Source organism: Thermobia domestica, chromosome 1 (genome assembly GCF_964235325.1).
Source record: "Thermobia domestica chromosome 1, izTheDome1.hap1.1, whole genome shotgun sequence".
NCBI classification, from domain to species: Eukaryota; Metazoa; Arthropoda; class Insecta; order Zygentoma; family Lepismatidae; genus Thermobia; species Thermobia domestica.
In genome coordinates, this window is record NC_137454.1 from 222,542,529 (window position 1) to 222,830,886 (window position 288,358).

At 35.2% G+C, this 288,358-nt stretch overlaps 1 protein-coding gene across 2 annotated transcripts in view; it reads right to left on the reverse strand.

Moving 5' to 3' along the window:
• Positions 1-267,080: 267,080 nt before the first annotated feature.
• Cad96Ca (tyrosine kinase receptor Cad96Ca) overlaps positions 267,081-288,358 on the reverse strand; it is a 232,348-nt gene continuing 211,070 nt past the window's right edge. For both annotated transcript variants that reach the window (XM_081770366.1, XM_081770372.1), the window contains exons 7-9: positions 282,829-282,981; positions 277,261-277,442; positions 267,081-269,804 (exon numbers count right to left, since the gene is read on the reverse strand). In XM_081770366.1, the coding sequence (XP_081626492.1) occupies positions 269,295-269,804; positions 277,261-277,442; positions 282,829-282,981 (845 nt within the window). In that variant the 3' untranslated portion in view covers positions 267,081-269,294. The remainder of the gene's footprint in view (positions 269,805-277,260; positions 277,443-282,828; positions 282,982-288,358) is intronic.

Consider the following 288,358-nt stretch of genomic DNA (forward strand, 5'->3'; position numbering starts at 1 on the left):
ATATATATATATATATATATATATATATATATATATATATATAAATGAGAAAGTTTTAAACCTATTCAGAGGAGATATTGAAACATAAAGTCAATGTATGCCATTTTGGGCCGGTCTCCCCTACATGTTTATTAAATATAACTTCTCTTGTGACTAAAGTTTATTATTAATTCATTCCTAGTGTTTTAATGAAAACTTTACAAGGTGGTAGCGACCTCTAAACATTAGTTAAAAAATTAAAAAATACAGTAACTTTTTTTTACATGATAGATCAAAATGGCAGGATACCCTAAAGAATATTGGGAAAATATTTGTTTCACTTATTTAAGGACCATCACCCTAATATATATATATATATATATATATATATATATATATATATATATATATATATATATATATATATAGGGTGCGGAAAAAGTCCCGGAACGGTCCAATATATCACGAAGTATAAAGATCAGCAAAACAAAAATAACATGTGTTAAATAGTTTTGAAAAAGCTATCCAATGATAGCAAACGTAACTCCCTTCCCCACCCATTCGGGGATACTAGGGTAATTTTAAAATTTTTAATGGGAACCCCTATTTCTTATTGCACATTTGGATTCTCCAGAAAAAGTAACAATGACTTGACCCAAAATTGAAAACAGTGTCTCCGCAGATGGCGCTTGAATCGACACACAAAAAAGGCGGTGCACGAAAACGTTACGAAAATGCCAATTGTCAGTTCCGTGCTCTATGGCCGTGCAGTTAGTGTATTGGATTACGGAGTCAGAGTTCTGAGTTCGATCCCCGTTCAATACGATCTTTTTTTCTTTTATTTCCCCAAATAAATTCCATACGTTTTAACTTTAACTAGTACTTTTTTTTGAAGTTACGTAGAATACAAATTTCGATAATTGTTTTGCAAACTACCTTTATGAAGTAGTTCTTTTAGTAATAGGGTTATTAGAGTTCATACGGTTATTTACAACAAAAATAAACCATTTTTATCGCCATTTGTATTTTCTTGCACATTAATAAATATTGACAAATACATTATTTTTTATCGAAGTTAAAATGTACGGATTCATTATGTGGGCAAAAAAAATCACACACTCTGCGCGGGAATTGAACTCACGACTTCTAATTCTACAGGCCAGTACGCTAACCGTATGACCACAGAGTACGACTTTGAGAGGCCACATTTTCATAATATTTTACCGCCCCCTTTTTTGTGTGTCGATTCAAGTGCCAACCGTGAAGGCACTGTTGACAATTTTGGGTCAAATCACTGTCATTTTTTCTGGATAATTCAAATATGCAACAAAAAATGAGGGTTTCCATTTAAAATTTTAAAGTTACCCCCGAAGTGGTAGGGATATGGGGCTGCGTTTGGTATCACTGGATAGCTTTTTCAATACTACTTAACACTTGTTATTTTTGTTTTGCTGATCTGTATATTTCGCGAGATATTGAACCGTTCCGGGACTTATTCCGCACCCTGTATATATATATATATATATATATATATATATATATATATATATATATATATATATGTGTGTGTGTGTGTGTGTGTGTGTGTGATTCTTCGACATGGTAATTGATATGATCTTGATATGTTTCTGCTATGTCACTATAAATTATAATGTTTAGTGATTTTCGATTCTCTGATCTAGTATTAAATGGAAGCTGGTGGGCGGCAATCCTGACGAAACTTGCACGGAAGACGCCAGTAGCTAGTCAAATACCCAGCGGATAGATTAGGATCATCCATAGTACTCTCTTTACGTGATTAGTTTCTCTGTGGTTTAGAGAAGCCCTTTTTCCCTGAGAATTTCTTTGTTTCAACACAGATGCACGACATAAACGAAATGAATGCTCTGATAATTATTTTTTAATCATATTTTCTATAGCGAACTGAAAAACACAATGCGAGCTTTATTCACTAAAAAGGAATTAGAGTAGAACTAGTAAAGGTAAGATGTCATGTTTTCGCCTGATTATATCAGCTCTCATTGACTCCTACGCTTCTTGAGAGAGTCGAATTTTTTTCAGTGCGATAATTTATTGAATCATTTGGATGCCTACACGTTTGTTCAGGAATCTTGAATTTAAATACTGAGCAGGAGGGAAGGAAGAAATGGATACACTCAAATGTGAACGCAAAATTAAAAAAATCGCACTGACTATACCTGTTTAAGAAGTGTTTTCTTTTTCCTATACGTTTTACGAAAGAAATATGGTATTACTATCTTTCTGTTCTTAAAGTATGCTCGTATTGATATGGAAATATTTATAAAGGAAAAAAATGTAGTTTTATGTGCATCTAGCAGCATAAAGAACCAAGAAAAGCATTCTTTCGCCTGTACTATCGAATAGCTTTTATTAAGTATTGAAGAGGTTAAAAAATATACAGTATATTAATGCGACGAACCCCTAAATTTGTTCTACGGACCCCTAGGAGTCCGTGGTCCACCAAATGGGAAATTCTGATCTAGATCTACATCTTGGGAAAGGAAAAGCAGATCGATTGAGATGCGGTTTGGATTGCTATCGGAGTCTGTAGCTATGAAAGAGTTAACTAGTGCCATGTGTAAACTTTGGAGCGTAGTGACTAGCACACATGTCTTTGGCATATGCAATGGAGGGTTCGATTCGCACTGCGTGTGCATAGAACGCGTTCCGCTACAGCAGTTAAACTTCCACTTTAAGCTGAAGCACTCATCCTACGTATTCCCGCCTCTGACAAAAGGATGTAAGTCAAGTTTCATCGTTAATGTGTATTGTTACAGTCAAAATAAAGAAGAAAAGTATGTCAAACACTTCTATCATATAATTATTAACTAATTTAACCATTTTTAATACAATGAAAGTTTAAGGTTTCAAAAGTTGCATATTCGTTTTCAAATAGCATGACTGCTAGGTATAGAAAACATAGATCGATGTACGTAGGAATTTTCAAAACATTCTGGCCTGACACTGAAACATCGCGCCACTAGCAATAAGGCATGCATTGCATACAGTGTTATTTATGGAAGAAATAATGTTCAGATTCAAGTGTCTATCTGTGTCAGTTCATGGGAAACAGTGATTTCAACTAGTGACTGTGTATTGATCTCGCATACTGCATGATAATGCTTCAGTTCACACGGTGGTTATTATCAAGATTACAGTGAACGACTGTGGGTTCGACGAGATTCAACATCCACCTTACAGCTCACATTTAGCACTGCAGACTCGCCAATAATAACCTATTGACTGTTACATTGTCATGCAAGCTCGACTCATATCGAGTGATTCAAATAACAACACTGCCACAGTTAGACAATTGAATCTCGTATGTTATTTCTTCTACAGATAGCTTTATCTGGCATGAACAACCTACTACCATCAGGCCGAACACTTTGAAAATGCCCTCGTATATTAATTATTACTGTTCATTATCTCTCGCTGTACTGGCTTAGCAATATCATTGGCTCCTTTATGCATTATACTGAGTCCAAAGGACTATGTTGCAGCTCTTTACGTTAGGACTGAAGACACTTTACAGGAGGCTCCACAAAACAATTCTCAAATATTCAGTACTATGCACAAAACAAATAAGTGTTTGGATATTTCTTTTTAGAAACGGCTTTTGGTCAATGTTTAACATGTACAAAAGTGTCCTGAAGTGTTCTATCAGTGAGCAAACAATCTGTAGAATGGGTCCTAACGTTGGTTAATAGGAACTACAGTCTGTTACAAAATAACTGTACCACCTAAGAAAAATCTATACATTTTGCGAATTGCTATATATATTATGACAGATATTAATTGCAATAGTTTCAAATTACTTCCCATACATCGTTTGGTGTTTTATCTACTTCATATATAGAGACAAAAGATTCAAGTACAATATATTACAGAATAATAAGCTACAATTAGCCATTATTACAAAAAGTGTGAACATTTTTGTTTTCATGCATTTTGTATGAACACATGTAACCATGCCATTAATGAACAAGAAATGGATGCGAGTGTTCTTGAACAGTAATGTTAAGTATGTAACAGCCATAACTGTGTATATACCCCATTCAATACTTTGTATGTTTCCCATGTGACGCTTTCAGTGCTGCCAAACTACTTGGCATGCTGTGTACGAGAGATTGGCACAAAGATTCGTCCAACTCATGTAACCAAACTTGCAGCATAACTTCAATAAGCTCCTTCCTTGTATGGAAGTACTTCCCTGAAAGTTTGTGGGACATGATATGCCATAAATTTTCAATAGGATTCATGTCTGGAGCGTTAGATGGCCACCACAATCTTTGGATATGCATGTCTGAAAACCATTTCTTAACCACAGCAGCTCTGTGACACGGCGCATTATCATCTTGAAATATGAAGTAATCTAAGTTTTTGCCTGAGAAAGGACCCCTTGCTGTTCTAGAAGCTTACGATTTAAAGTGTCCATGTAATACTGTGCATTAACTGGTCTGTTGCAAATTTCTAGTCTTCCGTCACCTTTCGACGTGAAACAGCCCCACACCATTACACTATCACCAAACTTCTCTGTCATAGATAAACAGTCGCTATTAAGTTCTTCACTCTTTATCATCCATAGGCGGACGCCACTGCCATTTCCAAGTACCCTAAACTTTTTTCATCGGAGAAAATCACATGTTCTCATTTTTCAACACCCCACGCTTCGTACATGGTAAGAAAGTGTTTCCTGGCTCGTACGTGATTTGTGTTAACTATCAGCTTCTTTCTAGGTGTTTTCTTCCGAATTCTTTGTTCCTTTAGCCATCTAACAACTGTTACGTAGCTTACACTAATACCAGTATCATCGGACACTGTTTGAGCAATTTGCAGTGAAGATGCTGCTCTGCTAGTCAGAGCTTGCGCCTTAATTTTTCTGTCTATCCGAGGACTTGTTTTTCGCCTTCGGCCACATTTGTCTCTCAAAGAAGACTTATTATACATTATATGCTTTTTAATAACCCTACCAAACCTTGTATGATGCAGTTCAAGTTGTTTAGCAATTTGACGTTGCGAAATGCCACGATAGTACAACGCCAGTAAATTCCCTTGTTTACGAGGGGATGTGTCGTTCAGTATTTTACCCATTTCTGGTACGTAATCACATTAACTATTGAGGATCAATCACAAAGCACTAAATATCATATACAGATCATAAACAACAACTCACAAGCACAAAAGGTCACATATAAAACAAAATTTCATCAACAACGATCAGCGGATCACCATTCACTTGTGCATACTTGAGGCAGCCATTTGCATAGTGAATGCGCTGCCACCTGTTGAGCAAAGATCAACGAAATCTATGAGTAGCAATAAACAAAAACGTATCAAAATGCAATGGCGAACAATTGTGTGACACGTTAAGACCCTTTAGAGATAAAATTAATTTACAATTTTCTAAGGGAAATTAAAACCTTGAAATTTTAGGAGGTGGTGCAGTTATTTTGTAACAGACTGTATATACTTGAATCAAATGTGTGCAATGAGTATAGCGGCTGAAACGTGTAAATAATAATGTGTATGTCAGATAGAAGTGAAGTAACCCAACTGCTTTTACAATGAAATGTGAACGTAGTTGTCCACATGTATCATATATGTATACTAATTGATGTTTATATACACGTCAGCAGACAATGACGCCATAGGCGAATATATGTATAATCTGAAGCACTTTTTTTTATTACAACTGTCACACACATTACTATTTAATTGTTTTAATTACCAAACTTCCTCGTACAGCCTGAGAGGCCATTTACATTGAAATTATAAACAATAAACAACAACACTTAGGGAGGAAGTAAAAAGAAATCGGCTAGAGCAGGGATAACCTATTTCTAATCATTCGTGAACAGAATAAAATAGAAACCATACGTGACGCCCATTTTTCATTTGTCTCTTTCCCCTGAGCCTCGGTTGTGCGAAAGCTATGTATTTTCTAAACTTTTGTTATATTGTATGTATGATTCTTTTTGTTTAATGTGTATAGGCCAATTAGAACCTGAGCGACGAACATTTGGAATTTCCTCCATGAAATTGCATTTTTGTGAGGAAAAAAATGCCCCGGAACCAACGGGCCTACCTTGGAGTATAAACTTAGTAATCGAAGTGTTAAGCAAATATTTTCACAGTTAGAAGTAAAATCTCAATCCAGCCTATATTATGATGAATTTCGCAACACGCTTCGTTTTACACATGGGCTCAAAAAAAAATCATACAAATTTTACTTCTATTCGTGGGGCGGAGTCGGTCCGTTGACCATCATTGTGCTAAAATCTGTTTAACGATGCTCTCGTGGGTGTCCTTTTGCCTGGTAGAACGAAAGAAATAGTACCTGCGTATGTCAGGAAGACGAGAAATTGAACTTGAGGACTCTAGATTTCAAAATGAATGAATTTTCTAATTTTAATTGCCATTTTTATATTCTTCGAAGCTAAAGCAGACGGTGGTGATGATAATTAGACCCTATTGAAATGATGTAATGAAGAAATTGGGGGAAACGGGGAAAACAGAGAAAATTCACACACACCTCAATGTTCACCTGGCGCGAACTGGGATTAAACTAGGGACCCTAAGTGTCAGAAGTTAGCACTCTACCACTGAGCTACGGCGACATGTTCCTCCATTCATGTGCTATAGCGCTAACCAATATTCTGCTTTCCACCTTTCATATATTTTTTCCCTCACACTGACATTTCGTAATTTTTGCTCATTGTTTTTATGTTATTATCAAGTTTCAGTATTCTAAAGAACTTGAACTACTCTCGTTATCCTCAGAACGTTTTAGTCTATGTGTGTTACTCAGCATTTTTCCTTGATTTGTCTATTGTGAATTGAAGTTTAAGAGAACTAAAAAATGAAAATTTTCGGGAGCAAGTTTGAGATTATGAACGAGGCTCCCAGACTGATCAATGTGTTTGCCACGAATGTCTCAAACACATGGCCTCACTATATTCTTCGAAAATTGGACTGTATAGGATACGCGTAATGCACAGCAGACAAATATCATAATACTAGTTAATCACTCTTTAAATCGATTCGTGGGCGGTTCACTCCCATCGCTCAAAACAAGAATTATCTCCATTTCTAGTGTTGCTATAATAAAACCGTTCTGAAAAGCGGTAATGAGATCTAGAAATATAATCTGAAGTGTTAACATAAGTAGTAACATAACCATTTTACACATTGTTAGACGCTGATTGTATATTGAGATGGAAGACCAATAAACTCTGCTGAAAACTGCAGAGGGTTACGCAAAACGTACATTTGTTTCTATTTTTCCGGTAGATGTCCGGTAGATGTCAACCGCTGGATAATATTTGTTGCCATCTAACTGTATAATGTGCAATTTCTAGCGCTCTAGAATTATGCGCGTTTGTTTTAAATAATAGAAAATGAAATAGGAATAGCTAACGTTAACGTCGCCGTTACAGGTAAAAACTTTAGTGGATTTACTTTTAACGAACTCTGTCGATATAATCTCAAAAGATATCTATTGCAAAATACAGAATTCAGAAGTTCGCTTTCGTTCATGAGTTATCGTGCAGAATAACGAACGTACTCACATTAAATCGCGTAAGTCCCATTTGTATGATCATAATAAGGGAATCCAAAGGGAAGACTGTCGTTCATAGGATCATTAATTTAAATTGTAAAAATAGTCTACAAAATATAATTTTTAATTGTAATGGGATCGAGTTTCTCTCTTCTTCTTTCGATAAAGTGATCCTTTGAACTTAAACCAAGCATAGTCATTTGTAGAGTGGAGCTGCCCTTTTTCAGTAACAACGATAGTCATAGTAAGGTGGTGAGGTATAAGTGTAATGCGTTTGAGTTGATAACTTAGATTCATCAATGAGGCCTAATACGTAACTCTGATTACCCTTTCCAATTTCCATATACCGAAGTATTGAGCCTGCCTGCTATAGTGTGCACAAAACCAACTTTTCCCCCAAAAGTGACTAATTCTTTGTAACGCTTATAAAATTCGACTCCTGCAGTCTACGAGTGGCTATTCCATTTTGACAACTTGGAAAGATGATTGTTGGAGAAATACGAATATTGTTTCCGAGAGGACCATCATACAATTTTGAGGACAATTAGGAAGGTATTTAAATGACTCCGATGAAGAATACCACCAATAATGCTGATGGGACTCGTAATGTGCTGATTACACATACTTCAACTTAAAATCGTTGCATATTCATCTTGCGCCCTTCAGAGCTATGTAGGATAGACCATGGCTATTTCAGCGTAGTAAGAGAAAAATCTACTTTCTTGAAAACTAACAAGAAAGATATATTTATTTATGTAGTATAACATACTAAAAGTTGGAATAGCACTGCAAAACTGATATTCAGGGAAAATGCTGAAGTGAAAGGAATAGAAAATAAAGCTTGCAAAAGATACGGGGCTATTTCAGTCTCTGAATGGGTTTATTGTACTCTGTGTAGTTTACTATTCATTTTCCTAATATCAAAAAATATTATGTTTGGACCATTTAGTTACCTAGTGATATAACTCCAGAACTGAAAATTTTCAGAGGAGAACTTTGTAGTTAAATATCTAATGAAATAATAATGTTTATTGTATGGTTGAACCGGAAAAAAAAAACATGATTATGAAGTTTATTTTCTAATGCTGGTAGTGAATAACATTATCTTCATGTAATTCGCTGAAACTTTTAAGTTCAAAGTTCTCTCTTGGAAAGTTTCAATTTTGGAGTTACGTCATTTGGCTTCCAACTGGTCCATATCTAAGTCTTACAGTACTTATTACTTGAAAACTAGATAAGAATAATTATTTTAAAGAAAGACTTGACATTAAATTTAAACTATTATTTAAATTTAATTTTAGCATTTATTATCTTATCAATTAGGACTTTTAAATGTATAAAGTTAAATCTTTCAGACATTTTAATGTTCAATGAGGCATTTTTCATAGGAGTAAGATTTCGTCTAATTCTTTTCCTGGTGGTATAGTTCCCCGAATTGAGGCAACATTGCCTCTTTGTAGGCTATGCTTATACGTTGTGTTAAAAAAACTGACTCTATCTCCAGTTAGAAGAGCAATTCGTTGACCAACTTCCTTGATAAAATTGAGACCTTCTTTGCCCCAAGCTCCACTGGTTTCCATGGCTATAGTTACGAATTGGTATTTGTTAATTATGTTACTATATTTGTTTCTCTCTTCTGTTTCTTTTCTACTAGCTATGGTACCAGCTTGAACCGATAAAAAACGAATATTGGAAGGAGCGAACGTGTTGGCGCATGTAAAGTCCCAGACCAAGGTCTTACCTCTTTTCCCAGGTATCGATGTTAATCCATCAGGTCTCTTGCCGTCTGATCGATTGCATCCAGTTGGTTCTCGTATTAATGGTATCCCTGCTGAGATAAGAGCTCTCATTATTAACTCGTTAACCATAGAATGTCGAGGGTATCTGCCAGCACTTTTTATACAGGAAAGTCCGTGTAGTCCTCTTTTATCTACTGACTCCTGCAAGCGAAATATTTATGAGGTACGGAAATCTCTGCATCTAAACGTAATGCTATAGCAATTCGGAAACTTTCATTGGGTAGACGGAGTCCTAGCAAAGAAGATGGTAAGGCCTTAAGCCAATCGCCTGCTCCAACAGATGTGACAGCGAGTAGTCTGGCTTTGTCCTCTATATTATTTTTTGAGTGCATTAGGTAAGAGAAGTGCGATTTATTTGAAGGAGGATTATGTTAAGAATGTTATCCTTCTACAAATTTCTTCCTCTGTCTCTGTGTTTTCACTTATTTTCCCAGCTCTCGAAAATTCTCTCCTTTATTAGTCACATTTCTACTTTCGCAAAAAAAAAAAAAAAAAAAAAAAAAGGTAATTATCTATTACTTTTACTTAGGATTTCTGCATTAAATTTGTGGTCAGTGCATTTTGTTCATTACCTCGAGTTATTCGTGGAGCGTGTCTGTGTAATATCAAGCTGAGTACTGACATATAACATTGTATACTCTTTGTGGTTAAATGAGAGGATTTATTAATCTTGTTATTAGTATTTATGATAGCTACACAAATTTGTAGAAATTGATAATTTCGCTAAATAACTCGTTAGGAAACTTGCAAATAAAATACTGGTTGTATACATGTTTATTATATCCAAAAACAAATTCATATCTGAAATCGAAACTAAAACTCTTTTCATGAGATACCTTGCTTTCTTAAAGCTTATCTTTACGTTCTAAGTAGGATCATTACATGCACATCATCGGTTAAGATTCTTTCATCACACGGTTAGTTGAAAATTCTTCTCAAAGTAATAGGAGAGAGTATTTTGTAATTTTTTACGTTTATTTGCCTGCTCAAGACATAAAATAAGTTAAATCAACGCATTTAATTAAAACACACACACACACACACCACACACACACACACACACACACACATATATATATATATATATATATATATATATATATATATATATGAGAGGATTGTTTTACACACACTGTATAGAAACGTGAGGTACTTTGTACACAAGCATGTATCTAATTTAAATGTAAAAGTAGATCAAATTTCATTGGTTCTCCTTTAACAACATGTTTTCCTTAATTTTCTCCGTCGTTTTCCACTTGAAGAGGTTGTCTATTAGAATTACTCTTCTGCCTTGCCTCGAGCCCCGCCAGCTACTCTTGAACCGAACTAAAACATTCTTCCCAGACAAATTAGGAATGCGAGACACTGAGTGTTTCGCTTGGAAGGCCTATTGCTATAGCTTTGAATGTTGCTGTACAATAAAAGCAGTCTCGAACACTAGCTTGACTATTACTTTTAGCTTCTATAGCAATTTGGAAACCAAGAGAAAGAAAGTTCCTTATATATATATGTATGTATGTATAAAAGTACGCTTGTAAAATAATTCTATTTTGGTGCAGTGCTAAAATAAGATAAAATGGTACGAGTCTGCAAAGGATTTTCATGTATTCTAAGCCTTAAAATTGTAAAATGGATCCTACCCGACGTATCTGAGAAACAAAGGAGAAAATCTCTTTTACGCTGGAAATTGTAACACGGCCTAGTCTCTTAAATAGTAGGCATACGAGTATATAGTACCGTCGTTTTGTAGGAAGAATGCACCGTTCGGGCGCATCCACACAAAGAATATTTTATCCGGTTCAGAATTACTCTATTCATTACAAACGCAGTCAAATAAATATATGCTTTTCTCAAAAATAAAAAAGTCAGTAAAATATTCAGATCAAAAGTCGTAACCTAGCGTTAATTAAAAAAAAAAACGTGATTGCGAGGAAAATGACAATCAATATTTCCACTATTAGCTTTATAACATGAAAACTAAACGATACATTTAACAACAAATAGGAAATAATTATTCCCAAAATAGAAAGTTTCATTTAACATATGATTTCAATAATTTTTCAACTGCTTGTGCCTTGCAGCTAAATAGAAAGATGAAATGGCATCATATGAATAATTCATGTACGAATATAAAGTAACTTTGTATACTCTGAATAATTTGAATGACAAACAACTCACCGAATTTAACAAATTCAAATTGCTTCCTTCTGATTCATACCTTCGCAATTTCTCCAATAAGTCAGGTACCAACATGTTCGATTAGAGTCACAACCATTCGAAAATTCTAACGCAGTACATAATATTTGAAACAAGTTCCACTACCATGTCAAAAATTCACTTGCCTCAAATATATTATTGTCCAATAACCCATAAACTTCAATTTCAACGTGTGACTATATATTCCTATTATATAGACTTATCAACCACGAGACAGAATTCTTTCTTTTCTTATATTGACTGTATTAACTGCTTCTATTCAGTGTTGCCAACAAGCTTTGAGGAAAATAGGCTACATGACCTTCAGAAATAAGCTTTTTTTTTTACACAAAAAAATGCTAGATTTTGAACTGCCAACTTATAATCCACCTTGTAGATTTTAAATCCTTTTTGTGCTTGCAGTTATAAGTGAGTTATAGTATGATAAAACTTTAAATGTTGAATTTTATTCGCTGAAGACTAACAAACAACATACATGACTTTAAATTACAATAAAACCCATCAAGAACTAATCTGTTTTACGAAACTCGACAGGCATATTATCAGTTGAATTGAAAAAGTCATCATCGATGACGTCCTAGCTAACTGAATTGCTGGAACTGGATGCACCATCGTTGGATTGTGCATTGGTTGTGTTTGTGTAGACTGCCACTGTCCCGATTTTCAGTACTATTTCTTTCAGCAGGTCATAGTTCTTACAAACATTTCTTATTTCTCCGTACACACACATGAATCATCATCATTGCATCATTCAGAATTTCCATGCTAATTAATTAGGTATCCTATTTGTTTCCCTTAATAAACAAAAACAATCTTTATGGCTTGAGGAACCGAACAGTATACTAAATTTGTATTAGAAAACTTTCATTCTTATAATGAAATGCGAAAATTAAAATAATTAAAAAGTAGCAAACGGGGCCTTTACGGGAGCGACATTAAAATTTTTTCTGAGTCGATAAGTATAGTTAAGGAATTGTAGATCTGTGGGTGGGGAGAGAGAAGAAGAAGAAAGAAACAAGTGTTTGTTGCTTAATAAAACACTCTCTGTCTAGAGCAGTGTTTCTCAACCTCGGGGTCGCAAAGACATGCGGAAGAGATAAATATAATTAGAATCTACTAGCAAAAAATATTTTTAAATATTATTTTGAATTTTGTTCTGTTAGTCAAAATTTTTATTTTTATACATACTGTTAAGAGGAACAAAAATAGGTCTACTGAACATTTTCAACAGGTACAGAGTTGTTTAAAAATCAATTTAAATGACAGAGGTATGAAACTAATGAGAACTACATATTGAAATACCTGAAAAATACAAATGCAATATAAACGCGCATATTGAAATACAATTAAAATTGAAAGTTAATGAGATACCTGAGCATGGTCTGATTTCACTAGTGCGGCTCAATCTTCGTGACGCACATTATGAAGTCATTTAAAATAATAAGTTTTTAAAAATAATTGTCTAAGTTTTTTTAACCAAAATTAGAAATAACTTTTTTTATCATATGACCCAAAATTAAGGGAGTTATGACGTTTTAAAAATTTCAAATGGCCTCCATTTTGAAACAGTATGACGGATCGGATTCGACATTTGTAATATGAATGAAATGACCAAATTTGGTTTTAATCCATTCGCTTTTCGGGAAGTTACTGTATCCACTATATACAAGAAATGGATTCTACTATTATAGAAATAGATGTATCTCATAAGATCTCTGCAATAGGTATATTAAAAATCCCATAGAAGCTTATTACAAACCATAAATTATAAGGGGGGTCGCTGGAAAGAGGATGTGATAAAATGGGGGTCGCGATAGGAATTAGGTTGAGCATCACTGTTCTAGAGAAATCAATTAACACGATAATATGTAATGACAAAGAGGCTAATTTTTAAAAATTAAACTTTATTTTCAAAGAAAAAGTATTTTTAGAACTAATTTGACACATATGAACATTCGATATCGCAAATATATTAACATGGATATATTCATATCCTAAATTCTCGATATGGGGGGGGAGAGGCATAGAGGCACCTAAGACTTGCGATGGGTGACAAAACAAACTTAATTTTTACAATGTTGTCTTCCAATGGCATTTTTTCTTATCACAAATAACAATTATAAATAAATCCACTTGCAAATTTGCAATATTATATACTGTAATTTCTTAGGCGCCAAAACTTTTCTATTCCCGAAAAATTAAGAAAGAAAAAAGCACCTTTCAAAAACAAGTGCTTCGAACTTTGACCTAGAACGTATGATAAGAAAGTATTTTTGTTCCTCTCTCTCGGAGATTTCCATCCCATTTGCTCTTTGAGACCGCTCATTGACTAAAACTGCACACATGACAACTATATGCAGACATGCTCTTAGACAGAATCAGAGATTTGAAAAGGAAACGAGTTTTCAATAATAACGTTAATAATAATAACAATATAACAATGTGTTTACAAGTAGGGTCCCGTCTGTTTATCTTGCATGGGAGGCCCGCAATGGGCTAATGGTATCTCTTAGTCTGTGTTGTCTCTCTTTACGTTTCCTATGCTTTTAGGCGTTTATATTAACCTTTTACATTATGTAACCTATTTTGTTATTTTCGAGACTTTTTGAAAAAGGAAAGAAACTGCTTTCCTCTGATATCTATTTTTTTTACCATTCATCTTGTTTCGACTGCCTAAGTAAGATCATTTTGTAACTTTTTGTATCATCCATTTCCCTCACAGTAATAAAACCGTCATTCTTAACAATTTACTTTATTCTCTTTTTTGCAGTTTGCTACACTGATATATTTGTAACACAATTGAGATTTGGTCCAACGAATTTCGAATTCTCAACCAACAGAACTTCTTAGTTTTTTGGGATTGCCAACTATTGCAGGAAAGGTAGAATGCAGGAGGTAATTCACTTTTGGAGTCGTGTATACATAAACTTACCCCAAAGAACAGATCTCCTATTTCAAAAGAGCATTTTACTGGCAAAGCATTTTTAATTGTCAATGCCGTGGTAAGACATAGTGTTGTAAATAGAAAAAAAAGTTCGTATTTTTTCAGAAATGTACGTTTTTTTTAAAAACATTGCCTCTCGTTTTTTTCTAAATTTCGTTTCTTTAAATAGTCATTTGTAATGCATCTTACGTCTATTTAAGTATTAAATATTTTTATGTAGGTATAATCACCGTAAAATGCAACATAAATTAAATGCTAGATACTGATACGCTACAAATATTTTACAATTTACATGAATACCATACCTATTAACAATTCGGGTTTCAGCAGTTTTCATCAATATCAACTAAGAAATAAAAGTAGAAATGAAATTTTGTTTTTTCGTGAAAGCAGGCCTTTAATAAGTACGAAAATAATGTCACGAACAGTATAAAATTCAAATAACTTGCCTAAAGGTAAAAACTAATACTAATTTGCCTGATAGTATCTTTCTAAATGTCATACGTAAATAATTTGTCGACAAGATATATATGATATGCAGAGCCGGCTCTACCATATATGCAACACGTGCATTTACGTGGAGCGGCAAGTTTGGATGGTCCGGCAAAATCTGTCATAAGTATATTATTTAAATTAAATATTTCTTGTTGGAAACAGATTTCATGATGATGGTAGTTACATTTACTAAGCTGACCTTCTATTTGAATACTACATTCATAAATTATGTTTAGGTTGCATTAGTTTAATGCCACATGGACAATGCTAAAGCAAATGGTCGAATAAATCCGAGCACAAATTGCTTCATTGTTGCCAAATGCAAAAATTCAATTCTCGAATAGTAGTGAATATCTGTTCCATTTAGTAAGTTATCACAGTTTTGATATGACAACTAGTCTTTTCTTGTCAGAAACAAGTCCCTTATCATTGAAGATAGAAACAAGCTCTTAAAAGAGAAATCAAGAAATAAACATAAAAGAGCTAGTTGCACTGGAATTGCAAACTGATACATTGAGATTGAAGCTCGATAGTGAATTCTATAAAAAGGATTACCATCTTTCCTCTGCAGATGTGTTTGCTTTATCTTTCACTAACATAATAGATTAATATTTAAAAAAAAACACACAAAAAAAAACAGACACAACGGGATTGCATTTTTAGAGTAAGTATTTAAGCCTTTCTGAGTGCAACTGCACTTACCCTCATCTTTGTTGTTCATGCTAGAGTAGCATACTTAAAATTTGTTCTTTCTGGATAAAGGGGGAGGCGGCAAATTATACAAGACATGAATATAGGATGACACAATTTTAAGCAATGCAGGCTGTTTCAAAATTAATATTAGGGTTTTGAAACTTTGTAGTATCTATTACAATTAACTTACAATTATAAATATTATATCAAATGAAAGAGCAACTCAAACAGTTTTGTACGCACGCATTTAGCCTACATGCATTGTTTCTTCTGTCTGCCGTTAGAAAGAGTAAGCAGCAAAGATGTAGACTAGATGAGCAGAAAGTTTTTTTGTGTTTTAATAAAGACTGAATCTGTACAGTGCAACGGTCTGTGTGAAGAATATTAAGGAGACGCTTGCAACTACGTCCTTATCGTTTGCAATTGCTACAGGTCTAAAGCCCACAGACTACGGTTTACGTGCCAATTTCGCAAGTGAAATATTGCTGCATAACAATGAAGATTTTCTGGATCGTGTCGTCTTCAGTGATAAATCGACATTTCACCTAAGAGCTAATGTGAACACTCATAATGTTTGTATCTGGCCGTCAGCAAATCCTCAGGAGATGGTATACTTGAAACGAGACTCCCCTAAATGGAATGTGTTTTGTGCCATATGGCGGAAAGTTTATGGGCCTTTCTCGCCTATCGACTAGATGTGTGCCGTGTGACGAATGAATCTCACATTGAACACTTGTAGCAAAGACTGTTTGAGGTGCTTGATGCATTGCTTTACTTGATGCATTGCTTATAATTATACGTAAAATGTAATAAGTATTACGAAGACTTAAAACCCCGATATTCATTTTGAAACACCCTGCATTTCTCACCAACAGTGTTGGAACTAAGATGTAAAAAGGAGAGAAAATTTTCCTTATAAAGTTATTATTTACAACAACGATATTATTATTAGTCGAGACTATAAGTACAACAACAACACGAGTTAGTAGTCAAAAAATGTAATCAAATGTATACTCGGTGGCCCAGGTGGCCAAAGTGGCACACACGGGTGTGTCATTTGTTTAATCCACTCCTGTGTGGACACTAATTAAGATATCGGGATATTATTCTTGCAAGATATGGTTGGACTATAGTTTATCATATTAATTGTTTTCTTCTGGTGTCGAATTTCCTTCTCAAATTTCACCCCAGTCAAAAATTCGAGAATTTTCTAATTTCGAATTTCCTTTACTTCTTTTTCCCCGTAGCTTCCTTCGTAATAGAAAGACTCCTTAAGACTTGCTAGATAGATACCTCGGATGGATACCTAACTGCTGACATCAATTGGACGGGCCTTCGCGCAGTGATGCTAATTAGGGAAATTAAATTTTTCTAAAATTTGGGGAAAAAATTTGAAATTTTTGTTTATAAATCCGTACCTATACGTAAGAGTGCAAGTCAACTTACGCCAATCGAACATTTGTCCTTACTTAACAAACGCAAATACAGATCGTTACAATGGGGTAATTAGGGAACGCACGAAAAATTCGTATTTAGGTTCTAACCCTTGCTTTTCTAGTTTTTCCCTATTTTTCTGTTTACCGTAATATATTTTTGGTAATTAGAAGTTTTGTTCCTTAAATATCGTAATAATATTTGTAGGATATATTAGTGCTGTACCAATGTTTAATTTAAGATAGTTTACGTCTGTCTGGTAGCAGTGTTACCAGCTACAGAAAATTTTAATTCCAGATTTTAGGGGGAAATTTTGGAAAAAATATCTGTTTTTTCTCTATTATTTCCCTCTTGTTAGCTATATCGGACCAAACGTACCAGTATCTAGAAATCTCGTCTTTGCTCTACACAACGCACTATAGAAAGTGTCAATAGGATAATTAGGGGAAGTACAGTTGAGGTTTACAGCAGACCTTGTTCTCTATTTGGGAAGATAACTGTGATTTTTTTAAAGGTAGAATGAGATATTTTTTATTGACATTCTTACTTTATTAGATATCGCCACAATACTTGTAGGATATATTAGAGGGATTCCAAAGCTTATTTTATGATAGTTTGTGTGTGTCTGATAGTAGTGCTGCCAGCTACAGAAAATTTTAATTCCAGATTTTAGGAGCAAACTCTGGAAAAAATTCCCTTTTTTATTCCTATTATTTCCTTCTTGTTGGCTACATTCGAACAAACGTAACAGTGTCTAACAGCCTCATCCTTAGCCTACACAGCGTACCATAAAAAGTTTCACTAGAATGATTAGGAAAAGTACAGTTGAGGTTTATAATAAACCATGTTCTGTAAATGGTAAGGAAATGGTGAATTTCTGAGGTAGAATGAGATTTTTTTAAAATTTCATGCTTACTTTGTTATATATCGCCATGATAGTTGTAGAATATATTCTTGGAGTACTAAGGTTTATTTTCAGATAGTTTTCGTCTGTCTGATGGCAGTGTTTCCAGCCAAAACAATTAATTCCCGCTTTTACGTGAAAAATTCGGAAAATTTCCCTTTTCCCCTCTATTATTTCCCTCTTACTGGCTACATTGAAACAAACGTACCCCTACCTGAAAGCTTCCTCTTTGCCCTACAGAACGCACCATAAAAAGTTTCAGACATTTGAAAAAAAAACATGAAAAAGAACGATGTTTTTTATTGAAAAAAATTTCACAGAAAAAAAACAGTTTTTTTTACAACACTATCTATTGCAAAATACTGAAGCTTCCATTTGTTTGATTACATTTAGTTCCTCCATCAAAGACTGCGTAATACGTCTTGCAGTTTTGTGCATCTACATTGAAACAGTGTTTCCCAGTTTTCCATGATTTCTTACGTTGTTGAATTATTCCCGTACACAATCAACATTTTATATGATTTTTTTTCTCCGCTTTCCACATTTTAAAAATGGTTTCACAGTATCCAACACATCGCCCATCTTATTGTTTTCACTGCAACAACGACATCTTGCATGTGATTAATGCTGGAACCATATGTATGAATAACGCATGTATTCACACTAATTCTAGATAAAGGTATGGACTCTATGAATGTTCGTCGTATTTACAATCTCTAGATACAAATACGTATACTACTGAATACGTATACGTATACTAAAAATACACAGCCCTGACCGCCCAATCTCCATGCATTGTGACAAGAGCTTTATGTTCTTTGCCTGGGGTTTTATAAGGCGGCCAGCTCTCTTCCCCAGGTTACCCACAATGCACTTCCAATTGCTTTGTCTCCCAGAGAGCAATGTTCTTCTAGAGCTTTTAGCGGGCTTTTAAATTTCATTGCTAATTATTTCTGAGAGATACTTAACTAGCACGCGCTGTCAGCGCTCATAGTCCCAGATTCAATTCCCGAAGGCGAATACGGACCGAAATGGTGGTTTGGATATCACTTTAAGCAGTTGGCTCGTGTCCATATAACCTAGGTGCTGAAAAGGATTATTAAAGTCCGATTAGTCAATAACGCTGCCGATTGCCCGTAACTTCTGACCTTCAGGCCGGTAGCCAGCCCCAAAATGTAGGGGGGGGGGGCTCGGCTGAAGTTAAGGGGAGCCGATCCAGCCATTTATAGTTCATCACCAAATTATAGTGCATTTGCAAGACTACCGTGAAAATTTTAGGGGGGCCAGCGAAAATTTAGTCGGGCCTGCTGACATTAAGTCTGTAGGGATTAATACACTGAGAGAGAAAAGCTGGGTTTAATTGTAGAAAATCCGGAGAGAAGAAATTTAGCAAAATTCAGAATTACACACAGAATTTTCTGCACCTGCAGGACAAATCTATACAGCTGCAAATAGATGGAAATCATGTATCACCTCCATCAACACATGCAGAATACAGAAAATTATGGCTATGTACTTACATAAGCATTATCTGGTTGAGTGCGCTAAGTACACAGTCCAAAAAATCTGCTTTATAACACAGAATCCCTAGGATTGGAGTTCTGTCGTGGCATGAGCAGCGCCAGTAAAGCCACATGTAGTCAGAGTCTATGGATTTACCTTCCAAATGCGCTTGATTTTTCTCTCTGTGGGCCAATAGTTACTGTCAAATCACTACTGACAAATCATAGATGCTATTTGAAGAGGGCAGAGGCGGTATAGTTCTTTGTTCTCCCCGCCAACAAAGCAAACTCTGAAATGACGCTGATGTAGAAAATACCTGTACACACATTCATTAGAATATAGCAAATTCAACATTTTTAGTTTAAAATAGACTTTCAGACTGAATCGGCTGCTCCAGATTTTGTCCGTTAAAGGAAAATTCTTAAGACTGAGAGACGAATCTATTTATCAAGTTCAGTTATTTACAAAATAATACTAAGTTTAAAATTACAAATATTATTAAAGTGAAATTAAATGGAATTTCTAGTTCCCTATCCTATGATGATGTCCTTTAGGCAAAAAGCAGATGTATTATCAATGGACATGAATTATCGTTACATTAATTGGTAGAATAATAATGGGAGAGAAAACGGGACAAACCCAAGAAAACATACTTGCACGATACTATCCACCAACGTACTCATATGGTCTCGATTGATCCAGGGAGCTTCTCATATCTCAAATTGATACATAAAAGAGTATAACTGTCTACATTTTTTACTACTATATTTTGTTACACAATTAAAAATAATATACTTTTGAACTCGAATCAATAAATAAAGTAACGCAATTGTTAATTATCTATAATTAGTATTCTCTTCGTTATCTTTCCTCTTATCTACATTTTTCTGTAGTACTGCTACAACTTATCTCAAAAAACAGTTCGAATATAATGAGTCTCATTTCCCTTTCTACTCAAAAGATAGCACACTTCGCAATGACTTCAATTTGCTCGATTACAGAGCATTCACAGAAAATAAACATGAAATTTCCCATGAAACAATCGGACAGATATATTTGCGTTAAACAGCTATCGACTTCGTTTTAGTTTTAAAAATGTGTTTATATATTACACAACTAAATATGTACATTTACTCAAGTAAAAGACGTCTTCTGTAATAAGTACAGTGAACCATATTTTACTCCAGAATTGGAAGACATTTGTTGTAGAAAGACTTTTTAAATGGGATTGGCGTAGTAATGCCCAAAACCCTTTCCTATCAAAGATCGATATATGAAGCAGTATAGATTGTAATTAGAATCCTAGTCCAAGTTGTTTTTCTCCGATTCTCTAGGTTACCCAAAGTCATAGTCATAAAAATAAAATTAATCCTTTATCTGGTTATAAAGGATATGTACGACAATCTGAAAGTATTATATGATGTTTTAACGTATCTATAATTTGTATAGTATTAGTGTTACGGCAAACTTTTATGTATTTTGTTTCCTCTGTATTTACTTCTAAACTCATGTCCCTAAAGGTTTGTATTTATTCCTATGAGAACTATATTTTACTAAAGGGACCTGAGGAAGATACTTGTCAAATAACTTTTTAAATGGGATTGCCGTAGCAATGCCCAAAACGCTTTCCTATCTAAGATTGATGAATGAAGCAGTATAGATTGTAATTAGAATTCTAGTCCAAGTTGTTTTCCCCCATTCTCTGGATTACCCAAAGAGTCATAGTCATACAAATAAAATTAATCCTTTATTTGGTTATGAAGGACATGTACGACGACCTGAAGTATTATATGATCTTTTAACGTATCTATAATTTGTATAGTATTACTGTTACGGCAAACTTCCATGTATTTTATTTCCTCTGTATTTACTTCTAAACCCATGTCCCTAAAAGTTTGTATTTCTTTCTATGTGAACTAAAACCTTTGTAGTTATTTCTGTTGTCCTTATATCATCTATTAGATCTCATTTTTTTTATGTTTCATTCTACATAGCTAGAGTATCAAAAGTGAGGGGGTGATTAAACACGACAGGTTTGTTTTTCTTCACCCTGTTTATCTGCTACCTATTTATCATGACAAATTGCTGAGTTTGAAAACAGAGTTCTTTCGTGAACTCTTTTCTTTTACTTGGTATTGTAGAAATCTTGTTGTACGCACAAAAGATGGGTTGTTATGGGAGTCAACTGTAGATATTCTTTGGTAGATGTCCTGCAGGTTTGATCGACTATTGTTCGACGTGTAGTGCTGAGTCGGTATTTTGTAGATAAATGTGTGGATCCAGGATCCCAACTTCTTGCGTTTATTAATATTGTGGGTGATTTAGCCGTCTCCAGAATTATGTTGATTATCTTAGTAGAACTTCCATCAAAATATGACATTAGGAGATCCTCGTGCGATTAAGTTTTTCACATGTCCCTCCGTTGGCCTGAAATGGAATTATTTTGTTTGCTTTGTAAAAGGAATTCGTGAGATCATGATTCGCCTATAGATGAATTATGATCGTATCATCATTGAATGGTCACACAGGTCTCATTACTTAAGTTTCTACAGCTGAGATTTGCAGGAAAATCGCTCAGCTACCTTTCTTGTTTGCTGTTAAAGTTCTTGGAACAAAGTTCCCAGTCGTGTACTCCCTAGTGTCGAATTTCAGGATGTAATTAGAATTGGTGTCCTTGAAGAAGAAATAAACAGATGGTAGACGTTGACGACGACCAAATTAATAAAATAGGTAAGCTTTCAAAATACGGTACGTGAATAACCTTGGAAAACATACATAAGTAAGACTCCCATTCTAAACTTAAGAAAGAAAAAAAAAACGAAAGATCCTATGAAAATTTAAAGTATATATATGCATATAGCTATGCGCTTGTTTCTGTCTGAAATATCAGTATTAAACAAGTAATAGTTAAATAGTAACAAAAAGTGTGACACAATTGAGGCTATTCCTATCAATTGTGTATCGACGACTAAAAAATACCTTTTTCAAACATCTCACGAATATTAACTTAGAAGGGAAGTAGCAAATCGGGAATTGGAGTCGAATAATTTCTGGGGTGACACATGATGTAAACCCGAGACTATTGGCAGCTTTATACATAATTCGAGTTCTAGAAACAGTACCATAATTTTAGATAAGCAATGTAAATGTATTACATAACCTGGTGCCATGTAGCCAATAGATAATGAACGACGTCTGGTATTCGTTGTCTATAGTTCCATTTTTAGCGTTATGCACAAACCTGATTGACCAACTGGAGAAAAACATGCAAAATAAAGACAAATAAGAAGAAAACCAAAGTGACAAAGTACAGAAGAGCAGGACAGGAAGGAACAAACGTATGGCTAGAGGAAGAGAAAATCGAAGACGTTATGACGTTCCACTATTTAGGAAGTGTAATATACTCGGACGGAAGAAGTAAAAAATACATGTGTTCAAGTATAGCGCACTCTAAATAAGCATTCAATTGAAAAGGGGACTTTTAACATCAAGAAATTTGTCGTTGGACATTCGAAAACGATTAATTAAAACTCTGGTATGGAGCGTGGCGCTTTATGGATCAGAGACGTGAACATGGAGAAAAGCTTACATATCCAAGCTAGAAGCATTTGAAATGTTGTGTTGGCCCAGAATACTGCTCATATCATGGACCGGAAGGAAAAGGAATGAAGACGTACTAATGGAAGCTAATGAAGGACAACAGGCATTCCGATTGGATCATCGTGTTAATAAAGGGAAAGGCAGGAGGAAAACCAGGAAGAGGAAGACCACGGATAGAATGTCTAGATGAAGTTACGAAGAAGAAGAGACCTTATCAAAGTATAAAACAGTTCTCCCAAGAGACAGAAAATATTAAAAAATTCCATGTTGCCCACCAAACTATGGTTGAGGAGAGGAAGAAGACACCACTCCATCGTGAAGCAACTTAAATTACACGTAAGAATTTGGAAACCCCTGTACGGAAAATTATAAATAATGCTCTTTCAGGGCTAACTACGCACGCATCGTTATACGTATATGACTGATCGTAACTTTTTCAAGAATCAGTACAATGTTACGGTAAAGTCTTTGCATTCCTACGTGCTAAGAAGAGCTGTTTTTAAAATAAATAAATAAATAAAATCTTACCCTTCATTCCTGCTTCCACACGGAATTGATTATACTTGTACACAATACAAAAGTACTTCTTGTATGTATCTAAGCACATAAAATGTATTGTTGCTCATTCAGTGTTTGTTACCTTTTATTTAATTGTTATTCATAAATATTCGTAAACTTAATTCGCGTGAATCATGTAGATTTGCTTGTTTCATCGTAGCATTATTTCGTTTTACATCGATGAATCCAATTAGAACACCAGAAACTAGAGACCTGCACGGGCCGGGCTTGGGCGGGCCGACTGTTATTTCTTTGGGCCGGGCCGGGCTTGGGCGGACCGACACTGATTTCTCTTCAGGTCGGGCCATGCTGGGGCCGATTAATTGCAATTCTTTAATAATTATTGACTTTCGTAAAACGATAAATGGAATAAAGCCAAACGTTGAAGAAGTGTGCCCTACAGTTTGTGTTGCTTAGCGGCTCCACTTTCACTATAGGGGATTGCAGCCATTGCGCGGTAAATTGAGCACTGACCTTGACCTTCACTGAACCCAAAATATGACAAGAAGGGTTGGGAAAGTTTTGCCTGTCGCTAAACAATATTGCCATCTTCACTTTATACTAAAAATCAATTAAGTTAGATTTTTGTTACAGGAAATTGAGTTTTTGTTTTCTCGATGACAGGCAAAGTTCTAGGAGGCAATGGTACCATTCGGGAGGCAAGCATCAGGTTGTGAACCAGAGTTTAGAAAATGTTTCTGAGGGTTAGGTCAAGTTTAATACTAAATTTTGAGAAACATTGGGGTTCGAGCTAAATTTTTAAAAAATTATCGGGCCGGGGTCGGGCCAAAAACTTTTAAAATTTATCGAGCCCGGACCGGGCTTGAGCCAAGAAGTTTAAAAAACTTATCGGTCGGAGCCGGGCTCGGGTCGAAAATCTCCAAAACTTTTCGGGCTGGATTGGATTCGGGTCGAAAATTCGGCCCGTGCAGGTCTCTACCAGAAACTACTTGAGTTAGTTTATGCTTATCTGTGTAAACTACCGAGTATGTAACACGTAGTAACAGCAGTTAAATAACCTATACCAGGGTTTCTGAACCTGGGGGTCGCGAAGATAAGCGGAAGAGATAAATCTAATTAATCTAATACTGGAAAATATTGTTTAAATATTATTTTGAATTTTGTTTTGAGAGGCATATTTCTATTTTTATGCATAGACTACTGTTAACAACAACACAAAATAGGTATACTAAACATTGTCAACAGCTTCAGAGTTGTTTAAAAATCAATTTAAATGAAAGAGGTACGATATGAAACTAATGAGAACTGCATATTGAAATACAGTAGAGCGTCGATTATCCGAAGTAATTGGGGAACATGGGTGTTCGGAAAACCTGTTTGTTCTGATAATCGAACTGTACATGTTTATTTGCCAAAAAGAAGTACTGTACAGTAAATTTATTCATAAAAACAGGCATCTTTTTAAGTATTACAAAGTAACGTACAAAGGCAACTTTAGTAGGAATATATAGTATGTGGTACAGTTTATTAAACAAAAATATGTACATATTACATACGCATTTTGCATGAACAATACACACAGTACACAAAGTGTGCTGATTGTTGAAACACAGCGACTGGCGGCTTAGCCGGTCAGCAGCGCCTTATGAAGGCCCCATTAGAAGCAATGTTCCGCCAGCGGTGTCTCAGTGCGGCGACTACTGTGGGAAACTTGGTTTGGGAGTGAGGGGGATGATGGACGGTAGGGTGGGAGAGTAACAGGTGCGAGCGAGTACACAGTTCGGTTAAGCGGTCGTTCGGTTGACCGACGTTCGGATAATCGACGCTCTACTGTACCAGAAAAATACAAATGTAACGAAACCTTATTATTGAAATACAATTAAAATTGAAAGCTAATGAGATATCCGAGCATGGTGTGATTTCACTCGTGTGGCAATGTCCGGTTCAATCTTCGTGACGTACATTATCAAGTCATTTAAAATACTTAATAACTTTAATAACTGTTCAATTTTTAAACCAAAATTAAAAATTACTTTATCTTTTTATCATATGATCCAACCAACATTAAGGAAGTTATGAAGTTTCAAATTTTTTAAAAGGCCTCCATTTTGAAACATAAGACGGATCGGATTCGATATTTGTAATATGAATGACCTGAAAAACTTCGTTTTAATCCATTCGCTTTTAGGGAAGTTACTGTATCCACTAAATACAAGGAATGGATCTTACTATATAGAAATAAATGGATAGCGTGAGATCTCCGGAATATGTATTAAGAATCCCACCCAAGTGTATTACAAACCAGAAATTATAAAGGCGTTGCTGGCAAGAGGATGTGATAAAATGTGGGTCGTGATTGGAATTAGCTTGAGAACCACTGACCTATGCAACCCTTGAGGGAATTGAGTCCTTTTACAAGTGAAGGCGTTGCTGTTCCCACTACATATAGTAGAAAGGCAGAGCTATGTATTACACCGGTACTTAGTATCGGTGTCGGTTATGTTGACAAGGGCACAGCTGTGAAATATTGGTAACCAAGAGGACCGTCCTAAAGCTATGTTTCAAAGTTGGACCATCGTGCAAGGATAAGGACGCGGCCCAAGTCCTAAACAGCAGACGATCTAGAAATCATTTCGCGGCACAAGTCCTAAACGGCATAAGACCTAAATGGCATAAGACTTAGAAATCATTTCGTGGCAGAAGTCCTAAACGGCACGAGAACTAAACGACACTAGACCTATAGATCTCTTGTGGTGCTACCATCGCGTTCGTGCCGAGAATATTGTCAATCTGTTAGTCAAAGTTTTAGATATACTGTTTCATATTACAGAGCCAGATTCTACTGTAGTTCTGACAACGTAATTTGTAAAAGTACATATTCTGTCGTTCTGAAATAATAAATAAATAAATAAATCCTATTGTTCTTTCTTGCTCTTTGCATAATAGCATTTGTATGGTGACAAAATTTTAACCGCCTATCAAATGTGATTCCCAGATGTTTCATAATGTCTGTTTTTTTTTCTATTTCCACACCATTAACCTCATATTAGTAACATTAATTACTGCTCTTTACACTTTACCATTATTAACAATAGTTTTAGTATTATTAATATAGCTGTTACCATTGGAATTTATTATTATTATTATTATTATTATTATTATTATTATTATTATTATTATTATTATTATTATTATTATTATTATTATTATTATTACTAGTAGTAGTAGTAATTATTAGTAGTTAATAGTATGCAAAGTTATAGAATAATAATTACTCCATACTTTATCTCTATTCTTCTTTCTATCTTCAGTAAATTTAACTGTCTTTATCTTAGTGAAATATTATTCAAATGATTGGATATATTCTTCTCATTCTTTTAAATTATGTTGACCAGGTGGAACTATGATTTCCTTTGAATTAGGTAACATGTTTCCAGTATGAGGGTTTCTTAGGCCAAATAGAGTCGATCCTATTAATTTATTATTTTTTCTGTAATGCTTGGCGTTAAGCATATTGTGTAAAACCCTGCAAGTGCTATTTCTAAATTGTTTTCAAATGGATAATGCTTAGTACAGATGAATAACCATTTTTCGAGATATAGATCAAATATTAATGATACAGTAGCAATAAATAATAAAAGGAAATAATGAAGAAATTATTCCATTAGATAAATGTGAGAATGATTTTGTGGTAGTGTTTGATGGTTCATTTTAGAAGATCAAAACAATGTAAGAGAATATTTTACTCGTGGTCGTCATAAAGGCTTACACTGTTTCTATCTTGGACAAATCTATTCTGAAGTACCAAAACAATTAATTAGAGATAACTTAAACTTTCTTTGTATTTTTATACAGGACAATGTGAATTTAAAACACATATATGATGAATCTATTGGAACTGATATGCCATTTGAAAAATTACAATCGTTATATAATAGGTGTTTCGAAGAAGAGTATGGTTTCTTAAAAATAGACATGACTAGAAAAGCGAATAATGGGAAATATAGAAATAAAATCAATGAGATTTTTAAAGTGTAATTTGAACGTACCTGAGCGTAGATGTTACGTCACGTTATGTTCTTATGTTTTCTTTCTTGTATAATAAGTGGATGTTAATAAAACTAAGAAATCTATTAAGAGAATAACTTGTTAAAAGATTTAAGGAAATTAAGCTGACCAATAGAGGTATAAAGAGAGAAATGAGAAATATAAAGAACAAGCTCAGCCTGTTATCGATGCAATTAAAGAGTTAGGACAAGATATATCAAAAGTGGCAGAACAAAATAAAAATCTAATACAAGACTTAATTCCAGTTGTACATAAGAGTGCAAAAGTAGACCCAAGCTTATTAGAAACACCACCTCTGTACCTAACTGAAGAAATAAAACATGAGAAAACAAATTAGGTACAAAGTAAAAGTAGTAGAGCCAGGGACGTACTCAGGAATTTATTTCGGGAGGGGTCTAAAGCGTTTCGGGGGGTCCAAATACAATTTGAGGCTAAATTATATGAAAATTTCTAAAATTGCTCCTAAAAGTAGACTACATTTACAAAAAAGTCTGGATTTCGGGGGGAGGGTACTGACCCCAGGACCCACCCCCTGCGTACGCCCCTGAGTAGAGCCAATTGCTAAACAAACACGTTTTGGTAAAATTACTACAAAATAATATGCGACAAGAGATGATAAGACATTTGGAATAAATGCATGTAATGAAGAAGGGAAAATATTAAACATGATAGGAGATACTGAAGTTAAGATCAATGGGGATGATTTTATCATTACTAATCATTATACAGGAACAGAAGAATTATGGGAATTAATAAAAATGTAACAAACTATGGTGATGATAATCTAGAAAAAATATACACAAATAGTAATTTATTCTAATACTGCATTTCAAGATAACCCAAATACAAGGAAACCAAAATCTAGTGTAGGTAAAAAATATAATAAAATCAAAATCATCAAACCTATTTTGAATAACTTTATTAAACCATCTCCAAGAAAGAAAACATCAAAGTCTGGAGAGGGAATCAAGATATATAACGAATAATCAAAAGAATATATATGGATGGATGATGTAAGAAAAATATGAAGAAAAATATCTGAATTGTTCTTATAAATTAAAGAAAACAACTATAATAATAATGATAATAATAATAATAATAATAATAATAATAATAATAATAATAATAATAATAATAATAATAATAATAATAATAAATATCATAGGATTTATTTTCTGCAGTGTGTCGCACCCTCATGTACACATCCAGGCTAATCATCTATGCAATTCCTACCCATGATTGATATGTACTCTGGAGACAAGACATGCATTCTGTCAACTCTCACTTTCATCTGTGAACTAGCAGCGAAATACAAAATGCCAGCTGTTGGTTTGACCAGCCATTGCTTTGGAAAGCTTCTGAAATCGTGAGTGCAGCCGATGAGAATATTCGAGTGAAAGATGTCATATTGTTACTTGGAAGTTTCCATATCTTAATAGGTTTATTGGGTGCTATAGGCACGTTAAAGCAAGACAGTGGACTGAACGAGATCTTAGCAACAATCTACAGTGATAATACAATCATACGTATTATATCGAGAAAAGCAATACAGCGTGCATTACGTGGGCATCTTATGGTCAATGAATGTTTTACAAACTTAATTATCTCCAAAATTATTTTGAAACAGAACCTGGGTTTGAGAGGGACATTCACAAGTTACACATTCATTCAGAACAGTTACAATGTCAAGCTGAAAAGGGTGACTTAAAGGTGGACAACATGCTTGAATCAGATTGTATGATGAATTTAGTTTTCGCTGTGTATGAAAAAATGTGACAATATACACAGAAGGCAAAGACAAGCAAACTTTGGTTGAACTATACGCAGATGTTGGATGTAATCAGGAAGCTAATTCGTACCGATCGATCAGGGCCATGGAGAAAATACCTACATGCTATTTCGGCTTGTTTGCCCATACTTCCTGCTGCTGGTCACCAAAATTATCTAAAGTCTGCTTACCTGTACCTTCAAACCACAAGTTTGGAGATAACTAACCCTGAAGTGTATCATAAGTAGACTTCGGATCGATATGCACTAAAAAACGGCAAAATATGGTATACGGACAAAATCTCGCGGCCGAAACATCGGCGCCCAAAATCTCGCCGGCCAAAACCTCGCGTGGCCAAAACCTCGCCGCCCAAAACCTCGCGGGACAAAATCTCGCTGGGCCAAAACCTCGCGTGGCCAAAACCTCGCGGGACAAAATCTCGCCGGGCCAAAACCTCGCCGCCCAAAACCTCGCCGCCCAAAACCTCGCGTGGCCATAACCTCGCGGGACAAAATCTCGCCGGGCCAAAACCTCGCCGCCCAAAATCTCGCCGTGCCAAAACCTCGCCGCGAATGAAACTTTTCTTTAAAATTTACCCAATGTGTTTCCTAATATGCAATTCCACGTTACAAATAATAATAATAATAATAATAATAATAATAATAATAATAATAATAATAATAATAATAATAATAATAATAATATACAAAACATCGTGTGCCTGTGCTTTCTCGGGTTATTCCCGTTTCCTCCCACTTTCTTTATTCGATCATTTCCTTCATCCTGGTCATCTACGTCTCCTTTAACCTATAGGACATAATCAAGGGACGTCGTAAAAACTCATATATTGTTTCATATTTTCATAAATATTATTAGATTTTTGTTAAAATTTTAAGTTTTTGGATGTTCCAAAGTTCACGAAACTAACCTCGTTAGTTGTCATTACTTTCCTTATGCAGACTTTCTTTCCCTATAACCAGTTTAAAAACATCCTGTCGCCCTACCTTCACATTGAAATCCTCTAATACAGAAATAGAATTTTCACATGGTATCACGGGACTTGGTCAAATACCCGTGATACTTCTTCTGAAACAGCGTCTTTTATACCGTCATTCTTATCATCTGTTGGAACATTTACATTTTGGCCAGGCGAGATTTTGGGTATGGCGATATTTTGGGGCTCGAGGTTTTGGACCGGCGAGATTTTGGCCCGCGAGGTTTTGGGTGGCGAGGTTTTGGCCAGGCGAGGTTTTCGCCCCGCGAGATTTTGTCCCGCGAGGTTTTGGGCGGCGAGGTTTTGGCCAGGCGGGGTTTTGGCCCGGCGAGATTTTGTCCCGCGAGGTTTTGGGCGGCGAGGTTTTGGCCAGGCGGGGTTTCGGCCAGGCGAGGTTTTGGTCCGCGAGGTTGTCGCCGCGAGGTTCTGGCCGCGAGGTTTTGTACCCAAACCCAAAATATGCATGCAAATATGCGCTAAAAATCACGAAAATATGCACCCAAAATATGCAAATATGCACTAAAAATTGTAAATATGCAGCAACCAAAAGCTAAAGTTAAATGAGGAAATTCATCTTTAGAGAAAAAAGCTGCATTATTTGAATTACATATATTTGTGTATAACTATGATGCATTCATGCTACAATGTACAACTATGTAGTTTTCGGTGTTTTCTGGCGAAAAGTTGCGTTTATCAGTTGAAACATTAGTGTTCTAAAACATCTGAAACATCTAAAATGTTCCTTCCGTGTCACGGGTCGTTAAGGGACAATATTTCAAAGAAGCAATGTTACTTGCTGTTAAATTTGAAGTTCGTGCGTCGTTGTTCCCAGGAACACTTTATTCACATTAGACAAGAATTTTATGCCAGATGTTTCTCGTCTATTGAATGTGCGTTTGGAAGAAATGCTTGTCCGATTGGTCTTGGGGGGCGTCTGCTACGTTATTGAATCAAACAGCTCAAATGCACTGCAAAGTCCTAATCATCGCTCTTCTAATCTCGTTATGAACTGAAATGAGTATTGATAAACGCAAGATCGCTTTTAATGTTTTCAGCTCCGAAAGCATCCAAGGCTTCTTAAATAAATTTGGTTTCTTCGGGTTCAAACAGCTCACAGTCAGTATGTGAAATAAAATACATCTACTTATATCACTGGCGTCTCTGGCATGTAAAATTTGGGGGGGGGGCATCAAAGAAAGTGAGTTAAATGGTACTACCTAGCCCAACCTATTTATTAACTTCGATTCCATTTGTTACCTTTCTGCTTACCTTCGCGGATCCCCTACGGTATATCAAGAACTCGATTACAATCGTTTCACAGCCTGAATATTATATTCCAAATAAATATAATAATAATTATTATTTATGATATTCTGTCGTTAGTAAATAAATTAAATTAGAATAAAATATTGAATATTTTGTACTTCAAAATATTGGGGGGGACGCGTGCTCCTCGTCCCCCCTCCAGAGACGCCTATGACATATATATATATATATATATATATATATATATATATATATATATATATATATATATATATATATACAGGCGGACCCCCCTTGACGCTCAGGTATAAACTGGATAAAATGTATTTCAATCCTGCTTTACAGTGGGTAAAGCTGCAAACTATGGTTTAGCCCCTCCCTCGCTCATATCCTGGATCCGCCATTGTTTTACAAATAATGCGCCAAGTATCTGTAAATAAAGAATAAATATACTCAGAAAAGTAAATAAACATTTCTGGCATAAGCACATAATAAAACCTGCCTAGTGAAATTGAACAGGAATCGCAAATATTTCCGTTAAAGGTTTCAAAGTTAATCAAGATAGCTCTATGCTTAGAAAAATAAATAAGGTACATACATATAATGGACATAATAAAATAAAATAAAATGTTGAATATAGGCCTAACGTATTCAATTATTTTATTTATTTATGCTACGAATTAATACACATTAAACTTACAGTAAACAAAAAAAAGCCTATATACGGCTTCAAAGGCCAAGACCAAAGTAGATGCTATGCACTTTTCAGCGCTCCTCTCTCTACTTTTGGCTCCCTTTTGATATATTGTGTATATTATGCTCCTTGTTCCTGTTTCCAAAGCAGCTAGAGAAGGCGTTATTGGTATTTGGAGATAACTGTGTAAATTACACTTCGTTCAAAATCTCGCACGGTATCTAGGGCCTTACATGGTGGTGGACTAAAGAGTAAATGTGTAGGGTAACAAGTAAACGAAGAACTTTACAGACAACGTAGTTCATATACTTAACCTCTCACAGAATGTCTAAAAAAAACTGCATTACAGAACTTGAAAATTTCCGTTAAAAAGTGTATTTTAACATCCGTTCTTCGCAACACAGGTCCCACCTAATCAAGAGAATTTAACACATTTTATTTTACCTTTAAATTCATGAGATCGTGAAATATTTCCGTTTAAGAAGGGACCTGTTGGAGGCAATTTTTACTGTATTAAAAGTCTATATTAAAAACCCTTAGGTTCTTGTTTAAAAGAAAATAAATCCACTTGAAATTACTTTTTGTATCCAATTTTCTTTTACCGTAACATTCTCCGTGTCAAACAGCAATAATTTACAATGTATAATATTGATACTTTAAATGGAATAAAATGATTTGAGCAAGGAATAAATGAGAAGAAGGTAAAGTTATCGAAAACTTAACTGAAGACTGAGTAGGGAATTTACGTTTCGAGAGAGAGAGATGTGTATGAAAGCAACACAAGCTTATATTTAAATACTCTCATATTTAGAGCTCATTTTTAAAAAAGGTTGTTCATTTCTTCCCGAAATATATTTTTCAACGGTTTCTTTGGGGTTAACTCTGTCAAGTATGCAAAAAGAAAGCTACATCTAGCCTGTTTCATAGTTGCATAAACTTCTTACCAAACGAAACTGCTATGAAAATATAACAAATCCTCCCCCCCCCCAAAAAAAAAACGTTGCTGAAGTTTGAGCTTTTGCTGTCGAACAAAATAGAAATGTCCTTTTCTGAAAACAAGCTTATTTACTTTGAAAGTATTACTTGTTTAGCATACACTTTGCAAAATATATTTTCATCTTGAATTGTTAACGTCTCTCAACTTCAATCAATTGCTTCAGAAGATAACTTCTAGAAGATTTTTCGGGCCCATTTATTTGTAGTGCGACACCTTTGTCCAATTTTTGTCAATTTTTGTCCACCGAAGAAAAAAAATATACCATTCAAATTATTAAAGCAGGGCCATTTACAAATTTCGATCACTTGTAGTGCAACATCATCAAATTTGAATTTTAACTAGCTCAGGAATTTTGTCCACCCAAGAAAACAATTGTACCATTTAAATTAACAAAGGAAGGCCATTTAAAAGTTTTAACCATAAAGATATGTTGATACACAAAAAATTAGGTGCCATGGACAACGGACGGAGTAAGTGCCTGTGGTCCATTAACCCTGTTGGTATAAAGAAAATTGCAGTGAAATAGCTATTGCATCAACACTGTTCATTGGAAAACCATGGTTTATAGTTCATTCTCTTCCGCATGAAACAAGCTTTCCAGAGGTGCTATGCAACGTTATTAGGGCCCATAATGCATTTGAACAGGTGAGAGAATGTTGGGAAAATTTCCTCCAGAAATCCCTCCCATTAACTTTGGACCCCTCTGGAGTGGCTCCGGGTAAAAGTGGACAATCTAAATGTATATCTGAAAATAGTATAGGGGATAAGTAATGTGTGTACCAAGTTTTGTATTGATAGACAGAATAGATATGAGGGAGAAGTGTGTATTGTTATACCTGTATACTTCGATCACATGTAGTGAGACATTTTCAAATTTGTATTTTAACTAGCTCAGAATTTTTTTCCATGTTTGTCCACCCAAGAAAAAACTGTACCATTCAAATAAACGAGAGAGAGCCATTTCAAAATTTCAGCCACTTCGATCACCCGTAGTGTGACATTTTCAAATTTGAATTTTAATTAGCTGAGAATTTTGCCCAGTTTCCTTACATTTTTGCATTATAAAAATTGTAGCATTCATATTAACGAAAGAGGACCATTTCAAAGCTTTGGGCACTTCAATCGCCAGTAGTATGACATCTTTAAATTCGAATTCTAACTAGTTTAGAATTTTCCCTATTTTTTAAAATAGATTTTTGTAGCATCAAGATAGCTGAAATTCGAATCTGAAAATGTCTCACTACAGGTAATTTCAGTGGCCGAATTTTAAATGATCGTCCCTGGTTTATTTCACTGGAACAGAATTTATTCTTGGTAGTACAAAAATGTTTAAAAATTCGACACAATTCTGAGCTAATTAAAATTCGAATTTTAAGATGTCGCACTACGGGTGATTGAAGTGAAATTTTGAAATGGTCCTCCCTCGTTTATTTTAATGGTACAAATTTATTTCTTGGTGGACAAAAATTGGACAAAATTCTGAGCTAGTTAAAATTCGAATTTGAAGATATCGCACTACAACTAAATGGACCCAGATTTTTCTTTTGGCATTCTTATACTGCCATAAGACCACACAATTTCAAATCCACACACACACACTTACACACAACAATAGCAACTTTAACTTCTGAGATGGATGACGTGGAAATTTTGTTGTAGGTGATTTAACACCGATATTTATATCTAATTCCAAAAAGGTGACAGTCACGCGTAATTGTCGGGAGGATGAATCACTCTCTCATTTATTTTTCTCCTTTCACATCATCTTGGAAGATATTCTAAACCGACTACAATCAACCATTTTAAGATCTTGAGCCTAATTTATATTAGAAACTTGAAATTCCATTTATGAGGAAAGTTGTTGGACGTTAAAAATTATCAAATTGATCGTTCGTTTAGATATGCATTTATATGCAGTAACGACATAAACATGCACTAACCTCCGAAATATGCAAATATATGCACTATAAAACTCCGCTATTTTACCCTAAAACACTTGAAACGAAACTAAAGAGCATATCAATATCACATCAGGAATAAAACATGCAAATATGCAAAAATCCGAAGTCTAATCATAAGTTCATGCAAGGATACCGTGTCATCAGACGAAGTAACAAATTTTGTGCTTGTCTTAGTTGTGACCTGGTTATTGAGCAGACGCTAAAGGTAATTAAAAACCACAAGAGTATTAACAAGATGTATTGGAATAAGAGAGAAGTAAAGGGCAATCTGGACAATATCTTCTTCTGTATCCTCGTCTCACAACTTTGTCAATCAGGACTTCTGTGATATGCAATATACTACTAGTGAAGAACACAAAGAGGCAACTGCTGCAAGAATAGCTTGTGATAAAGAGGATGTGGCTAAAATTGGTAATGTGCTTGAGCTATATTCCCCACTGTCTGAGGAAGAAGCATTGCGTAATATTGTAACTGGAATAAATGCAGATAATGATGTGAACGTCCATGAGTTTTTCAGTATCGATAAAGACATTGATGCTCAAATGGAAGTCCAGTCCACATTTTCATATCCACAGAAATGCAACATTAAGGGAATCACATTTGGATCAGCAAAGGCTATTAAGGTATCGGAAGACAAAACGATAGATTGTGCTCTTTTGTTTCAACGTACTTGGTGATCAGAGTAGAGATTAGTGTTGTAAATAGAAAAAAAAACCGTTCGTATTTTTTCAGAAATGTACGTTTTTTTTAGAAAAAAAACATTGCCTCTCGTTTTTTTCTAAATTTCGTTTCTTTTTAAATAGTCATTTGTAATGTATCTTACGTCTATTTAAGTATTAAATATTTTTATGTAGGTATAATCACCGTAAAATGCAACATAAATTAAATGCTAGATACTGATACGCTACAAATATTTTACAATTTACATGAATACCATACCTATTAACAATTCGGGTCTCAGCAGTTTTCATCAATATCAACTAAGAAATAAAAGTAGAAATGAAATTCTGTTTTATCGTGAAAGCAGGCCTTTAATAAGTACGAAAATAATGTCACGAACAGTATAAAATTCAAATAACTTGTCTAAAGGTAAAAGCTAATACTAATTTGCCTAATAGTATTTTTCTAAATGTCATACGTAAATAATTTGTCGACAAGATATATATGATATGCAGAGCCGGCTCTACCATATATGCAACACGTGCATTTACGTGGAGCGGCAAGTTTGGATGGTCCGGCAAAATCTGTCATAAGTATATTATTTAAATTAAATATTTCTTGTTGGAAACAGACTTCATGATGATGGTAGTTACATTTACTAAGCTGACCTTCTATTTGAATACTACATTCATAAATTATGTTTAGGTTGCATTAGTTTAAGGCCACATGGACAATGCTAAAGCAAATGGTCGAATAAATCCGAGCACAAATTGCTTCATTGTTGCCAAATGCAAAATTTCAATTCTCGAATAGTAGTGAATATCTGTTCCATTTAGTAAGTTATCACAGTTTTGATATGACAACTAGTCTTTTCTTGTCAGAAGCAAGTCCCTTATCATTCAAGATAGAAACAAGTTCTTAAAAGAGAAATCAAGAAATAAAGATAAAAGAGCTAGTTGCACTGGAATTGCAAACTGAGACATTGAGATTGAAGCTCGATAGTGAATTCTGTAAAAAGGATTACCATCTTTCCTCTGCGGGTGTGTTTGCTTTATCTTTCACTAACATAATAGATTAATATTTTAAAAAACACACACACACACAAAAAAAAAAAACAGACACAACGGGATTGCATTTTTAGAGTAAGTATTTAAGCCTTTCTGAGTGCAACTGCACTTACCCTCATCTTTGTTGTTCATGCTAGAGTAGCATACTTAAAATTTGTTCTTTCTGGATAAAGGGGGAGGCGGCAAATTATGCCATTGCATGGGGCGACAAATTGACTAGGACCGGCCCTGATGATATGTATATACAAGACATGAATATAGGATGACACAATTTTAAGCAATGCAGGCTGTTTCAAAATTAATATTAGGGTTTTGAAACTTTGTAGTATCTATTACAATTAACTTACAGTTATAAATATTATATCAAATGAAAGAGCAACTCAAAAAGTTTTGTACGCACGCATGTAGCCTACATGCATTGTTTCTTCTGTCTGCCGTTAGAAAGAGCATGCAACAAAGATGTAGACTAGTTGAGCAGAAAGTTTTTTTGTGTTTTAATAAAGACTGAATCTGTACAGTGCAACGGTCTGTGTGAAGAATATTAAGGAGACGCTTGCAACTACGTCCTTATCGTTTGCAATTGCTACAGGTCTAAAGACTACAGACTACGATTTACGTGCCAATTTCGCAAGTGAAATATTGCTGTATAACAATGAAGATTTTCTGGATCGTGTCGTCTTCAGTGATAAATCGACATTTCACCTAAGAGCTAATGTGAACACTCATAATGTTTGTATCTGGCCGTCAGCAAATCCTCAGGAGATGGTACACTTGAAACGAGACTCCCCTAAATGGAATGTGTTTTGTGCCATATGGCGGAAAGTTTATGGGTCTTTCTCGCCTATCGACTAGATGTGTGCCGTGTGACGAATGAATCTCACATTGAACACTTGTAGCAAAGACTGTTTGAGGTGCTTGATGCATTGCTTTACTTGATGCATTGCTTATAATTGTAGGTAAAATGTAATAAGTATTACGAAGACTTAAAACCCCGATATTCATTTTGAAACACCCTGCATTTCTCACCAACAGTGTTGGAACTAAGATGTAAAAAGGAGAGAAAATTTTCCTTATAAAGTTATTGTTTACAACAACGATATTATTATTAGTCGAGACTATAAGTACAACAACAACACGAGTTAGTAGTCAAAAAATGTAATCAAATGTATACTCGGTGGCCCAGGTGGCCAAAGTGGCACACACGGTTGTGTCATTTGTTTAATCCACTCCTGTGTGGACACTAATTAAGATATCGGGATATTATTCTTGCAAAATATGGTTGGACTATAGTTTATCATATTAATTGTTTTCTTCTGGTGTCGAATTTCCTTCTCAAATTTCACCCCAGTCAAAAATTCGAGAATTTTCTGATTTCGAATTTCCTTTACTTCTTTTTCCCTGTAGCTTCCTTCGTAATAGAAAGACCTCCTTAAGACTTGCTAGATAGATACCTCGGATGGATACCTAACTGTTGACATCAATTGGACGGGCCTGCGTGCAGTGATGCCAATTAGGGAAATTAAATTTTTCTAAAATTTGGGGGGAAAATTTGAAATTTTTGTTTATAAATCCGTACCTATACGTAAGAGTGCAAGTCAACTTACGCCAATCGAACGTTTGTCCTTACTTAACAAACGCAAATACAGATCGTTACAATGGGGTAATTAGGGAACGCACGAAAAATTCGTATTTAGGTTCTAACCCTTGCTTTTCTAGTTTTTCCCTATTTTTCTGTTTACCGTAATATATTTTTGGTAATTAGAAGTTTTGTTCCTTAAATATCGTAATAATATTTGTAGGATATATTAGTGCTGTACCAATGTTTAATTTAAGATAGTTTACGTCTGTCTGGTAGCAGTGTTACCAGCTACAGAAAATTTTAATTCCAGATTTTAGGGGGAAATTTTGGAAAAAATATCTGTTTTTTCTCTATTTTTTCCCTCTTGTTAGGCATATCGGATCAAACGTACCAGTATCTGGAAGCCTCGTCTTTGCTCTACACAACGCACTATAGAAAGTGTCAATAGGATAATTAGGGGAAATACAGTTGAGGTTTACAGCAGACCTTGGTCTCTATTTGGGAAGATAACTGTGATTTTTTTAGAGGTAGAATGATATATTTTTTATTGACATGCTTAGTTTATTAGATATCGCCACAATACTTGTAGGATATATTAGGGGGATACCAAAGCTTATTTTAAGATAGTTTGTGTGTGTCTGATAGTAGTGCTGCCAGCTACAGAAAATTTTAATTCCAGATTTTAGGAGCAAATTCTGGAAAAAATTCTCTTTTTTATTTCTATTATTTCCTTCTTGTTGGCTACATTCGAACAAACGTAACAGTGTCTAACAGCCTCATCCTTAGCCTACACAGCGTACCATAAACAGTTTCACTAGAATGATTAGGGAAAGTACAGTTGAGGTTTATAATAAACCATGTTCTGTAAATGGTAAGAAAATTGTGAATTTCTGAGGTAGAATGAGATTTTTTTAAATTTCATGCTTACTTTGTTATATATCGCCATGATAGTTGTAGAATATATTCTTGGAGTACTAAGGTTTATTTTCAGATAGTTTTCGTCTGTCTGATAGCAGTGTATCTAGCCAAAACAATTAATTCCCGCTTTTACGTGAAAAATTCGGAAAATTTTCCTTTTCCCCTCTATTATTTCCCTCTTACTGGCTACATTGAAACAAACGTACCCCTACCTGAAAGCTTCCTCTTTGCCCTACAGAACGCATCATAAAAAGTTTCAATAGGATAATTAGAGAAGCTGTAGCCCAGGCATATTTGATTTTTGCTTGCGAGGCGCAAAAAGTGTCAAAATTTCATGTATATGACAGAATTTTTTCTTTCCCTCTTTGGATGGAAGCAAGCGAGTTCAGGATTTCACTGTACCTTTTCAACACACCAAAGATTCTTTTAGGTGATTTGAACCCATATAACAGGAGTGGTACTAGATACAAAAAAATTTGAAATTCGGTTAGGGAATTTTTTGTAAATTTTCACCCCTACATTTCCCTCAATAATTTCCCACCCATTGGCAACACTGCAATGCAACTTACACCAAAAAGTAGTCACATCCATTTTCTAAAAAACAAGGCCTTAACCATACTAATAGAATAAATGGTTTTTGAGCAATAAGTCACTAACTGGAAATGTGGGAAAACGCCAAAAATGACCTGGGGCCGAAAGGAATAATCACACAATTTTGCTAGTATATAGGTACAAAGAGACAAAAGATTTGTAAGTTACGAGGGCTTTGACTCAAGTTCTGTTGATTATTTCAATAATCTGCAACGTAAATCAATAAATAATAGTTGCCAGAAAAAAAACAGATATTTGAAAAAAAGACATGAAAAAGAACGATGTTTTTTATTGAAAAAAAAAACTTCACAAAAAAATCAGTTTTTTTACAACACTAGCAAGACATCAATATCACAACTACTGCTGTGAAACAAACTTCCAGAAGTTAGGTGCATTCAAAGTGGTCATTCATTCGAATATAATGATGTGATGCGAAATATCGTGGGTATCATAGTCATTGGCATCACTCTTACTTCTCCGCGGTTACTCCAAATGTTTGAGATTTAGTGCTTCCGTCCATTCTCATAGAAAATGATAGCCTTCTGTTGGGCGAGAAATGTTACGGGAAAAGTAAAGTGTTCCAAAGAAGGTAAAGACACATACTTTTCTACACATGTGCGAAGCTAGTTATGGAGACTTTTGCTGACTAGCAACATATTTATAATTCTTAATGTAGTAAGCATGATAGTAAGAGATTGATTTACCTCGTTTTCTCAGTTTACACCTTTATGTAAAATGCAACTATGTGCGAGGCTAGAAGGGTAACGCATCGTTTAAGAAGACTTTTTTCATATTACCATTTGCTGTATGGCAAAACAAATAATTGCAAAGCTGTTTAATCGTACACGCTCTCTTGAAATGGTTATGGTGGTGACAATTTTTTTCTTCGAAATCCTGAACATTTCTTGATTCATGGTAACAATTTTCATACATTGAAAGATATTCGGGAGTTTATTCGTATTTCTAGAGTCTTCTGTCTTTAACTTTGATATCTGTGCCTGTAAATGTAATCTTTGCATCTCTTAGGTGTAACTGAGAAAGAATCCAAGAAATAGTATTGGTATTATACTTGTTGTTCTGATACTTACACATGCTTTTGAGCATAGATCCAGATCCGATCCATTGTTATATTAGTCTTTAAAGATTTAAATCTGAACAGATAAGTTGTTAAAAATAACTAAATCAATTCTCTATATAGCAACACATTTATTTTTTCACAGCAGCCGTGCATATAATGTTAATTCTTACATAGACTCCGAGCTTGAAGGTTACTTAAATACTCAAATATAAAAGCATTTACAAATTGTTACATGTTTCATAATCCGTGCAGATAATTCAGCTAAAACATCACACTGTCGATAGAAAATTGTCTCCCATTAAGTTGAATATGTGCCAGTTACTTTAGCACACATTACCAGTTAACATTTTGTGCATCTGTTACACAACATTTTCCTCGTTATTTTGAGCAGAGTAGGACGCCACCACACTACGGACGAAATATCCATCATCACTTGGTGTGCATGATCACTGAATTGGGTTTTTGAAGTCCCGTTAAATGGCTATCCAGATCATCCGATCTCACTCTTTACTGACTGTAACTAAAAGAAATAATTGGTTATAGTATATCAATAAGTTAGCTTAGTCAAATTTGCTTTATTTTATTGTTCCTTAAAAGTGTAAATGAAATAATTTTAGTTCTAACTTTAAATGCATGGAACACAATTAACACTGTATATTATTGATTTTCGTAGTTACAGACGTGCTAGTTCTTAAATATTTCTCGTCACACCTACAGTGTGATAATAGCTACCTTTGTTCTTGCAAACATATAATTGCTTTTCAAAATTGTCAATCCTGAAGATGGACTCAAACAGTTTTGAGAACCTTTAGTTATAAGGTGCAGGTATATATTAGGCATACAGGAAAATATAGTTTAGGTGCTCAAAAGCCGCGGATGGTTTCTAAATATAGAAATGTGTGTAATTCGTTACGCAACGGAAAGATTTCATTAAGAAAGGCTAGAATTGATTCTTTATAGTTGAATCAAACGACGTAAGCAGAATTTCGTCAAGGGGACTCAGGACAAAAGTGAGTTTTGTATATCCTAATACAATAATTTTTTACTCTTTCAATCATGAAGCAAATGCTCAAGGGAGGTAGCTGTTAAACTCCGTACTTTTCTTGCGTACACCATTACTTGAATCAATAATATAAAAGCTTTACATTAGAAAACGAAGTTGAAAGTCAGTGCGGCGTGGATATTTACTTCGTCAACAAAATTTCTTAATTTTTCTAGTAACTCAATAGCAATTAGCAATATTACACTTTCAATCAATTATATGCATTCATAAACATACTTGTATTGTTTAATATAGACATTTGAAAATTCAACAACTATAGCACTTTAAACTGACCTTTTATTTGTAGTATGTAAGGAGAAATTTGTAATTGGCTATAACTTCACTGTAACCACTAAAATTGTAACCAAAATTCATCTTTAATTGTCAAATTACATCTCGATGGAAACATCACCAAATTAACATAGTAACCTGATATTGTTAATGTGTATACAACAACGATATTAACATAGTGTATATTTCCATTCACTTGTGAACTATTATACTTTTATTATAAATACAATTTTCTTGAATCGGCCATTGTTGACATATATTGATTTCTGCAATTACAGAAAGTAAAGCCATATTCTCAAAAATGAAATAATACTATACAATTGGCAGCAAAACAATATCTGGAACTAACTATTTCTACGCTACTGTTTGGGAACCCAACGTTGGCAGTTCAGTGGGCTATTACCCAGGATATCTGCTACATTAGATAAAATTTACAAACAGGATTGCTAAAAACATTTAAAATATAATAGTGTCATATTCATTATTAGATACATTTCAAAGATTTCCCATGTAACAAATTGATCAAAATATGTATCTGCAATGATCCAAGTAGCTCACTTCGTTAACGTAATTTTTAAACAGAATTACCAAAACCAGAAGTGACCTCAATGAATTATAATCCAACTTATACAGTCTTAATCTACATAAAGCACACTGTAACTACACTTATTTTAAATGTAGGGACGTAATTACTGAAGATCAAAAATAGGAGGAGTTGTTAAAAATAATTTTATAAATTCAGTTTTAACTTCTTTAGCAATTGAGACCACAAAACCGGGAAAGACCTTAGATAAATGTAAATCCAAAATATGCAATGTTAATGTACATAAAGCAAACTGTAATGGACATTGGACACCCACTTAGAATGTAGACACGTCAGGCAGCTAAATTTGTTCCCTCATCAAACCAGAGTCTTGTCGCACAGCCTTCTTTATTCACTTCTGAAGAAGGCTATCCTAATTTTACTTACGAAAATTTGCAGCTGACAGAACAAAGCTGTCCGGATATAACATTATATTTCAGTAAGTTAGTAAAGAGTTCCAACCCAATTCATTTCGGCCAAGGATCAAGACTAGAACAATGTACCTGTTGAAACTAGTTTTAAAGTTTATAACACTGCTACGTATTATAAGCATATTCTTACTAACCGTTATTTAGTCCCCCTTGTTGTTTATCTAAAGAAAAATTTGAACACACCGTGAAAGAGAAAATGAAGTAACTAGGAGCTCAATTTCAGAACGTAAAGCTTGATTTTATCACATGCTGACAAATAACCAACATGTTAATTGGTATTTGAATAACGGCATGGTTACTCCAACTCATGTGTCATGGTAAATCGTAAAATTGTCTTCTTCCTTTTGACTCATGAATTAAAGAGATTTGGGAACGAAACCTGTGAAAATACCTCAATATACAGTAACTGAAACTCCCCGAGAGTTCCACTGCTACTATACTCCTAGTAGATTTGGGTTTTAATGGAATCTCAATTGTATTGGAACGTATTACCGACTACGCTATCAAACAAATTAGATGTTTCGTTAGTTGGAGTTAAAAGTCCGTTTTCAAGCCGAGGCTATATGAGACGTGGACCTACAGTTTAACGTGGAATACAGACCACTGTTCAAATTTTGCAAAGCTCCCTACCAGGAATTCAATCTGGGACTTAGTGTACAAAAAGATCGCGAATTAGCTACTAGACTACGGGAAGGACACAAAAGAAATTAATTATGAAATGTGCAAAATATAACTGTGGTCTTGGTTGACGAAGAATCTTCAGTCACCCGTATAAATCAGGACTTTATCTTCGTGAATTGCTTCACTATTTGACATCTACTTAACGTTTCTGGATATCCTTTACTTTGTAATTCGAATAGTGTCAAGGGTAGTTTTTATTATGAGAAGGAATTTTTGTTTTGTACCTTATTCAAAATATAAACATATATTATACCTTTATATAACAATAAGTAGCTCACCGAGTAGATGCTTTAGCAGTGAGTGGGAAATGAGACCGAGGCCGGCCAAAGAAGAAGTGGAGAGACTGTGTTAAGAACGAAATGGTGTCACAGCGGATATGACACAAGATAGAAACAGGTGGAGGACAATGATCCGAAAAGCCAATCCCAGCTAACCGAGAAAAAGGCTTAGAAGAGGAAGAAAAAGAAGTAGAAGAAGACATAGCAATATAGCATAGTTATTATTTAATTTATTTTTATTCGTTTGGTGTTAGTACTCGACGATATTTCGCATGCAAGTGCAGTTTTCTACTGTTCCTCAATACTTTTCTCGAATAGTAAAACCAAAACTGAAAAAAAAATAGTAAGGTGGATAATATTCGAACCCTAATCTTTCGCGTGGGATGGGAATTCAGTACACTAACCGCAAGTCTAAACAAAGAACTGGTAAATGAAGCTCATTTTAGTGATTTTCACCTCATTCTCTTTTCATGACCTGGTTCTTTAATGATTACTTTGTTTATTTAATGTGATATTTATGGTATGTATGTATATTTGAAATATTTTGATATGAGAAACATGTTGTATTAGTTCGGAAACTATTCCGTTCAGAATTTTGTTTTAAAAAATATTGAAATATAATGTTGTATTTTGACAATAATATTAAGTCAGTCTACATATTTTTGTACTTGAAGTTCGGATAGTTCTCTTTGGAAGTACTGTCGCTAGATGCAATTATTTCCTTTCGTGTATTTTGCAATTTACGTATCAAAATTGAATTTGTTTTTGTTAAAAGGGCGTATGTAGAATAAAAAAAAAGGTCGGGAAATGACAAAAACTGTTTTTTTTATGGGGCGGCTTGGTTTATGAAAAAAAGAAAAAGGCTTATATTTGTAACACGTTTAAAGGAACACACATCCTTTTAACACAAATTGTTACATCTACCTCTAAAGTATTCGTGTCTTTAAAAAAGTTTAAAATGTCAAAAATCATATATACGCTCTTTTAACAGAAAGTGATTCAATTATTGCAATCAATTTCCTCAAATACTTCTAAAGTTTGCAATACTGCTACGTATTAGATACATATTTTTATTCATCATTACTCAGACATCTTATATACGTATTAAAGTTAGGTAAGGTCGTTTGGAAATAAAATAGTGAATACCGAATCGGTAACCCTCTATTTTTTACATCGTTAATGATAATGTTCTTGAATAGCCTGTATGATATTGTATAATGATAAAATACTGTTCATAGGTTACTTAATTACATTTGAATGTTTGAAATGAAATGAAATGAAATCTTTCACTTCTACGTCCCACGATTATGCCACTTAGGCTAAAGAACACGGTGATGATGAGAAATGAATGAAATAGTGGAATGAAGAAAGTGGGGAGAAACGGAAGAACTACAGATAAACCAACGCATACAGTGTTTGTCCACCACAATTGAATTTACCCTAAAATTTTACCATTGTGTGTATTTACTTTTCTCGAAACTTAATTGTGTGATATGAAGCAATAAAGTTTTGCATGCAAAAGATTAAAAATTTCCAATAACACACTTGTAAAGTGTTCACAAAAGTGAACGTAGAAAACTGCTTTTTGTTACACCGTATGAAGAACTATGGCATTCCAGATAGTTTTCAGTTGGGTGATGTGTGGTCAGTATAGTAACTCTCATTTCTTAATTTATCCTTAAATACCGATATTTCTTACAACTTACTTTGACTGGCTTTTCAACTCCTTAGTGGCATGGTCCTGTAGTCCAGCTCTCTTAAAGGCGAGATAATGCAGTAAGGAACGACCTATAATGTGAGGGTTGATCTAGCATGATGTTCTGTGCAACTTCCAATTTAACCGGATCCATGTCCTGGTCGTTGTTCCAAGACCACGCTAATAGCAGGTCCTTTCCTTTCATATCCCCGGCGTTGCACAAGGACGTGAAACACAAGACTTAAACCCAAAAGAACTGTTGTATGATTCAGAATTATGTTCTCCTACCGAGAGTTGAACCTCTGAATACATGAACAAATACTTAGGATTTAGGATTTAGAATTTAGATTTCTGGGCTTTCAGCATCTAACCCGTCAAGTTTTGAGGAATGACGTCCCTCAGCGAGCATACTATCTGGGGAAAGGGAAGGAAGGAAGCGGTCTGGGACCTACAAATTAGGTATCACTCCGGCATTTGCCTGGTTTGAATGAGGAAAACCCAGGAAACATGTTTCAGGGTGGCTGGCCTGAAAAAGCGTTTTACACTTCTTCCACCGAGTGCCCCCAAAGAGAATCGAACCCGGAACCGCTCGCACCAAAGGCATGAACAAATAGTATATGTAGTGTACTTGTATTTGATAACAATGAATCACAAAGTATAATTAAAAGTAATGTTGAGGAGCATAAGGATTACTGCTATTGAAACATGAATGTATAATTGTAGATAGAAATGAGTATAACCATCAATCTTTTTGTGCAATTATAGTTTAATCGTGTGTCAATCGTATTTCTATGGTCAAGATCTTATAATTACAATCTTAAAATTTTACCTTAGGAATGGATCTCTTGTTCCGGAACGAGGCATAGTGACCCAGTAGTAAAGGGATTGCCTCTGCTTCGAAAGGTCTTTGATTCGATTCTAGAGAATGTGAGTTGATGGTGGACAACGCCGTGTCCATGTCTTTTCTCAAGATTCTCCTACTTCCTCCTACATATTCATCCCATCAAATCTTTCATAATATGTAAGTTACTTTCACTGATAATGCCCTTTAAACTATACGGCAAATTTACGGGACATTAAATTTAAGATTTCATTTCCTCGTTTCAGAGAATATTTGTCCTTTTCGAATTATTTATACTTAATTTTAGGATAATTATTTCTACATAACTAACGTTCATATTGTGTGTGTGTGTGTGTGTGTGTGTGTGTGTGTGTGTGTGTGTGTGTGTGTGTGTGTGCCATTTCATGTAAACTTAACGTACACAGCAATCAAATTTCATTTAATATGTTCAACTTTTCACGAAAGCCAATCTCCGCTAAGTTGTCCTAACATAAAATCTTCGTACTTCAAAACTTCACTCACTACTTATTTCTATTAAATTTTATTCAATTCTATTATTTAGTATATTCTTAAGTTTTCATTTTACGCAAGCGTTTGTTAGGAAGTTAACGCTCCATTTTTTTTCTTTTGTTTCGAAGACATATGAATTGACAATTGACTCTTAGGAATAATTAATACATACAAGACATGTAATAATAATAATAAATCTAAGTCACATATGCTCTTACTCTGCATCGAACTCGAAAGCACGAATACCAGAAATACGCTTTCCAGTAACAGAATTACTCGTAAGTCGTGCGGAAAGTATGCCTTATACATAAAAAAGTTTGGTTTCTGAAGAGCCAAATTGTAATATATCCGCTACATTTAAAATTACAATTTATGAAAACATAGTTTATCACCTTCATTCAAAATTACCAACTCAATATTTCAATTCTATTACTTTAAGAAAGCAGTTTCTTTAAATTTACACTTCCTCTGTTATTGATGTTATAGTTTTGTTTCTGAAGACTGTTATTGGATTTTGTTTCATCTTTTATTTTTCATATCGGTTATTTATTCATTCCCCACTAATAAGGGAGTTGGTATCATATAAAATCCCAATTAAAGTAATAATACTCAAACTAAATGAATACTTTAAGTTAATAACACTTTACCAAACCTAGACATTACCTTTGTAAAAGAGAATGATACTATAAATAAGGATTTAGTTACCAGTTTTATTTTTTAAAAAAATCTATTTATTTATTCCAAAATCAATCTTTTGGGAATATTTCCTTGTTATTGGCTCTTTTCTTTATCTAGGATATTAAAATTGTTCAAATTCCATAGAGTCTATCGGAATATCTTCAACAGACCATACATTACTAGCAAAAGTACCAAAAGAATATTGTTCGCAACAAAAGAATAATCTTTAATTCATATACAGAAATAAAACTGGAAATTTGAGTATGAAACACTTTGTCCCCATTTTCCCTTTAGAGGCAGAATCTTCAAAAATGTTGAATTCCGTATTCACTTATTCTTTAATTAAGACTTTATATACTGAATTTTGCATCACTAACTTAAGTTGAATCTTCATATTGGACACTTTCTAAATAACAAATGGGAAATTCGATTATCTTTGAAATTTATCTCCTTTACACTTTAGGAGCATAATTATTGAAAATGCTGGAAAGAGACTAGGAATTTCCATTATCCTTAAAAAAGAGTTTATATGCAGAGTTTCATCTCTCTAACATATGGGATTCGTAAGATACTCTGTTGTTGATATCGTGAGATGAGGCTGAACCCGCTTCATCTCCCAGGATATGTACTTCAGAAAAATATTCCTTATTCACTGCTTTTTTTCTCTCACTTTCACGTTTCGCTGCAATGGAGTAGTCATTGATGAATGAATAACGTTTAATTTTTTTATGTAATAATGTAGATACAGATTTTTTTAGAAACTTATTTCAGATTGTTAATATGAAAGTTTGTAAGTTTAATATCATATAATTAATACTTCGAAATGGATTGAGCTATTGCATGAATAGAATGTCAGACCGACACCTTAAAGTGATTTGTAAACGTCTAATTGGATTACTACCACACCTGATCACACATCAACACACACACACGCCTTTGTGCGATAACTATTATCGTTTCCTGGAAATGTCTTGGTTAACTCAAGAGATGATGACTTTCGCTTGATTCAATCCAGGTTATGAGAGATCATAGATCCACTAAAGACGATACACATTGTCCTACATTTCCACCAACTGACAACACACAACTATTTTTTTAATTCTTTTTTTTTTTAAATAAAGCCTTTAGACATCTAAACATAAATCAGTTGAGAATGCTTTAAGAGCATTGTCAGAACAAACTTAAAAAGAATTAATTTTCCTATTAATTTCTACAGGTTTTGTACCAATTGTTCTATGTACTTTATTATGATATTCATTAAACAATTCTTGTAATATATCTATCCATTTTTAGTTTCCATAAGTACTAATTTTTTTCCACACATTTTGTTCAATAGTTCTGTTGAAACATTCTACTATATTTTGTTTTACGAAGATGTATGATCAAAATGGAGGACTCAAAATTGAAAAAAAAATCGCAAAATATAATATCTCTATAACTTAGGGTTCCCGAGATATGACGCCTTAAATCTCCCTAAACCGGAACTTGTTTGGCCAATATCTCGGGAACGGTAAGAGTGATGCAAAAAATTTCATGTTTTGTTTGAGATACTTTTTGATGTTCTATCCAATGGAAGGCTCAAAATTGAAAAATTCGCAAACAACAGACACACACACATACACACAGAGACAGACATAGAGAACTTAGTAACATTTTTTTTTTAAAGTTTGTTGAATATAAATAGGCAAATACATTTGACATATTAAAGGATTCCAATGAAGACCACTGCTCTACAACGATCATTTGAAACCGAAAGAATTATGATGTCATAGTTTGTTGCTCGTATTCTAAGTAAATCACGAAAGGAAAGCAAGGATAAAGAGACAGTAAACCTTTCGTTGATAGAAGACAACGATGACGGACAAATAAGATTCAGTAGGTGGTTTTGTAAATACACAACAATACTCGTGGTTACATGCATAACTGAATACTTATTTTATTCCATCTAATTCCTTTCCTTCCTATTTTCCCTCAAATTCTTGTCTTTCTCCTGGCTATGATTTTACGGGCCCACTTGTACCTACATCATACACTGGCAAGTTGGAAATGACTGTTGTATACAATTTCTCCGACCATCAAAATCAGCCAAAAAATTAATCTGTAAAATGATACCTCTCTCTACTTTTACTGATTTCTCTTTCAAGAGTTTATACTTGAAGAACAGTGCACATGAGAGAATATGTTGAATATTAACTACTAACCACTGCACTGGTGGACAATTGAATTATGACTCCTCGACTTTCTGATAACATTTATTACTTGCACATGTAAAATGTCTAGTTATATTTCTTATTCTTGTTCAGTGTACCGAACTCTTAACCTGTCTTTTATTTCTAATCTTTCAATAATTATAAGTTTTCTATTCATTAATTCTCTTAAATATTGCTTCAATGCTCTTTTCTTCAACCATCAGAAGACGAAAGGAGCAGTCCAAGGTAAAGAGGGTTCCATTTAGACTAATTGATTGTAATTCTGAGAGACGCTGGTAATCTCTCATATTGGAAACCAGTGCATTTGTTCTATTGACTCTCTTCATTAATTGAATTCCAAAGAACACGTGGAAGCGCGCATACTAATTAGAAGACGGGTCTCCTATGTATGCTTAAGTCGTTACTACTCAACTACGCTTTTAAGAAGAAAGTTAGTTTCCCTGGAATTTAATACTGGAACTACTTGGAATATATCTATAACTTCCAGCTTTAATACAGTAGTATGGTCAGAGATAGAACTTATTCTTGGAACGTTGAAGCCATATATATATATATATATATATATATATATATATATATATATATATGAGCAGCTCGGGTAAACAGAATGGTCAGGGTTACTTTAGGTGGAATGGGTTGGTATGGAACCACAGAACAGTTTGTAGGTAGTTTAATTTCGGAAATATACTTGCAGATGTCTAGGGAAGCTTGTTCAATATGTGTCACTGCATTAAATCTCGCGGGAATGTTGAATCTTCTTTTCCAGTTTAGTCGAAAGTTAGAAAATGTGGCATACCATTATGCTTCGCCCAGCCGCTCATATATACAGGATGAACCTGAAAGATGCGCAAAAACAGTGGAAGGTGATTCGTGACATCAATAGAAGACAAAAGGTTCTTTTGCATATTGTCGAATTCCGCGCAGTGTACGAGTAACACGGGTGTCAACTTGGACTCGAAACGAAGTTTTGCCACGATTGGAGTTTCGATTCCAAGTTGGCACCCGTTTTACTCGTACACGACTTGGAACTCGTCAGCATTCAACAGGACTTTTTGTCTTCTTTTGATGTTATGAATCACCTCTCGAAGTATGTGCACATCTTTCTGTCCCGTTGCAATTGCCACGATCCGATTTTCAATTCCAAATTGGCACTCCTGTCACTCTTACACGACGTGGAATTCGACAACATGCAAGAGGACCTTTTTTGTCTTTTTGGATGTCACGAATCACGTTCCGGAGTTTGTGCACACCTTTCAAGTTAACCCTGTATATAAGGTATAGACAGTGGCGGATCCAGGATATGATCAAGGGAGGGGCTAAACCATAGTTTGCAGCTTTATCCAGTGTAAAACAGGATTGAAGTCCATTTTATCCAGTGTATACCTGAGGGTCAAAGGAGAGGGTCCCTAGCCCCTATAGTCCCCCTTGGATCCGCCCTTGGATATAGATATAGATATAGATATAGATATAGATATTGTCCCAAACAATATGTTACACAGCTTGTGGGTAGATGCGTTTGATCAAACTGATTAGGCTTTTTCAATTGCAGCAAGGTGCTGACAAGCAACGTACAGAACAAGGTACGATCAGATCCGACTCAAACTTCTCCCAGAGAACATATAATAGAAAAGAATGAAAAATGCCAAATTAGAGCTGCCCCCATCCAGAAACACCGGAAATATGCCCCGCAACATAACGCACCACGCGACAATATGATATAAGGTAAACGTCGCAAAATACCCGTTTATGTTGGAAACGGAAAGGATGGGCAGCATCAGGATATCAAGATATTTGATATGCTATAACACTGACTTGGCGGCCATCTTGAAAGCCGCCATCTTGGATATAGCGTAAGGTATTGAAATGAGAAGCGGGGTGTATGATATATCAATGTAAGGTAAAATGCAAAAGGAAAAGCAATGATGTAACCGCGAAAAACATGTGTAATGGTATGGACGGGACGAAGTGTAGAAGACTCGGGCAAAACAAACGTGTATTCGAAGGGCAGAATAATAGGCCAAGACTCCATGATAAATGATACGCGACAAGTAACTGTAACAATGTCTGTGCATGGAAGTGCATCCGCCTTGACAGATTATGCCTTCCCCGCCTCCATGCCAGTCAGCTTGTGTTTTGAGTGCTACATCACCGGCCTTGGAAACATTTCATTAATAAACAGCTCCCCGTCCATCTTTTAGCATCTAATTGCTTCTAGAACGATGCTCTTCCAACTCGTTCATGTTCGTTCGCGTCTGTCAGTCAGTAGTTGTTTCACACCCATTCACCACGTCTAGGTGCTGCCACATCGGATGGGACACATTGGTTATTAATAGTCCTGAGTCAAACCTCGCAGAAAAAAAGCAACAATGACATTGGTTTTTAATTGTCTGGAGGTCAAAAACTGAAGAAAAGGTAACAATGACATGAGTTTTGAATTGTCTGGAGATCAGAAACAACTGAACGAGCCAAAACAGTAGAGAATGCCAAAACTTTGAACATGTAGTACAATCACGCTCACCTTGTACTATAACGTAATCTCTGCTAACACATTAGGGAAATTGCTCGAAAGGATGTCCACTGGCATTAGAACACCATGTATATCTTCTATGCATATTTTGAAGAACACCTTGAAATACTCGTATACCTGTCGTTTTACGGATTTGTCTTGCAGCTGCCACAATTCTTCTTATCAGAATTTCCAAGGTTTGTACTGGTGTCTCATAAACAAGCTCCTTCATGGAACTCCAAAGGAAAAAATCCAGAGATGTCAGGTCTAGTGAGTGCTCAGACCAAGCCACTGGACCACCTCGACCGATTCATCTCTCTCCAGATAAGTTGTGGAAATAGTCACGAACTTCTCCAATAAAATGTGCAGACGTACCATCATCCAATAACCATATTTGCCTACGTAATACCAAGAAAACATCTTCCAGGAGTTCAGGGAGCAGTTCGTTCAGAAATGTTAGACAATATAATCTGTTAACACGTGGAGGTAAAATATATGAACCTACTAGCTGGTTTTCTACAATTCCAGCCCAAATATTGATCAAGAAATGATATTGGGAGCCTCTGGAATGCACAGTGTGTGTATTTTCACTTGTCCATATATATATGCTTCTTGTGTTGAAGTATTCCGCTTCTGTAAAGAAAACTTCACCACTAAATAGGAGAAAGTGTTTGTACTGCAGATCATTGGGTACTTTGTCGAGAAATCATCGACAGAATTGTTCGCGTGCAACGAAATCTTGTGCTTCCAATTTCTGAGCCTTCTGGTGGTTATAAAAATGAATGTGCTCATCATGGAAAACAAGCTACACCCTCATGCGACCAACATTGAGGACATGTGAAATACCCTGGCTGCTGGTGGAAGAATTGTCTTCAACACGCTGCAACACTTGTTCCTCAATCTGACGGTATGAACTCCTGGTTAGTAGAACACAAACGATCTGTTTCACACAGACAACGTTCAAAACTTGCAAGTATGATGTGTGCAGGTTGTCGCCTATTCGGAAAATGCTGATTACACAGTTTTCTTTATCTCTCCCATTTTGTCTGGCTTCTCAGTGCACTCATTATTTGTGTATGGATGCGCCATTCGAAATTTGCATTTAATTATTTCTACAAACCGGCTTGTCTGAATAACACCCACTGAATGAAGCGTTTGATTCTGAAGCACTGTTGAAAGTGAAAGTTTTCAAAAGCATAACATCGTTTACACTATTACGTACTTGGGAGACAACTTAAACTGCTAGGTGGCATTTGATGTAACTAAAATGAACTAGAGCAGAAACAATGACCTCAAGAACGTCAGTTAAATGGACGAGCAATGCTACTTGTGCAGGTTTCATTTGTGTTTGTCCCCGTTCTTCATTCACATATGCGGATGCAAACTAGGCTCGATGGACTGAAAACCTTCCAGATCATGTCATTTCTCGTCATAAACATCGTAAATTAGAATTATTAATCTTCCTCGCCTTTTCTTTGTCTTCTTATTTTTCTGTGTTATTATTATTATTATTATTATTATTATTATTATTATTATTATTATTATTATTATTATTATTATTATTCAGATCACACATCTCTCAGTGTGTCACCTTCTAATTACTTGCAATGATTGAAGATCAATTGTAATATTCGCAATTCTCCATAAGAAAACAGCAGGAAAGCTCCAATGTTTCTTGTTGCTGTCTGCCATTCTTCAAAGATGACATCACATTCACAAACAAACGTATAAGGCATTCGATTGCAAATGCACATCGGAATGTTTTCCTTGCTATTCAAATAGTTTATTGCTTGTTTGTTGTCTTTTGTTGCTACTTTCAGGAGCCCAACATGTAATGTTGAAACCGATCAGTACGATATGTTTCTAAACTCATGATAAAGTGCAAAGCAATACTGCAATACACAATTATTATATTCCCATATTTTATTAACCAGTATCACAGAACACTAAACATGCAACAGCTTGATAGTGCTATTTCTTACAATATCATGTTATTCACAACTTGCAACAGTACCACCTTCGTGTCACTGACGTCTCATGTATTCGTTTCACCAATTTTATGCACAATACTTTGCTTTAATATATTATCACTGTTGTGTCCCAGTTTTGAATTGTATTTAACATTTTCGATAGTCAATAGAGCGTCGCAATGGGAACCCTATATCTCGGAAAGTATGCTGCAGCCCCACAAATGATACTGAGAAACGAAGCTACCCATAAGCTGTGTAACATGTTGTCTGGAACACCGTTTATATTAGATAGATAGATACGATATAAATCTTGTTATCTCTTGCCGTCTTTGCTATATGAAGATTAATATTCCAACCGAAACTTTTGATATCCTGTAACCGAATGTAAGTAATAGTAAACTTCTGCCGCTTCTGGTTTTTAGTAAAGATGCGGTTGAAGATGGCAACTTTCCTTGAGATATTGAATCGAGAAAACAGCTTGTCGCTATTTCTTATCGTGATCGTTCTACCTCGCAGGAAAATCTTAATTTTGGAAGATAACTAAAATTAAGAAGATCACCCCCAAAACTAAATTATCTCTTGCATATTTTTCCATAATCAATGACTTATACCATATAATAGGGTTATTAGTGAAATATTTGTTTTAAAGATAGCAACAAAATAGCATTAGTCGTATTTTACAAAAGAAAGAAAACTCATCCTCTAGCGTAAACCAACCCATATGAACTTTTTGATGGAAGTGATTTATCCAACATTATGCAAATATTAATGAAATAATTAATTGTAGAAATGTGAACAAAATTGCCTTAATCGTTTTTGAAAAGTAGTTGGGAAAGACCTACCCCAAAGAATAAACTCCCCCTTGTATATTTTTTTAAAGACAAATTAGTTAGGTCATATTATCAGATTATTAATTAAATATGCTATTATGAAATATGGGTAAAATCGACTGAGTTACATTTTGAGAAAATAGTTCGAAATACTCACTCCAAGAATGAACTACTACTCGTACATTTTGACAAGACAAGTTATCAACATATTACGAGTGAATCGTTTTTCGAATAATGCCAAAAAAAACCTCATTCGCAAGAATAAAGTGCTACTAGGGATGAGCTCGAGTCGAGACATGTCTCGAATCTCGACTCGACTCGACTCGAATTCGAGTCGAGACACACTTTGTAAAATTCGAGACGAGTCGAGACAAACGCATTTCTCGACTCGAATTTTCGAGTTGAGACTCGAGTCGAGTCGAGACAGCTGGTAAAAATCTCGACTCGACTCGAATGTCTCGAAAATTTTTCTATAATTTTTAATATTATTTTGAAGAAAGTGCTCGATCAGAAACACTCGGCACGAGAATTTCGGAAACTGCAGGACTTGACAGGTGTTCAAGGAGTGCTATGGTGATTGTCTTCAGCAAGTGGCGAAACCAAGGGGAAAAGACGTCCAAATGTCGAGGGGTTGTGTGCCCCACCTCATTACAGATGTCGAACGTCGTAGGCTGGGCAGACTGGTAAAAAGAACAGGCGGCGAACTGCGTCAGAACTAAGATCAGAGTTTAATGCTGGGCAAAGTACAAGTGTGTCTGAACTAGTGTTGTCAAATTTCCGGAAATTTTGAACCTGTTTTTTTTAAACGTTTTTTTTAAAAAAAACTTTTTTTTTCGATTTTCCGGAAAAATTGAAAAAATAAATATGTTTGTATTAGGTTAATTTTACTAGTAATGATATCTCTTTTTTTTTCAAACACGCGTAAAATTCCAAAATTTCAAAGTTCAAAAATTTCAATATTGCGAATATTAAAAAATAGCACTCAAAAATAAAACTATTCCAATTATCTATATATTAAAATACTAGATATACGCGTATATGTTTCTCCTCACAGAAAAGTTTATATGTTTGTCTCCAATCCTTTCAACAATGAGATCTCGAACCCACAAGTGCTAGAAACGTGCCGTTTTCTTTTTTCGATTCCAAATTTTATGTAAATTGTCCAGTTCTAATTGAATATTTTTATATTAAAAAAACATGGCCATTAGTTCTTTATTACATTTATAGGGGTACACAAGAAGTACTGTGGGGGCGCGGTGACACAGTGGTAGGGGGTTCACTTCCTGTGCATGGGGTCCCTGGTTCGATCCCAGATCGCGCCGTGTGGACTTTGTGGTGGACAAACACCATGCTCGTGGGTTTTCTCGGGGTTCTCCCGTTTCCTTCCACTTTCTTCATCCCACCATTTCATTCATTTCTCATCATCACCGTCTCCTTTAGCCTAACCGCCATAACCGTGGGACGTAAAACTAAAGATTTCATTTCACTAGAAATACTGAAATTTCTGAAAAAGTAAAGCATCATACCCTACGAGTTATATATCCCAACATCACATAGTTGTATATAGGGGTTGTATATCTGTCAGACGTTTGTTTCATGGCCAAATGATAATGAAAACGAAGGATAACCATTTCTCCAGTCTAAGATTAATCTTCATTGTTTGGAGAGGGTTTTTTTTTTCAATAAACACCGTTTATCACTGACATAATTAATTGTGTGTGTACTTTATTTACTTATTAAATAATGCATGCAAATGCATGCATACACGATATGGGTATTCAGTAAATGGATACTTGAATATTTGAATTCAATTATATATACAAGCCGGCTACGAATCTTTTGTCCAAATTACTCTTTGGGATGAGCTTCTTACCAGATGTGTAGCCTACCGAAGGACCACACATATGTTATCGAAACTATTGTGCTATTGTTTTTTTTTTTTTTTTTAATGCTTTGGCAGAAAGTTCTGTAGATATCGAAGCCCGCCAGTGAAGCCATATCTAGCATCTTGGTGCTAGATCTAGCATAATTCACTCCCATTTAGCATATAACATCTTGACTTTAGCATCTTGGCAAAATCTCATTCTTTCCTCTGGAGAACAGAAAAAGAACGAAAATTTAGATGACTCACTGACCGTTGGGAATTATCCCTTAGTTAAAGCGATGGTTGGAGTAATAAAACCAGTTAGTATTTCCGCTGTTGTATTGTTGAATTCACAGAAATATTCAAAAATAAGCAAAACGTGACTCTGTACAAGATGTTTACTTACCCATAGTTTTATTATTGTCAACTGAACCCTGAGTGTCTGGGATGTTTCAGTCCCTTCTCACTTTACAACTTGAGGGGGAGGGGGTATGACCGCTAAAAGAAATGCTTCAGTGCTGCGTCGGAAGCGGCATGTTTTGTATATATTTCTTAAAATATTATCCATTCTTAAAGTATAAATTCCCCCTTCCTCCTCTGATTCTCTTTCCAATACAGAAATGAAGAAAGAACCCTGAACCCTCCCGAAAATGCAAAAATGAATGATGCGTACAAATAACAAATCTGTGGATAAATCAAATAATGCAGATACATGAGAAGATGATGATGAAGATAACAATGCTTGATGCAGCGCAGTCCACCACATGTAAATAGATTTGAAGGGTTCATATTTGTGTATGTGTACGTGTGTATGTACTTGTTTCTGAGTATTTATATGCGCGTGTGTCTTGTAATTGTTATACTAGTATCCACTGGATTAAGTGAAAGTATAAAATGGATTTGATGACTGCCAAATTGACGTCACCTTGGTAAGTCATTATTTTTTTAATATTTAGTAATATTAAATTAGATTATAGTTTAGCGTCGTTTTCAGGAGCAAAGCTCTACAAGACGTGAACGTACAGTTTAACGTCGGATTTGAAACACATGAGCTCCTACCATGAATCAAACCTCGTTCGAGAAAGGCGCATACGCTAACCATATAGCAACGGGGAGCTCAACATTTAGTGATATGTATATTAAGTTGTAAAATTATATTCGTTTAATTTTCACTAATACAATCTTCACAATGTAAAGCATTCGCTAGGCACGTTATTTTGTTTAACAACAAAAAGCCTATCTCTTATGTTTCCGTCTCGAGGTTGGACTGCGGGATGATAGAAATCCGAAAGAGATGTTTTTATTATATTTTGTACAGTAGATCTGCTCCTTCATAATCTCCGTGTTTGATAAGAATGAACCTCCCTGGCTCACGTATACGTAATATAACAAACCATGCACATTAAATGCAAGACTAATATAGCAAACATTGAAGATGCCCCCTAGAAAATTTTCTTCGACCGCCCATATCTGGAGGTACACAATTTTGCAACTCAGTGGATACGATGTGGATGTATTCAAAGTCTACTGATTTACCCATAAAATTTAAATTTTATAACAATATTCTCAGTGAATACTAACCTGAGGAGAACTATTTTTTTAATTCGATCGCTAAAGGAGTTTTCTTTTTTTCACCAGGTCTCGGTAATCGTCTGGCACGAAAACTGATCCCCAGCAATTTTTTTGAGAAAGGGGTCCTCCAGGAGCGTTATTTAGGGTGTAATTCCTGCGTTTGTTATATACATATATAGATATAGATAGATATAAATATAGATATACTGTGTATATGTATAAAGATAAGTAGGAGCGGGTCTTTAAAATTAGTTCGGAAAGACAATATGAAAATCTAGCATAATTTGCAAGAATCTATCTAGTCTAATATAAATAAAATAAATAGTTTGTTTGTGTTTGTCTGTCTGTATGCAGCCTGGGGACCAGACGAGTGGACCGAGAGTTATCAAATTTTAGTCAGGGGTACCCTGGCCCAGGTACCAGATCAAGATGAATCTTTTTTTAATTCGAACCAGGGGGTCTCAGGGTGCGCTTACAGGGACATGTAAAAGTGGTAGAAAATGGCCGATATTACTGTCGAATTCAGTTTTCACGGTCGCTGAAATCAATGGTGAAACTCTGATCACATTAACTTACAAATTCACCCTATTCGGGCCGGTGGTCACCAGAGGGGGGGGTCGGATACCGAGACATGTAAAAGTAATCCAAAATGACCGATATTAGTGTCAAATCCATAGTTTTCGCGGTCACTAATATCGATGGTGACACTTCCATTTGCGATTATTTGCAAATTAAGCTATAATTGTATGCGGGCCGGGAAAAAATCTTTAAGTTTTGCGTCCCACGGTTATGCCAGTTAGGCTAAAGGAGACGGTGATGATGAGAGATGAGTGAAAGGGTGGAATGAAGAAAGTGGGAGGAAACGGGAGAACCCCGAGAAAACCCACGCACACGGTGTTTGTACACCACAAAGTTCACTTGGCAGGGGCTGGGAACGAACCCGGGACTCCAAGCACCAGAGGTGAACGCTCTACCACTGAGCCACCGCGGCCCTCAATAAGGTTGGAAGCTCGTCAGTCATGGCAGGAAGTGGCACATGCCATAGGAGTGGCACAGAGTGTGATTTCCCGATTGTGGAATCGATTTCAAATAACTGGAAGTGTTCAAAGAAGACAAGGACAGGGCCGTCCACTAGCAACCAAAGCCAGAGACGATCGTTATCTCTTGTTAAGAGGAGTTATTGCATTCTGCCCAAGTTCGCTATTGCCATTTAAATCCATGGTAATCTATTTTCGCTCTAATTCTCTTATCATGTGAGATATCGTTGTGCTCTTTTTTTTGTTAGATAGATTAAATTGTATGTAACAGTTGTCTGTAGTTCTTTCCTCCATTAAGCATGGTAAAATAACTTTAATTAATAAAAGTGTTAATAAAATATCGAATTGACAGCTTGTCTAGCAATTACTCTTCAACAGAGAAACAAATTGTTGCGTAAAAGAAAAAGTAAAAACAGGGATTTGTAGATTGTACCTTTTGCTAAACGTTCCTGAAATCAAAATCTATTATAAATGCATATTAGCAAAACTATTACTAAAAAAACAAAATGGTACGTAAAAAAAAATCTAGCCAGCATAGGCGGCGTTTGCTGCAAGCATAGACCCACCCACTTTCTGACGTCAGCGCGGAGTGATACTATTCCTTGCAGTCTGAATCACTCAACTTCTTGGAGGCGCGAAATACGAGTTCACTTCGTTCGAAATCGGCTGCTTATGTCACGTTCTGGAATCCTTTCCTCTGTTGGTAGGTTTGTAATCTCCGAATTCCAGGGCGAACGCATAGTGTGTTCTTGTTTTGCTTCCGCACTGTGTTTGTGCAGCTTTGAAGAAAGTAATCGTTAGGAAAATGCTATCTCAGAAAAGGAAGAAGAGCGGCCTTTATCTTTCTGCAAGAAGGAAGAAAAATCGAGGCGAAAATTTAGCTGCCTGGAGGGAACGGACAAAGTTAAATGTCATTTGTAAATTTTGAAACTATTGACAAAATTTTCTTCTTAATTTTTCATTCATTACTTGGGTAGATTTTTAATTAAATTTTTAGATAAGTTGTTAGTTTAAGATTTTGATTTGTAATTTAGTGCACCGAATACCCTAAATGTTGATGGCTTTTCTATCAACTGGACGTCTTCAGCATAAAAATTCTGTCTTTCTTTTATCAAGTATATCACTGTTATGTTTATCACTCATCAGTAAAGACTATAAGTATTTTGATACTTTGCCTATGCGAAAGAAGAAGTAAAGAGCTTGAAAGCAAATTGTAAAGTAGGCGAGGGTGGTCGCATAATTCACAATCAGTAGCGTACCGTACGTAGGAATTTATTTCGGGGGTCCAAACTCCAAATGAAAAAAATGAAATCTTTGAGTTTTACGTCCCACGTTTATGCCGGTTATGCTAAAGGAGACGGTGATAATGAGTAATGAATGAAATGGTGGAATGAAGAAAGTGGGAGGAAACGGGAGAACCCCGAGAAAACCCACGCACACGGTGTTTGTCCACCACAAAGTTCACTTGGCGGGGGCTGGGATCGATCCCGGAACCCCAAGCACCAGAGGTGAACGCTCTACCACTGAGCCACCGTGGTCCAAATGAGGGTATTGTATATCAAAATTCCTAAAATTGCTCCTAAACTTAGGCTAAATTTATACAAAAGTCGAAATTTCGGGTGGATCCGGACCCCCAGGACCCACCCCCTGCGTACGTCCCTGTTCACAATCCTTATCAGAAGGGCATTCTCGTTTTATAAATATTCTCGGTTCTGTGGCAAAGTAGCGACCGAAATCACTGAGGGAAAATCAAAGGAAAAACACTTTACTGACTAGAAAATCAGATGGTCTAAAGAAGGTTACAAGAAATTCAGAAAGCTGGAGTCATTATCCTTTCTAGGACCTCACAAATAGGCTATAATTTTGAGTACATTTTGTTGGTGTGCTGCAGATACATTCTTGGTATTGTCTCACCTATTACTGCTATGTGACTTCGGTTTCTCTTCCCGAACATCATTTCAGAAACCGGGCTAGTATTTAGTCAACGGACATTGCTAATATTAAATGATAAGTTACAGTACCATGCCAGTGATAATAGTTACCCTGGCAACAAATACTAAAAACTTTTTTTTTTTTTTTTTTTGCGAATACCACGCATCTAACATTACACGTGCCTGCAGCTATTTATTTCTTTTCTTTTCTTTTCTTTTCTTTCTTTCTTTTTTTTGTTCGTTTGTTTTTGGTGAATGTCTCACTTTACTTGTACGTATCGTAAGGTGAGGTTACTAGCGCAAAAAAAAAAAAAAAAAAAAAGTTTTGCACTTGAAGTGATGTAGAAAGAAAACGGAACTTAAAGAATGAAGACAACTAACGATGTACATTATATGATGATGAGTGTTCTGCCCGAAAGTAGGTCTTTAACCCGAATATCTCTTGGCAAGGTAAGCCCATGGTGGTTTGCCATTATCTTCTATGGGATTATGATGACGTCCAAAGGACGAGATCTATAGTTTAACGTGAGACACGAGCCACTTGTGTCCCACAGGGAATTGAACCCAAGCACTGATTAGAATGCAAAAAAAAAAATGAAATGAAATCTTTGAGTTTTACGTCCCACGGTTATGCCGGTTAGGCTAAAGGAGACTGTGATGATGAGTAATGAATGAAATGGTGGAATGAAGAAAGTAGGAGGAAACGGGAGAACCCCGAGAAAACCCACGCACACGGTGTTTGTCCACCACAAAGTTGACTTGGCGGGGGCTGGGATCGAACCCGGGACCCCAAGCACCAGAGGTGAACGCTCTACCACTGAGCCACCGCGGCCCCTGGTTAGAATGCGACGAGCGTAATCACTCATTCCACCAGGGTCACTGTATAGTAGTGCTCTCAACGGGTCGGGTCGGGTCGGGTTGAAGACCGACCCGACCCGACCCGTGACACGAATTGACTGACCCGACCCGACTGACCCGAACCGTGATCCGATCTGTTTGACCTGGCCCGATAACCCGACCCGAGCTGACCCGGTTGACCCGACCCGACAACCCGACCCGAGCTGACCCGATTGACCCGACCCGAATAACCCCACCCGACTGATCCGACCCGACCCGACCCGACCCGTTTGAGAGCACTATGGTCACGACACTGGGTAAACGCCAAAATGCACTCACATTGGGAAACTAGTTTTAAAAGCATAATTTTAGAAAATAAAGCATAAAGCATAATTTAAAATACATAGCACAATTCTTGAAAAATTCTCTTTAACTGAAAGTTTAACATACTGTGTTAATATTTTATTTTTTAAAGCCAATATTTACAATGCAAAATCATTGAGAACATAACAATGCAACAATGAAAAGCTTATTTTCATTTCTGTAAACTTTTCGGTGTAATCCTTTGATGTGGAGAAAAGAAAGTAAAACAAGAAATTTTTCCGCCAACAATGAATAGTATGCAAGAACTCCATACTATATTGTTACAGTGACGACGCCAGCTTTAAGTTCTTAGGGGGGCAAAGGAGGGGCAGATACATTTTCGGGGGGCGGCTATTTGCCATACCATAAATGACATATTTATTACGTTTGACTTATTTTACATTACATTGTGTATTTCGTTGCTGTTTTATGTTAGATCTATATGATTATAAATTAAACTTATTTCAAATAAAATTTGTAACAAATAAGTAACGTCTGCACATGAAATATTTTTCAATGAAACTTTTGAAGCCTAAACATAAATTGAATTACTTTCGCGTATGCTACAAGTAACACATTCGTCTATATGCTACGTATCTCTCTCTCTCTCTCTCTCTCTCTATATATATATATATATATATATATATATATATATATAGAGAGAGAGAGAGAGAGAGAGAGAGAGAGAGAGACAGAGAGAGAATTTACGAGGAGCTGCTGAAAATGTCGTAGTCCAATCCAGAAGGAGTGTAGGTACTAGGTAGAAAAATGAAACCGTAGTTTAGAAAAACATATCTCTGTATGTACAAATATAAATTTTCATATTAATAATGAAATTCTTATTGTTTCTCAGGCCTCTGAAGTGATTATGTGTGCCCAAACAGATAATTTCACGAACATCCAGATCCTTACTGTTATAACATTTTTGTTCCACCAAGGAAAGTCACCGAAGTAAATTAATTAGAAAATCAGTGAAACACCACGGGACTCTCCTCCGTTATATATAGTGGTGAAGAAGTAAGTGGCTTAGTATAAACGTAGCAATTTCTCAACAAATTATGCTTTACATCCAGGATGATTAAAAGCAATGACTCTTCCTGGAATCATGGATGCAATTTGTGACATTATTCTTGAAAATTGCAGCATTTCAGCCAGTGGTGGATATAGCCCTGGGCCGGAGGGCCTAGGCCACCCCGGTTTTTGTGTGACAAAAATAATTTAAGCTATTTATATTTATTATAGTCTGAGGTCTGCACCCCGCTTTCTCAGTTTTTACCTTCTCAGCAAAACTTGTGTCAGGGATTCTGGGCCTTTCTTTGGAACTCGTCGGTAGCATAATTCAGAATGGCTTGGGTATGCGCAAGTTCTCGGCATAATGGGTTCCCAAAATATATGTCAGGAGAATAAAAGGGTAACGGCATTAAGAGAAGTATTCTTCCAATTTGACCGTAATGCTGATCAATTTCGCTGACGAATAGTAACCATAGATGAAATATGGTTGTACCACTATGATCCTGAATCGGAACAACAATCAATGTAGTAGTAGCACTCATTTCTCCATCGCCCCAAGAAGTTCAACACACAGAAGTAGGTTGAGAAATTGTTTGGAACATTCTTCTGGTATAAGTATGGAGTGGTAGACTACCTCCTCAATGGTCAGATATTTAATCCAGAATCTCTACATTACTTACAAAACTGAAAGAAAAATTCAAAGTTCAACGCTGCGGAAAATGAAAAGAAAGGAATTTTGTTCCTTCAGGAGAATACACCTGTCCATCAAGCACCTGCGAACATAACTGACATTGCATAATCTAGGATTTCAATGTCTAGATCATCATTCTTATTCCGCAGATTTAGCTTCGTCTAACTATTACGTGTACTTATTTCCCAAACTTAAATAACACTTGAAAGACGCCATTTTAGATCTGATAGGGGTAGTGCTACGAACAGTGGTGCGAGGAAATCTAGATTTTTTTAACTTTTCTGCAAAAGCTGGAGCACTGTACAAGTTAGTATATTGACTCTCGGGGGAAGAGAAGAAGAAGTAAAACTTCACCAATCCACGTGCACTCCTTCTGGGTTGGGCTACGAATTTCTCAGCAGTTCCTAGTCAATATGGTAGACGTCACGTCAGTACTTTGAAACAAAATAAGTAAAGGAGCGCTACTATATAAACCAATTACTAACTAAAGATCAGCACTCTGTCAATACATTTTATTGGGAGTCAATTTCATTCCATAATTTTATTATCATCATTTGCAGGAAGGGAAAACACAACTCTTTTTATCTCCTTCAAAAAATTAAGCCCTGGTAGTTGCAAACTAAGCTGTTATAAGCACATCCTCTGAATATTGGAAGCCGAGAATAATGTTTCAGAAAAAAGAAGTTTTAAATAAAACAAAATATGAAACTGAAAACTTCAAACCTGGACAAATACAAACAAGTTACGTAACTGGTTTTACCTTTCTTTTGTTTCCAATCGAAGTGGCGTCACTAGGTCTTATTTGGGGGGTTAAAGCCCGGAAATTTATTCCAAGCTCCCCTCCCAAATCTCACACTGAAAATACGTTATATACTGAGAAATTTATTTCAAAAGTAAGATTCTAACACGCCGTCAGTAGACTCATGATATATTGGGTTGTCTTCTTTTAGCTTCAACAAACAGCAACGCGTTCTTTATAGAGTTCTCAATGTGAAGTTCAGTCTTCGGCGAGCGACTACAGATACTTGTTGATGTGTTAGATTTAGCTGAGAAAAGCAATAGCTATTATGATTATGACGTAATCAGTGGTGTATTTAGGGGGACTTCCGGGCTTAACCTCCCCCCCCCCCACGAAATCTTACTATAATAAAATAACTGCAATATCTTGCAGAATTTTCACATTTCCAGGCAAAGCTCCCCCACCCGAAAGTTAGGAAAGCCCCTTCCGAAACAAAATCGTAAATACGCCACTGGACGTAATTATGCTTTTCTATCGTATTTCTCACTTGGAAATACTATGTGAACTGAACTTCTCATTCCTTTACTTCTTAGTTTCCGCAAGGTGAGGTCTCAACTATAAACTATCTCATGCGGTAAATTTTAGATGGATAACTTTTAAGAAATTTTATATGTTACTTATTATTGCCTATTTTTATCATATTGTATTACTATTTCAGGCAGGTCAGAAGTCGAATATAAAAGTAAGATTGCTGAGAAAGAAGTTTTTCATGAAGTATTTTTAAGAACTGAATGAATCGATGAAGTACAAGAATGTGCATTTCCGCAACGATAAAAGTGAAACAAATAAACATGACTATGATAACAAAAATATGAAAGCATAGAGCAGCAACAATATTCTCCCCCCCCCATTCCCTCGCCCAAAAGCGAATTTCATTGTGTCCTTGATTGAAGATGATTCTAAAATACTAAACGGAGTTTTTGGTTTGTTGGGGAATATGCCCCCCTAAAGATCTTCAGCCCCCGAATAAAAATATTTTAGTGACGCCACTGTATTAGCATTTTTTGCGTGTGAAGTATTGTGATATACGTTTCTGAAATTGGATAGGGCATATGTTTTCTTACAATGGGAGACTAAATACAAATCTTCAGGAAACGCAACACAGCAGTTCTCATTACTAAGTCCCTTCATCTTTTTGACAAACTGAAAGGTCTCCTCCACAACTGGAAACCGTGTCAATGGACTGTGGAGTGCGGGAATAATTTTACTATCTGTCCGGCAGGTATCAAAAGTCTGCGCGCGCGTTTTTAAGAAGAACCTGTGTTCACACGTTGTGAGTGTGTGTGTGTATTTGTGTGTGCAGGGTGCGAATTACCGGGGGGGATGAGGGGGATTTTCCCCCTCAATCACATTTTGTTCCCCCCCAAAGAAGTCAGCTGAAGTATCCCCACCGGGGATGCTCGTTTTCCCTCTCAAACTATTCTTAGTATAACTCCAAATTTCACTGATTTTTATTTCTTGTAAATTTAATCTTCTAGCTGTATTTCGAAATGATCGATGTAAACTGTTCAGTTTTGGTCATTTCTACTTACCACCTAATTACCCACTATTTTCAACGTTGTTTAGTAGAACTATATTATTATGACTACGGTTGTTACTTGCAACTGTACCTTCGTACCCTTCAGTTCGTCATCGTTTGTGAATTTGAATGTACTAATTGCGTATAACAAAGCCACATATAGATTTATAAATCTTCTTAGCGGTTGGCCAAGAAGAAGTAAACAAATAGCTTCTTCTACCATACTTGGCGAAGTTCGGATATGTCATATTCATCCTCTATATTTGTATCGATTATCTTATTTTAATTTTTGTTATAACATGTTATTTCATTTTCCAGTGTACTCTTTGTTAGCACATGGTCTTCATTCCCTAGTAGGTTGTGTGTATGCAACTCAAAAGTTGCATTTAATTTGTGATAATCAGCATAGTAATCACTGCTTTTACAGTTTACGGAAATGAACTTTTGAAACTGTACTCAAAATCTGAGATATAGGTATTCTCTCGTAAGTATATGTTAACGTACACGCTGGGGGATACGCTCCTAGTGAGCAGACATGTTAATGAAGGTGATTTTTAGGTGAATAAGCGAATAATTCAAGATTTGTTTCAGCATTTGTTAATACGACTGGTTCTCCGTGTCATTGTCCGTGTCTGTATAAGCATTTCAACTGGAGCGGTTTTTTTCTAGTTAACCCTTCATTTTTCCATCTTTTCGCTGTACAGTTTGCTGTCCACGCAATTAATGTTGTCTGAAAAACTTCAGTGTAATGTTTTACTTTATTTGAATAACGTAGCCCATAGTGAATCAACTCATCTACAACCTAACAGTAAAGTAATTTTTAAGTGTTGACTTTCCGTGCCCATCACGGAATCGATATTTGGAGAAAAAAAGTCGTGATGAGCACAGCTTTAGCGGGAAGTAGAAGCACAAGCTCGAAATTTGAATTGAGAGATTTTAAATATTTGGCCTTCGATTTGACCTTGATGTGAGAAATCGGGACCAGCAACAATCCATTTCTTATTTGATGGGCTAATATCTAGATTTTCTTTAAAAAAAAATGTCCGGTTTAACTGATAATTTTAGTGGTTTTCACAAGACTGAAGTAGGTTTCTTTTCGCAACCTGTATGTATTAATACAAAGTGGAAGCTTTCAATATGAGTGGAAAAATTAACATATGCTTGTGATCATGGCTATCGCTCGAGCCAAATTATTAACTAAATAAACCTTAGAGAGCTACGGGGACAAGAGTGAGTACAACATTAAAACACGTTCAGAAAGGTTTAGTGGGGTGTATGTCAGACAATATATATGTGCATAGTTATTGTCGGTAGATTTATTAAATTAATAAATCTCTTATTTATTACAGATGTCACACACACACACACACACACACACACATATATATATATATATATATATATATATATATATATATATATATATATATATATATATATATATATATATATATATATATATATATATATATATATATGGGGGGTAAGGCACTTATTGTCTCATTTTGAAATTTGAACCTTCAGACTATGTCCTTTGGCCTAATTTTATCCCCCCCCAATATAGATTATCTAATTCGCACACTGTGTGTGTGTGTGTGGTATGTCGCTTATTCATATCTCTAGCGCTGTTGCAGAGTACAGGGTAGTTTTGAAGTCGACTACAATGCAACTTCATTGCCATTCAAGCATCGCGGAAGTATTGCACTAAACTGTCCCAGAAATATAGGATTCATCGTTTATGCTGAGATCAGTATCTGTAGGGATGTCAGAAAGGTTCACTATGATTGTTTTCAAGCATTGAAAAGTTTTAAAGAAAGCTTATAACCGAAATTTACACGTTTTATTGATGAGAACTATTTTGGGCGGAATTTTTTAGGTTACCATATCTGATATGAAAGAATTGTCTAAAGGAAAAAAATAATTCAACAAGAAAGTTAACGTTCTGTACGAATTCTGCAAGAAGAACAGTAAGAAATTTGTAGTATCTTTTGTGTGAATACGTCACGTATATGAGAATGTGGTAGAATTTTCCTAACAAAGGACAAAACAAGAGGAAAATGTTTAAGTACCGATCACGATATTTAATGCAAAGTGGAAACACTACAGGACGAGTTCGACTGACAGACGAATGGCCACACCTACACTACCCTTCTCCCCGCTCCCAGAACACTGAAATCTGACATGCTCGAGAAGTAGTGAGGGCTCTTAACAGCCCGTCGAAACCGGCGTCAGAATACAATTCTGCTGCCGCGAGCCTTCCGAACAACAACAGGACGCACAGTATCTACTCAAACGGTCCGCAATCGCCTTCGAGAAGGTGGTCTCTACGCACGTAGGCCTATGGTGTGTGTCCCATTAACTGCATGACACCGTGTTGATCGAAGAGCGTAGGCGGAGGAACATCGTGGGTGGGGACGCAATGAATGGGGCAATGTTTTGTTCTCTGACGAGTTTCGATTCAGTGTAGAGCCTGATAATCGACGTGTTCTCATCTGGAGAGAGTGTGGAACACGACCCAATCCCATGTTTGTGCGAGAAACATCCCAGTATCATGGTAGTGTACTGATGGTGTAGGCAGGAATCAGCATTGGTGGGCGTACTGAGCTCATCATCATCCGAAATGGCTCTTTGACGGCTCTCAGATATAGGGATGGGATCACGAAAACTCTTGTTCTTCTTTATGCTGGTGCCATTGGTGATTCGTTCCTTTTTATGGATGACAATACTCGTCCTCACATAGCTCGGTTAGTGGATGAGATGCTGGATGCTGAGGGTATCGCTCGGATGAAGTGGCCAGCATGCTCACCGGATCTCGTTCCAATTGAGCATGTCTGGATAATGCTTGGCAGACGAATTGCTGCTACGCCAGTAAATCCAACAACTATTCCAGAGCTGGAAGTCGCTCTTCTGGATGAGTGGCACAACAACCCCCAAGAACTCATCGATAATCTGATTGAATCCATGTCACGCAGGTGCGAGGCCCTGTTGGCTATTCGAAGTGATCATATGACATATTAAGGAACAATCAGTGTTGTTGCCTTGCCTGTTTGTGAGCAGTTCGAGAGGTGCACACATAACCCACTTGTGTCATGAGCCATGTGAACAAGGTTTTCCGTACCCCAACACCAGTATGTGCCCCATTTTTCTAGTGTATCTTAAAGCATTCCTTCTTGTATGGTAATATGAGTCAAACACATGCTAATTCATACACTATCTTAAGGTCTCGTATGATATTTCAGCTGAACCCCTAATTTTTTTGAGCATTATATACAGTATATATATATATATATATATATATATATATATATATATATATATATATATATATATATATATATATATATATATATATATAGTGGCGGATCCAGGATATGATCAAGGGAGGGGCTAAACCATAGTTTGCAGTTTTATCCAGTGTAAAGCAGGATTGAAGCCCATTTTATGCAGTGTATACTTGAGTGTGAAGGGGGAGGCTATAGCCCCCTTGGATCCGCCTCTGTATATATATATATATATATATATATATATATGATCGAAAATGGCCTCGAATGCCCGCTGCAGCCGAATGGACTCGCTGAAATGAACAGAAGATGCCGTTTAAATCCACAAATTCAGCCCCATTAGTACTCTAAGGAGGATGGTGACATGTAAAGATAATTGAAAATTATCGATATGAATGTCAAATTCATAGTTTTGGGGCTCCACAAGTTCATTGGTGACAGTTTTGGTGCCCTTTGTGTCCAAAAATGAAACGTATTCTCCCCGTGCGAAGAACGGATATTCTGCTAGTCTGTAATAACTAACGGAAGTTTCGTTTAATATATTTCTCGCTGCTCAAATTAACTCACTTGTGCGGTATATGTGTGTAAAGTAGAATTAAAACCTGTTGCTCTAAGTATTTTTCCGTTAGCGAAAACATTGTATATACACTAGGACGTCGATAATCCTAACGTCAAAAATCCGAACGCGGTCCCTAGAAGGTTTTTACATTTTGTCTTAACGCTAGCGATAAACAAACAATAGCGTGTCCATCGACGTTGTGAAGTCAGTGTTTTTACAAAAGTTCATTTATATGTAATTGTTTGTCATGTATTTTTATTTTTATTTTTTCTTAGGCCTATAAGTTTTAAGTGTGACTTAGAGTACAAGCAAGTTCTTCAGAAACATTAAATGTAAGTAGCCTTACGTGCGGTATTGTAATTACTGTATGTACTGAATAACCATTGTATCGATAGAAGAACATACCGTACAGTATATGTAAGCCTAAAAGATATTTTCTTGGTCATTTTCAAAAATCCGAACAATTTGAAAATCCGAATACCTGTGGTCCCAATTAGTTCGGATTTTCCACTTCCCACTGTATATGTTGCAGACATGTTACAGCAAGTAAGACCACTAGCATCAGGCCAACAAATAGTTTTTAAACTACATTTTCCTGTTTTTGCCAATATTTCATGTTTAGGTGGTAGATAAGGCTACATATAGCCTTAACCTCGACATGTAAAATAAGTCAAAATAAATAAAAATAAAAATAAATAAAATTTCCGAACAAATGATTTTTTCTAATGGTTTCAAAATTTCCGGAATTTTACATAGAACAATGAAGATATCTCTATGAAATATATGTTTGATTTAACATATTAACTAAAATGATTATTAACAAGAATTATGATTCTGATCATACCCAAATTTTCCGTTTTTTCCTCAGCTCGAGAAAACAGTAAAAAAAAACTTTTTTATCCAAAATTTCCGTTTTTATCACAGGCCTTCACAACACTAGTCTGAACACACAGTGCACCGAACACTCCTAACGATGGCGAATGTTAACACCACGACATCGGCAACTATAACTGAAATGAACACGTGACCATCACCACTAGACCTTGGCATAATGGCAGAGCGTTGCATTGTCTGATGAATCCAGATATCTTCTTCATCATGACGATGTGAAGGTGTGAATCCGTCGTGTTCAAAGGAAAACAGCTCCTTGACATCTGTACTGCGGAACGGAGACAAACTGGCTGCAGCTTAATTATTATCTAGGGAACATTCAGGTGAACATCCATGTGTCCAGTGGAGCTCGAGCAGAGCACCATGACGGCCGATGTGTCGCACGCTGCTTGCAGACTACGTACACCCCCTTCATGACGGCCATGTTTTCCATCGGTAGTGGAATTTTTCGACAAAATAATGCACCATGTCACAAGGCCAGGAGTGTGATGGAGTGGTTCGAGGAACACAGGAGCGATTTCCAAGTGATGTGCTGGTCCCCAAACTCTCCGGATCTGAACCCAATCGATCACATCTGGGATGTGATTGAACGTAACGTGAGGGTGCATCACCCCCTCCCCGGAATTTACGGAAATTAGATGAACTGTGTGTGCATATGTGGTGCCAACTCTCTCCAGCGACCCACCGAGGAACATTGCGACCATGCCAAGACGCGTTGCCGTTGTTATTCGTGCCAAAAGGTGGACATACTAACAATTAAGTAGGTAGTCATAACGGTCTGGCTGATGTATGTGTATATTTTAACTCATATATTTTGTCTCGACTCGAATTTCGAGTCGAGACGAGACGGAGACTGTCGAGTCGAGACACGAGTCGAGACAACACCATATTTTCGAGTCGAGACACGAGTCGAGACAACATTTTCTCGAGACGAGTCGAGACAGCCTTAAATCTCGACTCGACTCGACTCGAGTGCATCCCTAAGTGCTACTCGTACATTCCTTCAGGACAAACGTGTTATTCCATAATGAAACATTTATTTATCAAAATATGAACAAAATCGCGAGAGTTGTTTATGAGAAAATCGTCCGTAGAAACTCACTCCCAAGAGTGAGTTACCCCTTCTCGATTTTTCCCAGAGAAATTATTTATATCACAGTGTGGAGTTGTTATTAAAAAATTGATTTCTGATATACAAACGAAATCGTTTGAGTCATTCTGGAGAAAATTACCGTTTTAAATTTTCATTTTTCAGTAAATTTACTTTATTTTACATGTTATAAAGCTCTCAAGTTTAAAATTTGGTCTCAATACGTTGCGCGGTATGGTGTTTAGGCCGGTATACATCAGGACGAACGGATGAAAGAACAGACAAATGTCAAAAAATAAATTTTTCGGTATCTATGGACCATGGAACGTGTACATCCTTTGAAATCTCAAATCATCTTTGTTTTTTTAAACACCATACTTCATTTTCTCCTTTTGTCGCTAAAAAGTTAAAAAAAATGTAGACAGAATCATATCCGGCCGTATTTGTAACCAGTGGGACAATACTTTATTGACTAGGTCATGAAATTATGTGACTTTCCGTCCATTTTAAAGAGAATATATGTATGAACGAATTAACAATGAAGTCAATTTTTCACATAGAAAGACGTGGGCACAGAAACCAGATCTAGAAATGTCAACAGAAAAAAGTATGTCAGAGCTTCACTCAACTGCCTACGGTTGGCAATGGTAGTTCTAGTTACAAAAGGAAGGGCTGTTTGTTTCTGAAAATATACAGTACTTTTGCGTTAGTTTCTGAATAAACAAATGTAATTTGCACCGTTGTAACTTTAACTCATCCATATATTAACTGATTACAAGAGGTTTCCACATCACCTCTAAGAAATTACAGTTTTTCCCATAAAGGCCAGTATTTCAGTATTGTGAGTAAAAGTTGCATCGTACTCGTGTATATAACCTATATAAATCATGCAGTTATGAATTAACGTTGTAGGCGGCGTTGCCAGACGTACGGTCTTGACAGTACAAACATGCCCGTATCAAGGGGGTCTAGGGGGCCCGCCCCCTAAATTTTTGCTGGCACCCTCTAAAAATTTTACGGTAGGCTTGCAAATGAACTATAATATGGTTGGATCGCCTCCGCCCTAAATTTTTGGGCTTGCTACCGGCCTGAGTACAAACACGGTAATTTGATCTTCACGTACGATATACGATTGGACTCCGTGGCGGTATGCATTATGTATTGTCTTACAGAAATTGTGTAGCATTTTGAAGCACTTCTGTCATGTTTTCTGTCTACCAATTACTACTGGTCCACAACTTAACATAACCTATTATAGTGTTGCCTATAGGGCACTGACTTGCTCTTTATTCATTCACTAAAATAAATGTGGGCCCTAATAAAAATGAAAAACTGCAATAAAGTTATTACTTCTTTAGCAATATAGCCTACACATGTGTTTAAGCCCGTCATTGTGTACTAAATAGGACCCACAGGTGATAATTGAGTACCATCCCAAAATAATTAAACTGCATGACAATCTTTTTGTACTGTTCGATCAGAAAGTTGTCAATTAATAGAAAGTGCGACACCCATTTGGAAGATAGAGATTATAGCTTCAGTTTTAATGATTGACAAGTTGGTGTTTTTTTCACTTCTGCTATTTCGCTATGCTGCAAACTGACTGATTTTATACTTTAAAATAACTGTCGAAAAACTATATTAATTTTGCTACTTTATCGTCTTGTACGTACAGGTTGCGACCTTGCCAACTTTGTTCAAGTGTATTACAGACCATCAGTTCATTGGATTTGCTGACCCGTCGTTTCTTCTTGAGTAAACAACACAGATATACTGCTCTGACAGTTTAGTGCGTAAAGTCAATAGCAGCAACGCAGAAACCAATGGCTAGACCCTAATCACAATTTACATAATCGTACTACTACTACTTACTAGTACTACTACTACTACTACTACTACTACTACTACTACTACGACTAATAATAATAATAATAATAATAATATAGAAAAGAAATATACACAAGCAAACACCAGTGATAGACAATTATATGGACACAAAGAATGACACGATCCAGTCAACCCGACTGCGATTTTCCATGGTTTTCCGCAGTCCCACCAGGCGAATGCCGGTATGCTAACGTCTCTACACTGCCCAGGGCTGCTGCCTTCGCCACTCCTCATCTTATCTAACAGGGCCGCTGTGACCTTGGCCTTTGCGGCCCAAACCATTCCCTTAGCCCTTTCCTTCCACACATATCTTAATCAATAAATCAAGGGTAGGATCCGGCCATAGAAACAGGCGACTTCAGTTGGGATATTCGCTACCGCACGCTTACCTCTCGCAGTAAACCTATCAGATAACGACACGACTTATTTTCATTTGTTTGTCTTCCTCGTATACCTCCTCTCTCCTATCCCTATCCCCTTGTGGTGCTGACGTCATTATCTGCTGGTCCCTGCAAATAGGTCTGCTACTTTTTTCTTTAATTTGCTTTCATTTTTATTTTCCTTGGCCCAGGGTATTTCACGCTCCTGATTATTTCATTTCATCTTGTCTTCCACTGACGTGGCAACGTTGCATTTTTCTTACTATACCGATATTGGGTGCTATACCAGTATCGAGCTTAAACGGTTGGTCCGATGTTTTTCTAAAACGATGGAGACAGTTTTTCTACGGGGATATAATTTGAAGTACTGACCAACTACCTCTATAAAAATTGCTGCAGAAGTACCGTATGATTTTGAAACTTGTATATTTTCATAGGGCACATATTAGTTCTTAAGTGAAGTTTGGAACCGACTACTTAGGTCCAATAATTTTGGAGCTATGGACCTTTAAAGTTCTTTTTTTATGTTTTCAGGAGCCTATAACTCCTAAAGGAAGCATTTGTGCACTCTGGTTGATCTATAATTTATGTCTTATCTTGGTGTCAGGATTCACCTCCCAATCGTTGTCGGTGTTGTTTTGGAACACTCTGTATATATATATATATATATATATATATATATATATATATATATATATATATATACATAAGGTGTTTCAAAACAACACCGACAACGGTTGGGAGGTGAATCCTGACATCAATTCAAGGCAAAAAGCATAGACCAACCCGCATGCAGAAATGCGTCCTTTCGGAATTATAGGCTGACGATAAAGTAAAAAAAAAAAAAGAAAAAAAAACTTTGAAGATCCATAGCTCCAATACTACAGGACCTGCCGGAGTCTGGTCAAGGCTTCACTTAGGAATTAACATGTGCGCTATCCAAAAATACATGTTTCAGAATCCTAAAGTACTCACACAACAATTTTTATAGAGGGAGTTTAGCTACGGGCATTTAATTTGAAGTACCCAGCAAGTACCTCTATAGAAATTGTTGCGGAACTACTTCAGGGTACTGAAATGTGGATTTTTGGATAGGGTACTAGGGATGCGCACGAGTCGAGTCGAGACAGAATTTTCCTGAGAAAATTCGAGTCGAGACACAGCTCTTCCAATAGAAAAATATACATTTTTCGAGTCGAGACATCACTTTCACAGCACATTTTCGAGACGAGACAGCCTCAAATCTTGTCTCGTGCCCATCCCTATAGGGTACATATTAGTTCCTAAGTGAAGTTTTGACCCGACTACGGTAGGTCCTATAGTATTGGAGCTATGGATCTCTAAAATTCATTTTTTTTAAAATTTTTTGGCAGTCTATAACTCTGAAAGGAAACATTCATGCAGCCAGGTTAATCTATACTTTTTTGTCTTATCTTGGTGTAAGGAATCACCTCCCAAACGTTGTCGATGTTGTTTTGAAACACCCTATATATAATATGAGTGTAACGATGAGATGATTGTCCTTCAACTTCTCGTAAACCGCTAAACCTATTTTTATGAATTTGACACCTGACTTGACCTTTGCCTAATTTAGCACTGAATGTTATGAATAACAGACATCAATGGGACATGATTTTTGTCCGTTACTGAGAGGGTCCGTTACAGAGGGGTTACAGAAATTTAATTTCTCACAACGGTCATTGTATGCAGTAATATACAGTAAATACATTATGTATAATCGTAAATACATAAAATTAAATATGAAAATACTCTATTTAGTACATATTTGAATTACTGGGAGATGAAGGAGAAATTCATTTCTGTTAAATACTATTTATTATTGCTGGGAATGTGTTAATATATTCATATACTGGAAAAGATACATGTGAGGGGAAAGCGTTTTTCATTTATTTCAAACTCTCATAACCAGGGTTGAATCCAGGGGGTAGCCCGGGGGAATCTCCCCCCGAAGAAAATTCATCCCCCCCCCGAAGAAACAAAAAAATTCAGTCACAAAATGTAGAAATTACTTCACCCAATTATTTGCTTTCTTTCCATGCATGTGCAGACGAAATCCAATCTCTCGATATACATATAAATGACGCAGACCCATTCTATATAAATATTAAACATATGGGGCCTTGTGCAGAGTCGTTCTGACGCGTAATTAGTGCCACACTAAAGAGTTCGACTAACATATGTTTCCTGAAGTAGTCAGGCCTGTTAGTAAGAGGCTAATAATACTTCAAAACGACTCTGCATAAGGCGGGTAACATCTAAGATAGAATACCAAATAGTCAATAAAACTTGCAGTTCTTAACGCTATGACCGAGTTTGGCAGAACATGAAATTGTTAACTGCTGAAGAAAGGTTTGTATTTCAGTAGGTACTATACTCTCGCCCTATATTATATATTAGTAGGTAGCACTAGCACAGATTGAGATACGAAAGGAAAGATAGGGAAGATCTTTCGATCATTCCATATGACCTCTGATGTCAGCAGACTTCAGTTCTTGAAAATGTACAGCTCTTGCATTATTTGAAATAGAGCGCCTAAGTCCCATTTCTCGCATCGGAAGTAACAGATGTAAATGTGTTTTACGAGTTTTAAAGTAAACACACCTTTCTTTAACTAAAAATAATTCAATTAAAGGGTGATATTCAGAGGGTGTCATTTAGAGGGATCAGGGAGGAACAGTTATCCCTCCTGGGTAAGATATTTATATAGAATTTATCAATATGACAGTAGTATATAAGTGAAAGATTGCCATTGAAGGTGATGAAGTTCCTTCTCAGTGCCGTGCCATGGGGGAGGGGCAAGCGGGGCGACGGCCTCGGGCGCCGAAGTAAGGGGCGAAAAATTCGGGAGGGAAAAAGAAAATAAAAGAAGGAAAGAAAAACAGAGGAATAAAACACATGTGTACATATATAAAATGAAAGAAAAGAAAGTAATGAAAAGTGCTCAAAATGAAGGAAAATCAGGGTTTACTTTTTAAAATGTTCTTTCGCGGCTGGTCTGTCGACCTCACTCATATATACGGCGGTGCCTTCGTATACTCTCGCGCCAATCGCTGATTTTCCACGACACGGCACTAATCCTACTGAAGATTTCATAAACTAAACTATTGATGTGTATGCAGTGAAGAAACCAAGGCTAATATGCTTGATTTAGAATCAGAAGTGTGAGAAAGAATGATACCCTAACTTTTTGTTAAGATATTCCTATTTATGTTTGTTTTAGAACAAAAAATATTTGAGTTAATTTAAATCTTTTTAAAAACTTCTACATTAGTAACAAACAGTAACTACTGAATATAGGAAATAATAACAAAAATAGCTACTGTAAATAGTAGTTAAAGTTTAGTCTAAAATATTTTTGCCAGTCTTTATTTAATGTTTTAGATAAAATTAAACGATTGTTTTTTTTAAAAAAAATTATAATCTCACATTGAATATTTATCAGCAATTAGTCTCAATATTAGGTAAGATGTGAATGGAATTGTTAAATATGCTGCTTTCTTGCAAAAATACAGAAAAACAACTCCCCCCCCCCCGAGGAGTTGACATTCCCCCCAGGTGAAAATGTCTGAATTCAACACTGCTCATAACCTTCTTAAAAGATGCGTTTGGAAGCAACTAACCGGCTAAACTCTCTTGTTTAGCGAAAAAGGCATGCTTTTTCCTCTACAAGGTTAATGAAACTCATTAGCAAGTGTCCTCTGAGAATCCTCAGTACGGTTGCGGAAGAAATATGTGTGTGTGTGTGTGTGTGTGTGTGTGTGTTTGTTTGTTTGTTTGTGTATTGGCGCGGTATCTTCGTTGGCGAAATGGATGAAAAAACAAGTTATTGGGAGTGCATATGTATTGACCCAGCCCCAATCACAAAGAATTTCCTCTTAGAGAAAGTGAGAAAGAAAGCCGGGAAAACTCCAACCTAAATTTCTTCCAGTATGGTAAAGAAAAGAAAATTGTTACTTTTCCAAAAAGTAAGACAGAAAACATTGCTCGTTAAAAATGTAAAATAATGTTTCTATCATCTATGAAATTGTCTGGAAAGATGCAAGGCCCAGAGGAAAAACGACTAAATTTGTGAGAGAAAGGAATATCTTCCGTATAGTATTCTTGACCATACGACTGATCATGCATAAGTGTTTTTGCTTATTGAATATTTTGTAGGATTTCCACCAGAAAACAGTTTATTGCCTGCAGAAAAAAATAATTTCAAGTTCCGCTTGAATCTGTTCTGTTTGACGGTTCACTAGGTCCAGACTCATGGTAGAAAAGCTAGTAGGGATAATACCAGGTTAACATAAAATAAGTATCGCTGTTCAGAGACCTCTGGAGACGTAATCACTCAACAAAATGCAACCAAACTTTGTAAGAGTATATTCGGGAACGTGCAGAAGCGATTGGTGTAGAAAACAAAATTAGTTCCAATTTTCGCCACCAGAGTTAATTGTGGAGCTGTACAACGCCAAGTAAGTGCAGCGTGGAAGAAAAACGACACTAGTGATGCTAAATGATCTATAATTATCTTTCCAAGTGCTTACTCACGCCTGCATGTGTTTCAGTAATACGGGTTTGAGCGCCACTATGTGCCAGAAGTGAATTGATGGTGACTCGGTGTGTGTTTCTTTTTCATCCTACATTCTTTGCCTAGTGATCAAGGGGTCCCGGGTTCATTTCTGGTGGACACACGTGAGTCGGATCCCATGTTAATCTGTAGGTCTCGTCCTTAGAACGTCATTATTACAACGATAATATATATAAATATAAAATCACTGGTTGTTCTTCCTTTTTGATTTAAATTTGAGCTACATTAAATAATACACACACTTCGTCCCTTATATTGATTCCATTTTATTTATATTATATATCTGATTGCCCTGACAACAACGTTCCAAAACCTTATTATTTTTGAACATTTGAATATCTTTTATATATTGACAACATTTGAATATATCTTTTACATATTGACAATCATATTATTTTTAAAACATTATTTCTTTCTCTTCTTCAGATAGTAAAAACCAGCCTAGTACATATTTAGAAAATCTTATTGCCCAAAAATATAAAAATATACAACGTACCGTTGTATTATCATCCCATACATTACTAGTCACCATGGGTTTTCCGTGTCTAGGGACCTTCATGTCAAAGACTTGCCTTTGGGCAGAACTCCACATCACCATCATCGCTCGTAATACATCAGTACACCACGGGATTATTAATAAGAGTACAAATCAATGGCATATGTCGCACGGGGGCATAATTATGCCCTTTCTTTCATTGAATATTAATAATATCATTTGTACTTAACACTGAGCAAAAACACAATAACCTCTAGAGGCGAGATTTGACACTAACCTTTTCCTGGAATTTTGGAGGGAGCTTGCATTTTATGAGCACAGGAAAGACATTTAACTTCGTTTTTGTAAGATATCCAAGAATTTTAAAGGTACTATTCAGCTCAAAAGCCCCCTCCTCCCGTAAATCCACCATTGACCACGGGGTATTAGTAGCATTGGTAATCAATGCCACGAGACCTACAGGAGAGGTAAATACAGCCTTTCTTATCATTTAGCATCACTAGTGTCAGTTTTCTTCCACGTTGCACTTACTTGGTGTTGTACAGCGCTACAATTACCGCTGGTGGCGAAAAGTAGAACTAATTTTATTTTCTACACCAGTCGCTTCTGGATGTTCCTAAATATACTCCTACCAAGTTTGGTTGCATTCTGTCAAGTGGTTACGTCTCCAGAATTCTCTGAACAGCGATACTTATTATATGATAACCTGGTATTTTCTGTCTACTGTAATATATCGCAGAACCGAGAATAATTTCTGTCCGTTATGAACAGGTTATTGAAACGTTTGGGGGGGGAGGACTGTCCGCGTCCGGATTTGAGATTGTCCGTAGAAGGGAGGGTTTTGTTCTATAAGAGAACATATACTTTTGCCGGAACAAAATAATCTGTCCGTATTATAGAAGTGTCCATTATGGGAGGTTTCACTGTGTTATTTTGATTAAAATGCTTTTCGTAAAGGAGGAACAGGAAGTTAAAAACGTATCCAAGAAAATTGAGTATCTAACGATCCTCTGAACTTACAAAAATCAAACTTACAGGGAACGGACATGAACCTGTCATCCGGACATCCGAATCAAACCTAGTCCATTCGATAAACATAACAAAGATATGTTTATGAACAAAGCATTAGGTGTCATGGACAATGGAGTAAGTTCCTGATGCCCATTAATCCTGATAGTATAAAGAAAATCGTAGACTCTCAGTGAAATAGCTATTGTATCAATACTGTTCATTGGAAAGTAATGGTTTATAGTTCATTCTCTTCAGCATGAAACAAGCTTTCCAGAGGTGCTACGTAGTGGGGCCCATAACGTACTTGAACAGGGAAAATTGGGAGATGTCGGGAAAATTCCCTCCAGAAATTTGTGTTACTCTATCTGTTCAATACAATAAGAGAAGCAACAAGGCTGTTATGCAAAGTAGTGTTATTTCCATCCTCAATATGTTTATATACTACGTATATTTATTTTTTACATTTGTTAAAATTCTATATAATTTTAACATTGAAAAATTATTTATAAAGATTAACATGTTTCAACACAGTTGAAGAAGCTCACTATGAGTACGAACAAAGATAAATACGTTAGCTGTTTACGTAAATTCTCACCAAGGGAAAGTCTATACTTTTAATATATCACAGTATAACTAAATATCTCAGCAGGACTATTTTAATGATATTTTTATAATATTATATATATATATATATATATATATATATATATACTAAGGGGAGAGTACAGGCCAAAAATTTTGCGAGAAATTTTGTTTCTTATTATCCTCTCAGCGTAGGAAGATGAAACTTTATATATAAATCATTTAATTAAAATGAACACCCATGTTGCAGCATCTTTGAAAGTTGCCGTTTCAAGGGGTGCAAAAGGGCATTACCGGTATTTAAAAATTAATGTAACGGTGTTTCTTCCTTGATCTCCTTGTAACTGGGCCGAATTTGATTGCTTTTTTTTTTCTTAGATTACACATGTACCTTGACCCATCTTATGTTCTTAGTGCATTTTGAACAGGAGGTGTAGTATGAAGGATACACTACAATAGGAATATGTTTGACGGCTAACTCTTGGTAGACTACTGTAATGACTTTGATAATTTTAGTACTTAAGTGGACTTCCGTCTCAATTAGGTTTCATTCATTTTCGGCAAAGAATGTAGAAGCCATGAGGATGTGACATGTAAAAATAATAGAAAACGATCGATATTAGTGTCCAATTCATCGTTTTCTGGTGTTCTTGAGATTATTAATAACACTTCCAATGTTGTTGAAGTCCAAACTTATTCCCATTGGTATAGGATAGGCTAGGAAGGGGGTGACATGTAAAAGTAAGAGAAAACATTCGATATTAGTGTCCAACCCATTAGATGAATAGTAGAACTGCCGATGCTAGTCATGTAAAGATAGTGGGCCTTATGCAAAATCTTCTGACGCGTGATTAGTGCCATACTAAACAGTTCGACTAATTAGAGATGCAAGGGCTCGGAAAAAAAACCGGCTTTTTTGGAAAAAAACTCGGTTTTTTCTGCTTTGCTTTTTTGCTTGGGAAATTTTGGGCTTTTTTCAAAATTCTGCTTTAAATCGATAAAGCAGACTTTGTTTCGCTCCTCTATAACACAGAAAGTCATTTAATTAGTGGTTGATGCCGATAAGAATATAAAACCTCGAAAGTAAACCATGAATTTCGAAAAGATATTTTAAACAATTTTACTTCAACATTTTTACATTATGAATTCCAAAGGATTAACCAATGTATATAATAAACACATTTTAACCTCCTATATACAAAAGTAAGCAGAGTTGGCAAGAACCATCGTTGTTTCTGAAAATGCCAAAAACCCGTTTTGGGGGGGGGACAGTTTAAACCAGGCTTTTTTGGGGTTTAAACCAGGTTTTTTGATTTAAATATTTTGCTTTATGTATTTGTATTACATATTCACAGAAATAAGTTTGTTTCGCCTTGGTGTTATTATTCAACAACGGGGTTATGCTGGAAGAGGTCCCATAAGCTTAAAGAAGTCCGGTCATTAAATTTCTTAAATTGAGAAACTCCCACCTAGCCATCGGGAAAATCCCGTCATTCTTTTAAATGTAAAACAATAACGGGAAAATCCTGTAAAATTTAATTTGCATGTAAAATTTAAAGGTCAACGTATTATAATCAATACGCTAAAACTGAGTGACACACAATCATAGTCAACGTCTTGCGAATAAAATCAGAAAAATAAACACACTGCTGAACAAGACTGCACTTATTTAATATAAAAACAAATTTACACGTGACGTTTCGATCTTCTATCCAAGATCCTCATCAGACGTGAGTGTACGTCTGATGAGGATCTTGGATAGAAGATCGAAACGTCACGTGTAAATGTGTTTTTATATTAAATAAGTGCAGTCTTGTTCAGCAGTGTGTTTATTTTTCTAAAACTGAGGTATTAAATTACAAATTTAGTATGTAGGTATCATTGAAAGTCCAATCCAAGCTAATGTTGGAAGCTAAGTAGGCAATCGATAAATTTTACCAATTTTAATCAATATATTTAAGCAACCTTCGCTTCTTTATAAAACAACAGGCATGCAGAAATATATAATTTGGTTTCGTTTTGTATGTTTAGGCTTAACATCCTTACGTAATACCGAGGTTATCAAGGAGAAGACTTTCGCTTAAAGTGACATCCGAAAGAGTACTTGGTTTACAAATGAAAGAAGGGTTGTGGTTCGACCGACAATTGAACATGGGACACCTTGATTAAAAGGTGAAAAGGAAATAAGACTAATGCAGATGGTTTGACATGTGAAACGTCACTATGAAGTTCACACGATTCGCATTTTTGTTTTTTTAATTTTTTTTATTATAGTTTAAACCAGTTATTTAAAAAAAAACAGCTGGTGTAAACGAGCCAACCCTAAGAGTAAAAACTTCTTTCAAAAAATACACAAATAACTATAGCAAAATTGTATGTAGTATTTTTACTTCAAAATATTCCATACCCTCTTTTTGAAACAAAATAAAATTAAAATAAAACATAAGAGAAATACTTAGATTTGTATGATACAATTAAAGGCTGCACATGGTTCTGTATATTCTTGAAATTCTACAGTCAAGTTTTTTATAACCACCATCAAGGGCGCCCATCAGGGGGGTTAAGGGGGCACTTGCCCCCCTAGAGGAAAATGTACTTCAGAATATTGAAAATCCAATAGGATTTTTACATTAGTTACAGCAAAATTTGAAACTATTTTTGAAACGTCGCTTATACTTCCCCTCCTTGGAAACCACAACATGGGCACCCTTGACCACCATCACGGTTTACCCAGTCCTCAAGTTTTCTGAATTTTTAACAAGAGGGATTCAACATATCATTACGGAACAAAAAACAAAAAACAAAAAAAAAAAAAAAACTACGGAATATAAGTTAAGCTAAATACAACTGCACAACAAACGTGACTGAGTGGTTGGCTTTTGCACTTCTATCGGGAAGTCCGGGATTCAACCCAGCATTCGACCATTCTGACAAAGCCTTCCTTCATTCCATCTGAGAATGTAGAAATAGTGCGTGTACTGGCCGACTAGGAGTGTAGGAGTTGGCCGACTTCCTTTCTTATTGTTTTTAAATCGTTATTATTACTAATTACCAGCAGTGACGGTTTTGCGAAGGTTAGAGGATCGGTCTTTCGGACTGAAGCCTGTTCTCCAAAGTTGTGGAATGTCTAAAACGAACGAAATATCTATTAGTTATGCCTTTACTCATAAACTTTAAGCTCCCGTCAAATAAAAATTACGAATGTTTAGAAAAACTAAACATTAGTAGTAAGAAAACCCCTCCCAAAACACTTTTTTAAATTCGCCACTGATTCTCAGTATAAAATGATCTTCAAGGTTGTATCCGGAAGATTATTGCTAAACATATAAACGAAACGAAATATTAGTTATGCCTGTACTCATAAACTTCAAGCACCTCCCAAATAAAATTAGGACTTTTTAGAAAACGAAACAATCAGAGAAACCCCTCCCAAAGTACTTTTCTAAATCCGCTATTGATTATTTGTATAAATTGGTATTCAGGGTTGTATCTGGAAAATTATTGCTAAATCATTGCACAACTAAAGTATAACAGAAATGTGCAAATACGGTTTGACGGACATATTGAAAAACGTATGCTTTGACGGATATATAGAAAAACGTAAGTTTAACTTTCGTGCTAGAAGCTGGAGTACTAAGCTCTTAGAAATGAAACACGGATGACAAACTAAAATGATCTAGAGAAGGAAAAAAAATGTCGATAACTCAAAAGTTAAAATAAAGTTAAATAACCTGTAAAATTGCCCTCAAATACTACATTCTTCATGTTAGCTTTAATTCGTAAAATATGTGCTCCATCCATCTTGATGGTGAATTACAGAGCTAAATATGGCATTCAGGTCGTGGAAATCTTATCTAACTATAGAATATACTATAAGAAAGCTATTTGGATAGAAAAATCATGAAAATGAAAAAAGCCAAAATTTCCAAAATTCTCGTTTTTTTTTCAAAAAAGCCGGCTTTTTATGTGAAAAAAACCATCGATTCAAAAAAGCCGGCTTTTTTGCATCTCTACGACTAATATATGTTTTCTGTAGTACTCAGGCCTTTGGTATGATTAAGCCAAATAATCATACGTCAAAACGACTCAGCATAAGGCCCAGTAAGTTTCTTTCATATAAAATCAATGACTGAAAGGAACGTTAACTGTAATCAACCAATTAATCAGTGAAAACTAAAGTTTTGTGATGTTGAACATATAAATATAGTGAAATGTAATGCTAATAGTGGTAAGATTTCACATTGATGCACTTTTGTGCTATTATAAGGTACGTCGACTCGAAAATAAAGAAAACTCACTTAAAATGACTTCTCATCCTTATTGTACGTTACAAACTTGCATTTTACCAACAGTAAAATCGAACACTAGCGATCAGATTTAGAATATGTTTCGTTAAATAGGATTATTTTACATGATTTTATGTTGTGTCTTCCAAAGTTTAGGACATAACATTTTCACAGTTGTTACAAACATGCCTAGAAGCCACGGTTATAACATACATCAAATATTTGTTTTCTTTTTATAAATTTAACAAAAGACTCAAAATTCTCAAGACAGGACCAATATAGATGGTTTCCTTCTATTACTTAACTGTAGGTTTCTGTTTTATTTAAGACAAGGTAACTTAAATTACAACCAAATTTAATTATAAGACTAGAAAAATGATACACGAATATTTACATATACTACAAATCATAGTTGTAACTAGCGGAACCGCGGGATGTGTTTCAATACACTCTAATATTTCCTTCAAAATCTCTTTATTTTTTGCCTTTAATTTTGAAAAATAAAGGTATTAAATGTAAATCTGATACAAAAATAGTCACAATTTGTTCTACAAACCAATTTTGGTAGATTTCTTTATAAAATAAGAAAAGGTAAAATGATTGTGCAGGAACATTTTCAGAACTTGTCACCACTATATACAATATCGACTGTGATTACTTTAGTGCCAAGTTACCAATAAACTTAAGTACCTTAAGTATACAATATAATCAAACGATCTGGGCAAGTCTAGTGTAGTAACGTTGAGAAGTATCCATTATAAAAAACGCAATTCAAATACTGTATGTTGTGTACCTATTTGAAATTGGATGTTTTATCAATATTTCTATTAAATCAGTACAATATAGTACATACTATCCGGAATATAAAAAATAATAATAAAAGCAAGGAATATCATACATATATCTAGCTTTGAATTCAAACCTGTTCTTTTTCACATGACTTTTTTCCTTGCAGTAAAATATGTACAAACAGAAAGTAAATAGAGAAATAAAATATTTCGAACATTACTGAAAAAGAATTGTTAACTTTGTATGGTTACATATATTAAAAGTTACATTCCAGACAAGAGGATACCAAAGCTACACTCACAAAACGCAAAGGTAGGTAGGTAGTCGCGTAGTAGTATAATTACACGACTGTTAGTCTCATGCGTTTATGAAATGACATCTCTTTTTTTATATAATTTTTAAATCTTGATATGCTTATATTTAAATCGCAATATGCTGATGAAAAATTGTAAAGATTTTATTTTTCATTTAGTTTAAATTTGATGAACATATGAGTGCATGAGTATGTGTATATTATTATTTTTTTTAAAAAAAAAATCCTTATGATGTATTCATAATCAACCGAGCCCTGTATGCACATAAATAATACGTCACTGCCACCGCTAAATAAGCACACATTTTCTGAGACAAAAGAAATCATTTTTAACTTTAGATATTTCAATCTATAGACTTTGATGATTCTCCACAACAAAACAAAATCATTTATACTACCTACGACACGACATTCCTTTCTCAGAATCGGAAATTCAACGAAAATCAAGTAAGCCTTTGAACAAAATATTTTAATTTGCAGAACACAGCGTTTAGAACATTTTATACTATTATGTGAGAAGTCAGGTATACATACTACGTAGCCTGTGAAAATGGTCTTCGTTCTTGTGTTATCATACTTAAACATTTAACTTTTAGTCGATCAAACCAGATCCGCCATGTATCGCTCTAAATACCGCGTGACTGTTTGACCAAAATGCAATTTTCGATGAAAATATATTCTCAAATGTCAGGACTCATAAATTTCTAATACTTTTAGAGGTACGAAACAAGTAGCATAAAATACAAAATGGATCAAACTTGAGCTAAGAGTAGAGGGAGAAGTGAGAAACAATAGCATCTATTTTTTGTCTTGGAATGAGGCAATCTCATGTGCAGAAAATTGAGAGAACTGTCATTGTCTCTCCTTCACGCTTTCTGTTTTTTTTCTTCCCTTCTTCTTCTACAAGCAGTGATGGTCCAGAAATCTGATAGATGTGATGTGATGTGATGTGATTTTGAGTTTAGCGTCCCCTTCAGCAGCGAAGGCTATATGAGACGGAAACCTACTTTAAGGTGGGATCCGAACTGCATGACCTCTATCCGGGAATCGAACTCAGGTCTCTCGTGCCAAAGGCGGGTACGCTAACCACTTAGCCATGAGGGAACTCTGAAATCTGATAGAATATCACATTGAAGAAAACAAGTATGTCGATTTTACATTACTATATATATATATACATATAATGCAGGGTTAGTCAAAATTATGTTAAAACTGAATGGGAAAACAACAATGTATTCAAGCTTACATACATCTATACACGAAAGAATGTCTCTGATATGATATACCTACTGCAAGTGCTAAATACGTGCGAACTCACTCTGAAGTCACCTCAACCTGTTCACCATTACAATACATTTTAATAGAATACAATATTTTTGCTTCACGGGTATGCCCATTCAGTGTTAACATAATTTTGATTAACTATATATATATATATCTATATCTATATATATATATATATATATATATATATATATATATATATATATATATATATATATATATAGAGAGAGAGAGAGAGAGAGAGAGAGAGGGTTGGAGGAAACTCCACCGAAAAACTTTTGGAGATGGTTTCTTATACGAAATGAAAGAAAGAAGTTCTAATAAACATGGGTCGAAAAACGTCTCCTTTCAGAATTATGAACTACCGAAAATTCGAAATATCACGTTCCAAAACATCCTGGCTTAGAAACTATAGGGCCTATCCCAAGCGGTTTAAGGAATTACACAGGAACTAGTATACACTCTACCTAAATATGCATGTTTCAGAATTCACAGGTACCAGCGAAACGAACGCACCATTAATACATAAAGGAGTATCCCTATACTTCAACTTCCTTTTCACAGTTCCTTTCACCGATAACGGAAGATGGTAAAACATAGATTTTTAGATAGAGAACATACTAGTTCCTGTGTAATTCCTTAAACCGCTTGGGATATGTCCTATAGTCTCTAATTTAGGGAGTATTGAAAAATGATTTTTCGAATTCTGAAAGGAGGAATATTTATTAGAACTTTTTTCTTTCATTTCGTATAAAGAATCGCCTCCCAAAGTTTGTCGGTGGAGTTACCGGCGGGGTGCTGACTGCCACAGCCAATTATTGATGCTGATTGCCACGACTGGTGCTGTTTGCCAATATCAAGGTGCTGATTGCCACGATGGCGTGCTGACTGCCACGAGCGTGAGAGAGAGTTGCTAGACGTAACATTACCGGTCGCCAAGAAGTATGAACGAAACGTGATGAACCTTAGAATCGTGTTGTTCAGCCCAACTTCTAACAAAGGTAAACAGGTCTCTGTATGTACACTCATGTCCAAAGTTATTGTCGCATGCCTATAAATATGTTGTTCTAGTAATATAATTTGATAACGAATTCGCCCAGTATTTCTTATAATGTTAGTATGTGTATAATCGGCAAAGACAAGTATGTGGTAAATTTCATGTCAAAAGAGCGGTAAATAAGAACAATGAAAGGAAAATGAAATGTTCTTGTCCATTTAGTTACATTTTATTTTACTCATTATGATTTTTCGTATTTATACTTCTTTTCCTATGAAATTTACCACAAATATACATTTCCTGATTATACACATAGTATCAGTATTAAAAGTACTCTGCAAAATCATTATCAAATTATATTCTTACAAGAAGACAGTTATAGATATGCGACCATAACATTTTGGATATGAGTGTACTTTCAGTCTTGTCAGGGAGCGGTGCGTACAAAATTGGTACGATTTATGTGTTCTCACTTGAACTCCCTATGTCAGCATGAACTGTGTACAGCTGCGCAAATTGTTTCGAGCAGCTCTTGAAAGTTCCATCAAAAAAGCACTGCTGGATGTCCCTCACAAGGAAAGTTCAGGAGAAAGCACTCGCCTGCAGAGAACCTAAGCATGCCATTTGAAGCCCCAATTCATGCTGATTACAAGCTAATAAAATTCCTGTACGGTTGAGAACGGTTCGAGATATTCAACTTGGAAGTTTATATGAGAAAATGAGGATATGTGTATTTATACGCGTTAAGTACAACATAATTAGTAACGAATATTGACATACGAATTGAAAGCTATCGGAAGTAACAGAAAAAAAGTGTTTTGTAATAACTAACGGGTATGTTAGATACAATTAGTCATCACATTGTTCACAATAATCATAGGTTAGAAACGAAAACTGATCACTGTTGTTCTTCTGTTTTATGAAGAAATGACGCAGGCAAAAGACTCCCTTGCATCATGAACATTTTATATGTGCAATTGCGTTGCATCCTCAGTTCGCAGAATCAAAGCAAAAAGCAAATTATACAAGTGATTCAAAAGTTATAGGCCTATAATGTATATACAATGTAATTTGTTCGTAACCTGCCTTGTAGAACGAAAACTGAAACAATCCAATGTATCGCGGTGATCGGAAGTGATTCGTATGAACACGAACTTTATTTGATTGTTTCGTTGGTACATAATAACGTCCGGATGAAGTTTCATACTATGTACAAATCTCCTGCCATAATCTTTGATTGATCGCAATCAAAACACATCAAATTGTTGCACAAATCACTTGCAATTCTTTCGTATCTTCTCAAGCATTACGTCTTTCCCATCCGTCATGCAACTTGTAATGGACAATTTGTCTGTGAATGGACCCCAGTGATCAAGCAATAGCAAGTTCAAACCATCAGGCTTCGCCATGGGAGAGAATACTTAACACGTTGAAACGTGCATCCTCTCATTTTCTCATATAAACTTCCAATCTGAATATCTCGAACAGTTCTCAACGTACAGGAATTCTATTACCTGTTGTAATCAGCATGAATTGGTCCTTCAAATGACATGCTTATTTCTCTGCAGGCGAGTGCTTTCTCCTGAACTTCCCTTGTCAGCTGGCTTCAGACCTAGGGGGCGCGGTGGCTCAGTGGTAGAGCGTTCACCTCTGGTGCTTGGGGTCCCTGGTTCGATCCCAGCTCGCGCCGTGTGGACTTTGTGATGGACAAACACCGTGCTCGTAGGTTTTCTCGGGGTTCTCCCGTGTCCTCCCACTTTCTTCATTTTACTCATCTCTCATCATCACCGTCTCCTTTCGCCTAACCGGCATAACCGTGGGACGTAAAACTTAAAGATTTCATTTCATTTTTGGTTTCAGACCATCATATTCATTAAATAATACAATAAAACAATTAATATAAACAACGAAATGTGCAAATTGTACATATAAAGAAAAGACAATCCCTTTATAAACATCCAAGTGTATGTCGTTCCACTTAGTGAGCAACTTTGTAACTTATAGGATGCCATAGATTTGCTGTGATGATTACTAAATTAATCCCCAATTAATCCGTACTAAATTAATTACTAATCATAAATTTAGTATGAGTGATTAATTCCTCTCTTTCCAAATACAGTTTCTCCCAGGCTCGTACTAGTCAGCATGCCGTCGTGGCAGTCAGCACCTTCATATTTGTAATCAGCGACAGCCGTGGCAATCAGCACCTATCCGAGTTACCTACCACCCTGTATATATATCATATTAATATGTTCACGGGTAACGGTGAGTTACGACCATCCATTACTCCACAAGATAACACAATTGAACAAGAGTGAGTTTTTTCAAACTTTTTTTAATAGAGAGCGAAAGCAATTATCTCGGCCGATTTCAACAATTAAGCCAATCCGTTAAAATCTTCACGAGTAACCGTTACTTTAACTATAAATATCCATACCCCAACTTCCACTATTGAAACAAAAATAGTAGAAGTTAGGCGAGAACAAACATCTTCCAGTGGTTGCCGTATACCGGATGAAATTGAAAGTTCTAGTGCGTGATCCTTTTTCATGTGTACCAGAGATTGAGTAATATTTTCTTTTAATTCAAACATTTTCTTTAAAAAATCTAACCTGTATGTAAATTTAAGTTCAGTCTTGTGCATAATTGAGACCCGTATATGATATGAAATACAAAATATAATACAATTCGAGACTAATAAAGGAGTTCAGTGTTTAAGTATAATAGCCATTGTTAGCAAATTTATATTCATATTTTATTCTCCATTTAAAGCCTCTCCCTATTTTGGTACATGTTGAAAGTGTTTATTACAATGGACAACATAAATGCATTAATGAACCTTGTGTTTATTCTCTGATATATCAGCGTTTTTGTGCTCCTGTTTACGAATAATTTGTTTTATCACATGTGAGAAATCAAGCGTAAACAATCATAATATTAGTACGTTAATGTACGTTAATATGTAAGTTACAATTATTATGAATATGCATATGATCTTTTCCGAGCGTATGAAAGGGAGATAGCTATAAATGAATATTCCGTTTGATACATGAGTGCAGTCATATATATACTCATTAATTCTTTTTCGTTTCTAATACAAGTTCGTTCAATTTTCTATTAGGATAAAAGCAAGAGAAATTCTGTTTTATGAATTTGTGAATTCGAAATTAGGTGGAAGAAGTAACGCTTGTGAAAGTATCATGCTTAAAAAAAAAAAGAAAAAACCTTGCCTTTTAATTACGGAATCATTGCCTATTCAAACATACGTGATCATATATGTATTACGCTTCAACTGTTAATTGTTATGAAAAAAAACTGTCAGAGTGGTATAGTCACAACTACGTAAAAGAACATGTAAATATGAGAAAAACGGGAGAAGGGAGGGTGTGCATCATTCAATTACTTAATACAGCAATTTAAAATTCTGTTACTAATCTGAGCAGAAGTAATTTCATTTAGCCATACCTATCTCTAGTTCATGCACGATTTCACAAGCATTTCATTACTAAATTGGTATCCACATATTAAAATTTAATTTTGATTTGTTCTTTGTTGTTATTATTTACTATTCTCGTCAGAACAATATAATATTCTTCGTATTCAATTTTTGGTAAAATTGCAAATTTATTCGTAAACGAAGCAATAATAATAATAATAATAATAATAATAATAATAATAATAATAATAATAATAATAATAATAATAATAATAATAATAATAATAATAATAATAATAATAGAAAAGTCCGTATTAAATATTATATTCAAGAAATAAGTACGAAAGAAGTGAGTTTGGTTTGCAGTCTGAAACTAGTGTAAAGTCCAAACTCATATATTAAATAGTGAAACTACAATAGTATTTCTTTCTTTCAACTTTTGAGCAAGAAACCGATCACACAAAGAAAAGAAAAACGTATGTGGCGTACATAAAAACGTAGGTTACAAGTGTAAATTCTGTAGTTTTTGGATTTAACGTACAGAAAACATTTAACTGAAGAAGTATATTTTATATGTATTTTCCGTATATGTGTTTCGAATAAACGTATTTTCTGTACAAACGGAAGAAATGTATATAAGTGGTCAGGATCTCACATACAGATGGACGTATGTTACATATATCATACATACGTATGCAATGTACGGAAGACTGTTAGATGTCAGACATCCTACAACGGCATGATGTAACATCCAAGGGCAATGCTCATGTAGCTTATGGATAACGTATGTTCCGTACTGTTTTCTGTAGTAAACATAAGTATTCCGTATATTTGTACAATATACCACTGTCCGGATAACAGATTTATTTCAGTGTAGCAATGAGAGCAGAAGAGTCCGCTAAAAGTAAATAAAAAGTTTTTCTTTCTTCCTCACGTTATGTCTCGGCTTTGTGTGATCATTTGAGAACAGATGTCCCCTTTTTCCTTCACTATTGGTGGAGGGGCGGGTTTCTTTTTTATCGCCTCTTTATGAACTAGAAGTAGTAGAGATTCTTTATCACTTCCGAATTTAGTAGAGAGACGTGAGTAAATATGATATAACCTTTCTTCACAGACTGAATAGATTGCAAGAATCCGCTGTGATTGCCATCAGTTACCGTTTCTGTTCTATAACGATGAACGCTGAAGGCGGAAATTGTTCACTTCTACCACACTTTCGATTTGAATAGATTAACAGATAAGATGGAGACTTTCTTGGGTCGCTGAATTGAGCCCAGAAACCCAGTTTTCCATATCCCTTATCATATCTGTTCTGATATATATCAACATACACGGACATACCCATTCAATGTACTTCAAACACTTATACGTATATACAAAGCACTTTGGAAATCTAAAAATTATATTTCAAAGATTTGAGATAAAAGTGTAAGATATTCAATTGATTTATATTTGTATTTGTAATTTCAAATCCAAAATATCACGACTTCTTACATGCATAATATCTTTATAATAACTTTTTTTTGGAACGTTTTCAGAAAAGATGAAAAGCATTCTATGATTGGTGCAACTACTCATAAACGCATTTGTTTCTTATAATTTTCAACTGGCCAATAGTGATCAGAGGGAGTAACTACTGTAAGAAATAGATTGAACAAACGTGAGGAAGGGCACAATATAGAGGAATAGAATAAAACAAGTGTTGCCACCGCACTAGTAATAATTCATTCATTAGCAGCTTATTTGTTAAACCATCGACTACTTCTTCAATGTTCTTGTTTGTTTGTTACTATTGTCTTTTATTAACAGGAGCTCCCTAGTGGCTATGTGGATAGCCTACGATCGTTCGGCATGGGAGATCCGGGTTTGATTACCCGCAGAAGCTCATAAGGTTCCTTAAGATGTAGGTCCACGTCTCATATAGCCTCGCTGCTAAACGGCACCCTAAACTCAAATGAAAAAGTCTTTATCAACGGCCAGGTTTACTGTATGTTCTTTGTTCCCTTTGTCTGACTGGATAAGAAATAGAGCAGCAACCTGTGACGTCACATAACATCATGTTCCATCTTTTAAAACAACGAAAATATCTTCCCATTCGTAGAAATGATCACAGGAGAATTTGAGTACAATAAACCAATAAATTAAACGAAATTTCTAAATTTGAGATACAAATTGAGGAAAGGCCATTTACGATTGTATACATCATAAAGAAACTTTTAAAACGACAAGGAAACCACAGAAATGATAATTGAGCAAACCTAAGATGATAGACCAAACTAAAGCTAGGAGGAATTAAAAGAAAGAAAAAAAAAGATCATTTCAGAAGAGAAAAATAAGATGTCGTCTGTTAACAGAAGTGACGCCATATTTAGATAAACCGTTACCAAGAACTGACACGGGAGGGTCCCACAAGCTGTCGCTAAAATGTGATTGCCACATAGTACATCTGATAGAGCATCATGAGAAATGAACATGAGCAAAATTTAAGGTGCTATGGACCAGAAGGATAGACCCTTGTGAACCTGGCCCCCCCACCTCTCGGTACAAACGATTTCCGCATATCAATAAAAAGTACTTCGTTTGTACCGGTTTGTACCGCAAATATTTTTGTTTGTACTGTACTGCAGGATGAGAAATTAAGAAAACAAAGTGGGGGGGCCAACTTCACGCAGCCCCCCCACATTGTCCTAGGATCGATTTAATTGGCTCATTTGAAAGATTTTCGTTTGTACCGGATTGTACCGTAGTTTGTTTCGTTTGTACCGTTCTGAATTATGAAAAATTAACGAAACAAAATGGGGGCCCAGAACAAACAGGCCCCAAATCACGACTTAATACACCTGGTACACATGATTTTTGTATGTCATATGAAAGTACTTGGTTAGTACAGGATTGTACCACAAAGAGTTTTATTTTAGCCGTAATAGATTATGAAAAATTAAGAAAACAAAATTGGGGGGGCTGTGTGAACCTGGCCCCCCCACCACGTTGTATAAACGATTTAGTTGGCTCATTTGAAAGATTTTCGTTTGTACCAGATTGTACCGTAGTTTGTTTCGTTTGTACCGTTCTGGATTATGAAAAATTAACGAAACAAAATGGGGGCCCAGATCAAACAGGCCCCCAAATCACGACTTAATACACCGGGTACCCATGATTTTTGTATGTCATATGAAAGTACTTGGCTAGTACAGGATTTTACCACAAAGAGTTTTATTTTAGCCGTAATAGATTATGAAAAATTAAGAAAACAAAATTGGGGGGCTGTGTGAACCTGGCCCCCCCACCACGTAGTACAAACGATTTAGTTGGCTCATTTGAAAGATTTTCGTTTGTACCGGATTGTACCGTAGTTTGTTTCGTTTGTACCGTTCTGGATTATGAAAAATTAACGAAACAAAATGGGGGCCCAGATCAAACAGGCCCCCAAATCACAACTTAATATACCAGGTACCCATGATTTTTGTATGTCATATGAAAGTACTTGGTTAGTACAGGATTGTACCACAAAGGGTTTTATTTTAGCCGTAATAGATTATGAAAAATTAACAACACAAAATTGGGGGGGCTGTGTGAACCTGGCCCCCCCACCACGTAGTACAAACGATTTAGTTGGCTCATTTGAAAGATTTTCGTTTGTACCGGATTGTACCGTAGTTTGTTTCGTTTGTACCGTTCAGGATTATTAAAAATTAACGAAACAAAATGGGGCCCAGATCAAACAGGCCCCGAAATCACGACTTAATACACCGGGTACCCATTATTTTTGTATGTCATATGAAAGTACTTGGTTAGTACAGGATTGTACCACGATGAGTTTTATTTTAGCCATAATAGATTATGAAAAATTAAGAAAACAATATTGGGGGGGCTGTATGAACCTGGCCCCCCCACCACGTAGTACAAACGATTTAGTTGGCTCATTTGAAAGATTTTCGTTTGTACCGGATTGTACCGTAGTTTGTTTCGTTTGTACCGTTCCGGATTATGAAAAATTAACGATACAAAATGGAGGCTCAGATGAAACAGGCCCTCAAATCACGACTTAATACACCGGGTACACATGAGTTTTGTATGTCTTATGAAGGTACTTTTTTAGTAGCGGATTGTAACACAATGAGTTTTAGTTTGATTTAGATTTAGGTTTGTGGGTTAAACTGGCCCGCACAACTTATTTTTCATTAAAATTCAAATCAAAACGGTATCAAATATTTTTACCCGATATGTTCAAATTTGTAACGCCAAAATTAAAGTTTGTACGCTCATCAATTTCGAAAAAGGTTGGATTTTTGATAACGGGTGGAGCAGAGCCTCACAACTATTTTTCTTTCCAATTCGAATCAAAATGACACCATAAATTGGTACCCCATACTTACTAATTTGTACCACCAAATTAGAACTTGTACTTCCACCAATTTCGAGAAATTTTAGTTTTGATGGCGGGTCAAACTGGATTGCACAACTTATTTTTCTTTCAAATTCGAATCATAACGGTATCGAAAAATTTGAATCATAACGGTACCCATTATGCGCCCACTTGTACCATGAAAATTAGAATTTGTACACACTACTTATTTCGACAAAATTGGGATGTAATGAAGGATCAGTGGATCAGCATGACCACAACTGGCCTACACAACACATGTTTTTTAAAATTTGAATGAAAACTGTATTAAAACTTTGTAAACAATATATACCAATTTGTACCTCCAAAACTATGATTTGCACCCTCAACAATTTCGCGAGAATTGAATTTTTAATGGCGAGTCAAGTAGGCTTGCACACTTTTTCTTCCCAATTCAAATCAAAACGGTACCAGAATTCTGTACCCAATGTGTACCAATTTGTAACACCAAAATTAGAATTTATATCCCAAGAAATTTCGTGGAGCGTGGCAAGTCACGTCAGACAGAATTTTGTTGGCAGGTCAAACTTGCTCGCACAACTTATTTTTCTTCCCAATTTTAATCAAAATTTTTCAAAAATTTGTACCCTATATGTTCAACTTTTTCAACAAAACTTAGAATTTCTAGCCCCATCAATTTCGAGGAACTTGAGGAACTTTCGAAGGACTTGAACTGGCGAGCACAAAACTTTTTGCTTCCTAATTCGAATCAAAACTGTACCAAAAACTTGTAGCCAATATGTAACAACTTGTATCACCAAAACTAGAATTTGTACAGCAACCAATTTCAAGAAATATGAATTAAATTGCAGGTCAAACTGGCCGGCCAACTTATTTTTGTTTCAAATTCGAATCAAAACCTCACCAAAAATTTGAACAAAATATGTACCAATTTGTACCGCCACAATTAGAATTTGTACCCCCACTAATTTCGAGAAATTATAATTTCTGGTGGCGGGTGAAACTGGCCCGTATAACTTATTTTTCTTTGCAATTCGAATGAAAACGGTACCAATAATGTGTACTCGATATGTATCAATTTCTACCTATAAAATTAGAATTTGTACCCTCACCGATTTGGAGAAATTTGAATTTTCAATGCTGGAGCCAACTTAACGTCGAAACTTGGCTCGCGCAACACATTTGGTTTATGAATTCGGATTAAAATGTTACCAAAAGTTTGTGGCAAGTATGTACCAGTTTGTACTCTCAAATTTAGAATTTCCAACCTTACCAATTTCTAGAAATTTAAATTTTCATTGCAATCTTCCTGGGCATGGCAATCCTTTTTTTTTGTATTCAATCAAAATAGTATTCGATTCGAACGAGAACGTGCAAACAAATTTCCCCGCAATTCATAAAAACGGAACGGAAATTTGCTTATGATTTGCATGAGCAAAATCATGTACGAATAAAGATTAGAAATTGTTATTCAACGAAGGGCCAATTTATCACCAAGTCAACTCTTCCAGGCCAAAGGCTTATTCAGAATTCATATGAATTTGTCCAAATTTTTTAGACAATTTGTAACAAAAAAATATTACATTGTACCTGCACCAATTCAATAAATCTGAAATGCTTACTCAAATGTGTGTATCTATTTGATCTCAAGGTAAGCCAGAGAAACGCATTTTTTTAAATTCGACATCACTACTTCGCAAATGAATTTGTTACTATTTCCATTAAACATTTTAACTCTGGAGTGTATTATTGATGGTAACTGAATTTGTAAAAATTTGTATAAGCAAAATTAGAACTTAGACTCTGTTTTCGAAACGGAGATATGAGTGGATAGAGACGATTTCACAGAACTGATCCTCTGAATGAGTTCTATAATAAAAATTAATATTATCCATGATCACAAATGGTTGGAGAAAAAAATCACCCACTCATAAATATTTTGGAGCCCCCAACTTATGTAGATGTTTGACTCTCTCTTCCCCAACCAAGTTGTTTTGTGATAATGCTTTCCTTTATTCTTTCTAACATTTGGTACACCGTAGAAAAATATTAAAATAATTTTGTCTTCGGTGTTTATAAATGGCGCAAACTAATATCTATTTGGCACAAATTTTTGGTAACATTTTGATTCGAATTAATAAAAGAAATGTGTTGGCCGAGCCAGGTTTCGACGTCAAGTTGGATCGAGCATTGAGAATTCAAATTTCTCAAAATTGGTAGTTGCACAAATTCTAATTTTTGTGATACAAATTGGTACATATTAGGTACATATTTTCGATACCATTTCGATCCGAATTGAAAAGAAAATAAGTTGTGGGGACCAGCTTGACGTTGCCACCAAAAATTCAAATTTCTCGAAATAACTGGGGATACAAATTTAATTTTGGTGGTACAAATTGGTACATATTGAGTACAAATTTTTGATACTGTACTGATTCGAATTGGAAAGATAAGCAAGTTATGCAGGCAGCTTGAACCGCCAACATAAATTCAAATTTCTCGATATTGGTGGAGGTACAAATTCTAATTTTGGTGGTATAAATTGGTACATATTGGGTACAAATATTTGGTCCACCATCAAGAATTCTAATTTCTCGAAATTAGTGGGGGTAGAAATTCTAATTTTGTTGATACAAATTTCTACATATAGGGTACAAATTTTTGGTACCGTTTCGATTCGAACTAGAATGAAAAAAAAGCAGTGGAGGAGAAATTTTTCCTCCACAAAAATTCAAATTTCACGAAATTAGTTGAAGTATAACTCTAATTGTCGTCGTACAAATTGGTACATATTAGGTACCAACATTTAGTGCCATTTTGATTCGAATTGGAAGGGAAAAGAGTTGTTCGGCTCTGCTTCACCCGTTATATATGAAAATTTCATTTTTGTCGAAATTAGTGAGGGTACAGATTATAATTTTGACGGTACAAATCGTTACATATAGGGTACAGGTGTTTGGTACAGTTTTGCTTCAAATTTTAAAGAAAAATAAGTTGTGCGGATCAGTCTAACCCGCATATCTAAATTCGTATTTCTCGAAATTGGTGGGGATATAAATTCTAATTTTGATACTGCAAATTCGTAAATATTGGCTACAATTTTTTGATACCGTGTTGATTCGAATTTGAAAGAAAAATAAGTTGCCCAAGCCAGCATGATCCTCCATCAAAAATTCAAACTTCTAGATATTGATGCGGGTGCTAATTCTAATTTTAGTGGTATGAATTGGTACAGATCTGGTACAAATTTTTGGTCCCGTTTTGATTCGAATTGTAAAGAAAAATAAGTTATGAGGGTAACTTCGATCCGCCGTCTAAAATTCACAATTCTCGAAATTGGTGGGAGTACAAATCTAAATTTTGTGGTACAAATTGCGTACAAATTTTTGGTAACGCCTTGCTTGGAATCGGAAAGAAAAACAAGTTGTGCAGGCCAGCGTGACACATCAAAAATTTAAATTTGTAGAAATTGGTGGGAGTAAAAATTCTTACAAATTTTTTGATATTTTCATTCGAATTGAACAGAAAAATTTGTTGAGTGGGCCTGTTTGACTCACCATCAAAAATTAATATTTCTGGAAACTCATGCGGGATCAAATTGTAATTTTCGTAATAAAAAAATAGTGCATATTGGTTACAAATTTTTGGTGCCGTTTCGATTCAAATTCGAAGGAAAAAGAGTTGTGCGGGCCAGTTTGATCCGCCAATAAAAATTCATGTTTGTCGAAATTGGTGGTAGTACAGATTATAATTTTGGTGCTACAAATTGGTATATATTGGGTACAAATTTTGGTAACGGTTTAGTTGGAATTGAGAAGAAAAATGACTTGTGCTGTCCAGATTGACTTCCCAACAAAAGTTCAATTTTCTCAAAAAATATTCGGGGTACAATTTTCAATTTTTGTGGTACAGATTGGTGCATATTGGGTACAAGTTTTGGTAGTTTTTTGCTTCGAATTGAAAAGGAAAATAAGTTCTCCAGCCCAGCCTGACGCGCCATTAAAAATTCAAATTCCTCGAAATTGATGGCGGTACAAATTCTAACTTTGATGCAATAAATTGATACATATTGGGTACAAATTTTTGGTGACGTTTTGATTCGAATTGGAAAGAAAACAAACATGTGCGGGCCAGGTTGACTTGCCATGACAAATTCAAATTTCTTGAAAGTCATATGTATCCTGTGTTTTAAAACTTGATTAGAATGCTTGCTTGAATTGGGACCCCAGTTTGTTTCGTTAATTTAACATAATCTACGGCGGGAAAAACGAAACAAACTACGGTACAATCCGGTACAAACGAAAATCTTTCAAATGATTCAACTAAATCGTTTGTTCAACATGGTGGTGGGCCAGGTTAACACAGACCCCCAATTTTGTTTCCTTAATTTATCATAACCTGTTACGGTTAAAGTAAAACTCTTTGCCGTAGAATCCGGTACTATCCAAGGGCTTTAATATGACATACAGATGTCATGTGTATCTGGTGTATTAAGTCGTGATTTGGGGGCCTGTTTGATCTGGGCCCCATTTTGTTTCGTTAATTTTTCATAATCCAGAACGGTACAAACGAAACAAACTACGGTACAATCCGGTACAAACGAAAATCTTTCAAATGAGCCAACTAAATCGTTTGTACTACGTGGTGGGGGGCCAGGTTCACACAGCCCCCCAATTTTGTTTTCTTAATTTTTCATAATCTATTACGGCTAAAATAAAACTCTTTGTGGTACAATCCTGTACTAACCAAGTACTTTCACATGACATACAAAACTCATGGGTACCCGGTGTATTAAGTCGTGATTTGGGGGCCTGTTTGATCTGGGCCCCCATTTTGTTTCGTTAATTTTTCATAATCCACGACGGTACAAACGAAACAAACTACGGTACAATCCGGTACAAACGAAAATCTTTCAAATGAGCCAACTAAATCGTTTGTACTATGTGGTGGGGGGCCAGGTTCACACAGCCCCCCAATTTTGTTTTCTAAATTTTTCATAATCTATTACGGCTAAAATAAAACTCTTTGTGGTACAATCCTGTACTAATCAAGTACTTTCATATGACATACAAAACTCATGGGTACCCGGTGTATTAAGTCGTGATTTGGGGGCCAGTTTGATCTGGGCCCCCATTTTGTTTCGTTAATTTTTCATAATCGGTAACGGTACAAACGAAACAAACTACGGTACAATCCGGTACAAACGAAAATCTTTCAAATGAGCCAACTAAATCGTTTGTACTATGTGGTGGGGGGGCCAGGTTCACACAGCCCCCCAATTTTGTTTTCTTAATTTTTCATAATCTATTACGGCTAAAATAAAACTCTTTGTGGTACAATCCTGTACTAATCAAGTACTTTCATATGACATACAAAACTCATGGGTACCCGGTGTATTAAGTCGTGATTTGGGGGCCTGTTTGATCTGGGCCCCCATTTTGTTTCGTTAATTTTTCATAATCCAGGACGGTACAAACGAAACAAACTACGGTACAATCCGGTACAAACGAAAATCTTTCAAATGAACCAACTAAATCGTTTGTACTATGTGGTGGGGGGGGCAGGTTCATACAGCCCCCCAATTTTGTTTTCTTAATTTTTCATAATCTATTACGGCTAAAATAAAACTCTTTGTGGTACAATCCTGTACTAACCAAGTACTTTCATATGACATACAAAAATCATGGGTACCTGGTATATTAAGACGTGATTTGGGGGCCTGTTTGATCTGGGCCCCCATTTTGTTTCGTTAATTTTTCATAATCCAGGACGGTACAAACGAAACAAACTACGGTACAATCCGGTACAAACGAAAATCTTTCAAATGAGCCAACTAAATCGTTTGTACTACGTGGTGGGGGGGCCAGGTTCACACAGCCCCCCGAATTTTGTTTTCTTAATTTTTCATAATCTATTACGGCTAAAATAAAACTCTTTGTGGTACAATCCTGTACTAACCAAGTACTTTCATATGACATACAAAAATCATGTGTACCAGGTGTATTAAGTCGTGATTTGGGGCCTGTTTGTTCTGGGCCCCCATTTTGTTTCGTTAATTTTTCATAATTCAGAACGGTACAAACGAAACAAACTACGGTACAATCCGGTACAAACGAAAACCTTTCAAATGAGCCAATTAAATCGATCCTAGGACAATGTGGGGGGGCTGCGTGAAGTTGGCCCCCCCACTTTGTTTTCTTAATTTCTCATCCTGCAGTACAGTACAAACAAAAATATTTGCGGTACAAACCGGTACAAACGAAGTACTTTTTATTGATATGCGGAAATCGTTTGTACCGAGAGGTGGGGGGGCCAGGTTCACAAGGGTAGGAGAATTTGAGTACAATAAACCAATAAATTAAACGAAATTTCTAAATTTGAGATACAAATTGAGGAAAGGCCATTTACGATTGTATACATCATAAAGAAACTTTTAAAACGACAAGGAAACCACAGAAATGATAATTGAGCAAACCTAAGATGATAGACCAAACTAAAGCTAGGAGGAATTAAAAGAAAGAAAAAAAAAGATCATTTCAGAAGAGAAAAATAAGATGTCGTCTGTTAACAGAAGTGACGCCATATTTAGATAAACCGTTACCAAGAACTGACACGGGAGGGTCCCACAAGCTGTCGCTAAAATGTGATTGCCACATAGTACATCTGATAGAGCATCATGAGAAATGAACATGAGCAAAATTTAAGGTGCTATGGACCAGAAGGATAGGAGCTACGGGGTTTCAAAATTGGAATGTCCAAAAAATTATATCATGGAATTATGTACGTTTAAAGTAAATATTTTGAAAACTGTTAAAGCAATCAAAACAAAAGTTACACAAGATGATGAGAACATAATGCACTATCGAAAACCGAAAACAGTGTTGCCTTAGGTGAAGCAGTGTTGCCAACTCAGCATAGAATATTTTGTTTGAAATAGCATCATATACAAGTGTGCACAGATTTGAAATGCACTATTATCACTAAACATAACCGTCAAGAATAGTGGTACAGTGTTGCACACTATTGGAGCTACATGTGCTGAAAATGTACAATAGAGAAGTCTGATATGTGGCAACACAGGGTGATAAAGAAATACACTCGAAACAAGTGAGGATTTTGCATTATACTTCTGCAAAATCCCCGATGAAGAAGCAGACAACTCTCGAAAACAAAATGATACACGCGAGGAAAGAAACACGTGTTTTCTAATTTTGTAAACTGGTTCTCGATTATCTTATCAATATTTGGAAAAGTACTTTCTCGGTTTCTGTCTTTCGTGATAACTGACATATTCTTTTACTTCCTTTGCTACATACCAGTGGCGGATCTAGGGAGCGATCGGAGCGATTGGCTTCCCCCAGAAGAGGAAACTTTTCTTTTATTGTATATATAAATATAACCCATTTCAGAGTTTGCAGCTCTTAAAAGTAGCTCTAACTAGCAGTTTACAACCCACCGTCCCCCCGAGAAATCCGTCCAGGATCCGCCCCTGCTATATAGACTCGGAGCTGACACAGGACGTAAAAATGGCATCACTCAATTTCGTTTTTCAAATGCATCAATATTTTGTGACACTGCTGACATTTTGCTATGTTATACTATCTGTGTTATGCATTTGAACTAAATTCGTAGTAAGAAACCCAGATTCCATTATTACCATCTGTTGTCACATATCATACTTCTCCATTGTACATTTTCAGCACACCTAGCTCCAATAATGTGCAACACTGTACCACTACACTTCACTGTTTTGTTTAGTGATAATAAAGCATTTCAAATCTGTGCACGCTTGTATATAGTGCTATTACAAACAAAATATTTTATGCTGAATTGGCTACACTGCTTTACCTATGGCAACAGTGTTTATTGTTTTCGATAGGGCATTGTGTTCTCATTATATTGTGCAACTTTTGTTTTGATTGCTTTAATGGTTTTCAACATATTTACTGTAAACGTAATTCCATGATATATTTTTTTGGATATTCAAATTTTGAAGCCGGGGGCGCGGTGGCTCAGTGGTAGAGCTTTCACCTCCCGTGCTTGGGGTCCCTGGTTCGATCGCGCCGTGTGGACTTTGTAATGGACAAACACCGTGCTCGTGGGTATTCTCGAGGTTCTCACGTTTCCTCCGACTTTCTTCATTCCACCATTTCACTCATCTCTCATCATCATCGTCTCTTTAGTCTAACCGGCATAAGCATGGAAAGTATAACTTAAAGATTTCATTTCATTTTTCAAGTTTTCAAGCCGCGTTGCTCCTATCCTTCTGGTCCATAGCACCTTAAATTTTGCTCATTTTCATTTCTCATGATGTTCTATCAGATGTACTATGTGGCAATCAGATTTTAGCGGCAACTGGTGGGACTCCCCCGTGTGAGAAAAATATATACTTTCGATAAAAACATTTGTGTGAACCCCAAGTGCTTATCTTGCGGTAAATGTTGCCAAATACTTTTCTATCAGCCAAGAAGTTTAGGAAAAGCCAATGAAAAGCATTGCCTTCATTGTGGCAGGATGGAAAAAATAAATCAGAATAAAAGAAAACCAACTGTATGGCTTTATTCCTTTCATGCTTAGAAATAAAAATGCAACTCAAACTTTCTGAAGGAACGTTGGACATATAGAACAATATATTAGGAAATATTCACTAGACCTGAGATTTTAGCTGCTGTATATTATTATTATTATTATTATTATTATTATTATTATTATTATTATTATTATTATTATTATTATTATTATTATTATTATTATTATTATTATCATTACTTTGAAAATGGCCAAACAGGTTGCGTTGCGAAGAAAATATTAAATAAACAACACTTCTAACTGTGTTTTGTTTGTTATTCATGCACCTTTCTGTACCTTTTCTCAATGTCATACCTTTTCTCACTACTTAAAACTATTTTTCACCTTCTTTTCCGCATTTTATTCATATAATAATTAAAAAGAAACATCGAGCGTGTACGGTATCATATTACTTCCATTTCAGTACGGTCCCGTTAGGCGAAAGGTATTGAATAGGAAGTAAAGGGAGGTGCCAACCTTTAACCAATGACGGCTATCTCCAATCTGTATTTTTGAATGCTTTTGTATATACAAATATTTATTTAGAGCCCGAATTGATTGATTGGTTGGTTGATTTGGCTTGTAGCTTTATTTTCAGAGTCGAGGCTATATAAGACGTGGATTTACAACTTAACCTTGGATCCCAACACATGAGCTTGAATCGGGAATCGAACGTGAGTCTCCCGCGCCAAAGACGTGTACGCTTGCGAGATAGCCGTAAGCTTTACTTAGTGACCGGAGTTACAACTCATCGATAAAATATATTCAAATGTTAAATGATATCTGTTTTAACCTTTTCTGCATGTGTGACTTCAATAATATAGAGTTCTGGGGCTTGTTAGACATAATGACCTTTCAATTCATGAGTGAATTATGAGTTATATATATATATATATATATATATATATATATATATATATATATATATATATATATATATATATATATATATATATATATATATATATGAAGTAATTACTTTTGGTACTCTTCCTTGTTCTTGGTTTATGGATATTTCCTAGGGAAACTTGCACTTTTTTCCAAAATTTTAAACTTTTTATTGCATCTTTTTACTTTTTTAACTAAAAATTCCTAGCTCTACTTATCATATATAAACTATGAACAAAGACGCAAACAAAGACACAGGAAATGATACAATGTAAAACATAGATTAGCATTAGACATGAAAGGAAATATTTCTGATGTTAAAAATAGATGCGGAAAAGAAAGATAGATTTATATTAGAATCGTTAAAAATGTTAATATGTGTAAATGACACACATCTTCTATGGTTAAGAGATAGAACAACTTGCCTTGTAGGCAATAACGTAACCTATATTTATAAATGTATGTGTGACAGTGTGTGTGTCCGTATTGTGAGTAGCTATATTACTGCAAAACTTTGGGAACTGGGGGGATTTTTAACCAACTTCGATAAACACATAACATATTACTTGTAGAAAATACCATGGGGCTAAGATACCCATATGTTGGAGGCAGAAAGGGATTGCATATATAGAAATATTCGAAAACGACCGATATTAGTGGATTCGTGACTTACCAATATTACCTCTCCTCAATAACACACACAAGTGACAGTAACGTCATCTGCACTCTAAATACATCATAGATCCCATCCTATACCACAGTGTGCAATGTGGACAGCATAAGAAGATCGAATACTTTTCAGGCAAGGTTTGTATTTTGATATCTACAACTACATCTACCAATGATACTAAGGAACAAAATCTCCCTCTCAGGAATAAACTGGCTCCATAATGATACGGATATTGGGAGAGTGTTATACCAATTTACATGGATCTGTTTCTACATACATATTATATCCATAACAACATATTAGTTGAAACTGCAACAATTTTAAATTTGAGACATAACTTTTTTTTTTTAAAAAAAAAAGATATTTCAAACAAATGTGCTAGTTTAGTTTGTTGTTTGATTACAATAAGAAGATATTAGCGTTGCCCGGAAACGTAGTTGCAATATCACACCTCGAAAGGTTTTACCAACAAAAATTCACAGAATATGAGGTTGGCCAGACCACTCGTCTCTCCCCAATACTATGATTGTATTCTAAATCTCTCTAATGAAAAATAATTTTTAACTCCCATTATTGTTTTTTAAATCGGTATGTCTTTGATAATAACCGCACGTGAATAATATTTTATCAACTTATCGCCTCGGAAACATCTCATATAACTATGACAATGGCGATAAACATGCTTAATGATTCAATTATTTTTGCTTAGTTAACTGTCAACAGTATTTATGCTGCGCTTTGACTGTTTTCCAGGAATCCCAAAACCACCGTAATGACATTCATAATCTGTCAAATAGTTTCTACGAATTGTAATAATGGCAATTAGTCATTTAATTGGTTGTAATTGGTAGCGTTTGCTGTGGAAAGTGAGTGTTGGAAATATATTATTACAAAATACATCGCATGAGCAGAAAATATAATACAGATCTCACGATTTAATTGTTATACGATATAATGAATTAATTTATTAAAAAAAATATATACAGCACACCATTTTGTTTCTAAAGTTTTAATGCAGCTAATTGTTAAAGTTTTCATTACCTTTGTCATCATTTCTTTGTCTATGTCACTAGGGGTTCTAATTATCTCTAATTATGATGTTACCTATAAGAAACAAATGTAGCAGGGAGATAGTGTGGACTTCTAAGCAAGTCCAACGTAGAACAGTAGAAAAAGGAACACCAAGTAAAACAATAAATAGTAAGGCACAAAGTATACGATAGACCCTAATACAGTGATATCTCTATCAACACGGCACGGAACTAAAAAAGTGGTACTTGAATAGCTTACATCCGAATTAGACGGATGACGAATTAGTTGCACTTCATTGTCAATTGGGTTTTGTTTGTCTACAATTTGTTTGTTTGTTTGTTTCTTTAAGCTTGTTTCATGGCGGATAACTTTGAAACTATTAGTCCACCAGCGAACGAGTGCGGGCGGCCGATTTTGGAACTAAAATACAAACAACAGTGTTTCTAACCGGATCACTTGTAATTAATCTATCACAGTTGTTTTTGCCCTGTTCATAATAAACCACTTCACGAATATGTTCAAGTTAAGACAAACACAATTTCAAAAGTTATGGAAGTTATTTTCAGAACATTTTAAGGGACTGCAAAAAAAAAAAAAAAAAAAAAAAAGTACATACACCCTCCATATTAGTATGACAATAACTTGCGAATAAACTAACCTCAGTGTTGTACAAAGGAACACTGAGAACTTCGTAGCATTAGAGTGTAAGGCATTCCTAATTCATCTGTTAACGAAATCTCGAAGTTCATCTTTGTGAATCAAAGTTATACTTTGGCAACTGCGCTTTCATTGTTTAAAGCAAGTTCTATTGTGTAGTTTTGAGATAAGGCGTCTTCGAAATTGATACCAATTTGGACCATGTGATCGATCGATTGACAGTACCTTCAGTAACAAATTTGCATTGAGATCATTTTCGGATGTGCTGCAAAAGACTAGTGAGAGAGAAACTGATAATCTAACCGCCTCCGAAGGAGATTTGGATCCGCCCCTAATTAAGAAGGTAGATAAAGATAACTTTCTCTGATATCTAACCTGTCATTATTTAGCATGGTTTGGTAATTTAAAAATCCAGTATTTCTACCATATTTTGAAAAAAAAAATATTTAAAAGAAATAAACTCAATGTTACATTGAGGCGGTAGGGGAGCGATTAAAATTTAAAGTGGGGAGCCTAACAATTAATTTCTTATAGCTCGTGAAATTCAGAAAAAATGAATTTCATATTAAAAAAGAAATACAAAATACATTTTCAGGGTAACTCTTACATTCATTATGTTATTATAAAGTTAATGGTACTTTTGAAATTGATTAGAGTGAATAGATATGTATTTAAGAAACAAAACCACTTGCGTAAGTTTTTCAAAATATCAAGTTAGAAGAACGAAGTTTGTCTTCCACTGCTATCTCATTGCTCAAAGATACCGGCGATGAAACAATTGGCCGGAAATCTACGTAGCACATTTTAGTACTTACCTTGAAATAAAAATACAGCTGTTTAAAGACGATTGATTATTACCTTTGTGTTTGAATTTCATATGTGCACACCGGATTTGTTAAACAAGACCGTACATCTTATATGTTTGAACTATATGCAACTTACGCTTACGGGCTAAACTCAGTCTTCTGAAGTCAATCGACAAATGATTACGTATTACAGACACAAAGACAACACTAGGCTCCCAAGTTTCAAAATTATATTGTGCATGAAAACAGATAATAGAATTAATTCTTTGTCACAAGAGACCTAGGGTCTGAAAGAAATTCAGAGGGAGTTTAAAAGGGAATTTCTATACTCATAAATAAAAGTTGTGAATTTGAAAAAATGAAATGAAATTTTTGAGTTCTACGTCCCACGATTATGCCGGTTAGGCTAAAGGAGACGGTGATGATGAGTAATGAATCAAATGGTGGAATGATGAAAGTGGGAGGAAACGGGAGAACCCCGAGAAAACCCACGTACACGGTGTTTATCCACCACTTGGCGGGAGCAGGGTTTGAACCCGAGGCTCCTAGCACCAGAGGTGAACGCTCTACCACTGAGCCACCGCGGCCCCTATAAGTTGTGAATTTAATGTGTATTAAACCAATGATATTTATGCTTACATTACCCATACGCTGATGTTTTATCGTTACTTTTATTTCACATTTACCAAAAGGCTGGATTACGATTATAATCCTAAAAGAAAGATACATTGTAATCAGGTTTTACAAGGCAATCCCGAAAGACAAGTTATCCAAGCCCGTAGCCCTTTAAAAAATTAAGGAAAATTTCTTCTTCACTTCCTTTTCCCCCAAAGGGTTCACATTAATCGAAACAATGAAATGAAATTTCTTTAGTTTAACGTTCCATGATTATACTCTTTATGCTAGAGGAGACAGATGATTAATGAAAGTGAAACATTGTAAAATTAATTGTTGGGCTCTCACAGAACCACGTACAACAAAGACACGTGCGCTAGCCAATAGACCAACGGAGAGAACTTCCACAGTTCTCGAGTGGAAACGTATCGGAATTCTTTCTTGGCTACAACTCAAGAAAATAATTTAGTTGTCAATCGATAGACCTACATTAAAACAAATACAAGCATCGCGAGCCTTAACTTGATTTAAACTTACAGTTACAAGATATTGCGCAAGTATCTAAGCTACCAACCCATAATTAATCTTTTAGTCATTAACATCTTATTACTGAGTTTTACAGGTTTCTACTGTTTTATAATGAAATCAAATAAAATGTAATCATTTTTTTTATATATAATCTGCTTAATACACGGTAGAAACTCACTTGTATGCTATCTTGTTCTTAAATTGTTAATTTCCATGCATATGCCATTATCCACAATACACCTGCATTACTGCAGGAATAACCATTACTGCATTCAATAACAACTATATAATTTATGGAGTTCTTTATTAAGCGAAACAGATTAAGCTACTTATAACATGTAAACTGCAACTTTTGAAAATCGTTGGATACACTGCAGAGTGACGCTCTCCGTTCCCCTGTCCCACCGCGCTTACCTAGAAACTGATGTAAACACTACAGTAGCGCCCTCCACGAAAAACCGCACTAATATCCTGGTCAGGTAATACCAGAGATACGGAAAATTGTCTCGAAGTGAACGTTATAGAGTGAAATATTGCCTTTCCAACAATAATAATATTATTTCTCTATCTTTGAAACTAAGGAAAGAACTTCATTTTAAGAAGAACAAAGTGTTTAATTTTCTGGCCTCTGATTATGATTAGATCCACTTTGCATGTTTTAAAAACAAAACAGGATTTTGTTACAGAACAGAATTGCAATGCAAACAATTCCGAAGATATTACATATATATAATCATGCTACAAAAACAGCGCGTGCTTTCAAAGCTCTTGTTAACATACTAGAGACAATTCCATTCAAAATAATGAAGCGCAGAAACTTTCGGTAGCCATGGCGTATTAATCTACTGCAATGACTACCGGTATGACTAAATTGTTACAAAAAGGTGTTGGATTTACTAGAGTTCACAGTACTCGTCTGAAGAACAAAATACATATTTTGGTGATGAAATATTTTTAGAAACCAACGCACAAGTCTTTTTCTCACTATGAAATGTTGTATTCTACTCACATTTCCACTGGTGATGCCATCGAAACAGGAGTGCTGGGGTCAATTCTGATGAAGATTCATTCCAGCTCTGTGAATGGTGCCGCAGAATCCGCCATGAAATATTACAAGATCAGTCCAAATTGTAGTGGCCACCAAAATCCACTGACATCTGTGAAGATGGTGTGTTTATACTTTCATTTTTATTCAATAAGATATCTTGGATTGTATCTGGTAATACCAGCTGAAAGATGATACTAAGAGGGTACATGTTGGACCAATTGTAAATCGTCGAGTACTCAGTGTAGCTCAGGATATCAGATTTTCATCATCAGATAGAAATTTAGTGCTTCCAAAAACACTATCGCTTACATGGACAGTTAGTCAACCCACTGGATAATCTGAAGTTGTAAGACTTTTGAACTGTTTAAGTCATGGTGTTTCTAATGCGTATTTAAGCGAAGTTGAAATTGCTATTGCACATAATTGCTATGAATCAAATGTGTTGGTTCCTCCTTCTACTTTTGCCTTGAATAAACCTGTTACTTTGGCATTCGATAACACTGACATTAACCAAGCAACCCTCACAAAAGGAGGCACTTTTCATGCTACTAATGGATGTATAATATGACAGTGGTGTGAAAGAGGAGGACGACACATTAGGGATGAGTATTCGCAACCAAGATGCAAGCGACGTTCTTTTTCATTAGAACCAAACAATACTGAGCCTTATCATGTCTTTAGAATTCAACCAGCAAGTGTACCATCAGACATACCCATAAATGTAACCAATCAGCAGTTAATTAGATGGCTGAGAACAAGGGATGTTAATCTTATATAAGTGTTACAACGTAACTCTCACCTTCTGAACGTTGATGTCGCAAATTACCTTCTGCTATCTTGGACTGATTTAAATCATACTCTTTCTGATGTAAAACAGAATAGGAGTGTTATCCAACAAATTCCAATAAATCTACAGTCTCCAATGAATATTGCAGTGATTTTCTCAATTTTAAATTCTGAGCGAAAACGTTAGAAAAGCTCTAAATTTACAATTTGTGAGTGTTGTGGGTCTCCATGCAACATATTGCAAGATAGTGGAAGCTATGAGCAAAGAGGAGACGTTATTCTGTAACATTATTCCACGAATGGGAGATTTTCACATTGTTATGAACTCTGCAAGAATAATAGGTAAAAGATTCGGATTATTAGGTTTAACAGATTTACTTATTGAGTCAGGAGTGGTAGCTGCGGGTTTTGCTGAAGGTGTCCTTGCATGTAGACATTATAATCGATGCATGACATCCTTGAAACTCACGTACTAAAGTATGATGGTCCTGAAGCTCAAGTATTACTCAATTGGCTCACATAAACTGAACAGAACTCTACATCACACGATGCCTTATCAGATAGAAAGAAACAAATTCAGACAATTCGTCAGTCTGCTTCGTCAACATCTCTGCAAGAATTTTTATCATGTGAATCTTTTATAAACCTGAAAATTCTGTGGGAAACATTTTCCAACTGTACCCATGGATCAATGTTTATAGTGCGGGGATAATTCCTTCATATGTGTGAGTTGCTTTTTGGTTTAATAAGACCAGCCAGACAGACTGACTGGGATCTTTATTTGTTTTGTATAACAAGGATAATTCCTTACATGTTTGAGTATGAACACCATAATTATGCCAGACATTTGACTTATTACTGGATCACAACGACGTCTCTACTCCTTATGCATACACAAGCTGATACCTACCTTCGAACCTGTGGGTTGTATGCCCACATCAGTGCTTAGACCTTCAATGGTGTTGTAATTGATTACGTCATGGAGAGAGCAAACACAAGGATAAAAGTTAAAGGATGCATCATAAAATTCAGTAAAATTGAAGGCGCCCTAAATCGATGGATTCTCTCTCAACATGTGCGTGCTGGAGCAGCCCAACGTTGCCGAGAATTCGCAGGATGTGAGTAGACGAAAGTGAAGACACACATGCTGATTTCAGCCACAGCTGGATGAAGCGGGACCAAATTCATCTACATCAATTAATTCAAACAGGTCATGAGTGGGGTGTAAACCCCTTAGCAGCATCATGTGTTACTGTCCTCAGTTCTGGAAGAGAACTTGATAGCACCGCTTCAAATCTAATTTCTGAAGCCAAGAGAGTAGGAGAGAACCTGGCCCACGCACAGGCGAATTTATTGAGAAGCGATTACAACAAAATGAAATCAATTTCTATGCTCCAATTACAACGATAACATTATATATACTTGGACAGAAAGTGCTGTAATGTATGCACTTCCGCCCCCCCCCCCCAAGCAGAAACGATATAGTTACTAATGTATAACTTACTTGTTTATACAGATACTTAAAAAGGAAATAAATAAATCTGTCATATGCAAGGATCTTATAAAATAGAGGACCTGCCCTTACAACAAAATCTTGAAGCCTACGTCACAGTTTCGTCACCCCTACTCTGCCCACTCCGTCCAATAGGATCGCAATGTTTTGAGCCAACAATCATGGAGGAAACGAAAATAGCCAATCACGCGATGGTAGAAACGAGAGTAGCCAATCAGACGTACTGATGCTCGGTTGCGTTTTGGCTTCACCGATTTAATAGGATGAAGATACGTATGGGCAGATCCTCTATTTATAACATCCTTGGTCATATGTTCAGATTCATTAAGTGTGTTAACTGCATTAAACTCTATTCACTGGAACAACTCTACAACGTGGAATATTTTAAATATTAAATATTTATATCTCACTATGACGGAAAATAATTACAAAATCTATTTCACCTTTATGAAGGCTCATGTCAATATTGAAAAAAATAGTAATATCATAGATAATGCTGCGAAAATTTCATGTCTAGAAGAAAAAACCAATCAATATCAAACTATTACCTAGGAATTATTGTAATTACATTAAAGCATTATCATAAGGAAGAGTTAATCAAATGGTATGATAAACAACAACCACTACCTGGTGAATTTCATTGGACAATTTCTACTCCTTTACAAAACTCAATGAAATAAATATTAAAACATGGACTCGTCGAGAAATTATAGTTTATTACCGCCTCATTTTTGAACAGCGTTATCACCACTAAAATTATTTCAAGTACGAAAAAAAAAACACTTCTCATTGTTAGTGTGATAAAGGTATAGGAACTGTTAATCACATTATTTTTGAATGTGAATTGTTTCAGTCTTTACGATTACAGTTATTAAAACAATTACACAATTATCTTGGATATGCACCGTTTTCTTACAAATATATATTGGCAACTAACAATTAGCTACCAATCAAAACGCTAATATAATTTTTCATAAAATCTGGAAAAAAAGATCTGTGCAAGTGAAGAGTGACGGTGAGTTATTTGCTCGATTAGCTATTATTGGTTAAAAAGGGAAACCAGACATGAAATATGTGACGAAATTTTCACTAAGTTCTGTTCCTCCATGATTCACCACAAGTGATAGTGGAATGTTCAAGTGTACGAAATCTGCTCTGGCCATTCATATTGAACAGAAATGTTCCATATTTAATTGTGAAAGTCTTGGTACAATGCTCTTCTGGGATATCACGCTCTTATAGTTGCAATTCAGTAGAAGCATTTGTCGGAAAAGGAAAGATAAAACCGTTAATTTTAATTTAGAAACATGAATAATATCTCGAACTTTTTCAAGGCCTTGGAAATACTCTGGAGCTGAATGCACTACAGAAACTCTTTCCATGTTTCATGAAGTATATCAGTGTAATATATGGTTTAACTAATACTAATGACAATGGTACAACAAGGTAGAGTCTCATTTGCATGAGTCAACTTGCGCCACATTTGCTTCAACCAACTAATTATAGACTATGGCAGCACCTGCTGCGATCAAACTACTAAGCACTTTTTAGAAACTCAGGAGAATTTTGTGGATCCAGTGGGACACAGCTGGGAAAGAAGCTGTGACAATCTTATCATAAAATGGGCAACTGAAGACATCTCCAGACAACTCCAGAAAAATATTGGAAATGGTTAGCTGCTTTTGGACAAAGACAAAAATCTGTGGAAGAGAGGACTGTCAATGTGTGTGTGCCATACAAGGATTTCAAGGTACTGATGCATGCACCTACGTGTCATGTGAAGACCAGGAACGTTTTCCGTCTCCAGGACCAGACTGTGGCACTGATTTATCCGTTGAGTGACCCGTTCGTATTATAAATTTGTAAATAGTTTCTGCAGATAGGAAATGCATTCGCTATTATGTAATAGCAAATCATAATGTGTCGGCGACCATCTTGTTTTTCAAGATTGCTCTCAAACGGACATTTTCATAATATGATAACATAGATTGTATGGCTTCCTAATTCTTATCATTATAATCAGTAATAAAAACGTGCTTTTTTTAAAAAAAATGCATAGTAGATTTAATCATAATCAATGGCCACGAAATTCAACACTGCTTAAAATGTGGTACTTTCCTTAGTTTCAAAGAAAGAGAAATAATATTATCGTTGGGAAGGTGAGATTCCACTCTACAACGTTTACTTCGAGGCGATTTTCCATATTTCTAGTAGTTTCAAAGCTCTCCCGCATGAAACAAGCTTAAAGAAACGAAGACACCCAAATTTTGTCGATAAAAGTCATCATATTTAAAGGAGGCGGCACTATATAAGAGTTAAACTCACTCAAATAACTTTTGGCGCTCATTACCGTTAATTTGACATCAGAATGAAGTTTCTATCTTCATTCTGTGATGAAATATAACTATTTAATCATAAATGGTTGTGTTCGTGCAACCACCATATTGGTGACGTCATTTTAGGGGTGAATGGACACTTTTACAGGATGGTAACATACTAATTCTGTTTCAACGTATTTTTCTTTATAAGAATCAGTCACTAAACCCAATCGACAAAGAAGTGCAACCTAGATCCCACCTAACCGTCTGTCTAAATATTAATTTTGAAAATTAAAAAAAAAGATAACATATATTTATTTTGCATTTTATTTTGATTCTAGGTGGAACTCATGCGGTTCGAATTCCATGTTAAGCTCAAGGTCCACGTCTAATATAGAGTAGGTTCTGAAAGGGTCCAAATCAACCAAACATTTAATCAACCAATAGATACTGGTTGCTTGGAGCTTAGAGTCTCTTTCCAGCACCCAGATTAATATAAGATGGGAACTTACAGTTTAAGGTAGAATCCAAACCATTTTAAAGCGTTCGAATTTCAGGACTCCTCCACCAGAGATCAAACCAAGGATATTGTGCATCATATACGCGTGCTAGCACTTGCAATTAAAGTAGCGGGGAGGGAAATAGAAACTTCTGCTAAAATATTAAGTGTTTCTTTTCATATTTGGATTTAGAAAAGACACCTTTCTATTTCCATAGAAGTTATTGGTAAGAACTCTGGATTAAGTCCAGTCATTATTTAACTTTACTTATTTTTACCTTCATCCTAATCAAATCTAGAAATATTTTCCCGCCAACTATTCACTTAAAAGTGTTACAGTTAGAATTAATTTACAGTTAGAACTATTAAGATTACTTGTACCAGAATGACTTGAATCATTACAAAATACAGTTTCTGCGACATCACTTTGGGCCGGTAATCGAGATTGTGTGATTTCTACGGTACTGTTTTTTTCTCTTAAGATTGAAAATTTGAGTTTTATTGTTACAAACATATGAGGAGTATTGTTATAAGAACGAAGGGTTTTGAAATAAACTTTCATATACCTGTTTTAATTCAGCTCTATTTCACGTTCATTTAAAGTTCAGAACAACAGCCTAGTTTAGTAATCCCGGTGGACTGCAACTCTGCCATCTCCAGAAGTCATATTTAACTTTTTTCCTCGTTTACAATCTTCATGCTTTCTACTAAATTACAGTCAAGGCAAATATCGGCGTACGCAGCGAATTAAATGCACTTATTTCTTTTCTTTCTTTTCTTTTCTTTTCCCCCTTTTTTCTTTTTTCTTCTTCTTTTTTTTTTTTTTTTTTTGCATACCAAGGTACTTTACATTATGTAAAGCTTACACTACTACAAACGAATTTCGCGCGCTGGCCGAGCAGCAATCACTAAAACTACGTCATCAAAATCAACTCCATTTACGAATTCCCTTTCAATCGACAAAATTGCCAATTTAGTCAACCTTGCCTGACTAACAGAAGATAGTAAGTAATTCCCAATTCGTTTCAACTTACAGAAGCTGTGTTCTCAATTGGAAAACGCTAATTTCAATTATCAAAACAATCCTTAATATTACGACAATATTTAGAAAGAAATACCGATCTTAAATTTTTGAATAAATTGTAAAATTTCAAGAAGAAACTCGTCCATACTATCGTCTTGGTTATCTGATTCGTCAATGAACTTTGCACATTTTCTCCCCAGTTCATTTTTTTTTTTTTTTTTTTTTTTTTTAACGTTAGCAGATACATCAGACACATAACTCATATTTAGGATCCAAGAGCTTTGATGATCCCAAGAAGCAAAATTGATCATCCAGTTCATGGAGTTGCTGAAATTTACTTCTTTATTCCTGTTCAGTGTACCTTAAGCTCGATGTCTAGCTCCTTGCAAAGATTTCGCTCAATGCTTTTCTTTGAAAGACAGTTTTATGTCATTAATTTCCCAAGCACCCTCACCCCAGATCCAGAAATGGCACAAAAGTGCGACTGATTGCCTTGCAGAGTGCAGATGGGAGTACCGGATAGTGTTGGACATTCTGTTGAATTTGTTGCAAGTTTTACAACACTAGTTGTTCCAACTGTTCTAGGATTTGGAGGAAGTAATTCTTCATCAATTTAACTTCATTGTGTAATGCCCTCCAGCGGGTTTCAATCAAGAGTTTGAAATCTTCTTCTCTAACAGAAGTAAATGTAGTCCATCTGAGTGCTGAGGAGGAGAGAGAAACAAAAGCACACTTCAGTGTTCTATAAAATGTGTCACAATCAACTGCGATAAAGGGAGCGTGTACATCAGACAAATTTAGGAAACGTTTCGTGCTTGTTATGAAGTGTGCTGTAAGGTTCACTTCCGTCCATTTTTCCATTCACTTATGCCAGCTTTTCTTCCGTTGAATATACCACGCATACTTTATACCAGTTTTTACTGAATGACGCGACCATTACTACAATGTTGCGAATTCCGATTCGTTACTCACTGTTTTAATGAAATCAGGTTTGGTGTAGTATTCTTTTACCTCCGATTTTCCCATATATGCAAGCTGAGTGGTATCAGGTGATGCATCAATTGGTCCAAACCAATAAAACTCTCTTTGCTATTCAATCTTCTTCTACGCATCTTCTCTCGCAGTCCTCTGTCGTTATTGTTATTTTGTTACATGATTTATATTTCTTCCTTTTGGGAACCAAAACACTGTTCTCTGTATTTTAGTATCTACAGTGAAAACTGATTTATACTTTTACTTAACGCCACCCCCCATTTAGACTTTTTGCAGCAATTGCGACGAAACTTTCACAACTCCATGATAGAGTAGCAATATTTCAATCACGTTCCCTAGAGCGACATTTCCTTTCTTCCTTGTGGTATATTTTACTTTTGTTTCTTTTCTGTTATATGTTTGATTATTAATACTATTTGTCATATTATAGTATGCTCACAAATTACCAGTATCGTATTGTTAGTAGGGATGGTACCGAGACCGAGACGGGCTTTTATATATCGAGACGAGACCGAGACGGATTTTATATAACCGAGACGAGACCGAGACCGAGACAGGCCTCTATAAATCGAGACGAGACCGAGACGAGACTTAGGTCAGTCTCGAAAGTCTCGGTCTCGTCTCGAATATTGATAAAATTAAAATTGTCTTCCCTCGAAATTTCTTTCGTCGCAGTGTTAGATAATATGGGAACGGTTGACTGATGTACAGTCCTGTATTTAGGGGGTGCCTATCAGGCTCAAGCCCCTCCCGAAATAAATTTGTGACTATTTTTCGCACTGCACGTACAGCACAAATGTTTCTTACCCGTTTCTCAAACCTCTCCCGAAACAAAATCCACTGCTGATGTAGCCTTCTCTGTCCGTCTGTCTGTCTCTCTCTCTCTCTCTCTCTCTCTCTCTCTCTCTATCTATCTATCTATCTATCTATCTATCTATCTATCTATCTATCTATCTATCTATCTATCTATATATCAACAACGTTTGGGAGGTGATTCCTGACACCAAGATAAGACAAAAAGTATAGACCAACCTGGGTGCACAAATGCTTACTTTTGGAATTATAGGCTGCCGGAAACATGAAAAATGAACTTTAATGGTCCCTAGCTCCAATACTATAGGATCTACGGTAGTCGGATCAAGAATTTACTTAGGAACTATTATGTGACCTATCCAAAAATACATGTTTCAGAATCCTGCGGTACTCACGCAACAATTTTCAAAATAATGAGTTTGGCTAAGGGCATATAATTTTAAGTACTCACCAACTACCTCTGTAAAAGCAGTTGCAGAAGTACCGCAAGATACTGATACATGGATATTTGGATAGGGCACATACTAGTTCTTAGTTGAAGTCTTGACCCGACTACGGTAGATCCCATAGTATTGGAGCTATACTGTAGCATAGCTAGAATGTTTTTCAAGGGGGCCAGTGAAGGGACCACGAAAATTTTGAGGGGGGCATCTTCAATGAATGGAAAAACTTGATTCATATACTCACAAAACTTGTAAGGTTCAATCACAAGCTAAAATGTACTGAATAATTTTAAAATCATTGAATATGCATATCTTATTCTATCCATTAGGCCTATCCTATCCAAAAGCACTATTAAAAAAAAAAAAGCAGAAATACGATAACTACATATTTTTTAGTAGTCGTTAAGAAAATCAAAGCGAACTAGGAAACAAGTCTGTTTATCATATTTCTACAGTGGAACATTACTTCTGAAAGTTGAATGGAAACTGTAAACAACAAGCTGTTCGCAGAACATGCCGCGACATCCTTTGTGAGTAAACCTAGTGCTCGTGATTGCTGCCGAACATGAGCAAGGGTTAGGTGACTACTCCACTTAGACGTGACGGCGGAGGTTGACTGCTATAATAGAATTGGACATAAGGCGAAGCTCAAGGTTATAGGCAGTAGTCATCTCAAATTTTACCAGTTCGAAACATTCCTTCTTGCACACATGAGACCAGTTTGCCTGATGGAATGATGGAAGTGAATAAATATCACAAGTTCCAGATTTGTTTTAATACCGCATAATAATATAAATAGTTATTTATATTATTATGTAGATAAACTGTAATAATAATAATAATAATAATAATAATAATTATTATTATTATTATTATTATTATTATTATTATTATTATTATTATTATTATTATTATTATTATTATTAGTAGTAGTAGTAGTAGTAGTAGTAGTAGTAGTAGTAGTAGTAGTAGTAGTAGTAGTACCAAATTATTTAATGATTACTATGCATTTGTTCTATATCACCATAGTCAATGAGAATTAACAACTTACTGTACGAATTGTAATAGGTAATGTACGAACACTTCTTTCGTCCAACGCAAGTGTAATGGTTTACTAAAGTGTATGCTATTTGTAAGTAAGTGTCTCATATTTTAGTATAAATTTCAGCATTGAAGCAAATGAGAATGCCGACTGATTTTGCTTTTCTTTCTGGCTCTTTGTCGAAAACAAAAGAGATAACTACGTCAATAAGATACAGGAGTTAAAAGGTAGTTCAGGTGGTGAGATCAATGCATGCATCCCACAGATTTCGGTGAATTAGATCTTGCTGTACTACGAACATAAACTAGTAGAGCTATTTTACTCGAAACGCAGAGCAGTGGTTCAGTGGTAGAGCGTCCACCTTTGGTCCGATCACAGCTCGCGTCAAATGAACTTTGTGGTGGACAAACACCGCGTGCGTGGGTTTTCTTGGGGTTCTCCCGTTTTCTCTCACTTTCTTCATTCCACCATTTCATTCATCTTTCGTCGTCACCGTCACCATTAGCCTAGTTGGCATATCCGTGGGACGTAATTCTTGATTTCATTTCATTTCGGAACGCAGACTATTGCAACATACGGTATTCTGCAGTTGATAACTCTGTTGTGGAGAGATGTTTTGGTAGTAGTTTCACTTGTGGCTACGACTCACTTAGCGTTTGTAAACCTGTAGCTATATCACTGTGTGGGGGCACTAGGGGGCCAAGATTTTGAGCAAGGGGGCCTGGCCTCCCTGACCTTCCCTTGGTTCCGCCACTGGAGCTGTGGAATATTAAAATTCATTTTTTTCATGTTTTTGGCAGCATGTAACTCCGAAAGGAAGCATTTTGTCTTATCTTGGTGTCAGGAATCACCTCCCAATCGTCCGTGTTATTATTATATATATATATATATATATATATATATATACAGGCGTCAATTGTAATACTGGGTGCAACACCCTTATTTCATGTTTCTACGTACGTCAGTAAGTGAGAGCATCAATTACTCCTGTGAGAACAGTAAGCATCACTCTCACTTACTGACTATGTCGCCATAGAAATGAGGGTGTTTCACCCAGTATTAAGACTGACACCACTGTCTTGTCATAGTGTTCCCAACAAAAAGCATATTATCCTCGTTTTATCCCAAAATCTGGACTTGGGTTTTTTCTTCAGTGTATATGCAATTATTCAAAGACTTACAGTTAGTAATACGCATTGTGTTGATTTTTGGGTTAACTTGGTTTAGTTTAACGTCCCACGGTTATGCTAGGGCGGCTAAAGGAGACGTGGAGCTACTGATTATAGTGGAACCACTTTGGTCGTTCAACTGTACCCACACCGGGAATCGAACTTGGAACCACGCGAATTGTAGTTAAGCGTGCTGCTTACGACTCTGCTGTAGTCTGCTTACGTCTCTGTGTGACATCATTGAAATGAGAGCAAAACATAAATTAAATTAAATAAAAATAAATAAATATACTTCACATAAACTATTGCGAAGAGTAGTACGAAGAGTAAAACAAGATATTTGAAAAAGGAAACAAATTATTGCTTTGTCCTACTTAGATGAGTAACAATAACTCTATGGATTCCCAAAGCTGATTTCGTCGCCACCGAGGGTCGACATTTTCCCTAGCGTACAAAGAGATAGATCTGCAGTATTCATGACAATTTATTTAAATTATAGCACTAAATTCTTCAATTTCTTATATATTATCCTTTCCATATTTCTCAGAGTAGAAATTTTGTAAGCCTGACTGGGTTTTTCAACGCTCTTATAGGTGAGGACCCCGGAACACTGTCTCAGTTGCTCCTGCCTAGTTACGGCTATGCATAGTAATGCATTACGACCTTACGATCTCGTATAAGAAACAGAATGTACTTAAATTGAGACGCGAACTATGCGAAATATCGGACTTTGGATCTAACTTGTTTGTTGATTTCAACCCAAGACCACACATAACAAAGGTGGGTGTCTTAGCTCCCACCACAAGGTTCAGGAAGTCCGTGTTATAAAGTGTAAATTAAATACGTATATATGAAACGCTAATAAAGCATTTGATCAATTAGAAACAAAATATATTGTAGTAATAATTTACCCTATTTGTTAAGATCATGAAAGTTATATTCTGTTTTTGAAATGACAGTCAAAGCAGAATGTATTGGACAATAAATGAGGTATTGTAAAATTTCAATTTCGGTCCGATTTAATACTTTCGAGCTGCTATGTGTTGTGTTATCCGTTAGGAGGTATTGATCAATTCTGATTCAAAGGAAGAAAATAAACTACTGTATAGTACTGGAGTTAATTTAATAGAGTTTAATTGTATAGGCAGTAGTGAGGCTATTTGAGACAAAGTCTATTGCTAGAAAGTGAAATATGGGTTACTATTAGGGTTTTATTCCAGATATGATATACCAACAGACATGGGCAGCGGTTAGGGGGGGAAAGGGGGGCAGTTGCCCCCCACTTTTTTGAAATTACCCATTAATGTATATAGTTTCATTTGGAAATATAAAGTTTTGTATGTATTATTGGTTCATAGAATAAAAATGGTGCCATAAAATATTTGTCGTTCCATGAGTACGTATTGGTTGTCTTCCCGTGGAATTAAGAAAGCTACAGGAATTGCGTTTGAACTGCTACTAAAAATGGACCAAAAATTAACCTATTGGAGCGCCACAATTAGAGCGTACAGTAGAGCGTCGATTATCCGAAGTAATTGGGGGACATGGGTGTTCGGAAACTGGTTTGTTCGGATAATCGAACTGTACTGTACTGTACTGCACTGTACTGGACTGTACTTCTACAGCCAGTGCCAAACCGACAGAAGTGTGCTGATTGTTGAAACACAGCGACTGGCGGCTTGGCCGGTCAGCAGCGCCTTATGAAAGCCCCATTAGAAGCAATGTTCCGCCAGCGGTGGCTCAGTGCGGCGACTACTGTGGGAAACTTGGTTTGGAAGTGAGGGGGATAATGGACGGTAGGGTGGGAGAGTAACAGGTGCGAGCGAGTACACAGTTCGGTTAAGCGGTCCTTCGGTTGACCGACGTTCGGATAATCGACGCTCTACTGTACTTTAATTTCTTCTTGCAAGTTCTCGATATGTTAGTCAGCTGCTCTGGAACTAATTGAGATAACATTTCGCAAGAAAAGAAGTCCTTTACAAGTTATTCTTTAATTGCACAAAAATCGACAGTTCCTAAAATGTATTCTGTTCTTTCTAATAATAAGGAATATTTTGATTTGATTTTTTTTAGTTTAACATCCTGTTCAGCAGCGAAGTTATGTGAGATGTGGACTTAATTATCAACGTGGAGTCCAAACCACGTGAGCTCCCCCGGGGAATCGAACCCGGGTCTCCCACGTCAAAGGCGTTTACGCTAACCGCTTAGCCACGAAGGAGCTCAGTAAGGAATATTAATTTTGCAGTATAATATAGGAGTTTAGGGGTGTGCATATACAGTTTTGTATATACAATTCAATTTATTAAATTTAGCATAATTCTAGATTTTAGGATTATTTTGTATAACTGAAAAGTGGAGTCACTAAGTATTGCTGAGTTTTGATATATTCCAAGAAAGTGAAAACTGTACTTAATGGCAGCGAACATGTTTCGGGAAGGTGCAAAAGTATTTCTTTAAATGTCGTAGCATATGCTTGTAGTATTCACTGTCATTCTAAGAGTAATAACATATATAATAGCATGCGTGGAATTAAAAATAAGTTGTTCATTAATTTCCAGTTTCAATATAACTTTTGCAAAACAAGCTCCATTATTCATTACTATGATTATTTGATTAATATTATCCTTTCTGTTTATTTGTTTTGCAAATTTATTAAATATGCCTCTAATCTGATCACACAATTTTCCACACAGATATTCATGAGCAAGGAATCAAATCTCTTCTTACACCTTCGTTGTTTAAGAGTACAAAGGGCTAGTGTCTACTTGCGTTTCTCTTGTCAATTTACTTAATAAAATATGAAATACGATATACGGTATTTTAACTGAAAAATATAGTATCCTATTAGTTATACAATCTTTCGTTAAACAAAGTGTTACAAGTAACCAGGAAAACTAACATTGATATCAAATATTCAGATCATGTCTTTCCCCCCCACACACACACACTTTTAACGTCCAACCTCCGCCACTGCCCACAGATGACTGAACCTGGAACACACACATGGAAAGCATTAGCGCTAGCAAATTAGCTATGAAGAGGTACAGCATACCATAATAGTCAAGAATGAAAGCAAAAAATAAGAAGCGGAAACGACAGACTGTACGATAATAATACTTTCACAATTTTAATTTCACACTATTTATTTCGAGACTTTCGAGACTTTCGAGACGAGACCGAGATTTGGTCCTCGAGACCGAGACCGAGATCGAGACAAGCATCTATTGACCGAGACGAGACCGAGACCGAGACGGCGATTTTTGACTCGAGACGAGACCGAGACCGAGACCGCTATTTATCAACCGAGACGAGACCGCTATTTATCAACCGAGACGAGACCGAGACTGTACAAAGTCTCGTCTCGTCTCGTCTCGATACCATCCCTAATTGTTAGCTTTACCAGTTTTCTTCTTTTAGTGTTACATGATATATTTCTTCTTTTTCCCATTATTCACCTCACTTACACACACACACACACACATATGGATGACTTTAACCAAACTTGGTACACGCATTGCATACACTCTGGAAAAGAGTACTGTCAGAATAAGACTTCCCAAGCACATCTAGGGGTAGAGGAAGGGAAGGTATGTGAAAATGATACGTGTCCGAAATGAGGACGGATCCGTAATTTTTGGTTTCGCTGAGATTAACGGTGACACTTCTAATGCCATTTAAATCCAAATTCAGCAGCCCTTAGTGTTTCTGAAAGGGGAAAGGTGACATGTACAAATGATTGAAAATAGCCGATATTAGGGACCTCGAAAACTATAGATTCGATACTAATTTCATTGGTGACAGTTTTGGAGCCCTTTTTTCCACGGTTAGCTTCCAATTTTGTAAGTCGTCCTAGCACTCCTAGTGGAAGGGAGAGGGATATATATATAAAATGATTTAATACGATTGATATTAGTGTCGAATCCATAGTTTTCAGGCTCGTTCAGATAAATACTGACACACCCAATGCCGTTTAACAACAATTTATCTCTCATTGGCGATGAGGGTGATGAAATAATGTCATGTAAAAATATTCTAAATGATTAATATTACTGTCGAATCATTAGTTTTCAGCATCGCTAAGTTACTTGGTGGCAGTGCTGATGCAATTTAGTCCAAGGTCAGCCCCAAATATTGACAAGGCCCCCATAGCCCTTTTAAGGGTAGTGTGAGGAGTAGACATATAAATAATAAGAAACGTCCTATATTACTGTCGAGTTCAGCCCGTTTAGCACCTTAGGAGAAATGAAATTGCAACATATAAAAATAATTTAAAGTAATCGATATTAGTGTCAAATCGTAGTTTTCGATATTGCTGAAATGAATAGTGACATTCCAAATGCCGTTTAAATCTAGTTCATGTCCATTTGAAGAGGGTAGGATGGGGGAAGTGAAAAACAAGATGTCAAAAATTACAGATTTGTGTCGAATGCATAGTTTCACGGCTCGGGAAAGTGCCTGACCCCTTTGAAATTACTTTAGGAAGATAATGCCCACTTCAAGCTGTTTCTTTATCATATCAACTTGATTAAAGGCGTATTGTGTGTGTGTAGAGTGTTTTTAATATTTATCCCAAAGAATTTCTTCTGTATTTTTCATCATTACACTTTCACTGAAATAAATATTCTAAGGAGGAAGGGATTCCAATATTTACCATAAATCTGTTTTCCCCGTCAGAAGAACGTGCATTTCCTCTAGCAGTTCGAACAAAGAATGGTTTAGATAGGTGGTTTCAGTACTGGATTTCTACGCAGGAGGCCCCAGTTTGAATGCCAGCAGATCGGAACTTTTAAAGTGTTTCAATTTCAATATATACTCAAAGTGGTAAACAAGATCTTACCCATGTAGAGGGGGGAAAAGAGGATCGAGTAACGAGAACGACGGAGAATTAGGGTAAGTCAATGAGTATAAACTAAATCCTACAAACTTATTACCTTGAGTTATCCCAGATTTGATGTTTTCAATTTATTTCAACCATTTTCTAGCTCATGTGTGTGTGATCAATGTTTTTATTTCCTTTCACAAGCAGTATGTAATGAAATAATGCATTATAAACACAACGAATTATAATGTTTTTGATATATGATACTCATTAGAGAACACACTCATAAAAACATACATTTTTCTTAGAATGGTAAATGGTCATTTATTGTTCGTCTACTGAAAAAAAAAAAAAAATTAAGAGTACCAACAGCTACCAACAGTTCCTTGTATGTTTGGTTGCATATCTGTCAAGGCATTTGAAAGTTCTAATGAGGTATCAGGGATAGATACTTATGTGAGTGGTTGTACACTCATGTCCAAAATGATTGTAGCATATCTATAACTGTCTTCTTGTAAGAATATAATTTGATACGGTAATGATTTTTCTGGGTACTTTCAAAACTGATACTATGTGTATAATAGGGAAAAGTATATTTGTGGTAAATTTCATACGAAAAGAATTATAAATACGAAAATTAGAATGAGTAAAACAAAATGTTGATAAATGGACAAGAAAGTGTTATTTTCGTTTTATTGTTTGTATTTACTGCTCCTTTCACGTGAAATTTGCTACATACATATCTTTGCCGATTATGTACATACTACGATTGTAAGAAACACCGGGCGAATTCGTTATAAAAAAACTATATTCCTACATCAACATATTCATAGACACGCGACAATTATTTTGGACATGAGTGTACATAATTAATTTCACAATATAAATTATTATTCCTGAAATGTCAATGTAAAATGGAGCACTATGTCCATTTATTACACTATGATAAAATTGCTTGTCATTTAGAATATATTGTTGAAATATGAGATTTTTCTAATTCTAGGTTCTAATTTGAAGATATGGTGCGAGAGATACAATAATTAAATCTCATAAATCAATCTAAAAAGAATTTAACAAAGTTTAATTTTTTAATATGAATTTATGTGTTTGTTAATGAATTGTGTTATGCACTTGGAAAGCCTAGCACAAACAGATTTCTCTGACACATGCCTGGCAAGTTCTGATGAAGATGAATCTTTCAATTCTATGCTCTTGATTACTGCTCAGCTCCAACCCTGATATAGTTCTTGTTGGTGGTGAATTATTACCTAGGAGACAGTCTGCTGATGACTGGTAGTCCTTTACTAGTCGTATAGTGGTTATGCCGAACACCCACTGTTTCGGCGATGTTAAATTTGAAAGGAGTAGAGAAATTTTTGTTACGTTCATCATGACGATGGACAGAGATCTTACGTCTGAGTACCGCTATGTTGAACTAACTCCATTAACTACCTAAACTGCATGGGCCCCTAGATCTTTCTTGAAATTACCTAATATTTTATATCAAGATCTTTGCTGAGGTTGATAATCTAGGAGCTCGTGGACGTGATGTAGAGCCACGCATATAGTACTCGCGCAGAGTCGTGAAGCTTGACCTAGATCTACCGATTTCACCGAGGGTGGGTTCCGCTCGTCAAACCCCACCCATCAAATTTTGTCCGTGTCGTCTGTCGCGCTACACGGAAGATTTCTCTCGAGAGTACAGTGTTGATCGGAATGGTGCCAAGTTCCGTTTTGTTAATTTTTTTTTGTTGCGTTATATTTTGGTTGTTACCATTCGTGTTACTGTTACTGCTTTAGAGTAATTTTTACAGTAGTTATTTTTTGCAGTGTTATTATTCGCCATTTTAAGTGTTTTTTTTTAAAAAAATACTCATTACTATGTCTTCAAAGTTTGGCAACATTGTTGGTGAATTTCAGCTGTTTGACGTTTCCCCAAGTGCCCGTCCGGGAAGCAGCTCCACGAATTGTACCGTAGTTTTCTGATGTATCAGAGCTCAAGCAAAATATTTCTATGATTGGATTAGAGCACAAGCTTCTCGACTCGACGCGAGTACTATAGTAATAAAAGTATTCCGAGTTCGGGTTCCAGAAGTTCTAGAACAAATTTTTGAATTTAGAAGAAAGGAGTATATATGTTCCAGCTTTTCGTAATGAGTTCAGTTATGTAAGTAAATCTGTCATAAGCGCATAAGACAAAGTCACAGACATGATTGTGTGATAACAGAGTTTACATCATGATCTAATTCTTCAGCTACAATTGTCTACAAGTAAACTTATTTCCATATTTTCTTATTTCATAAAATAGAAATGAGAATCAGATTTAACTTGAAAATAAAATCTAAGATTGGTACTACCACAACATGATAACACGAGGTCGTATCCACATCAAAATCCTAAAGATATTGTCTTCACAAAATAAGAACACTTTCCATAAAGAATAGCATAATCTCGGCACGTGAATTCTCTCTTGGTACCGTCTTATATTCACGCATAATCCTCATGTCGTCTGTTCATCAACAACAAATATTTACTAATGTCTTTCTTCCCTCTTCGAGTATACACTATCATTCTGTATATTCCAAATAAGTAACAAGTATGTTTACTGAAACGGAAGTTTATTTTTGACTGCACAAATGAGCAGGCAGTTAGTACACAAAACAGAGAGGAATTTGACAGGAAGGATCCAAAATGCCTCCAAGTTCAAGTCATGTCTTCTGATGCATACGGAAATGTGCATATCGTTTGTTTACCTAACCGCGTACACGAAGAAGTCTTCTTCATTAGTAAACAAACTGAACGTTTCCATCGCTTACAAGATCTAAGGAAAACTGAAAAGATTTCTTCTTCTATCTTTGAATTAACAGACAATGTTGCAAGTTAGGAAGTAGAATATTGCAATAAAAGTAATCAAAATTCCATATCTTTCCCTTTCTAAGATCAGAATAAGAAATATTTTATCGTTCCGGGATCAAATATATGATTTTTTCCTAATTTTCTTATGTTAAGAAAATATATAATTTTTATTATATACTGTATATTTTTATATAAAAGTATGATCTTGCTTCATATTTAACCTAGTTGAGCCATGCGTTTACCTATTCTGGAATCAAACTTTTCATAAAACATTTGCATTTTATAAGTTGTAATATGTATCTATACTACAATCACATTTAATATATTATACCTAGGTTCCTTTGTTCCTTCCCTACTTTTTCAAACTATTAAATATTACGACCTCACATCTTACCAGCAAGCTCCATATAAGTATTTTCCGGTTTGTAACAAAGGTTCTGATTGGTGCTCCTTATCGCTTACAGTTGTATTTGTGTATACCCTTCATGTTCAATTTTTTAAAAAATATATTTGTTTCGGTTCTTGTTGCAATTTATATCTTTTGTTGTAATTCAAAATACTGTTATATGACTAAAGCATTTTGGTGAAGGGCGATTAATATTTTATTGGTTTTGGCTTCAATATTTTGTAAACCTTGTTATATTAAATGTAAATAAAGTGCAATTCTCAGTCTGGTGCTGTAGGTCATTCACACATGCAAAGAAATCAAGGAAGTCTCATAATAATTTAAAAACTATGTCTAGTTAAAACATTCTTCTAAATAGGAAATATAAAAATATGTTACGTAGCAATGTATCAAGGAAATAATAACACTTCCCACTTCACGTTATGAAGTAAGTCTAAAAATGTAATGGTAAGCGGAAGAAATGACGCTACCAAAACTATGAAGAAAAGGTAGGCGGAAAAAAGAGTAGGGAACTCAAAGAGAGTTGTGAAGTGACCGTCTGACTGGAAGGATTGACATCTCAAATTTTCACTCGTCAAAGTCTGGGTGAGTACAATGCTGGTTATTAATTGATATCACACTTTATTATTCGACCTTGTCTCAAAATTCGTTTAATTCTTATCCTATCTTCAAAATTCATATGACAGCTATTATAAATTTTAATGTAAGGCCTCAGCACCAGATTTGGGTAATATTCTAATCTGATTTCTCTACTTTTATTTCTACAATCTAATTCATCCATCTTAACTAATTATTTGCTCTACCTTAAAATTTAATGGTTAAGTTTATTATGAGAAAATTCTTCAAATTGCCCCCATGCTAATATGGTTATTAATACATTGAGTTATGTGTGGATAAAATTGTATATGTCAACGTCCGGATTTGGGTCCAACATGTTGGCATATGTTATGGTGGAATAAGCGCCGAATTTTGTGGCTAGCGCCCGTGTTAGAAACACGTTATAGAACAATTTTCCGTTTAAAATATAGATATCGATCCCTAAGCCACACATATATGAGTAAGGAATTAAATCATGCAGAGAAAAATTACATGGGATATCAGATTTGTTATTATCCAGGATGGTGCTGATATATATGTTTGAATATGTGCATACCATTTCCTATAGAGAATTCTGTGGTAACTTACAACAAAGAAATATTACATATACATATAGATACGTTTTGCGTTCATGTTTGAGTTGTTTTTCATATGTCAGGCATTCTTAGGATATCATATTGCAGTGCATTGAAACAAGAAATGTTTATGTGGACAATAGCGTGTGCGAAGGTTATCTTGAAAAACGAAGTTAGTTTCAGTACAGAAATCACGTTCAAGAATTAAATATTATTCTTATAAAACTTATGAGCAGACGTAGGGTGAAATTAAGATCAGACATGGCGACCCCTCCATCTCCATCCCATAATGTTTCTCAATCTAATTCGCAGTCAGGAGCACCCAACCAAAATTCACGACCTATTGTAAATGTGTATAGCAATGCTTTTCCTTTTCCTAAATATGATCCGAAAGAAATGACTATTCAGCAATTCTTTTCTGCATTTGACGATACTATAAAGCTAAACAAATTATCCCCGGATGAGGCTAAAGATTTAGTAATTACGTGTTTTTCAGGAAAAGATAAAGAAAGATTACGTGTTTTTATAAATAGAAAGCAGTTAAATTCTAAGCCATATGACACATTTAAGGAAGAAGTAAAAAAGTGTTTTAAAACACCGAAAGAGAATGTAGATATATTTGCCAAAATTCAAAACAGAGTTCAAAAGAAACACGAGTCGGTACAGAGTTACATATACGATGTGTTAGGACTAATAGATAAAGGAGCACCTACATTAACGGAAGCCCAGATTATTTCTATTTTGACAAACGGTTTGAGGCCATACTTTTTAGAAAGAGTAGGTGTGCAGCAATTTAATTCATTGGACGAGTTTATTCAAGCCTTGAATAATCTCGAAACGAATAGGTATAGGGTGAAAAATAGGAAGAAACACGAGCTTCATGCTAGACTAAATTCATCAATGAAAAAGGAGTTGCGTAAATTGGGAAAATTGCGTAAATATATGTCGTCAGATTCTGAAACATCATCAGAATCAAGTGAGGCCGAATTATCCGAGTCAGATGAAGATGAAGATAATATAGTTTTGCGTCAAAATAGGAGATCGCGTACTAATATAAGATCTAGTTCGCAGGTTGCGAAAGTGACTAAACAGGACGATAATAAATTTGAAACTAGTGGATCGGAACGAAATAACAAAGAACATGACAAAATATCGCAGGCAATGGAGAATGTTCAGAAACAACTAGAACAATTAACGTTGAAAATGGAAAATTTTGAGGATACACAAAAACAATGTGAGGAAACTAATGTCCAGATAACACAGGGAAATAATTCTGCGAAACAAAATTTTAATCAGAACAACAGAGGTTTCCATAGAGGAAATTTTCGTGGAAATTTCAGAGGAAATTCGAGAAATTATAGACAAAATAATTATCAGTCACAAAATAGTGTTGGAACAGGTTCATATAGAGGCAAAGCTTTTAGGGGTAAAAATAATTTTAAAAGTAGAGGTCGAAATAATTACTACCCGCAACGGTCATTTGTACCCCAGATGTATCAAACTTGGCAATTACCAGTAGTCAATGACCCAAATTGTATGTCACAGGGAAATCTGTGCATTCCACAAATGGTACCAATACAACAAAGCTTTCCCCAATACTTATCAAAATATGCAGGGTTCAAACGCAAATGCATCTCAGACGCAAGGTTTAAACTGAGTTCATCCGTGCATGACGGCGGTGCATGTTCGGAGAATATCAAAGTACAGCCTAATAATCAAAACCGTCAACAGAAAGATAATCTAGTCACATATAACGAATGGCGTAAAAATGCTAGAAAATCGAAAAAGGAATTCATTCAAGTCCCTTTAAATATAGAAAACGAAATAGCTAAGTTTCCTATAGACGTAAATTCTAGGACAGTTAATGCTATTGCTGATTCTGCTTCTACTATCAGCATCATAGAAAAATCATTGTTGCCCAGAAATGTAACACTTATTGAAACACAGACTAAAGTGTCGGGTGTATCTCAGAACCCCGTAATTATAAAATATATGGCAATTGTTAGATTTTGCATAAATGGAAGGACTTTTCACCACAAGTTTCGTGTCTTGGAGCATTTTAAACCGAAAGTGTTAATAGGAAATGATTTCTTAATATTTCACCAAGCTAACTTGTGTCTAGGAAAGAATCTTTTAACGTTAACTAGGTTTGGGTTACCACCCAAGAATGCAGAAATTGATGTAAATAAGGAGCATAATGTGTCGAATTTCGTATTTTTTTTTGGTTGAGGATGCTCTTGCACCTAAATTTGTTGTAAAGAAGAGATCTATGCTACCAGCGAGATCTAAGGTTATCGTTCCACTTACACTAAAACAATCTAGGTCACATAAAGAAATTGTTCTTGAACCGGATCAAGAATTACCAGAAAGGTTAGGAATTCTAATTCCGAGAGCTCTTGTGTCAGATAAGTCACCAGTTATTGAAATAATAAATCCATTAGCACATAAGGTAGTATTAAATACTAATCTTGTAGTTGGTAAGGCAGAAGACGTATATATTCAACCGACAGATGTTATTACCGCATTAGAAGATGACGATTATATAAATTACGAATTTTTGGAAGAAGGTCAAAGGTTATTTGATGCTTCAAAATTCAAAATAGGAGAAAAAGCTAGTCCGGAATATAAGCAAAAAGTAATAGATCTATGTTGGGAATTTGCCGATATTTTTACCTGGAATCCAAATAAATTAGGCCGTGCGAGAGGATATCAATACAGGGTGCAATTAAAGTCAGAGTTACCTACCTCTCGTAAACAATATCAAATTCCGAAAGCCTTGCAATCAGAAGTACGTGAATACATGAATACTTTAATTCAGCAACGTGTTGTGGAAAGGTCTAATTCTCCTTATTATTCGACCTTGTCTCAAAATTCGTTTAATTCTTATCCTATCTTCAAAATTCATATGACAGCTATTATAAATTTTAACGTAAGGCCTCAGCACCAGATTTGGGTAATATTCTAATCTGATTTCTCTACTTTTATTTCTACAATCTAATTCATCCATCTTAACTAATTATTTGCTCTACCTTAAAATTTAATGGTTAAGTTTATTATGAGAAAACTCTTCAAATTGCCCCCATGCTAATATGGTTATTAATACATTGAGTTATGTGTGGATAAAATTGTATATGTCAACGTCCGGATTTGGGTCCAACATGTTGGCATATGTTAATACAGTTTTTAATCAAATTCATCCCATTCTTGTTCCTATGGTTGTTTACACGATTCGTTTATAGTTTAAAATTTGGTTTAACACTGTTGTACGAGTAAATATGGACATAATATATATATAATCGTTATTCAAGTACGATTCAAGTTGAAAATAATCGTTATAAAATATCTTTTCCGCTACTATATCCTAATTCACTTTGGTTTCTCACCTTCTTTCGGGACGCATTATTTACTCCTCTCCTGATTTGAATATGGGGTTCCAACCTACAGGTTGAGAAACTCTGCTTTAATCTATTTTAAAGTAATTGCTCCTGAAATGTAAAGGACCAAAATTTCTGGTTTCGCTCCGTTACAGACATTTTAATATTTTAATAAATCGTGTCATTTTAATCTTCAAGAATAGTTATTTGGTTAAAAAGAAAAATTGACTTGGAGAATTATTTTTATTTCCAAAGATGTTTTATATTTAAAAAGACCACAAATCTATATATTAGGAGAGATTACGATCATTTTCATATTTAAAATTGTAATTACGATTGAATTCTTTCCTTTAAACTATTAATATATATAAATGATCATTGCACTCTTAAAAGTTTTCTTGCTCAGAAATGAGAAAAATGCAAGTTCAAAACAAAATAAGTAGTGTTTACTCATATTTGAGGGAAAATGTCTCATTATTTTCAAATGTGTTTTCATTTGTGAGCTCAAGGCAAATTTTCAGGTTTCCATTTATGAGATTTTTTTCACTTCTTAAAAATGAGAATGGAATAGTGCTTGATTTGCAATATCATAGATGATTAAAAAATAACAATCTTACAATCTTACCGAAATAATATTACTATGTTTTACTAGGGATTAATATTGCTAGGACTTAATTACTATTCAGGAAACGAGATAAAGGATTTCAGCTGTAGCAGAGTGCTAATGGATATGAGTACGCAGTAGGTGATGCAGCTGAGGTGGCGTATGGATACATGTCATATGACAGCGGCGAGGAGCAGCGTACATATCAACATTCGAATGTAAGTTTGGGTGAATTGTAAATTTACTACCATAGACTAAAAGTTACTGTAGTACATTCGTTGGTGTGCAGAATGCTGACCCCCCCCCCCTTCATACAGGTTATATAGGCTATAGCAGTCAGGTTGGCTCCTTTATGTATCAAAGCTCAGTAATCAATTCACATAATAACGAGTGCAGCAATAGCAAGTGAGGGCGGGTTAGAGCCCCGTAGGGCACGTTGTTTTCTATATTATAATAGAACGGGGAGGCATGTCAATGTTTTACACCCTTCGCCATTCGTTATAATGTGCAAAATTGCTTATGGACGGAAACAAAGAATACATAGTAAGTCATCTGTGTAGTTAGAAACAGCGTTACAAAACAACGTACGATTTACTATTATGGAATTGTAATACAAAGGTACTTTGTGCTGATCACTGAGCATAGATTGGCGCCTCCTTTTTTCCACCACCACAAATCGTTTTAATGTCACACGTTTGCAGGTTATTTGTGGTATAGTAAAGTACGCATTTACTCTTAATTTAACGTAGAGGCTGCGGTAGCTCAGTGGCAGAGCGTTCACTTCTGGTGCGATGATGCCTTTGCTTTGATCCCAGGATTCTCAGCTCGCGTCAAGTGGGCTTTCTGGTGGATAAACACAGTGTGCATGGGTTTTCTTGGGGTTCTCCTATTTCTTCCCACTTTCTTCATTCCACTATCTTTTTCATTCTCATCATCATCGTCTCCTTTAGCCTACACAACACAACTGTGGGAAGTAAAATTCAAAAATTTCATTTATATTTTAATCCAACGTCCCACGATTGTGCTCCAAGGCTGAGAGAGATAGTGATAGAGATGGATAATAATGGTGTAATGAACATGTGGACGTACGTTTCTTGGCAGTTTTTGCATGGGTTTGTGACCTTGTTTCCAATCTGAATTGAATCCTTAGCAGTGGAGTTTCAGCACATTTATGAGGGGCAGAAGCTGTCGCATGCTTCTGCCGTAATGAAGACGGTGGAAGGTAGGGGCTGAGTCCTGGAACTCCGGACCTTCCCCGAAATCGCTACTTTTATGTAAATTTTATCTAATTTTAGGGGCAATTTTACATATTTTAATACAATTTGTTCTCGTATTGAACTTGGAACCCCTTGAACTTGGAATAAATTCTTGTGTACTTTTCTTGTAGGAGGAAACTGAAGAATCCTGGAAAAGCCCACAAACACGGTGTTTCCTCATATACGCAACTTTTTTTTATGGCAGAGAAGTAGGCATATTGGGCTGTGATGACTCAGTGGTAGAACTAGCCTCCGATGTATGGGGTCCCTAGTTTGATTCCACCTCCGTTAAGTGGGTAGTGTAAGTAAACATCTTATGTGTGTTTTCTCGGGATTACTTCACTTTCTTCATTACAGCATTTTCGCTGATTATCATCATATCGCCTTCCTGAGCTTCGTAGCATAAACGTGGGACGTTACACTCCAGCAGGAATTGGTGCCGTTATTCTGAAGTAGACGGATAATTCTTGAACCTGAATTATCAAGAAGTTAATAAAATGTTGGAGGAAAGGGGAGAATCTTGAGTAATCCACGTCGATGAAAAAGAAAAGTCTTGAGAAAGTGGACAGCGATAAAAAGGAAAATGTTCAACTGTCTGATGCAGTAGGAATAAGTAACACACCTAAAGTACAAGTCGTCGTGGTATTCGTGGAATTTTCTTGAGTTGAAGTGAAGATTTACATGTGTTATGTTTTAAACAATATGTATAACTATAGGTGTTTATTTAATACAAATTCTGGGTGTACTAATAGTTTGAATTGTTTTGCATGTTTATATTTTGTTTATATCCTTTTACGTCTTCTCATATTTGAGAACCCCGTTTCTGTGCACCTTTTCTCGCTTTTGAGGAAGATATTTCTCAAATCTTTTTGAGAAATGTGTTTGTCGAAATTGGGGTTATACGTCTCATTTCCTGAAATGTTACTTTCTCAATTTCAAGAAAAAATACATTTTTTTTAAATTTGAGAAAGCATTTGCACCCTCAGAAATGAGATATAATTCCTCGCATTTGAGTCATTATTTCTCAAAATGATTTGAGAAACTCGAAATCTCACTTTTAAGAATGTATTACTCGTTGCACCGGTAAGAAACGGGTGTTCTCAAATACGAAGAATTTTCTCGAATTTAAGAAACCATTTTTAACAGTGTGTAATTTAGTACATTGTAATTTTGTTCCTCTTCGAAAACTGTAAATATATTTATGATGTTATGCTTCTAGTCTAACCTATCAGAAGAAAAGTAAGATATAGAATATATATTAAAAAAGTAAGATATAGATCTAATTAAGTATTGACGATAAGAAATAGTTAGGGAAATAGTTATCAGTGAATTAAGTTATCAGTGAAGAAAAGTAAGATACAGAATATATATTAGAAAAGTAAGATATAGATCTAATTAAGTATTGACGATAAGAAATAGTTAGGGAAATAGTTATCAGAGAAATAGTTATCAGTGAATTAAGATAGTTCACTGATGAATAAATCTCAGGATTTTGATTATTTCTGTCAATAGTAAATGTTCTAAAGAGTTTGAAGTGTATGTATTTTGATGTGAATAACAACATAAATATGTGCGAGTAAATATTCGTGTTCCCTGAACTATTATCTCTCACCTTACGACGAGCAAATTTCCTATCCATGATATCTATATCTATATCTATATCTATCTATCTATCTATCTATCTATCTATCTATATATATATATATATATATATATATTTATATATATATATATATATATATATATAGATAGATAGATAGATAGATAGATAGATATAGATATATATACCGTGTAACGTGGGTTCCTGTCACCACGGCATGGCGCGTCCTCAGGTTGCGGATCGAGGAGAAGGCCTCTAGATATAGAGGTTAGCTGCGAATATACTGAATAAGCAGTCGCGGACAGACGACTAGGAGTGGTCCTCCAGCTTGGGGGTTTGGGTAAGGCTAACACCCTCATCCTGTAAAAAAAGGTACTTGTTCAGAAACATTCACAAAAGCCTCGGACAAGGACTGATAACTTGGCACGACATCAGCAAAAGAAAATGGACATGAGATTTGGAACATGGAATATTAGAAGTCTTTATAGGGCATGCGCGTTAAAATCTGTAACGAGTGAGTTAGAGAAATAGAGGATGGACTTAGTAGGAGTTCAGGAAGTTAGGTGGGAAGGAAATGGATCTGAGAATTCCGGAAATTTTACGTTCTTTTACGGGGAAGGAAATAAAAATCACCAGTTAGGAACAGGGTTTTTCGTTCACAAACGAATATTACCAGCAATTAAACGGGTTGAATTTGTTACTGACAGACTTTCTTTTATTACTCTTAAGGGACGGTGGTGTGATATTATTGTTTTAAATGTACATGCCCCAACTGAAGATAAGAGTGACGATATAAAAGAAAGTTTTTACGAAGAAGTGGAACGGATATTTGACCAACTCCCGCGATACCATATGAAGATTCTATTAGGGGATTTCAATGTGAAGGTAGGACGAGAGGATATTTTCAAACCGATTATAGGGAACGAAAGTTTGCATAAGGAAAGTAATGACAACGGTGTTAGACTCGTGAACTTTGCAACATCCAAAAACCTAATCGTGAAGAGTACAAAATTCCCACATCGCGACGTTCATAAATACACTTGGACATCACCAGACGGAAAAACACATAATCAAATTGATCACGTTTTAGTAGATAGAAGAAGACAATCTAGCATAATTGACGTCCGGTCGTTTAGAGGGGCTGATTGTGACACTGATCACTACCTGGTAGTAGCGATAATACGGGAGAGATTATCGTTGACTAAAGGTAATATTCAATGTCCGAAAACGGAGAGATTTAATTTAAAGAAACTAGAAGAGAGCCAGGTGAGAGAGGAATACCAGATTGAAGTTTCGAATAGATTCTCGGTTTTAGAAGACTCGGAGTGCACTAGTGTTGAGGATACTTGGATTGAAATTAGAGATAGCATTAAAAGTTCAGCAATAGAAAAATTGGTACAGGCGGAAATACGTAGGAACAAACCATGGTTCGACCAAGAATGCATTAAACTAGCAGAGAAGAGAAAACAGGCAAAATTACGGTGGCTACAAAATCCGAATGAAACAACTGCACAAAATTTCGCAGATATCAGGCGGGAAACTTCCAAAACTTTTAGAACAAAGAAACGGGATTTTTTGAAAGCTAAAATTAAGGAACTTGAAGATAATAGTAAAAATAAAAACACTCGGGACATGTATAAGGGGATCAGCGAATTTAAGAAAGGCTATCAACCTCGTGCTTATATATTAAAGAAATCTGACGGAACAGTTCTCACTGATACGGATATCCTCTTAAATAGATGGAAAGATTTCTTTGACGATTTGCTGAACACGCAACCAAAAACTAATGTGCGTGGAGAAAAGGAGATACACACCGCAGAACCGTATATTCCAGAACCCAATCGAATAGAAGTGGAAGCCGCTATAAAGAAATTGAAGAAACACAAATCTCCGGGTGTAGATGAAATTCCGGCTGAGTTCATTTTAGATGGAGGAAAAATTGTGGAACAAGATACACAAACTCATTCTCCTTATCTGGAACAAGGAAGAATTTCCACAAGAGTGGAAAGAATCAATCATTGTTCCAATTCACAAGAAAGGTGACAAAACTGAGTGTAATAATTATCGAAGCATTTCTCTTCTGTCAACATCCTATAAAATCCTTTCAAATATTCTGTTAGCAAGATTGACCCCATACGCAGATGAAATTATTGGAGATTATCAGTGCGGATTTAGACGAAATCGATCAACTATCGACCAAATATTTACCATTCGCCAAATACTCGAAAAGAAGTGGGAATACAATACCCCGGTACATCAACTATTTATTGATTTTAGAAAGGATTACGACTCGATTAGGAGAGAAACATTATACAACGTTCTTACAGAACTTGGAATACCGAAAAAGCTAATTAAATTAATTAAGATATGTTTAAATGAATCCCAAAGTAAAGTCCGGTTAGGAAAATTTTTGTCCACGAGCTTCCACGTCGAAAATGGCCTGAAACATGGAGATGCGTTGTCGCCATTATTATTTAACTTTGTGCTGGAATACGCCATAAGGAAAATCAAAGATAGCAACCAGGGTCTAGAGTTGATCGGCATTCACCAGGTTATGGCATATGCTGATGATGTAAATTTAATAGGGGATGATAGGAGAACAGTAGAAATAAATGCAGAGATATTATTAAACGCTTGCAGGGACATGGGTTTAGAAGTAAATGCAGAGAAAACTAAATACATGGAAGTGCGTCGGGACCGTAATACGGCAAATTGTGGAGGCGTTAAAATATTAAATAATGCTTTTGATAAAGTGGATACTTTCAAATATTTAGGATCAATATTAACAGACGAAAATCATATTCACGAAGAAATTAAATGTCGACTAAAAGCAGGGAATTCGTGTTACTATTCGGTTCAAAATCTCTTGTCGTCGCGAATTCTGTCGAGGAATTTGAAGCTTAAAATATATAAAACGATAATCATGCCTGTTGTTCTGTATGGTTGTGAAACATGGTCGCTTACTCTGAGGGAAGAACATAGACTGAAAGTATTTGAGAACAGGATCCTGAGAAGAATATTCGGATCCAAGAGGAACGAGAATGGGGAATGGCGGAAGCTTCATAACGAGGAACTACGTAGTTTATGCGGTTTACCCAACATTGTTAGGGTCGACAAGTCTAGGAGGCTTAGGTGGGCAGGTCATGTAGCTAGAATGGAAGAAAGGAGAAACGCTTTCAAAGTCTTGACTGGTAGACCCATAGGAAAACGACCATTAGGAAGACCTAGGCGCAGATGGGAGGACAATATTAAGATGGATCTCGCAGAGATAGGAATACAAAGTAGAACCTCCGGGTTCCATAAGCCATAGAGTTATATATATATATATATATATATATATATATATATATATATATATATATATATATATGTGTGTGTGTGTGTGTGTGTGTGTGTGTGTGTGTGTGTGTGTACAAAGATTTATCTGTAAAACAAACGAACACAATTAATTAATAAATGTTATATGGTATGGTTTGATTACGTTGCCGTGCAAACTGTATTTTAATTTGCCAGTAGAGGCTTGGAGCTATGTACATATATGTGTATATTTTCTGATACATAGGTATATGAGGTAGCTGTTACGTATATAAAGTTGACTATTGGTAGCAATTATGGATTCCGCGTATAATGAATATTTTGAATTCGTGCCGAATGTATGCCGAACCGAATCTAAGGGGAGTTGGCGTTAAAATTCTAAATCTAGATCACTAGGATAGATCGAACTAAACTGAAGGAACGCCACTGACGGATCAAAGGGGGGCTATAGGGGCTATGCCTTCTTGGCACTGAGGTATACACTGGATAAAATGGGTTTCAATCCTGCTTTACACTGGCTAAAACGGCAAAGTATGGTTTAGCCTCTCCCTTAATCATATCCTGTATCTGCCACTATATATATATATATATATATATATATATATATATATATATATATATATATATATATATATATATATATATAAAGATTTGAAGACAAACTCTTATTCGTCAATCTATGCATATACAGTTTACACCAACTACTATCTTCCGTAGTAATAGATGTATAACAAAATATGTACTAAAACGCCATTAATCAATCATATTCAGGGATTCCAGTCCTAAGCGAACCAGGAAATGCGATATCCGATCCAAAATCTTGTAACTACTTCTTTTACTGTTATAGAAATGAAAATGAAATGAAATATTGGTTTTGTCCCACGATTATGCCGGCTAGACTAAAGGAGACGGTGACGATGGGAAAGGATTGAATGGTGCAATGTAGAAAGTGGGATGATACGAGAGAACCCTGGAAAAAACCACGAACCCGGTGTTTGTTCAACACAAAGCCCACTTGGTGCGAGTTTGGATTGAACAAAGGACACCATACAGCAGAAGTAAACACTGAACTGTTGAACCACCCCGGTTCCATAATTGTTTCTTGTATTTCGTAACAAGTGTTGGCTATATTTGTAATGGTAAGTTATTAGTATGTAATATCAAAGATAGAATGTAAAATGAACCATTAAAATTTACACATGAAAATGAGAAAAATATATAAGAACAAACTATAATTATATTAATGGAGTTTGTGTGCAGTTTGCAGAAAATAAAGGTACTTTAATTAAAATAAGAAAATAACAGTAACATTATAACATGTTAATAAGTGTTATACACAATTAGTATATTCGTGAAAATTTTTAAAAATCGCTTACACATATATGACATATGCTTTAAATAGCCATCGGTAAAGTCGCTGTTATCCGTTAGTACGTTAACGAATTGAGATAATCAATATAGCTACACTGTTAAAAATGGTTTCTTAAATTCAAGAAGAAATTCCTCGTATTTGAGAACATCCGTTTCTTACCTGTGCACCGAGTAATACATTCTTAAAAGTGAGATTTCGATTGTCTCAAATCACTTTGAGAAATAATTACTCAAATACCAGGAATTACTCATTTCTAAGGGTGCAAATGCTTTCTCAAATTTGAGAAAAAATATATTTTTTTCTTAAAATTGAGAAAGTAACATTTGAGAAAATGAGACATATAACCCCAATTTTGAGAAACACATTTCTAAAAAAAAAAAAAAAAAAAAAAATGTCTTTCGCAAAAGCAATAAAAAAGGTTCTCAAATACGAGAAGGAGAAGGGAAAGTGTATAAACAAGATATAAACATACAAAAAGTCAAACTATTAGGACATACAGAATTTATATTAAATAAATATGTACAGTTATATTGTTTAAAATATAACACATTTAAATCTACATTTCAAAGCAAGATAATTCCACGAAGACCACAAAGACTTGTATTTTAAGTGCGTTACTTATTCCTACTGCATCAAACAGTTGAACTCTTTTTATCACTGTCCACTTTCTCAAGACTTCTCTTTTTCATCAACGTGTTTTTACTCAAGATTCTCCCATTTCCTCCAAGATTAAACCAAGTTCTTGATAATTCAGATTCAATAGTTATCCGTCTACTTCAGTCTAACGGCAACAATTTCTGCTGGAGTGTAACGTCCCACGTTTATGCTACGAAGCTTACGGAGACGTTATGACAATAATGAGAGAAAATCGTGTATTGAACAAAGTGATGGAAAGCACACATACGGTATTTACTCATACAGCACACTTGGGGGAGCTGGAATCAAACCATCGCAGGCGGGTTCTACCACTGAGTCATCGCGGTCCAATATGCCTACTTATCTGCCATAAACAAGTTGCCAACATGGAAAAACACCATGTGCTTAGGGTTTTCTAGCATTCTCCAGTTTCCTCGTACAACGGACGTACACAGGAATTTATTTCGGGGGGAGGTCGAAATTCAATACAAGGACAAATTGTATTAAAATTTGTAAAATTGTCCGTAAACTTAGATAAAATTTACATAAAAGTAGCGACTTCGGGGACGATCTAGAGACCCAGGACTTACCCTTTCATTGCACTTTCTTCATTACGGCAGGGGTACGACAGTTTCTGCCTCTCATAAATATGCTGAAACTGCACTGTTAAGTACACAATTCTGATTGGAAACAAAGACACAAACCCGTATTCGTACAAAAACTATCAAGAAATATTTTTATTACACCATTATTACCCATCTCTATCACTGTCTCCCTTAGCCTTGGAGTACAATCTCGGGACGTGAAATTGTTTTAATAAATGAAATGAAATCTTTGAGTTTTACGGCCCGCCTTTGTGTGTGGATGCTAAAGAATATGGCGATGATGAGGAATGAATTATATGGTGGAATGGAGAATGTGGGAAGAAATGGGTGAATCCCGAGAAAACCTATACACGCTATGTTTATTACACCAGAAATCCCACTTGCTGCGATCTGGGATCGAACCAAGAGCTTCACGGACAAGAGGTCCATAATCTCTACCACTGAGTTACCGCTGCACTTACGTTAAATTAAGAACAAATGCGTACAGTGCTATGCCACAAATAACATGCAAACGTATGTTATTAAAACGATTACTGGTGACAAAAAGTAAGCGCTAATCTATGCTAGGTGATCAGTGCAAAGCACCTACCACTGCATTACAATTTCATAATAATAAATCACACTTTTTTACGTTGCATCTAATTACACAGAAGACATGTGTTCTTTGTTTACGTACATAAGCAATTTTGCACCTTATAACGAATGGCAGAGGGTGTAAAACATTGACATGCCTGCCCATTCTATTGTAATACTATGGAAAAGAACGTGCCCTATGGGGCCTTAACCCGCCTTCATTTGTTATTGCTGCACTCGTTATTATGTGAATTGAGTATTGAGTTTTGTTACACGAAGGAGTCAACCTGATTACTATAGCTTATATAGCCTATATGGAGGGGGGGGGGGGTCAGTGTTCTACACACTAACGAATGTATTACGGTAACTTTTAGTCTATGTTAGTATGTTTACAATTCACCCAAACTTAAGTTCGAAAGCTGGTATGTATGCTGTTTCTCACCTCTGTCACATGGCATGTATCCATACGCCACCTCATCCGCATCACCGCACTGCGTACTCATATCCACTCGCAGTCTGCTATAACTGAAATCCTTTATCTCGTCTCCTGAATAGTAATTAAGCCCTAGCAATATTATATTCTAGTAGAACATAGTAATATTATTTCTGTAAGATTGTTACCGTTACTTTTTAATCATCTATGATATTTCCAATCACGCACTATTCCATTCTCATTTTTAAGAAATGAGCAAATCTCATAAATGGAAACCTGAAATTTGCCTTGAAGCTCACAAATGAAAATACGTTTGAAAATAATGAGACCTTTATTCTCAAATATGAGTAAAAATAATTTATTTTGTTTTGAACATGCATTTTTCTCATTTCCGAGGAAGGAGATTTCTATGGGTGTATCTATTGCAAAATACATTTTTTTAAAAAATACATCCGTTAAGAGTAATCATGCGGAGTAACGGATCAATGTACGTACATACTAACAACACAATCCCAGCCACGTGATCCTAATAAAAGCTTAAAACTTAGGCCGTATTTCCTCAATCATGCTGTACACAGTTATTTAGCTACAGACATAATTAAAAAATGAAAAAAAGAAACTTGACTTATATGCTTAAGTGTCAGTTTCGGGTAAATTCATTTCAAACTAGCCAATGATGATTTCTCACAAAGTTTATCCTTTCATTTTTGCGCACATAAGTGTACTATCATTAGAAGGTTGAAAACAAGCACTGAATCATTTATTAGATAGATGTTCAGTATTTTTTAATGGTTATTTATACAAATGGGTAAGCGTAGTTTCATAATTTTGAAGATATTGATTTCAAACAAAGTACATTCCAAACAGCATTGAAACAGATAACATTTGAAAGGCTATTCATATTTAGGGCTAAACGTTTCAGCATCATGCAATATCATATCTGAAAAATTCGAATTCTCACTGTCTTGATTTCTTGTTTGATGCGTTAAGGCAAGCATCACATCATGTATAAGTGACTGGGTATATAATTTCAGTCCTGAAAATCGACTCTGTAATCTATTTGTTGGAACATTTATCTTTAAAGATTTAGTAGTATAAAGAAAAACTAACAACATTCTATAACATCTATTTGAAATAACTATACGTGATTTAAAAGGCAGATAAATGACTTGCAAGGACATCTAAAAGTCTGCACTTTTGAAAATGTCCTAGAGAGGTGGAAGTATGATTAAAATTACGAATATAATAACGTTTTCTCTTTCTCTCTCTCTCTCTTGTTAATTGAAGTATATTTATAGACATTTTAGTTTTCTGGAGAATTCTAACGTCTAATTCCAGAGGGAACAATTATTGTTCAAAAATTAATTCAGAAAAAAAAATGTTTTGCTTTCTGACCAGGCTTTATGCCTTCAACCTTTTCATTCTCAATCCAATACTATGCTGCTCAGCTAGAGCTCTATTAGTGAAAATTGAAACAACACATCAGTAATAACAGTAGGAAAGTCAAATATACTAATAAAAATCTCTTGAAGTCATAAAGCGAGAGAGAGAGAGAGAGAGAGAGAGAGAGAGAGAGAGAATAGAAGCAATCTATAGCCGATTTTCTGAAAAGCGGCTCAGATGATTTTGTTTATATTTCATAAATAAATAATTCATTAATAACCTGAAAATAGAGGGTGATTTATTTGGCCTGAAAAATGGAAAAGGTGTAGTTTATTTTAGAGTGTGTGTGTTTAGAACAATTTTCTCAAATAGTATGACTGAGGCGTTTTTGTTCATATTTCAGAAATAAATAATTCATCAATAACCTGAGAATATAGTGTAATTCATTTGTCCTGAAAAAAATGTGAGGGGCAGTTTGTTCATGGAGTAAAATTCCTTCGGATGATTTTGTCAAAAACGTCTTAGGCGATTTTATTAATATTTCATACATAAATATTTCTTTAACAAAATGAAAATATGACAAAACTCATTTGTGCTGAAAAACATTACAATGGGTAGTTTACTCTTGTGTATGTTTATTTTTTCGGGTGATTTTCTCAAAAGCAACTCATGCGATTTTCTTTATATTTCACAAATAAATACTTCACTCGTAATCTGACAATATACTAAAATTCATATCTACAAGGGATATTTTATTCTTGTTGGTGGTTTTCCCAATTTTACAACGGTTTTCTCAATAATGAGTCATGCTATTTTGTTTATATATATAAATAAATATTAATAACTCGATAATATAAATATTTCTTTAACAAAATGAAAATATGACAAAACTCATTTGTGCTGAAAAACATTACAATGGGTAGTTTATTCTTGTGTATGTTTATTTTTTCGGGTGATTTTCTCAAAAGCAACTCATGCGATTTTCTTTATATTTCACAAATAAATACTTCACTCGTAATCTGACAATATACTAAAATTCATATCTACAAGGGATATTTTATTCTTGTTGGTGGTTTTCCCAATTTTACAACGGTTTTCTCAATAATGAGTCATGCTATTTTGTTTATATATATAAATAAATATTAATAACTCGATAATATTGTACAAAATTATTCCTTTCGAATAATAAATCATGAGAGTTTTTTTTTAAACGAGTTCATTTTCAGACTACTTTCTCAAAAATGACAGGACGATTTTGGTCATATTTCGCATAATTCCATAAATAAATATTTCCTTATTATTCTAATAATAGCGTATACTTTTATAAGAATATTTACAAGGAGTAGTGTATTCCTGGGGTGAGCTTATTGTTGACAAATTTTGCAAACTACCATTCATGCGATTTTATTATTATTTTATAAACAAATTCATTAATAACCCTAACATATGACATAAGTTATTTCTTATGGAAAACGCTACAAGGGGTTGTTTACTTATGGGGATGAAAGTTTTTTCGGTGAAGTTTTCCGAAAACGCCTTAGAAATTTTGGTCGTAATTCACAAGAAAATATTTCATTAATAATTGCAGCTCAAGATTATTCACTTTAAGGAAATGAAGAAAGTTTAGTTCGTACCTTTTATTTAAAACTTTTCCCTTAATTTGTAGATCTCATATTTTGATTTGCACTTTTTATAGAAATTTTGTTATAATGTTTACTATTCACCTTGCGTCGACCATTATCTTGACGGGGATAAACACCCTCACTGTTGACGTTACAATTAAATCTTAACAAATCAATCAATCATTATTCCCTTCCTTCATCATTTAATTTCCCCCTGAAAATAATGACATTATATACCGCACGGAATCTATCGGTTTCACCCGATCTGGTTTAAATTTGGTATGGTGATAAGCCCACAACTGCAATTCAACCTTCTGTTACATTATGGTGTGCAGACTTTCGGTTCCTAAGTTATGCGTAATATAAATGATCAAATGAAGATCAATCTTCTACGACAGTTAGTAAATGTTTTCTAGTTACGTTAGTTTAATATTAAATAGTTACAGGGCTACGCTTACAGGGCTGCTGTCTACTACACTTACAGAGCTCCTATTTTGTTTCCGCTTTGTTGTATTTTTTAATGTCCAACTTTGTATTTCTTATTTGTAAACACACTATTTGGAGGAAATGGGAGAGAAGAAATCACATCAGATGAGGTTATGCCAATATTCCGTGCAATACAGATTATATTGACGGCGCATCTTGGATTTTAATGTTAGTATGCCAATAAAAGAGAACATGTAACTACGAATGGTCATGGACTTCGAATTTACTCCTTACTTTGAACAATGATTAAATATTTGTTTCTTGAAATGAAATCTTTCACTTTAACGTTCCATGATTATGCTCTTTTTAGGGTAAGGGAGACGATGATGAAAATCAAGTGAATGATGATGGAAGAATTGCTGGAATGATACAGTGAGGGGAAATCAGAGTAGTTCTAGAAAACCCACGTACACGATGTTGTCCACCTCGAACTTACTTGCTTGGCCTGGGATCGAACCAGGGGAACTATGCACCAGAGGTAAGCGCTCATCACTGAGCCAACGTTTCTCTTATTTTTTGCTTCTTATTTATTTATTTATTTATTTATTTATACACTAGAATGTTAATATTTTAAGGATATACTTTTCCTTCATTTAATTTTGTTACAGGTACCGATCTACGTGTAATATGCTTTAGTTTCTATTCCAAGAATTGGTTTCTTCCTCAGTTCCCTTCAGATGACAATAGATGCTGGTCTTTCATTTCGCCGAAAGTTTGGTCGTTATTTACTGAAATTTTCAAAAAATATATTAGTATTGTTTTCTTGCTTTTATTCCAAAGTGAAAACAACTTTTCGTATACAGTATTTACTTACATTTGTTTATTCTATTTCCATTTGTCTTTTAGGTATTTCGCGTGCAAAAATTAATTACTGTACAACACATGAAATTTCTCTATTTGATGCTCTGTGTCGTTTTTCTTAGTTACTAGTTATACACGGGATAGCCTTGAGGAATAAATTGATTAAAACTGTATGTGTTCAACGTCGAATTAATACTCATGCAATCGAAAACACAGAACCAAATAATAGTATTATGTTTTTGTATTTACGTACGTCTACATGTTTGTTCAGTAACCTAGTTGTGAAAACTAATATGTTTACTTTTAGTTGGCAGAAGTTTATAACTTGTCTGTTTAATTTTGCTGATATGTGTACTTATTCAGCAAATTAACAGTTCTACAGACGTAGGAAGCATTAATTTCATTTTGTGATTAAAAGGATTTTATTCTGTTGCTTCCTTATACGTATTTGTTTGTTGTAGTTCCGTAGGACGCGAAAATCAATAATATATTAGAAGTAATGTATTTTTTGTCCTTCCGAGTGATTTGAAATGCTTAACCTGTGATTAATAGTTCCTAATTCAAATGACTCTGGTTTCTGAGCATATGCGTGGAATAGTCCATTGTATTTCATGTATTGACAATGTTTACACCTTTCGCTTATCTTCTGTGAATAAAGATATGGTTTTGAAAGTTCCAAATTTACACGTTATTTTCATTGTTTCTTAAAATTAGTGCAAGTTTTTTTAAATATTTTAATAATTTGTAACTTTCGTACCCTCTTGTTCAACATTAATATTACCTCCATCAGTAAAGTGGTGGGTTTAAAATGCAGGATGTCCCTTAAATCAGGAATCAGAGGGAAGACGAAAGTCTACAAAATCTAATCGATCCTTCCTTTAGCAGAGCTTAATCATTAAGTCCCAAAATAACCAAGATACGTTCTTCCTTACTCAAACTCGTAGTTGATTGCAATGTTAAAAAAAAAGAAAGAAAGAAAAAGAAAAAATTCTAGATGAATGGGTCACCCATATTTTAGAAATTTTGGCCTTAGAATTAGTAGTTATATAAAGGTAACCAAGAAAAGTTCTGTCGCTTTTATGGAGGTCTGTGTGATATTGGTCTTCACGTGAGTTGAATGCGACTGGAGATAATTTAAAGGTCAGTTGTTGGTGTGGGTATATCGAACATACTACCTGGTTGTGGCAGTTCAGTTTCACCGTGAACTTGCGTAAGGACAGAGTGAACATGGAACTTTCACAGAGCGTCATAAGGGCGTGTATGTTGTAGGAGTTCAAATTTGGGACAAACGCCGCTACATCAGGGCAAAAGATGTTCCTTTGGTGATGTCGTGACTACGTGGACAGTGAAGCAGTGGTTTAACAAGTTTAAGAACGGTGACGGAACACTCGAAGACGCACCACGTCTCGGAAGACAAACACATGTAGTAAATGAAGATCTTCAGGTAGCAATTGAGGCGAAGAGTGGCCACACATTAGAGCCCTGCACGGGCCGAATGTTTCGGCCCGAGCCCAATCCAGACCGAATGTACCTAGGCCCGGTCCAGCCCGGGCTCGAAAACTTTTGGAGATTTTCGGCCCGAGCCCAGCCCGGCCCGATAATCTTTTAATTATACTTGGCCCAAGCCCGGCCCGGCCCGATAAATTTTAAAAGTTTTTTGCCCGATCCCGGCCCGATAATTTTTAAAAAAAATAGGCTCGAGCCCCAATCTTTCTCAAAATTTAGTATTAAACTTGTCTTAACCCTCAGAAACGTTTTCTAAACTCTGGTCCACAACCTGACACTTGCCTCCCGAATGGTACCATTGCCTCCTAGAACTTTGCCTGTCATCGAGAGAACAAAAACTCCATTTCCTGTAACATCTAACTTAATTGACTTTTAACATAAAACGAAGATGGCAATATTTCTTAGCGACAGGCAAAACTTTCCCACCGCTTCTTGTCATATTTTGGGTTCAGTGAAGGTCAAGATCAGAGATCAATTTACCGCGCAATGCTTGCAATCCTCTATAGTGAAAGTGGAGCCGCTAAGCAACACAAACTGTAAATAGCTATTGCATTCATTGTAACATTTTTCATTGGCACACTTCAACGTTTGGCTTTATTTCAATTATTGTTTAACGAAAGTCAATAATTATTAAAGAATTGCAATTAATCGGCTCCAGCCCGGCCTGGCCCAAAGAAATAACAGAGTCGGCCCGCCCAAGCCCGGCCCGTGCAGGTCTCTACCAGACATGTGAGGAACTGGGACTGCAATTCAATATGAGTGTAGAATCCATTCGGCAGTACCTACATCAACTTGAGAAGCACAACAAGTTGAGTCGATGGGTTCCACATGATTTAACTCCGGGCGACAAGGCAACGCGAGCTGACACCTGTGTTTCTTTACTGTCTCGTCTGAGGAAGAAACCATTTCTGGACAGGGTGTTGACATGAGATGAGAAGTGGGCCCTGTATGAAGCTCCACGGCGCCGTCATCATTCCTTACCATCCCATGAACCGGTTCCAAAACAGTCGAAACCATCACTGCACCAGAAGAAGGCCCACTTTTGTGTTTGGTAGATTGCTCGCGATATCGTGCATCGGGAACTGCTAGCAGCTGGTCAGAGCATCAATGCAACTGTGTACTGTCAGCGGTTGAGCCGTGTTCAAGAAAAAGTCAAAACTCTGGAGCCAGCACTTCTGAATCACAAAGGATCCTCCTATTACAGGACAACGCTAAGTCCCACATGGCTAGGATAACCCGGGGCAGGCTAGGACTGGCCAGAACAGGAGGGCAGGGATCCCTGCCGGGGCCCTCTCTAAATATATACACCTGTGTGTATATATAATGAACATTGAATAACATGGAAAGTAAGATAAAACATGTCTGTCCTGTTCGAGCATAGTTACTTTTTGTAGTTTGTTCAGTTCCCAGAGTTCGGTGGTACCCAACATTGAATGTAATCTTGGGATCCCATTACTGGAATGCAACTAACAGTATATAAAGTCCTGTTTGAGGACCTTTGTTTCTGGCTTACAAGGAAAGCTATCCAACTACTCGATGAGTATCGTATTGAAACTTGCACAAGTGAAAGGACATATTGAAACATGTAATGCGCATGGGTAAATGTGCTTACTCTTATGATTCGCAACGTCGTTGAACCGGAAGTAGAATGATTGTTCTCCCATACCCCTGAAAGTTATGTACTCTGGTCATACATGCCAGAATGTGATACACTGGAACCTGTTTTCGTACGAAGACAAATATTGCAAACTCAAGGTGATAACAGACGGTATGTGATTGGGATCTCTAGTACCTCATGGATGCGAACCGATGTCAAATGGAGCACGATACGATACACCGATCGTAAGTTCCAAACGAACACGTTTACCCACTGGAGAAAAGGACAGGCTGAAAACAAAACACAAAATGGCTTTCTATGATTATTATTATTATTATTATTATTATTATTATTATTATTATTATTATTATTATTAGTAGTAGTAGTAGTAGTAGTAGTAGTAGTAGTAGTATGATTAGTATTAGTAATACTAGCAGTATGATGAGTAAAGATAACAATAATGAGCAGTAACGAAGGACATCGGCCCTTCTTGAGTGTCCTCTAGCATTGCTATAAAGATTTTAAAATCCACAATCATAACCCAGCCGTAATTCGAAGTCGGGACCCTTGAACGCTGGCTTGACTCCTCAACCAACACGAACATGAGGTCGGCAATAATAATAAGAAGACGACAAAGAAACAACAATAATAATAATAATAATAATAATAATAATAATAATAATAATAATAATAATAATAATAATAATAATCCTATACCAGTGTTCTTAACCTAATTCCGATCGAGAACCCCATTTTATCACATACTCTTGCCGGCGACCACCTTATAATTTCTGGTTTGTAACAATCTTGTGTCGAATTTTTAGTATACCTATTGCAGAGTTTCTTGTATACAGGGATAAAGCAATTTCCCTAAAAGCGAATGGATTAAAACCAAATTTGGCGCGTTCATTCATATTACAAAAATCGAATCCGATCTTTATACTATTTCAAAATGGAGGCTGTTTGAAAATTTAAAAACTTCATAACTCCCTCAATTTTGTGCCATATAATAAAAAAATAAAATAAAATGCAATTATTTTCTTCTGGTATTTCAATATGCTATTCGTTTTAGTTTCATATCGTACCTCTTTCATTTAAATTGCTTTTTAACCAACTCTGCATCTGCTGATAATGTTTATAGCCCAAGTTTTTGTTCTTGACAGTATGTATACAAATTAAAAATGACTATCGGAACAAAATTCAAAATAATAATTATTTAAAAATATTTTCCGGTATTAGATTCTAATTATATTTATCTCTTTTTCTTATCTTCGCGATCCCCAGGTTGAGAAACTCTGTCCTATGCTATTTCTTCTTCTTGCAGACCTCGTGTTCGTGAGGATTGAGGCATCAAGCCAGCGACTCAAGGGTCTTGACTTCGAAGTAGGGTTGGGGTATGGTCGTCTCTGGATTCTGAAACTTTTATAGCAGTGCTAGAGGACACTCAAGACGGGCCGAAGTCCTTCGTTACTGAACGAACCAAACAATACGTTTGTTGTCTTCTTCTCATTATTATTATCTTTACTCATCACACTGCTACTACTACTACTACTACTACTACCACCACTACTACTATTACTACTACTACTACTACTACTACTACTACTACTACTACTAATAATAATAATAATAATAATAATAATAATAATAATAATAATAATAATAATAATAATAATAATAATAATAATAATAATAGAAAGCCACTTTTGCGTTGTGGTTTCAGCCTGTCCCTTTTCTCCAGCGGGTAAATGTGTTCGTTTGGAACTTACGTGTACCAAACGTTTGATCGGTGTACCGTATCGTGCTCCATTTGACATCGGTTCGCATCCATGAGATACTAGAGACCTCAATCATCACCGACTGTTATCATCTTGAGTTTGCAATATTTGTCTTCGTGAGAAAATAGGTTGTATCACATTCTGGCATGTATGACCAGAGTACATGACTTTTAGGGACTATGGGAGAACAATCATTCTACTTCCTGTTCAACGACGTTGCAAATCATAAAAGTAAGCATATTTCCATCTTTCAATATGTTCTTCCACTTGTGCAAGTTTCAGTGCGATACTCGTCGAGGAGTTGGATAGTTTTCCTTGTTAGTTAAGTAAATTTCAACAATACAAAGAATGGGGCCCCAGCATCATATTGTCTAAATTTGTATTGGGGCCCATGAATGCAGAAATGAGATTGGCTTTTATAACGTCCTGCTGAGACCTCAAGATGTATCGTTGCTGAAACAGCTTAGTGTGGTTGTTCGCTATGTAATCAATGGAAAAGCATTTGCGCGTCTTCTAAGTCTTGCTTTGACTCATGATATGACCGGATTCGGTATATATCAGCTGGTGAAAGACATGTTCGATAAGCATGACGTGTCTATGGCAAATGTGATGGACTGTTCGTTTGATGGTGCATCGGATATGAAGGGTTGCTACGAAGGCTTGCAGAATTATTTGTAACAGGAGAATTTTGAAAATGTATATACACATTGCATTTCTCATGCCCATAATTTGGTAATGGTAGATTCCACAGAGCAAGAGGAAGCAGAGTAAGTCTATTTGGTCTCATTTAGACGAAAACAGTGTTTCTGTCTGAATCACATATGCGCATGGATGTGTGGACGGAACAAGTAAAGCAGAATTATATTGGAAGTGGCAAGCTTCAAAAAATTGAAGCTACTCGCTGGTGGAGTAAACACAAAATTTTAAACGCGATCATTGATACCTACATTTATCAAGAGAAAGACCAAGATGTGACAGGCTTCCTAAGCAACCGATTTTTGAATTTTCTACTGTTTTTGAACGACGTTACAACCAGTAGTCAGTTCGATGGAAAAACGAAGTTTCAAGTTTAGACCTTGTTGCATAAATGGTGTGAATTCCAAATCATTGTGATGTATACTGTGTATGATAACCTATTCGCGTTAACATCCCCAGTCTCAAAATATTTACAGTTCCAAGCTATGAATTATACTACTGTTTGTAATTTGGTAGCAAAATTTTCGAGAACAGCTCTGCAAGAAACTTCAACACCAGGATAAAGAATTTAGAAACGATATTGACAAATCAAAAGACTTTTGCAAAGCAACGAATCTGCAATTAAAGGAATATTATACTGACATTGAGATTGAAGAAGATTTTACTGTTCGTTGGCTGTCGAAGAAGGAAACGCAAACATATACGAAGCCTTATCTGTTGGTATCATAACCTTCAAGAAAAGTAGACAAACTATCAAACAAGGACGCATCGAAGATTTCAGTGATGAAGATCCCAAGAAGAGGAAGGGCAAGAAAGTGTGAAAACAGGTAGATCTTGTGGCACATGCTTATCCTCTGCAGCAGTTATTGAATTTATACAACAGATGAGTTCATTAAATACACTCTATGTTGCCTATAAATATGCCTTAACATCATCATGTATACAAGTATGCTGCGAATGAGAATTCTCAAAACTGAAATTAATTAAAACAAAATTGCTCTCTCTCCTGTCTCGCGACATATTAGAAAGGTTTATGTTAATCAACATGGAATATGATGTCTCTAGTATTATCGATGTTGAAAAGGTGTTAGAAGAGCTTTGTGAATCTTCCTGGAGAGGTCCTTGTGCTGTCAACTTAGAGAATGGTTAGCTTCTTGTGTTTCTTTTAACCTTGAGTCTACCATCAGCGCCATAATTTGATTCAGTTATGTCCTACATACTTTAATACTTACAATAAATTATATGCCTGTGTGTTCGTAACAGCTTTTGGTTTCCTAGAGACATATAGACTATAAATAAAATATGGTACACACATATACTAGGTAGGAAATATGAAATAAAATCTGAATATATTTCAATCTATATATAATTGAACGATTTTGTGCATAGACAACATTCGTGAAGCAACCATTTCATCTTTGTGTTATATATAGATTGAAATATAGTCAGATTTTATTTCATATACACGATTTGTAAATATTCTAATTTCAGGTTATATTGACAATATTTCTTCTAGCATTTTATCAAACTCCATTGGAAATACAGTGTCATTACAATAAGCGGAATAAAAAATTAAGAATATGATTATGAAACTTAGTGTTCTTTGTGAGCATACTACATTGGAAGGCAAGATGGAATCCTCCAAGTGAGACTCCTGCCGGGGCTTTATAACCCCCCAGTCCCTGACTGACCCGGGACACCATTCTACGTCTTGTACGGGAAACACTATTGCATCCGCCATACTCCCAGCACCTTGTACCAACCGATTATAACCTCTTCCATTCCTTGGACAATCACCTTTGAGGAAGCCAGTTTAGATCTCTAATTGAGGTGCAACATTCACTTTATACTTTCTTCTTTTCACGGCCCACCAAGTTCTACCGCGATGGAATCCATGGCCTTCCAGAACGTTGGCAGAAGGTCGTCCAGCGTTCTGATGCTAATGAGGACTATTTTTGATGTTCCAGCTACGTCTTAGATGACATATCGATGTTCGAAGTTCGTGGGTGGAAAAGCGACAGAACTTCCTTGGTTACTTTTATACTTACTAGTTTCCTTTAAATTTTCTTAAAGAATTTGTCTTGATATTTTGTAATATTTGTTCGGAATTAGATGTCTGTAAGGAGTTTGGTTTATCAAAACATCCTTTTTCATATTTACTCTGTCTGTCCGTTTGTTCGTCCTGCAGACACTAAATCTGAAGAACTACTTCATAGATCATCATCAATTTTGACCAGGATTAAGAAGATAAAAAATTGGGAAACGAGTTAGTTAATTGAAGTGATCCATTTACTAGATGCCAAAATACTGAAAGTTAAAAATCAGTTTCCCATGTATTCCTATGTGAGTAATTATGGATATAGTCCTTGCTTCATAGTGTGAAGTAACTGTGTATTAGGTGTGAAGTAACCATCTGATAACTGTGAAAACTCTTAACTTAATTCGCTAAATTCAATTACTTTATTAAATTACATTTATCAACGACAGAACTATGAACATTTAAAATCTAACGGAACCAAACTTTTTATTAATGTTGTACATTGCCAGACAGTTTGAATAAGCATGTATTTGTCAATTGTTACTTTTGAAATTGTCAATAAACGCGACTAGTTTCCTTCTTGCCTTTCCGCGTTCTTTTCAGCCTAGCTTGTCATTTCCTTGTTTACTGAACATCAGACTCATCGTTTTTTATTAGACAAAACTACCGACGACACATTGACAGGGGGTATTCGCCAGAAGGTTTAGGAGAGTGCAGGATCGTCGCGAGAGGCACGTCGCTCCATTGGGGAACAGCCAACTCTATGCCTTGGGAGTACCATTCTGTCGGTTCATCGCCGAAGATTCAAGAGTCCAATATCTGACTACTGAAATGAAGTGTAGAACTTCATTGGAAACGCATCAAGACGAGAGAACTCGACGTCCCTGGCAGTCCAGCAGGATTAAGATCCAGTTGTTTGCTGACTCCAGTACATCCAGGCTCCTCTAGGGAAAACCATTCATCATCCAGATGACCAGGAAGACACCAGTCTCATCGGAATGTCAGGCTAGTGCTCATCCTTTATCTTTTAATCACAACCTATCTCTCTCTCACCTACTTCCCCAGCTAGTCATTTTCAAGATTAAAACATTTGAATTTTATTCAACCATAATTTCGCAGTTAAGTACCGTGTTGTGCATCAGCTTCATCCCCAATTGTTGTATTCGTTTAATGAGTATTATAGAAATTATTCAGAGCAACAACTGATGGCACACCACCGGCACATGGCACACCACCTCCAAATATTTTACTTTTAAGGCTTACGCCGTTGTAACGATCCCAAATTTTCCAAATATTTTGAATATGCCGATCTTCCAAATTTACATAATGGAGATGCTTTTAAGATTTTTAATCGTTGATATTTGCTTTAAAGGAAAGCACAATTGATAGTAGCAATAGATGAGTTAGGCATGTCAGAGAATTGAAATGATAAATCATATTAAGTTGAACATAATGAAAATGCATTTTGAGTAGAGTATAGAGTGTACTTTATAGTTTGTTTTGAGAGAAGTTGTGTACAATTACTTTTAACCGACCCTCCCGCCCTCGCTACATTTGTACATTTGTTCAGTTGGAGTAACTTTTGTTACATTGTTTTTTTTTTATTATTTATTGATGTATTTGTGGGTGAGAGAAGATTTTACCAAGTTGTTATATTTTGTTTTTCTTTCTGTGATTTATATTTTGGTGTCGGATATATATATATATATATATATATATATATATATATATATATGCATAGTAGTGTAAGATATTTATTTATTAGTGTGATTAGAATACTAGTGTTATTTCATCTATGTTACATCGTTTAATAGAACCTCACTGATTTTTTTGGCTAATTGAACGAGTCAGTTCAGTCATTTTTAATCATTTTGAGAATTTTTATATTCTTCATAACCTTCGTGATGTACAGAAACGTCATTAGTTGCCATATTGTTTAGAAAATCGCGCTCCTGCCTTTTTTGTTACCTTTACAGTCGACCGCAAAATATGATAATCTTATGCATGTTCAGATTAAGAAGAAATTAATAGATGTCTATTACAATAACATAGTTTCAAAGTTTTAGAGCAAGAAATGAGAAATAAGGAACAATTGGATTCTGAACCTGTTTTAGATTATATTTTTCATAAGTGAAAATTAATACTAGAGTACGATCCGAAGATGCCGTTGACCGAACAAATAAACTTCATAATTGACGGCCTATTGCCTTCATTTTATTCTGTAGTAGTAAGAAAATTATTTAAGACTGTTACTGAGTTAGCAAAGTTCTTAGGTTTAGAGGAAAGAGCTAATTTTCTTGTCAGCATGCGTAGTCAGCGATCGAAGTCCTTGGCAATAACAGGCAAATATAATATACATCATATTGGTAATAATGCTATACAGCAAAAAGAAAATATTTTAGAATCTAATGGACAGAACGTAAATGAAACTGTAAGTCAGCCTGCAGAAAAATAGATTGATTGTTCAGTTAGAGGATATCAAAATCCAACTTGAAAATCAGATCCGTCAACCTGGAGTGCGGAATCGGCAAATCACATATTAAACGTGTTCATAAATTTGTACACATTTTGTACAATTTTGTACATCTTTTAAAAAATTTTGTACACCGCTGTGTTTCCAGAAATTTGCGATCAAAATTCCGCACTCCAAGTTGACGTTTGAGTGCGGAATCACCAGATCCGAGATTTAAGTAACTAAAAATAATCTGAAAATTTTGTACAATTTTGTACACCTTTAAAATAATTTTGTACAAAAATGTGTTCCGAGAAAATTACCGTCAAAGGTTCGAACTCGACTATCAACTTGGAGTGCGGAATTCTCATATCAAATACTTAGGTAGCCAAAAATAATAAACGAATTTTGTACATTTTTGTACACCTTTTAAAAACTTTTGTACACCCCTGTATTTCGAAAAAATGGCTAACTTACGGATTCTACCATAAGCAAACAATTAGCTTGGAGTGTCGATGAGCAACATATGACATATAATTACCGCATATGATTCAATATATGCCGTAAAATTTTGTACACCTTCCGTAGAATGTTGTACATCATTCAAATAATTTTATACACCCCTGCGTTTCTTGAAAATTAGCTCCAAAATTTCGAACTCAACGATCAACTTCGAGTACGGAATCTTCATATCGAAGAATTAAGTAGACAAAAACAATCTACAAATTGTGTACACTTTTGTACACCTTTTAAAAAATGTACACCCCTGAATTTCGAAAAAAATGGCTAACTTATGGATGCTACCATAAGCAAACCATTAAGTTGTAGTCCCGATTAGCAATATATAACAAAATTAATGCATATGATTGAACATATGCGGCAAAATTTTATACATTTTCCGTAGAATTTTCTACACCATTCAAATAATTTTGTACAACACTGTGTTTCTAGAAAATAAGCTCCAAAATTTCGAACTCAACCATCAACTTGGAGTGCGGAATCTTCATATCGAAGATTTAAGTAGACACAAATAATCTTCGAATTTTGTACACTTTTTAACGCCTTTTAAAAAATTTTGTATACCCCTGAATTTCGAAAAAAATGGCCTTCAACTTACGGGTCCTACCATAAGCTAACCATTAAGTTGAAGTACCGACTAGCAATATGTGACATATAATTAGCGCATATGATTCAATATATGCCGTAATTTTTTGTGGACCTTCCGTAGAATTTTGTGCACCATTCAAATAATTTTGTACACCCCTGTGTTTCCACAAAATTAGCTCCAAAATTTCGAACTCAACCATAACTTGGAGTGCGGAATCTTCATATCGAAGATTTAAGTGGACACAAATAATCTTCGAATTTTGTACACCTTTCAAAAATTTTCTATATCCCTGTATTTTGAAAATGTTGGCAACAAACATGGATTCTACTATAACCAAATCCAACTTGGAGTGCCATTTAGTAATATCAGACATACAATTAGCGGATATGATTGTACATGTCAAGTAGAATTTTGTACATCTTCCGTAGAATTTTGTATACCACTCAAATAATTTTGTGAACCCTTGAGTTTCGAGAATTAGCTCCAAACTTTCGAACTTAACCATCAACTTGTAGTGCGTATTCATCATGTAGAATACTTAAGTAGAGAAGAATAATGTACGAATTTTGTACACTTTTGTACACCATTAAAAATTTTTGTATGCCCATAATTGAACAAAATGTGTACAATATTATGAACATGTTTAGTATGTGATTTGCTTATTCCTTACTACAAGTTGACAGACCTTTGAAAATCTCGTGCAACGAACTGCACTAGCAAAAGTTTCTCACGCACACAAAGAAAAATCTGTGTGTATACAATCTTATGAGCATTCGCGACTGAAGCGTAGAAATCCATCCGTTGCATCCTCCTTTCATATAGTTAGCGTACGAGCCTTTGGCGTGGGTGACCCGGGTTCGATTCCCGGCGGGAGCTCATGTGGTTCGGATTCCACGTTAATCAGTAGGTCCACGTCTCATATAGCCTCGCTGCTGAAAGGGACGCTGAACTAAAATCAACTCAACTCAACCTCCTTTCATATACAGCCTATTGCTTCTGTTAACACAGTCAATGTGAATGAAAATGTTAAGTCGAATAATAGGAATAAAGCATACAGTAATGTGTGTAATAATATTAGAAATAGTAAGCGATATTATGTGCCTATTCAACATGAAGCAAATTTGCCTCATGTGGAAGTATATATTGATAATAAGACGCATTAATTTCTATTGGATTCTGGAAGCACTATCAGCATAATCTCAGGAAGCATTCCAAGTAATAAGCCTAGAATACTCAAAGGAACAACTTTTATTAGTGGCGTCACTAGAAATTCTCAAGAAAATGATTAAATCGCTTTAGTGAAATTTAAGTTAGGAGGACAATATTTTACGTATCCTTTTCGAGTGTATAAAGATCTTCCATATAATAGTATAATTGACCAAGATTTTTTTGAAAAATCATTTTGCAATGGTTGATCACAATAAGAATTCTTTTAGCTTTGTTAAATTTGTTATTCCTCCAAGAGTTGAATTGCCGCCATACGTATCTTTTGATGCAATTTCTAATCATATAGCGAAATTATGTAAACCTCAATTTTTAGTGGCTCGTTCTGTTGTTTTACCTCCGAACTCAAGTATTCAGGTTACATTAAAGAAATTAAATGATCTTGCAGGTACTCTCAATTTACTTGTTCCCAATGAATTATTAGATACGCAGGCAGAAATTTTGTGCGAAAATCAGTTGTAGACGAAATTCACCCAATAATTACTGTAGTTAATCCTAATAAAAGTAAACTTTACTTGAAAAAAGATGTTGTTTTGGGTTCTGCAGAACATGTTATCAGTGATACCAACTTCAAGAAACAAAATTCCGCTAACAATAAAATCCATTAAGTTAATGCAGTAGATACAAAATCTTTTCCTGAAGGTTATGACAAATATCTTGTAAATGTGAACCCAGAATTGCTGTCACACCAACAATAGCAATTATATGACTTAGTAGAGGAATTTTATTCTAGTTTTTCTTGGGTTGAATTCGATTATGGTAGTGCTAAAGGATATAAGCATAAAATTGAATTAGTAGACAATATTCTAGTCAGTCGCCCCCAATTTGCCATCCCATATCATCTAGGTGATGAGATTAAAAAACAAATATTTTACTGAAAAGTAAGATCATTGAGCCAAGTATTAGTCCTTATAATTCTCTGGTAATGCTTGTTAAAAAGAACGTACAATATAGATTTATTGAAGATGGGAGATACACAAAGAAAAAATGGTTCCTGACATTTTCCGGTTCCTCCTATCCAGGAAATTTTGACTAATTTAGCAGGACGCAAATATTTATGTTCTAGCGATGTTTTTGGTGCATTTTTTAATATTCCCCTCACTGAAGAGTCAAAACCTATTACAGCTTTTTCGATTCATGGCGTTGGCTCATACAATTTTAATTTTTTGCCCCAGGGTGTTAAGACATCTACTAGTGGTATTAATAGATTAGTGACACTCACTCTAGAAGGTCTTCCGCAAGATAAAATTGTTGTCTATGTTGACGATTATTTTTGATCTAGTGATAGTTTCGATGAAATTGTACTGTTAACTCGTATGTTGCTTCAAAGAATAAAAGAAAGTGGTTTAAAGTTTTCCCCAGAAAAAACAAAATTGGGATATTTTTCATTAGATGTTCTAGGTCACACTGTTAGTAAAGATTATTTGTCTCTTTCGAAACGAATAATTAACTCTATTTTCAACTATGAACGTCCGAGAAACAAGTTTAGGTTTTTGGGATTGGTTTCTTTTGTTCGTTCGTATTTACCTAATTTCTGTCAATTGGCAGATGCGTTACCTTCATTGTTGAAAAAAGATGCTGGAAAGAACCGCAAGAAACAGCATACAATAATATTAAGCAATCCATCATTTCAGCTCATTGTTTAATGAGATATAAGCCTGATTATTCTCTTTACCTCTAATTTGTGGCCGCAAAATTGTCCTTTCTGGATTAATTAAGCAACCTCAAAATTTACCTGATGACACAAATCTAGTTCCTATTAGTTATTGCAGTCGTGCGACGTCTCCTAGTGAGAAAAAGTACACTCATACCAGCTTAAATTACTAGCGTTGCTGTATTCTTTACGTTCAATTAGATATTTTATTTTGGGACGTCATTTTTATTTGAAAACGGATTGTCACAGTTTACTTTACTTGAAGCAAACGAAGAATATGAGTAAAATTTCCAGATGGTTGAGTGAAATTGAATCTTATAATTTTACAATTTCACATATCAGTGGCTCCAGTAACACAGAAGCAGATGCTATTTCACGATTTTACAAACCCTTTTAGATGTTTGGAAGATGCGAAAACGAATCAAGAAGATCCGAAACTTTTGTTTACTCAGGAGATAGCAAATTCATTTTCAATTTTAGATGAACCAAATCTGGCAACAGAGCAGCGTAAAGATCCGTCTTTTAAGGATATATTTTCTTCTTGGTTCGAACAAAAATAAGATAGAAATCCTAAAATAGAACGGCAAGCGTTATATTTTACTATTAAGGATAGCATTTTGTGTAGAAAACAGCAAACGTCTCAAGGCATAAAATTTTTAGTTGCAGTTCCTACTTCTTTGCGTTATAAATTTTACCTTGGTTTTGAATTGTGCATCCAAATCTACCGCTAGAACACCTTGAAACTTGAAGTACTTCAAACAGTTGGAAAAGAAATTTTCAAATTACCAGGTTATTTACGATCAGCTAATTAACAAATTTGGAACACGTTGGTATCTTCAAGACTTATAATATTCTATTCGCTTGGACAACGTATAACTACAGAAGTGTCTTGTTTTAATTCTTTTAAAAGGTATGTGATGAATGGAGAAAATTAACGACACGTATATGAATAGATGTTTTGATGGCGACATAAGAAGATGTAAGAAGATTGATGTCAAGATTGCAAGAACCATGCTCCATCCTTTTAGATTTCCAGGATTCGACACCTGAAGAGGACAAGATATAAGAAGAGAGAAGATGAAGAGAAGAAGAATTTATATGTTAGTTAGGGTTTTAGGTGAGGGATACATGTGGTGAATAGTTCTGTTGTACTGATTTCCTATAGATTGATTACAGCCAGTATATGGGGCTATAACCATATTTTGGAATTCTTTTCCAGTCAACGGACGCTTTAAGCCTAAATAACTTAAAGTTCATCTGAATGTTCACGCAAGATCATGCATATTGAATGATCATAGTGCATTTTAAATCTGTGCATACTTGTATATGATGCTATTTATAATAAAATATTTTTATGCAGAGTTGGCAGCACTGCTTCACCTATGGCAATACTATTTGTGTTTTGCGATAGGGCGTTTTGTTCTCATTATATTGTGCAACTTTTGTTGTGATTGCTTTAAAGATTTTCAAGATATTTATTTTAAACGTACATAATTTCATGATATAATTCTTTGGATATTCAATTTTAAGCACCCTAGCTCCTATCCTTCTGGTCCATAGCACCTTAAATTTTGCTCATGTTCATTTCTCATGATGCTCTATCAGATGTGCATGTGTCAATCAGATTTTAGCGACAACTTGTGGGACCCTCCCGTATTAGTTCAGGCATTCAGTGATGTTTCAGTTTATCTTTTTTTCTTTATTTCTTACGGAATATCTGGCACAGTGAGTCTTGTATATAATTACTCCAATACTTCTTACCGCTTTCTTTTGTCAACAAGATTTGAGAAATATTAAGCTAGATATGTGATCTTCACGACATTTCTGAACACGCCGTTCCCAGACCATGGACAACCTTAAACTTTCAACGGGACTTAACCAGAGATTCCGGCAAACAACTATTCTAATAAAGAGAAGCTGGAATGTTCCAGTGTATCTCATTTGCTTTTAAAACATTGCTAACACTGATCACTATGCGAACATAAAATGATGTCTTAATTGGAGTTTTCTTTCTCTAATATATGTACTTAGACTAACGTGAATTCTTTTCTTACACAGAACTTTCTTGGGTCGTTGTCATTAATTAACTAATCAAAGAAATTATTCAACTACAGATCGTAACTTCGAATAATTTCTCGTTTTAATTGAGGAGCGCTTTTTCAAAACGCGATAGAGTAAATTTTGAGAAACGGATATATATATATATATATATATATATAAATATATATATATATATATATGATGGGTATGCTTTTTATGCTAACAATTGACCTGTGAAATCAGAATTGGCAAATACCGAAATGTGCAATGTATATAGAATAATAAATCATGAGCGTTTTGTCAGAACTCAATTTAGGTTATGTACAATAATAACAAAAACACAACTGCTGTCAAAAAGATGTTTTGTGCTCTATCGAGTTTTGAAAAAACGCTCCTCAATTCATCTAAAATCTCCGTGCCTCTTACTTTTACAGAACACTCAATCTTCAATTACACATCCCATGTCCTTGAGACTTTGGTTTATTTTGGTTACACAAAGATAACCAAGAAAGTGCTGTCGCTATTTGTGGAGTTCTATGTTCCATTGGCCCTCACACGCAAATGGATATAAGGCGAAAGTCAGTTAGTGGCGTGGTTAGTTAGTGAATAATATACTACATGGTTGTGACAGTTCAGTTACACAGTGAACTTTCGTATGGACAGAGTGAACGTGAGACCTCCAGAGAGCGTCATACAGGCCTGTGTCCTGTTTGAGTTCAAACTGGAGTCAAACACCGCTGCAGCCTTTGATGAGGGTGTGGTGAGTACGAGGACAGTGCAGAGGTTGTTTAACAAGTTTAGGGACGGCGACGAAACACTCGAAGACGCACCACGTGTCGGAAAACCAACACATATTTAAAATGAAGATCATCAGGCAGCAATTGAGGCAAACAGTAGCCAGACATGTGAGGAACTTGAACTATAATTCAATGTGAGTTGAGAAACCATCCGGCAGCACCTCCATCATCTTGGGAAGCACTACAAATTGAATTGATGGGTCCCACATGATTTCCCTCCGAACCAGAAGACAACACGTGCAGACGAATGTGTTCCTTTGCTGCCTTGTCTGAGGAAGGAGCCGTTTCTGAACAGGGTGTTAGCATGTGATGAGAAGTGGGTCCTCTACCAAGCTGCACGGCATCATTCTTTGCATCCCATAAACATGTTCCAAAACAGACGAAACCAGCACTGTACTAGAAGAAGTCTTCTTGTGTGTTTGGTGAACTGCTCGCGGTATCGTGCATCGGGAACTGCTACCAGCTGGTCAGAGCATCAATGCAACTGTGTCAGCAGTTGAGCAGTGTTCAACAAAAAGTCAAAACTCTGGAGCCAGCACTTTTGAATTGCAAAGGGTCCTGCTATTACAGGTCACGCTAAGCCACACGTGGCTAGGATGACCCGGGACACCATTCTACATCTTTGATAGTAAACCCTATTGCATGAGTCTTACTCCCCGGACATTGCAACATCCTGTTATCACCTGTTCCATTCCTTGGACAATCCCCTAAGAGGACGCCAGTTTGAAACCCTAATAGAAGTGCAAAATGCACTTTATACCTTCGCTTCACGGCCTACCGTGATAGAATCCATGGCGTTCCAGAACGTTAGCACAAGGTCGTTGATGCTGATTGGGACTATTTTTGATCTTCCAGGTGCGTCTTAGGTGATATATTGAGGTTTGAAGGTGGTGGGTGATAAAGCGACAGAACTTTCTTGGTTTACCTTTATAGTTAGTAAGTATGATTCGTATGTTTTAAATTCTTTTCCAGACGTTTTCAAGTAGATTTACTACGATCGAACGAATTTCTTCAGATATCATTCGCGAATTGATATCAACATCAAATAAGTTGTTAAAACCTAGCTTTGTTTTAATTAGATTTATATTGTTCATAACAGTATGTATGACTATTGTGCTGCAAAGGTTTAACCAGATAATATTCTGGTTAAATCATACTTGCCTATTCTTCATTTGTTACTCGAAATATTTGTATTTAAAAGTTAACGGGAGAATACCTTTAAAACTTTCTTTTGTAACTTACCTCATTTTTCGCGTTCTTCCCGTCATTAGGACTATTAATAATTAAATAATAAAGCAATGCACAAATGGATTGTATAATTTGTACTGCTACATGAAGTACGGGTTAATCCCATTACCTTCCGCAATTACCTAATTCGTTAAATCGTTTTTCTGACACAAATGGCTAACACTTTTACAGTATAAAACTCTAACTAGAGAGCAAGATGAATTTTTTTCTGTGGCGGGTTGAGTCATTTGTAAGTATCGCATACTTACAAGAATATCCTATATTAATACTCTAAAGCAAGACTAATCGATTAATCGTGGATAAAAATAATCATTCTTTCTTCATTATCATCTGAGGTCCAAGTGAGTAGTGAACTATTCTGATCTTACTTTGTGTTCTGAATTCTACTTCGCAAACTATTAGAATTGAAATGGAATCTTTAAATTCCATCATTATGTCCTTCAGACTAAAGGAGATGGACGATTATTAGAGGTTAATAATTAAGGAAGAACTTATGGAATCAAAATGTCAGAAGAAACGGCAGGAACATGAGTAAACACATACCTCACCTGCAATATAACAAGGAAATTCTCACACTAGAAAGGACTACCCTAACACTGTACTCTACTTCCCTGTAAATACCTGAGGTTAGTTTAATCAGCTATATTGCTATGTTCTCTTTAGGGTACAGCTTTAAAAAATAGTACATGAGGATTTTTGGAGTTTCCCAATCATCTTTTATTATAAAATTCCTTCTATATACAGTAATAATAATTACAGTCACTAATATTAAATTCTTTTAGATGTTTGGTGGTTTTGTTGGTGAGGTTGTGTAGGAACCGAGAGATCGAGCATCCTAGAGTGTGTTAATGTGTTTACGAGATCCAGGCGTCCAAGCGACAGGATCTCTCAAAGACCGAACGTCCGAAATAGTGGTAAGGTTATTGCGAGAACCAAATGTCCAAGAAAAAAATTCTTAAAGAACGAACATCCTTAAGAGTTCGTTGAGAGTAAGACGAAATCACATTTCATATATTTATTTATAGGAGTGGTCCTCCAGCTTGGGGGTTTGGGTATGGCTAACAACCTCATCCTGTAAAAAAAAGCACTTGTTCAGAAATATTCACAAAAGCCTCGGACAAGGACTGATAACTTGGCACGACCTCAGCAAAAGAAATGGACATGACATTTGGAACATGGAATATTAGGAGTCTTTATAGGGCAGGCACGTTAAAATCCGTAACGAGTGAGTTAGAGAAATACAGGATGGACATAGTAGTTCATGAAGTTAGGTGGGAAGGAAATTGATCTGTGAATTCCGGAAATTTACATTCTTTTACGGGGAAGGAAATAAAAATCACCACTTAGGAACAGGGTTTTTCGTTCATAAACGTATATTACCAGCAATTAAACGGGTTGAATTTGTTACTGACAGACTTTCTTTTATTACTCTTAAGGGACGGTGGTGTGATATTATTGTTTTAAATGTACATGCCCCAACTGAAGATAAGGATGACGATATAAAAGACAGTTTTTACGAAGAAGTGGAACGGATATTTGACCAGCTCCCGCGATACCATATGAAAACTCTATTAGCGGATTTCAATGCGAGGGAAGGACGAGAAGTAATTTTCAAACCGATTATAGGGAATGAAAGTCTGCATAAGGAAAGTAATGACTCGTGAACTTTGCAACATCCAAAAACCTAATTGTGAAGAGTACAAAATTCCCACATCGCGACATTCATAAATATACTTGGACATCACCAGACGGGAAAACAATCAAATTGATCACGTTTTAGTAGATAGAAGAAGGCAATCTAGCATAATTGATATCCAGTCGTTTAGAGGGGCTGGTTGTGACACTGACCACTACCTGGTAGCAGCAATAATACGAGAGAGGTTATCGTTGAATAAAGGTAATATTCATTGTCCGAAAACAGAGAGATTCAATTTAAAGAAATTAGAAGAGAGCCAGATAAGAAAGAAACATCAGATTGAAGTTTCGAATAGATTCTCGGCTTTAGAAGATTCGGAGTGCACTAGTGTTGAGGATACCTGGATTGAAATTAGAGATAGCATTAAAATTTCAGCAAAAGAAAAATTGGGACACGCGGCAATACGTAGGAACAAACCATGGTTCGACCAGGAATGCATTAAACTAGCAGAGAAAACAGGCAAAATATTGCTGGCTACAAAATCTAAATGAAATAACTACGCAGAATTTTCTAGATATCAGACGGGAAACTTCCAAAATTTTTAGAACATAGAAACGGGATTTTTTGAAAGCTAAAATTAAGGAACTTGAAGATAATAGTAAAAATATTCGGGATACATAAAAGGGGATCAGTGAATTTAAAAAAAGGCTATCAACCTCGTGCTTATATATTAAAGAAAGCTGCCGGAACAGTTCTCACTGATACGGATAGTATCTTAAATAGATGGAAAGATTTCTTTGATGATTTGCTTAACACGCAACCAAAAACTAGTGTGCGTGGAGAAAAGGAGATACACACCGCAGAAACGTAAATTCCAGAACCCAACCGAATAGAAGTAGAAACCGCTACAAAGAAATTAAAGAAACACAAATCTCCGGGTGTAGATGAAATTCCGGCTGAGTTAATTTTAGCTACAGGCGAAAAATTGTGGAACAAGATACACAAACTCATTCTCCTTATCTTTAGCAAGGAAGAATTGCCACAAGAGTGGAAAGAATCAATAATTGTTCCAATTCACAAGAAAGGCGACAAAACTGACTAATAATTATCGAGGCATTTCTCTTCTGTCAACATCCTATAAAATCCTTTCAAACATTCTATTAGCAAGACTGGCCCCATACACAGATGAAATTATTGGAGATTATCAGTGCGGATTTAGACGAAATCGATCAACTATCGACCAAATATTTACCATTCGCCAAATACTCGAAAAAAAGAGGGAATACAATACCCCGGTACTTCAACTATTTATTGATTTTAGAAAGGCGTACAACTCGGTTAGGAGAGAAACATTATACAACGTTCTTACAGAACTTGGAATACCGAGAAAGCTAATTAGATTAATTAAGATATGTTTAAATGAATCCCAAAGTAAAGTCCGGGTAGGAAATTTTTTATCCACGAGCTTTCACGCCGAAAATGGCCTGAAACAAGGAGATGCGTTGTCGCCATTATTATTTAACTTTGTGCTGGAATACGCCATAAGGAAAATCAAAGATAGCAACCAGGGTCTAGAGTTGATCGGCATTCACCAGGTTATGGCATATGCTGATGATGTAAATTTAATAGGGGATGATAGGAGAACAGTAGAAATAAATGCAGAGATATTATTAAACGCTTGCAGGGACATGGGTTTAGAAGTAAATGCAGAGAAAACTAAATACATGGAAGTGCGTCGGGACCGGAATACAGCAAATTATGGATCCGTTAAAATATTAAACAATACTTTTGATAAACTGGATAGTTTCAAATATCTAGGATCAATATTAACAGACGAAAATCATATTCACGGAGAAATTAAATGTCGACTCAAAGCAGGGAATTCGTGTTACTATTCGGTTCAAAATCTCTTGTAGTCGCGAATTCTGTCGAGGAATTTGAAGCTTAAAATACATAAAACAATAATCATGCCTGTTGTTCTGTATGGCTGCGAAACATGGTCAGTTACTCTGAGGAAAGAACATAGACTGAAAGTATTTGAGAACAAGATCCTCAGACGAATATTCGGACCCAAGAGAAACGGGAATGGGAATGGCGGAAACTTCATAACGAGGAACTACATAATTTATATGGTTTACCCAACATTGTTAGGGTCGTCAAGTCTAGGAGGCTTAGATAGGCGGGTCATGTAGCTAGAATGGAAGAAAGTAGAAACGCTTTCAAAGTCTTGACTGGAAAACCAATCGGAAAACGACCATTAGGAAGACCTAAGCGCACAATATTAAGATGGATCTCGCAGAGATTGAAATACAAAGTAGAAACTGGATGCAGTTAGCTAAGGATAGAAGTCAGTGGAGAGCTTTTCTGAACGCATAGAGTTAGTTGGTTAGTTAGGTATAACTAAAAGACTCCTGATATATCAAAATCAATTTTAGACACTGCATCAAGATATTACCTTTTATTGTAGTACGAAACAAGTTAATCATTTACATTCTTAAAAATTTTTAGATATGGATTTCACGAGATGAATCTTCAGTTATGCATTATTTATTTTTCGTTGCTATGACAGTTAAACTCACATCGTCGAATCACTGTTATAACAAAATATAATCGCATGACAATCGAAAAGAAAGTACACCTATATCTCTTTTTATATTCTTCTCCCTTTCTTGAACAGCTTGTGGATAATTTAAAAGTACATTTTGCCCACAAATACAAATAAAGATATAATAAAGATGTTCAAATACAAGTATCGTTATATGTGGCGCCTGAACAATATGACCTTTTTTAAATAAAAAAAGAAATCCTGGAACGTTAGCTATTAGATACTAATTACTTAAGTTTCTGAATGACTCTCGTATATACAAAAATTACAATTCATATAATCATATATCAATTTTACCTTTGTATCAATATTATTTTCATATTTTATCTTAATCCTTTTAATTAATTTCATTTCAAATATTTATACACTTCAACGTCGATAACAGAAGGTATATTCAGATAACAGCATAGAAGTTGTTTAATTTTAGGTCCTTTTGGGGCCATTGATACGTATTATTAGTTGAAGGTTAACAAAATCTTTATTATTTTAACGGGAAAAACCAGGAAGATTGTGAAAAGGGTATTATTATGACAATTACATAATTACTCATTTAAACAAGAAAGTATCAAATATATGATATATTCAAACAAAATATAAATTAAAATTGAAATATCGACAATATCCAGAACAAAACACCATAATTATCATCACAACACAAAACTAGTGTTATTGTTTGAAGGAGAGAAGTTCTTATCAAGATCATTAATGTACGAATTGTTCCATTTGTTGATTCATTGAATTATCTTCATAGAATTCAAATGAAGCGCAAATGACAAACGAAATCATAACGGTATTTACAGTTAAGTATAACAAAAATCAATTGAATACGGTTTTCTCGGACGCTGTAACTTTAGCTTAAGTTACATGACCAACAAATTAGTTTAAGTTGCATTGAAAGTCATAAACCGGAATACAGTATTGCGTGTTATTTACCTCTACAATTCTTTGTTTTTTACTTTGAGAATTTGTGCCATCTATGAAATTTGTACGAAACCCAATTCGAGGAAAATTAGATCTAATGACCACATGCTTTCTAAGTGTAGTACGATTGCTATTGAGGTTGCCGCTAGGATTAGGTTGAGTTACGCGATTACTATTACTGTTAGGTTCTGTTACATTACCGGTACACGTGAATTTAACATTATTTTTCACATTGGGATCACACTTTATTTTCATATTAATATTTGAAACTTGGTTTCGATTAAGGTTAGTTTGGTTCAGGTTAGTACTGTATTGCACCATTGATGGATTTTCAAAATTTTTCAATGTTATACTCAGATGATTGAAGTCAAACTTAGTAGTTGTTTCATTTCTTGCCTCAGTTGTCCAATCTACTGACTAAAATCTTGGCTCAGTTGTTTAATGAGATCGGCTAGGTCAGAGAAGTTCATCTTCCCATTGCCATTTGATTCACTTGTATTCACTTGTATTCACTTGATTCACTTGTATTTTCAATACCAGGAAGACTCATTTTGATATTTCTGAAATGTTTTCTACCACTCGTTATTAAAGTATACTCCGTTTTGATGTGTTTAGCAAAATCACTACGTAGCCTTAAAATCAATCTGCAATCCTGGAGTTTATTGTCTAGGAGATTGTTTATTTAACTTCACACAAATCTCCTAAAATCCTGAGGCGATAAACCACCAATTTATATGTAACGAAATCACATAGTTCATATATATTTATCTATATAACTAAAAGGCTACTGATATATCAAAATCCATTTTACACACTGCATCAAGATATTACCTTTTATTGTAGTACGAAACAAGTTAATCATTTACATTCTTTAAAAATTGTACATATGGATTTCACAAGATGGATCTTCAGTTATGCATTATTTATTTTTCGTTGCTATGACAACTAAACTCACATCTTTGAATCACTGTTATAACAAAATATAATCGCATTACAACCGAAAAGAAATTACATCTATATATCTTTTTATATTCTTCTTCCTTTCTTGAACAGCTTGTGCATAATTTAAAAGTACATTTTGCCTACAAATACTAATAAAGATGTAATAAAGATGTTGAAATGCAAGTATCGTTATAAGAGGACGATCAATCAATGAAGATTGATGCTTTCTGTAGTGTTGTGTCTTCTTTTACTCTGAAATATTGGCTGATTTCGTTTATCTTTGTTATTTGACGACTGTTGACGACGGTTGATGACGACGTCTTTGTGGTTGTAGCCTGAAGTTGTTTACAGAAAAAAACGTGGTGTTCGAATCACGTGTAGAACATTACAATATGGGTTCTCCTGATTTCCAATATCTTTATTTCCAATGCTATTGTTACAGTTTCCCACATAAGGTATTTGGTATTAGTTGCAACTTACGATGACGCACAGATTCTATATCTGTTAACATCTTGATATTGAGAGCAAGAAATAAAAGTTACCAATGAATCAACTCTATGGAAACAGTATTTTGCAGAAGTGCTGACGTCAGCCACATATACGGGTAATAAGAGTAAGTTATTCAACTTAAACATACTTGAGGTCATTCTAACTCAATTAGATTTGGAATGTTTTCAGTCACAAGTGTAGTCTCGTTATAACATGTTTGTTCATTTTAGTATTAGACGAATGTGCTTCGTGCACTTGTGATAAAGATTTATCCTTTTTTGATTTGATACTGAGGCTGTCCTTCTTAATGCTGATAATTCCATCCTTGTTTAAGTTGCTACAAAAGGGTATGTGCTGGGTTTGGACTCAGAAGAATATGTAAGAATCTGATTTGCTCAATTAATTAATAAGCAAAGCTGAAATCCTACATACTTTCAATGCAGATGCAGATGTCGCGTCCTTTGACTGCTGTTGGAAATTTACAGTGTGTGGGATGTACTTTGGGTACCTTAGCAAGTGCAGAAGTAGTCTCAATTTGAGCCGTTACGATTACCAGTAGTGTTTGTAATGCTCAAATTTCACAGATTCTTAATGGACAAACCTTTAAATTGTTGACATATTTGCAGCCAGTACGGACTTTTTGGTTTAAATTCACCATCAACAACTATGTCGCCACATTTGCAACCAAAGTCCTTGCTGATGACCAAGTATAATTTCGAGATTACCTATACAGAACAAAGAATCAGATTTCGTTTCAATGTTTCCATTTGTTCTGGCTATAGAAGAAGAAATTGCCTCAATAGATTATATAAGGCAACTGAAAATTTTATTTTAATGAAAAAAGAAATTCCAAACAAGACTGTACATGATAAATGGTTGCAAAACTAATTAATTCGTCCAGAGTGAGCAAGGAGACCAATACAACATCTTGATGCCAATAAACACAAACGTTATTGACGAATTTGCATACCGTCTATTGGGACCTGAACAAATTAGAAGTGTTAAGTGAAGTGTGGTTTCTAGATTTAACAGCAGATTTACAGCAATTTATTCAGTACAATATTGTGCAGCAATATTGTCATATCATCTCCAGCATACTATCCAAGACTGGCAATTCCGGCTAGCCGTAAAAAGGGCATTCTTATGAACGTATTCATCCCCATCATTTCTGGTTGTTTCTGTTTTGTTACTTGATTCATACAATAAATAAGTAAAACATTGCATGGTCGATTCTGCGAAGTAGGTTCATACCAAACAGAATCTGGAAGAATTGTTTAATCTGTTCGATTTTTCTAAAACTATAGTCACAGATAATGGATCTCTTTTCACATCAGATTTCTTTGTCACTATTGCCGAAAGCAGAACAATAATTCATGCTCCTCCTTATCATTCTCAAAGTAACGCGGTCGCAGTCAGTAAAGATAATGAAGATAAAATTTCTCCACACAGGACAAAGGGTAAATAAGTAACAGTTTTAAAACTGGATTAATCACATCAACTATCGACTAGGGTAAGAACACCTGTGCTCGTCACTACAACGTAGTCGTCGTTTACACAAGAAAATCCTTTTTAAAAAAAAAGCACATGAGATTGAAAGTTTAGATGTACGATGCTATCTTTGTTACATTCTTTCTTACAACGTCGCGTGACGTGTAACAACAGAACCATCGGTGGAGTCATGCTTTGAAGAAAAGTAGCAAAGTGTGTGATGAATCAACGTAACACTTGTAGAAAAGCGTAAACGAATCAGGTATGTTTTTGGTCACTTATCAATTGCGATACTATAGTTTTTTTTTTTTCATTAATATGAGTGGTTGAACTTTAGATTTAATATTCATAGAATACGTTTGTCGTGCCAGATTTTATATCTACGAGCAGTGGCGTATTTACGATTTTGCTTCGGGGGGGCTTTGCCTGAAAATGTGAAAATTCTGCAAGACATTTCACATACTTTACTATAGTAAATAAGTCTCCTAAATACGCCACTGTCTACGAGTAATTTTATGAGTTAATGGGTGTGGCGACTACTGGATCGCATTTTACTTACTTGTACTAGAGTTTGCCACACCTGACGACCACTGGATGATACTTTGTATATTAAAGGAACCAATAGTCATCGCGCGAATAAACACTGTCAATACAACTTTCGCCCGCTTTATTTAAACTTTGTATTTTGCTCTCTCGCTAGTTATACCCTGAGTGCGAAATCCTGAGAGGACGGGGAAAATTCCCTCACGAAATATTTTTGGAAGAAAATTCCTGCTACTAGAAAAATGCTGGAGGGAAATTAAGTGAAATAATGTCAAAAGTTTGCAAAATAATTATAGTAATTCATATGTAATTAACGTGTATTTCATATCTAATTAATGAATAATCTTGTGGTCAGTGGTATAATTCCTTTTATATTTTACTCTCCAGTCAGTCTTTCCCCACCCGATTGTCATGATTGCGCACCCTGTTTACACTCCGATATGGTGAATCATGAGCAGGGACGTAGCCCTGTGTAATGGCAAACAGTGTAATAGAAGTTATTACCGTTTCATGTTATTATATAGAAGACGTTGATAAAATAACTCTTTATAGAATGCCTCAGGTTTTGACAATTAAATATGAAACGTTTTCAATCACATGAAATATGCGATGGTAGTCTCGTTATAACTTGTTTCTTATTTTAGAGTTGGTGATTATCCATTGTGCATTCCATGAATTATAAGGTCCTATTTAGTAACAGTTACAACAACTAAACCTCCTAATTCCAAAAACACATTGTCCGATTCTTCTCCATCCTCGGGCGATGCCCAAATACTTTCAATTCCTTCAGCGGTACCATAGGATTATTAATCATTAGCATTCATTATTTAAAATCAGGTACGTTCATCAGTAAATTCATCAGAGCAATGACTATAAAATCTTAGCATCAAGTGGATCTCATCGTCAAGGAATAACAGACATCTTATGATTCTTCTAAAACTCACTGTGTTTTCTAGAGTTTCCGAAGACCCTATAGAACTTCATTAATGCATTAATTAATAAATAGATTCTTACACTTGGTGCTTAATGTTGTGTGTTAAGCTGTTATCAAATTAAATAATTGAATACCTATAAAAATCATTGTGATTCTTAAATCTCAAAGGCAAATCTTTTTCCTCCTCAAAACATAGGAATAGGAAATCGAAAATCCTATGCTGGATTACATTCCTACTGCGGCAGCAAAGCACAAATTCCTTGAAATGCTAAGGAAAGTTTTGTCTCTGATGAAAGCAGAAGCAGTGAAGCACTGATCATTTTGTATATATATATACATTTGTAGCTGAACATCTATCCGTAAGGAAAGTTCTCTCTAATACCTACACTGACTACAAATTACAGAGAGGTCAACATTTGTTTCCCGGATGGCTTGCTTCCTCTGAATAGGAGTGTTTATAAAGATCAATGTTCTCTCAAAGTCAAAGTATCGGTCAATAACGCAAGTAAATTCTGTTTACGTTGGTTGTGTGTCTTTTGCGCCAGATAGAGGTTAATTGAAAGTGCATGTGTACAAGGAATTAATAAAGAGTAGCAACAAGCCTTTCAGGGGAAAATAAAAAGAAGTGAAAGATTTCAGTTTGATGTTCCACGATTATTTCCTTTAGGCTAACGGAGACGGATAATTAAGACAAGCAAATGATGATGGAAGAATTGGTGGAATGAGGATGTGGGAAGAAACGCGAGCAGTGCTTTATCTACACCCCCTAACACCTCCCAGCACCCCCCGAAAATTTTCCATCACCCCTGGAAATAAATTTCTCGCACACCCCAACTAGGGAGTGCAATATTAAAAAGATTCATTTTCTTTCTGCCTAAAGGCCCTTCAGGACTTTGTACAAAATATTTTAAATGATCCTATATTTAGGCAAAACGGGAATTCCCGTTCTGCCTAATCTTTGAAGACATGCAATTCTATGAGAGGAGGAAATTTTTAGAAAAATGCAGCTCCGAAAAGCGTGTTTGTATGCAGACCGGAATAAAATGGCTGTATAGTAACGAGAGGGGGGAACTAAATCCAAGCGGTCAAAATTCAAGGAAAATTCTGACGAGGACAAAATTCAAGGGGCAAAATGGAGTATGTATTGGATATATCAGTGCACACCCTATATGATTATTTTTTCCCTTCAATTGTCATATATTCTAAAATGTTATCTGTATTTCTTCAATTGAAATAACTTTTTCTTGCTTTTAAAATCTTGAAAACTCAATAAAACATAAAAATGTTATAATAAAAGGGCATATTAGCTTTAATTACTTTCACACATACCCATATCAAAAGTTCTGGGTATTCATATTCATTATACCTTTAATACATTTGAAATACGTTTAGCATATTACAGTAAGACCTTTCGGTTTGGGTACAAAACCTCGCGGCCAGAACCTCGCGGCGACAACCTCGCGGAGCAAAACCTCGCCTGGCCAAAACCTCGCCTCCCAAAACCTCGCGGCCCAAAATCTCACCGGGCCGAAACCTCGCCTGGCCAAAACCTCGCCGCCCAAAACCTCGCGGGACAAAATCTCGCCGGGCCAAAACCCCGCCTGGCCAAAACCTCGCCGCCCAAAACCTCGCGGGGCCAAAACCTCGCCTGGCCAAAACCTCGTGGGCCAAAATCTCGCCGGGCCAAAACCTCGCCGGGCCAAAACCTCGCCTTGCCAAAACCTCGCGCCCCAAAATATCGCCATACCCAAAATCTCGCCTGACCAAAATGTAAATGTTCCAACAGATGATAAGGATGACGGTATAAAAGACGCTGTTTCAGAAAAAGTATCACGGATATTTGACCAAATCTCGCGATACCATATGAAAATTCTATTTCTGTATTAGAGGATTTCAATGTGAAGATAGTGCAACAGGATGTTTTTAAACTGGTTATAGGGAAAGAAAGTCTGCATAAGGAAAGCAATGACAACTAACGGAGTTAGTTTCGTGAACTTTGGAGCATCCAAAAACTTAAAATTTCAACAAAAATCTAATAATATTTATGAAAGTATGAAATAATATATGAGTTTTTACGACGTCCCTTGATTATGTCCTATAGGTTAAAGGAGACGTAGATGACCAGGATGAAGGAAATGATCGAATAAAGAAAGTGGGAGGAAACGGGAATAACCCGAGAAAGCCCATGCACACGATGTTTTTTGTATCTTCTTCTTCTTCTTCTTCTTCTTATTATTATTATTATTATTATTATTATTATTATTATTATTATTATTATTATTATTATTGTTATTATTATTATTATCATTATTATTATTTGTAATGTGGACTTGCATATTAAGAAACTCATTGGGTAAATTTTAAAGAAAAGTTTCATTCGCGGCGAGGTTTCGGCCACGCGAGGTTTTGGGTGGCGAGGTTTTGGCCCGGCGAGATTTTGGGCGGCGAGGTTTTGGCAACGCGAGGTTTTGGCCCGGCGAGATTTTGGCCCGCGAGGTTTTGGGCGGCGAGGTTTTGGCCACGCGAGGTTTTGGCCCGGAGAGATTTTGTCCCGCGAGGTTTTGGGCGGCGAGGTTTTGGCCACGCGAGGTTTTGGCCCGGCGAGATTTTGTCCCGCGAGGTTTTGGGCGGCGAGGTTTTGGCCACGCGAGGTTTTGGCCCGGCGAGATTTTTTCCCGCGAGGTTTTGGGCGGCGAGGTTTTGGCCACGCGAGGTTTTGGGCCGGCGAGATTTTGTCCCGCGAGGTTTTGGCCGGCGAGATTTTGGGCGGCGATGTTTCGGCCGCGAGATTTTGTCCGTATCCCAGACCTTTCATTTTAATTACGAAAAGTAACTGTGATGCTATTTGATTTTTAAAAAGTCGTTCTTGTGTGGTAGCATATAGCAGTCTTTTATTTTGAGTACTGTATAAATATTTATTTTAATTCTAAAGTACTAATCAAGATTTTTTTAAAGCAAAAATCAAAATGTGAAATGTATACTTACTATAATAGTCTTACGTCTTTTATTGGGTTTTCAGCATTTAAAAAAATGTTATTTCCATAAAGTGAAGAATTTCAGATAACAGATTTTAGACGCATAACAGTTGAAGAAAAAAATAATCATTCATTTATTAATCTGCACCAATGATTCTATCGCTTGAATTTAGTCCGTTTTGTCTGAATTTTCCTTGGGTTTTGCGCCCTTGAATTTTGTCCTGCATTCGTAATAATCTGTTTGCTAATTCTAACGGAGGCTGTAAGAAGAATAACTATTTCTTCAATGAAATGAAATCTTTAAGTTTAACGTCCCAGGGTTATGCCGGTTAGGGTAAAGGAGACGGTGATAATGAGAAATGAGTGAAATGGTGAAATGAAGAAAGTGGGAGGAATCGGGAGAACCCCGAGAAAACCCACGAGCACGGTGTTTTTCCACCACAAAGTCCACACGACGCGAGCTGGGATCGAACCAGGGACCCCAAGCACCGGAGGTGAACGCTCTACTACTGAGCCACCGCGCCCCCCTATTTCTTCAAGTTTCATAAAAAAAATTATATGTTCTTTTCGGAAAAATGACGATACAGTTCTTTATTAGCAGTGTTATTCACATCTACTTTGGTAAAGATGAATGTGATTTTTTTAAAAAAATAACTATGGGCAAATGGAAAATTGATTGACTCAGTTGCAAGAAAGCCGTTTAACATTGTAACTGAAACAAACATAAAATAAACTTAATTCGGTATAATATCAAATTATTTCACATCAAGAGTTTATTCACTTTTTCAGTAGTTCATCTCTAACATGCTAAGGGTCACGGTACGTAAAAGAAGCCACAGTTCACTTCCTCAAGACATGTATGGCCATATATTAAGTAAACAAGCCAAAGGATGCATAAGGCGACCCTTAAGAAAGAATGTCAGTGTTCTACATCACAACTTCTTTTTCGGCATTACCTTATCAGCTGATTTGTCTTATATGCATAAATCTATATTATATGGAATAGTATCATATATAATTATATTTTCATTTTTATATTATGGATGTAAATAACAGCAAAACGAAACATCAATATCAATTGAAACTTTTTTTTTTTTTTTGTAGTTTCAATCAAATCAAAAGGTAATTGGGGATAAAAGCCGTCTTACGCATCCTTTTGCATTGTTTACTTAATATATGGCCAAACATGTCTTGAGGATGCGAACTGTGGCACCTTTTACGTATTGTGAGCAGTGGCGGTTTTAGCAGGTAGGCCGGGTAGACAGGAGCCTACCCAAGATTTTTTTTAAAAAATATATAAACACTAAAAGATACAATAAATAGTAAATATATTTTCCACTTTTTATGTTAATGGTAAACATTTATTTAATAAACAGCATCAACCACTACTGTAAAAGTAATTTCCTATTGCCATTAATCAATCAAACGTGCATATGTATCCATACGCGAGGGAGAGGGTCTACCCAAAATTAAAATCCTAAAGCTGCCCCTGACTGCGAGAATTAACATGTTGGAAGTGAACTACTGGAATACTAATAAAATTTTGTTGTGAAATTATTTGATACTAGTCCAAAGTAAGTTTGTTTTATCTTCGTTTAAGCTACAGTGTCAAACGGCTTTCTTGCAACTGAGTCAATCAATTATCCATTTCTCTGCAGGTAGCATTTTTTAAATCACATTCATTTTTACTGAAATAGACGTGAATAACACTGTTAATAACAGAACTGTATCTAGTCATTTTTCCGAGAAGAACAAGTAGAATAACATCTAAAATTTATGATAAAACTTAAATAAATAGTTATTCTTCTTACAGAATCTGTTACAATTACTACAGAAAAATTCTCTTGAAGAAATCCCTCGTTGGACAAAATTCCTCGTCTCGAAAGATTAGGCAGAACGTAAAATATTTTCTACAAAGTGCTCGAGGTCCTTTAGGCAGAACGGGAAGACACCATTAAAAATCATGCTATTTTGGTTTTCAAGAGGTTTCGAATTCTTGTTTTTCAGTGCTAATAGAATAAAACAACTTGCTTTCGAGAAGATAAATTTTCAAGCAAAGCATGGAACGCAAGATTGAATAGAAATCAACATTTACACGCCTAGATCGTCACAACAACGTTTGATCAATCGATTGCCTACGATTTCATCTCGACATCACACCAAACATGAGAAAGTCGACGCTATTTGGCTCTGGCTGAGGAAGGAAATACAATGCAATCGTTCATTACATCAACGAATTTCAAAGTTTATATATAAAAGCTAATTAAAAGACGATAATAGTATACTACCTTAATGCTAGATTGCACCCCCCAGATTCTTTGAACACGCCTCTAAGTTCAAAATTCTGGATAAATCACTGAACGCGACTTTCTCGAGGGAACCCACGGCCACGATGTTGTCCACCACAAAGTTTCTTGACCGGTGATCGAGCTAGGGACCCCACGAACCAGAGGAACTATCTGCCACTAAATCACTGCTCGCTCAGACAAGCCTTTGAGAATCAGGCACGGAATTTCAGTAGTAAATTGCTCACGACTGACAGGAGGAGTATTTGGATCGATTCGAGGACATGTGAGTTCTTAAAGCAGAACGTTATTCTCTAAGCAAGTTTCAGCTCTACTGTCCCACCTTTTGACATTAATTCTTTCATTATCAATTATTTTCTTTTAATTCACGTCCTTGAGTGGTACACTAAAGCTACTGACATTATAGTAAATATTTAATTGTGGTGCAAAAATTACATTATTATTATTATTATTATTATTATTATTATTATTATTATTATTATTATTATTATTATTATTATTATTATTATTATTATTATTAATCATAAACAGGTCTGTCACAATTTGACCCTACAAAGAAGACAATAACATGAAGTAAGACATGGAAAATCAAGGAAAAACTTTCGATCAGCATCAATAACTTGTGTCCAACACTCGATGAGCTTATGGGTATTGCTCTGGTATAAGTCGGATTAACATGAATCACGGATGTCGCCCAGTTGATGGATCAATTTGTCGAGGATTCAAAAGCTTCCCCGAAAACAATTGACTTACAAAAGGAATAAATGGTAGTCCCATGATATAATGTTTCGGGGGTTATGAGAGTTGCACTACCATTTCCGAGCTAATTCAGATATTTGGCGTGGCGAATTGTCTTTAGAAATATATGTTTTCCCGATGTTGCAAAGCGGAATAATATATCTGCGATACACAAGCAATGGCTGCATGGAATTCAATTTTTATGCACGTTCCAAGAGGTGCGAACACTCCATGTCCGTACACAATTGCATTAATCGCTTGGTCAAGTAACACCAGCTTGCGATGAATCATACAGTTCTCTAGCAGTTCTTCAAAACAGAGCATAATCTCTTGATAAACGGTTGGTTTTGGTTCTTTAGGGTATGTTTATGTGGTACCACTAATAACCAATGATGATGACGCCGAGGAGTATAAAAAAGAATCAACTTCCCATTGCATGTTAACAATGAACTCTTCTGAGAGGAGAGGACAAAGAAATATTAGGTCTTTGTCTAGATGATTTCTACTTGCAGTCAACTCATGTTTTATCTATCATTCTACTTTATACTGTTTTCTAAACTGATGAAATACTGGTGAATATTTCACACGTTGTAATTGATTTTTTCTCTACACATAGTATTCTTTTAGCTCGTTACTTATGGATTACTGAATGAAATGAAATTAAATCTTTCAGTTTTACGTCCCACAGTTATGCTGGCTAGGCTAAAGGAGACGGTGCTGATCAGAAATGAATGAAATGGTGAAATTAAGAAAGTGGGAGAAACGGGAGTACCCCGAGGAAACCCACGCACACGGTTTTTGTCCACCATAAAGTTCACTTGGCATGAGCAGGAATCGAACCAGGAACTCCAAGCACCAGAGTTGAATGCTCTACCACAGAGCCACCGTGGCGCTGGATTATTGACATTGCGTACGTGATGCGTACTGGAAGGATTGACTGTCGTTTTAAAATTTGCTAAATTGCTCTTTTATTGTCTGTTCATTTATTAAATTTCACTTCGATTGGAGACCTAGTTATTCTGTTACGATTACATCTAACAAGGTACATTCACCCCCTCGGGATTCGCATCGAATTGATTCAAATGCAAAGTATTCCGCGACTCAATGTGTATTTGTACTAATTTTAGTGGCCCGTACTGGTAATTTGCATATTTATGGACCTCCATATATCTGGAATTCAATCATACACTACTATAACGCTCGGACACAAAATTGCTTTTAGTTTCTTTAGATGTAACTGCACATAAATGTGGGCATATGCAGAACAAACTGGATTAACTACTGTTTCTCTGACATACGTTACCCACTCCGGCCACCATCTAGGATCCGCCATATTGGATTCAACTTTCTGTTTTTCAAAAGGAAATGTATGCAAGTGATACAGCAGATTCATGTGCAATTTTCTCATAAATTCAGTAGTATAGTGAGTTTTACCATTGCTTGTGCCGTTTGCAAGGCATTGCATGTTAAATGTCAGACACATAACGAATATTGAACCAAACAGAAAGTTGTGCAGGGTTCCGTGTGTATACGTAATCTTTTACTTGATTTATGGTTGACGGAATATTCTCTGAACACAGAATAGAGACACACAGACGTCAATACGGAAATGGTAGGTCTTCACCAAAATCTGGTCGTATCTGGATTTACATTAGGCATTTTGACCGTAATACTTCCTTGTTACAGTATCTCATGGAAGTAATAACAGCTACTTACAGAAATGCAATAGTATTATGATACCAATGTCGTAAAGAGTTTGTTTATACTTACAGTATTTTTTCAGTTAGAAATTGTTTTGATTTGTCAACATCAAAAACGTGAACGTAACTGATATTACTCTTCAATGTCTATCAGCGAAGGACCTGAAGGAACTTAGTATGTAATATCTTCCAAACGATACAAACTACAGTAAAATTCACTACATTAGTGAATTTCCGAGAAAACTGTACATGAATTTGATGTATCACTTGTACCTATTCCCTCTTGAAAAAAACGAAAGTTCAATCCAATATGGCGGATCTAAGATGCCGGCCGGGATAGGTAACATGTGTTCGAGAAGCAGTACTTGCTAAAAATTTGTTTTGCAATGCCCACATTCATGTCCAGTTTTATCTAAACGAACCTAAGGCAATTTTGTGTCCGAGTGTTATAATAGTGTATGATTGAATACCGGATATATGAAGGTCCATAAATATGCAAATTACCGGTATGGGCCGCTAAAATTAGCACAATACACATTGGGCCGCGGAGTATTTTGCATTTGAATCAATTTTAGACGAATCCCGAGCGGACACTTCGCGAATGTACCTTGTAAGACAAATCAGGTCCAAATTAGACTATAGTTACTGTGATTCCATTGTTTCCTCGTTTGGTTGTGTTTCTCTGCTGAAGTAATTAGTTTACGAAACCTAATTCATGTTATGCAGTAAATATTAATTGCAATTTAGAATTTAAAAGTTATCGCAAATCCTAAAATGATGATTTTTGTTAGAATTATGAAATAACTGTTAAGTATGGTGCAGATACACTGTTATTGTGAAAACAACAATCAGACTTATATTTGTACTTATGTAGTACTTTTAGAATGAACTTTCTAAGCAGTGCTTTTATAAGTATCTCTTAGGGTACTGCTAGCTAGTGGTTTAAATTGTGATGAATAAAAGAGGCTGCAAATACGTAGTATGCCTAGTAAGGAGAGAGTTTGGTCAAGAAAAAGCACTTGAATCGAGTAAATTTCGAAGTTTTCATTCGAGCGTTGAAAGTTTGTGATGGTAGTATAAATCAATAACTCCGCCGAACAACGTTGCAAGCGACAATATCTGTCACATTGAGATTTTAACAGAATAAAGGTACTGTAATAGAAGCTTCAATTCTATGTAACATCATTTGATATAAAGACATAGTTTGAAACTGAAAAAGTAAATTTAAAGCCTATACATAATCAACATATAGTTTTTCAGACTCAAAATCAGTAAGACAGAAATTCATGACAAAATGGCATAGAAAAATAAAACCGGAAAAGTAGTTGTCCCTAAGCACTGACAGAATTAATAGTGAAAAGATTGTCCAGAATAAGTTATTTTTTGGTAAGAGGTTTAAGAATGTGATGCATTGGATTTGTGGATAATCTAATTCTAGTAGTAGAATCTGAACCGAAATTCAAATAATATAAAAATGGTTTTAAAATAAAGTGAAGCATATGGGACGATAATAAACCTTTAAAAGACAAGAATAATAGTGATTGCAACAAAGCGGCTATATTATAGAAGTACGCGAGAAAAAGAGTAAAACAGATTATTCATTTTTTGGTACCTCTGTTAGTATTAATATTGAAGATAGAAAGTTCGAAGAAAACATAAGAGGTAGGATAGAAATACCTAGACGAGGAAAAGGTGTATTTTGTAGGTTTTTAGAATAGAGGGTTGAGAAAAGACCCATCAAATACTTCGCGTAGGATATTGTATAGGGAAGAAATAAATAACCCAAAAAGATCGATGAAAAATACTAGAAGATTTTCGAAATTTGGATGTAGAGAAGAATAGAAGAAAATTAGCCAGGTTTAATGGAAAGAGAAGCATTAAATAGTAGGAATAACAGGAGAAGGATATACATTTAAAATAACCAAAACGTGAAAGAGAACTGTTAGAAAATTGTTTTAGAGGAAAAATTATTGCCTTTTTCTGAGATAGACATGGTAGAAAAATGAATAAAGAAAAACAGATGAAGAAAATAAATTGTGTAGTTGATGAATGATACTAATATCCATTAAGAGATTCGTGAGATACTATGTAGGTCCCGATATTTGCGAAGATATAGCGGAGCAATAACTATGCACATAATTGCCATAGTTAACGCACCAGCTTCATTGAATGCCTCTGCCGTACCTTTCTCAACGAAGTGTCCGTTAAATTATCATAAAATTTTGTTCGATTGTTCTTCAGTGTTTTTCCATTGTTATACGTTCGGCGAATAAATGAGTGGAACGAGCGAATATAATAGTATGTAACATTTTCTAACTTTCAACTAAACTGGAAATGAAGTTTCAACATCCCCACGCAATCCAATGCTTTGACACGTACTAAACAAGCTTCCTCTCTCGTCCGAAGGTATATTTTCGAAATTAAACTACTTACATACCCTTCTGTGGTTTGATCACAAACCATTCAACTAAATTTTACCTGAAGTGACGCTAACATCCGAGTCGCTCAAATGCGTACTATCTTTCAAGATTATCCCTGTAGAAGATCCTAGACTTTTTTTTTTTTTTTTTTTTAGATAGGCGCATATCTATTACAGCAAAGGTTCTCAGATTTCTTTTTTTTAAGTGCAGACCATTTTTGTCAGTCAGGACATTCTATTGACGAAGTTGGTCTTGTCCTTTTCGAAAGCAAATTATATCATTGCAGCAGCAAACATATTTTAAAATAATATTCCTCCTTTGGTTTTATGTTGGTATTTTATATCAATTTTAATAATTGAAGGCTATCCAAGATATAATATAATAATACATCCATATAAACTACTAGCCTTCGACTCGAAACTTCGCCTTCAGATCCCTGCATTTACTCGCTCTACGGTCTTGCAATTCTCACATTCCTAACATCTCTAATCTTAAGGGATTCTGAGAAATTGCAATCTCATTATAACGATTGTAACCTCCATCCTCTTTCATTCCACATTTGCCTTTCCTTCTAAGAGGAATACCAATAAAACGATGAAACAAGTCTTTAATTAACGTATCTCTAATATATATTACAATGTTATTTTAAGAATTGCAACTCTCAGCCTTTTTATTAACCTCCTCTCTTCTTCCCTTGCAAGGGAAACATTAAAACTCGCACAAATACTTCTTTCATTAACAAGTGTCTACTCATAAGGGATTTCGAGATATGGCCATGTTATTAAAGCAATGACAACTCACATTTTTTTCTGCCGTTTCCTTCTCTTCTGAGGAAAACATCACAAAACGCTGAAGCCACGTCTGTAATTAACATGTTTCTACTCTATGGGATTTCGAGATATAGTCATGTTATGTTAACAACTACAGCCCCACTCTCTTCTCTTCCCGTATTTTTCTTACTTCCTAGGAGAAACAACAAAAAGGGATTCAGTTGTTATCCCACCCTTTTTCTTCTGTTCTAGGGTAAATATAACAAAATGGTGAAACATAGTGTATATCTAAATATTTTAAATGAGAAGTTCTGAATTTCATATCTCTTCCTTAAGAGATTAAAAAATAATGGCATCTTATAATAATTGTAATACTTACTCCTTTTTTCTTCCCACATACTTTTCTTCCCTTCTAGGGTGAACATTAAAAAAAACACGCTTAAAGTCGTGTCTAATTACTTTCAATGGGAATGTATATATACATTCCCATTCCTCTGTCTTCATGTCTCTAACATTCTGAGATTCCGAGATATAGACATTTAAGGTAATTGGCACCTCTCGGTTTCCTCTTTTCGCGTCGAATTTCAAATTAAAAAACTATTACTGAGACCTTACGCCACAAATTCCATACCCTGTCCAAATTTAAAGTTTTTAGCTTAAGCAGTTCGGACTGGGCGTTGATCAATCAGACAGTCAGTCAGAACTTCTTCTTTTATAGAGAGAGATTAAGGTTTACGTATGTAATTTGCATCTTATTAATGTTAAATCTTGTAATCTATTCCTCCTTGATATTCTCAACTTTTTTTAAAAATACTCAGTTCAGTTGAATTTTGTTTTTACTGTTTCTATTTGAAATAATATTCAATCTAAGAAGACCATAAGGACATACGTAGAAGAGCACTTATAGTTCGCGGATCAAAGCTTAAGGAACTTTGTACTAGAGCGTTGATTATCTCAGCAATAAGAAAATATATTATAAAAAATGTTTTCAACTGAGGACTATGAAATTTGGAATATATAAATTGTTTCTAGAAACAAACTACAAACGTATATCATATTTACATTTCCTTGTCATAATGTGAGTTTTCCGAAGATTTGGTTTTTTTTTATCTTTTATTTTATATTTATTAATGAAAGAGACCTTGACTTGTGCTGATCATTCACATATGTCCATTGACTGTATGTTGCGAATTTAACTTGTCACTCACAGATTCTCGCTTTACATGTAACTGTCAATTGGAAATCATAATCTCTCCATGAATATAATATGTGTGCTTTTGTTAATTATATACATTTAATCGTGTGACGATAATCCTATTATTAAACCACATTTCACAAACTCGTTCTAGACTTGTGAATGATGAGTGTAATATGTTATCAATAGAGATTTTCTCTGTTGCAACACGCTTTTGGTTTGTCAATTTTGATGTTATGAAAGGAGGAAATGAAAATTTCTGTCTCTAACTTCGATTGTAAGCGCAATGTCACTGAAATGACAGTGGCTTGTAAATCAGTGGCTTATTACACTACATATTTGCTTTGTTAAATCAGACGTGGTTTAATTATGGTTCTGTAAATTCGTCCTAATAAAGCACATATTTGAATGTTATTGGATGAATATTAATATTGCTGGATAGTTATTAATCTTTACGTTACTGTAACCAGTAGAATAATTGACAACATCGTCCACATAGTGTTGCCAATCGAAGATAGTTTCAATTTTGAAGAGGAATTCCAGCCATCTCTGTGGCGATCCCCTATCGTGGCAATCCCCTGTTCGTCAATTTCTTGGCTTTCCCCGCAAGAAAAATGTCGTAGTGGCTTTTCCTCTCACACAATCAATCACAGGCGAATGAAGTAGATACACTTTCTAGAACAAAATACTTATTGTCACTATTAATAAAGACCTAGAGTTATAATTTAAAGTAAAATTACTGTAGCAACTTGCCAGTGTAACACAAAATCACTCATTTCGGAACAGTTAGTATACCCTATGAGCAAATTTAGGGAAGTGCTGTCAAATCTGGTTCGGAATGTGCATAGATTTCAGATAAATATAAATTATATAGAATACCAATAGAACAATTTACTATAGAAAAACAATACAAGTAACTCATTGAAACTGAAATGATACAATCTGAAAGATGAGTAAAAATCACGAACTGAAATAGAAAGAAAAGAACTAGTTACAGTAACAATTTATCAAATACCTAAGTACATTAAATAGCCCGTCTTAACTATTAATATTATGCATGTACTTACTTGGTTTACTTGAAATTAAATATGAATTCATTTGAATTACAGTATATACAATAGCTGATATGCCCGTTTTTCGCACGGGGAGAATAAATTTGTGAAAAATATTTGATTTATTTTTCCTCTTAGAATACGAATCTTCACGAAAGTATAATGATAAACATATAAAAGATTCTCTACTGTCTTCTTTTGACATAAATTTTGAAACTCTAACCTCTAGAATACACCCATGGGGGTAATATTTAGAATACACCTAGATATTACCCCTATTAAGGGCAGAACGTGACTCTAATTGGCATCAAGGCTGTCACAAATTAACTTATGATCCCGTATATTATGGATTCGACATTAACATCCTTCATTTTCCATTAGGTCTATGTTTATATGTAACCTTTTTGCCCAGAGATGTTAGTGGGGCTAAGCTTGAAGTTAAATGGTATCGGAAGCGTCATTATTCATCTATTCCTGTTCTTAAATTGATTTTGATTACGAATAGAGGATCATTGTACCAAGGGACGTGGGCCTTGATTATCTAAAAATAATACTTTGCATGTAATGATCAGTATTTATTGTAATGATCTTATGAATATATGTACTTTTGAAACGAAAGTGTCTTGTTCCTTATTCATTGTTCGTCCTTTCAGCAAGTAATCTGATAAAACTGCAATATTACGTGTTTTTCATTCATATCTTTTCTTTGTATTGAAAGCGTTACTTTATAAAAACAAAAATTAAAATTCTGATTAGAAAGACAAAGCAGGATATTGGTTCTGGATAGTAGGAGAGAGTGGAGAGGCAGGAAACAAAATTAGCAAATTATTTCTTCACTGCTAAAGTAATGAATGGATTGTATTCTTTTACAAATAATATACAAGAATACAACAACTGTACTCTTTGTACTCTTTTAGTTTTTATTGCACTATATATGATAAAGATTTTATAGTAGTTTTTCAAATCCTTGCAATGTGTGTTATATATATCTCACAGTCAGTAATAGAGAATTAGGAATCGTGCTTGAGAGAATTGAAACTGGTGTTGCTTGGTGCAGGGTTTCTCAACCTGAGGGTTGCGACCCCTTAGGGTGATCACGAAGATAAGCGGAGGAGATAATATAATTAGAATCCAATGCCGGAAAATATTTTTAAATATTATTTTGAATTTTGTTCTGACAGGCATATATTTATTTTTATACATACTGTTAAGAACAACAAAAAGTAGGTCTACTGAACATTATCGACAGGTGCAGAGTTGTTTAAAAATCAATTTAAATGAAAGAAGTACGATATGGAACTAATGAGAACTACATATAGAAATGCCAAAAAAATACGAATGCAACAAAACCTGCATATTGAAATACAATTAAAATTGGAAGCTGATGTGATATCTGAGCATGGTGTGATTTTACTAGTGCGGCAATGTCCGGTTCAATCTTTGTGACGCACATTAACAATTCATTTAAAATACTGAATAATTTTTTTAACAACTGTCCAAGTTTTTTTTTAACCAAAATTAGATATCACTTTTTTTATCATATGACCGAAAATTAAGGGAGTTCTAAAGTTTTAAAATTTTCAAACAGTCTCCATTTTTGAAACAGTATGACGGATCGGATTCGATATTTGTAATATGAGTGAACTGATCAAATTTGATTTCAATCCATTCGCTTTTAGGAAAGTTGCTTTATCCACTATATACAAGGAATGGATTCTACTACTATAAAAATAGATGGATATCGTAAAATCTCCGCAATACGCATATTAAGAATCACACACAAGTTTATTACAAACCAGAAACTATAACGGGTCGCTGGCAACAGGATTGATAAAGTGGGGGTCGTGATAGGAATTAGTTTGAGAACTACTGGCTTAGTACATCTATATTGGTTATTAAACTCCTATGATAGATAGTTTTCTCGTTGAAAGAGAACAATATTACCTTTTATAATCAAGTTGTTTAAATTTGTTTGCAAACAATATGAAGTATATGCATGGGCGGCGATTAGGGGGGGCAAGAGGGGGCAGTTGCCCCCCCCCCACTTTTTTCAAGTGACGCCTTAATTTATATAATTTCATTGGGAAACGTAAACAGGGTGTCCACACAATTTGAAGAAAAGATCTCTGACTTTTCCCTGACTTTCCATGACGAAAGTTCCAGATTTCCCTTACCCCCCTGAATAACTTAAAAATATAGAAGAAAAAAAGAAACCCCAGCCTCCACACTCCCCACAGTTGGCCTTGTTCTCTTCTGCTTCTCTTTCTTTCTTTATTCAATTTTCTTTCCAAATGAATGTAAATTTACAAACATGTGCATTAGGCCGATATTGATTTGGCCTACATATTACACAAAATGTAAAGTTACAATCGAAAGTGTGCAGCACACAGAGTACTTAAGAAATGAAAAAATTACACATTGTAATACCAATTACACAGCATTATAATATTGCCTATAGTAATAAACAGTTCATACATGATTTTACTGATTATTAAAAAAAAGACACACTACCTAACACACATTACATTATGTAACACACACACACATTACTTTTGCTGGTGCAGTTGTTAAATGCAACCCATTTAGAAATTTGTTTTCATACTTTCACTCATAGTTTTCTTCTCATTGATCTGAATATCCTTCTTGACGTCTGCGCAGTTTAATTTTCTTCTCTTCTTCCTCCAGCTCCTTTAGTTGTTGCTGTATCTTCCGTTTCTCTCTCCTCTTCTCGTCTCCAGCATTTATTTCTCTTTTCTTTTCCAAATACACCTGATATAATCTCATTGAACTTCTCACTGAATTTATCATACCTCTTGTAATTATTAATCCTGATGATCCACTTATTCTCATCACAGAATCATATATGATCCGTTGAGCAACCAGAGATTCTTCTTGTAAGTTGTCAACAATGAGAATTTTATTTGTTGTGAGACCACTTTAAAAAAAATGCGTTTTCATGAAAGAAGATAAAACACAATTTCATAACTGACCATAAGTCAACGAAGTTCTTCCCATTTCCTAAGTAAAAAACTCATCAAGTCCAATACCATCCCTGTCATTGGATATGAATTCATTCCAGTGTTCTTTAAATTCTTTAGTCTGAGCTTTCACTGTGCGCTGGAGATATTATTTCTTTGCGTTCTCAGCCACTTGTCCAGATATCCTCTTGGCAGCATTCAATTCTTCTAGAACAGCGCCTACCGTTTTGACCAAATATGCCAGGATGCAGTTAGATGTGTTTCTCGCAGAAAATTAGTTTCAAAAACTATATCAGAGAATACTGACTTCCTCAATATCATCATTGAGAACACTACATTTTGCATTCAGTAAATAAATCAACAGTAAAGAAAGTAACAGTAAAGAAATCAACCCTATTTCATAAATTCAGTAATTGAACAACTGACCTAAATCGATTTTTTCCTGACTTTCCCTGACCAATCTGCCATTTCCCTGACTTCACCTGATACATTTTTACTTCCCTGACTTTCACTTATTTTCCAGAATGTGGACACTCTGGTAAAGGTTTTGTATGCATTACTGTTTCATAGAAAAAATGGTGCCATATGATATTTGCCGTTGCATGACTACGTATTGGTTATTTGTCTTCCCATGGAGTTAAGAAAGCTACAGGAATTGCGTTTTAATTGCAATTCAAAGCAATTAATATTGTAATTGCATATTTCTTTAAATGTCATAGCATATGCTTGCAGTACTTACTGTATTTTATTTTCTAAGAGAAAAAAACATTCCTTTAATGGCATGTGTGGAATTAAAAGTATAATTTGTTCATTAATCCCCAGTTTCAATATAACTTCTGCAAAACAAGCCTCATTATTCGTTACTATGATTAATATTATCCTTTCTATTTATTTGTTTTGCGAATTTATTATTGAATAATCTGATCAAACAGTTTTCCAGACAGACTTTTAAGATGTTCATGAGCAATTTCTCAAATCTCTTCTTACACTTTCAATGTTTAAGAGTATAAAGGGCTAGTTTTTACCTGTAGGCTATTGCTCTTATGAATTTACTTAAAATAGAAATACGACATACGGCATTTTAAGTGAAAAAAGATAGTATCCTATTAGTTATACAACCTTTTGTCAAAGAGTTTTAGAAACAACCAGGAAATCTAACATTGATATACAACTGTTCTGATCATGTCTTGCCCCCCCACTTTTAACGTCCAATCGCCGCCACTGAGTATATGTAATTTATAACATGAAATATGAAGTATAATTTTTATACCTCAAGAAGCATTGTTATTGTTTCCTAGCGTACAAGGATAAAACAAAACTTTAAATGATAAGGTTCATGCGCACAGACTACGTGGGTGCTCCCGGGCTTCAGCACCCACAGAAATAATCTTGATACAAAAAATAAAATATATATTTCTGGCTTCCAATTGTCAAAAAATAATAAGCAATTAAAACATTGAGATGAAAATTAAAATTTTAAACCTTACATTACAATAACTTGTCCTTAACATTGGACCCTGGTTTGAACCCGTTCCTCTTGCGTTTAAGTGGATTGTGTTGCCGACTGAGCTTGGTCAGTCCCAACTTATCCTTATCATCGGTGTATTTTACTTTATCACAGCTCAGTCCTTCATGACAGTATTCATAGAAGATGTTAACTAAAAGGAAACCAATCAAAAAATAATCGAGACTCCCCTGAAAACATATAACATATCCCGCCATTGATATGCACCCACATAAATTTTGGAAAGTCGGTGCCGTTGTCAAGGTTATATTGGACATAAAAATACAACAATTAGAATGATTGAAAAAACAAAAGTTTATACATTTTAAAATCTAAACGCTAGTGAAAAGTCAATGCAGGAGTACCGAAAGTAACAGAAAAACAGTAACTCCTTTTAATTCTCGGAGTTCCAACCAACTAAACACAAGGGAGATAGCAATTTGCACACAATGTCGTCAGGAGAAACAAATACAATATCGGGAACACCTGCATAGCAAAATCTATTTCCTGTTTCATGGTGTAGAAAATTGAAATTCTCCACTCTCAGGAAGGATTTTACTAACATATGAACTGTAATTAAAGAATTTCTTCCGCAGGTTTACACAATCATAAAATCTCCTATTGTAGCATCGCTAACATTTTTGACATCCGTAACCGTATGATTTCCTTCTTCACTATCCAAATCTAAATCAATAGTTGAGTAACTTGTGAGAAAAAAAAATCACTATTTGATGATAAAACATCCGAATTAATTAGTCATCTCTATGCCCTTCTTTCCTCTATGAAAGAGATCGGTTATTTTTAACTTCACTTAATTTCTCTTCTATTTTCTTTTCCACCGCGGTTGTAGATTTAATTGCTTTTCGCCACGGAAGAGTTTTCCGCGGAAATGCTTTTGGGAAGAGACGAATTTCGGAAAGGGAAACTGTCACTGTCTTGTTACTTTATAACTGAATTAAGGCTGTTGATAATGCTAGGTAATCTTACTCTTATTAATACCTTTTGCAATGTAATTGAATATACGTTTTTGATTTATCTTCACCTGGAGAGAGAGAGAGAGAGAGCATGAATCACCATCATCATAAGATACATTATTACTACTTTGTTTATCTCAGAAATAGAAAGGCTTACCACTGACACAGTTTCCTTATGTTCTTTTCGTTTTCAGCCAGGTCTACCTTCAGAATTACTCCTATCTGCTACATAAGAAGGCAAAATAATAATAATAATAATAATAATAATAATAATAATAATAATAATAATAATAATAATAATAATAATAATAATAATAATAATAATAATAATAATAATAACAATAATAATAAGGTTTATCAAATATTTTTGATTTAAAAGGAAATTTTGCTGCCTTAGAAAGCTCATTTATAACAATCTTTGGTGTAAAAGCAAGAGAACATGCTTCCCTCACCAATTATGCTACTTTATAAATTTAAATCGTTTTTCCTGAATGCAATGTCAGCCATGCGTCCGCTCATTCACTGTACCAGATCGTAAATGTTTATTTTGTAACAAATAAATTAGCCATTGAAATCAATCGATTATCATTAAGTATATAGTATTGTGCGTACATACAACAATTTATGTACATTAATGCGTACCTAGTATGTGCCGAGAAACAAAATGACCTACTTCTTAAAGATTAGTCTGACATGCTTCTAGTTACTGAAATACCCTTGTAGCTTATATAATATGAAGCTGAAATATCTAGTTATAGGGACTATATCTTTCATTTTGCCTTGCGCAAATACGTACATTTTAGTAAAACAAAATATAAAAAGTGTTCCTCGACTGAACAGTTTCCATAATATGCCGGGATCATTGTTTCCAGGCCATTTCTTCGGGAATTGTTTATGCATTTCTGTACAATATGTTACAACTGATTTCGGGTCTAGTTCGTTAGTTGGTATCTCAAGGCGGAGTGTTATAAAAGTAGTTCGCTGATGTTGGCACGTTATATTGCTGTTTTTAAATTGATAAACATACCTTAATACTTATTGTAATAATAATGTTATTGTTATTTAGTTTGTAGATTAGGAGAGAATTACACCCTCATCCTCAGTGTCCAAACTCACTTTACTTTGTTATCTTGTCTTGTCTTATCTTGTCATTAATGTCTACTGTTTTAATTGCTCCATCTACTTTCTGAAAGGGTTTTGCCTTTAGGTGAATACACACTTCGAAAGAGTAACTTTTTAGCGTGTGTCTATCGTTAACATATTCATGTTAAAAAATCAGATTCGAATTAGCCCAACATATGGTTCAGTAAAAGGCGAGACTCACTACTCCAGACAAATCTTAATTCATAGTCCAATAACACCTTGCCTTTCATCATGCCAGCCAGGATTGTCGACAAAGTTGTGTTGTCATAGATACTCGTGTCGGTCTGGTTTTCAGTTATGAAAGAGGTAGCTGTACGGAAAGACGACAACAAAACAATCTATCTGATGAAGAAGACAAAAATGAAGACGAGGTGACAATGAAGTACAGGAACAGGATGTGTCAACATCTGAAGCTTCCTAGATTGTTAAAAATTTTGAGGATATCTACTGAATATAAACCAAATCTTACTAATAACGTATTTTAAGCAATAAATGAAATTGAAGATTTTGCTGACTGTGCAAAAAGAATTAAATCAAACCAAAGTAAGATCACAGACTTCTTTAAGTAAAAACAAATAATTAAGATTGTTACTTCTGTCTGTTGTTTTGGCTATTAATTCCGTGTGTGATATTGTAATTAGGTATGTTTTACAGGTATGTGTGGCTTAATTTATGTGTGTGTAAAAGTCATTTTTTCTGGTATTGTATCACGCAAATATATGCTCTCTTAAAGGCAAAATCTACGGCATATTTTACTTTCATTGTAGATACGGTAGTTTTGCTCGCTTAATTTGAGATATTTAACAATGCATATTGTTTGAATAATTCGAATTTGGGATAATTCGAACTTTCCTCTTGTCTCTTTGGACTTGGTATTTAAAAAAAAAATCGGATCTATAAATAAAACGATTAATCAATACAGTTTATAAAGTATGTGGTCTCCCTTAAAGTTAATGTTTTTGAAGCACCATCTTTGTTTACAAATATTAACCAACAGTAAGTTCATGTTAGTAAATATGAAATATCCTTTTTATTGCCCTTATATTGAAAAAGTAATGTTTGGATGACAGCCCTTGTTATGCAATTCATCCAATACGATGGATGAAATTACGCCTTAAATATGAAAGAATTAGTGTTTCTTGTATTCAAGGTAATAAATAAAAAAAATAAAATAAATAGGAATATTAAAGATCAAACTAAAAAACTAACTATATAGCATGTTGAATAAGATGGTTTAATGCCACATTAACAAAACCTTTCCATTGACTTCTTTTCTTAGCCAACCGGATAAAGTTTCTACTTTGTATTCCTATTTTTCCAATTCCAAATGATCTTTCTTAAATTCTGTTTCCAATTAAAACTTTCAAAGCGTTCTTATTTTCTTCCATTCTGGCCACATAATCTTCCCACCTGCGTTTCATACTTAATGACCGTAACGATGTTGGGTAAATGGTATAAATCATACAGTTCCTGATTATGAAGTTTCTGTTATTCTCCACTCCTGTCCCATTTTGTCCGAATATTCACCTCAAGATTTTGTTTTCATTTTTTTTTTTCAGTCCGTGTCCTTTCCTCAAAGTATGTGCTCATGTTTTGCAACCAAACAGCATAGCAGACATTAGTGACTGCTACTTCTACTTAATTTATAGTTTTAAAAAGATCGATTTAATAACAATAAATGTGATAAACCTGATAAAATTATAAAATGTCGGACTTCTCACTAAGATGATTTCCTAATTGAACGGTAGTGTGATATCAAAAGTAAAATTACTTTTCCGAGTTTCTCAATGAGTCAGATATTTGGTGATTTACCATTCATCAAAATTTTTGCTGTTTCCCCAATCTTTACATTAGTTATTGTATGAAACACAAAAATTACCATCATAATATTCTGCGATTTATATTATTTGTATATATAATATTATAAATCTTTCTAAACTGTATGTTTTTGTCAAACGATTTATGTAATTAATTTCCGTGGTTCAGTGTAGTCGTCTCGTGTTTTTGCGCCTTAAGCACATCGACATATTCCCGTGGTTATTTCTAACAAGGATATCCAATGGTTATTACACCCGTGAGAAAAGCATAATGTTTACTTTATATTGTATATATATGAGTTGGAATACAACTGGATATATCTAATAAATTTTAATTATGAAGCATGTACAGTGTCATGTTCAAAGGAAAAGTTCTGGAATAGTAAAGGATCAAATATACAACTTTAACACGAATATCTAAATTCAAAGGGATTTTAATATTACTTTTTTAAAAAAAGCTTATTTACCAAAAAATCTCATAACTGGTATCCTTTGGCTACACCAGTAATGATTTTTTATGTTACATTTTTAATTTTGGCTTTGAGCTGTGGGTAGAGCTTGTGTTTCATTCCCTCTTCTAGTAATTTCACGGCGCGAATTAACTCAACTACAATATTTTTTTTAGTACGTTCTTTGGATCCTATGTGACAGATTTTTTATTAGTGTAAAGGAAACTTACACACTTTTATGTTACTGCAAAGCAGGGTTTCTCAACCTCGGAGTCGCGAGGATAAACGGAATAGATAAATATAATTAGAATCTAATACCGAAATATATTTTAAATATTATTTTGAATTTTGTTCTGATAGGCATATGTTTATTTTTTTACATACTATTAAGAACAACAAAAATTAGATCTACTAAACATTTTCAATACGTGCAAATCTGTTTAAAAATCAATTTAAGTGAAAGAGGTACGAAATAAAGCTAATCAGAACTCAATATTGAAATACCAGAAAAATACATATGCAACAAAACCTGCATATTGAAGTACCATTAAAATTGAAAGCTAATGAGATACCTGAACATGGTGTGATTTCACTAGTGTGGCTATGTTCGGTTCAATCTTCGAGAAGCACATTATCAAGTCATTTTAAACTGATAAGCGATTTCTTGTCTTAGTTTTAATGCTTACTATGAGAGAAAAAGCACTTTCACACAGGTACGGTGTAGCAAATAGAAGTATTACTTTCAAAGCAGCAGATACTAGACTAGCATATTCTTCTCTCGTCTTCAGCCACAACTTGTCCAAGTCTTCGTTACGGGAAACCTGTTGCACGAACTTGTTGCGCGATAGTTCCATTAGTTGGTCAAGAATTTGTGGGCTCAGATCAGCTACTTTGATGGCCTCATCAATGAAGGGATTTAATATCCATTTAATATCCAACTTGAACCAGCAGTTTCATTGTAGGGAATATATTCTACCATCTGCTCATGGCGCCCTTCTAGATGTACGCAGATTAAATTGAAGAACCCCTCCATGTCAAAAGAATTGAGGAGTTATGAAGTTTTAAAATTTTCATACGGCCTCCGTTTTCGAACAGTATTAGGGATCGGATTCGATATTTGTGATATGAATAACCTGACCAAATTTGGTTTTAATCCATTCGCTTTTAAGGAAGTTACTGCATCCACCATATCAAGAAATTGATTCTACTATTATAGAAAATATGGATATCGTGAGATCTCTGGAATAAGTATATGAAAAATCCCACACAAGCTATTACAAACCAGAAATTATAAGGGGATCGCTGACAAGAGGATGTGATAAAATGGGGGTCGTGGTAGGAAATAGGGTGAAAACCACTGTTGTAAAGGAAACTTACGAAACCACACTCAAATATCGCTTTATTTATTTAGATGTTATTGACAAAGCTACACGTTTACATCTTGTATAGTTACGGAGAGAAGAAAATAGTATATTTGTATCTAGAGATTATACAAATATATGCATTTACTTTTGTCAATGACTGTTCCATATGTAGATTTTAAAAAGACTATGAATACAACTTCCTAAACGCAATAACAATTTTTCAATAATTTTCATGATTTCGATAAGGGTTGCGGAAATAGTTGTCACAAATTGAAAGGAGGTATTCCGTTACACGAAAAGGTGTTTCTTTCTCCGCCATGTAGGCTACAAGTTTTCTAAGAAATTAGACTGAATATAACACGTGGTGTAATTTATCTGGCGTGTTAGAATTTGAAACGCAACTTTACTTTTCACTAGGTATTTATAAAATATATTTTAGGGTTAACTGAGTCATCTGTATGTAAATGTAGAGGAAAAGTACACAAATTTTAATAGTATACTCAAACTTCGTGTAGCCATAGTTCAAAGCCCCTTACAGGCTTAATTTCAATAAGTTTTTTTCTTCACCTGCGTACAAGTAAGAACAAAGACAGATAGGAAGCTCTTCCGCAAGTAAAGTTGTCAAACGTTACACGTACCATTATTAGATACTTTTATTATAGAAATATAAATTCTATAAAAACTTGTAAGCATTTAAAATTATCATTAGGACACATTACAGTTTTGCTACGTGAAAAAATGTCTAACCTCTTATAAGTTAGGTAGTAATTATTCAATGCTCATTTTGACGAAGTTGAAATAATTCTCGGATTTCCAGTGTAGATCTTAAACTGAGGCCTGTATGTTGTTTAACTATAATAATAACTATGGCATTTGTGAGTTCTGTGGGGTGAAGATGATAGGGAAGAATGGGAAAGAAAGACACAAGTGAAAACTTCTCATTTCTTGTTTGATCAGTCACGTATGCTAGTTATTGTTTACATTAAGCCTGCACTTTTGTTTATTTCATTAACTTATACAATTATCTCTTACTGTATGTCCAGTTGTTTAATGAGTTATTTCATAAGGCTTACTATTTTTGAGCACGTTATCTTGCGTAGCAATATTTTGTTTGCATTAGCTAATTTGAATCAGAATATTAAAGTTATGTTCATATAATAATAATAATAATAATAATAATAATAATAATAATAATAATAATAATAATAATAATAATAATAAAGTACTAAAAATTGTATATCAAATATATCCAACTGATTATAAATGTACAGGTTGTTTCAAAACAACGCCTACAACGTTTGGGAGGTGATCCCTGACACCAAGATAAGACAAAAAGTATAGACCAACCTGGGTGCATAAATGCTTCCTTTCGGAGTTATAGGCTTCCGAAAACGTGGAAAAATGAAATTATTGGTCCATAGCTTCAAAACAATGGGACTTACCGTAGTCGGGTCAAGACTTCACTTAGGAACTAGTATGTGCGCTAGCCAAAAATACATGTTTCAGAATCCTAAGGTACTTACGCAACACTTTTGGCTTAGGGCATATAATCTGAAGTACTCATCAACTACCTGTATAAAAATTGTTGCGGGAGTACCGCAGGATTCTGAAACTTGTATATCTGCACTTTTCCTAAGTGAAATCTTGATCTTCACTAGTTCCTAAGTGAAATCTTGATCTGAGTATGGTATGTCCCATAGTTTTGGAGCTATGGACCCTTAAATTTATTTTTTGTTGATGTTGTTGTTTTCGGCAGCCTGTAACTCCGAAAGGAAGCATGTGTGCACCCAGTTTGGTCTATACTTTTTGTCTCATCTTGGTGTCAGGAATCACCTCCCAAACGTTGTAGGTGTTGTTTTGAAACACCATATATAAGGGTTCCAGATTTTCAAACTAAAAATTCACTTTATGAAAAGTTACACTAGAAATCGATATGCCCTTTAGATACTTACAATATAAATATAGTTATACATTTGTTATTCGAAGAAATGTCAGAATTGATATGGCGTAATATGTAATTAATGTACAGTGAGTAACAGAGAGGGTTATTTCTGTTAATTGAGTATCAATGACTTATGAAATCGGTGATTTAAATATCGCATGAATAACATTAACTTAAGTTTCATGGAGAAACCAAGGCTACTGAAAAGCTTATGCATGTAATAAATTCATTACCAATCCTATTAGATACATAAAACATACCATAAATCGCAAAAATTGGCAACAAGATGTTAATGTTGCAAATTTAGGCAATTCTATTGCTAAGTAAGGATACATAGCTGAAAAAGAGGGGCCAATTGTAGTTTAAACTTTTAAGAAAAATACTTAATTTCTAAAAACGAAGAATAATAAATAATAAATAAACAAAATAAAAGTGGCAATACAGATGTATCTGTCCATGTTACAATGGATCTATAAAATAATCAAATAACTTATCATTTTCTAATTTTATAATGACAATATATATCAAAATATAAAATATACTGATAAATTTGACTATACTTTCCCTACGTAATAGTTTTGATGGATACTCATTCCTATAGCATTGAACCATATAATAGAACAAGTAAGAGTGTCATGTGTACACCACATGAAAGAAGTTTGGTTTATGTGATGTGTTATATTGTCTCAATTATTATTGAAAACGAAAGTGATGGTAGATTTATACCACTTCTGGTTTTAGAATAGAGATTACACTGAAGAAGGAATATATTCTTGGGACGCTTAATTGATTACTGGAACAACCTCTCTCTATTACCTAATAGTAATCACCGTTAAAACTGTAAGTGATTGATTTCTGCTACTTCCGCTTTCATAGAGAAATTAGTGTGGAGATGTGGGACTCTTAATTGATAGCAGAAAACCGCTTCTCGCTGTTACCGTTTTCACTCTATAATAATAATCATTAAACGAAACTGATTGATTTCTACTACTTCCGGTTTGAATAGGATGTTCAGAAAGATGATGATCCTATACTTGCAACGCTAAATCGATTTCAAAAGCGTCCCTCGCTATCTCTTATCATTTCAGCTGCATATAGATCAGTATTGAAACGGAAAGTGGTAGTGGATTTTTTAAATTATCAATAAGATTCTATGTCCTATTATGGTGTCAAAAACGTATGTTGGTCACAAACTTGAATTGAGATGGAAGACTGCATCGAAACATCGCGAGCGTTCTCTGCAAAATAACATTTCCTGGCTTGAAGGAAGTCTTCAATTTTCTGACATTATGTAAACGAAGCACAGTACATTCCAAAATCATGTTAGAAGGCCTCACAAACCCCTCAGCGATTACAGATGGAAATCAAAGAAACGTAAAGTAAAAAGGCTGATTGAAGAAACAAGCCAATGACGAGCCGTATCGTTAGGCATTAAACTGAAACTAAGACAAGGAGTAAGGAGAGATTATGAGTGAATTTTCAAGTACCTCTCCACACAGGGAAACTAGGTGAAGAAGTTCCTTGAGGCGGTTATTCAAAGCTTAAGATCATCTGAACTCTCTCCAGAGCAAGCTGTTGCTTTAATAGTGGACACAGATCTTTCAACTCATCAGTACAATATTATTCACGACCACGCCAAGATGGTGAAGATTAAGCTCTATCCATCACATAATAAAGTAATAACTGTGAAAGAAATATTACCCGTCAGGAATACTTGTTACACACGTGTCTCTAGAAGTTTCCTTATAATCACTGTTAGAAGACACAATCCAAAGACGGTTTAGTACATGTAAATTTACGTCTGAACAGTGTACTGGAACTTGTAATGAAGTGAGGGTAATGCATCTGAACAAACCAGACACAGAAAAAAAATTCTGAAGAGCATCAAACTGACGAAAGTGTTTGTTTCTATCTTAATCGTCCCATACAATTGTGTACAGAAAATAGGAAACTATTTCTGTCATCTATAAATAACATGAGTTCAGCCATTTTACTGCTATTTCCCATAAACGTTTATTACGTCACTTTAATGTGATGGATTCTTGATACTATAATTTTGTCCTCCTTGACTGTCAAAATATCACATTGAGCAACCACGTTAAATTACGATACGGTAATAACGTTTTAATAGTCTGTTTGTTGGCACTAGATTCATTAAATACGCGTACAGAAATGTAAATAGAGTACGCATGAAACACAGTTAACAATATTGTAATATTTGGTAGAATAAATGGCACATTACTGTTTTCCCCGCACCTTTTATTATGTACTATATGTAAGTATTTTGTACAGTTTATGTTAGAAAATATCACAAATAAGTAACTTCTATAAGTATCTAAGAGTTTCTTAAGGTTAAGTACAAGGAAATCCTGCCCGTTGCAGCACTAAGAATGACCCTGTAGCAGCTGGGTCTCTGAAACATCCGGCCCGTTGCAGAACGGAGGAAAGATGAGGATACCTCTTGCTCATTGCAGCAGCACAAAGGTAATGTTAAGAGTCTCGTGCCCTTTACAGCACGTATATAGGGTTAGTAGAGTCTCTCCCGCCCCTTTGAGCTTGGGGAGAAAGGAACACGTCTAGCCCGTTGCAACACAGAGGTTAGGTTAGAAGAGTCTCTCTCGCCCGTTGCAGGTAGAGATAATAGGTGAGAAATGACCAGTAGAAAACTGATGTCTTCTGCCTAAGAGCGTTCGTTTATATAGCCAGTCTTCAGAAGCGGTGCTTGTGATGAAGTGTCGAAGAGGTTCCTCTTTGTATTTTCGTCGGTGACAATGATATTCTATCCGTCGTCTGCTTGCTGGTAATGATGTTAAAGCACGTGGGTTTGTTTATCAATATGTGACATGTAATGTTCATTGCCAATATGAGGGGATATTGAAATACTCAGAAGAATAACCACAAAACAAAGAGAATCACAATGAACACATGAGAAGAAACAAAACGATCACATGAAGTAAAAAGCTCGTCAAGTAAGCTATAGTAGGATAGTATGCGAAAAGTCAAAAGGTTTAGTTAGGAGACATGGTTTGAAAAGAACATTTTTACCGGTAAATATATAGTTCTTTTCAAACTAGTTCGACTTCAGTAAAAAGTATGGCCGCTTTGTGAGCACTTTAAAAACAATACAATTGTGTGGAAAATAATTAAAATCGGGCAGAGAAATATGGACTCACTATTAACAGACTGTGAATCAACACGAAGAATACACACGATACAATTTATGCATAGATACTACACCATAGGTGCTCTTTCGATTCACAAGTTATCAATCTGTGGGTGAGCATATTACCTTGTTATAACGCAATCGAGAATGACTGATTCGGGTGCTTTTAAGTTGCTTAGGAATAACAAATTATTAACTTGTGTAATTGATTGTAAGTCCAACTTGATTACTAGAATGGAAGGCGTTAAATGAAAAGTTCGGTAGAGAAAGAAAACTAGAAAAACTTGCGAAAGTTCATAAGGGAAGAATGAGTAGCATGATTTATTGTCTTTTGCGTGATGAAGTCCTTGCTGAAATTTTACATTTGAAAGGAGAGCATCGAGCTCTGCTTGGATTTATGCTATAAGATAATGGGTGCAAGATATTGAATACCGTCATCAGCAGATGAACACAATGTGCTATATAAATCTGCGAACTATTACCCAAAATGTGAAATAATATTACTCCCATCACATAAAGCACTTTCATTATCAGTTACATTGTGAATAATCGGTTGATTGCCTCTGTGACGTTCCGTAAAGCTTACAGTAATAGTTAATTATTTATTAATTATCCATGTAGAGTCCCTGCAGTAATCTTTGTATATTAGTTTCAAAGCTTGTTTGACTCATTGTTTCCTCCGTTGTATAATATTAATCTGTCCCAGATGTTGTTGATTAGTTTCCTCCAGTACTGGCGCAGAACCTGTTGGATTTCCGATTCAAAAATGACACTGGAATTTAGATGCCATAAGCGATTCTGTTTCAGGAACTTTCGAACTTGAATTTGGATTATCACAACTATGGTCTTGAAATAGGGAAAGTAAACAGATTTTCAAAACACTAGCATTCATATCCGTTGCAAATACTGTTTTTTTCTTTATCTTTTTTTCCTTCTATTATGGATGGAGGAACTATGTTCACTGTCTTCCCCTTAATTATTTTTTTTTTACTTATGAAAACAACTGACAAAACCAGCATATCCTCATATGTATACATTGTTTCAAAATACTGTATCATTACGTACGTCAATGAATGAATGAATGTCAATAAATGTCAAATTTTTTCTACACTTAGAATTTCAACATGCCTTATTACACTTAAAAGAAGAAAACATACCTTAAAAATTTTCCCGATTGCGAAGGTTGGCTTTAGGCTTGAACCTGGCATACTTGGTATATGTGTTTCCGAAGATACTCTTGGAAGATGTGTTTCCGAAGTTGGAATTATAAAATTTTTGCTCAAAATTGCCATAATCAACCCGCTCATTCTTTTTGAAATAAGGTGTGCGTGTGTTAAGTTGCAATTTGGAATTTATTTTACCCCTTTTTATCCACCTTATACTGATGAAGTACAACCCAAAACAGTAGGGTTAATTTCACAGTTGGATGGGAGGCACATATTAAATTTGATCCAAATCAAATAAGTTTTACGAGATTTGACGTGGAACAGATCGACAGGCTGACAAATGACAATTGAGTCGAATAGTAGAAGTTTCACTAGCGCTTGAATAAGTATGACAGAAAGTATCAGTAAGTAGAACACGAAACAAAGAAAATGTAAAAAAAAAATTAGAAATCATAAAATATTAGTATCATTTACCAGAAAAAAGTATATGCAAATCAGTAAAATAGCCAAAAAGAACGTTAAATATAACTCAGTTCATATTAGGTAAATTTTACCTTTTATTTGATAAAGCAACCATGCCTTCTAACAAATAGTTCACTTCTGATTTCATAAAATCATAAACACTTTCTTTAAATTGTTTACACAGAAGTTATGTCGTTCGTTCGTTAAAATGCATTGAGAAAGGGGCATATGCAGTAGCATGAAGTCAATTAACATTCTTGTGTTGTGGTTGTACATTCTTAAGTCTCGAAAGAAGTAAATTAGAAAAAAAACATTTATGTGTTCTAAAATGAAATGTTTCCTACCTATAAAACGGGTACAGAAGAAGTGAAAAATGGATTTACTTATAAACCTTGCAAGTGTAGCTTTTTCCCAAAGTTACAACTCAATAATATTCAGCAATATGGCATAGTTGTGTTGTATACTGTAAAACTATCGTTCATCGTCTGTTGAAATAACAGGAAAAATATTTGAACCACGTCACAACCTCGGAATTCATGGCAATATGAATCACGTTTTCTATGCATTTGGTTGGTCAACAATATATATACCCTTGGTGAGAATATTAATTTCCATAATTCACAAGTAAGCTGTATTCCACGATACTGACGCGCAATGTCTACAAAAGTGAATAAGACTCGAGAAGTAATCATAAAGTGGGAAACATAGCAGTTGTACACAGTAAATCGCATTTAATCACGATATTTCATACAAATAGCAAAACATGATGTCAACTAGTAATACTATTACAATAAAGTACACTTAATGAAATAATGATAGTATATTGTGTAGGACCACGCGTTACGATGAACTTTCTCGTTGCGCCAGTTCAACTGTGTACAGGTGTCCTGCATTTATGTTAGGAAGATTACTGACACCAGGTTCTGCGAGCACTGTGGTGTAACAGAAAGAAGAGAGTCCTTTACGAAATAATGAAAAATTGTTTCGATAAAATGCATCCGTCCCTATACAAAACACTTCTAGTTCTATTTTTGGTACATTACACTGACTCGTGAAAGGACAGTGCATAATCAGCTCGTTCCTTTTGTACAGCCACCACCAAAAGTATCTTCCCCCTAAGTGGTCTAATTTCATTACTTAAAGTCCAGATAATTTGCAGTTCGTAAAACGCCTGGGCAGATGCACTCCAACTCACACGGAAAAATTTCTCGACAGTGACAGCAGTTGGTAGCACTGAGTCAGGTCTTTATACAAGTAAAATTGTGAGTAGATAACGCATGAAACATTCGTATATTCTAAGATGAATCTCTATGGTTCGTAGCGAGTTTTCCAATGAACACCATATATTAATATTGCTGTGTATGTAAGTATTATTTCATTATATACTGTAAATTCAAAGAAATAAAAACACTGATCACGCATGAATCAGAAAATGCTTGAAAGTAGCTGAAAATATCAAATATAGAACAACTGCTGGAAATAAGTTTGTAAATCATTGTCCCTATTCACTGACCTTCTCCAATTCTCCTCACGCCATCTTCTTCGTTTGGATAGGAGAACTTGCTTGTTACATTGAGTATGTATTAAAATTGAAATTGAAACATTGAAAAAGTTTGAACCTGGACGGGATTTGAACCCGGATCCGCAAATAGAAGTTGAATGCGCTAAGCATTTATCTACCGCATCACTTCAGCTTTCACTCAAACTACTAGCTAGTTAAAATCGTTTTATATAAGACTATACACACGATACTAATGATCGTATAACAAGACGTTCTCTATGTGAGTGTCACAGTAAGTTATTCGAGATTTCTTTCTTTAACTCAAAAACAATTTATATAGACCTTCGTCAATGAGTAAAATATCGCAAAACGTTCTTCAAGTTGAGGCTACCTCATTGTTTTTAACGATGGTTCCCACTTACATTACTATTCTATCTTACTCTAACTTCTAATTTCCAAAGAAGAAAATACGGTAGACATTATTTTCGCATTCTTTGAATTGTATCAACTCGTGTAGAAGAGAAAATTCTATTTGTATCTTCCGTAACTACTGGTCTATTTCTTCTCCTTGCATGAGGAATTTGTGGCAGATTACTAACGATTAATGATGAAGCCCATTGGGGATTCGTATCACTCTGAAGAGCAAAGTCGGAATTTAAACTCTCTTCAATATTTCTGTGTTCGTGTCGCTATCGTATTTGGAATAAGTTGAATGGACGCGAGGTGCCACTGGCGAACAATACCACGGTTGAGGTGAATTAAGAAAAGAAAATTGGCAAAGAATGAAACTTGTATGGCAGAAACTCGGGTTCGAATCCCACCTTGGCAATTAGTTTTCCTTACTAGAAAGTACTGCTTACGTAATTGGTATTGTAAGTCCGTTATTTCTTCATTATTATTATTATTATTATTATTATTATTATTATTATTATTATTATTATTATTATTATTATTATTGGAAAGTCGAGACCCGGCTACTTATTTTATTTGAAGTTTTTGATTATTCAATTCCAAGTCTTTTTGTTGATATGAAACGTATCTCAAATGGTGAATTGTTTAAAACAGTAACATTTCCAGCAGTAGTGGTATTAGTAGATGTAGTAGAAACATAAGCAACTTCTGTGAAATAATAACCTTTGTTATTGATCAGTTATACTTTTGACCTATACTAACGATATGCCTTACGTATACATCAATTGTTCGTTATACACGTTACGTTCCAAGAGATTGATATGTCTGACGTCATGTTGAAGACGTGCTTCGTAGGCCACTGTTCTATTGGGAATCCACTGAAGAAAGTCATCTTAACACTAAGACCGAGAGAAATTGAATATTTTCTATGTTATCTTACATTGGAAGTATCAATATTACAAATGATAAAAATTTCTTTTAATTACCCAACCAGGAAACCAGGACCACCGGCATGTGAAAGTAACGCTTATCCCACTACTCTAACACATCGCTGTTAATTAAGGGGTGGAAAACTTGCCGTGAATTGTCTTAAGCAAATTGTACACTTTTATCATTTCACTGTTTTAAAACTCTTGTTTCAGTCATAATAAAATAGAGAGTGTTATGTAGAGATAATAGTTAAGAGAATTCAAATATAAATTGTCAAAGTTAATTGTTGAAAATGAGTGATAGAAGTAGTATTAGTGGATGTTGTTCCAACATTTAGATATGAGGAAGTTTAAAGTCCTGCTTGAGGATCGAGGCTAATGTTATGTAAAACTACACTTTAAATATATCTGTTCGAGTATTTCGTTATAATTATATTCTTTCACGAGCGATTAATATACATTGCAGATTGTCAAGTTCAACATTTTATCCAGGTTACTCGATATTGAGGAAATAAAGACTTTCTAACAATTGGCCCGCGAAGACGTGATAAATAGCTCGAACACTCAAACGTACTTTTTATATATATTTTAAGTTTATTATGTTATTTTGTATGGAAGTTTTTTTTTTTTTGTGAAAGGTGGAAAAAGAGAACTTACAATGTAAATAACCCGAAACTCAAGCTATCCTGTTCCGAATGCGTCGGTGGGCAACTGGTGACCTCTCGTCAAAAGTTAGATGCCCCGCAGCGACGATTCGCTGTGGCCCCACTTTCGTTTCGAAAATTATACCATCAGGATTATACCAGGGCAGAGACGCGACGAAACGAAAACGAACCACAAAATTACTCCCCCAAAATACGGTGTATGTTAAATCACCTATATGCGTGATTTGTTTACATTAAAGTGAGTTTAAAAAGACACTAAAAAAAGGTACACCGGCGCGGGCGCGAATTTCCAACCTTACAATAGAAAGGCACGTGTTCTTCTGACTCCGCCACGGAGATAATGAAGGAGACGTCGCATGTAGAGAGATAAATCATTGAGGTCTTTTTAATTTGGCCAATCAGAGTGCTCCTGTATCCGTGTATATTCGACGATAACCGTTTGGGATAAGAGGAAATATGTTCGTCATATAATTTTATAATAAAATTACGAGCATATATTACTTTGTTTCATAGTTCTTCCATATTCACTTTCTAATAATCGGCGACAGTTGCTATCGAAATTCATACAATTATACGCATTCATCTCAATATTTTTCACTTTATGATGTAAAGGCGAGGGTTATTCTTGACCCCCGGAGTTCATTTTAGTAGCAATTCGTTAGGAAAAAATAATATATAATAATAACCGCATGCACATGACTGGCGATAGTTCGTGTTGGTCCCCTCGGGATCCATGGCGACGAATCAAAATATTGCTGCCAAAACGAAGTTCTCGCTCCCAGGGGTAGTCTGGGCCGGGACAGGGCGAGAATTTCCGCGTGGGTTCTTTGAGTGAATAATAATAATTGAGTGAATAATAATAATAATAATCTGTCCTTTACGTGAACATATGTTTTTCTTATGTATTTTTGCATGAAAAAATAAAATCTGTGGTTATTTTTTATGTATCACATTCCAATTTTGTAAAAAATTGAAAATATTGAAATTTTGTACTGTGAAATACCGTATTCTTACGGGTGGCGATGAAATATGATTAATATTTGGTTTCGATTATTGAAATTTAGCGTACTTTTTCAGCAGCGAGGCTATATAAAATGTGGGCCTACAATTTAAGGTGGAATTCGAGCCACTGTGTCATTCAATGTTCTCCTATCGGGAATTGAACCCTGAACCCTGTGCACCGAGCGCGCGCATACTACTCACTAGACCAGCGGGCAGGATAGAAGTACCTAAAATAAAAATTGTTGTATATGTAATATACCTTAGAATACACTGAACACCACCCAAGCGACAACTTTTCTTCTTTCCAGAAGAAATACGCTGTTTAAAGAGGGATTCTTCTAATCCCGCCCATTTTTTGCTATTGCGTAAGGGCTTTTTTCTGCGTTATAATAGAGACCACTAGTTTCTCATAGTTCTCCTCACTCTTTATCTTTATTTCAGATAGTATTCCATTAACATCTAGAAATAAACGAGTTCATATTTGTCTTGCCTAACTCTGCTGCTGTGTGTTCTAGCATTTGAGTAATTTTTGGTTCGATTGTATTGTTATCTGCTGAGTGGTGTTTCATTGGGAGTTGCTAAATTTTCAGCGTTGTGTCTTTTTGTGGTAATGTGTGCTGTGCATCTTGGTTTCAAGAAAGTGGTGAATAAGCGTATAGCTACATGCAGTGGAGTGCAGTGTCCCGTACGTGTAAAATTAAACATGACTTATTTTGTTATATGTGTAGAGGACATACATTTAAAACTCCAAAAAGCAGCTTTACACCTTTAATTAAAAAAGCTTATAAACTGTACTTTGGCTGTAGGATTGGAGACCAGAATAAGTCTTGGGATCACATATATGTTGCACTACGTGTTCCAGGAATTTGACAAACTGTCTATAAGGTAAACGTAGTTCTATGAAATGTGCTGTACGTATGATTTGGCACGAGAAAGCAGATCATGTAACTGATTGCTACTTTTGCTTGGCTGATGCAAAAGGCTTTCTTCTAAATTTAAACATCAGATTCAGTACCCTAATTTAAGGTTAGCTATTTAAACAGTTCTCCACAGTGAAGATCTTCCAGTACCTAAACCTCCAGAACATTATACTATTGATTCATAACAAGATTCCTTAGATGTTCCAAGTAGCAGAGAAGATGTAAACTTTCAGCCTTCTATATCCCAGCCAACGTTACCTGTTTTGATCACAGAGCTTAACGAACTTGTACGAGACTTAAATCTTCCTAAAAGAAAAGCGGAATTGTTGGGCTCCAGGCTTCAAGGTTGAATCTCTTACCTCAAGATGTTAAAGAAGGTTTTTTAGAAAACGACAAAATAATTTTGAGGACTATTTTGTTGAATATGGAGCCATTGTTTGTTGCAAAGATTTAGATGGCTTATTTCAGTCTTTGGGACATGAACATAAACCCACAAAGTGGCGCTTGTTTGTTGACAGCTCGAAGCTAAGTCCTAGGCAGTGCTTCTCTATATTGGGAATGCTCACCCATTTGTTCCTGTAGCATATGCGGCTCATACAAAGAGACGTATGAAGTTATGAGTGCAAGAGTGGACTACATTGAATATAACAAATATTCAAATTGCATGTGAGTAAGAACTAGAAAGCTATTTGTATTCTCACAGCAAAGCAACAAGGATACACCAAGTATTGTTTTTATGTGAGTGGGAAAGCCATAACAAAGCAAACCATTATGTCTGTAAATACGTCCTCAAAGACATTTCATTCCTGGCACCAAGAACATAACTCATAAACCAATTGTGAGCCATCAAGATCTATTTTTGCCACAATTACATATCAAGCTTGGGTTGATGAAGATTCTTGTTAAAGCACAAATTAGAGAAGGTATTCACGCACCTTAAATATTAATTCGCAAACTCCAGACAGACAAAAATTAAAGGAGGAGTATTTATAGATCTACAAGTTAAAATAGTCATACAAGATGAAAACTCTGAAATTGAAAAATTAGCTTGACTCTGAAAATTATGAAGCTATTCTCATTGATATGGTGCGCAGTTTTCAACTCATGGGATGCAACATGTCATTACATTTATACTTTTTGCATTCACATCATGACTTCTCCCCTCAAAACCTCGGCACAGTGAGCGAGGAACATGGAGAACTGTTTCATCAGGACTTTCCCACATTTGAAAAGCGTTACAGTAGAAAATGGTCTGAAAGTATGCTTGTTTAGTATTGCTGATTTATCATCAGGGAGACTCCAGAAGATGTCTACAAGTGTAAGTGAATAATAAAAATATTTTAAATAGCAAAATTTAGTATTATAAATTTAGTATTTTAAATAGTAAGCTAGCAAAATTTAGTATTATTATAATCCGCTTTCCTAGCCTACACTAGATAGTAAATATATGTAAATATGTAAATTTCGTATAATGTGTTGTGATCTGAAAAAAAAGCATGACGTGATGGAACATTTTGGTTTCCACCAATGAATACATCACCTATCATTTAGTTAAAATCACAATTTCATTTGAAAGACAGAAAAAAGTTTAAATTTGTTGCACAGTGTTATATACAGTGTATTACTTTCTCCAGACGAATTGTTTCTAAACTGAGCTTCAGAGGTCAAGAGTAATCCCTGCCTCTACATAATAAAGTAAACAATATTGGGATGAGTGCGTATAATTGTATGAATTTTGATGGCAACTGTTGCCGATCATTACAAAGTGAATATGGGAGAAGTATAAAATAAAGTAAATAGATACCTGTAATTTTATTTTTAAATTATATGCCGAACGCATTTTCTCTGATCCCAGACGGTTATCGTCGAATGTACACGGTTACAGGAACACTCTGATTGCCAAATTAAAAAGACCTCAACGATTTATTCCTCTACATGCGACGTCTCATTTATTGCTTGCATGGCGAAGTCAGAAGAACACGCGCCTTGGGATTGTAAAGTTGGTGATTCTCTCACCTTGGCGTATTATTATTTAGTGCTTTTTAGACTCAATTTAATGTAAACGAATCACGCATATAGGTGATTTAACATATTTTTGGGGAGTAATTTTGTGGTTCTTTGGCGTTTCGTCGCGTCTCTGCCCTGGTATAACCCTGGTGGTATAATTCTCAAACCGGAAGTGAGGCCGCAGCGTATCGTCACTGCGGGGCATCAAATTTTTGCCGAAAGATCGCTAGTTGCCCATCGCGGGACCACCGACGCTCCCGGCATGGTATAGTTTGATGTTCAGGTTGTTTACATTATAAGTTTCTTTTTCTACCTTTCACAAAAAGCTTCCATGCAAAATAACGTAATAAACTTAAAATATATATAAAAGGTACGTTTGAGTGTTCGGCAGGTCTTCGCGGGCCAATTATTTTACTTCCACAATATCGAGTAACCTGAATAAAACGTTGAACTTCACAATCTGCAATGTATAGTAATGGCTCTTGAAAGAATATAATTATACAGAAATACCCGGACAGATATATTTAAACTGTAGTTTTACATAACATAAGCCTGTCCAAAATGGCGGTGGTCAAAATGTCAACACCAGTGTTATTGAAAAGTCTATGGCCAGTCCTATTAATCTGAAACGGTGAGACAGGTGTAAAAAAACTAAAATGTATCAAAGGAAAAAAGAAATGTCCCTCTTTCAACCGGAGAATTCTAGACGGTTCCAACTCAAAAGTTTCAAATGCCAAGAGGGGTAAATAAGCACATCATGGGAAAGTTCGTATTAAATGATACAGAATTGGACATTGAGCAAGTCTCGACTGTCGATAGGCATTGTAAAATGGCAGCTGGTCATGTCCTTTAATACATTTTTTTGTTTTGTTTTTACAACTGTCTCACCGTTTCCGATTAATAGGAGTGGCCATAGACTTTTTCATCAAGAGTCGAGACTTGTCTCCTCTTCTTTCACTTAACATAAACTTTCATATGATATTCAATTTGAACCATTTTCCATTTCAATATTTTGAGTTGGACCGCGTCTCGGACCTTGCGAGGAACCACGAAACAGTTTTTTACTTTGAATCATTATACTTTTGAAATAATGACATATTCGTGTTTCTGTTTCTACACCTATCCCACAGTTTCAGATTCTCACGAGAGACCATAGACTTTGCAATGAAGTTTATGTTGATATTTTGACCCACCATTATTTTGCACAGGCTTATCGTAGAGACTCGAGACTTGATTTATCTTCTTTTATTTAACAACAACTTACACATGATATGCAAGTTGACCCTCCTTTCCATTTAAAATTTTTGAGTGGAATCCGTCTGGGACCCTGCGAGGGACCCTGGGACAATTTATTTTACTTTTATACGTTGTACTTTTGAAATGATGAAAAACGTGTTTTTATGTTTTCATATCTGTCTCAACGTTTCAGACTTTTCAGTGTCGCAACGGACTTTATGGACACGTTTAAAGATTTTAATAAAAATGAGTAACGTGCTGTCCTGAAGCGAAATGCTTGAGGCCTGCGAAATGCTTGAGACCTCCCCAATTTTGATAACCGGTTTTGATCTTACCTTGACCCAAGCTTTCAGGAAATATATACATTTACCCCACTTTGTGGTTCAGGTCCAAGTACATCCCGGGTTAGTGTTAAGACGACTTTTTTCAGTTGACTCCCAATAGAACAGTAGCCTACAGAAACACATCTACAACATGACATCAGCCGTTTCAAAATTGATGCGAACTCCCGGGGAACGTAACGGTTTAGCGAACAATTGATGTGTACGTAGGGCATATCGTTAGTATGGGTAAAAAATACGATTGATCAAAAACTTCACAGAAATTGCGTATGTTTCTACTACTTCTTCTTCTACTACTACTAGTACTGCTGGAAATATTAATGTTCTAAGCAATTCACCATTTCAGATACGTTTCATATCAACAAATAGTCTTGAAATTAAATAACTAAAAACTGCATATGATATAAAATATGTGGCCAAGTCTCGATTTTCTAATAATAACAATAATAATAATAGTAAAGGAATAACAAAATTAGATTACCAATTACATAAACAATACATCCCATTTAAGTAAAAAAATAATTGCCACGTTGGGATTTGCACCCGTGTCTCTGCTATACGAGTTTCATAATTTGCCAATTGACCACAAATTCCTCATACAAAGATAAGAAAATAAAATAATAGTTACGGAAAATGGAAATAGAACTTTCTATTTCTATACGTGTTGATGCGATTCAAAGAATGCGGAAATAAAGTCTGCGTCTTTTCTTTTTTGGAAATTAGAAGTTAAGGTGACAAAAAATAGTAATGTAGATCGTTACCATCGTTTAAACAAAGAGGTAGCCTCAACTTCAAGAAAGTTTGTGATATTTTCCTCTTTAACGAAGGTCTATATAACTTGTTTTTGAGTTAAAGAAGAAAATCTCGGGTAAGTCATTCTGACACTCAAATAAGAAACGTGTCCTTATATGATCATTAGCATCTTGTGTATGGTCCTACATGAAACGATTTAACTAGGTAGTAGCTTGAATGGACGCTGAAGTGATGCGGTAGGTAAGTGCACATTGAATATCTATTCGAGGGATCCTGGTTCAAATTCCGTCCAGGTTTAAACTTTTTGAAATGTTTCAATTTCAATACATACTCAATGTGACAAGCAAGATCTTCTCTCCTCCAGAAAGGAAAAGATGTTGGAAGGAGGAGTCTTGGAGAAGGTCTGTAAATGGAGACAATGATTTAGAAACTTATTTCCAGCAGTTGTTCTATATTTTATATTTTCAGCTACTTTCAAGAATTTTGTGAACCATCTTTGGTCAGTGATTTTATTTCTCGAAACATACAGTATATAAATAAATAATACATTACATACACAGGAATATTGAGATTAATATATGGTGTTTTTTGAAAAGCATGATCCGAACCCTAGAGATTCATCTTAGAATAGAGAACTGTTTCGTTAGTCACCTACTTTACAATTTTACTAGCATAAATACCTGGGTCAGGGCTACCAACTGTTATCAGTGCAGTAAAAAGTTTAGGGTAAATGTGGTTGCATCTGTCTAGGTGTTGTTACAACTCCAAACTATATGGACCCTAAGTAATGGAATTAGAATACTTAGGGGGGAGATACTTTTGCTAGTGCATGTACGTGCGGAAGTGAATCAGCATTAACAATCAGGATTTTAGATTGCGAAAGGATACAATATACTCTTGTTTGTTAGCGTGTAGAATGAGAGAGAACAAAGGGGAGTCCAATGCAATTTATAGACCCAACGTCTGCTCCCAACGGAAACTAAAGTGGTTTAAACCCCATGTTATGGTGTAAGTCCATGTTTCATATGACCTCGGTACTGAAAGTGACGCTAAGCTGTAATCTTACTAAAAAATGTCATTTGAAAGCAAATAATTTGCTGTCGAGTTTGCTGGATCAGTTTAGTTATCAGTTTGACATCGACAATAATGCTTGTGGATATCATGTACAGGTTTCTATAGTATTACCAGTTTGCTATTTATTACTTACATGTTTAGAGATTTTCTAAAATTTCTTTTAAAAGAACCAGTTGCTGTACAAAAGGTCTGTTCTACGCTAATGGTGAAAATTGTGTTTAATTATAAACTCCAATTGTACATATTTAATTTTTTTAGTGTTCACCCCAATCACTCCAAACTACATACTACTTACTTTTATGAAAGCTTTTAAGGATTTCGTTACGTACAACAATCCTTCATATATTGACATCTATTAACGTAAGCCGGGTAAGTGATAGCGCACGTAGTAACATCTGTTAACGTGATTGTTTACTATTACGAATTAGTGTGACGTACAGGGACTTTGATGCTTACAAGGAAAGCTAACCAACTCCTCTGCGAGTATCGCATTGAAACTTGCACAAGTGGAAGAACATATTGAAAGATGTAAATATGATTGCTCTTACGATTCGCAACGTCGTCGAATCGGAAGTAGAATGATCATTCCACCATAGCCCCTGAAAGTTATGTGCTTTGGTGATACACGCCAGAATGTGATACACTGGAATAGTGGTCTGCACGGATACAAAATATCGCATCCGCATCCGTACCGCATCCGCAGCATCTCTATCTGAATCCGCACCCGCATCAGCAACATGTCTATCCGCACCCGCATCCGCAGATAATGAGGTAGCAAATATATACAACTTACATATTCTATAATACACGTAGTTTTCTGAATCAAATTCTGTCATTAGATACACTAAGTCCTAATTCAAACAACACCAACTATTTGTTTTGATCTTGTATATGAGTGAATCATACATCCAACGAAAAGGGGTAGCGGCGTTTCGCTATTTGGAGAATGGACTAAATGATGTGAAAGTTTTCTACGTTTTTTAAAACAATTAAAGGATAAAAGTTGTGAAAGAGAGAGACAAATTTGGGATATATAATCCGCTTTGTTTTCAATGTTAGGACCATATAATTTCACTCCAGTAAGAGTTAACAATGTCGTTGGTACAGTTTTGTTGGCACTTATTCTTAAATGACCTTTTAAATTGAAACTGGGGATGTTTAAAAATACGTCTCTTACTATGTTTGCAACATGAGATAAAACAATGGCATCTAACTCAGAATCATGAGAACAGGCTTTCTTGAGGCTCTCTCCTATATCACTATTTCTCACAAGCAAAACTTCTCGACCAGCGCCATGGGGTTCAAGTTTTGGAAAATGATTAAGTATTCTTCTTTTAGCCGCGTTGAATGCACTGTACTTGGGTCACCACCCAGTTGCTCAATTCTCTGACAATAGAGTTTCTTGAAATGGCTCAACTGCAGCACAGGGAAATTTCGTCGTCATCAAGAATACTTTCAATGTACTCTAAACGTTCTGCTAATGCATTTTTTCATATGTATGAGCGTATTCTTCTTCTGATCTTAATTTTAAATCTCTTTCACGATTATATAGGGCCACAAGACATTTTGCATGATACACTGCAGCTTGAGCAAATATATCACCAGCACTTAGCTTTGCAATTAATTTGTGGTCTTGAAGAGTAAAAGCACATGATCTCACACGATTATCTATTTTAAGTGTTCGTGATTTTCGAAATGACTGTGATTTTTCATCCACTGGTTTGTCACAAAAGAAGCACAATGTACACCCACCTTGATTGACTGAAATTGAGTCCTTTGATCTGGTATTTTTCTCACTTGATGCAGATACGTCTGACTTATCTTGACTTCCACTTTTCTTCTTTTTTTCTTTCAATTGCCTTGTTCAATTTAGTTTTATTGAATTTCAAATAGCAGCTTTTATGATATTTTGCCTTTTTATCCATAAATGTTTGCTTATGATCCTTCATCCAGCCTTCTTATTTTAAACTCATAAGGTAGTGACTCTATTTCTTCAAATTTTACTAAATTTTCCGCTATAGTTGAATACTCAGCAGCTTCATTTGATGATTTACCAGCAAAATCACCAGGGCAAGTCAGCCTCTCCTTTGTTACTTCTTGGCAAAAAAGACAAAGATCCCAGTTTGTGATTTTAGCATGTGGTTTGGAAACCTCAGTATTGTCTATTAGTTTGAAATTTCGTTTCATTTTAGCTGCAGTTCAGTTCTAAAATAAATCGAAAACAAAATTTGAGTTACACTGAAAGACGAAATAATTAGCAGGCAAAATAACTGTAAAACAACTAATAAAAATAAATAAATCAATGAAAATTAAACATTTAAAATCAACATTTTTCCACGCCAAGTGTCAAATGACCTTTATCAAGAACATAAAAGTGAAAAATAGATTATAATTTAAAAATTAAAATGCATTAACATGTAAAACAATACAATTAAATGTTATTTTATACGTACTGAGCGGCCATTTTTAATATGGCGGCTATCTCGGTATTGTTTGGCTCCACCCCTAGAATTGTTTCTTATAATGCCTATAAACCGTGTGTAAAATTTGACGCTTGTATCATAAATTGCACGATTCTTTGAGATTTTGTTACGGTTCCTCCAGACTATTAGTACTTCGGTTTGTACTGAAAACAATAACTTTCTCCACGTTTTTTCGCTGTCACCTCCTTTCCACACTTCCCACAATTTGTTCTTAGGTTCATTAATTCATGCTCTTCACATAGTTTTAGAAGATTTTGTTTGTTATGAACGTATTGCTTACGAAATTTAACACGGTCAGTTCACATCCTCTGCATCGTTTCCGTGTATTTGCCGCCACATTGATAATATAAATGCTCGTTAGTTTCCCACAATGCAATTATTCTGTTACCTTGCGCCAAGTAGTTCCCTCCGCTCTCCGAATAGTCTCATGTTTGTAACCGTTTCTACATAAGAAATAAAGATATTTTTCGAGATCCTTATATATTATCAAGCACACAAACGATCAAATTATCCATATTTTCCCTGTAAATTTTAAAAACTTTGCTGGAAACGGAGGCCAGTGCTTTTGTTAGTGTTAAAAACTTATGTAACTGAAAAAGCCAAAATTTTGGTCCGTTACACGTGTGCGTAGGTTTTCTCGGGATTCCCCCATCTCCTCTCACTTCCTTCAATCCACCGTTTTCATTTACTTATCATCAGTGTCTCCTTTAGCCTAACCAGCATAAACGTGGAATGTAAAACTTATAGATTTCATTTCTAGACACGTTTCATAGGTTGGGGACTTACTTCTTTCGACGTTCAAGTGTGTACAACCACAACACAAGAATGTCAATTGTCTTCTTTTTACTGCATATGCCATTTTCTCCAAAGCAGATCACCGTAAAGTGATTAGTCTTTTGTTTCGTAAGATGTACTTCCGCGAAATCATTAGTAAAACGGAAGACGCTTTAGATTTCGCAAATTGACGTAACCAATTTTCTCTTAATGTCTTTCTTCCTGTTCTTCATTTTAATTAGCTGAAGTGCTTCTTCTGCAACTGGCAGTGGCTTCTTCCCCACCTGCTATCTTATTCCATAGAGTCTTTGATCGTTAATTTCCATCCCAAAACATGACAAACTGAAGCATTCTCTCGACGAATTTACTATTTAGATCTTCATTAATCGATGACACCCTTGTTCATATCCCTATAAATAAATAAATTAACCATTAGCTCTGTCTTATTTTATATACAGACGGTTTACATTCTTAATTTTAGTTTTCTGTAATTACATCATTGTCGATTATGTTTCGGACAGATTATAGCAAAAGATCTCTTGAAAAACATCTTTAATTCCAAGTCCAATAGTAAATGAATGAAATCATGTTATATTAAGAAAAATATAAAAGATTATGAATCAGGCATCTTATATAGAGGGAGGGTGCTCCATAAGTCTTAGTACGGTGGATTATTTTAGAAACAAACACGATTAAAGCAAATCTGACTAGCGGAGGGCGTCTAGGCCCTGAAAATACCCATCCTTCTCTTTGCTGCGATTGAGCCCTGAACTTCTCCTGAGCATGTCCCTTGGCTGTGACTGAGCCTTTTGGCATTCCTAATCACCAGCTTCCTGGCCTTTGGATAACCAATTATTGTACCGTATTCTAACATTGCGAAGTTTTTTGTATTAAAACGATTGTGAGAGAAAGTTCAATCCCGAGTATTATCTATAACAAAAGAAAATGCATGTTTTTCACAGAAAAGTATTTTTTGCCTCTTGAAGCAATGGAAGACATGAGAAAATCAGTTCGCTTATTAATATAATTGACCTTTTTAAAACTTTTAAAGCTGTGAATGCTAGTAACATAACAAAATGTATTAAGTTTGCATATGAAGTTTACACAATATATAACACGAGTTACTTTCAAGTTATTTGTCAAAGAAATAGGAAACCCTATATATATACATACAGTATATATATATATATATATATATATATATATATATATATATATATATATATATATATATATATATATATATATATATAGATAGATAGATAGATAGATAGATAGATATAGATAGATAGATATAGATATAGATATAGATAGATAGATAGATAGATAGATAGATAGATCGTGTGTGTGTGTGCGTGTTGCAAAATAACTGTTAAAACTCGTGGGAGAGCACTTGCCTGCAGAGAATTAAGTTTGCCATTTACACGACCAACAATTAATGCTGATTACAACAAGCTAATAAAATTCCTGGATAATTGAGGACTGTTCGAGAGGTTCAACTTGGAATTTTATATGAAAAAAATGAGTATGCGTGCGTTTAAACGCGTTAAGTAAAGCATTATTAGCAACGGATATTGACATACGAATTTAATTCTATCGGAGGTAACAGACAAAACTGTTTCGCAAAAACTAATTGGTTTCTTAGTTATATTAGTCATTATATTATTTACTATAATGTAGGTTATAGATGATAATTAATCACTGTTCTTCTTTTGTTCTATGAAGAAATGATGCAGGCAAAATATTTTCTTGTACCATGAACATTTTATAAGTACAATTGCGTTGCATCCGTAAAGGGAATAGTTCGCATAACCAAAGTGAAAAGCAAATTTGACAGGTGATTCAAAAGGTATATAATTTGTTCGACAAGTTGCCTTCTGGAACGTAAACTGAAACAATCTAATGTATCGCTGTGATCGGAACTGATATATTAACATGGATATGAACTTTATTGGATTATTTCGTTGGTACATCATAACATCCGGATGAATAGATTTCATACTATGTACCAATCTCCTGCCATAATCGTTGATTGGTCGGAATTCAAATTCATCAAATAGTTGTGCAAATCATATGCAGTTCTTTGGTATATTCTCAACCATTACATCTTTGTCATCCGTCATCCAATTTGCAATGGGTAATTTGTGTACGAAGTTACCCCAGTGATCAAGCAGTAATAAGTTCAAACCATTAGATGGCTAACGAGGAAGGTCCATAAACTGTGAGAGTTGAATTTTGATGAAAATTAGTGACAAGGTTCAGTTCGAGATGCTAAGTAACGTAGTAATAGTCACTCGATGCGCAAATGCTTCGTTGAGCTGCTACACCGACGCCATCTTGAAATCCAATAGGCAATGTCCAAAAATACCCTTTTGACATAAGAATGAAAAAGCTTTTGGTAAATCTGAGTTCAATATTATAAACCGCGATAGAGCATCTATATGTGGGAGTACTTCCAGTGCATGATCGTCATCTTGAAAGGTGCCATATTGAATCGCGGTCAAATATGATAAATGGCAAGGGGGTCGTGTGGGGTATCAAATAGCACTGGAATTTACTCCTGAATCCACTTCCGTAACCACTATTTACATATCTGTTTTCAGTTCAGAGTTAAGAGCTCTCTCACCCACAGGAACATATAAAAAACTGTGCGAGTTAGATTTGTGTTATGAAACATGGTTGTGCGAGCACTTGCAGGGTTTTAACTAATGCAGTAGTAGTCACTTGATCTACAATAGCCACTATACCAATAAGATCTTGAGCCTAGTGAGCAGGGCCGGATTTAGCATTTTGGCGCCCCTAGGCCCAATATTTTTCCCGCCCCCTAGTCTGGTTAAAGTTATTTTTCTAAAAACCTTTATTAAAAAATTATATCAGGCCTATATGTTAATTGCTTAAACACCACTTCACGATGCAATTTTATCTTTGCAAGTTTTTTTAGGAATTTAGTTGGTTCTGAGCTTAACAAAATACCGTTAATGTATTAACAAAAGATTGGTGAACTTTACCAACAATTATTTGTTCCAATGAACTTCAAAATCAGAATGCTTTATTAGCCTGATTTTTTTATATCAATTCAAAAATATATGTTAAGTTTATTTTATTTCTAGATATTTTTTAAATTTGTTTTTTCTCGGCCGTGCGCCCCCTGGGAGCTTGCGCCCATAGGCCTGGGCCTACTGGGTCTATTGGGAAATCCTGCCCTGCTAGTGAGAGAAGTCATTAATTAAATTGAAATACGTGTAGTGAAAAATGAAATAGCAGCACTGTAACAAATTAAAAAGCTATTTCAAAGTGCGCTATATATATGACTCTGTGTGTTGCGATTATGCATAGCATTTAAATGATGTAATATAAGTTAGGTGCAACGGCACATATGACTTTACAAGGATATGACTTGAAGTTATTAGAAAATTAATAGAAAAATTATCAGAAAAATAATATAAACTGGTGCGCATAAGCAGATATTAACCTACTAACCTTTTGCTCTTCAGTTTGTGATGATGGAGATCTATAACAAAGTGATTAGCACACAGCATCATGGAGCAGTACAAACACTTAACAAATGCACTTTCGTCACAATCTTCATGACCACAGACACTAGTTTCTACTTGTTACGTAGTGCATTTGTAAATGAACCAACTATTGCTCTTGTGACGTACCCACATTTTTGCCATGCATATGCAAGCATGTCCTTTAGGAATGCACAAAATTGATGATACACAATAGAATGCATTTTTATTATGAAAATTCTCTCATATAACTTGTTCGGTGTACCAGAAACAATAAATTTATGTCGAAAATAATCCTCAAGTCTCCGAATTACCAGCTTGTATTGCCGAAAGAAGTATACATCTAGAGGCTGAATAAATTTGGTGGTCTTTGGGGGTATAACTTCAGCACGAATGTTTTTCTCATGTAACAATTCTCGCACGTCTTCACTCGTCTGTCCACTCCACGAGTCAAGCAACAGCAAGGAATCCTCTTTCACATCAGGAATAAACACGTCTTTTAGCCACTGTTTGACATGTTCGCGAGTGAATTTACCTGATTTGCTCGCATCAATAAGAATGTTGAAAGGTGTCTGTCTAGCTAACTGTTGTTTCACTTTGGGTCCGAACACGCCTTTAGGCTCGTCCGGATGTGCCTAACCGTACTGGAAAAATCTGAATTTGGATGGTATATGCGCGGGACACTGAGACCAAAGACTGAACGACTGCTGTGGTATGTTTCTCACCTATTTCTGACAGAGTTCTACCAGAGGTCATTTCGCACTCAAACCTTGACTGATCAGTATTAAATATGCATTTACTGTTGTACGGTCTCTCATGTATTATTTTATTAATTTTAATCACAAAATTTCGGGCATTATCAAGTAATTCACCTTCGTTTTCAACATCTTTCTTCGTTACAAATTGAGTAATCGTTTGTGAGCGTATCCTGTGTTCTTTTTCAAATTTGTTAATGAAACCACGAGAAGCACGAAATGGATAGTTCAATTTCCTCGCTGTCAGTAACATCCATGCTTTTAAATGGTAATCATGTACCGTAAGTTCTTTAGTGTGATAAATGTTGAATGTCTTTAGTACTTCGTATTTTAGTAGTGACATGACATGAGAGCGAGGAGGTTTGTTACGAAATTTCAAAGCCTTATACACAAACGCCGAATTGCATTTGAATTTCTTCGCTGCAGCTGCAACACTGTTTCGTTTCCCATTCTTTTTCAATAATGCAACGTGCTCATGAATTTGTTTGTATTTTTTAACGACAGCTTCTGTTACACGTACAGATTTATTCCGGCTTGGAGATGACATCTCATACTCGCTCGTAGAAGGCTCACTTTCACTAATTGATGGACTAGTTATCTGTTTCAAATCCATTTCGTGTGTCGAATCTTCATGCTCACTCTCTGTGTCATTGTCTACATCTAATGTGTCACTGTTAGAGAAACGTTACCATCATATTTGCTTGCTATCATTGCAAGCAATGTACCTGCAAATGTCTTATCTTCTACCCCATTGTCACTCACGACACTATATTTTTCCACCATTACTTGATTTAAAATGTTGACTACGTTTATCGGATTAATCGTTCGCATTTTATGCAATGAACGAATGTTTCACTGGTCCAACAAATGCGTTCGTACCGAACGTCACACGCCTGCCAGCACCAAAATTGATGTACTGTACTACTACCGTTTGTCATTCAGAGACAGACACCATGCACCTCACTGCACACCCATGTTGCAATAATTACCTGTAGGAAAGCTCTCTAAATTCTGCGTGCTATGTCTTAAAACCCTAAACAATAGTCTAAAGTAAAGAGAACTAATAAGTCTACTTTGTTAGTTTTTAATAGTACGGAGTACAATATTGGGGAAATTCACCACATTCCCATAGAGTATTTCAAATACAAAAAAGAGCCATATATATCATTGTGAGTGTCAAAGCACATGAATAAGGAAGTCACAAAATCAATTTCTTGAGTTGTCAAGTACGTGATTTAAATAATAAATAAATCCTCGAAATACCTGCTACAATTAGTTATTTATCACAGTTTTTTATATGAAAGCTAGTCTTGCCCTTATTATAGGCGAGTGTTGTATCGTTAAACGTGGGAAGATGCAGATATTTAATTATTTAATATTGAAAGAAAAAGCAAGAAAGAGGCTTGTTTTATGGATTGCAACTTGATATTGAATCTTGTAATAATCTGTATTGTCATCTCTTCTTAGCATGTGTGTATGCATTCTCTTATCACTAATAGTAGAACAGACACAAGAAAAATGAATATATTCTAAGTTTCAAGGTGTATATTCTAAGAATAGGCTGTGAACTGATAATTTGAATTCCCTTCATTGTTCAATGCGTCGGCGATAAATCGATTTTATTTAGACAAACTGACAATAAATACATTAAAGTATTTTAACTTCGTAATATGCACGGTAAATTATAGGTTGTCAAGTATGAGTATTGGAAAGGAACGCAATATTCTGAACAATGAGGGTCTTTGCGTAAGGTTTCAAGATTGGAGAAGAAAACACAATATAACGGACCATGTAAAATTGCCTAAAACAGATTTTTGTTTGATTCAGTTCAACGTCCCACACTTATGCCTGCTACGCGAAAAAGAGACCTGAACCTACTGGTTATAGTGGATTTTCTAATATATATCCAAACAATCCCTTTGGTATTCTCTCCTCGTCAGTACTATTAAACATGTGTTTCATCGACCAAGTCTATTCCATCGCACTCTGAAATAGGTATAATTTATTACAGTGCTGCTATTCCATTTTTCACTACAGGCATTTCAATTTAATTAATGATTTCTCTCACTAAGCTCAAGATTTTATTGGTATAGTGGCTATTGTAGATCAAGTGACTACTATTGCATTAGCTAAAACCTTGCAAGTGCTCGCACGACCATGCTTCATAACACAAATCTAACTCGCACAGTTTTTTTATGTTCCTGTGGGTGAGAGAGCTCTTAACTCTGAACTGAAAACAGGTATGTAAACAGTGGTTACGGAAGTGGATTCAGGAGTAAATTCCAGTGCTATTTGATACCCCACACGACCCCCTTGCCATTTATCATATTTGACCGCGATTCAATATGGCGCCTTTCAAGATGACGATCATGCACTGGAAGTACTCCCACATATAGATGCTCTATCCCGATTTACAATGTAGAACTCAGATCTACCAAAAGCTTTTTCATTCTTATGTCAAAAGGGTATTTTTGGACATTGCCTATTGGATTTCAAGATGGCGTCGGTGTAGCAGCTCAACGAAGCATTTGCGCATCGAGTGACTATTACTACGTTACTTAGCATCTCGAACTGAACCTTGTCACTAATTTTCATCAAAATTCAACTCTCACGGTTTATGGACCTTCCTCGTAAGAGGCGCCATCGTGCATTTAACGTTGAATCTCTCATTAAGTTCTTAACCGTACAGGAATTTTATTATCTTGTTGAAATCAGAATTATAAAAACAATATTTTAATATCAGGCTAGTTCTATCTCTCCTGCTTGAGACAGAAAACTCTTTGCCAAGTATTTAACTGTTCTTATAGAGTAATGGTTAACTACGTGTAGTATATATTTAAAGAAACGATTTCACATGTACGTACCTATAAAATTGTCACCTCAGCCGTATTGTAATTTCACTGCCCTGTGCAGGCATCTATGTATTTATGTATTGCTTTTGCTTATTCTTTTCTTAATGTTTATTAAAATACTTTTTAAATGTTTCCTTTATTTTTAATATTCAATGAACACTTATGGCTTTTATTAGTTTCTTCTCAATAAAGAAGTGTTAAAAATGAATAGTGGTCAGCAAGTGTGTCTTGGGTGCACGTAGTCCCAGATTCGATTCCCAATGAGAGAGCACAAAAATTAATTTAATCAGTATTCACTTTCAGTAATCATCCTTTTCTTGTAGCTGAAAGGACATAAGCGTAAGACATTAAATTAATTCCATTTTGTTTTTCTACGAAGAGGTGAGTGAACTAGATACCTACGAATGTGAAGTACTTGTTTAAACACAATCTCAATTACATGCTACTGGTCATTATTTGACGATTGATCTTATTTATTTTAAATCTCTGCAGAAGAAGGCCGCGATGATTCAGTAGTAGACCATTCATCTCTGATGTATGAGGTCCCTGGTTGGACCGGAGCTCGCACCAAATTAGTTTTTTTTTTTTTTTTTTTTGCTGGACAAACACTTTGTATGGTACTGTTGTTTCTTTCTTCATTCCACCATTTCATTCATTCTCATGATCATTGTCTCTTTTAGCGTGCATAGTATATCCGTGGAACGTAAACATAAATATTTTATTTTATTTTTAGGTATTAAGGATAAATCTATTTTTGTTCGATTCGTGAATGAAGCTGATTTAACAAAAATATACGATATAAAAATTTCCATATGTTTCAATCTTAAAACGTGCATAGCATGAAACTGAGAGAATGTGTTTGTCCCGTACACTTTATATATAGTGTCCCCTGATATATATGCTAGTAGTTTAAATTATATTTAGTGAAATAAGAGTTTAAAATGGAAGCCAATATAAATTAGCAGTGATAGCGTGAAACTAATTTATTAACAAGTCATTCGTAGTGGATTTTATTTGGAAACTTTACAGGTTGTGTCTAGCGTAATTAAATATTGCATACGGTTAGAAGGTTCAGTAACTAGTAGAGTAACATAATTTAAGCCTGTCTCTATTATTGTAAAATTAGGAGAACGCAGTGTACCCTATCAAACTCATCCAGTTCGGTCATGGGCGAGTTTTAATTTTCTTCTTCTTCTTCTTCTTCTTCTTCTTCTTATTATTATTATTATTATTATTATTATTACGGCAAGAATGATTTTGCTCTTTAACATAGGTGGTAGAAAGTGAATTATTATAATGCAGTTTTACAATATGTTTTCAAATTTTAAAAAAGCAATGTATATTTATTTGTTCCACACACTATTCTTTTAAACTAAAGTAAATAAAACATAATGGAAATTTCCATTAATGAGATACAGTCCAAAATTATTACTTACATACACTTATACTTTAATTTCAGTTTCATGAAACTATCGACGAAGGATGAGAGGTAAATATCAATTGATACGTTACATCAAGCAGAATAAAATTACAAACTTAAGGAGAAACATTCATATACACGTTTCGGGGAAATAAAGAAAATATGATACTAAAAGATATGTTATTAGTTGCCAATATTAATTCGTACTTTTTATTCTAATGGAATTTTATTTCTTTATTTCTGTGCTCTAAATGTAAAAAATATACTATAAACTAGCGGATTATGTTTACTGTTGTTTGTCTTCTAACACTAACACAAATAACTTCACGTATTTACTGTTAATAGTTGTGTACTTACTGGTATAAAATTACACCCAAATAGAATATCTAAAATTGAATGTATTTAAAATAATTGAAATGTATCCACACTCAACCATATTCTCAGTTTTATAAACGAGACAAGAGAGGGTTTTTCTCATTGTGCAATTACAATCGACTTCCAATTACAATCGACAATTACAATCGACAAGTATAAATCCAATATTTGTCTTTCCGGATTTCGAAAGAAAAATAAGGAAAGAAGTGGAATACACTTTTGGGTTTCCATATCAGAATATGAATTGGGAACATATCAGAAACCTTTTCTCGCTAACCGTTTTGCTGTAAGGGGCAAAATGTTTACACTATCTTCTTCCGTCTTTGCTCCTATATCTCTCTACTGATTATAACGAAAAAAATATTAGATTAATTAAATTGCAGTAATTGCATAGATTGGGTCCATGTGTATGTTGCTATTCCCAAAGCCCTAGAAAACGGCATGAATGCACAAAGGGAGACGATCATGATGCTCAGCCTACTAAAACTGAGCACTGAAGAACTAGTAACAAGTAGTGTCTTCGGACAGGTCACTTTTTACATTCTTCTTCACCACTGGATGCGTGTTTGTCTAGCGAATGGCTTATGAAATATTGCAATGTGGACTGTTAGCACCTGACTGTCAAATATGGTGGGAGCTCTATTATAGTCTGGGCGTCATATCATGTTACTCGACTGTCTTCTTGTCGCATTACACGGTCGGGTCAGAGGAGCAGTGAATACAAATTGTTGGGTAATCAGGGTCATCAAGCTTTCATTTGCAGATAGATTATCCAGGAAGCTTTATGATAATTTGGGGAATCCCTTGCATGTGCATTGTAGGATTCTGCCACATTCAGATTTCAATAGAGCAGATATAACTTTTTACGTTCATACCCGTGCTCTGTACGTCCTTCGAAACCTTCCCTTCTTCAGTTTCACAAAATCATAATTTTCGTCATAATACGAATGCTGTCCGATCATTTTTCCGCAATTCTAAAATCTGTATATATAAATCATCGTCTCTGTCTCCATACTTGAATCTTCCTCTCTCTCAATGTCGCCCAGGAACTCATATGGCTTGAGACCAAACCTTTGACTCTTCAAACCTAATGTAAGCTCTCTAGCAATATGCTATCGTAACTCTGTAGGTTTTTTTTGTTAAAAGCAGTGCCTTTTAGATTTTATTCGGTGGGAGGGGGAGATTCTCCACTGACATAAGATTTTCACTTTTTTATTAGTGTATTACTATACATTTAATCAAACAATACGTATTTATGAATCTCAAGGGAGGGAGAATTACACCTTCCTGTCTGCCCAAATACCCCCCGGGAACATTTGCTTGCAATTACTGAAACGAAATCAAATGAATCATTGAATAACACTCATTTCTGTCAGTAGATATTTTAGAGCTCTGTGCGTGCATTACAGACTTTAGGAAGCACAAAACCTACTACCGTTATTGGCAATTTCCATAGATTTCTCAGGGAACATCTTACTAGCTTGCAGTCTTTAAAGAAGTGAAAGAATGAAACTAAAGGAATGGAAGAGACTGTTTTAAAGCTTTAACGTTGTGAACTTGATCCCTGTTTCTTACTCAGCTGAATGGAAAGAGTGCACTACGTCAAACTCACTGCTTTAGACAAGGAGAGGTAGAGGAGAGGGAGAAATTGTACTGAATACTAGAAGCAACTAATCGATTGAGACATGTATTTCTGGATGCATAAGAAAACGGAGCAAGATTTATTGTTAATTTGGACTTCGGATTTTTGTGACGATTTCTATGCCGCAAACTGTACAAGAGAGGGGCATGTGCCTGTGTCTCTATATGTAACAAGGATATTAACGGATACATTTATATTTTCTAATGCCACAAGAAAGACAACGCTTGACTGATTAACCGGTTACTTATTTTAAATGTCATTGCTAAAACTTGTTCTATGTGTCAAAATGCTAAAAGCTTACTCTTAGAGAAATAAATTTTCTACTAAGAAAGTTCATATTTCTCTCTTTCTGTGAGATGATCAAAATGCTCTAAGGTTTGGTTAAGATTATTGAATCACATATACCAAGAATTTTGACAGATTGTACTATGTCATAGTAACTACTATACGAAGCAGTGTATTCTGAATGAATACGCTATATTTTATTTTGCTATGATTGAGTTGCGCTCCAGAAGTCTTTTGATACAAGATTAATAAACTTTCTAAAAAATTCATGTCTACTATTATTTGTAATTATAATAATAATAATAATAATAATAATAATAATAATAATAATAATAATAATAATGCGAGTCGTCCAGGTATGTTTATACAGTTATTTTAATAATGTAGACAGAAGCACCAGGGAGTTAACTCTGAGACGCATACGTAAGTGATGAAAATGGCAAACTGAATAATAAGTTATGAGAATGACAAATTGAATAATAGACTTGACATTGATTCACCTTGAATAATACCATTATTAATGTTTATTGGATTACTTAAACCACCATCAACTTTAATTTTTGTCAATCTATGCGTATAAATTCTCGGACAACAGAAGTAAATGACAGCTGAAGACCACACTTCTCAAATGCTTTGAATAGATATTGATGGTCAATCTTATCAAAATCTTGAAAAAAGTCCGTTGCTATAAAAGAGCAAGAACAAGATTCTGCTGACATATTCGTTGAAAACGTATGTAAGGAAGGGTACTAATAAATTGATAAAAGTGATATCAAATTCTAAAGATAAAATCAATCCCTGTAGATTTTTCATGTCGTCCGGAAGTATTGGCTGATTAAAGCTTTTCTATTTTAAAGGGTATTCCATAAGAACGCAACTTTTGAAATCACGCCATTTCTAATCTAGAAAGTGAACATTACGTGATTTTCATCTGTTATCTATTTGGTTACTAGTAACGGAGCCCTGAACAGCAAATGATCGTCATCTGTTTTCTGCACGTATAGGAATCGAGAGCCTTACGATGAACCAGCGTGTTGTCATAGTGGAAACTTATTACAATATGGTGAATGTTATGTAGAGACTGTTCGCAAACTTCGTAGAATGTTTTGTCAACGTAATGCACCGAATAAGTCTACCATGATGACATCACCAAACCTGTTCAAAAATGGCAGGCATTTCAAAAGTTGCGTTCCTTTTACGATATTAAATGGACTTGATAGATATTATTGATCCTGTTTCTTGTAATACTGTAGATAGATAGTTTAGAATTTTAGGACTGCTGTATGAATAAGTAGACTTGGAATATACTTGTTTATACTGTTAAGGGATCTTAATAATTCATTTTATTAATTCAAACATTGTTTATTTTAATTTTAAATTGTAATAAGTCTTGAAAATTATTTGTTTTCGTTATGGTATGTGTAATGTTTGAAAATATAGTTTGCGAATGTAATTGATGTAAATTGTTTATGTGATTGTAAGCATTTTTGTAATTTTATGTTTTACAGCAACACATTACATCAAACAGCGTTATGTAAGTTATTTAAATGCAAAGTGCTGACATGACGCTCCATTTTAAAAGGAATTGGTTAACGCAAATTTCTTTATAAAATCTCATATGCACGTGTATAATTTTAACCCGAATTTTAAAAGCCTTCTGCTATGATGCACGCATCTTTGGTTGTATAAATAATCCAGCATTTTTGGTCAAGAGTTAGTGAAGGAGTTTGTTAACAGTCAACAGTTAGAATACTGAACAGCGAAAACAATTGTTATCGAACAATTAGCAAAATATTGGAACTTCAAGAATAACTTAACAATCGTGTTGCTAACCATTAGTAAGCTGGATTTGGTACCAAAATACTCCAAAGACTGCAACATTACACAAAGTGAATTTTTCGTAAATTGAAGGTCAAAAGTCATCAAGTTGCAAATATGAACCAGTTAACCTTTTCCTACTTATACATTGAAAATTAATCACCCACCTAAATGTACATAACTTATATCTCGCTACACAAACACACACTTCACACACTAAAATTTTAAAACAAAATACATGTCATCACTTATAATAATAAGTCTCTTTTATTTAACTCTACAATTCTGTTTTGCCGTCTCAAAACAGTGATAAAAAACCCAAGCTATATGCTAAAAGCACATTATAGGTGCATCCTTTAAAACATTAGCAAGATAAGGTAATTTAAAATGTACCTTAGGCTAATGTCACCAATCTGGGTTCGCTCAAATTCAATCTAATAAAATTAAGACTACATTCCACTCAGGTTTTAAAGAAGTAACAACCCAGATTGACAATACTAATTTCTGACATAATGTATTATTTGCTCACCTACATACATGTGACGAGAAATATTTAAGCTCAGAGATGAATTTCTGCTTTACCTGTATTAGTTTCTTTTTTGTACTATTTACAAGTCGTCAAATTGATGTGTTTAGTTACGCGTTGATAAACCTTGGGTGCAACGTTTGTACATGGCTAATAAGTAGGCTTTAATTTTTTGAATTTGAGGTAAAAAATGATCACCTTGGAGTTGTTATTTCATGTTGTCTCGTGTGATACTGATGTAATATTGTTATTGAATACAATATGATGCAGTCTTATCTCGATAATATTGCTTACTAACTACTCGAAACCTTGATTTGACACGTTTTTCCCAGTACTTCATAAGAGATCCTTTGTGAGCATTGATGTTGCAATAGAATGGCTCATTCTTCGTAAACAAGGTGGATATACTCACAAGTAAACCTTACGTTTGGGTGAATCGAGTTGCTGACTGAGACACGTATGAGAAAGTAGTACTAAATGTGGTCAGTATTTCAGTGAAGTTGTAGGTGCGAAGCTCCAGGGGTTTAGGAGATACAGGTAGCAGAACATCACATGGAAGTACAGAATAGTCTTCATACAGTTGGAGGTAAAAGCCTTGTAAGACCTCTTGTAACGACAAAAGGTGAACAACAAATGTATGGGTACGTATAAGGACTAGGGGGAAGTCATATAGTAAGGGTATACCTCACGGCGGCCATCTTGAAATCCGCCATTTTGAATTAAGGTTAAGTTTTTGAAATAGGAATATGGTCATGTGATACATGATTTAAGGCGCAAATTTAATCAGAAAGACAATGGTGACGTTAATTTTAATATACGCGCAATTGGTAAAAAGTTACAGGGAAATTAAATATTGTTGCAGCATATGTATTAGTCCTTTACCCCACCTTGTAAATTTTGTGTTAATGATAACAATTAAATAAAAAGCAGGTGGATAAATATTAGGTCTATGGTAAGAGTTGCCTTGATGGTGGCCATGTTCAAATCCGCCATTTTGAATCAGACAAAATTTTAAACAAAACGCATAACATTAACACTTTATTAATAGCAAATTTTACCAAAAATCCAACGGTATAACCATTTTTGCTTTATCATTAACCAGCATTTGTTATCGCATAAACAAGTTGCTAATTTAAGGAAAAATGACCAAAGTGGAATTGAGTCATAATTGAACTTGGGTCTTTCTTCCAGAAAAGTCCTCAATTACTACAATCAATATGTAGTTCAGAATAGAGTGCATGACTTGCACAAATGCTCTGCTCACAGTGAGCACACCTGACAAAGGCAATCGAGTTACACTTGACACATTTGTCGTTAACAATTCCGTCAAAGCAGTAGTCGTAAGGAGCGGTCCATTTAATTTTGTGCTGGTTAATGATAAAGCAAAAATGGTTATACCGTTGGAGTTATGGTAAAATTTGCTATTCATAAGGTGTCACTGTTATGCGTTTTGTTTAAAACTTTTGTCTGATTCAAAATGGCGGATTTGAACATGGCCGAAATCAAGGCAAATCTTACCATAGACCTAATATTTATCCACCTGCTTTTTATTTAATTATTATCATTAACACAAAATTTACAAGGTGGGGTAAAGGACTAATACATATGCTGCAACAATATTTAATTTCCCTGTAACTTTTTACCAATTGCGCGTATATTAAAATTAATGTCACCATTGTCTTTCTGATTAAATTTGCGCCTTAAATCATGTATCACATGACCCTATTCCTATTTCAAAAACTTAACCTTAATTCAAAATGGCGGATTTCAAGATGGCCGCCGTGAGGTATTCCCTTACTATATGACTTCCCCCTAGTCCTTATATGTACCCATGTATTTGTTGTTCACCTTTTGTCGTTACAAGAGGTCTTACAAGGCTTTTACCTCCAACTGTATGAAGACTATTCTGTACTTCCATGTGATGTTCTGGTAGCTATATCTCCTAAACCCCTGGAGCTTCGCACCTACAACTTCACTGAAATACTGTCCATATTTAGTACTACTTTCTCATACGTGTCTCAGTCAGCAACTCGATTCACCCAAACGTAAGGTTTACTTGTCAGGCTCCTGTAGGATGTAGGTATTAAAAAACACAATGGACTTTGTTTCAAGTATTTTGGGATGAAAAGATAGATCAGGTATCATATTGCTAGATGATCTGGTCTGAAAGCAGGTAGGTTCAACCAGTGAAAAAGAGATTGAATGATACAGACCTCCCTAATCTTGACGATGATTATCTAGACTTGAAGAATGTTTCATCAGGGAGAAAATGACGCCACACATATACTAACAAGGAGAAAGCAGACTTTGGTAAATGAACTTCGGGCCCATCTTTCACGAGGAAGTGATGCACATTTAAAGGGTTAATATTACAAACTGAGAGATCGCAATAGCCAGAAATAGTCTAGAAAAAGCGTATTAAAGTTTCCGACTCGCCACATATATGATTCGACACGTAAAGTTATCAAGTGACGGCCTGACAGGGTAAGGAGCATCTATGACTCACGTGCCCCTCCATCGGAATTGACCACAAATTTCAAAATTTTAGGCAAAGCTCACTTTGGTCGTAGATTAGTGGCAGGAGGGTCTTGAGTATTACACGGGTCCTTACCAAATATACTACTTTCTACTTAACTGTTTACTTAGTTTGTCTTTACTTCTATGAACAATTTTTGTATGAGAGTAATTTACGGATTCTTGTGAGCCAGAATATACTCCTTCGGCTAAACCAGTATCACTCACCGGAGGGATTAATGTTCAGAGATCTGGTGCTGTCCTGGGTGTTGTGGATGCGGAATGAGCTCGGTATCCTAGCTTTCTTGCACTTCTATGGTATTAGAAGACACAGGGCGGGCTGGAACCTGGGCGTATTGAATGTTGGAATCTGCTGACTGTCTGCTTCTGTCCGTGGTTTTGAAGAAGTTGATTTCTTAACATCCTTATAAATCACTGGAAATACCAATGTCAGGAGCTAATGAGCCTACTGGTAAATGGGAAGAGGTAGAGTTGTTTGCTCTATATGGGACAATAAGACGAGCATTCCTTTTCTTGGGACAGTCCTGAGCAGAAACTTCTCACATAAAAACTTCAACTTCTCACAAAACAAATAGCGCCGTAAACAATAACTCGAAGGTGAAATGGAAGTGGAGACGATGCTGCTCGCCACGTAGTGAGCGCTGAACAGTATTGAGAACTTATTTCTTAGTGTTTTAGTTAAGTTCAATTCAGATCAAAAATTGCGTTTTTATAGATAAATTCAAAAGATTTTGCTTTTCTTGATGTCTTCTGAAATTGAAAAGCGTTTGAGGAAATGTTTTAGGCTATATCAGTATTTTACATTTATTTTTGAATTTAAATATTTAATCCGTATTTTGGTGGCTCTCACCTTGTTAGTATCATAGTGAAGAACTTAATAACATGTACTTCAGTATTAGTTTTACCTCAATGAAACTCGTAAATAGTTCTTGTACACCATCAACTTTTAGGTTTACAGAGAAATTCATTTTCCTTCATTTTCTAGAAAACTACGCATGAGCTTTTAACACTCACGGGTATCATTTTGTTCATCTTAGTAAGATATATAATTTTTTAGTCTTTTTCTTTCGTTAAATGCCAATAACATTAAAGACTTTATTTTGACATATGTTTCAAATACACTAATTGAATTCAACTTTTGTTCTACTAATTGGGGAAAGTATTGTGCAATTATTGTGGTATAGTTTTAATTGTTACACTATTTCAATATGAAGCAATCAACATGAAACAAATCAATAAGGTAATGACAATTAACTTAAAATGTAGCAACAGACCGAACTTATACAGGGGTACGGAAGAATACAAAAATTAACATTCATTCCATTCACTCACAATACCTCTAATAAAATAAGTCGTTTATTCAATAAATATGGAATGTCAAATAAATACTACGTACTGAAATACTGTGGCTTCGAGGAAAATACACCATCCCAGTTTTTCTTTCAGAAACACTCTTTCGGGGGGAGGGAACACACACACTTAGTATTCCGGGGAAGCACTGCTAGTACTATTCTATATATGTATTATTATATTATAGATGTCTCCTCTATATTGTATTTTGGTCTCCTCCGGGGGCACTTTCAGAGCTCCGGGGGGGGGGGCATGCCATCCAAAAAAACAAGCTCTGGAAGAAACACTGCACTGTTCATTCCAGGTTTAGTACTGTACTGCACCAAATGAAATGAAATGAGATCTGTGAGTTTTACGTCCCACGGTTAAGCCGGTTAGGCTAAAGGAGACGGTGATTATGAGAAATGAATGAAATGGTGGAATGAAGAAAGTGGGAGGAAACGGGAGAACAACGAGAAAACCCACGCACACGGTGTTTGTCCAACACAAAGTTCACTTGGCGGGAGCAGGGTTTGAACCCGAGACCCCAAGCACCAGAGGTGAACGCTCTACCACTGAGCCAGCGCGGACCCCTTTAGTACTGCAGCCTTTGCAACAACAACCGGGTGAACTAGAGCATTGTCATGTAATATCAGAACACAGAGACTGATTCAAATTAATATGTCGAACGAACTGACAATTCTAAAAAATTTAAACTAATACATTATTTCTTCCATAGACTGCGGGGGAGAGGTATTTCAATGTTAGTCCGGTAACTTTTAGATATACCCTCGTATAGTGCGATTTTACTTTAAAATTCTTACTAAAAATAGAAAATATGCAACCAGATATCTATCTATCTAAAGTTATAAAGAGTTCAAGTAATGAATCAATCGAGAGGAATCATTCAACATTTTATCTTATCCGTTGTTATTTTTATTAGTTCTTAGAATATGCAATTACAGCAATCGATAAACACATGTCTTTGTTGTGGTACTTAATTATTTTCCCTTCCTAGAACAATGGCGCTTCCGAGAAATAATTAGTGAAAAGAATATGTGAAATTCAAAATAGATAACTTGGAGAGAATGAATCGTGTTCAGATGAAGTGATTCATCTTGATTTAACTTAGCTAAGGGTCTTCACTTACCCAGCAATAACTTTCACCTTATTCGTGAACAGTTAAGTGGTTAATTTGGACAGCGAAAGAAGTACGAATCAGGTGAGTACTTAGATGTAGCTACACTTGAGACGTATAAGAAATATGGGTCGAGTTTTTATCAATTGGCTAGCTGAAGTACCTCGTTTCGTCCATTAATACATAAGCTTATTATAGAAAATTTTAAAATCATATTCAACTATCTGGACTTTCGCTCAGGAAAATCGCTGGAAAACGTCCCCATCTCTTATTTTTGTCATCCTAATTGAACTTTCCGAAAGTCAAGAAGTAATTAAGATGCATTACTCCAGCTGAAACAATACATTTTCCTAATGTCTTGGAAACTGTGAGGCAGTTGAAAATATAAATAATGAAATTCGTTACTCTTTGATTTTTCAGAACCTTACTCTCACCACTGTTCTTAGCACTACATCTCCTGCAGTTTCTTTAGAGGAGAAGTGTTGGATCAGATTTTGTTATTTTCTTACTTAAGCATACTTTGGATTCTCTCTCAACTTTCCGACTGAGGTATGTTGTGAAGGTATCGAGTTTAGGCTGTTATCGATCCTGATATGTGGACACAACTAGGTAATCATTACTAGGGGCATAGTGGTGGGGCGACATAGAACATTTCACCAGAGAGAGGCCAAATATCTTTGGCTTTTACATCATCTTTCATATCTTCATCTGATTTACTCATCGCTACCATCTCGACTAAAAATGGATATAAATACTGGAAAACCAACACCCTTAACTTCTAGTTGAACTGGAGCTATTGTCAAGGTTGATAAACGTAAAAACAGGAATGGATCCCGGCAGATGTTCGAACTCGCTCGCGATCCCCAGCTCCAATGCGTGACATTCGCAGTCAACAGAAGTCGCTGCTTAATCTAAGTCTACCGAGATGGAAATACCGTATTCCGACGATAAGCAGCAATTTCCTTCAGTAGAGGATATTTCGACTTTATATACTTATTTACTCACTCCAAAGTACCAGAATGAAAGCTAATCTTTCTTCAACTTACCAAATACTTCACTCAAGCACAAGTCAGTTAGATTACTAAAACTCGCAACGGGATCATGATCAAATCTTCGGATACCAACTTTGCCATCACTATTCGCAACAGATACTCTTTTGATTTTTTTGCACAAACGCTTATCTGCAAAAACTGACTGATAAACATATCAAACAGCCACCTCCTCCACGAAACCAACCAGCTTTATCAGTTGTCATACGTGGAATCGAACCAAGCATCAAGACAAAGTCAGCAATGAACTTAAAGCTGAAGGACACTCTATTCTCAAATGTTTACGCATAAAAACGTGCATAGGACAACTTATATTGTCCGTGTCTTGACTAACTCCCAAGAGACCATGATGATTTACTTTGCAATGGAGATTGCATACCCAAAAAACGGCATAGAGTGGAGCCATCACATACTCCGCCTCTACTTCCATTGCGTTGCGAAAATTTCAAATCTATAACTCGCATACCACAGTGGAATGTAATAACCCTGCGAAATTCGAATACTGTTCTCAACTTCACACCACAAAAACCTGTCCAAACCTCAACAATCCACCGGCGTGTAGTACCTACGGAGATGCTCATCTCACCTTCAGTTACAAATGCAAAGCACGTCCACGTCCTGAACCCAACAAACCAGAACTTGTTGTTCCCTTATGTGTTACAGGTACCACTGAGAATACTATTGATGCGTCAAACTCTGTTTTTCAACCCATTCAAATCAACCAATTTCTTTATTTTCTCACCACAGCACTCCAAAATATTCTTCCTTTTCAAAGGCTAAACATCTTCCAACAAATTCAGCTGGCAGCCAAACGAATCCTTAATGTAAACTTCCAAGCAACTTATTCTCGTCAAAATGTGTATTTTCACTCTTCTATTATCAACATTGACTTTACCACTAACCATAATTGAGTTTTCAGACATGGATTCTATTAATTTATTGTTTCTGAATATTAGTTCCTCTCAGGAACATCGCACTTTGTTATTTTCGTTATTTGGAAATCTTAGAATTTCGTTATTTGGAAATGAATAACTTTCCATAACGAGGAAATATATGAGTTAAGGTTTACTCAAGCTAAAGCGAATGAGTGGAAACTCCTATACAACTGAGCGTAACATTTATAGAAAGTAATTCTTATTATCGTGGGAATTATAACAAGTTCAAGTATGCATACAGCTTTTAATTATAATAGTGACGCAGGGAGGTACCGAAATAGTGGTATAGAGTAGCAAAATATCTATACTGAAGAATTGATACCTTTTTATTACAAGACATATTCTCACCAGTATCCGCTGCTAGAGGATTGCACCGTGCCGGTCTTGATCAATGACACAGAATCAAATGCTCCGCGATCAACTGCTATTCGATATCGTCAATGAATTAGACGGCGAACACTAATAGTTAAAAGATGTCCTTTAAGGAAGGAACACTCATTGCAATAGCGATAGAACAACGGAGAGGGAGATGGTAGTTTTCCAGCCCAGCAAAAAGACAAGTCTATTCAAGTCCTTGGTATACAATGTGATTTTATAAGGAACATAGTTTGTAGTTACCGTCATGAAATGAGGGTACCTCAAGCAAATGCGTCTATATGGGAACAAAAAGAACATAGGTACTTCAATAGTCCACTTTATCTTTCATTAGATGCATGTCGCCTGACAAAAGGAAGATAGTGTTTCAATTGTGGAATCATGAACCATTTTGCGGGAGCATATAACAAAGAAATGCAACAAGAATTAATAATTTTAAATTTGGCCAAGAAGAAAGTTATAGTCGATAAATATAATTGAAGGTGATTCTCCATTGTCTCTAGGAAAATGTTTCCATTTACGTAGGCCCTCGAGAAGAAGATAAAAAATGTTTTAGTTATCAGAGAAGGAGATATAAAGTAGAGAAGAGAAAAATGCCCTCCATGATTTCACATATGTAGTAAGTTTGAAGAACTGTATCAATACTGAATGTATTGCATGTCTATAAGGTAGCCTATGAGGAGGAAAAACTTGTTATTAAGAACGATGGAATTTGATCTTTGAAAGAGAAAGAGAAAATGAAGAAAGTGAACAGAAAAGTTTTGTAATGAACATACAGATAAAACACATTTAAGTAAAAACGTGTATGGTTAACTTTATTGTTTTCTTTTAACACAGGTTATATCTTTTACGTTAGATATTAACTCAGATCTCTGAAGAGACTGAGTGAAGGAGACGAAAACGATGATTGAGAAGAGAGAGAAAGAAGAGATTAACTAGTGAAAGATATGAGCTAGAAGAAGAAATATTTATTCAATTTAATTAGTTGAGCGATGGATTGCTTATAAATAATTAAGATGGGTTGGATGTTCGACGTCAAGGACTCTTAATTAATATAAAGTAAAAAGAGTTTTTTTTTTACTACAGATTCATTCCCATCAATAGATGAGCGACCCGTAAGAGGTAACGCCTTCTCTTGGGACAGGGACATCAATTTAAGTGGAGTAAAAAGGTATTATGATTGGGTATAAGGAATTACTTAGTTGTTGATTTATTGCCATTAATACATAGGAATGCTATGAGATGAGTTGATGGTAGCAATGAAGTGTTTTTCACATAACGTAAAGACATGTGATGTTAACTAAGACGAGGGTGTTAATCTTCTGCTTTGGGACTATTCAGGACTGGTTGAGACAATGGGAGCCCCGTTAGCGAGATCAAATGAGTGCAAGAATGAATTTATGCGCCACAGATACGCAGGTTGTAATGGTAAATTCGGCGATCTGGGTTGTAGAGAGGAGTGGCTTGATCACGTTCATGGAGTGCAAAAAGATGATCGACTGGGGAATACGTGTAACGTGGTACAGCTGGAGTTTAATCTAATAGTTCATGAAGGATCGGGTGAGCGGCGTTGATATAGTATTGAACGTAGCGACAGCGGAGACGATAGAGAAGTTGTAAAGGGGATAGTTGAACGGCGATAGACTTCTTGTGTGCGAGTAGTAACAAAAGAGTTGTTAGTTAGTAGTTAAGTATATCCTGTGATATTTTCTGTAACGATGTAAAAGCTGAGAGTTATAATATTCATTTTAAATACAAAAGATTGGTGTAGAGAATTAGAGAAAAGTATTTACAGATATTGTGATATTCACAAGTAATTAGTAGAGTAGTATAATGGAACTATATTGTGAGATGAGTTGTTAAGAACTATTGAGAGAGTTAATTCTACGAGAAATAAATATAAGAAAGACTAATTTATTACGTAGTGTTTTAAGCTAACGTTAAACGGGCTTAGTATAGATTTTGTGGGATACACTCGACATCTAACAAGAATCTAGATTGATCAAGCATAATGGCAAAGCCAAACAAGTGTTATTCTGCTTCTGACAGACGTCAAAGTTTTTAACCTAGCAGAAAAGAATCTAATCCTAATTGTGTGTGACAGATTTTCTCATTTAAATATATTTTAAGAAAACTTAATGCCATTTGTGTTACTGCTAACAATTTACCGTTTCTCAGGAAATTTCCATTAAACTGATTGTCCTGAGTTCACGTACTGTCCACTCGTGAATCGGAAGATATCAAAAGGTGTTTTTGTACCTTTTCTGCTTACAAAACGTGAATATGTTGAATGATTTCTTCATTTTAAAAAATTAAATCGTTAGCTGATGATTCGAGTAGCAAATGGATGTACAATATACTCCAAGTTAACTGAATATATCCTAACAACACGTCGGAGGCTTTCTTACAAATAAAGCTAACCTGTTCATTACACTATGCATGGACTTCAAAACAGGAAATATGCCAGCAAAATTACTTCCCCTTCAATAAAAGGGACATGTTTGCGTAGAAGTCATGTTATTTTAACATGATTCAATAAAATATTTCATTAAATTAGAAGAAATGAACATGCAGACAAAATAGGAGAAAATGGTTTTTGATATTCTTGTCTTGTAAATATGTAGTTGGTATCAAAGATTGGTAGTCGGTAATTGAGAATTTCCAGCCAATCTTTGATGAATTCTCGTCGTCTTCAAATTTTGAAGAGGGCTGCGGTGGCTCAGTGGTGGAGCGTTCACCTTTGGTGCTTGGGGTCTCGTGTTCGATCCCAGCCCCCGCCAAGTGAACTTTGTGGTGGACAAACACCGTGTGCGTTGGTTTTCTAGGGGTTCTCCCGTTTCCTCCCACTTTCTTCATTCCACCATTTCATCCATTACTCATCATCACCGTTTCCTTTAGCCTAATAAGCAAAACCGTGGGACGTAAAACTGAAAGATTTCAAATTTTGAAGATTCTGATTTTTGTATTTTGTAGTCGTTGGGATGTTATTTGTATTATAATATGCGTAACTTGCATAGTATATCTGATCACAATAATTGATTCACAAATAGAAAACCAAGAAGTCACTCAAATAGGACTTTCAAGATTGCCTAGTTTACCACGAGTATAAAGCTCGTCTTTCGACAGAAGAGAACCTGTGAGATTCGGTTCGGATTTTTGAGTCCTTTCTTCCTGTTTCGTATTTCTTCTTTCCTTTCACAGATTTCTTTATGACGACTTAATATAGCCTACAGTCCATATTATTGTGTGTCATCATATATTAATGATCCTATGTTTTCCGCTCAAGCATAGAATAATAACTTATAGTAGGTGAAGGGAAGGGCGCACGAGTTTTTGTTTTAGGGTTGCACATCTTAAGTATAAGTAACTATGAAGCCTTAGCGAGAGCAAATTTATTATTATTGTGTTACTTGCAGTTATTAAAATATGTTTAAGCATAATATAATCAAGAGCAATGCTTAAATGATATTATTTTAGTATTCCCTATAGCAACGCTTGAAGCATGCTGTATGGTCACATGGCGACTGTCATGTGACAGACACCCTATAGAAAGAGGTGAATTGTTGTTGAGATATGAGTCATGTTAGGGTACCAATAACACTTTCACCCATGTTCCGCCTTTGTGAGTAAGGCAAATCATGACCTGATACAGATAAATTAACTTCGTTTGCGTAATCAACTATGTACAGTATTTATGTTTATCTATTCCTTATACGTACATTTCTACCCTCGAGAGCACATTTTCACACGTTGCAAACGTTGCGTAGTTTGTTTTAAAAAATGAAAAAAAAGAAAAAGAAAAAAGAATACTCAATTTTAAAGCTAATTTTCAGAATCTGCTGCAAAAATCTATTTCAATAAGCCTCTTCATTTCGAAGCAACAGAAAAAAGTTGAAAAAGTCTCATTATAATTAAAATTGCAATCTAATTGTTTTCTTCTGAAAAAAGGAACATAAAAAATTTACATACTGAAATACCTTATTATCTGGGAGCTTTCAATTTTCGTTGACAACAATATTAGTTTTTAGAACATCATTAAATATCCATTAAACAAAATGTGTATCTATTATTTTCCATATTTTCCTTAATTCCTTTTTATACATTATTAATAAGCAATTTCAGCTATGACAAAACAATACCTTCAAACAGATTTATCTAATTGCATATAAGGAATGTTACAACAAACGAACGTAATCGGTTTTTATTTTTATTAGATACTAGCAGAATGCCCTTTTTCGCACGGGGAGAATAAGTTTCGTTTTGGACATAAAAGGCTGAATTTGGATTTAAACGTCATCGGAAGTGTCACTGTTTCTCTGCGACTCCGAACACTATGGATTCGACACTAATATCGGTAATTTTCGATCATTTTGAAATATCTCCCCCTCTCCCTCCCCTAAGTTGGACCGTCAAAGTAAAATTATAAAAACGATCCCAGGCCCGAACCTTATAAAATTTGATGGATATCGGTTGGGTATTAAGTTACAAACATAGTGGTTTTCATTTATATATATATATATTTATATATAGATAATTCCAGATGAGAGGATCATTTCGTTCAGAAAGTAAGATAGAAATTTATCTCTTTTGCACATAATCACTACTGTTCGTAAAATGCTATATTTAAAGATAGTGGCTACTTGAACGGAACTGGTCAACGTTTTCAGTAGCCGGTAACAGTTTCAAGATAAATTTTGCAATGTGTTTTATTTTTATTGTATTTTATTTTATTTATTTATTTTTGTTCATATAATTTCACATACATTTTGTCTCTCATTTAAAATCATTTCGATTCCTCTGAAATTATTAACATTAGTTTGATTCCTAAAATTACCAAATCATATGCACATCTAAACTGAGCCCCCAGAGGATCGATAATAGATCGGCAATCTATTAGTCGCCGTTTGAGGAATGCGTTACCAGAAATTCATTTCCAACGTGATCATATACTTCGTAACGCCCTCCGAGTACCGAAAGCGTGAACGCTGTCATATTGAAAATGTAAACCAAAGATCCCTATCCAAATGCGATTCTTTTAAAATTTACATCAACATTAGTTTTTCTAAGCGTACGGTGACCCTCTATTAATGAAAACTTGTTCCATTATAACATAACAATTATGTTACTATCGTGCATAGTGATAACGGCCACAATTCACGAATTATTATCCACTTTTAGATCCCGAAAACGTTCAAACGTAGTACACAAAACAAGGAAGAAAGAATGACCAACTGATTGAAACATCTGAACGTCTAATAATATGCCTTTCTCCTTACGCAACGGATAATGAGATATCTTCTGCAGTAAGATAAGAGGAAGTTGGACTAAAATAAATAAATAGTCAGTTTTTTGGTGCGCCATACGATTCATCTTGAAACATGGGTCACAATGGGTCGTGCATCATATTGGATAGTGCTGGTTGTGGTGAGTGGTGAGCAAGATATACTAGGTGGTGAGTCGTAATAGATCGTGATCATGGTGATAAGTTAGTGTCTCATAGATCAAATTTCCATTGATCTCCATGCAATCTCTGTCACAAACCAGGTAATTTTTCGTTCTTAAAGAAAATCAATTTGATGTTCACAGTCATTACTTTTCCGCAGAGGACGATTTATTGAGTGTTCGAGATAAGGTGATGTGGGTTATTAGAAGGTGTTTCATTATTGATTAATTAAATGTTTATATAGAATATATCATAGTGAAGAGCTGAGAGCCACATTGAGTGAAATTGGGATATTACTATACTGCTACTCTATTTTGACCTGTCTTTAACATATAAAATCTTGTATTGGATATAGGTCAATCTCTACACAGGATGCTTAATACTCAAGGCCGAGGTCATGTCTTTTCTTCAAACAATTCCAGATGACATTTTTCAGCAAGACATCACCTGGTTTCAAATATATCGTGGAATTTTCCATCTTCCTGGAGGAACAACGTTTACCAGTGCTTTCCTGGCCTGCACCGTCGCCTGGCATGTTGCTTATCTAACACGTGTGTGATATCACTGGTCGGTACTTTGTTTGTCACGGGCCTCCAGCTGATACTGTCGACATGTTGTGGAAACATACGCAAATAGTGTGACGGGCTATTTCTCAGAAATGCATCCTGAGCAATTTTATTATTCATCTCGTGGGCAACATTACATGCCAGTTATGATGAAACCAATGTTAAAATATGCTCCATCAAATATTTTATTACGACACTAACAAGAGGGCAGTACGCACTATGGTTAATGAGATATAATAACCTAAAAGTATCACTAACTCTTAAACTTTAATTTCAAATATTCTTCAATTCTTGTTCCTTTTTTTAAAGCTATATACTACTTAATTCTTGCAACATGTGAAATATTTCTATTACATATTCTAAGTTGTTTCTTACTGCTCCATTTCCAAGAAGGAATAAGTCAATATTGTCTCTACAGTTTAAATATGACAGAGCTAAGAGAAACAAGAAAGTTAACTAGAAAAATACTTCTTTAACGCTCCCTTGCGGTTACAGAAAAATGTTACATCTTATACGGGAGAGAATAAAACATTTTTTTTTTTTTAATATTGGTTTACCGCAAAATGCAGAAGGTTCCATTCTAGGTATCAAAAACCACTACGTATAAGAAATCTAAGAAGAAGAACAATTTTGTTTTGAAAATATGTTAAGTTAGTTTCAAGTTAAACTGTCAACATTAACTACGTAAGACTTAAGGCACGTGTTCATTCACTGCTGTTCAATGCTTCCTATCTTGAATTAGCACAGTATCCGCAGTGTTATGGAACACGCCTACTGGTACCAACGTAATATTTTAGTAATGGTTAGGAAAAACAGTTTCTTTTCTTGTTCACACTGCAAGAAAAGGAATTGTGAATTTTATCTGCATAAATACCTCCACTACCACTAGTAGTTTTCTTGTGAAATTCAAGGTTTTCAGAAAGTTTCACTGCTGCGCTGTTATCTAGAGAAGTTTAAGGGAATAATCTCCTTTGCTGTCTCGGTAGCTGTAACTAGCTGTCTCAGTAGTGGATGTCGTCACCATATTTTGTCATTTACTTATCCAACCAAAGATTTCACCTAAATACAGTACAATACACCAGTGGTTGATTTTTCTGTCTTTTCGCAGCCAGTAAAATCAGCATCACTGTGTGTTTGTATTGTGCAAATAAATAATTCTTAGTTCAATAGTTCCAGCTAAATACCTAAATACACGTTTCAGCCTTATAACATCTGCCTGTGAAGTATGTTCTAAAGTTCTTGATAATACGCTATAGACTATGTCAAGTCTTGTTCCTAACATCAAATACATTAAACAACGTACTGCTCGACGATAAGGGTATGTCTTGTTTTCAATTTCTGTTTGATCTAATCTCAGAATCGGAGTAGACACAGTTCTTCTTCATACATTTCTGGCTATTTCATATATAATTTCTCCTCCAGTTTTCCATATAAAAAGGCTGTTGACACATCAAATTGCAATAATTGCAAACCTTCGTTGGCTGCTACACTTAACTTTGCTCTTACGGTTCCAAGTTTCGCAACTGGACTGAACGTCTGTTTATAATCCACGTTCTTCTTCTGACTAAATCCCTTCGCAACTAATCTGGCTTTGTATTTTACGATTCTACTATCTGATTTTGTTTTCACTTTACAAACCCATTTACAAGGAATTGCTTTCTTTCCTTCTTGTAAATTACATAACTCCCATGCCTCATTCTCCTATAATGATTCCGTCTCATTATCCATCGTTTTCTTCCATTCAAAACTCTCTTTACTTCGAACAGTTTCTTTATTGGATCTGGGATAGTGTATTTCACTAACAATCTCTTCCAATGACATCACAAAATCATCATATTTTGCTGGCTTCCGTAAGTTTGAACGATCTCTAAGTGCTCTCCCTTGACTAATAAATCCATTTTCATTACTTGAGCTGGGACGTAACTGCGAACTGATCTAATCTTTAATTCGAATTTCTTCGTTCTGAAACGAAGATTCTGATCTTTCTTCTGCAGTATCTGCATACTGAGCTTCTCTTCTTTGAAGGTGGATTTCTTCTCTTAAAATTCCTTCATTTGCCTTCTCTTTGAAAATAGCATCTCTGGATATTACGACTGTCCTTTCATCTTTGATCCAAATACAATATACTTCATCTCCACTATATCCAATCAAGAATCCTTGTTTTGCTTTTTTGTCCATTTTCCTTCTTCTTTGTACCGGAATATGCACACAGAACTTGTCCCATGTGCATCCTATTTGTCTCATGTGCTTAATTCTTGGTTTCTTCTTCTTCCAAAATTCATACGGACTTACGACTTTCTGCGATGAATTTCCCGTTCTGTTTAAAATATAAATTGCAGTAGAGACCATTTCTGCCCACATATCTGACGGAAATTGTATTTCTGATTGAACAGAGAAACGTTCTTGCCATTTATACTATGGTCCACATTTCTCGTTCACTACCATAATTTTGCTCTGGTGTGTACAGAACTGCGAATCCTTGGTAAATGCTATTCTCTTTCAGTATTTTACCTAATTTAGCATTATCAAATTCTCCTTCATTATCACTAAGAAATTCCTTAACGACATGACCTTAACCTTTAGCACTTGCTAATACTTGTCGCAATTTTCTTATGTAAAAATACACAAAACCGATAATCGAATAATCATCGCAATACACTACCAAGTATCTGTACTTTTGAAACGATTCGTAAAAAGGCCCACATACGCGTTCCTATTTCTAATGTTGGAAATTTTATTTTCCATTGTTTACAATGAGAATTCGCGCGCTAAATGCTATTCCAATGTTAAGTCTATGACCATCTGTGATATCCTGTTTGCGGTGATAATTCCTCAATTTTATGTCAGATCGGGACATGCGACCCCTCACGACACTCAGCGCAAGCACACAAATCTCCTCATCCTTTTTGTTTAGGAGTCTTCATCCCGGCGAAATTAAAATACCGCTAATTTTACAGTAATTATGTGATATCTTCAAATAGATAAAAGATAATTGAAATATGGAACAAGAACGCCCAAGACAATATTATTTTGCGTGAGGTACCGTTATCACAAGTCACCTAGTGGCTTTCCGTTTTCGGCTGTATAGAAACGCGAAAATAAATGCCGATTTTCAAAATGGCTCGAAATCGAAAGCAGATAAGTGAGTCGTGATAACGGTTTCTCATGTAAAGTAATATTGTCTAGGGCGCTCTTGTTCCACATTCCGATTATCTTTTATCTATTTGAAGATATCATATAATTCCTGTAAAATTAGCGGTATTTTAATTTCGCCGGGATGAAGACTCTTAAGAACGGTTCAGGCATCTCGGAGGAGTATCCGAATAAACGAACGCCTGTCATGTAAAGAGGAGCTTCGCTACAATTAACTTCAAAGCTCTATTAATACACATATTTTTTTCCAATTGTTCATTTCACTAAGAGCTCGTCAGTTCGTAATAATGTTTGTTTTAGATAGTGTATCCTACCATCATAAGTACAGTAATAATTTAATTCTAATATGATTAAGACACCTAGAAATTTGGATTTGATTCGGGAGCTACAGCACTAAATATATGAATGCTAGGAAATAAAAATAATATTCTGAAATCTGGTAGATACAATTTTGAAAAAAAAAAATATTAGAACAGATGTTATATCGTTTATATCATCACTTCAAAGAAAACAAATTGAGGAAACTTCAAATTGTATATATATATAGTTTGTTTTTCGTTTAGAATTTTGAAACTCATTTGTATGGAGACAATTGTATTTTGTCTTATGACATTTACATATGTGCACTGAAGGTCTCTTAACAAGACTTATATTACGTTTTCTCTGCAGGAAACAATGTTAAGGAAGATCATTTACATTTGTTGTTTTACCTTCTACGTAGAAAAAGAATGTTTTAAAGACAACAAGAAACATCAATTTTTAATAGAAGATGTCTAATGCAAAATCTTATATTCTCATTCAAGCATTAATATTTAAACAAAAACAGCCTTACCACTTTATATATGCAATAGTTTTTGAAATGCATCTTAAAAATTCTCTTTCTTCATTTTCTTATAATTTCTCCTTCGTATAAACAATTTATATACTTGCGCTAGGCATGGTAAAGCATTACACGTCATGTGCAGACATCAGGAAGATAATATCTCCTAAAATAATAGGGAATTATGAGATGGAGTAGTTATACAGAGTTATATAATTTTATTGAAACAAAAACCACATAAAAGTTATGTGTTTGATAGGTCTTTATACAGACTCGTTCCTTATTATATTACATTTTGAGTGTTTTGCTAATTATTCATGTACAGATATTTTTCTTGTTATTTTTGTAGGGTTTTTTTTTTTTTTTTTTACTATGATGAAAAGTCACGTGCAATCATATGAATATCATCTTATGTAAACATCTTTTGTGAAACGATCACACGTACCCAGACAACAAAAGTATTTAAATGTACTCTTTTTAAAAAACACAAAAGGAAACAAAAGCAGTTCCGTTGAACATAAAAGAACTACGATATTTGCTTGGAATAGTACATCTGGTTAAGTAAATTGTTTATTTGCTTTGTGTGGGCATTTCTCAGAAATGTCTCTCATTTAATTTTGTTATAATTGCATGATGTCCACAGAATGTAAAATACATAAATACCCAAGAATAGAAATTGTCTATGTCTGGTTGAGTTTGCAGTTTGTCTAATTGTCTTCATCCATATTTATTTTACACTTTGATTGTGTTTTATCTTTATACCTTTAATTCTGTTATGTCAATTTACTGTACACTGTGTAAATAAATATATATGTATGTATGTATGTTACAGTATAACTCTGGAACACTTGGAGCAATTTCAACCAAACTTGGTACATATATTATTTGCAATCTGGAAAAGCGTACTGTTGTGATAGCGTAACAACGAATTAAATGTCCCATCAAATCAGAAACTCGCTAACATCTCAATGAAAATTCCTTTGGTTTCGTAGATGACGAAGCATAACGATTTCTACAGTATTTGATCAGACCACATCTCCAAATGAATTTAAGAAATATGAAACGTGTGTTTAATTCTCACTTTTTCAGAGCAAGAAGATAAGTAGAACGTGTTTTCGATATAATGTGTGTTTTTTGGTATAATAATAATCCAAATGTAGGATTTTACGTAAACGTGTTGAAAGAAATGTAGAGCTGTAAATATAAGTGAAATGAATATAAGTAAAATAAGTGAAGTGCAACGACGAGCAACGCCTTTATGCTGCCCTATTATGTAAGCCTTTATATCCAAAAAGGCATTTGAGTTGCATACAGTCAAGGCGTTCCGGAACGTTAAATTTTTCATCAGAAAAAAAAAGGTACAAAATTTAATGTTAAAACGATTCCTTTCTTTTGGAAAACTAATGACAGACACACACACAGATTGATAGAAGCGTTATTTTATTATTAATAAAGAATATTTTTACAATGTCGAAAGTGTAGCGTGGCAAAATAATTACGTTTTAGCACAAAATGATGTTGAAGGAAATCGTTAACGTCCATTGATGACTAATGTTTGTTAGAAAAAGAATTGGTTGTAACCATCAGCGTAAATCTGTCTTCAACGTTGGGGGGACGGATAAGACCGTTTCCATATTATATATACATATATATTTCCATATCTATATCTATAACTATATCTATATCTATATATATATAAAAGCAATGTTCAAAATATTTATGAAGTTGAAAACAATGCTGTGGAGGATCAGGGGAGCAGAATTGTCTTTAGTGGCGTATTTAGGGGGCTATCGGGCTCACGCTCCCCCCGAAATAAATTTGTTAGTTTTTCGCATTCCACGTACAACAATAATCCTTCTTACCATTTCTAAAAATGTAATTGACTTTTCCATTTTCTTATGCTCTCTGTTCAGAAATAATACTGTATTTGTCAAATTTTATTCCATGTAAGAACTGCGTCCTTTTGTTATTTCTTTCGTCCTTTCTATTTTCTGTTTCTTTTCCTGATGTTACTGTCTTTCGTTTCGCCTATCATAATTTATCGACCGTTGTCAGTTGTGATTCAAGTCGGCCGTCATCAGTAACACCAAAACTAAGAGGAGTTGATAAGCGAACTATTGTTCCACACCAACTTGCGCGGATATCAACATAACGGGACTTTAGTTATTATAACAAAGGGAAAATTATATCGTTCAGTTATTTTTAAAAGAAAGAAATGTGTGAATTAAAGAAAATCAAAACGGGGGAATAATTAGCCTGGGGAATTATGTAGGCCAAGAAGATGCTTCCTTTTTCTTGTATGAATAGAATAAGGGGTTAGATTCACTCGTAAATTTTTGTATCGTATCATATAGGATTTATCGGTCTGCAATTCTTGCCATTATAACTTCAATTTATGCATAAATTAAAATATATTTAATTCTCAAACTCAGGTGGGCAATTGTCCACTTCCTTCCTGTGTTGGGCATACACCCTCGAAACAAAATCCTAAATACGCCTTTGGTTGTCTTCAACATTGGGAGGTGGACAGATTTGAGGCTTATTCTAGGGAAGGGAGATGAAACTCATATTACGGTAGATGAATCTAAGGTGAACCTGTTGTAGAATATATTATATATTAGGCGGTGTGGATGAAGTAGTAGTACATATCAGTATTACAAATCACTGCCGTGAACACATTCTGAAATCTGAATACATGCACATTTATAATTGGTATACTTCTAGTTAGGCATCCACTAAGGTCCACGTTAAAATTGTCTTATAATAATATAAATAATGACTTCCGCAAAACTACGAAGAAAGAATGTCAATTATGTATGACGCAACAATACTCTTATTTGAGCAAAATAATTATAATCTCAACAGCATTACAGGAATCGTTACAGAAATGTGACGCATGTCATATACTCTTTAATTAACAGATGTAACCTTAAGATTATGGAGAAAAATACTCCAGCAACTGAATTCTTTTCTTTGCTTACCAAGCACCATCTCTCAAAAGAAAAACGGGACACGTGGAAATACGTAGGAACAAACCATGGTTCGACCAGGAATGCATTAAACTAGCAGAGAAGAGAAAACAGGCAAAATTACGTTGGCTACAAAATCTGAATGAAACAACTACATAAAATTTTGTAGACATCAGGCGGGAAACTTCCCAAACTTTTAGAACAAAGAAACGCAATTTTTTGAAAGCTAAAATTAAGGAACTTGAAGATAATAGTAAAAATAAAAACATTCGGGACACGTACAAAGGGATCAACGAGTTTAAGGAAGGCTATCAACCTCGTGCTTATATTAAAGAAAGCTGACAGAACAGTTCTCACTGATACGGATAGCATCTTAAATAGATGGAAAAATTTCTTTCACGATTTGATTAACACTTACCCAAAAACTAATGTGCCTGGAGAAAGAGAGATACACACCGCAGAACAGTATATTCCTGAACCGAACCGAATAGAAGTAGAAATCGCTATAAAGAAATTAAAGAAACACAAATCTCCGGGTGTAGGCGAAATTCCACCTGAGTTAATTTTAGCTGGAGGCGAGAAATTGTGGAACAAGATACACAAACTCACCCTCCTTATCTGAAACAAATAAGAATTGCCACAAGAGTGGAAATAATCCATCATTGTTCCAATTCGCAAGAAAGGCGACAAAACTGACTAATAATTATCGAGGCATTTCTCTTCTGTCAACATCCTATAGAATCCTTTCAAATATTATATTAGCAAGATTGACCCCATACGCAGATGAAATTATTGGAGATTATCAGTTCGGATTTAAACGAAATCGATCAACTATCGACCAAATATATACCATTCGCCAAATACTCGAAAAAAAGTGAGAATACAATACCCCGGTACATCAACTATTTATTGATTTTAGAAACGCTTACGACTCGGTTAGGAGAGATACATTATAAACGTTCTTCCAGAACTTGGAATACCGAGAAAGCTAATTAGATTAATTAAGATATATTTAAATGAATCCCAAAGTAAAGTCCTGGTAGGAAAATTTTTGTCCACGAGCTTTCACGTCGAGAATGGCCTGAAACAAGGTGATGCGTTGTCACCAATATTATTCAACTTTGTTCTGGAATACGCCACAAGGAAAATCAAAGATAGCAACCAGGGCCTAGAGTTGAACGGTGTTCATAAGTTTATGGCGTACGCTGATGATGTAAATTTAATAGGGGATGATAGGAGAACAATAGAATGAAATGCAGAGGTCTTATTAAACGCTTTCAGGGACATGGGTTTAGAAGTAAATGCAGAGAAAACTAAATACATGGAAGTGCGTCGGGACCGTAATACAGCAAATTATAGATGCGTTAAAATGTTAAATAATACTTTTGATAAAGTGGATACTTTCAAATATCTAGGATCAATATTAACAGAGGAAAATCATGTTCACGAAGAAATTTAATGTCGACTAAAAACAGGGAATTCGTGTTATTATTCAGTTCAAAATTTCTTGCCGTCGCGAATTCTGTCGAGGAATTTGAAGCTTAAAATATATAAAATGATATAAAGCATATGCCTGTTGTTCTGTATGGTTCCGAAACATGGTCGCTTACTCTGAGGGAAGAACATAGACTGAAAGTATTTGAGAACGAGATCCTGAGACGAATATTCGGACCCAAGAGGAACGGGAATGGGGGCTGGCGGAAAATTCATAACGAGGAACTACATAATTTATACGGATTACCAAACATGTTAGGGTCATCAAGTCTAGGAGGCTTAGGTAGGCAGGTCATGTAGCTAGGATGGAAGAAAGAAAACGCTTTTAAAGTTTTGACTGAAAGACCAATCGGAAAACGACCATTAGGAAGACCAAGGCACATATGGGAGAACAATATTAAGATGAGTCTCGCGGAAATAGGAATACAAAGTAGAAACTGGATCCAGTTGGCTAAGGATAGAAGTCAGTGGAGAGCATTTGTGAAAGCGACAATGAACCTCTGGGTTCCGTAGGCCATAGAGTTAGCATAAGAAGCATGAGTACATGCTTAGGTTGATACTACAAGTAGATGAAATGTGCATTTACTGAAAAGATGGGTTCTACTGACATTGGAGATGGTTACATAAAAATCGAGTTGTGGCCCCGCGTAACGTAGTCGTTAACGCTCTCACCTTCAGTGCGAGCGGTCCCGCGTTCGATTGCCGGTGGGGTACTCGGGTGTAAAACGCTTTTTCAGGCCAGCCAACCTGAATGAGGTTTTCCTTATTCACACCAGGCAAATGCCAGGAGTGGTACCTAACTTATAGGTCCCAGACCGCTTCCTTCCTTCCCCAATTATTTCTTCCTTTCCTTTCCTCGGATAGTATGCTCGCCGAGGGACGTCATCCCTCAAAACTTGACGGCATAAATGGCCTTAGATGCCGAAAGCCCAGAAATCTAAATCCTAAATCCTAAAAATCGAGTTCTAAGGACCTCTTCACTTCTATTTAAGCGACAAGCGCTGTAATTTATTCTTTTTATGTTGTTGACTTTTAAATAAGTAACTAATTCAATGTTTACAAAGCAAGGGTAATTTAAATAGTTTTGAAGGCGAAATCCTAAAATTAAACCATTTAAAATCAAACCTGTCCGTTTCTAAACATAAAATAAGAATAGGGGTCTATTTGCCCATTTAAATCAATGAGACATGAAACGAAGTTGTCCAAAATACTCAACAATATTAAAAGCCTTGGCACTTAAGGGTTTCAGAGGAAAAAGTAAAATTTGATTTACAAAACTATATACAATTTCTTTGAGATCTTATTCTTTGAGAAATTAAATATTTATGCTTCAGTTTCTTTACTTCAATATTGAGAATTACGTGTTCTATTTCGTACTTCAGCCTCCAAACTAAGAACAAGAAATATTTGAATTTCTCTGCCTTAATAGGTGTTTCGTTCTTGCAACTTTGAGTCTGAAATAGTATAAAAAATTCTTTCGACTTTGCAAAATAAGATGCGGGCAAACACTTGCCCAGAACTTCTCTAATTTAAAACGTAGAAGCCATTTTTCATTAACTTCAGAAATTCGGCGAGCAATGTGGTCCTTACTTGTGCACAAAATTTCCCCCATTAAGATTTATTAAGAAACAGCGTTGCCAACACATGAGCCGTTTGTCCACCGGATCGAAGACTTAAAAGCACCAGAATACCACTACAAGGTTTTTTTTTTTTTTTTTTTTTTTTTAGAAAGGTCATTAGAAACGCCATCAGATAGGAAAATGAAAAACAAAAACCGACAAATTTCTCACACGGAATAGGCACTGGGTTATTAGGTTTTCTATAATAATTAATCAAAAACTGCTGTAAATGTAATTGCAGGGGCGCACTTCCCTCCAGAAGCATCCAATGGATTCGAACTTCCCTCCTCCAAATTTCTTACCTCAACATATATATGTACACTTTCTCAATAAAACCATACACATTTAACAGGAAAATGATTGATGTAACATGAAAATTTGATCTTACACTTCATCTGTACTTTTTCTCTTATAAAAGCAATCTAGTTCTGTCATATCGTTTTCTGAATATATAGGTGGAAGTGTTTTAAAATTACTTATCTCCTTTTCGGGTGAAGAATAATAACCGTTTAATACTACATAGGCGTAGTAACTTACAGTAATGAACTCATCACCACCACTACCAAAGCTTGAAACTCTCCCAACAAAAATGTCAGAGTGTTCGCCTGTATAATTGTAAGTGGTTTAGACCTCTAGAAGTACATCTAACGCAAAAAGATACATCCAAATGACTCAGACTCGAGGTTTTAGCTAATCTTTTCTTTTACAATCAACGTCCTTTCACGAACCTAAATTTAATTAATAACGCTTACAGCAGTTAGCTTCGTGCATCCACAGAATGACATATTTTATAAAGTTTGGTTTGCAACTCATTTATACAAATACATTTGCTTTGCCTACCCGTGTATAAGTGTGTGTGTGTGTGTGTGTGTGTTTGTGTGTGTGTGTTTGTCGGGATGATAAAAATTTTAAACAACGACTTGATGGATCATAATCAATTTTGGCCAGAATGTAGAACATCAAAAGTTCGTTGATGATGATATTCAAACCACTACTGGTAAAAAAAAAAATAAATAAATAAAACTAACCAATTCTGGTTTTAATGCTGACCACTAAAGAGCAAAAACCATCACAGATATCGAGAAACGGTTTCTTGTAATCAACTTATTGTTCTAAGAAAATGTACTAACCAGAAGTTGCAGAAATCAATCATTGTTGGTTTTAATGCTGATCACTACAGAATTAAAACAGTAATAGATAGCGAAATGGGTCGTTTTGGAATTACAGTAGAGCGTCGATTATCCAAACGTCGGTCAACCGAACGACCGCTTAACCGAACTGTGTACTCGCTCGCACCTGTTACTCTCCCACCCTAACGTCCATTATCCCCCTCACTCCCAAACCAAGTTTCCCACAGTAGTCGCCGCACTGAGCCACCGCTGGCGGAACATTTGCTTCTAATGGGGCCTTCATAAGGCGCTGCTGACCGGCCAAGCCGCCAGTCGCTGTGTTTCAACAATCAGCACACTTCTGTCGGTTTGGCACTGGCTGTAGAAGTAGCGGCAGTATCAAAGCTGTTCACAGCAACAGCTGCGCCAGCTTAGAGTTGAGGCGTGCCGCTCCGCGCATGGCAAATAAATATGTACAGTTCGATTATCCGAACAAACCAGTTTTCCAAACACCCATGTCCCCCAATTACTTCGGATAATCGACGCTCTACTGTAATTTAGATTTTGTAAAATTAGGTCCAATATTCCCTATTAACGCTCTATTCTAAACCAACCATTTGAAATTTTTACTTGGCTACAGAGTGAATACAGCAACAGATAGTGAGAAGGGGTTTTCTGCAATAAGTAAAGCGTCTCAAGAATACCCGTAATAACTTGTAGTACGCTCCCACTCTACTTTCTCCACCAAAACCGTTAGTGGTAGAAAACTACTATCACTTCCGGTTTCAATATTAATTGAGAAAATATCAATATAAACCAAACTCTTTCAACTGGTGTACACGTGATACTGTTTCCTCAGCATAAACAGCGGTCGAACAAAGTTGAAACTTCATTTCTTTGTAACAGGGAGAAGATTTTTAATAGGGGTTGCTGGGCTTGTCCATATTAGTAACTGTGATAGATTCCCTATATCAATATATCTAAAAAGTTCTGGATAGTTCCAATTTCTTCGCTGTTGCTTCGTTAAAGAAAAAAGCAAGACTGTATATAACTTATCAGCAGACCAGTTCATTACAAAATATTCACTAAATTTCCACCAAAACTGATTCACGACCTCACTAAATTTTCCCACTAGCCAATCAGAGATCAAACTGAAAATTTCCTCACCAAAACAAGCATCCAAAAACACCATATTACTGGGGAAAGTACCTTAAATTGGCAACACTGTTAAGTAATTAGACATTCATTATACGGATTCCGAGTAACAAAACAAACCCAACGTCGCTAGAGGTTTCTTCTCCCTTTTTTTCTTGTTCCTTTCTATTCGAATATGGAGAGAGAAGGTATGTAAGAAATCGAGGCTTCTTGCAAATCTCGTAAACTGAATTAGGAAAAGCCACTCTTTCTTCGAAATTAGAATTGTTGTTGTGAAGAACAACACAAAATGTAATTATGTCTTTATTTTTACTTTTACGTTTTCACTTTTAAGTAATTAATGCATAGTATTCTATACTCATCTACAACGGCTACACTCACTTTTTGTATGTACGTAATTTTTACTAAGGAAGAAGGATGTCAAGTTGAATGCAGCTTCTGAAATCCACAAAAGAATTACGATGTATCTACGCCAAATAAATTTCAACTGAAAGCGATCTGTTCGCGCCAATATTTTTTTTATTTGTTAATGTATAACTTAATTTCTTTTCAGTACTGAGGCTATACGAGATATGGACCTACAGTTTAAAATGGAAGCAGAACCTTTGTAGTACTTACACATTTTAATGTACCACGTGCACCAAAGTTGCACGTGCTACTCACATTTCTGTGTGTGTGTTTTTTTTTAATTAGCTCCAACTGAGACCGTTGTCTCCATATGGTCCCATTAAGTGATCATATTCAATATTATACTTAATCTAGAGATGGCCAATTCCGAAACTTTTACTTTCCGGAATTCAGAAAGTAAAATCGGAAAAATTCCGATTTCGGAAAAATTTCGAAGTCCGGAAAGTGAAATTTTCGGAGGATTCAGGAAAATTTGGGACATCCCCAACTTAATCCTATACAACAGCAGCTCGAACAAGGAAACATGGAGTCAGTCAAAAATGTCCATCCATTTCAGTGGTACTCAAGCCGCCAGTGGATTTAGCCTTGCAATCTGAAGCCAAATGTCCGAATCTACTCGGCTATTGCCACTGGCAGTAAATCTGCTTGATTGATAGATTGACAATGGTTACTATGTCACTCACAAACGTCTTAGAAACTGATTTACGTAAATGAATCTTCTTGTCTATTAACAACATTCTCTTAATTCTTCTCCCAACATCTGTACACGGTCTACCATAAACTAGCATAAATCTCTATCAATTTTAAGTTATGAGCTACACAATTACTACTAAAAACACTGAATATTCTACTAATAACTTTCAGTTTACAATATAGTGAAATGGTTGGGTATTTCCGTTATTGTCCTGGGTGTACTTCATCACATCTTCTCTCGTTGATGAAAAATTTCATAGTACGTAATAGCTATTCGTGTTTTTCTAAATGATGAATGATATAATGCAGGGGTTTTCAAACTGTGCGGCGGGCCACCCTGGGGATGCGCCGAAGGCTGTCAGGGGAGGCACGATGACTAAAAAACTTCTTCAAAGGAACATATTTCTAATGCAACATGCATACTTAATTCTGCACCCTTCTTCCTTAGTGATACATAATGAACTGAGTCATTCTATCACCTCTGTTCCACATACGATCAGCGATTCTTTCATCTTTAGCTTAAACGTATATATTGCTTGTTAGATGGCCACTAACGATCTTCTACTTTATCTCTGTAGAATAGTATGTCTTCTTAAATGTCTCTGGAATTTCGCGCAACGCCATGTTAGCTGAATTTTAATTTCTCTTAATTTTTTTGTTATTATTTTTGGGATGATTCTTGAGTTTTAATCTTTCCTAAAGTACTACCGACATTCACAAATAGTCTTATTTGTTTTATTTTCATTGGTCGAAGCCGTCTTGCGTCTTGTCATTTCAAAGTATGTGCCGAGATTTAATAAATAGTGTGACTCAAAACAAGCTCATACATCCCATTGACTTTGCTCAACATTTAAATATGCCGGCTTTTATTATTTAAATTCCCCCTCTGCTCGTATTTTTCAATTTTAACATAAATATATGACTTACCACAATTTAGAATTACCAACACCGGCTAATAGCGTTAAAAGGTGTAGTCATTGTGTACAATGTGGATCACCTATGTTAATGAGATATTTCCATTAGTGAAAAACAAATGAAACATAGTTCATCATAGTGATAGTCTTTTATGGACACATGTATTTATGTTGCTGTCACATTTCATTTTTGACATGGAAGGAGCGTTCAGATTTTGGTGGTTGAAAGGAGCGTCAACTCCAAAAAGTTTGAAAACCCTAACTATAAGGGATTCATAAAGCAATTAATATAATAGAATTTTTTCTAATCTTTCAAAGCTCAAATTATTAAATAAAAGTGGCATGTCAAATCAAACAGAAGAAAATGATTTGACACCCATAACCTTATGTTGTTGTTATTTAACTTAGCACGTTTGTTCCTTTTATGGATTTAAGCAAGTACTTATATATATAAATTCCTGTATTCCAAACACTTTAGGTTTTACACTCTGTTTAACTTTTTGGAATGTCGTTGTTTTTTATCGATCGAACGGAGGAAACGCAAAATATGTTTTCCTATAGAAAATATATTATAATTTCCTTGTTTACAAATCAATGTTGATGAAAAGTTCCATAAGTATACATCAATATGTCAGGATTTTTTTAAAATAAAATAAACCAGTAAATGTCTATACGTGATCAGAAAAAAATCCTGAAGTGTTAAAATAAAATACAAAGCTCGTCAAGAGAGAAATGACAACCAAAGATTTTTATTTTTGTTTTAAAAGATACATTTTACCACTTGCTAAAATAAAGTAAATGTTTTTCTTTCACTCCATTATTGTATCTCACTTCAAAGATTAAAAAATATATATATTGACTCACTTATTTTCTTGAAATTGTGAAATTAAAATTACAATTGTAGTAATATTATATTAAATGGGTGCCAAGACTTCTGACTAGAGAAATAATGCGAACTGGGAAAGCAATTTTAGACCTCTTCAACTCTCTCTTAGGAGGACTAGTGAGGCCTTTATTGGTGTCAGAACGTGTGATGTCATTAGGAAGGTGTATCATTATGAGTTTTCTTCAAAGCACTATTTAATACAGTGGATTCAAACAACAACGCCGGTCAAGATAAAACAATGCTTTCCCTTTCCAAAGATAAAATCATGATCATTATCTTAAGAGACCAAGATACGCTAATCTTCATGGACATTCTTGAATAAAATGCTTCTATCAAGGAAAGATACTGTAAATCCTTACAAAGGCAAAAGAGGGCATTTAGAATAAAATGACTCTGCCGGAAAGATACTCATATCAAATTTCAAGAGGGCTGTACACACTCGCACAGCCCACACTAGACACTGCCACAAATTTCAAGATATGGGTGGCATTTGATGATGTCTTACCCAGCTTATACACCCGACCTAACTCCCCTAGAATTATCCTGTTTGATAGATTGAATAATTTTGTAAGTGGTACAACGTTTGGTAATGATGGCAATTTCTCCCAAGAGGTAGTTTCTAAAGCACATTGTAATATTTTACGAAGGTGCCTTTATGAGTTCTAAAAACAAAGCCTTGGACCAAATGTGTAGAGACGAATGATGGATATATATTGGATGATCTCGATCTGTAGTCCCTAATTGTGAGTTCATATATAACGAGTATCATTATTGCAAGTTAATAATTAATAAAAGTTATTAAGGATTACAGTATACATTACTATTTGGCGGAACCTTGTATATATATCAACAAAAGAGGGATACTGATATACTTCCATATATTATAGATAAATTCGAAGTGTTTACTCCCTCACGGTAGCCTACCCTTCAATATCGGTTGTGCTCTGACTACGAGCAATCTTGGTATTTGTTCGAGAACATACTTTCCACTGGAGGAAACTACTTTGTTGATGTACATGAGGTATCTTATTACACTTCTGTTGAGACACTTTCCAGAAACCAGAAAGTGAGCACTCCTTATGAAAAGCAAGCCTATGTTTCTGAAAGTCCAAAAACACTGTAGTCCACAGGCTCGCATCAGGGCAGTTTACTAGAATTTTGTTCCTAGCTTCTATCCCTCTGAAGAATGAAAGCGATAATTTGGCTGTGTGACTGGACGCCATGTCGGATGCTGATTAGTGTCCACTATCTATGTGGGGATTTCGCTCTTGTAAACATCTGTGAAAACATTTCCTGATAATATGCTGCATTAATTTTCACATTGTTGGCAACGACGTAGCTTTAATTTTTAACCGTAACAAAACTCAGCCACAACCATGAAATCGCGTGAATTCCTTTCAGTGCACAGACGAACGAAATTCCTTCCACATTTCTGTACGTAATTGCTCGAACTAGTCGATAGTCTGACATATATATCCATATTTCGACTAGAGTGACTACAAACTTCCACTGATCTTCCGCCAGGTAGTTCATACAACTTTTTGCAGTTTTTTCCACTACATGGCCGGCTTACAAGGTACATATATATGTATAAATGGGTATACCGGAAAATTATGTCCGTTTTGCAGCTCCTTTGAAAATAACGTTATTATCAGGTTGACAATTATTTTATTGTTTCACATAACTTTCCTGTCCACCTAGAACCTCTTCCCATCTCAATGGCAGCTTTTCAATCCTTCTTCTCTAGAATGTCTTGTGTCACAAGATTTTTCACATTATAATCATTTATGATTTTTTTTTTCATTTAAGACATTTTGTAGATACACAATAAATGGTAGTGTGTGAGAACAATATCAGGAAAATATATTGGGTGACTTAAAACCTCCTAATCAAGCTCTGCTGTTATTTACTGTGTCGTTAGAGAAACATGCTGTTTTGCATTACTATGCACCATAATGATACTTTTCTCTATGCTATAGCTGGTCGTCTTGTTTTGAATGTTGCGATCAATCCTGCCAAATGAAAGCTGTATTTGCCAGATCTGATTATTTCGTTTGCTTTCAGTAGCTCATAATGAATTGGTGCTCTCATATCCTACTATATCACAACAACCAGGGACGTACGGAAGGGGGGGACACGGGGGTCCGGACCCCCCCCCCCCGAAATTTCGACTTTTTAAAAATTTAGCCTAATTTTAGGGGCAATTTTAGCAATTTTAATATAAAATAGCTACATATTTAGTTTGAACCCCCCCCGAAATAAATTCCTGGGTACGCTACTGACAACAACGTCTTCTTTCGGAGTTATATCTTGTTTTGATGTAGAGGGAATGGCTTGTGTTGGCTACCATCTTCTACCTAGGTATATATATATATGAACAAACACTTCTCCCTCTCCAAACATACCACACAATGATTTGTTGGTATCCGTCGCATTTTATTTTTCATTCTGGAACTTATACAATATACAGTGTCAGAAATGAAATATATCGACAGGTACCTTTCCGTGTCTCAAGTCGTAGAGAATTGTAGGAAAAAATCCATTACTATTTTAAAACTAATTTAATGTTCATACAGTAAAAATATATTAAGTATGATATTAATCCAGAAGCTATTAATGTATGGAAGAAAATATAATTTAATGTTGCAAAAAGGGACAGAACTCTCTGGTATCGCGAGATTCTCTGGTATATGAGCAACTTTTGGTTCAAATCATAGATTGGACTAAACAAGTCCCGCTAGGCTCAGAGAGGACAGTAACAATATGTCAATAACTAAGCGGGTCTCTCTATATTTTCAGGAATTAAATACGTAATTCAGTAGAATAGTCGCATACACCAGGAATCAATTTCTTCTCCATGCAATTAATTTTCTATTTCCTCCATAAACCGTCCCTTCTGACAAATTCTACATTCACAACTTCAGCAGAGAAAGAAAAGATACGAAAATGAATGTGAAAATTAACTTTTTTAATGTTCTTCTGTCAGTTTTACAAAACATATAATACAGAACGATTTCTTTTTTTCTTTACAAACGTTGAAATACATGTTAGACAGTCATACCGTAAATCATCAACTTTAATAACAATTTAACAACATAAATAAGAAATAAATCTTCCTAACACTTGTATTTATATATGCGTAAATAGTGAATCTCTAGGCATCATTTTTTCTTTATAAGTACATACATTTCATTTACATTACACAAAAAACTTACTGTACATCGACATGTACAAGAAATTATGTATTACTGTACATTGAAACTTTATTGTAGAAAATGAGTCTGTTGTACTCACTCACTTTGGTGAATATATAAAACAAATTAAGTATTTGTGTAAAAGTCATGTACTTGTTGAATCTTGAACTCACGCACATTTCCCCAAATACCTTGTTTATCTTTTAAGCAAACTCCAATTAAGAGGTTTAGATTTTATAAGTGAATAAATGTATTCACTTGTCTCTTGTTATTCACATCAGAACTTACAAAAGTCTGTCGTTTTTAATTCGTTTTATGCAAGTGTCATGCAGTAGTACTATTTCAGAAAAACTGTTAAAGCATGCATGGTTCCACAGAACTAACTAGTAATTCGTGACTGTGTGTCTGCATAAGAAGGATATTTCATGACAAACAGGAAGTCTGAAATCAAAAGAGAAATGCAAAATAAATAAACAACTCTTGAACTTTATCAGACTTTTAGTTATATTGAAACATAATTGGATCGGTAACAGGAAAAAGAAAAATAGATTCCGCGATAACAATTTCTGTATAACTATGTAAATATCCAATCTCATTACGTTTTTGGAAGATCTTAACATATACTGCAAATGTCTCATACAAATATTTTTATATGTATATCGGTACTTCTGGTAAGCATCTTTGTATTTTTTTGTTTCCCAAAAAAGTAAGATGTGAAAGGTTTTTTTCTCCACTCCCCGATTCAGTTACTGTACAGGGAAAATACATTATAACTAGCTGACGATAACTAACAAATTATGTATGTGTAATAACATTAAGAACTATATAGAAAATAAATTTTCTGAGGGTCTGATAAAACAACTTTCCTGTTAATTATAAAAGCTTACTTCAACATATTATAATCACATTGAATAAAATATTAAATAATGATTTTCTCATTGAACATTTTAAATAAGAAATATTAACATTAAGCTACACTTTCCATTTCATTTCTTTTGTACGTAATAACGCATTTTTTTTCAGCATTTCCGTCCCTTGTTCTTAACGAATATTCAAGAATGAAATCCAATATTGTCGTAGATTATTTCTCTCAGAACTACTCGCGAAAGTTAGGATTCCTTGCACCACGGGCAATCTAAACAACCACAGCAAAATATATTTTTCAGAAGTCAAAATGTATTAAGACAGGTCATGCTTGGCACCATAAAAATCGGCCCCCTTCTTCGCAGCTGCAAGATCTACAGGACCATTTCTCCACCAGTGTCAATGCGAGTAATAAAAAATAAATTAAATTCTCTCTATCATATAAATTACATATTAAATGTGTATTCCATGCTACAACATATCATTGTTTTATTATATTAACCATCAGAATGTTTCTGGCACATGAATAAAATGTATTTGTATAAAATAAAAATATGTTAGCATATACACATATTTCTTCAGCCATTGGTGTTTTCCTAATCACGCATCGAAGATATAATAAAATATAAATTTGACTATAGTTAACAAAATTATGCATTTATGTGCATGACTTGGCTATTTAGAGTTTGCTTATGCCTGTGCTATTCTTTACATTTGTCAACCTGTTATTTCCTTGGAGTAAACGTAAGATGTTCCTAGTAAAATAAATAAATTATTTATCTTACAAAAACATTTGAAGTAGTAAAGCAGAAGGTATTTTATTTTTTAAGTTCGGTTTGAAAACTTTATGATGATCCTATGAGTTCGAATCAAATTGTCATTATATTTCTTTGTAAATCCAGTAGAGTATGTCAGTAAAGTTCTATTTGCTAAAAATAGAAAAGTTAAGAACGTTGTTGGGTGAATGATACCGTGCACAAAGAACGATGGGGAAAATGCACAATTAACAAACACTTGCTAGAAAGAAGTAAACACATTTGTTTAATCTATAGTTTCTTTTATAAGTTTCTTTCGAGTATGAAGACGAGAAATAACACCAGTCACTACAACTTTTCGTCACTGAGACTCATCATTATGTTATAATACGAGTGATCGGGAAATCGTTCTAATTCTATATATTCAGTCTCTGTCAGTAGCAACTGTTCGAGAAGTTGTACTAGTTCTTGGAATGACGGTCTTTCCTTTGGATCTTTATCCCAGCAGTAGTACATAATATTATATATCTCTCTTCGACAGTGTTCAGGCTTCTCCAGTCTGTATCCATCCCTGACTTTCTTCATGACTTCTGAAGCTGCAAGTCCCGGGTAAGGAGTTGAACCCAGAGTCACGACTTCCCACATGAGAACTCCAAAGCTCCACACGTCGGATTTCGTAGAAAATATATTGTCATACAGACTTTCAGGAGCCATCCAACGTATTGGAAGACGGCCTTCGGACTTTCGCTCATAGACATGACTTGCAATGACGTCACGTGCGAAACCAAAATCAGCCACTTTGCATGTTCTATTTTCTCCCACTAGGACGTTTCGAGCGGCAAGATCTCTATGGATAATCTGTAAGACAAAGAAGTATTACTTATTATCAGTTTATTATTATTTGCTTATTAAAAGTTAATATTTTCATTAGTCACATTTCTTTAATTAAAAGAGAAAATTTTGCCATTGTACTACTAGAAGATTAGTTTATTTAACTTGCTAAATTAAGTTTCACGGCATTTGTTATAACATCAGTAAAAACTATCGACAAAAAAGTATACTCTGGTGCATGACACATCTCTCATATTATTAATAACATACATCGTAATATCTGAAATACTTGTTTATATTAATAACATATAATACATAAGAATTACAACTATACGTAAAACAGGTTTGCTTCCACGATATAATAATTTAAGAGTATTTCTTCCTGAAGACATCCAGTGTCAATGCTAATATAGAGAATGCTCCAATAAAAATGTGTACATTTTGAATAATGATAAGCTCAAAGTTTATTAAAATCTTGTAAAATTTATAATCCAAATTGAAGATGAAAAATGCAGAATCTTGTTATTTATCGTAAGTATTTGAAACTGGTAATTCTGCACCAAAAGTTTCGAAAAATAGATCGAATGATATAATTTTGTATTTGGACAAATTTTCTCAAATTTAGTTTGTTTTATATTAAATATTTATATAATAATATTTTTAATAAATTAAATCTTTCATGTGTTTGCTTAATTCCAACGAAAACAATGATATAATGCTTGCTTGAACGTTGAGAAGAAGCAAGTGGGGTGGAGAAGAATCTTTTCCTCAATCTATCTATACGATGGGTAGTCAATATAGGCCCTCATCACAAAAAGTGCAAAAGATCTATTTTTCAGAAAATAAATTTTATATGTGTGTCATGCTAAATTTCTTCACCAATGTCAATGGAGAAGCACTAGTATATGTATATATTACTGAGAGAGTCGAAAACGTTGTGGTTATCAAAAATCAACCGTGATTACCAGTAATCACCGCCCTGGACTGATGAATGTTGGAAATCGAATTGCTATTACCAGATTTCAGGGATGAATACCGGTAATCACAAAATTTATGTTAGTGATTACCAGCAATAGCACTGAACAAGAAATCAGCGTAAATGCAATAGTGAACACCCCACTGGTGACACGAATCGAGTTAGAGCAGTAGTCTGCGGTGTTCTTGAATAGTGAAGGTGTTAAACAAATTGAAATTCATCGCAGGATGAAAGTGTACTAGATGATTCTTGTGTGTCCCTGTAGCAAAGTCTACGAGTTGTGTAGAAAGTTTAAAAGTATCGTATCTTCTGTGGAGGGCGTCCTCACAATCGGACAAGGAACACCAATTGGTTATGACGCAGTGTATGAAGCTGTGAAGGAAACTAGTCGTTTTACAATGAATGAAATAGCCACTATTTTGAATGTTAATGCTGGTTCAACATACATTATTGCTCATGATTTATTGCGGTTCAGTAAAGTGTCTGCGATTTTAGGCGAGGAAATGAAACCTTGGTCGATTATTATCAAGCTGTAAGAAAGAGAATGAGAAAGGAATGCGCCATAGCTCGTATCAAAAGCAAATGTTGGACCCAATCATCAACAGAAAAAAATTACGTTCACTTTTTTTTTCTGGACAGGGGAAGTTCTGTAATATAGTCACAAAGTCATGTGCTTTCCCAATACGAAGAAAACTAAGTAAGACAAACATGTGGACATTTATTACTGTATACGAATGAGGTACTGTCGAAGAAAAAAATTAATGTCTATGAGAGAATTCACGAAACATCTCATTAAGCAACTGATTTGGCAATATCAAGAAGTCCCTATGCTTGTTACTTTCAATTCACGTGTTCTGGCTTGCCTTCTTGTAGCGATCATTTGCCTCACACAGATAGCCACAGAGCAGACCTTTAAACGCTCTGTATAATGTAATCACAAAATTTTGGTGACTGTTTCGTTCAGTAGGGACCGCGACAGAAGAGCAAATGGAGGGAGTCTAAACTCTGTGTCTATACTGACGCACTCAACCCAAACAAAGTGGGATGTATTTGTTCCGCTTCTTTCTCACCCACAAAAGAGTGACTCTTATTATATCAAAGACAATAAGAATCCAAAGTACAATTTCGAATCATTATTTATTTATGACGCTCATATTCAAATTATAAAGAAAAAAGGAACACATTCTTAGTGTATTTTATAATTTGGGAATTTAATAACGCTTAATGTACGTTTGCATAACTTTTTTTCCCAAGTATTTACGTAACGAATGAATATTCTTGAAGTAAATGAACAGTGAATATTTTAAATTGCTTTAGTACTGAAACGTTACTTTGAAAGCAAGCATGCGAAGCCACAGACAAATGTGTAAGTGTTACATGTAATTCAAAATTATTATAAAACAAGAATAAGTAGAGAATAATCGATTATCAAGTCATGTAGGTTACGTTTAAGGTGGCCAATATTCACGGGGGTCAGTAAATTTCGTACCCGATAGACTTACGAAACTTATGCATATTTTGAAGTTTTCTCCTGCATATACGGTTTGCGAATGGGCCTTCGGCATGGGGTACCAGAGCTCGATTCTCGATAGAAATACGTGTAATTCAGAGTCTACTTTAAACAGTCGGTCTATGTATTGGTACTGAAAATGAATGGTCGAATAAATTACTCAATTGTTTTATAAATGACCAAAATAGAATGCATACTTGTTTCAATGCATCACTAAACTATTATTGTTTGTCTATTTTTGAAATAAATAAAGGAATATGTGATAAACGAAACTAGTTAACCTTTTTACTATTACTTAGAATTTGTATCCGTTTCAAATTACATTCCTAACTAGGATTATAGTCAATATGTAACCGAATGATTTTTACAGATCGATTGAGAAGAAAGCACGGTGAATTAGTGGTACAGTGCTAATTTCTGATGCGAGCGATCCTTGGTTTGATCCTCGCTGACGCGAGTTTATGTTGAACGATATTGTGTATGTAAGTTTTGTTTGGGTTTTTATGTTTCCTCTCACACTGTCATTCCACCAATAATATCATAATTCAATTTCATTAATTCATCCATCTCCTTTAGCCTAAAGGCCGGTAGCACGGGACATATAACTAAAAATTTAATTTAGTTTACAAAATCGATTGAGAAAATTCAGTTTGAAGAAATAGGTTGAATAGTGTAGACAACATAAATTGTTTTTCACTTCTTGAATAACCTGAATTCTTTGTGCCGAATAAAGTTAAATTTATCTGTTATGTAAGACATATCTACTGAATATATGATTATACAACGAGAATTTTTTCCTGCAGTATTTGCATTAAATATCCGAATTTTAAGAATCTCTTCAAAGGGAAACATCACTGGATGTCTTAAAACCACTGAATGATTTTGCGATAAGAGTGAGGTCCAAACCTAGTTTCACCGCCATTGCCAATGTGACTTTCCTGTTGTAAAATTTTGGAGCCGCCACTGCCTCTGGAATGGGGAGTAGGAATGACCAGAGCTTTATATGTTGATCTGCTTCAATATCACTTTCGCCCTGTAATCAGGAGTAAACGACGGAGATTTTTGACTTCATACTGTTTGACTACTTGAATATTTTACTGTTTCATGACAAAAGCTCAACCTCCTTTTGTCCGTTTAACAGTGTCCACAATTCAGGATATTAAATTTGATTGTCTTCCATAACGTTGTATGTTGTATATTTAAATCTCGGTCCCATTGACTTTCATGTCTTGACAGCACTCAAAGAGGGGATGGGAGGCAATCATTTCCAAAGCAATGAAGAGATGGAAACCGCAGTGCACAAATAGCTGCAGTCGAAACCAATTTCTCATAAAGTATCCAAACAATTCACAAAACGCTACAATATCTGCATTGTATGTCATGGGAATCACATCAAAATACGAAGTATATTATATTTTGCTGTATTTCTTAAATTGCCATGGAAAAATTATTTGAATTACTCTCGTAATATATTCTCGAGTTTATCTATTAATGGAAATACAAGTTGTTCGTTCTTTTCCAACAAACATAGGCATGATAAACCATTGCTAGTAATCACCAACAATATTGTGATTACCGATGTTAACCGGTGAAAGCTGGTAATAGAAATTCAATTTCCAACATTCACCATTCCAAAGGAGTGATTACTGGTAATGATGGCTGATTTTCAGTAATCACAGCATTTCCGCCATACTTTTACGACGATGACGTTGTATGTTGTATATTTCGATGGTAATCAGGGCAGCAGTGTTCAAGCATTAGCCACAAAATAGAAAAAGAAAGAAATAATGTAAGTAATATCTGTAGATTAATCAATATATTTTTGTTTGTGCGTTGCTATGGTAATGTTAGTCGTTGCCAAGAAAAAGCTTATAGATATAATTGTGTGAGTCGACATAGTTGTTAGACGTACAGTTTTGAATTGTGAAGTAAAATACGTTATTATCGTCAAATACAGATTTGTGTGCATTCTAGACTGGTGTATGTTTATTGAAGTTATCGCTAATACGATATGCGTAATAGCTAAAACATATGTGAGTATATAGGACGAACTGAGGCATTGTGTGGTTATAAATGCAACTCGCCTTGAATACAGTCTTCTGTGTGTACCAAATACGCATTGCAGTCTAATTTAAGCAATATGGTCCAGCTGTCTCATTCCTATGCTGAAGTCAATTGGAACATATCTTTTTCAAAACAGTATCCAATAGAGAAGTAAAATGCAAATGTTTTCGTTCTATACTACATTTGAATATCTCTGACAGATTCTACAATCTACTCTTTACTGGATACAACTGAAAATATAATTTACAGCCTTGCGTACTCATGAAATTTCAAGAAGCATATAGAACATCTATTCTGATAGCATTTATCGAAACTTACAAATAAGAGGTAATTCCTTAAAACATTTCAACAAACCAGGAAACATTCCAAACTATCAAATATTATTAAACATTCATCAAAACTTCCATCATTCAGTGCTATTTTATTATTCGGAAAATCAGTTTTTAAAGCATCATACACGCTGAAATATTCAGGCTATTTTTTTGATGTTTTCACTTCCTTCTCCAAAAAGATCAACATTTCTATTAAAGTACATTGGGGCAAATATCTTCCAAAATTGAATGTTCATCATTCAATATAAGAAATGGCAAGTTCCAAATACTTCAATTTTACTTTTATGGTTTTACATTTGTTTCAATTCGTTACCACAAAATTCTAACTAAACATTTAAGGATAATAAATTCTATAGCCAAGAAATATAAACTACTCTACGCAATTAATTATTTAAAGTTCCCACATAAGAATTTAAGAAAAGGATTGTTGTGTAACATCTATCAAGTTCTGGTTGCAAATATTGTATTACCTGACAAATAAATATCTGACCGGTAACGAAGTTGGACAATATAGACAGCTGCATAGGACAACAGTAGTGGCATTTTTTAAAGTGTTGTAAACTAAGTAACTTAATGACCTTAAAATTTAAGATGAAAATGTGATGTCCATAATTGCCAGATGTTTCATGTAAAATGTAATGTAAAATTAGCGAAAATATTTCTTTAAAATTACCAACTGACAACAAAATGGTTCTTCTCATTTGTAGTTACAATACTTTGTTCTATTACAAACTTGAGAATTATAAAGCTTTGTCGTGTGATTGCAATACAGTACTCATAAGTACGTATTACTCACGTAAAAAAACATTACTCATAAAATATAAAAATCTATTATGTAATGAGTGACAAAACCAATCATAAACGATCCTAATTCAACATACCTATAATCGGACTAACCAAAACTAAATTAAGCTAATTAAAGGTAGCCGAACCTAAAACGTTTGATAATTTATCAAGTAATACGAGGGCTGTTCAGAAAGTAACTCTGTTACGGCGGGATGCCGATAGGAACAAGCGCCACCTTTAGTGCAGAGACTTCCGCACGTTCAGTACACATTCGCGTGAAATTCGTGTTGCTTCTGCTCTGTTCACAATAAACAATTAACAGGAGTGTTCCGGTTGAAAATCCCACCAGTTGTCATACGATTTTTGTTGTGAAGACCACTAAACCGATTGATATTCACCGACAATTGTTTGAAGTTTGCGGCAAACATGTAATAAATGAAAATGGCGTGACACGTTGAACCGCATGTTTAAGATGGCCGCACAAACATTCACGATGAAGTTCGAAGTGGGGATCAAGCAATGTGACAAATGAACTGTTCGTCAAAATTAATGAAAGGAATCATGAAATTCGCCGTTTTACGATAATAAACTCTCGTTTGAATTTCCATAGATTTCACGTAGCTTATTGCATGAAGTTTTGAACCAAAAGTTAGGCTACCGTACGTCTTCTACAAGATAGGTTCCTAAACTTCTTACAGAAGGACAAAACACAGCAGATAGCAGCCGCCTTAAAAATCCTTTAGGGCTATAACAACGACAGCGATTCTTCTACTGATTGTATTGTTAATGGGGACTGGACGAGTTTAACACGTTTATGGTGAAACTAAAAGATGTCCATGGAGTGATCACACAAGCTCACACAAAAAATGAACCTACAATAAAACATACTTTTCTGTGTTTTGCATAGGGAAAGTGTAATACTAGTTGACTTTTTGGAACGTGGTGCAACAATTACCTCTTAACAACATTCTGAAATATTACAGAAGTTGCGAAGAGCAACTCAAAACAAGCGCAGAGGAAAACTGAGTACAAAAGCGCTGTTGTTTCATGACAACTGACTGAACTCGGCCAAGCGAATTTAGGAACTCTTACACTCCTTTCATTGGGAGGTTTTTGACCATAAGCATATAGCCCGGTTCTCGAACCAAGTGACTAGCACATGTTTCCCGGAATGAACACATGGCTAGTAACGCAGCACTTTGAGGATAACCCAGACGTCTACCGGTAGGCTGGCATTCGGGAATGGTTGAAATCACAGACGGCAGCCTTTTATGACAATTTTAAGCTTGTTCATCGCTATAATAAGTGCCTAAACTTGTACGGCGACAATCTCGAAAAGTAGTGTACGAGTTTTGCTTCAAAACGTATATAATTAATAAGTTATATATTCACTTGTCAACTTATTATTTCAAAATGTAAGTTACTTTATGGATAGCCCTCGTAGCTATATTCCGATGCATGTGTGGTCACGAATTTTCACTGAGTAATGAACGAAGAAATGGTATGAATGTAAGCAAATTACCAACTAATACATTACCGATGATACATTCACACGCATATCGTTAAAATCATTTCTACAGTTTCTCAAGCATATTTAATCATAATAAACAAATATATGAATTTTTTTAGCGAAACAACTTATAAACCGGTTAGGACATCGGAACAGAATCTTTAAATCGGAACATGTAGTCACCCTGTAGATAAAAAGCAAAATATCACTCACTCTCTTGTATCAAATATGTGGAGTTAAAGAGAGAATTTGTGGACCAGAGAGTAATTTGCTACATACTAGACAAAAACCAAGACCATACTTACCCCTTTGGAGGATAAATATTCCATTCCCCTTGCAATTTGATACACAAAAGATGTGAGGTCACGTGATGTGAGCGTGTTGCTGGGTCCATGAAGATTTCCATAATATCTTTCGGCGCGGGAGTTTCGGAGGTAGCTTTGTAGTTTCCCATGAGGAATGTATTCCATTATCACAAAGATAGGATCTATACAAACAAAGGAAAAACAATATTATATATAATGTATATGTATATATAATATGTATGGCGATATTTTAAAGAAAAATATTTGGATGTTTTAAATAAAAATAAAGGAAAAATGCTTATTACTCAGTAACAAGATTATAGTCTATTTTCAATTCTTTCTCCCTATTCTACAGGGTGACCCATAAATCACTTGGCATTTGGAATTAATAATTTATTAATAATCACTTCTTATAACGTATTACTTACGAATCTCGTATTGTCACAAACCACATCGTGGCGTATTATTCACTCGAGTCAATTGAGAACGAAATAACTGCTAGTGTCAAACCACTTATGCTCCATCCTGTAATGACGAAGACCTAGGTTCAATTACAGCTCATGTGCTTCGGATTCCGTGTTCAGTTGTTGGTCTACAGTCTTATATAGCCTCGCAACTGAAAGGAATGCTAAACTCTAACATAATTTAATCTAAATAAAGTTCTTAGAATAGATGAAGAAATGAAAGAAGAAATTGTAACTATGGAAAGTGTTCAATTAATGTGTTATTTTTTAATCAACGGCACACACCTATTCAAATGAAATAGTAAAGAAAGGACATAAAAGTAAAGAAAATACTTCAATAAGATTTAGAAAGGTAAAGGATTTCTCTTTGCAAATATAGGTGTTGTTCTGAAACCAAAATTTTCACGGTATTAAGAATATCTGAGGAAAACTTACAGAATTGTAACATGTAACATGAAAAAGACGAAACCAATTGCAATTGAAACAAAAAAAATATGCGTGTTATAGAAGCAGAACGGGGGAAAATGAAATTAATCATTATATTTTGGTAGCATGGTAGTGTTTGAAGTATGAGCGGTAAATAAAAATAAGGATAAGAAATGAAAGAAGTATCTAACAAGAAAAATGTATTATGTCATGTTGTTTAATTGAACTAAGAAAATATTTTGTTAACTGTTTTGTATAAAGCATAAGATCGTATAAAGCAGATACAAAAGAAGGCTATAATGACATACAAGGTCAAATTATAAGGGATACTCCACAAATTTTAAACCACAAGAAGTAACTAATTTTCTATCCGTTATTTATTTGCAGATATTTCCGCAGCTAGACAGATGTAATTAAATTTTCAGAAATGCGCTCACGTAATCCTGATTCTATCGTTGTACAAGTATATAAGGGCTTTGGTTGATAAACCTTGCAGCGGATCACCGAGGACAGCAAAAATTAGAATTACCTGCAATATCTAGGTATCGTTCTCTGGAAGCCAAAGTCATCCAAATGCGAAAATATTAAACGTTCCATCGGTCGCATTCTAAAAGTCATACGTAGAAAATGTGTTATAAAATGAAAATGAAATGAAGGAAATCAAGTTTTGCGAATTTATTCTGTATCACTAACTAACTAACTCTATGGGCTATGGAACCCGGAGGTTCAATGCCTCGTTCACAAAAGCTCTCCACTGACTTCTATCCTTAGCTAACTGCATCCAGTTTCTACTTTGTATTCCAATCTCTGCGAGATTCATCTTAATATTGACCTCCCATCTGCGCCTAGGTCTTCCTAATGGTCGTTTTCCGATTGGTCTTCCAGTCAAGACTTTGAAAGCGTTTCTACTTTCTTCCATTCTAGCTACATGACCCGCCCACCTAAGTCTCCTAGACTTGACGACCCTAACAATATTGGGTAAACCATATAAATTATGTAGTTCCTCGTTATGAGGTTTCCGCCATTCCCCATTCCCGTTCCTCTTGGGTCCGAATATTCGTCTCAGGATCTTGTTCTCAAAAACTTTCAGTCTATGTTCTTCCCTCAGAGTAAGTGACCATGTTTCAGAGCCATACAGAACAAAAGGCATGATTATCGTTTTTATATTTTAAGCTTCAAATTCCTCGACAGAATTCGCGACTGCAAGAGATTTTGAACCGAATAGTAACACGAATTCTCTGCTTTTAGCCGACATTTAATTTCTCCGTGAATATGGTTTTCCTCTGTTAATATTGATCCTAGATATTTGAAACTATCCACTTTATCAAAAGTATTATTTAATATTTTAACGCATCCATAATTTGCCGTATTCCGGTCCCGACGCACTTCCATGTATTTAGTTTTCTCTGCATTTACTTCTAAACCTATGTCCCTGCAAGCGTTTATTAAGATCTCTGCATTTCTTTCTATTGTTCTCCTATCATCCCCTATTAAATTTACATCATCAGCATATGCCATAACCTGGTGAATACCGTTCAACTCTAGGCCCTGGTTGCTACCTTTGATTTTCCTTATAGCGTATTCCAGAACAAAGTTAAATAATAATGGCGACAACGCATCTTCTTGTTTCAAGCCATTTTCGACGTGAAAGGTCGGGGACAAAAATTTTCCTACCCGGACTTTACTTTGGGATTCATTTAAACATATCTTAATTAATCTAATTAGCTTTCTCGGTATTCCAAGTTCTGTAAGAACGTTGTATAATGTTTCTCTCCTAACCGAGTTGTACGCCTTTCTAAAACCAATAAATAGTTGATGTTCCGGGGTATTGTATTCCCACTTTTTTTCGAGTATTTGGCGAATGGTAAATATTTGGTCGATAGTTGATCGATTTCGTCTAAATCCGCACTGATAATCTCCAATAATTTCATCTGCATATGGGGTCAGTCTCGCTAATAGAATATTTGAAAGGATTTTATAGGATGTTGACAGAAGAGAAATGCCTCGATAATTATTAGTCAGTTTTGTCGCCTTTCTTGTGAATTGGAACAATGATTGATTCTTTCCACTCTTGTGGCAATTCTTCGTTGTTCCAGATAAGGAGAATGAGTTTGTGTGTCTTGTTCCACAATTTTTCGTCTCCAGCTAAACTTAACTCAGCCGGAATTTCATCTACACCCGGAGATTTGTGTTTCTTTAATTTCTTTATAGTGATTTCTACTTCTATTCGGTTGGGTTCTGGAATATACGGTTCTGCGGTGTGTATCTCCTTTTCTCCACGCACACTAGTTTTTGGTTGCGTGTTAAGCAAATCGTCAAAGAAATCTTTCCATCTATTTAAGATGCTATCCGTATCAGTGAGAACTGTACCATCAGATTTCTTTAATATATAAGCACGAGGTTGATAGTCTTTCTTAAATTTGTTGATTCCCTTATACATGTCCCGGATGTTTTTATTTTTAGTATTATCTTCAAGTTCCTTAATTTTAGCTTTCAGAAAGTCGCGTTTCTTTGTTCTATAAGTTTTGTAAGTTTCCTGCCTGATATCTGCGAAATTTTGTGTAGTTATTTCATTCGGTTTTTTTAGCCAGCTTAATTTTGCCTGTTTTCTCTTCTCTGCTAGTTTTATGCTTTCCTGGTCGAACCATGGTTTGTTCCTACGTATTTCCGCGTGTCTCAATTTTTCTTTTGCTGAAATTTTAATGCTATCTCTAATTTCAATCCAGGTATCCTCAACACTAGTGCATTCCGAATCTTCTAAAACCGAGAATCTATTCGAAACTTCAATCTGGTACTTCTCTCTTACCTGTCTCTCTTCTAATTTCTTTAAATTGGATCTCTCCGTTTTCGGACAATGAATATTACCTTTATTCAACGATAACCTCTGTCGCCTTATCGCTGCTTCCAGGTAGTGGTCAGTGTCAGAATCAGCCCCTCTAAACGACCGGACATCAATTATGCTAGATTGCCTTCTTCTATCTACTAAAATGTGATCAATTTGATTATGTGTTTTCCCCTTCTGGTGATGTTCAAGTGTATTTATGAACATCGCGATGTGGGAATTTTGTACTCTTCACGATTAGGTTTTTGGATGTTGCAAAGTTCACGAGTCTAACACCGTTGTCATTACTTTCCTTATGCAGACTTTCGTTCCCTATAATCGGTTTGAAAATATCCTCTCGTCCTACCTTCGCATTGAAATCCCCTAATGGAATGTTCATATAGTATCGCGGGAGTTGGTCAAATATCCGTTCCACTTCTTCGTAAAAACTGTCTTTTATATGGTCATCCTTATCTTCAGTTGGGGCATGTACATTTAAAACAATAATATCACACCACCGTCCCTTAATAGTAATAAAAGAAAGTCTGTCAGTAACAAATTCAAACCGTTTAATTGCTGGTAATATACGTTTATGAACGAAAAACCCTGTCCCTAACTGGTGATTTTTATTTCCTTCCCCGTAAAAGAACGTAAAATTTCCGGAATTCACAGATCTATTTCCTTCCCACCTAACTTCCTGAACTCCTACTACGTCCATCCTGTATTTCTCTAACTCACTCGTTACTGATTTTAACGCGCCTGCCCTATAAAGACTCCTAAGATTCCATGTTCCAAATCTCATGTCCATTTTCTTTTGCTGAGGTCGTGCCAAGTTATCAGTCCTTGTCCAAGGCTTTTGTGAATATTTCTGAACAAGTGCTTTTTTTTTACAGGATGAGGTTGTTAGCCTTACCCAAACCCCCAAGCTGGAGGACCACTCCTAGTCGGCTGTCCGCGACTGCTTATTCAGTATATTCGCAGCTAACCTCTATATCTAGAGGCCTTCTCCTCGATCCGCAACCTGAGGACGCGCTATGCCGTGGTGACAGGAACCCACGTTAATTCTGTATCACTACGAAATTGATTTTATTTTTCTGTTAAATATTCTTTCCCAGTGGAAAGAAAAATTTTGAAGTTAGTGGGAAGTGAATAAACGAAATGCATGGCTGATCACCACAGAACTCACGTTGTATAAAGATTTAGAACAAGGTGATGATAATTCCATGGTTCCGTCTGGCATAGAGCACAATAAAATGACCAGTTCTTTCTTCTAGACAGACACAGTTGACAGTGTACCAGGAAAAGAATTCTCAGTTAACCTTATACTCAGAGAGGAGATTGTCAATATGTTTTAGCAGGATGGCAAACCACAGCACCACAGTGATCCCTATGCACTTGCAGTTATCTTGTATTATGTTGGTAAATGAAGATAGTTCAGTAGCTCAGTATTACAGGTTTGGTATTCTTTGACTTTTTTTATTCTTGAGAATAAATGAACGTCATAGCATACAGTGAGGAAATTCAAAGCATATCATGCTCACTTCGAACTCGTTCACCGTGACATTACCGTTGAAATTACATAAGTGTCAACGGCGATCATTGTGAACAATATATGTGAATCAGACATTTCACTACAGTTCCAGACTTATGACACATTCTGTATTTTATGTATACATGTTTTCTTATTTATCACCATTATGCTTACAAGGTATTTCAATGTACACTAAGGTTTGATTTGCAAATAATTTAAAAGAAACTTCCGTTTCTATTCCCAGTAAATTCAATTTTAACATTTCAAAACTTAAGGTTTCTAACTATCATTTTAAAAGATGGCATGGCAAAAGATAAATGACTTGCCTTTCTCAGTACAACATCCTAGCAGTCTGACGACATTGGGATGGGGATCAAGCATCTTCATTACTTCCAACTCTTGCAGAAGATCCTGTCTCTCCTTGTCACCTGCATTTTCTTTCAGTGTCTTCACAGCTACGATAGTTGTTCCTTCACGACCTTCGGAAATAAAGAAGAAATACCAGATTATGAAATATTTTCTATATCTTAATTTATTAAAACAGAAGATTATAATCTAAGTTATTGGTACAATTTTGTTAGTAGTTATTAACGCAATTGTCAGTTTTTCAATCATTTCAGTGAACGTCTTACGGCCTATTTGACAACGAAAATACCTTGATCTGGTTAGTCTCATCAGTGGTAATACAGACGAAGAACTTTTTCTGCTAACTTTAGTAAATAAATTCCTTAACTTAATATTTTAGTAATTTTACGAACATTTAAAGCCTGTTTCAATGAAATTGATATATATATATATATATATATATATATATATATATATATATATATATATATATATATATATATATATATATATATATATATATATATATATCATCTAACGTTTATGATAAAACACGACATGGTCTTCTAACTCAGCTTTCTTGAAGGCGAGATAGTGTGTGGTGGGGGGCAGCCTATACTGTGAGCATTCATCTTACAGGATGTTGTGAGTACTCACCAACTGCACAGGCGTTAAGCACTGGTAGTTTTTCGGAGCCCACGTTAATGGTAGGTTCTATTCTTATTAACTTAGAAGGACATAAAACACAAAAATCCGAAATTCACGGCTAAATAAGAAAAGGAAAAGAAGCATCTAAGTAAGAGTACATTATTTACGAACGAATACGGAAAAGATCTGTAAATAAAGTATACGGCTGGAGTCCAATTGACAATACTGTGCACCTCCTTTCTCCTACAACATTGTGCATCTCATGCAGCCTCAGTGTGAGCGACAAGTCCGTCGTGTTAACAGGCGAATTTTGAGAATTCGTGTTGTAAAGTGAGTTGTTGTACTCGCGACATACAAATTAACGAACAAAGTTACGAGCACGATGTTCTGTTTCAAACTTAAGTACAGCGGGGGACACTTCTAAATGGTACACCTTAGCCGTAAATCTCCATATGACTGTACCATTTAGAAGTGTCCCCCGCTGTACAATGCGATCGAGACTAAGGACGGCCTATGGTGATGTTGATCTGTCGTAAATTCAGGTTTCAAGTAGTTTAAGGACTTTTCCAAAGGTGGGAATCAATGGAAGATGAGGCCCGGTCTGGAATGCAAGCAGTGTCCAGAAATGATGCAAATGGGAAACAAGTTCGAGATCTTGTGCGCCCTGCTCGTCGGTTAACTGTCAGAATAATAGCAGACTGAGGATGAGAAAACCGTGCAAAACTATTACCGACAGATCTCATTCTTGAACAAATGAAAAAGGGGTAGAGGTGTGCAGTGGTCCTTAGGAACGGACTGAAAATAATCCATTTAAAAAATATATATATCAGCACAGGTGAGGAGGTTTGAGTGTGGTCTATATAGCAAACTACAAACTGCAGAGTGATACAGCTCCCGTTCATCACGGCCGAAAGAAACATGAATAATAAATAAGAATCGAAACTATGCTGATTTGCCTTTTATATGGTAGAGATATTGTTCACAAAAAAACTCGTGCCTCGATGCAAACATTCAACAGATATTTTTACCGTGAAGTTCTTGAATGGCTGTGAAAATGGGTCTCTTGGCCTCAAGACATCGAAATGTTTCATCACGATAATATTTCTTGTCGTACAGCGCTTTTGATTGTGAAGTTCATGGCACGGAAAAACACCTCTGTCGTTCTTCAGCTTTCGCATTCGCTTGACTTCAGTCCCTATAACTTCTCTCTTTTTCAAATTGTGAAAACACGCCTGAAAGCGCTTCAGTTTCGGACAACGAAAAACATCAATGCTGGTTGTAACTAACCAGCTTTGAGTCATTACACTCTCTCAGTTCTCTCAGTTTCAGAAGTGTTACGTAAACTAGAAACATCTTCTCCATCGCTGATGGCTTCCCAAGGGACATATGCATATGTAGATAAATATTGGAAATAATGGTAAGTTTGGAAAAAGTCTTAGTATTTTACATATAGACCCTACATAATTGATTGTTTCAAAATGCAGTGCAACTGTCAGCTGATGGAGAAAATATAACTTATTAACCACTATTTATATGTTTTGATACAAAATCTAAAAATCAAAAATCCTTTTTAAACCTTTTATTTGTGTCTTTAGTAAACGTTAGATCACTGCAGCAATAATTCCATGGAAATTCAATTTTGAACAATACTGAATTGTAATTATAATTAAGCATGTTTTCATATAAAGTTCTAAAACCAATTTTTAAATTTTTCTTTGGATCCTATCACGATACACACTTTAAAGTAGGGGTCTACGACCTGCTTATACGTTTAACAGAGATATTTCAACGTCTCACTCTCTTCTATTCTCTGGAGCATGATAAATTACACATGCAAAGCAGAGCAAACCACGCGACGAATCGAAATTGAAGGCCATCGTCGGTGGTCTTCCAATTATACATAAATCGTGGAGGCCATGACTTCCTTTACATTGTTAATGTTTTCTAGAATTACCAGCCAATCAGCTCCCTCTCCATTTTTTTTTTATCTCACTTGAAAAGAAAGGCCTTCCCTGAAATCATATACTCGTATATAGATGAGATAGAAATTACTGGTTTAGTGAATACTACGATGAAGTTCTCTAGTTTCGTTTGGAACCTACGTAAGCGCTAGTAAATTTTAATTGTAAAAACTTTTAATACTAAAAATTTTAATGAAAAAAGTAACCGATTTGAGAAAAACATAATCAAATAATTTTCATTGCATTTCATTTATTTAAAAGAAAAATTCAAGAACAATTTGGTATCTCACAAGGAAGTCTTACAAATTTCTATATGAGATACCTGTATTAAGTACTGTTGATTTTGGCTCTTAAATAGTACGTGAAAAAGAAAACAGAAGCAGAATATTTCTCCCCCTCCCCCCTTTTTTGACAGTAAGATAATTTAAGACGGGAAAACATTTAAATATTTGAATAGCAAATCATTCGTTGGAAGAACGAAAAGTAAAACGTAGTTAAGAATAGGAATACCGCAAGGAATGGGTTCCGCAGATCTGAGATTTCGAAGCATATATCGACAACACTAACAAAAAGATATATTAAAACCACCTGGAGTATAGCTATGTATGAATAAGAAAATTGATACTTAACAAATATTGAAAGTGGACATTTGCAGGCATTCGAGAAGTTGTATAGTATTCTACAAGAATATTACTGTGTCATGGAAATGTGCAAGCCCGTCTTTATAAATGGACATATTCAGTACATTCCGTAGGGTGCAAAGGGAGAGCAACGTATGATAGGTCTTGGCTCTGCACGTAGCTAGAGTGCGGGTAGTTTGCCCGCAAAAGTGACGATTGCATTAATTTATAATAGTGGGATTGATTCTCCCTTCCTTTCTCTGATAAACTTACTTCCACCACATACTGTTTTCATCGAGGAGATCCTTTGTGTCATAAAGTATTAAATTTATATTTTCTCCATTACTAAGTACAATATATGTTTTATTTTATTTTATTATTTTTTTACATTATCGATTGCTAGTTCGTATTTAGAATTCAGATTTCTGGGCTGTCGACATCTATAGCCAGTTAGCCCGTCACGTATGAGGGATGACGTCCTTCGGCGAGCACACTATCCGGGAAAAGGGAAGGAAGAAAGCAGTCTGTTACCTATAAGTTTGGTACCACTCCGACATTTCCCCGGGGTGAATGAGAAAAACCCAGGAAAACCTCATTCAGGATGGATGGTCTGAGAAAGCATTTTACATTTTTTCGACCGAGTGTTCTTGCCGGGAATCGAACCCGGGACCACTCGCACCGAAGGGGAAAGCGTTAGTGACTACGCTACGCGAGGCCACAAGATTGCTAGTTCGGGAGACACCGGGTTTGTAGATGGCAGATAACAGAAGGGCTCTCCGAAGGAGAGCAAAGGAAGAAATATCTTATGACTGGAACTGGTATATATTTGTTTTTATTTGGTATTGTTATTATAACGACTGAAAGGTTATGGTAAAGGAAAAGTGTGGTTACTGACAGTGTGCCCAAGGTGCTGTTAATATCAGACACGAGAGTAGAAATCTATGAGAAGTAAGATAAAAAAAAAAAACTGATACCGTTTGGCCACTAACGAGTTAAGAAATAGTGTGGTTGATTATGTAGTTCGTTATATGACTAGAAAGCACACGACTAGAGGGAGAAGTTGAAAGATAAACAGGACATGAACTACCAACAACGAAATGCCTTTGCAATATCTGAAAATATGGCCACATCAGCATGTTTATACCGGTTACTTTCCGTTTCATGTAACAGTGATAAAACAAACTCCATTGCAAACATATCGTACACTGTTTCACATACTAAACGCCACAAATTTACTATAAAAAGTCTGGAAAGTATGAACTATTCCCTTGAAAAGATGCGCAATAATGGGAGGAGAGTTGTTCTTGTTGTTCGTCGGCATGAAATGTTCTCACCGCAGCTAATATTCTGAAAGATGCCTTTGCAAGAAAATTTATATTGAACCAAAGGAAGCAATAGATATCACTTTCCAGATAAGTCTTTCGTATCCACAACAACATTTTCCTTATTTAGTACTTACGACTTCAATGATCTCATTTAAATAATAATAATAATATCAATAACAATAATAACTGAGTATCAAAGAACTACCATTAAGAGTCCAAGAACGGTTTGCTTGGATCAAATGGACAACTTTGGGCCACTGCGACTGTTCGATCATCAACGCAGACGCATATGGTAAACTTAACTTGTCTGTTGGTAAACCCTATTAAATTGGGTCTCATGTACGCGCAAGAAAATTTTGGAATCAAGTTTTCTAATTGTCAGATGGAGATAGGCAGTAGCTAATTTGGCCTTCTGTCATCGATAAATGATCTATTCGTGGAAGTTTAAAGAGGATTACGAATTAAATCGTTCTTTGTAACTTGCAAGATCATTTTTTATGTCACAGGAAGGATAGAAGTTTTAATTATTTTATCATACGGCAAAGTGGCAGAAAATATATTTAAAAAAAATTAATTGACATTCTTGTGTTGTCAGAATAGCCATGAATCAAAGTATAGTATTCCCATACGTAATAAGTTAGTATTCTGTTTACCCATTTGGCTAAAAATATTAATCATGAATAACTTCAGTGACTAAACAGAAAATGCAGTGTTTTAAACATATTTCCATGGACAGTTGTGCTTATGATATGCATCAGTATATGCCTTTACTTGTCTTGTGACATGAATTTGCAAGTTTAAGTCAGAAACACAATTTTGATTTAAATTGTATTGCACTTCTATTATCGTTTTGAAGAGAATGAAAAAGCTTGCTCAAAAATCATTAATGTTATACTATAGGCTGAGTTGAAGTCTTCATAAATTGGTTAATGATTTTATATACTCGTTTTCATGACG